The following is a 288,358-nucleotide window of genomic DNA, read 5'->3' as shown; positions in this document are numbered from 1 at the left end:
TGATGAAGAACCTTTCTTGTCTTTTTTTCGTATGGTGCACCGTTTTTATGCAAAAAAAATAAAACATCTTCGCGCGTATTTTTCATTTCGTAATACATTATCAAGAACTCTTCAATATAATAATGCCAAACTTGCACAATAACAGAAAATATTTCTAAAAAGATTTTAACTATGTGCAAGACTACAACAAATGTTCAAAATTACCTCCTTTAAAGGTGACAGAGTAATTTTATATTCACCATTGGCGCGCGTGCGGGTAATGGCCCGAATTTTTTAAAGAAAAAATAGTACGCCATTGAGATATGTCAAATTAAAAATCATTTTTGAATTCCTCGTTCAATTTACGACAAAAAATCGTTTTTGCCTTTTATTTCATATGAGGCGCCGTTTTTATGCAAAAAAATAAAATATCTTAACGTTTACAAAATATTTGAAATAAGTTTCTACGCATATGGAATCTACCTCGAATAATAATTTGTAAGCGTTAAGATGTTTTATTTTTTTGTATAAAAACGGCGCCGCATATGAAAAAAAGACAAGAATGATTTTTTGTTGTAAATTGAACGACAAATTCAAAAATGATTTTTAATTTGACGTTTCTCAGTGGCGTACTATTTTTTTCTTTAAAAAATTCTGACCATTACCTGTACGGGTGCCAATAGTGAATATAAAATTATTCTGTCACCTTTACAGGAGGTAATTTTGAACATTTGTTGTAGCTTTGTAATCTTTTTAACAATATTTTATGTTATTGTTCTACTTTGGTATTATTACATTGGAGAGTTCTTGATAATGTATTAAGAAATGAAAAATACGCTCGAAGATGTTTTATGTTTTCGCATAAAAACGGTGCACCATAGAAAAAAAATACAAGAAAGGTTCTTTTTCATAAATTAAACGTGGAATACAAAAATAATTTTTAATTTGAAATATGTTCAGTGGCGTACCATTTTTTTCTTTAAAAAAATTCAGACCATTACCCGTATGCCAATGATGAATATAAAATTGTTATTTGTTTTCCAAAAAAATGCGCAATAACTACCTCTTGAAACCCACCAAATGTAATTTTCATATCTCAACCGGTCTTGGAGCAATAAAAAAATTGGCAGTTTGAAATAAAAATTTCAACACCCTGTATCTCAGAAACAAAGCATTTGCGGACATATGTTTATAAAGCAAATGGTCATTATTTTTTTATGTAGAATTATCCCTTAAAGTTTTTCATACTTATTTACTAACACCCTGTATATTAAACAGAGCCGGAGCCAGCTATTTTCGTGTTTCAGTCCTTTGGTTATCTGGAAGAGATCTGAGAGATTAAATTTGACTCGTACATTCTGTGTAAGTTGTAAGTCATGGTGGCTTGAACTAATTTGACGAATTTTCTTGGTATACCTACCAAATTCTTGCATAGTTAAGTATATTTATTTCTGTTTATGATACCATAGGCTTGTTGAAAATCTACAAAGATTTGATACATATCTATGTCGTGCTCCCAGACTTTAGCTAATATTTGTTTTACGTTGAATAGTTGGTCAATAATAGACCGTTCTGGTCTGAATCCAGCTTGGTATTCTACTATGATTTGCTCTCTGAACTGATTTAATCTCTGTTTATGAACACCTTATAGCTCAAGCAGAGTAAGGGTATGCCTCTATATTTTTTGTGGCTAAGTTTGTCTCCCTTACATACATAATTGGTTTTTCCCAGTCTCCTGAAATTTCTTCTGTGTTCTAATCTCTATTATTAGTTTATGGAATGTATCTTCCAATGTGCGTTCTCCAATTTTGAAAATTTCAGTAGGTTGGTTGAATTTCAGTAGGTATGTTGGCTACACCTGGGGCTTTGTTATTCTCCAATGCCTTAATGATATCCATTATTTCCTATCTTGTGGGTGGGTAAGATAATTCATTACTTTGGTTTTGATCTTTTGTTATTCGAAATCAACTACTGCATGGGCTGTGTTTGAGTGTTTGTCTGTACTTGCTCTGTAATGACTCTTAGGAGACCCTCGAAATAGTTTTTTCAGCCTGCTTTTATTGTTGCATCGTCACTCGTCACTGATAATAATTTGTCCTTCACTATTATTTTGTTACATATACATATTGTAAAATATTTAATTGAAATTGTAATAGTTCCAATAGTGCAAAAACTACACTTTAACGATTGTTTAACTATCGGATTATATCATAGAATATATAAGAGAATTCAGAAAACTGTAGACATAATTGCACAACTTGCAAAACAAGTATTTAAATCGAAGGTTAGATCGAAAGAAAAGAACGTTTGCAGCAGATATAATGCGCGTGTAATAAAGTTTTTCTCCGACTAGGAATTGGTTTCTAAATGTTAATTGCTTTGCAATGGGAATGGGAGTACGTGTTGTAGATTCTAGGTCTGCTGCTGATTACTAAAAGCAGTAAAAATACTAAATATTGGTATTATAACAAATAGACCTGGATCCCGCGTACCAAAAAAAAGTTGATTAATAGCAAGCTGAAAATTTGTTAATAGCTTATCGGTGTCTAGTTGGACAAACTTTGATGTACGGGAACACTGGAACAGGGAAGTTTTAATTGTGGAACAGTTTAAAAATTTGGAACTCCAGATTACGAAAACGTCCCATGTGTTTTGTCGGACAGAACATCTAATTGATTTATTACCCTTTCATTAAACTCTCATGCAAAAATCAGACTGCTATTACCTACTGACCAACATAGTCCAGGACGCATCAGTTTTGAGATGGACGTTGAGAGGTGACTCATATTTTTTTGCAGAAATTGCTTAGAATTAACTTATATAATAATAATTGAGTTATCCTCCCACTCAGAAAGGTCCGGGACATTGTTTAAATAATCAAAATGTCAAAAAATGAAGGAAAAATTCGATTCTTTCCTTCGTTTTTTATTATAGCTTTAAAAGTATTCCCTTTCGAGAAAAGTTGCACTGACATAAAAGTTTCGTATTTAAATTACTTCAACATAGGATTGGTTAAAAATTTTAAAAATTGTCGCCCTTCTTGCAAAATAGCATTAATTGCGAAAAAATAATAAAAAAACAAATATTCGCATTTTACGTTTGTCAACCGTTTATGGTTAACTTAGGACCTTCATATTTTACCCAGAAAAACTTTATGATATACATATTAAAATAACACTGTAAATTTCATTAAGATCGGTTCAATAGATTTTGCAAAATAAATTTTGCAATCCAGCTTTCGCAAAAAAAATTCATTTTTTCAAAATGTTGCAAGACTGAAAATAAAACAGATAGCAAGTTGAATTTTTTTTTAAATATAGAAGAATACTGTACCTTTCATTTGCAATTATCGGTTAACTACCGCGGCGTCAGGAATTTTTTTAAATAAACATTAATTTTTGGTGCTACGCGCAGGACAGCGGTGTTCGATTCAACCAAGTTGATTTCCACCAAAATTTCATTCAAAGTTTATCTAATATATTATTTTCTTACTCTGTATTTTGTTGTATTTAATATTTTAATTCCACAAAAAACAAACTAATTTGATTATTGTTTGTGAAATATTGTTTAAACAATTGCATATGTTTAAAAATAATAAACTTTTATTCTCTAACTTAAAATTATATGAACAACGAAAATTTTTGCTAAAAAAGGTGGCAAAAAAGGCTTCAAAGGACGGAGTATGCGTTTTTATTTTGCAATAAACAAATTTATTTATTTATATCGAAATGTACTAAAAATTAAAATTTATCAATTATTTTCAAAGATCATTGGAATGCCCAATCAGAGCAAACGTTTCCGCTGTCCTGCGCGTAGCACCAAAAATGAATGTTTATTTAAAACAAATCCTGACGCCGTTGTAGTTAACCGATTTTAATTTTGCAAATTTCGGATGAAAGGTACAGTATTCTTCTATTTGTAAAAAAAATCCAACTTGCTGTCTGCTTTATTTTCAGTCCTGCAACATTTTGAAAAAATTAATTTTTTTGCGAAACTTGGATTGCAGAATTTATTTTGCAAAATCAATTAAACCGATCTTAACGAAATTTTCATTATTGTTTTATGTTATCATAAAGTTTTTTTGGGTGAAATATGAAGATAATAAGTGTAGCATAAATGGTTGAAAGACATAAAATGCGAATACTTGTTTTTTATGGTTTTTCCGCAATTATTTCTATTTTGCAACAAGGGTGACAATTTTTAAAAATTTTAGCTAATCCTATATTGTAGGAAATTTAAGTACCCAACTTTTATGTCAGCGCAATTTTTCTCGGAAATGAATACTTTTAAAGTTAGAATCAAAAAACCAAGAAAAAAGTCGAATTTTTCCTTAATTTTTTGACATTTTGATTATTTAAACAATGTTCCGGACCTTTTTGAGTGGGAGGATAACTCAAATATTATTATATGAGTTATTTTCAAGCAATTTCTGCAAAAAAATATGAGTCACCTCTCAACATCCAAATGTACTAATATTTTTACAGATGCGCCCTAGTCTAACATGGTTCCTGTCATTTGACATGTTCTTCGTGTTCCACTCATTAAAATGCTCAGTGGATGATAAAAACCAGTCTGATTTTAGCATGAGAGTTTAATGAAATGGTAACAAATCAATTGGAAGTTCTCTCGGAAAAAATACATGGAACGTTTTCGAAATCTGACGTTCCAAATTGTTAACCTGTTCCACAATTAAAACTTCCCCTGTTCCAGTGTTCCCATACATCAAAGTTTGTCCGAGTAGACACCGTTAAGTCATTAACAAATTTTCAGCTTGCTATTAATCAACTTTTTTTGGTACGCGGGATCCACGTCTAAAACAAATTTAAACAATTAGGTAGTACAAAAAGTATAGAACAAATTCATTATTTCAGAAACAGACTAAAAAATCTTAAAATACGTCAAATTTAATTTTATAAATGGATCAATTACCATAGATGTGTTAGACATTACGTCATCAGTGTTGACGTAATCGACGTTGTTTTTAAAAACAAATCGAACTCATTTGAAAGGTCTCCTAATCGGTCACCAACGATGCAATTATTTGAATATTTATTTTTGCAAGGTTAACCAAAACTGTTGGTTTATTATTTCAACTTAATAATAAATGTTTAGTAATGTACAGTAAAATTATGAGAAATATTGAAATTGAAAACCTCCAGCAATGATTCAATGAGAAAGACGGGCAGTGAATTCTTTTCTAACGTACTTTAGTCTGGTGTAGTGTTGCCCAAAATCGGTCTTGGTCTTGCAGTCTTGGTCTTGTTCTTGCATTTTCGCAAGACCAAGACCAAGACCAAGACCGCCTAATTTTAGCAAGACCAAGACCAAGACTTACCGTGCAAGACTTGAGCAAGAACAAGACTAAGCCTGCGAGACTCTTGCGTCTTGCAGTTAAAACTGAGGGTCGTTTTAGGGAGTATATAAGTTCAGCTTCAGCTATATTCTTAGATACTCTATGAGAAACAAAAAAAATTGTAACAAAAATTTTGAAAATTGGACTTTGCGCATTACGAACAATACCATAAACATACATAGCGAATCAAAATATCCATTAAAAGAACACTCGGCACATTTGACATGTACTCAGAGGTCATGATTATAATGTAATGTAAAAATAAAATTTTTTAGTACATGCTTTCTCAGCAGCCGACTTCTTTGCTCTGAAATTAATTGTCCTGGTTTTGAGAATAGTCGTCTTCTAATCATATTCATATAACACAGCATTCCTGCGTTGCGACGCCTACAGTAATATCGAATATCGTTTCCAAACTTTTTAAAAATTTGTCACCTTAACACTTATATAAATTTACATAAATAATTTTTTTCGTTATTAGTTTTCTAGGAATCTAAACACCAGAAATGTTATCAGTATACATTATTATAGTAAGACTATTATGTATTGTTTCTGCTGACTGTGTCCTGTGTTATGAGGTCACTCGGCTAAACAAAATTTGCCGAAACAGCGTGGCTATTATTTATAAGTATCATAACCAGACAAAAGTATAGAGATAATGCCGGATATCGTGTAAACATAATACCGAAATATTATTTTAACGATATACACTTCTCCAAGAAATTAACGCACCACGGGTCATTTTTAATGTCTCAAATTTCCTAAACCTGTTGTCCAATTTAAGTGATTTTTTTTAATATTTCATCTTATTCTTTATAAATATGACAGGTCAATTATTGTCAGTGTATACCGGGTGTACCAATCAAATTGTGTTTTTCTCACTCTGTGGAATATTCGAACGTTTTGGGATCATAATTATTACTGCCATTTTTGGTTGTTGCGGAAAATAATTTAATCTTATTATTGCCTTAAAAATTTGTAATATTGCCGTTATTCCTTTCTTTGTTAATTTTTGTAGTATCCTACCCGTTATCAGATCATAACCAGGAGCTTTTTTAGGATTAATTTCTTTCATTATTACATCTTTAACTTCACTGAACTTAAATTTCGGTATGGGCAGCTCCATTTGGTAAGGTTCATTTAGTACTCTATTTATTTCTTCCAATTCTTCAGGTGTTGATTCCAAGCTGTTTGGTTGAAAGACTTGTGAGAGATAGCCACTAAAGGCATCTGGCTTCTCCATGTTATTTCTTGCCCATTTGCCATTGTTTTTTCTTATTGGTGGTATTGGTGTCTGAGGACTTTTTAGTTTCCTTGTGGCTTTCCATAGTGAGTAGTCGGTGGCTTCTGTTGGTGTAAGCTCTTCTAAGTATCTTTGTATAGAATCATTTTTTATTTTAAGTATTATTTTTTTTTTAGTTACCTTGCTGCTTTATTAAATTTATTTTTATTGCTCACTGTTCTATTTTGTTGCCAATTTCTTCTTAGCGTTCTTTTCTCTGAAATGTTTTCTGTTATAGTTGGATTGCATGATTCTTTTATTGTTGACTGTTGCTGCCCATGAAGCTTTCTGTATGTTTTTATGAGGTTAGTTAAAAAATTAAAAGCTATAAACTAAAAGAAGAAAGATATAGAAAAAACAGGAAAAATTAGATAACACGTTAAAAAATAGAGAAAAGAACACAAATATAGACGATCAATCGCAAAATTTGAAAAAAGCAAAATATATAAAAGCGGAAGAAACATGTGGCAATACAAAAAATACCAAACATAAACATGAGAAGAACCGAACGATGGACAGAGGAGATACAAGAAAAAATACAGAGGGAAAAGAAAATTGAAGAGTTACTTAATCACAAAAAGTCCCGAGGATTATGAAACTTACAAAGGAACACGAAAGTAAGTCAAAATAACATTCATTGAAGCCAAATAAAGGTCATGGGAGTAATTTGGGCAGAAACCAGAAGCTGACACGAAAGTACAGGGTAAATCACAAACTCTTCTATAGTGTGGTGTTCTTTGGTACTGTCAGGTATTCCTTAAAATTGTTTAGTGTTTTATATATTTTGTATTTCACTGAAAAACTTTTTTTGTAGGTATAAAAATAAAAAAAAACTATTTTTTAGTGATAGATGAAAACGCAAACGAAGAAAAGACGCAATTAAACATAATTCACCGGCATAACAAATTTAACATGTTCATATTGAAGGAAATAACGCAAATATCTTCGCAAAACATGCAATACCTACGTGTAAATGTACCTATAAAAAGTAATTGCCGACATAAAGCACTATATTGACATGTAAAAAAGCATTTTTTTTGAGGAAACCATTTAAAATGCTATTAGGTATATCTCAACTTTTTACGATGCCGTAAAAATTGTGTATTGTAACCGTGACACGTACATCAACAATCAACGCACGAACAAAGAAAATTGCTGCTGGAAGTCATTGTCGCTGTGTTTGTTTATACAAATCCAACGACCTGCGGCTGTTACATGTTACAGTTACAGGTACAGGGTTAGTATTATTACCCAAATTATGAAGATTGCTAACGTTAACCATGTGTTCCGCAATCACACAAAAAAAATGTATCGTTAGTGAAATTTTAATGTTGCCTCCAATGTTGCCAACATCGGTAACTTCAAAGTATCTTACGAAACTTGTAGGTGTCCCTCTTTTCAGCTGTGACCCCGGAAGAACACTCAAAAAAATTTAGTTCGTAATATTGATTAACAGTGATTATTGAATAGTATTTCGTTGTAACAACAATTTAATTTTTTGATTCAACGAACTTTTAGACATTGATCAATGTATTTGGTTATTGTCACAATGATTGAATAATAATTGTGAAAATAACTAGAGTACATTAATCTATAACATTCAATTTATTCAGACAATAAGTTAGTTTCGTATATTTAATAAATAATGGTAATTTTGGAAGCAAAGCACTTTCTTGATTTCGTAGATTAAAAGGAATTACCTTTGTTTATCGTGACAACGTACAGATTTCATTAAAACAATGTACAGATGTTGTTAATATAGAGTAATATTTGATCATTCCATGGATGTAAACTGATTGTTGTGACAACGAATGCATTAATCAATCTACTACTGCGTTTAATAACCACAATCAATGCGTTCATGGTAACAATAAACGAAGTTGTTGAAACAATAAATGTTTTGCTTGACCACTTGAAATCTAACGGCTTTTCCTTATCGTTCTTTGTTAAACAATGCTGTTACCTCTGCCGAAGTGCCGAATAATTTCATTTCGTTTCCAAGTGTAGTCCGTACTGGAAGGAAGTTTTCGTGTGTCTATTATCGTATTCATTTTTTTTCGAATCCTGAGAAAACTAATTAGTATTTTTGAAAAATTTAAACGCAGAATAAAATATTGCAGTATTATCGAGGGTCTGAAGTCACTGAGAAGTTCTATAATGATTATTATAATAAGTCACAGGGGTGAAAAAGAGAAAATTTAGTGTGATTTTTAATTTCAAATATGTTTAAATATAAATTATAATTATAAATTCTATAATTTCAGTTTATTCTAAGGGACTTTCAGCCCTCGGTAATAATGTAATCTTTTATTCTGCGTTTAAATTTTTCAAAAATACTTATTAGTTTTCTCAGGATTCCAAAAAAAAATCAATGTGTTTAAAAAGAATTCGATCGAAATGTTGCACCAGCTCTCTTCAAAAGGATTAAGGTGTTATACATTTTTGGAATCACTATTTCAAACGATTTTAAATGAGCTGTCACATGATGTACTTTCCCATTTAAAAAAACCAAAGTTGTGACTGTCATCTGAAGTGGGATCGCGTAAAGTTCGAAACATTAATGTTATAATATACTTTGTATATTTTAAAAATCGACCTGTCTCAGCGTTTTGCTTATGTGCTAAAAATAAATAAGTTAATAAGGGGGCAACACTTTTTCCAGCGCACTGTATAAGTGAAATCATATGAGAAATCACACAGTGTAAAGTCAATTAGGTTACGATAAAAAAGGGGATTTGCAAAATTATTATTAATCAATTAATATCATACATTGAGTTAATGCATTCAGTAATTATCAATATAAAACGAATCATAGTACGAATGAACGAAACTGATTGTAGGGATGAATAGAATTGCTGTAAGAATAACCGTATTTATTGTGGGAATGAACGGAATTAATTCTTAAGAATAAACGGACATAATTGTAGAAATAAACGAAATACGTTAGGAGAAATATCACTGTTATTGACACAACGAATAGTCTTCGTCGGTCAATTAATGACGTTGTTGTTTCAATGAATAGTGTTCGTTGGCTCAGTGAACAGTGTTCGTAATATTAATAAATGGATGTTCTTCCATTTAATAAACGTAATACATTGGATCAACTAACGAAAATAATGAATTGATGAACAGCGCTTTGTTGTTCTAATAAAACCAAGAATTGGACAAATTTTAAGTATTGCTTTTGTTGTCTGAATTAACATTTTTATTAATATTAACCTTTTTCGTTGAATGAAGAGTAATGGCCACCGTGATCTGCATAGATTTCTGTCTCTGGTCATTTCTACTAATTTGCGCTTGGTGTTTTGCAAATTTATGGGCATCAGGTCAATTTATCTATTTTTATATAGTTGAATATTTTCCTCGCGATCTTAGGATTTCTACCTCTCCTTGAATGACGAATAGAAAAAATATTTTAACGTTGTAGTTGAACTTTGAAAGACCAAGAAAGTGCAAATCGAAAGACCAAGACTATCCTGGATTGGAAATATCGAAAAAGCAAAATTGCTGCTGAAAGTCGTTGTCACTGTGTTTGTTTATACAAATCCAAAGACCTGAGGCTGTTACAGTTACAGGTACAGGGTTAGTAATGCCCAAATTACGATTATTTCTAATGTCCGCATGTTGTCCACACGTTTCCATGTGTTCCGCAATCACACATAAAAAATGTATCGTTAGTGAAATTTTAATGTTGGCTCCAATGTTGCCAACATCGATAACGTCAAAATATATTACGAAACTTGTAGGTATCTCTCTTTTCAGCTGTGACCCCCATGCAATAAAGTGGTGTCGTGATATACATAGATCTCTGTCTCTGGGAATCAGATCAATTGATCTATTTACATAATAGTTGAAGATCTTCCTCGCGACCTTAGGCTTTCTACCTCTCCTTGACTTACAAATAGAGAAAATGTTTTAACGTTGTAGTTGGACTTTAAAAGACAAGAATCTGAAAAACGGAAGACCAAGACTATCCTGCAGCTGTGACCCCCGTAATAAGAGTAATGGTCGTCGTGATCTGCATAGATTTCTGTCTCTGGTCATTTCTATTAATTTGCGCATTGGTATTTTGCAGATTCCTGAAAATCAGATCAATTTATCTATTTATAGTTAAAGATCTTCATCTCCCTCGCGATCTTCGGCTTTCTACTTTTCCTTAAATGACGACTAGGGAAAATGTTTTAACATTGTAGCTTGATTTTGAAAGACCAAGAAAGAACAAAGCGGAAGACCAAGACTATCCTGGATTGGAAATATCGAAAACGCAAAATTGCTGCGTCGCTGTGTTTGTTTATACAAATCTAACGACCTGAGGCTGTTACATGTTACAGTATTACCCAAATTACAATGATTGCTAACGTTAACCATGTGCTCCGCAATCACACAAAAAAAATGTATCGTTAAAAAAATACCGATACTTAACTTTTGTAGAAAATACGCGAAACAAGAAACAAGTACAACTATCATGTCTTCCTCCAACATCAGCATCTGCTTTTCAACATTTGTATCGAGTATATTATCAAGTTCAAACATGGCTAGGCAATGAACTAAATCCAGAAGACTGGGGTTGGAAATTAATAGATAATACTCTGGAACCGATTAAAATCTTACTCCCACCTGCTCCAGAAAAACTCCTTAACACTATTTTTTGCAATTGCAAAAAAGGTTGTAGTGCCAAATGTGGATGTAAAAAAGTCGGGTTGCTGTGTTCTCTAGTGTGTACCAACTGCCAAGGTCAGTCTTGCCCAAATGTCCAGTTTAGTACAACAGAGGAAGACTCCTGTGATTTTAATGAAGAGACCAATGACTCAGTCATATTTGAACAATTTTTGAACATCCAGCAAGAGGAAGAGGAAGAAGATGAAATCGAAGAAGACTTGACTGTTGAAGTAGACTTTCAAGAATATGAATCTGATTAAAATATCTAAAGAAATCAAAACAATAGTTAACCTAATAATCAATAGCAATATCAATAATCAATATCAATAATAAGGTAATATCTAGAACATGACCGGTATTGTTTCCTTAAATTATCCTAAAATTGTCAAAACAGTTAGTGGAGTAGGCCTACAAGGGGAAACCACGGTAAAAAAACGCGCCGAGTACACTACCTCACAGGTGGTGTGGAAACGTGTGCATATCATGTATAATGTGACTCTTTGAATCGCGATATCTCAGGAATGGCAACTCCTAGGAAAAAAATAGTAAGAACTATTTTTGTAGAGAACTTTAAAATCTACAACTTTGGTTTAAGGTTTTTTTTTTGATAAAACTTACCGTTTTCGAAAAAAATCCAAAAAATCTCTAATTTTGACCTTTGACCCCGAATAACTTTTGACGCACACATGGGATCGATGGGGACTTTTTAAACTTTATTTGTTATGGTATACCCTAGCTCTCCACCAAAATTTGGCTCTCCGGCAATTTTTGTTATTTGAAATGTCTATATAGACCGGGTTATATATTGAATTCACTTTTATGCATTCGGAGAAGTGGCCCGCCCCTTGAAAACTGCATGTGTTTATTCTAACGCTAACAAAAATAATAATTTATAGTTGAGTATTAAATTCCAACAACTTCTCTCTGTCGCAGGTGTTTGGATCCATACAGGATCCATACAAGACATCCATAGGGAAGTAAAGCTTAAAATATATAAAACCATCATACGACCAATCGCAACATAGGGCGTAGAAACATGGATCATGACTGAAAAGACAATAAACATTATTAATACTTTTGAAAGAAAGATATTACGGAGGATATCTGGGACCCATTTGCGACAATGAGTCCCAATATCCTCCAAGAATAAGGTTAATCCACGAGTTATACCAATATTACAAAGAACCCTCTATAGCAAATTATGCAAAAATACAAAGATTGCGCTGGGCAGGTCACCTTTAGGGAATGGCTAACGAGAGAACACCTATTAGAATGTTTAGCAGAACTATGGTAGGACGTCGGCCAGTAGGAGGACCAAGGAAAGGAAGAGGTGGCTCGATGAAGTGAGAACCGAAGCTAAGAGAAAGAGCTAAAAGAAAGGAAGGTATCGAGAGATTAGTGGTTGACGGAAAAGTAAGTGGTATAAGAACCCGAGTAAGATCGCCACTCCGATGGTGAGACCAAATTAAGAACACCACCGGTAACTCTCTATCTAAGGCAGCACACCACGCTCAGGAGAAAGAAGAATTGATAGCAACCACACGTAGAATACCATACGTCACCACATACTTACGAAGGGTAAAACATGGAGGAGGAGGAGGACCACTCAGGATAGGAAAGCTTGTAGGAAGATTTCGAAGAAAATTAAAACAATGAGCCTAAATGAATGTCTACGGTACTCTGAACTTTGTTTTCATAAAATTGTTTTTCCATCTATCTAATCTTAGCTTCTTTGGTTGCTTTTAATCAAAGATAATCAATTTATCAAAAATGAATAATCATTTTTAATTTCGTTGAAAAATGAAGATACAGCCGCGTCATATTCTAGTCCAATCAGAGAATGTAGCAAGTACCTCTACCGATTTCGAAACTTATAAGTCTCTCATCAGGAGGCACATATGCTGCTCTCTCTGATCCAACCAAAACAAACCCCGGCGTGCAGTCACGGATTGCAACGAACGAAATGGCATAGATGCCCTAGCGGCAATTGCTAGCAAATGACTAAGTTTTCACTCTAATGGGATATAAAACAACGTAATGTTACTCTACATCCCACCAGACTAAAAACAATGGGAACCTTCTCTGGTTACACCTCCGAGGCTTCTACAATTTGCAAGCCATGCGGATGCTGAGAGTCTTTTTTATAGTCAATTTAGCTCATAGTCGAAGCCCCATCTAGTTACGATGAATATGAAGACATTTCAGAAGAAACTAAGAGATATTTTGAAAACATCTGCCAATTCTAAGTCTATTAGATTTAATTACCTCAACTTGTTCTTCGCCTTTTTCCTATTATGAGTTCGCCGTTTTCATCCTCCACAGCACTCTATTCTCCCAGTCGCCATCTCTGAGGTCTCTCTCTATCATAGCATTTTTTATGTAAGTTTTCCATTTTATAGAAGGACTTCCTCTCCATCTTCTTCCCGGTGCAGTATTCTTTACGGCCACCTGTGTTCTGGCATTCTCTTTACATGCCCGTGCCATTGCAGGGCTCTGTTTTCCAACTTTTTTGTAATTGGGCATTCTACTTCCATTTTGTTCCATATTGCCTCTGTTCATATTCTATCCTCTCTGGTAATTTGTAGACATCTTCTCATAAACTCCAATTCAACTGTTCGTATTTTATTTCGTATTGTTGTTGTCATTGACCATACTTCCGCTCCTTATAGAGTAATATCGTAATATTCAGTACTAGGCTCTGAAAGATTCTTTTTTTTTTTTGTTTTCTTTGGTTAAAGTGTTCTTCATCACTCCATGTAGTGCTTTCGTGGCTTGTTTTCTCCGTGCTATTTTCATTTCTATCTTTCATACAAATTTCTTTAACATTAATTGGACAAATTAATATATTCTTCAATAGGGAGAAACAAGGATCACAATCTTGTTTTATGCAAGATGCTACTAGAACGTCCGCAACGAAACAGAAAATCCCCAATGTTCATCGAAAAATACAATATAGAGCCGCTAGCAACAGAGAGTACAAAACTCCTTTATGGGAACAGGATTACCAGCTAACTAAAAGAGATCGACTTAGAACCAGAATGGGGAGTAGAAGATACTTGGCAAAAATGCATCAACGAAGAAATCCATCAACGAAGCAGCAGAAGAAGCATTTGGAAAGCGGAAAATTAACACTAGAGCGACAAACCACACCAAACCGTGGTTTTGTCAAGAGGTAAAAGAACTATCTGAATTAAAACGCAAATGCTACCTGAGATATAAAAGCACACAATCTGAAGAAGCTCTCGCAGAATATGTCCAAGTAAAAAACGAATTAAACGCAAGAATAAAATCAACCAAAAGAGAACATTGCGCTAAATTCACTAGCGACATGGACTACGATCTATATGGTGCCCAAAAGAAAGTATGGAAAATGCTTCGGAACGGGAAAAAACCAGTTAACGAGTTCGTGCAGACCAAGGGAGTACCTATAGATACATGGCAACAGCATTTTAAGGAGCTATATGATGCTGAAGAAACGCTGAATATAAACGAATACGAAACACATATAAGTGCTACAATCAATCACGAAGAGGTACAAGCAAAGATCAAGAAGCTCTAAAAACAGAAAATCACCTGGAACGGATGGTATACCCAATGAACTTTTAAAATATGGAGGCCATGAGCTTGCAAGTAAACTGTCGCAACTTTTTAAAAAAAATTTTAAACGAAACAGAAACACCAAAGGAATGGCATAAGACCATCACAATTCCCATATTTAAAAAAGGACAAAAAACTTGCCCACAAAACTACAGAGGAATAACCCTCTTAAATACAACGATGAAACTTTTCACGGGTATTCTTAAGGACAAATTGGAAAGGCAAATCACTAATGCTGAAGAACAACAAGGTTTCACAAAGGGGCGGTCTATAACAGACGCAGTATTTATAATAAAACAAGTAAAAGAAAAAGCTATAGAGTTCGGCATGCCAGCGTATATTTGCTTCATTGATCTGACGAAGGCGTTTGACAGAGTTCGCCTGGGAGATATTCTAAATATATTAACAGAAAATAAAACACCGACCAGCATAACAAAGGTAGTCCGTAACCTAAATAACAACAACGTTACCAAAGTCACATCAGAAGACCAGTTCACTGAAAATATTCCAACACCGGGAAGAATTAGCCAAGGCGACAGTTTAAGCCCCTTCTTGTTTAACCTACTCATGAGCAAAATTATAAACAAAGTAACATCTCTTAATCTCGGATATAGAATGGGCAACAAAAGAATTGGTATGGTGTGTTACGCAGATGATGCAACAATTATTGCCGAATCAGAAGATGATCTTCAGAGACAGCTCTTTCAGTTCTTTCAAATAAGCCGCCAACTAAATATGAACATATCTACAAACAAAACTAAATGTATGCCAATAGCAAAAGATCTGCTCTGATGTAAGTTAGTGGTTGAGAAGAACCCCATAGAACAGGTGATGCAATTCAGATATCTGAGCATAGATATATCAAGCACCCACGCCCACGACCCAGTAAAGGACCTGAGGAGTCAGATCAACAATGCATCTGCATTGTCAGGATGTCTGCGGGAGATAGTCTGGACAAATCCGTATATGAGCACAGATAGTCAAATTAAAATCTACGAGACTTATGGTATAGAAGTGCGCGAAGACACCAACAAAACGAAACAGATGCTAAGAGTTCCCGAAATGAAAACCTTAAGAACAATAATGGGGAAAATAAGAAGAGACAGAGTGAGAAATACAGACATTAGAGAGCAATGCAAAATTCAAGATATTGTAAGATGGGAAAGGCAGCGCAAGAAGATTTGGTACAACCATGTAAGACGAATGGATGAGAATAGACTCCCAAAAATTGCCCTAGAAAACGACCCGCCCGGTTCAAAACCCCCCGGAAGACCACCTGAAAGATGGATGGATAGTTGGCAACGTACCTCCCAGGAAATTAACCAGAGGCAGCTTCAGAATTAAACAGATCGAAAGATCTCCAAGAAGTAAAAGAATAAGAAGAAGAATATATTCTTGTTAAATATCAAATGGTACCCGTAAATATTAGCCATTCTGGCAACAACGCCGATGGATCTGAAACCCATTTCTTGCATTTATGTTGCAGGTCGACGTTCGCGGATGACCGCTAGATCGACGATCTCGATGTCTCAGCGGACCCACGATGGTTGTGTGTTGTGTGTGGTGTGTTGGTATGTGTGTTGTCCACATCACATCCATCGACTCTGATCATACCAAGACATCGACATGGATGGATTTTAAGCAGACTTATGCCCAAAGGCTGTTTCTCATCTTTGTTATTACCTACCTTCTGTCGTATTAGTAACAGCGCATTGTTTGACGTGCAAACACAGACGAGTAGACAAGTTTTTTCGTGTTAATAGTGTCTGATACGTACGCGAGGTATTTCTTTTGTTATAGATGCACACAGTACGAAAATACTTTGTATTCATGCTGGCTAAACCTTCAGAATAACTAGTTATAGGTAAACAATATCATGCTTTCTTTGTGATCAAATTATCAATATAATATCATTTTTGGTCTTTCTATAACACAAACAAGTAATAGGCATTCGTAGTATACTTGTATTTTCCAAGAATCCAAAATTTGTCTTCAGAATACATAACTTGCTTTTTAAATGTCTTTCAGTTTTTTGATGAGTCTCGTTTTGATAGCTTGGATTCTAGAGCTACCTCTTAATGTCGTTTTTTATCTTGTTCTTCGATGGCTTTTGGACTCCGAATGTATACTGAAATCTGTCAATTTTGTACTGGATGTTTATGTCTCTTTCTGCCAGTGGCGGCTGGTCCGGGTCGGCAGTGCCGACCCACACATTTATGGACACATTATAGATTTTTTTAATATTTAATTTAATCAGAGTTGATGATATTCGTTTCAGTGAAATAACAAAATATCTGAGATAATCCAGACTAAATTTTATTCATTGTTTTTAAAAGAATTCGATCGATCCGATATGTTAAGTGATCCCTGTGCGCTGTGCGTAAGAGACTTTTCAAATTAATGATCCTATAGCCATGCACCCGATTGCGATAGGCCCGCTTCGGCAAGCCGTCCCCAGATTGACGATTTGCTTGTAATAAAAGGCTATGGAATATTAGCCGATAGGCAACCAATTATACATTCCCCGTATTCATTTGAATGGCAAGTTCGGCAGATACCAATCTGCCGATCGGTGATCTGCAAACGGCAGCAAGGCACGTACCTAGACACGTACCTTGCTAGTGCGCCCGGGATGGTGGATGAAACTATGAAATAAGTAGTTTTACGTCGTTTAATTATTGATATTGTAGTTTTTTAAGTTGCCAGGAATTACCATTTAGGGAACAGGATGAATCGGAGCATTCGTTAAATCAAGTTACTTATAGAGAACAAATAAAATTGTTTAACAAATACGATCTGAATTTTTCTAATTTACTTTCTGTCTCGAAGAAATTTAGCGGCGTACCTAAAACATCACAGTATGGAAGAATCAATTAGTAGTTACATTTTGATCCTTTTCTGTAGAAGTAGACGAAACTACTGATAGAGGTATTACAATTAGCCATTCACAAAATTATCAATTGTTCTTCGATACGCGTTACGTCTAATATTTTTTATGAGAGGTTTTTAGGTTTTCAGACGTGAGTAGAAGCCATAAGACAGAATGCATTTTTGGTGTTTTAAAGGACAGATTAAAATTTTTTGATATCAAAAATAATTTGGTAAGGCAAACTTATGCCTGTGCCGTATCATATTTAACTTCAAATATTTCGAAAACTAATGACTTTATCGTTACCAATGAAGAGTATATTATTTACGTAGAAAGTATTGGAGAATCTAAAAATGACACTAAAATAGTAATTTTTCCAGTGGCGTAGAATTTGAGAAGGGCCAACCAGTCACCATCCCCTGTCGTACGCCTCTGGTAGTAGCTAGAAACTTTTGTTTATCATAGTTTAATAGGGTGTCTAGTAGTCGCACTTTTTGCCAAGTATGAAAAGGATATGTCGAATAGTTTTAAAATGCTGAGCAAAAATAGTTTTTAAACTTTTAGATAAAACACCCTGTAACTCAGTAAGGAACCACATTTTATTTAAGTGTTTTAGGTTAAATCTGCCTATTTTGTGCTAAGGTTTCTCCAGTTACTATATGGACAATTATTAATGAAACACCCTGTATACGTTTCGTCTTTTATGAGACATTCTGTAGATTTGTCTTGCTGAATCTGCTTTTTAGAAATGAAGCTTTCTTTGGGAACTTTTTTTCGAGTTTTCGTCACCAGCTTCTTATAGGCCTGGATCCCGCGTACCAAAAAAAAGTGAATTAATAGCAAGCTGAAAATTTGTTAATAGCTTAACGGTGTCTAGTCGGACAAACTTTGATGTATGGGAACACTGGAACAGGGGAAGTTTTAATTGTGGAACAGGTTAAAAATTTGTCCCATGTATTTTGTCGGACAGAACTTCCAATTGATTTGTTACCCTTTCATTAAACTCTCATGCAAAAATCAGACTGCTATTTATCACCTGTCATAATTCCTGTCATTTGACATGTTCTACGTGTCGCAGTTATTAAAATGCTCAGTTGGTGATAAATACCAGTCTCATTTTTGCATGAGAGTTTAATGAAAGGATAACAAATCAATTGGAAGTTCTGTCCGACAAAATACATGGGACGTTATCGTAGTCTGACGTTCCAAACTTTTAACCTGTTCCACAATTAAAACTTCCCCTTTTCCAGTGTTCTCATACATCAAAGTTTGCCCGACGAGACACCGTTAAGCTATTAACAAATTTTCAGCTTGTTATTAATCAACTTTTTTTTTACGCGGGATGCACGCCTATTATATTTTCAAATGTAATTCACCAAAAGTTTTGTTTGCTCAAATACAGTAATATTAAATTGTTATGGTCAGTATTACCAGGGCCGCGCCAAGGCTTTCAAGCGCCCCGGGGCAAGTAACTTTAGGCGCCCCTTTCCTCCTCCCCTTGAAAGTAGTTTTTTGCAACTTAGTGAATAAGTCCATTTACTCACGGTTTTGGCTCCGAATTTTAAAGCACCGCTTGGATTGAAATGAAATTTGGCATAAGCGTAGCTAACATGTCAAAGAAAAAAAGTGATATTATGCCAATGTGCGGCTTTTGCTCTGAGGGTTAGTTTTACCCCTTCTTGGGGGTGAAAAACTATACGTTTAAAATAAGTACGGAAATGGATAAACTGACTAGGTAATTCTAAGTAACTTTTGTTCTATAGAGTTTTTTCACTAAGTCAATACTTTTCGATTATTTTCAAGTGAATATGTCCATTTTTCAACAAAAAAAAACACGTTTTTCGCAAATAACTCAAAAAGTATTTTATCTAATAAGCATTCTTAGCAAAAATATAGCTTATAAAAAAGTGAAAAAAATGGTGTATGCATGAAGTCAAATTCCAAATCAAATACTACCTATTTCAACGAGAAATAAACAAAAAATGAAGCACTTTTCGGGGTAAACTCATTACAACTAAGTTTCATCGGTTCAAAGTGCTTTAAAAAAAATGGTTTTAAAGTATTTTTTTTTAATTTTGAAAAAATTACATTTTTTTTCAAAAAAATTTAAAAATTATTAGTGATACCAAAAATCTCAAAGAGTAAAAAAATGTACGTTTTGCTTTTCTGAATATTTTGGATTTTTTGTTTTTCTGTAAGACAAAAATTGGTTAATCGGCGGTAAAAAAATGTAAAACCGTGGAATTTTGAGAATCAACACCGATTTTAATGAAAATTTGGATTTAAGCTCGGTTGATCCTCTTCTTCAAAATCTACCCTATGCCGAACCGGGCTTTTGTACTGGGGTGAAAACAACCCCATCTAGGGAATGAAAATTTTTTAATCAAAATAACTATGGAAGTCGTTAGATTGACCAATTCTGAGTAAATTTTGTTATATAAATTATTTTTGCAAAGTTGATATTGTCCAAGTTATTAGCGATTGAAACTATCTCTATGCATTTTTTATTGAAAAAACACGTTTTATGACCGTTTTTCATGAATAACTTATATTTTTTTAATGACCTATAAAAGATGTCTCTTGTTTTTCTAAAAAAAATTCACCACATTCGAGTTATTTGAGATTGAAGGTTCTCATAATTCGGTTCTAATAACTTTCAAAGTATCAACTTTCCAAAAAAATTTTATAGAATAAAATTTACTCAGAATTGGTCAATATATCGACTTCCATAGTTATTTTGATTAAAAATATTTTCATCTCCTAGACGGGGTTGTTTTCACCCCCAGGACAAAAGCCCGCTTCGGCGTAGGGTAGATTTTGACAAAGGTTAAAATCTACCCTACCCTGAAATCGACCTTGATTCTCAAAATTCCACGAGAAAATGTTGATTGGACAGATTGGACTATAAGATATGGCTGTTCAAAATTTGCATACTCTCGTGATTAGAGATTCGTTCAAGCCGTTTCAACTACAGCCCTTTCAAAAATAAACACTTTGAACCGACGAAACTTACAGATAATAGAAGTAATACATAAGTAAAGTAACTTGTGAAGCGGTAACGGTTAATTTTATTTAGGATGCTAATTAGGGAGTGATTTTCACGATTTTTTACCAAAAAAAGGGACCAACTTTATTTTGAGTGTAACTTGCTTACTTTTAATGGTAGAAACTTGTTTAAAAAACAAAAATAAACAAGTTATGATGAGTTTTCTCCGAAAAGTGCTTTTCGTGGGTTTCTAAACGTGTTTTTGTTTGTTGATAAATGGACATATGCACTCGCAAATAACTCGAAAAGTATTGACTTAGTGAAAAAACTCTATACAACAAAAGTTGCTTAGAATTTGTCAGTTTATTAATTTCCGGACTTGTTTTAAACGTATACTTTTTCACAACCGAGAAGAGGTGAAACTCACCCCTAGGGCAAAAGCACATATCAGCACAATATCACTTTTTTATTTGGCAGGTTAGCTATGTGTATGCCAAACTTCATGTCAAGCCAAGCGGTTCTTTAAAATTCGGAAGTTTTGCAATATTTTATTGTGAGTGAATGGACTAGAATCGGTATTCGGTATTCGCTCCGTGCGTGACCAGGGTGGGGGTACCTAGAAACGATGTCATTGGCATTGTTGGTATAACAAATTTTATAAAAAATGGTAAATTAATGTTATCTATTTATCATGTGCTTAACGTCAATTTGTGACATCTAAAAAGGTCAGGACCTTGGTTTTTGACCCTTCGCTTCGTATCTGTTTAGTGTACAGATAGCGAATGATCGATAACGAAGCGAATGGTAAAAAATCGAGGTCCTGGTGAAGCTAGGTGTTGCGTCAGTCATGCACGGAGCGAATACCTGCAAACTATTTGTTATGTGTGTAGAAAAGTAATATACCTAACGATAAATTATTATGAATACTATAAATATTTACAAAACACAACGATTACACCATCAGAGAACAAATATGGTTCAGTTTAATAAGAGAAATAAGGGTTTGTACAATTAAGGGATCAAAGTAATACTTACTGCCATTTTTATACCTATGTACCTACGATTGTTAAGTTTTAAATTTTACAAGATAATAAAATATTACTAATATTTCTGGTAATTTCGGTCTTGTAAAAAATTTTTTTCGGCTCCTACTGGCGCCTTTTGAATACGGCGCCGGGGGGCTCTGCCCCCCTTCGCCCTTATGGACGGCGCGGGCCTGAGTATTACTCAGTCACCATATACTAGTCATAGCAAAATTACCAATAATTCCAAAACCTCTTAGATACAGATTAAATTAACAATTAGAGCGCCTTCAAGAAAAACAGATAGCAAACAGACTAGAGAAAAAATAAATAAAAGGTTAGAGTCAAGCAGGAAATAGAAGAAGAATGGAAGACCATATAGACAGCGGAAAAGTGTCTAGGAAGAGTGCCAAAACTGACTCAATGAAGAATGTAGGAATGCATTCGAAAGAAGTGACATGGCAATGGAAAAAGTACAAAGAGACACAGGAAATACTCAAAAATAGGATAGAAAACTATGATTGAAGAAGAAATAATAAGAGACCACAAAAATAACACAAGTGCAGGAAGTGGTATCCCAGCTGAACTTGTTAAGGAATGCAGCGAAAGACTAAAACAACTAACTTGGCTGACTTGGCTGCACCATACTGATGAGGACCAAATAGTTAGAAATATGTATTTCCTCTTACCTTCCATCTTATATACCATTCATTATTTTTTTTCCTTTTTGCAAAATATGCCAATATTTTCTTTTTTACTATTCAGTCTAAACTTCACTAATATATTACAGTATCTATTATATTACGTATTTCTTATTTCAATTGTGCTACAAACAATATATTTTCATGGTCAATCTACCAATGCCTCTCAAAGTCATGTTATTCTCTGCAGTTGATTGTTAAATTACCTTGTTCCTAACCAGATTTAAGTACTTAATGTTGACAAATGTTTTTCTTGTCACGTATAATTACAGACTTCCTGAAAATCCCTTTCTTTTGTTCCAGTCAATAATCTTGCTGGATACAACGAACTCGAATAAAATAATTTTTTACTTACTTGTACTGTATCTTAGTGTTCTTTCGATAGAATAGGTATGAAATTATAATTACTCACTATAATGGTCTGAAACTGTTTTCTTATGGCACGTCTCAGGTCACGTTTGGTTGTTTGTGGATTACTTGTCTTTTAATAATTTCTTTATCTTCCTGTTTCTAACATGTTTGTCTCTAATTCCTTCTTGTTTTACTGTTCTTTGTTCTTTCTTATTTGATCAGATGCTTTTAAACTTTATTATATTTTTTAATCCTCGCTCTCACTAGTTCACCTAATAAGAAGAAAATGGGAGAGGATATTTGATAGAGTACAACGATTATTAAATGTAGATCATATCCTGAAGAAATGAATCGGCGACGATCACAGAAAAGTTACATTTTTCTGTAAGTTCAGAGATTAAGTGAAGAACAACGTCGATTAACTAACTCCAAAAACTCACTTAATTACAAATATGCGAAATTATAATTACATTAAGTAATAATTATCGCTTACAATTCGCAGTGATATCGCTTACAAAACAATTCACCAATATATTGAAAACGGACCACCTCAGCCAGCTTATATAGGAAAGAATTGAAACAGACTGTATGACTTGTACACACTTCTAAAAAAGTTCAAACCGGCAAACAGGTGTATGTTCTCAAAGAAATTGAAAGTGTGTAAAAAAAACTTTTAATAATCAGCTAAGTACTTTCAGCACATAACGTGCCATCATCAGAGCTTCGTCCTCTTATAAATCCTTCATAGAAGAGTAATTGTTAAAACTCACATGATAAATCATGGATACTGGGCAAAAGCCACAGATATTGGGTATAAAACCCTTAAAATTAAAAGTTATCACATCTAAATTCTTTTTTTTATTTTAAAATTACAACATGGCTGCGTCAAACCGTTGTGAGTTCACGTGAACAGCTAAGCTGTTCACGTTAGCTGTTCACGTGAACTCACAACGGTTTGACGCAGCCATGTTGTAATTTTAAAATAAAAAAAAGAATTTAGATGTGATAACTTTTAATTTTAAGGGTTTTATACCCAATATCTGTGGCTTTTGCCCAGTATCCATGATTTATCATGTGAGTTTTAACAATTACTCTTCTATGAAGGATTTATAAGAGGACGAAGCTCTGATGATGGCACGTTATGTGCTGAAAGTACTTAGCTGATTATTAAAAGTTTTTTTTACACACTTTCAATTTCTTTGAGAACATACACCTGTTTGCCGGTTTGAACTTTTTTATATAGGAAAGGGCCGTCTTAACCCGGGGGTGCAAGGGGTGCTAGGCACCCGGGCGCCAAGTCCAAGGGGCGCAAGCCGAACATTTGCTAAGCTCAAAATTGCGCTTTTTGTCCTTAAAAAACCTAAAAATAACAAAAACATACAAGTGCGCTTTCGGTATTTTTTACAAAGGCTATTAATCTTACTACACCTACAATACGCAAATGTAATACGAAACCCATTTAGTTTATTCCGACAATAATTTCAAAAAGGTGACGCGTAGGTACACTATTTTGACCAATATTGAATGTCGAGTAACAATGAATCACCATCTTGTAAAAATTATCAGTGTATCCGATTCTGCTGATAAAAGTATAATTGCCGTTGGGGAGCTATGTATGTATCCCACTTTTAGCGACGCCTTTTATAATAGGAAAATATAAATGCTGATCTTCTAAAACCTAATTTTCTTTATTACGTTTGCGACAAGAAAGACGTTTATTTTACGTTTTTAGAAAGACGTAAGAGAAGGGTAGCCACTTAATTTCTGAAAAAAAATATGTACCTAGATCTAAAAAAAACCTTGCTAGAAAGTTATACAGTAGACTCTGTCAATTCAGCAGCAGTTGAACGCGAAAGAAAAAGGTGGACGGCGGTTTTAGAAAGAATTATCGAAATAATAACATTTTTAGCACGACAAAATTTACCATTAAGAGGAACCAGTCAAAGGTTCCATGAATAGGATAACTTTTTAAAATTAATATAATGTATTTGATAATACGCTATCAGAACACATTACACGAATTGTTGTCCAATCTCCCTTTTTTCTGGAAATCTAATGAACTTTCTTATTTTAAATGGAACAACCTGTATATTTTTTGCGTTTTGAAGTCGTTAAGAAATACTGATTATTTTTTATGTTATATTCCTTATACCTCAATGCCATAATTTCGGAGTTACTGCGACATTTATTCCAAAAAAATTTAAAGAAATTATAGACATCAATTTTTTCGGCCCGGTTAGACATTTTCTAGGTTCTTTGGATCATTGGGAATAAAAAAAGGTTTTTTGTAATTTTTCTCTAAAGTTAATCGTTTCCGAGTTATAAACAATTTAAAACTGAAAAAAATTTAAAAATGACGATTTTAAAGGTTCAAAAACACAAGTAAAAAGAATAATTTTTAAAATTACGAAGTACCAAAATTCAAGCTCAAGCCTTCTTCTATCAGCTCCCTATAAGAATTGTTGGCACGTTTTATTATAAAACATTGTTTTTTATTGTTAATGAAACTCATAAGAGAGGACGGGCGATTAACAACTAAAAAACAATATTTTAGAATGAAATAAGACCAAATCACTTATCGGTAGCTGATACAATAAAGTTTGAGTTTGAATTTAGGCACTTTGTAGTTTCAAAAATAATATTTTTTACTTAAGTTTTTGAACCTAGAAAATCAGCTATTTTTTTCAGTTTTAAATTGTTTAGAGAAAAATTATAAAAGACCTTTTTTATTACCAATGATCCAAAAAACCTAAAAAATGGCTAACCGGGCCGAAAAAATTTATTTTTAAATTTCCTTTAAAATTGTTTTTAATAAATGTCATAATAATTCCGAAATTGTGGCATTTAGGTATAGGGAACATAACATGAAAATTTCTTAGATACTTAAAAACGCAAAAATATATAGAGTGTTCTATTTAAAATAAGAAAGTTCATTAGATTACCAGAGAAACGGAAGATTTGACAACAATGTAATTACCACTATAATATCGGCCGCATTAGAAGACCCTGGCTCACAAAAAGCTATAAAAATCGTTTTAGCGGTTTCCGAGAAATTACCGTGTTTCTATACTCTCTCGCTACCCTGTATAATCTTCTGACAAAAGGGGGCGCAAAGATGAGTCTTGCACCCCGGCGCCGTGTATGCTTAAGACGGCCCTGGAACAACTACATGTTCTGGAACCACACACACACTATAGTAATCCCTGAGTGAGTCGTGTATATCCGTAGTCCGTAGAAACATTTGTTACAAGTCATTGGGCTGAGGAGAATTGGTCCAGGTAAATCAAGAACGAATGCAATGCTCTTCAGGCACTCCTCCATAATCATCCTTATAAATAGCACGCTGATACGCTATGAGAGGCTACTATAATTCTTATCACTGGAGGTCTTTAGTCCAGAGAAATAAGGTTTTTGTCGGGACACTTGAGCAGCCAGGTTGCAAATCGATTTTTTGGGTACTATATACCTAATACATTATAAATACAAAAATGCCCGTCACGGTTCGGACGAGAAACTTAGTTATTAAGGTGAAACAGTAGCGATCAACAGGTAGCGAAAACGCGTTCCAAGATTGCGGCTGTAATTTTGAATATTTTTTCGAGATATTTGGCACACGTATTCGTAATATAATAAAGAATGGCGGTACAGAGCCCAATTTGAAAAATATATTAATATTTGGAAATTACTCTGTAATTAAATACAATATTAAAAAAACGAGCCTGTACCGCCATTAAGAAAAACAAAAAAATACACTTTCTTCAAATAAACTTTTTTATCCGATGCCTAGATTTTGTGTCATTTTGGAACTACTAATGAAATAAAAAATTTTAGTAGTTCCAAAATGACACAAAATCTAGGCATCGGATAAAAAAGTTTATTTGAAGAAAGTCTATTTTTCTGTTCTTCTTAATGGCGGTACAGGCTCGTTTTTTTAATATTGTATTTAATTACAGAGTAATTTCCACATATTAATATATTTTTCAAATTGGGCTCTGTGCCGCCATTCTTTATTATATTACGAATATGTGTGCCAAATATCTCGAAAAAATATTCAAAATTACAGCCGCAATCTTGGAACGCGTTTTTGCTACCTGTTGATCGCTACTGTTTCCTCTTAACAAATAAGGGTCAAAAATGGCAGTTTTTTCGTTTAAATCGCTACAGGTACAAATAGGGTAATTATATAATAATATATTATTTCGAGTATTCGTATTTTATTAGATCAGCCAAGGTTTAAAATGGCACTTTTTGAATTTTGGTCCGATCATTTTTTGCTTCGGAAATTGCAATATAAGACTAAAATTTCAAAAATAAAAAATGTGCTATAACTTTTTCAAAAATGGCCTTAAGACTTTCATATTGCACGAAAAGTTGAGTCAGACATACCCTATAATGCACAAAAATTTTTAAAACGATTCATTAATTAGTTTACATTTTATTCAATTTGTTTATCGCAAAGAGCTTTTTTTTCGCAATGTTATTGTTCAGAAAATAATAATGACATAGCAAGTCTGTGGAAACCACATGCAAGACGAATAGTTGTATTTTCAAAGTGTTCAAAAAATCACTAAAAAGTCGTTTTTATCACTCCGAAAAAAGTTTAGCACAATAGAGTCATTTTTGGCTTATAAATAATTTGAATAGCTTTGTTAATATTGACTATAGAGTAAATCTACTTTAGGATTTTAAAAGCTGGTATTTTTACACGAATTTTCAGAAAAAACTTTTTGCCTAGGTTAATTAGGCTCAAAGTTAGCCACTTTTATTATTTAATTCGCGGTTACTTATATATATATATATATATATATATATATATATATATATATATATATATATATATATATATATATATATACATCAAATTCTCCTGTAACAGTGTTAGTTACCATACTACTCCGAAACGGCTTTGCCGATTTTTATGAAATTTTACACGTATATCCTATAGGACGGAGAAGAGGTTTTAACCTCTTTTTTATACCCATAAGTTATAAGCCCCCTGACATTTTTTTTATTTTTTGGACAAAATTATTTACCTTAATTTTATATGATGTAGAATTAAAAAATATATTCAACCATTAATTTTCACTCTTTTACCACCAACCTCTATTTGTTAATAGCCGTCTATATATATTTACATCTATAAAATTCTCCTGTCACAGTGTTAGTTTCCATACTCCTCCGAGACCGCTTGACCGATTTTTATGAAATTATATATGTATATTAGGTAGGTCTTAGAATCGGTCGTAATCTATTTTTCATATCCCTGAGTGATAAGGGGAGTTCCCCCTAACATTTTGTAATGTTAGGTGGATATGTGTGTACATAACGTACTTTATAAGACTACGAGTACATACAAATTAAAAAAATTATGATCAAAATCCATCAACAAGCTCCGGCGATATTAATCGCAGCATATGTTTGCAGAATCAATTTAATTTTTGGGTGCACCGATTTTATTAATTCCCCTCCACCGACCACGAATTAATTCTGGCGGTCCGCATCCGGACCGTAGACTAGTTCTGTGCGGACCGTGATTAAATTCAGAATATGGTGTTTTGCAATTTTGAAAATGTTTGGCCATGAAATTGTGTACTATGTTTGGCTCAACTTATGTGTGCGAAGTAGCTTTTTCAGTAATGAACTTTATTAAAAATCGGTACACACCTCAGCTAACAGATGAATATCTCAACTCCCTAATAAGAATCAGTTGCACTAAAACTCATTCCAAACTTCAGACTGGTTGTACATTTTTTTACACTGGAAACAATTTTTTAAACAAATTCAAATTACCTTTTTACCCCAAAGAATGTATTTTTTAGGTTTTTTGGGTAATTTTAAACCAAAAAATCTGTTGTTATTATACCTAGTTTTCGAGTTATAAACGATTTAAAATCTGAAAAATGCGAAAATACGCATACGCATTGTACTTGTGCAAAACTTATGTGTATGTACACAGACGCAAAACTTATGTGTAAATTATTAGTGTTCAGGTTGACAGGAGCCTAAATTGAAGCTTATACATTCAACTTCAAAATTCTAACGAGTAATCGGGGGTTATTTCAATATAGACCGTTGTTTTTTTATTGTTAATCGTCGCGCGTCGCACTCTTTTTAATTTGACAACCTATAGCAAACAGTTACAATAATTTTAATGATAATAGACGCTGGTAATTTACACATGTACTAAATTCTTTCCCAACAAATACCCATTTAATCTACTGACATTTGTTTCGGATCATTAAGACCAGTTGCTATTAGCGCCATAAAAAGACAAGACACTAATCGTTTATAGATCCAAAAGAAACGTAACAAACGGCACATAAAACAGATGGTCGGAATGGTGGCCGCGTGACAAATATGGATTTGTTCTTCTATTGAATATGGTATAAGAAACACATGTCGTAACTACTTTCCAATTGGTTGCTTTAAAAGGTTAGAAAAAGAAATAAGAGTTGACGTATCTATTCGTAACAGATACAAACAGTTCCTTGTTCATATTTCACTCGTCTTTCAATCACATATTTGTTGATTTTTAATAAGTAGCAAAAAAAGGACATTCGCCGCAGAATAGCAGCGTTTGAGATGTGGACTTACAGGAGAATCTTAAAAATAAATGATAGATGAATTAGCTTACGAATAATTAATGGTTTTGAAGGAAAGAAGGAAGGAAATTGCAATGTCTGGGCCATGTACCTATCTGGGTATCAGATACTGAGCAAAGGAAACATAGCCAGCATAGGAAGACGACATATATCCTGGCTAAATAATTTGAGACAATAGTACAACTGTAACACTGTTGAGCTATTTAAGAAGCAGAATCAAAGCTCAAGATAGCTGTAATAATATACAATCTTCTTAAAGGAAGCGGCATTTAGAAAGCTAAACTGAAGTTTTGTTGACTGATCTTCACACATTTAAAAATCTGAAATTTTTAAATGTTAATTTATTAATTTTTGTGAAATAAATACCAATAAAAAAATGCTTTCCAGTTAACGATTATTCAATTTAGAAACCCCTGCACTATCAATTAATACCTACATATTTTCAAATTCAAAGATACAAAAGAACAAAAACAAGAAAAAGTCATTGAAGAGCACTGAAAAGACCACCTTGGAGTAAACCGCACTGGATCAAAATCAGCTAATGACCCTCTTTGAAAACGCATCCCATTTTATTGTTTATCAAATGGGTCGTTAACAATGATGCAGAGATGAATGTGACGCTGGACCCGGTTTTACGACTCTCCCTTTTGCGTTGGTGGTCTAACAATTTTGATGGAAGTATCGATGTAATCTTGATTTTTATTAGCGTTTTAAATACAAGTCAAGACTGTTATGGGACGGTACAGTGCATAAACGGTGTTAGAACAATAGAAATCACAAAGAATCGCGTGTTATACACTTGCTAAATTTTTTCACTTTGAAGAAAGTTACTTAAAAAAAATAATTTTAAAAGCATCAACCACTTGCTCAAACGAGAAGAATAATTATTGTTGTTAACACTTTTTTATTCAAAATTAACATACTTACATAATCTTTATTTCTTTTAACCGGCTGATGACAGAGACAGTGTCTAAAATCAAATTTTACATTTCTGAAATAAATATAAACTCTTATAATACATATTTACATACGGCATAATTTAAATCTAAAAATAAATTATAACTTTTTTATCGTCTTTTATCGTGGGGGGTGCAGTATAAGTTCTTCTCTTCTCCATTCTCTTCTATTGTTTGTCAAAGTTTTTGCTTGCCTGAAGTCTATATTTCTTTTGGTTAACGCCTTCTCGATGGTGTTGTTCCATGTTAGCTGAGGTCTGCCTCTTTTTCTTTTGCATTGCGCCTTAAGGGAAATCTGACGACGAGGTCGAAGCGCGTGTTGAAGCGAGCTTCAAGTGGGTCCTAATTTAAACGTCGGCAAAGAGAGATATAATATATATAATAGTGGGAAAGAAAGAGAACGCAGTTACCCTACAAGACGATAAAATTAGTAATATTTACTTTGTGATAAAATGGGTTACAGCATATGTCCCGAAGAATACAGGCAACCAAAAGGTGACCGCCCCCCAGTGGTGGAGATAAAAATATTAGTTGGTTTTTTTAATTCTCACAATGATAAAAATTAGAACAAAACGTAGTTTGACCATAAAATTACCACGCCACTGATGGTACCCTCGGTTGGCGAGACATCGACAGCAGTGGCGGCTCGTCAGAGGAGGCAAGGGAGGCTTAGCCTCCCTATAATTTTTTTACACACGCTACACTGTTTTGTTTACCTTGAATCGCGAAAAACAACAAGCACTCTCACTATTATACAACGTGTAAATTCCATATAATCACTAAATATCCATACGCACGGAGCATTAGCATTAGAACGCATGATTGCGTGGATAAGGAGACCCGCTCTCCTAACAGTGGCATCTACGCACGGTGCCATCACACGCTGCCCGGAGATTTACCAACGGAGGCTAACTATCTTCTCGGCTCCGTTGCCGTTGCGTGCATCTCGGGACAACGAATTTAGAGGTCCTGAAAAAAACAAAAAGTGTAAATTTTGTTATGAAATTTGGTATTCGGGGTTAGAATAATATTTGGAACAACTTGTTCAAATAACTTTTTCCGATATTTGTAACGCAAAGCAAAATATCGGTAATGTATCATGTTTTTGGATTCGCAGTAGGCTGCGTTTAGAATTAAAAAAATTTAGTCGAGTATCTTAAAAAATGTGAACCTTCAACCTGTATGGACTGCAAAACTTCAAATCTGTATTTATTTTGATATGCATAGCTACTTACAAAGATGGGATTGGTAACAAATAAACGACACAAACTTTGGTATCAAACTTTTACAATTAGACTAATTATTTTTAAAATGATATGATATTATGAAATTATGAATTATGATTGTATTATGAAATGTAAATAAAAAATGGGGCCTTACATTACATTTTTTGGCGCATTTTTTTGCTAGTGCAAATTTGTCTAGATATTTTAGAGTTAGGTATAGCCTCCCCTATTGTAAAAATCACGAACCGCCACTGATCGACAGGCCAATAAATTTTAGCATTTGGTGTTATTTTAAGGGTCATAAATACCAAATTTTGACAGAAATTTCTCTATCTCTCGTAGCGTTTAATCTTTTTCACGTTGGGTTGAATCCCGTCTTCAGTTTTTATCTTTTTCTGTTACATTTTTCTATTTCACTCAGAATGTCGCAACACGCTCTGTCAGTTTTCCTCTTCTATTTTGTGAAGTCTCTCATTTGGCATTCGATTCAGGTGGCGTGGCCAAACCATCGCAGGTGATTTTCTTCAACTCTAACCAGAACCTGCTTTTGTTTGCAAGCGCTTTCTGATTTCCTCGTTTCTGATACTATCCCTCATGGAGACTCCAAGTTCTCTCCTTAGGTATTTTATCTGCACAGCCTGTATTCTCGAAGCATTCCCTTGGTTTATTATCCAAGATTCGCTGGTATAGGTTAGTGTCGGCACGTAGATGGAATTAAAGACCTTCAACTTCGTCTGTCTGGTGATTCCTTTTTATTGAGCAGAGCCTTCCCTACAACATGAAAAAGACTTTCGGCGTTTCTTATTGTGCTGTCTACTTCTGTTTCAATATTTCAATTTTCGTTAATGAACCCTCCTAGGTATTTGAACAATGACAGTTGTTCAATTGTTTCATCGTCTATTCTGATTTAGAAATCTTGTTGATGCGTTATACTCATCACTTGTATTTTCCTGTCATTTATTATTAGTCCTCTGTTTCTGAATACTTTATTCCATATAGCCAAATTTTCTTTCAATTGTTTTGCTGTAGGTGCCAGAATAACGAAGTCATCCGCGGACTCCCTTTCGTGTATTATTACCTGCTGCATGAGTCTGTATCCTATGTGATAGGCTTTTGTCATTTGTTTGCATGCTTTCATTATTTCATCCATGGCAGCTATAAACAACTATAAAAAACAACTATAATTTAAAAAATAAACGACAATTAAAAAGTCACTTAATGCCAAATCAGGAGTGAATGGGACTTATTACACTAAGTATGCTGAGTTTGAAAATTATTAATAGCACAGTTTTATGACATATCTATTTTATTTTATTTTGTATTGTCCTTTTATAAAACTGGGAAAAGAAGTACCTATCTATAATTATACTTGTTCTACCTTGAACAGTCCTATGTGAAGATCGTTGTTATCTTCTGTCATGAAAACTTTGCTCTCGTGCATTTTCAAATCGACTATATACTACTAATTTTACACAAATTCAGTAGACTTAGCAAAGAAAGTAAAGTAGTAGCAATGGTAACCAAAATAACAAAGGAGGAATTTTTTTAAACACTAAGCAAATAAAGTGAACGAATAAAATATAGGGTCGTATATACACGTACATTCTCCTCAACAACCTGGCCAAAGACAATAAAATGTCTGTAACATGGGCGCCGGGTCATGAAGGGGTGGATGGGAACGAACGAGCAGATAAATTAGCGAAACAAGGCTCGAGAGAAACTTTTGAAGACCCTGAACCTTTCTGTGGCATCACTAAAGATGCTACGAAAAACTAGGTTCAGAAATTGCTGATAAGGATAAGGTTCAGAAATCGTCAAAAGAAATGGAGAGCCACTAAGGGCAAATTCAGACTAAAAAAATAATCAAAAATATTGATAAAAAAATCTCGAAAAATTTGATAGCGAGAGAGAGAGAGAGAGAGAGAGAGAGAGAGAGAGAGAGAGAGAGAGAGAGAGAGAGAGAGAGAGAGAGAGAGAGAGAGAGAAAGAGAGAGAGAGAGAGAGAGAAAGAGAGAGAGTGAGACAGTGAGAGAGAGAGAAAGAGAGAGAAAGAGAGAAATGAATACTTCTTTATTTATTCCTTCTTTGTATGCAAGGTGTTTATTTGATAGCGTTTACGAAATAAAAATGGTCATAACCCATAAAAATAGGAATTATAAGAGGAATTTAAATATGAGAAAATATACAGAATGACCAATTTAAAAAATTGGACTTTTGTTAAGGATCGTTTAAACACAGCGATATATCAAACAACTTATCAAGGTCAATCGAGTTGTTGCAACTTATCATTGTGTGTAAACGGTGCATCGCACGACTTATCAAAGTTGGAGTTGGGTTGAGGTTGGTATCAACTTATCACAAGGATCGAGTTGTTTTAATTTATCGTCGTGTCTAAACGGTACAGCGATTTATCATTGGACTTGGGTCGTATCAATTTAGGAGAATCTTACCGTATTAGAATTTATTTACATATATAATTAAATAATGTACAGGGTGATTGATTAGTGGGGTAAAGCTACGTAGATCCGTTATAGTAATAGATAGCAATAAAAGTTAATAACAAAAATTGTAGCCAACTTTTAGATTCACATTTATAAAATTAATTAGAATGTTACATAGGGTGTTCGATAACATAGTGGCAGAAATCATAGAGCAAAACAGCGAAACCAAACAAGTTTGATTTCTCCGCTCGCACTCTTTGTTATTTTTCCGAAAAATGAATCTCGATGTCCTGATATCTGAAGTGTTTCAAAGAAAGCTGTTTTTGAATCAGTAAGATTCCCTATTCAGATGACGACGATGGCTTTTTAAATTTATAACTTTATGCAATTTTATAATTAAATAAATATTATGTAACTTAATAATTATTATTAGTTCTACGTTCTACAGTGTGGCAAAACCAAATGGAATAAATTCATTATTTCGTAAACCGACGACTAAAAAATCCGGACATATTTTTAAATTATGATTTTTTGGCATTTACATACTAGTGACGTCATCCATCTCGAAGCTGAAATAAAAAATATACATGCGGACCAATGTAAAAAAGGTCATTTCATTGTTGTCTTCTTACCGGCGTGAGAAATACAAAATAAGATTTACTATTTTATTTGGACATAAGTCACAATTCGAGTTTGAAATCAAGTTTACTTGACGTTACGAGTTTCACTTCGGAAATCGTTATCAGTATATAAAAAAACATTCATAAATTAAAAATTTAACTTTTGTTTCTGGTGAAGCAGCGCAGTTGGAACAAGCAGAATATTATAATTATTGTCACCGGAAAGCGAAAAAGGTAACGCACAACTTGAAAGAACTTATATATTTCTAACTTCGTTTCTGGTGAAGCAACGCAGTTGGAACAAGCAGATATATTATAGTTGTGTCACCGGAAAGCGAAAAAGGTAACGCACAACTTGGGAGAACCTATAGATTTCCAACTTGGTTTCTGGTGAAGGAACGCAGTTGGAACAAGCAGATATATTATAATTGTGTCACCGGAAAGCGAAAAAGGTAACGAATAACTTGGAAGAGCCTATAGTTTTCTAACTTCGTTTCTGGTGAAGCAACGCAGTTGGAACAATCAGATATATTATAATTGTGTCACCGGAAAGCGAAAAAGGTAGTCCCTGAAAACTATAGGTTTTTCCAAGTTGTGCGTTACCTTTTTCGCTTACCGGTGACACAATTATAATATATCTGCTTGTTCCAACTCGTTGCTTCACCAGAAGCGAAGTTAAAAAACTATAGGGTCTTCCAAGTTGTGAGTTACCTTTTTCACTTTCCGGTGACACAATTATAATATATCTGGTTGTTCCAACCCTGTTGCTTCACCAGAAGCGAAGTTAGAAAACTATAGATTCTTCCAAGTTGTGCGTTACCTTTTTCGCTTTCTGGAGACACAATTATAATATATCTGCTTGTTCCAACTCCATTGCTTCACCAGAAACGAAGTTAGAAAAGTATAGGTTCTTCCAAGTTGTGCGTTACCTTTTTTGCTTCCCGGTGACACAATTATAATATATCTGCTTGTTCCAACTCCGTTGCTTCACCAGAAGCGAAGTTAGAAAAGTATAGGCTCTTCCAAGTTGTGAGTTACCTTTTTCACTTTCCGGTGACACAATTATAATATATCTGGTTGTTCCAACCCTGTTGCTTCACCAGAAGTGAAGTTAGAAAACTATAGGTTCTTCCAGGTTGTGCGTTACCTTTTTCGCTTCCCGGTGACACAATTATAATATATCTGCTTGTTCCAACTCCGTTGCTTCACCAGAAGCGAAGTTAGAAAACTATAGGCTCTTCCAAGTTGTGAGTTACCTTTTTCACTTTCCGGTGACACAATTATAATATATCTGGTTGTTCCAACCCTGTTGCTTCACCAGAAGCGAAGTTAGAAAACTATAGGTTCTTCCAAGTTGTGCGTTACCTTTTTTGCTTCCCGGTGACACAATTATAATATATCTGCTTGTTCCAACTCCGTTGCTTCACCAGAAGCGAAGTTAGAAAAGTATAGGCTCTTCCAAGTTGTGAGTTACCTTTTTCACTTTCCGGTGACACAATTATAATATATCTGGTTGTTCCAACCCTGTTGCTTCACCAGAAGTGAAGTTAGAAAACTATAGGTTCTTCCAGGTTGTGCGTTACCTTTTTCGCTTCCCGGTGACACAATTATAATATATCTGCTTGTTCCAACTCCGTTGCTTCACTAGAAGCGAAGTTAGAAAACTATAGGCTCTTCCAAGTTGTGAGTTACCTTTTTCACTTTCCGGTGACACAATTATAATATATCTGGTTGTTCCAACCCTGTTGCTTCACCAGAAGCGAAGTTAGAAAACTATAGGTTCTTCCAAGTTGTGCGTTACCTTTTTTGCTTTCCGGTGACAATTATAATATTATATCAGCTGCTTTTTCCAACTGTGTTGCTTCACCAGAAACAAAGTTAAATTTTTAATGTATGAATGTTTTTTGTTGATATTTTCAACTCAGGCGCTCCAAAACCAACAAACCACTCGCAAACCCGTCCAAATACGTATTGCGAACCATCAAAGCTTTTGTTGAAAAACCGACAGAAGTTGACGTGCCTGATCCCTTGATCACGCATTTTTAATTACTTTTTCTTTTGCGTAGACAGACGAATAGGGAATGTTGTATACAAATTAAAGTACGGTAATGGTACTTTTTAATAGTGATATAAAATACAGGGTATCCCATTTAAATTTTACTGAAAAAATAATGTACCTACCTACTTGAGTTTTAACTCACCCTTTATTAGATATAAAGTAAATTAGCAATATCAATCATTTTTAAAAATTTTGACAATAAATAAAATATGGCATCAATAAACCATTGCCGTTGTGCTTATTTTTATTTATACAGTGAGTTGAACTTGTTACGATTTTCATATAAAATTGGTTATAACTTTGTAAATACCCTGTATAACATACCCAACCTTTATATTTTGAAAGTAACAGGATCTATTTGTTTACGATGAAAACTAGTTATAATTCATTGAAGGGTCTAAAAGGGTCTAATGTACACAATGGTCCCCTCTTCAACTTGTTGTGGTCAACTTATCGCAGCGTCTAAACAGCGTTTCAACCTCAACAAATCACAGCAACTTGTCATCACAACTAGTTGCTGGACTTATCGCTGTGTTTAAACGCCCCTTTAGCTTTACCCAGGCTTTACCACGTAGTTATGACCTTGTAGAATTTTTGCCTACATCACCTACATTTTTTCTAAATAACTTTTTTGAATATTCTATACCATAATGGAATTATCGACCAATGTCGTACTAAAAAGTCACCCTGTATGTACACTTATTCTACTTTAATTTTTTATAGGTGTATACAGCATCGCCATTTGGAAATTACGATAGAAATATAAAACAAAACTAAAATACAAGACAAAACCTGCACCCGCATGGACAGCATCACGTTGAAAATTATCACTAGGATACAGACATCTGTCTACAAAACAACAATTTGGGGTAGGTATACGCATACGCCATCATCCAGTGGTCCAATTGAAGACACACTCGAACATAACACGAGCAGAAGTAAATATCTAATTGTTCGACTACAAAAGAACCCCAAAATAGAATTAAATGGTCTCGCATCTGTTTTTGAATGGGCACGTAGGCCCTTTTAAATCGGCCAGTTGTGTTTTTTTTACAGACTTTTACTATCGTAGTCTATTTCTATTTTAAATTTTATAGCGTTAAAAGTAACATAGACGCTTGATGGAATTTATGGAATGAAAGCCAACGTATTAATGATATTTACACTGGTCTGCAACCAAATCCCCCTTCTACAAATTTTATCATTGATATGAAGATATCAATGTTCTAAATACACTAAGCATCAAAATTAACGCACCACCTTAAAAACGGGACATTTTTGATGTCTCGTATTTCCTGAACCTGTTGTCCGATTTTAGTGATTTTTTTAGTATACTCGTATGATGGTTTTATTCTTCAAGAATATCGATGTAATAATATTATTGCTAAACAGGTAAGAGTCATTGCATACCGGGTGTAACAAATATAGTGTGTTTTTTCCTGTAAGTTTGGAACACCCTGTGGAATATTCTAGCGTATATAAAATATTGAAATTAAAACTCAACTGTAGCCTTAGGCTGTAGGCTTTCTTAACATTTTGCATTTTGATTCATTCGCATCTGTGGGATAATAATAAAGTTAGTACTTTAACAACTAGCCATGTTATTCATTAATACAGGGTGTTTCTAAATAAGTGCGGTAAATTTAAAGATGTAAAGTAAAAAAGAGTAAACATGAAAAAATAATGACCGTTTGCTTTATAAACATATGTCCACAACAGCTTTGTCTCCGAGATACAGGATGTTGAATTTTTCTTACAAACTGACGATTTATTTATTGTTCTAAAACCGGTTGAGATATGCAAATGAAATTTGGTAGGTTTTAAGGGGTAGTTATGGCGCATTTTTTGAAATGCAATTAAGAATTTTATATTCACCATAGGCGTGCATACGGAATGTATCTAAAATGTTTTTACCCGTATGCACGCCAATGGTAAATATAAAATTCTTAATTGTATGTCAAAAAATGCGCAATAACTACCTCTTAAAACTTACCAAATTTCATTTGCATATCTCAACCAGTTTTAGAGCAATAAATAAATCGTCAGTTTGTATATACAATAATTTTTCTATATACTATAATTTTTCAATTCCTGATGCTAATTTATGCTGAGAATTTATAGCATCCACCTCGTATATAAACATTTGTTCGTAAATTATACGATTCCGTAAATACAGAGGGTAAAAAACTTTTCCAACATTGTTCCCAGAGGTAATTTCCTAATTTAAATATTTAACAAAACGTAGACAAGCCTGATTGCAGCACTTTTATGGTTATATAACGTCGCATACGGTGTAAAAGAAAGCTGACAAAAATGCGGTCCAAGCGATAAGATTAGTTTGAGACTTAAAAAATTCCTGTTAAGAGATAGGAGTGTCAAAGTAAACAGTGGATGTTGTACTGACGCTGCTAAGAAATGATGGTGGACAAGAAACGATCTCTTATACTTTATAGATAAAAGATATTTTAGTGATAATCACTAATAAGTTGGTCTTCATTCTGTAAATTTCTTCTAAGCCGTCTGTGTTTTTCTTTTAACATTAAAGCTGAATATAAGCTGAAAAAATCTTATACATAAATATATGTATTTGAAGATTCTAAAAGGTATATGATGTAATGACAATTTTTTTAAATTTATACTTACGTAGTCTGTCTACCTTTCTACCTTTAGTTGTAAGTGTAATGCTGGTAGAGTTGAGTTTGGCATTGTAGTCTCCATGTTTTCCGATCGATTGTGTTAGGTTTATTGCACTTTCCAATGTCAATCCTTTCTTCTCGACTTCTTTTCTGATTTCATCCAACCACATAACTCTTGGTCTTCCACTTTTGCTTTTCCCCTGCATTCTCGTTGCGAACACTCGTTTTTTTAGTCTCTTGTTCGACATTCTACACACGTGCCCGAACCCTCTTCCTTGTTGTCCTTCTACTATTTTATCATTGATTGGTTCTAGTTTTAGGTTTTGTCTGATGTCTGACGGTTTCGTTTCGTATTTTGTCTGTCCTCTTTCTGTTGCTATTTCCCTCAGGAACCTTATTTCCATAGCATTGAACTCTGGATTTTTGTCTTCCCGTCAATTTCCATGTCTAACTACTGATCTAACGACTGCCGTTTTTATTTTCTCCGGTATATCTTTAATCCCCAAAAATGTTGTTTTCGTATTGTTAAATAGGCTTCCTGTTCGTCCCATTCTCTCGATTATTTCCATGTCTTGTTTACCATTTGATTCAATTATTACTCCTAGGTATTTAAAATATTCCACTTGCTCTAGTTGTTTCCCGTTTACTTCTATTGCGTGTGTCTTCCTCGTATTTGAAATTATTTTGTTTTCTCTGTATTAATTTTCATACTTATGTTTGATAGTTCTTCTTTTAGGATTTCAACAAGATTGTTCTGTATTTTCTGCTATCAATACCACGTCGTCTGCAAATAGTAGCTCCGATAGTTGAGTCTGTTTCATTTGTCAGTATTCTAATGTTAGTTTTCTCATTGTTCTCTTGGCTTTCTTTATTGCTTCATCCAGTACCACTGAGAATAGTAGTGGACTCAACACGCATCCATGTTTGATGCCTTGTTAGTAAGTAATAAATTCTCTGGATTCCTCGTTCTTGGTTCTTACTGTATTTGTATTATTTTTGTACATAGGTATCCTTTATTACTTCTATTATGTGTCTATCTACTCCCCTTTCTTTTAGGGTCTTCCATACCTCCTTTCTTCGGATTATGTCAACCGCCTTTTCCAGGTCGATCAAGCATATATGTATCGCCCTATTCTTATTGATTACCTTCTCACTTACTTGTCTTATTGTGAATATTAGGTCTTGAGTGTTTCTGTCCTTCCTATGAATTTAATTTATAACGTAGCTTAAAATGTCAATAAAAGAATAGATTTTACAATTTGTGGTTGGTCACCAACAAGATAAATGAAGAAAAAACTACAAATATCTCAAAAAACAGTTTCAGAAAAGTAGAAAGAGTATGAGACTATTATTAACCACAAGAAACTTAAATAAAAAGCATAGATTGGGCCATTTGTCTATTATGTATTTATATATACATATATTGCCCATGTGTCCATATAGGTAGGTATCTCTTATCGATGCCACATGCCACACTAACAACAGCATTCAAATGCAATAATTATTGCATTTGCAATTTTGTCCTCAGACGCTGATCCAGCAAGAACCACTGATAAACTTCAGAATTACATATCTCAACATACTGCACTACAATATTAGCTAGAGTAATAAAAAATAAAAGTACACTCAGTTAATCCATTGTATGTAACATTTCCAAAGAGAAGATTGTTCGCCCATTTCCATTAAAAGAGAGATCTAGGATTATCTAGGATTTCAACTCGAAAAACCTAAAATTAAAACCTTGATTGGCTAATAAATAAGCAATAGCCGTTATACATGGCAAATAAAAAACCGTATACATCAAGACTATTCTAAAACAAATCTGGACATATAGCATAGAACAGAAATAGCCTTGAAACGTTCGAGTCAAACATGCTCAGGATAACTGGTGTTTATTAATATGTTTCAAACCAAACTCTAAATAACGAAGTGACAACGCTCAATGCAAATGAATATCGACAACCCAGTACAGATCATGCCAAAAATCATCTAATAAGGGAATTATTTAATCAACCAGTAGAAAGAAGACTTAAAACTATAGCCAGAAGACTTGAAAGATTTACAGCGAACTATTGCTGTTCCCATTAAAAACATTATAAATGCGGATGCCACTGTCATCTGTTTGATGGCACAAGTTTATGAGAATATCGAAAACTCAAAATACGTAACGAGAATCTGTTCATAAACGGATCGACTGTCGAACGAGTCGACCAATATGCATATCTTGGAAAAATGATCAACTCCACAGTCCACAGGTGATTACTTTTATGAAATCAAAATCAGAATAGAAAAGGCTAGAGCAAATTTTAACAAAGTGAGAAAAGTTCTATGCACAAGAGATTTAAAGTTGGATCTAAGAGTTAGGTTGGCCAGGTGCTACATTTTCTCGACTCTGTTTAATTAAATGGAAGCTTGGACCTTAAATGCGGCGTTAATGAAAAACTAGAATCATTCGAGCTGTGGGTGTACAGAAGAATTCGGAAAATATCGTGGACAGAACACGTCACAAACAAAGAGGTTCTGAGACAGATGAAAAAAGACATGGAATTCTTAAATACCATTAAAACAAGAAAATTAGAATATCTCGGCGATATTACATGTGGAGTGTGGAGAGAGATACAACTTGCTTCTATTGATTATGCAGGGAAAGATTCAAGGAAAAAGAAGCATAGGGAGACGCAGAATATCATGGCTGCGCAACCTGAGAGAATGGTTGCTGCGTGAATGATGTTTCATCAAAATGAACTTTTCAGAGAAGCCGTCTCTAAAATTCGAATAGCTATGATGATTGCCGACCTCCGCCGCGGAGATGGCACTTAACCTTTCAGACCTTGTCTAAATATTTGTCGATTTCTGACGATTAATTACGATCTCGGTCGTGGCGTGCTCGTTAGCTTCCAGTGAGGGGATACTCTAACTCTATTCAGTACTGTTGTGAGAATTGTCTTAGTGCGTTTAGTTCCCCAAGTGAGGGGATACTCTATTCAGTACTGTTGTGAGAATTGTCTTAGTGCGTTTAGTTCTGCTGCTATATTGATTTGCGGAACGTGAGTCCGCACGTTATAGAAGTTGTCACAAATCTTCAGGTAAGATTCAATTTTAAAATATTTTGTTTTTAGTTGAACAATTGAACAATTGAAGTGGATAATTTTAAAATTCCTAAAATCAACATATAAAACTAGTTTTAAAATAATTGCCTGCACTATAGTCTATATGCTATCTTTATTGCCAATATTTTTTGCATGTGGTTTTTTTCTCCCTATTCTTATCGGCCCTTATCTCGTACAAAGAGAGAAATGTTGTTCCAAACATGAATATATCATTCGTATAAAAGTGTTTGTATTGGCTTTACCAGTTGTCAATAAGTCAAGAAATCTATTTATCACAAAAACATTATGCCGCAAAGACGTTTAGAACTAGTGCAGCTCGAGAAATTAGTTCGTTGGATTCAACAAGGCATAACTCAACAAGATGTTGCCATGAGGCTAAATGTGTCGCAAAGTGTGATAAGTCGTGCATGGAATCGGTATGTAGCAACTGGATCTGCAACATACAGGCATGGAGGAGGAAGAGAACGATCTACACCTCGTCAGCAAGACCGTTTTGTAGTTCTGACGGCAAGAAGAAACCCAACATTCACGGCTTCCAGAATTAACAGTATCTTCAGGCATGCTACTGGACGAGTGATTTCCAGTCAAACTGTCAGAAGACGGTTACATGCATCCAATTTAAGGGCTAGACGGCGCGCTACCCATCCACGACTACCTAGGGAGCAGCGTGCATGAAGATATCGCTGGGCGATGAAACACTATCAGGCGAATTTCGAAAATTGGAGGAATTGTCTCTTTACTGACGAGTCCAGATTTCGTTTGTATACGAATGATGGCCGAATATTGGTGTGGAGGGAAAGAGGACAGCGTTACAATGAAAAACTGAGAGTCCCAACCTCTCTTTTTAGAGGTGGATCCGTTTGCGTATGGGGAGGCATATGTTATGACAGTCGCACGGACTTAGTCGTCTTAATTAATGAGACAATGACTGCTACACGATATCGAGACAGAGTCATAGTACTAATAGTTGTTCCATTTTTTGGTGCAATACGAGAACAATTTGTTCTGATTGATGATAATGCTCGCCCTCACTGTGCGAGAATTGTCAACGAATGTATAGAAGCTCATGGCATTACAAGAATGGAGAGGCCACCGTGTTCACCTGATATGAATTGCATTGAACATGTTTGGGCCGAAATGCCTAGGCAACAAAACAGGCTCCTTCAAGCGCCCCAAACCTTAGATCAGTTGGCCAATATATTACGCGCGATTTGGGAACGTATACCGCAGCAGTTCATCAATAATTTAATAGGAGGTCTTCCAAACAGAGTTAGAGCGCTAAGGTGACACAGAGGTGGACCCACACACTATTAATTTTTCTTTTCGGGATAGTAGAAATTGAGTAGGAATAGAAATTTTAGGTTGTTAATTTTACAATTTTTGTTTATTTTCTATTTTTTTTTCTTAAAGAATTTCTTTCTTTCAGTTCATCTGTATGAAAATACGAAGTAAAAATAAATCTTTATTTATATCACTCCATTTTTCTATTTGACCTTATTAACAAAAAATAAAATACACATTTTCGTATTATCCACTTCAATTGTTGGGAAGTGTATTTGATTGATATAAACTTATTTTTGTTATAGATTTTTTAAGATGAGTTTCGAAAAGCAACTAGCATATCTTGAAAAGCTGCATGCGGAATTTCTCTCTGATTCTGAGCCAGAAGCTGAACCTGACGATGATGACGCTAGTTTGGAAGGAAATTATGAAGAAGTACAAGACCACGATACCGACATGGAAGAAGACATTGAGGAGAGAATGTTAGAATCTCCGAAGACAGCAGCGAAGATTGACTTATTTCCGTTCACTCATGCATCTACTTTGCGCAGCTCAAACATTTGTTTTTTATTTAGTCATTGTTTTGTTTCTTAGAAATAATTGTTTTGTATTTTTTTAATTTAGGTTTTTGTGATTTATAGGACTCAAAATGTGAAAAGGATATATCCGTTCACTTTTATTGAAGCATGACTTTAAGTGCAAGTTATAATAAATTTGTTTGCAAATGTTTTTTTGTCTTTTTATTTAAACAATTGACAAGTTCTCAGACCGTTTTTCCGAAAATATTTGTTTTTTGGACCTTTTCTGGATGTGCGTTACACTTTACGTACCATCATGCCACGTTATCTCTGAAAGGTTAAAGAAAGAGAAGATTGCTGGATCATACTTATTAAGCACTTATAATGTAAAATGCAATAAATAAATAAAAGAAGCTAACAGCAAAAAGAAACAGAAAGCAAATATTTATAATCCTCAAAAAATTTAGGTTGAACAATAAAATACAGACATAAATCTATGAATTGAACAATAACCCGAATTAAAACTAGTTTTAATCATACAATCTAATTAGCGAAATCTCAAGCCCGTCTATAAATTTCACACAACAAAATCCGCCGATCTATTTCGATCCACAACAAACCATACATTCCAAAACAATCCTACACACATTTTGTATTGTATACTACTACGCTACGACAAACAGGTGGTCCGTTGCTATGGAAATCCGTAAATAAAATCGTCCCGCACATGGTGGAAGATCGGTAGTCAAAACTACTTTCTGCCGAGGAACACACACTGAGCGGATCGTACCTCGCAGCGAGGCTATGCTAGCCGAGGGGCGCATGCCCGATGCATTTTAAAGTCTATGGGACCCCTGCAACGTGAGAATTCACCAACGTTTAGTAAGCGCCGTTTGGACAATGAGTGTTGGTGAATTCGGATTAAAAATCTGAGACTTTTTCGTAAATTGCAAGTTTACTTTTAAATTGGTTAATCGGTGCCACAAGTTTATCACACTTTTACTGTGACTACTTTTTGAAAGCTGTTTGGTGTTATAACTAGTCGTCCTACAGCCAAATGACTACTAAGAAAGAGATAAAGAACAATTTAAAAACTATAGAGGTAGGTATGTCGCTTATTAGCACAGCATGATATAAAGTTTTATCAATTATCTTGCTAATGCTAAAGAGGCTCACTCTCACTCCGTATTTGAAAGCTGTTCTAGGCGACTACCGGTGCGGCTTTCGTGCTGGAAACCCAGAAATCCTTTCTTCTCGACTTCTTTCCTGATTTCCACACACATAACTCTTGGTCTTCCTCTTTTGTTTTTCCCCTGCACTCTCGTTTCGAACACTCGCTTTGTTAGCCTCTCGTTCGACATTCTACACACGTGCCCGAACCATCTAAGTTGTCCCTCCACTATTTTTTCATTGATTGGTTCTAGTTTTAGGGTTTGTCTAATTGTTTCGTTTCGCATTTTGTCTGTCCTCTTTCTGTTTGCTATTTTCTCAGGAACCTCATTTCCATAGCATTGACTCTGGATTTTTGTCTCCCCGTCAATGTCCATGTCTCGCTGCTATACATGATTGTTGGTCTAACTACTGATTTACCGACTGCCGTCTTTACTTTCTCCGGTATCTCTTTTTTTTCCAAAAATGTTGTTTTCATAGTGTTAAATAAGCTTCCTGTTCGTCCCATTCTCTCGTTTATTTCCATGTCTTGTTTACCATTTGATTCGATTATTACTCCTAGGTATTTAAAATATTTCACTTGCTCTAGTTGTTTCCCGTCTAATTCTATTGCGTGTGTCTTCCTCGTATTTGAAATTATCATTGTACGATCCAACAATTAAAAAAACAAGATGTATGGGCTCCGTGCGTGACCATGGTGGGGATACACGAAACTATGCCAGCGCCCGTAGCGGCGAAATATGACAACTTTGGCGAATTATGATTGAATAATAATTTTTTTCAATAGATATTTCGCTTACCTTATTATTGTCGTTTTGATTTTTATTATTTATTTTTATATTTTCATACTTTATTTCCTTCCCCGATCTGGTGGTATATTCCTATCGTCATTTATTTCTATTTCGTGTTACACACACACCACATAGTTCAATAGAATAGACCCAGCTAATGTTAAAATCTGGTAATAATAATTCACACTGCCTAATTGCTTTCGATGTACACTTGATTAATGTTAACACCGACAACTAAACTGTATCGAAAAAGTAAAGAAAAACCCTTAAAATTGATATTTTCTTCAGAGAACTTTCAAATATCCGCTTTTTAATTTGACGTTTATTTGACACTCGAACTTGTTTGTATAATAAATTTTATCAGAAATGGCAAATAAAATATTACATTAACGTCAAATATTTCATATCGTCCCTTAGCTTACAACACCGCTTAAGTCGAAAATTAACGGTTTTCAGATTTTAATACCATTGGATAGATCTGCTCATTGCGCATCTAACCGTTTGTCATATGATTTAGATTTCAGTCAATCAGATGCCGTAATTCAAAAAGTAGTGACACCGCGCAAGTCGTCAACACCTGTATCATGGTCAACACCGCACAAGTCGCTCTATGATTATTATGTTTGTATCCAAGATATCTAGTATCCAAGAAGTATTTATAGAAGATTAAGAGGTAAGCTATATAATAAAGTAATGTTTATTCATATACGCTTATTAATATAGAAAGAAATGATAATAAAATAACTTAAGCGGTGTTTACTAACGGTATTTTTTTAACTTGGGCGGTGTTTCAAAAAGTAGTTTTTTTCGTCTCCTGTAAAGTTGGTAAAAATGACTTATTATGCGGTGTTGTTAGCTAAGGACCGATATGTGTATCATATTTTTAACGTCAAATTGTGTTCGGCAAAAATTTCAGGCGACTACGCTAGGGGTCGCGTCAGTCCTGCACGGAGCGAATATTACATATGAGTGCACGAGATGCAAAACTCGCTTATTGCATGTAAAGGCAATTTGAGAAAAGTACAAAAAACGTTTTTTGTATTATATTTGTTAATAAACAATTAATACTGTTAGCGTAGGTGGGTAGCGAGTAGGAACTCTTTAAATTATTGAAGATAGTCCTATCAGGGAAAATGAATCAATCCCTGCCCCTCGCAGATTCCGGGGGTTTCCTGACCCGGGAAACTAGCACCTGTTTAGGGTCCGTTGTCCAGGGTTACGGATGAAGTCCACGTAGAGTTTATGACAAAACGTAGAGTTTATGACAAATGTATCTTGCCTGTAACTACATACCTATGGACTGGAGACCATGGCCTTTACAAAGAAAACCTTAGAGCAGCTCAGTACAACTCAAAGAGCGATGGAGAGGGCCATGCTAGGGATTAGTTTGAGAGACAAAATTCGAAATATCGACATTCGTGAAAGAACAAAGATTACTGATGTCGCAGAACGTATAGCAAGGCTCAAGTGGCAATGGGTCGGACATGTTGCCCGAGATAATCCCGAAAAATGGACACAGAGACTAACAAACTGGAGACCAAGAGAGAACAGGCGATTAGTAGGCAGACCGCAGAAGAGGTGGGCAGATGATATCAAACAAGTCGCGGGCAAACAGTGGATGAGAATTGCCAAGAGTAGAAATCGATGGAAGCAAATGGAAGAGGCCTATGTCCAGCAGTGGACGAACACAGGCTGAAGAAGAAGAAGAAGACTGTTAGCGTCCCTTTAGAACATATACATCTCTAATAGTTTATAACATATTTTAAAAAAATAGTGTAGATTTTTTAAAAAAATTAAGAAAAAGAAAGCATTTAGCGAGTTTTGCACCAAAAAAATGATACAGAAATAGTTTGGAAAAAAAATTATTCACAAAGCAATTAAACAGTTACTTATAATATTACATTAAATTTGTAGATCAATGTCGCAAGGTTTTAAACCACTGCAGCCCAAAGTTAAACAAACAATTCAGAACACCGCTAAATGGCGCTAAAACGCAACTGATTCAAACGGTCGAATCACACCAGTAAACACGTGAGTAAAATCCGATGCTGTGATTGGACGCCTTACAAAAAGAGAGTTTTGCATCGCACGCATCAATGCATAAAGCGAGTTTTGCATCAAGTCATGATTTTTGGGATAGCTTTTCGTGTGTTAAAAAATTAGTTTTGCTCCAAATACTTATGTAAAATAATAAGTAAATAGTATACGAACAAGATGGCGTGCTTAACTACTTTTTTCAATTTTTGTCGATAAGTGAGTTTTGCATCTCATGCACTCATATCAAGATATTTTAGAAAATCTTAAGCTTATTACAATGTCATTTGTATTTGAATGGTTTTCGGCCCAGGTAGAAATTAATAAATTTTAACCTATTGTGCTTTTAATTATTATACCTGCTATTCGGTATGTTCACGTCTCGAAATTTAACAATACTACTCAAATACAAATGCCTTGTAATAGGATTAAGATACAGTTTTCTACAATATTTTGAAAGGTACTATACACCAAATTTTCGTAGATTTCCGACAAACATAATATGTTTCGATGAAAAGAAACAGACTATGACTAGCAATGCTAGAAATTGGAATACCAAGAAAATTAGTGGAGCAAATTCAAATGTGCGTGATAGACGCATATGCACCGGTAAAGATAGGAAACAAAACATCGATTCCATTTAGTATAATATTAAGACTTGGACAAGGAGACCCCTTATCACCATTGCTATTCAGTTTTGCCTTAAAATATACACTAAGTAAAATATCGTCTGAGCTGACGGGGATTTGCGAATCGAGGATCAAAACTATTGTTGGCCTTTGTTGCTGATCTAGCTGCAGTCGCTCATTCTACAAGAAACGTGAAAGTGTGAAAGAGTTGTTTTCACAAAGGAAAGAGGTAATCTGGGTCTTCGAATAAATGTAGAGGAGACCAAATACATGCTAGTAACCAAAAATCCAAAATCAAGAGTTACGCACAACATAACTATTAACGACCACAACTTCGAAGTGAAGAGTACAGTGGAAAAACAAGGAATGTCACTTTTTTATGAATTTTGTCTATATGTATAAATAGTCTACAGGGTGGTCCTTAAGTAATTGTACAAAAAGAAACAGTAGATTCTACACTCTAAAATATTACGATTTAACCCAACTTACTTTAATAAAATGTTGATATTAAAAAAGATACAGGGTGGTAAAGTTAAATTTTTTTTTATTTATTATTGAATATTTCCTGACAGGTATGAGATGGGTGAAGTCGAGTTCGCTCCGCTTCGTTCAGGTATATTTTAGAAGGGTACGAATTGGCTCCCGCATGAATGCGGGTAGGCTCTCATATAATCGCGGAAACATTAGACATTGTTGCCAAATCGTGTAATATTTATACTGCTTAGGAAATTTACATAGTGATATAGACTTTTTATAGGAAAATTATACTTTTAGACAAATACTTTTAGAGTTTGTTTTAGTTCAACATTGGCATATGTGGCAATTTTAACACAAATTATCGGTGTCGGCCGGTATGCGCTCGACCGTTTTGCGCTCTTACCTGAAATCGGCCGGTTTGCGCTCTACACTCTAATACCCGAAAGTTAAGTTAGGACCGAAGGGTTAGGTCTTCCTCCTTTCCCATAGATATTTCTAGGAAGGTACCTGTTTCTAACAAAAAGAGAAAATTTGAAAGAAGTGACAACGCTGGGTGATATTTTCGACATGTTTAGGTAAAATAAATTTTGTCTATGGGAGCCAATTCGGACTCTACCTTTTTTAGTTCAGGTAAAATTCTTACCATTGGAAGCGAACTCGACCCCGTCCTATGAGATAACAACATGAAATTTGGTATGTGGGGGTTTTTTGGGTCGAGAAAACTAAATTCCCTACCAACAATTATGTATTGCCCAGAGGGCGCCACATACGCCTTTCAGCACTCATTTATTACGTTAAATTTTTTTTATCCCTCACTCTGTATAATTCTGACATTAAAATTTTTAGTCTCCTATTAGTTTTACTTAAAAAAGGTGGCTTTACGTGCCCTGTGCATGCCACTCTTTAAAATTAGTCATAAATGACGCAGCGTCTTCTTCTACAGAAACAACAACCTTTTTTGTATTATGCAAGAACTGTACACATTTTTTCTGGTTCTATATACAAAGCGTTGGGAAGTTCTGAAAAAACATGTTTCACAACTAACTATAAAACCGTTGAGTGCTATTAGATGGTCAAGTCGACTAGATGCATCAAAATATCAATATCTTTAAGATTTCAATTTTGTGAAATATATGACGCCTTATTCGAAACAATAGAAGATATCAACAGAGATCCAGAAACTAAAGTCAAAGCACGAGGATTAGCAAAAAATATTAAAAATTATAAATTTATATACGGTGTAGTTCTTTGGCATGGTATTGTATTTCATATAAACTCAGTCTCGAAGATGTTGTAACATGTAACTATAAATTTGTCAGATTGTGTAAGAATGGTGTCAGAAACTATAGAAAAAATGAAAAGTTACAGACAATCTGGCTAAGACCAAATGAAAATTATTGCTAATGAAATTGCAGAAGATCTTGTTTTAAGTTCCGAATTTCCAGCTGAAACTGAAATTCGAGATAGGAGAAAAAATCGCCAATTTTATTACGAAAAATCTGTGGATGAGTTCTTAACAGAGGAAGATATATTTAAAATAAATGTTTCATCTATATTTTAGACCTGACCATTAATTTCTTGATTGGCCGATTTTCGTTTCTAGAAACTCATGATAAATATTTTAAATTTTTACACGATATTTTTAATGGTGGAAAATAGATGATAAAACACTAGAAAAATATTGTATGAATATTCATTCAATACTTTCAATAGAAAAATAATAAGAATCGTATATAGAGTCAAATGATCTTCTAGAAGAATTGCGTGATATATCTCAAATCATACCATACTCCATGAAACCTTTTTTTAAGGTTTTGAGATTTTGAACTGTTTGTGCCAAAATAGCCCAATTTCTTTATACCCAAATATAATTGTACCACTAAGAATTTTATTAACATTCCCTGTCTCGGTAGCTAAGCTAAGTGGGGAAAGAAGTTTTTCAAAATTAAAAATTATTAAAAACTATTTACGAAGCTCCATAAGACAAACAAAACTAAAACATTTAGTACTCATTTCAATAGAGTCCTCACTAGCTGCTACTTTAGATTACACCAATCTGATTGACGAGTTTGTCAAAATTAAAGTCAGAAGGGAAAAATTGTAATTTTTGTAAATGTTATTTAATGTTAATACATATTTCATTTAATTTAAAGTATGTTTTGTTTTTAAAATAAAAGTTGTCCTTCATTTTGTGTAAGTTTATTTAATAAAAATAAAAGTTAGGTTTCAATAATATTAAGGGGCGGCATTTCGAAGACTTGCATCATATTGAAAAGAAGTACCGCACGGCTTTGCACTGAGCCAAATGTCTCATTGTACATTGATTTATAATATAATGGAATTCCGTCTGTTTATGATGGGATGTATAATATTGATAAAGACGATAAAAAGTGTGTTTCTTTCTTGTAAACCGCGACCAAATATGTTGACCCAAAGAACGTTTGCCGATTAAGAAACGCATGCAATTCTCGATTCTCTTGATCCAAAGGTACCGCAACACGGTAATAAATGCCAGCCACCATACGCTTGGCTCTGCACGGTCAGCAGGAAAGCAGGACATGGTTTCACTCAGCGTTGCCGCAATGCAAAACAACATTAGGAGGTATTTTACCATAAATAGAATGGTTGTCACCATACATAGAAAATTGTATAATTTTTAGTAACCCCAAAAAAACACCAACAAACACAGATTTTTATTGGGCAATACACTATGAGAAAATAGATAATGGTGCCAAATATTCGTCAACCATTTCATTACTTAATGGCATAATGTGTTATTCTAAATGGGAAATAAGCCACAATTTAACTTAAAAAAATGATTTTAATAAATAAGGAATTGTCAAGATTGGATCGAATGATCCACAGATCAACTTAGAACAGAACAACTTAGAACGGAATCCTATAACATTCACAAGACATAATACGAGGAAAATATCAATACCATGTATAAAGGGACCATCCGAGAAACTTAAAACAATAGGAAATAAATTCAACATTTCAACAACATTCAAGACAACAAACACATTGAGATCTATTTTGTCTAAAACTAGACCTAACAATGAACAAGAAAGAACAAATAATTGCATTTATAAAATACCTTGTGAATGCGAACAATTTTATTTAGGTGAAACATCAAGACCATTAAACGTTAGAATAAGTGAACATCAGTCTTATATTAAAAATAGAGAATTTAATAGATCTCAAATATGTCAACACGCATGGGACAATGCACATAGAGTTCAGTGGAAAGATTCAAGTATAATCCTGAAAGAAACAGATAGTAAGAAGAGAAAATCAAAGAAGCGGCTCTAATTATGCTAAATGAAACCAAAATTGTGTCGCAAATTCCTCGGTAGAATGCAGTAGGATGTGGTTACCCATATTAAAAGAGGAAGTCGATAGAAAGAAAATACCACGATTAGTAAGTCAATAGCATATGAAGGATAGTACATAATTTATATTTTAGTATATTTATATATCTACGTATTATTAATATTATTTTTATTTTAAAATAGCATAGGTACATACAAAATCAGAGTTTGGTGTTAGTTTTGAGAGTAAACTGAATGTAAGACCAAATACTTACAATGTCGGGATAGTATCATGAGGTTTTTTCCTGGTTTTTCCTCGTGATTTACTATGGAATCACTAACACGAGGATTTTACTGGCACCATTGCATGTGGTTGTCTTTTTAAAGACAAATCACATGCTATGACTTTTTTGTGGCAGATATTCTTGAGTTAAAGTTGATTTCATGTAATCGAATGAAATATCTTTCAATAAAGTCGTCCCAGGAACGCAACTCATAAATAATGGCAATATCATTTTAAAGTCTTCTACTTTGAAATATGTAATATATGTTTGAATTGCCGATATGAATGCCGATATGAAAAGCAACAACATTTTTGTTTAATTTGGTAATATTTTGCATTTTGAGAACGACATCCGAGTTGGAAGTCGAAACGTCAATAAAATCATTTTTTAAGTTAAATTGTGGCTTATTTCCCATTTAGAATAACAAATTACATAAATGCCACAAAGTAGCTTCAGAACAATATTAATGGCATAATCATTCAAATAATTAAGATTTTAAATAATTGGACCATTTTGTAATGGGCACCATGGTTTCTATTCTTGTTTATTTTACAAAAAGATAACTAGAGAGACTCAAAAAATATCACCGCAGCGGCAGCCTCTGTTTTCTTTCAAGAATCCTTCGCATATAAATTTTATCTTTAAAACGTGTTTAAACAAGTTGACCAGCTTTTATTAGCCACTGTGGTTTTATTTCTTCTTCTTCTTTTTGAACATAAAGAAGGTATAAGTTATAAGGCTGAAAAAAACATCGTCCTATCGTTTGATTAGTATTATAAATCCGAATTCGATTTTTTTTTTCATTTGATATTGTAATAGAAAAGGAAAATACTGTATGTGTCACTGGGTCTTGATCTTGTAATGAGTTTTTACACAAAGGCGTAACATAGAACAGGCTTTAAAGGGTTTAATTCTTAAGAACTGTAACTTTTGAATACCTATTAGCAGATAAAATCCTCGTTTTTTTATTTATTATTAATGTTTAATAAAATCCACAAGGAAAGAATTTTCTTGTAGCTGGCTGTATACCATCAATTACAAAAAATTTAATAAACAAAATGCTTTATAAAAGGTATAAACTTTATTAAAATCCCTTTAAGGGCTACATTACAGAACGTTTTCGATATTTAAAATATCATCATCAGTGTTTTGAACTGGTTGATCACAAGCTGGGCCACCAAAGAATGTGGTGTTAATGTTTAATCGTTGATTGATACATATACTCTGTATATTTATCAATCAACGGTTTAATGTTAAACTCCTCTTTACAGAAATTCTCTGGACAAAAATTTGCAAAACAAATTGTTTTTTACAGTAAAATGGTAAATTAACCAATTATTCAACTTTTACTGTAAACTTTAAAAATTAACTAATAAAAGGGAAGTCCTAGTGGTTGGCTAAATACCCTAGTGTAAAACACTTACAATTAAGTAAATTAAACAACTGTGTAACGCTAAATACACACACATCGACTTTGAACGGTCGATTTTGATCGCCCGTTCAAAATCGATGTGTGTGTATTTAGCGTAATGGTATAATATGTAGAATATGTACCTATTAAAAAAATATATAAAATTAAAATTGTCCATACGGATTAAACATTTCAGAACGTATTTTTTTTATTGGCTTTAGGATAAGACCATGCGGCCAGAGTAAGTAGTACATAGTATAAACATAATACAAACAAAACAAATATACATAATATAAACAAAACATAAGTAAACATAATATATCTTATCTAAATTATCTAAATAGTAATCTAAGTTAAGGTTATCTAAGTCTGACCGACCTTTTTGTTAAGAATAGATATATTATATTATTATTAAACATTTTTTTTCAAAGTGAATTTTTGTTAAATTAATGTTAAAAAACATTTTGGGATAAGGACAAGGGTCACTTTTCTCATCCAAGGGTTTTTCTTATCATTTTTTATTAATTATTGATTACCTACATACCCACCCCACTAGGAAAAATAAAATAAAATAAAAAATACGTTTATCACTCAGAGCCAAAAGATACATAACATTATAGGGACCGTAAACGTTTAAACTTCTTAAATTTTTTGTAGGAATGTCCGACTGATGTGTGTACTTCTTACAATTAAAAAATATATGACCTAAGTCAGAACGTATAATAACAATATTAATCGGCGGGCTGAAAAGTTCGTAGGCTGACACATAGATGGCGCTACTGGTATTAAATTTATGTTAGTTTTAAAAAAATGGACAAAAAGGAATTTCTTACCTTAACCTTTAACTACACGCGCTGGCGTATTTTGTACGCCAGATATAAGAATTCTACTGCAAATATATTTAAAAATTTAATTTTTGACCTTGTTTACCTCTCTAACCTATCACTGAAATGTGCTTTACAATTTGGTTTTAGTTTCGTTATAATCGGCGTTCTGGAAAGATCGTAATTTACAGTTTATTATTTTGTTGTTTCCGGTGGTGGACAATATACGCCACGATTATATTAATATAAGTAGTAATATAAGTACATATTTCAATTGTTTTTTAGTTATTTTGGTACAAAATATATTTTTCTTTATAAAAAATACTTTTTCTCCTGTAAAAACTCACATTTCAAAAAAAATTTTATTAGTAATTTTATTTATCATGGAATCCAGTTATTCCATGATTCCAGTTATAAATCCCAATTGGCTTACTGAGAAGGAACTCCAAGTATTCACTGATGCCGAATAAGGTTTATAACAAACAACTAAGTGTATTTTTTGAAAAAAAAAACAAATCCGCTGTTTTAAGTGTATTTTCTTGTGGCGTATAAAGTACGCCACGCGTGTAGTTATGTTATAACTTGATGCGCGGGTAGTTAAAGGTTAATAATTGATAGCTTTTTGACAAAAAAATACTGTTGAAGCCAAAGCTTGGCTTGATAAACAATATTCGGACTCTGAACCAGGAAAATCAACCGTTGAGAAATGGTTTGCTAAGTTTAAACGAGGCGAGATAAGCACCGAGGATGATGCATGCAGTGGACGCCCCAAAGAGGCTGTTACCGATGAAAACATAAAAAAAGTCCACAAAATAATTTTTGATGACCCTAAAGTGAAGTTGTTTGAGAAAGCTGAGACTATAAAGATATGAAAGGAATGTGTTGGGTATATTGTGCATGAATATTTGGGTATGCGAAAGCTCTGTGCAAAGTGGGTGCCGCGAGAGCTCACAGGCGCTCAAAACGAACAACGAATTGGCGTTTCTGAGAAGAATTTGAAGCTATTCAATCGTAATAAAACCGAATTTTAGCGTCGATATATTACAACGGATGAAACATGGCTCCATCATTTCACACCAGAGCAGAGTCCAATCGACAGTCTGCCGGGTCTGCTGCACGTGATGAACCAACTCCAAAGCGTGGAAAGATGCAATAGTCGGCTGGCAAGGTTATGGCGTCAGTATTTTGGGATAAGGATGGTATAGTATTTATCGACTACCTTGAAAAGAAAAATTCCATTAACAGCGACTATTACATTGCAATATTGGGTCGTTTGAAGGACGAAATCGCTTAAAAATGGCCCCATTTGAAGAAAAATAAAGTGCTGTTTCATCAAGACAACGCAACATGTAATAAATTAATGAAAATTATGACAAAATTTCATGATTTGAGCTTCGAATTGTCTCCGCAGCCACCGTATTTACCAGATATGGCTCCTGCTGAATACTACCTGTTATCTGATCTCAACAGAATGCTCGCTGGAAAGAAATTTAGCACCAATGAAGAGTTAATCGCCGAAACTGAGGCTTATTTTGAGGCTAAAGACAAATTTATTATAAAAATGGTACTGAAAACTTGTATGACCGCCATAATGGTTGTGTCACCCTCGAAGGTAACTATATTGAATAATAAAATCAAATTTTATCAAAAACAATTTTTTTTCTATGTTAGCCTACGAACTTGTCAGCCCGCCTGTTATTATCCTTAAACTGTTTCTTATCATTACGTCACTATTATTTATTATTTTATTACAGAAATATATTACGTAGATGAACTAATTCATATATGTATTTGTATAAATTACATTTCTTACATCTGTTTCTAGGCGAATATCGCACACTGTAAACACTGTTTATATTTATGAAGGTTATTTCAACAAGTTGATCTTGTCTAAATCCAAAAGCTTTTTTCTTAGCTGCAACCTTCGATATTGTAATTATAATAAAAACGTATGATTTATAAATTTATTTATATAGATATTGCATCTCGATGTGTGTTTTTTGACCTTTATAATCACACTTGTTTTGTTATAAAAGTGAGCATCTCGTTAGTTTGAAATACTAGTCAATAATATAAAGCGAAGAAAATGAACGAAACAAATATCTGTATATCGGAAGCATACTGTCCTAAGTCCAATTTATTGATTTTACAGGAAAACGAATTAAAGGTTTTCGGTGAATATTTAGAATTATTACAGATATAAATAAATAATGAATAACCAGTTTTATCTAAGCAATTAATAGTACAGGTAGAGTATTATAATCCACCAATTTCAAATTTTTGTAATATTCTAATTTTACAAAAAAAATGGACTTAAGACAGTATGCTTCAAAGTTGTATTTTTTTTCCCAAAAATATTTTTTATCTTAAGTCACCTGTCCTTATTAACAATAAGTAAAACGAAAGTAGATATACTACTTTCAATTTATTAAGATTAAAAACAAAGTTAAAACAGCAAGTAAAATAATGATAGGGGAGCAAAGTATGCTAAATGTGAAGTCACTCGAGCATTACAGGGATCTATTGGGTTGCGATTATTAGGTCCTTAAACCAAAAAAAGTTAAGTAAAGTTTTCCATTTAGTGGGGACTTTCCATTTTTAATTTAATTTTTCCTTTCCAACAATCGTTTTTTTTAGATTATAGCGCCATCAATCCATAATTCGAAAAAATGTCTCAAATAAAAGTTACTCGTTTTTACGTAAGGAATTCAAATCTGCAATAAAAATGGGGGCTCCCATTTAAGATTTTAAAGTAACCCCTCACCCCACCTCCGTGGGGGCCGTGTTTGGTGCCATTCGGTAGATTTTTTAAAAATATATAATAAGTGTATTTTTCAGTTTTTCGATCTGATGTTCATTTCGCGAAATATCGCGGGATTCGTATTTAAAATATTAAATTTACCGCCCACCCCTCTCCTTGGGAAGTCGTGTTTGGTATAATTCGATAGATTTTTGAAAAATATTGAGCACATATTTTTTAGTTTTTCGATCTGTCATTCATTTCGTGAAATATTCGCATTTTTCTTGTGAAATTTTGGGACTCAACCATTTTCTTACGCCCCGCTCAAATCGTCAGATTTTTGAAATATACACTGTTTTGTATGTACTTAACTTACCTTATCTTAATCTGACGATTTCTAGTTTTTCTAAGGATATTTTTTTTTCGTCCCCCCCTTAACGAACTCCATTGCATTAAGAGCCAATATATGGTAGATGTACATTTTCAGGGTACAAGGTTTTTCCCCATGTAATAATCTGACGCGCCCGAGTAACTGCAAAAATCCCCGCTTGGGCTCCCCTACCATAAACATGAACTAAAAATTTTAAAGTACGTATTAGCTTAAATAAATTTTATGGATCAGCATCTCCCTCTAGATAATCATTCTGATTTAGAGCATGTGGTAAGCTTCGATAGTGTTCGTGAAACTCCGATGGTACAAAAGGCAATAAATCCATGAGGTCATTATTTTACTGTTGAAATAGGCACTAGCCTTTTATTTATTTGGTCCAGATCCATCGGTAAGGTAAGTTCAGTTCTTGTGTTTCTTCTCAAATCTACTTCCTCGTAATTCGTTGCTTGAAATAATGTTTTGTAGTACATTATTCCTAACTGGTCTTTTCTATACATACTGTAAGTGAACTACTTTAGACAATAGGAGCGGCTGTTTATTACGATTCATTTTTCGAGCAACGAAAGGTGCAGCATTTGAAGAACCCTTTGCAACGGTATACATTGGATCAAAAGATGCTAATAAAGTCCGCCAATTCTAAGTTTATTACTTTAAATTTTGAGGAACAGTGACTGATAAGTTGCTTCCAATCCCACGGAGCTACAACTGTCATTGTAGGGGTTTTTTTCGCTGTTTTTCTATTTGTGCAAGAACGGTGTCAGCTTCCATGTGACTATGTGCTTTTAAAAGACATTTTTGATCAATGGTTTTAAGCTGTGGATATTTATTTAGAATGAAATAAAAGCCCATTACGATGCTGTTGTTCTTATTTGGCCAAAGCAATTATCAGACCAAAGCGTTATGTGCTCTATATTGGATCCTGGTAAGTTTAGATCTGCCCATTTTACCAAGGCTGATGGCAACTTATTCCCACCTCTCTTACCTTTTGATTCGTCCCACATCATTCACCAGGCTGAATTATTTGAGGAATCAAAAATTGTATAATTTAAAGTCCAAAGCTTTCTTTTATAAAAAGTAAGCGAATTGTTCAACAGTGCTGTAGGTAATCATTTTTTAACATCTGCTGTGAGTACCTTATGTTTGCCACTTTCTTTTGTTTCATTTGTGTCTGAGAATTTGAGATTGTACCTACGTTCTGCATCTTTCAGATGTAAATTTCTTTGGGGGCTGTTCGTTTTACATGGACTTAAAGTACCATTGTCGGTTTACATAAATAGAGGAATACTGTCCTAAGTCCAACTTAGGATTATATTCCTGTAAGGAGGTACGGACTTAAGACAATGTTATTTTAACTATTTTCTTTTTATATTTAAAATGGACTTGGCATTATATACCACTAAATAGATTGTAAAAATGTAAATAAACCTACATAAATAAGTCCAATATGTAAAAATTGGACTTAGGACAGTATGCTTCCGACATACAGATATAAGTATTCAAAAGATTCAAATTTGATAGAAGTCATACCGCAAATGATTGGCGTTGATCTAGAGAGAGGAAATGGCGGTTTTCGAAAAGACAGGCAACGAAAATGGTTTCATTATAAAATAAATTATCAAAAAACGACGAGAACCTAACGTAAAAAATGCAAAAATCTTCTTTAGATGGACACAAATTATTTGAAATTAAGGAATTATGGAAAAAGTATATAAGATGCATTCACATCACAGATTATAGTGCATTTATGCCTTGACTTATTATGCGTAATTTTGGTGAGTGGTAAACCAAGCTATAAACACAGCGCGGGGGCTTAAAAAGGAAAGGCCTAGAAAGGAAAGGAGATATTCCTATTTAAAATCGGGATATCAAAAAGAACAAAGATGAAAGCTGAAAACCTGTAGTAGGTACTACACTACTACACAACTAGGTATTTATACCAAAAAAGATTAGCAGAAAACTGCTGAAACATATAGACTGAGGACGTTTGAGTTGGAATAAACTCATTTTCTCGAGAATGGGTGATTTTGGAGAAAAATCCCCAAACAGGTCGATTTCTATTTTTAATTTACGATTTTTGCCATATATATAATACTAGTGACGTCATCCATCTGAGCGTGATGACGTAGTCGATGATTTTTTTTAATCAGAAATGGCGTCGTGTGATAGCTCGCTTGAAAGGTGATTGATTAAATTCTCTATTCAGTAATATAAACATTAACATCATTATTTATACAGGGTGTCCAACAAATTTTTGTTTGAATTAAATTAATTGATACAGAAAGAAGAATGTATGTAATTTATTTAATTCAAAATACATTTTACTGCTGTCAAAAAACACAAAAAATTATTATTTGACCAATAAATATTGTTTTTCGCTTAACTCACGTTAAAGCCGCCACACACCTGCCTGTTGGCAGTTTGAACATTTAATTTAAGCAAAAAGCAATGTTTATTTTGCAAATAAACATTTCTTTCTGTTTTAGGAGAGCAGTAAAATGTATTATGAATTAAATAAATTACATACAGTCTTCTTTTTGTATCAATTAATTTAATTAAAAAAACATTTTTTTTGGACACCCTACATAAATACTTATGTCAATGTGTATATTACTGAAAAGAGAATATAATAACCTTTCAGATGAGCTATCAAAGGGCCCCTATTCTCATTTTTTCAAAAAATCATCGATTACGTTATTACGCTCAGATGGATGACGTCACTAGTATGATATATATGCCAAAAAATCGTAATTAAAAAATAAAAATCGACCTGTGTCGGGATTTATCTCCAAAATCACCCATTCTCGAGAAAATGAATTTATTCCAACTCAAACGTCTTCACTGTATATCATCCAAAGCGATGGTTCTGAAAAGCTCCGTGGTTCTGTAGAGATGTGAAGGAAAATGCAAGAAAAAGAAAAAAAGCTTACCTGAAGCACATGTCAAACAAGACACAAGCATAATATGAAGATTACAAGAGAATTAGCAATGAAACACATGCACTTGTAGGAAGAATTAAAAACGAGCACTTATTTTAATTTGTTTTCCCCCATTTGATATCCTTTTTTGCTTCTTACTTTTTTATTATTTCATCCACGATCAAGTTTAACAACAAAGGACTCAGATCTTAACCCATTGCCAGCTTCAATTTGGTCAGTTAGTTCTTCTTCTACTTTTACTTTTATTGTGTTGTTCTGGTAGATATTTTAGATCGTTTTAAATATTCCCAGAGGTAACACCTCTCTTGCGTCGCATCTTGCGGTCCATCAAACATAATTATGCCGGTCTGTTGTATTCCAATGACTCTTGAACTTGCCTTATTATAAATAACATAGCGTCGGTGCATGATCTTCAAACTAAAACCTTGTTGTTCTTCGGCTAATGTTTAATGCTTTCATTCAGTTTGTTTGTTATTTTAGCCCGATAAGGGAACATAAAATTTTACGTAAACCTCCAAAAAAATAAAGGAAGGATGAAAATTTGGGACTAGGTAGTTAAAATTGTCTATTATTATATAAGAAAAAGTTTACAATTCTACAATCCCTCCATTTTACAAAAATTGGGAAATACGGGGTGAAAAAATTTTCTCGGGGGTGAAAAAATATACGTTAGAAATAAGTCCGAAATTGTATAAAATGACTAATTCTACGTAACTTTTGTTCTATAGAGTTTTTCACTAAATTAATACTTTCCGAGTTATTTGAGAGTGAATTTGTTCATTTTTGACAAAAGAACATGTTTTTGGGCAATTTTTCGCAAATAACTCAAAAAGTAAGTATTTTAGCGAAAAAAATATTCTTAGCGAAAATATAGTTTATAAAAAACTGTAAAAAATGTTGTATGCACGAGGTCTGTAAATCCAGTAGAAGCAGAGTTGTAGCTAATGAAACTTATGTTCTTCTTCGTCAAATTCCAAATCGAATATTTCAATTTATAACCCAAAAACGGAGCCCTTTTCGTGGAAAATTCATTACAACTTTTTTAAAGTATTTAAAAAAGGTTTATTTTTGTTTTTTAAAAAAACTTCTAACATTAAAAGTAAGTGAGTTTTTTTATTAAACGTTTTTTTTATTTTGAAAAAAAAAATGGAATTGTTTATGGAATTAACTTAAAAATTATTAGTAATACCAAAAATCTTAAAGAGTAATAAAATGTTCGTTTTGCTTTTCTGAATATTTTTGATTTTTTGTTTTCTTATTACACAAAAATTTTTTTATGGTATGGCTGTTCAAAATTTGCCTAAATTCGTGATTAGTTACTTGTTCAAGCCATTTTAACTACAGCTTTTTCAAAAATAAGTACTTTGAACCGATGAAACTTACAATTTACAGATCATATAAATAATACAGAAGCAAAGTAACTTGTCAAGTGGTAATGATAAAATTTATTTGTTATGCTAATTAGGGGGTGATTTTTGCGATTTTTTTTAACAAAAAATAAAAGGGGCCAACAATATTTTGAGCGTAACTTGCTTACTTTTAATGTTAGAAGTTTTTTTAAAAAATAAATATAAACCTTTTTTTAAACACTTTATAAAAAGTTAAAATGCATTTTCCCCGAGAAGTGCTCCGTTTTTGGATTATTTCACATTGAAATATTCGATTTGGAATTTGACGAAGAAGAACCTACTTTTCATTGGCTACAACTCTGCTTTTACTGGGTCTACAAACCTCATGCATACACCATTTTTTTCAATTTTTTATAAGCTAAAATCTCCGAAAAACCGTCCAAAAACATGTATTTTTTTGTTAAAAATGAACATATTCGCTCGCAAATAACTCGAGAAGTATTGACTTAGTGAAAAAACTCTATAGAACAAAAGTTTTTAGAATTAGTCATTTTATCCAATTCCGATCTTATTTTGAATGTATATTTTTCACCTTCGAGAGGAGGTATCCCCCCCAATTTTTGTAAAATGGGAGGGATGTAAAATGGGGGGAGGTAAAATGGGATTGGGTATCCCGAATGAAGTACGTGCCTCCTAGTGGCGGGATACGGGCAACAATACATTGGCTTATAGGGCAGTCCTTACAGTAGAGATCCTGGCCTATACAGAAAAATGCAGGCGGGTGTGGGGTAATACTGCACTTTGGTTGCATTGGTGGTGTATTGGCTAAACGTGCAGGGCAGGGTATGGTGCTGATAGAAAAGGCATTCAGGCATTAAATATCCAAAAATCTTTTCAGGCCATAATAATGAAAAGATCTTCTCCAAACGTAATAAAAACTTATACTGAAATGATGGCATCTCCTGAGGTAAAATGTTCCGGAAGTAAAATGAGCCTCCATTCGGATCTCCGGGTGAGGACTATCTCAGGGGGAACACCATTGCAGGCTAGAAAAATCATGATAGGGTCTTGGAATCTTGGTAGTCTTACCGGTAAGAGTCTGGAGTTAGTGGAGGCGCTCAAACGAAGAAGAGTTCAAATTGCTTGTATTCAAGAAACTAGGTGGAAAGGACAAAGGGCGAAAGAACTAAGTGATGGATATAAATTGTGGTATGTAGGGAGTAGTAACACTAGAAATGGAGTTGGTATAATTGCTGATAGTGAAATGAAAGATAACGTAGTAGAAGTTATAAGAACGAGTGATATAATGATGTCAGTGAAATTTGTAATTGATAAAGAGCTATTGAATGTTGTGTGTGTGTGTATGCTCTTCAAACAGGTCCGGGTGAGAATAAAAGAAGAGCTTTCTATGACCGATTAGGAGACGTACTGAGTGATATTCCAGCAGAGAAAGTTATAATAGGAGGTGATTTCAATGCACATGTGGGCCAAGCCAAGACAGGATATGAAACAATACATGGGGGATTAGGCTTTGGAACTAGAAATGAAGCTGGAGATGACATGCTAGAACTAGCAACAGCATTGGATATGGCGATTGTTAACACATTCTTTAAAAAGAGAAAAACTCAACTTATTACCTACAAAAGTGGACAACATCAATCCCAAATAGACTACTTCATGATAAGGAAAGAAGACATACGTGAATGCAAGGACTGCAAGGTAATAGTTAGTGAGACAGTAAGCCAACAACATAAGCTGCTTGTTCTGGACATCGAAGTAAAAAGCGAAACTAAACAAAAATATCGGAGAGGACCACAAAAAATCAAGTGGTGGATGCTAAAAGATGAGCAGGAAGGTCTATTCAGGGAAAGAATAGTAGAAAAAATATGTTGGAACATGAAAGGAAGCCCTAACACAATTTGGAGAAAAATGGCCAATATTATTAGAGAGACGGCTATTGAAATACTTGGAAAAACGTCAGGAAAGAAGTTTGAGGATAAAGAGACTTGGTTGTGGTCAAATGAAGTACAAGGAAAAATAAAAGAGGAGAGAAAATTATATAAAAAGTGGCAAGAAACCAGATCGGACATAGATCTTCAAAACTATATGGTCGCCAAAAAGGAAGCGAAAGTAGCAGTAGCAAAAGCTAAAGCAGAAGCATATTCAAACCTATACGATCAACTTGATACCAGGGAAGGCGAAGCAAAGATATATAAAATAGCCAAACAGAGAGCAAAAAAAGCGAGAGATTTTAATCAGATTAGATGTATCCGAGATGAAAATAATAAAATACTAATTCACGAAAAGGATGTCAAAAAGAGATGGAGAAAGTATTTTGACAGTTTATTAAATGAAGAATTTGACAGACAGCCTGTGAAGTTGTGGGAGAGACTGATAAATTTCAGGTGAAAGTAGGATTGCACCAAGGCTCGGTGCTTAGTCCTTATTTATTCTCATATTAGTTTTGGACCAGATAACAGCGAAACTACAGGGTAGTATTCCATGGTGCCTAATGTATGCTGATGATGTAGTGTTAATAGGAAATAGTGAAAGAGACTTAGAACAAAAACTGGAACAGTGGAGACAAGCTCTGGAGGAAAAAGGTTTAAAACTTAGTAGGACAAAAACAGAGTATTTGGAATGTTCATTTAAAGATGGAGTTACTACAAATAAAATGGTATCTTTGGATGGTGAAATGATTGTGAAAAGCAATAGTTTTAACTACCTAGGATCGGTATTACAGAGTAATGGAGAAATAGATGGAGATGCATGCAGTAGAATTAGGGCTGGATGGATGAAGTGGAAAGAAGCGAGTGGTGTGTTGTGTGACAGAAAAAATCCAATGAAGCTGAAGGAAAAATTCTATAAAACAGCCATAAGACCGGCTATGATGCACGGAACTGAATGTTGGGCAGTGAAAAAGAAAGAGGAACAACGAATGCATGTGGCGGAAATGAGAATGCTTAGATGGATGAGTGGAGTGACACAGAAGGATAAAATTAGAAATGAGTATATTAGGGGAAGTCTAGGTGTGGCACCAATTGATGCCAAAATGAGAGAGCATAGGTTAAGATGGTTTGGTCATGTTCAACGTCAATACGTTAATCACCCAATACGAAGAATAGCTGAAGTGCAGATTCCTGGAAGGAGTAGGAGAGGAAGATCAAAGAAGACCTGGGGGGAGACGATAAGGCAGGACATGTTGGTAAAGGGGATTAACATTGATATGACCCAAGATAGAATTGTGTGGAGAAATGCAATTAGGGAAGCCGACCCCGCATAGGGATAAGGCAAAGAGAATGATAATGATGGGGGGATGTAGAATTGTAAACTTTTTCTTATATAATAATAGACAATTTCAACTACCTATTCCCAAATTTTCATCCTTCCTTTATTTTTTTTGGGGTCAGATTGTTCTTTCGGGCTATTTACTTTGGTTGTTACGACACTGAGTGTCGTATATGCTAAATAATGTTATCAAATTATATGAAATTATAAAAACCTCTGTAGCCATTTATAAAATTAAATTATACCTATTTTTTGTAGATAATAGAACCCCGCCACCGATTATCTTTTCATTTCGAATTCGACGTTTCTTGGCCCGAAGGCTTCGAAAACTGCGAATTCGTACAAACGCTAGTAATTTCGACGTCTCCGTGTGCATTTTGCACTCTTCACCGACTTTAAATTTGGGCCACACTCTGTAATTTGAGTCCTTTTCGATAATCGTTGATTTGCATTTCCAGTGATAACCGTATCATTACTACCACTGAAAAACCTATTACGGTTTATGGGTAGAAACATGAGCGCAACTTAAAAGTATATAACCAATTCATAATAATAGTACAACAAATAATGAAGGCTCATTTTATTTTGGAATTATAAACTATGTTTTAAAATGCAATCACGTTTTAATTGAAAAAAAAAAGCAAATTTATAGGGAGTGCAATTAGAACGAAAACGTGCATTGTTTCGGAAAAATTCAAACAAGCTTATATTTTTCTAAAACTTTTTTTGTTTGTTTATATACTTGTTAAATTAAAAAGTTCTACTCGCAGATTTGGCCGCTAATTGTTTATTAATTGTTTAAACAATAACAATTGGTTTGCATAAATAATTTTAAAAATATCGTTAAATTCATCATTTTACTTTGATCAAATATGTTTCTATTTTGTTTTTGATTATGCTGAATCCGAATATGGCATTGCAATTTGAAAATTCTTATACAGAAGCTCTTATACAGTATGTCTGCGTAGCTAGGAACCACATGGAAAACTTTTTTATTATCAATGTCACGAAAAAAAGTTATTCTTCATATAATGCTCTGGATAGTCAAAAATCTAAAATTCAACCATCAGATATCAAATTTTATCAATTTTATACGAGTTATATCAAAAATATGAATTACGTTAAAGAGTAAAGTACCTTTATATTCCAGAATATCAAAAAATGATATTAAGAAAAATTGTTTGAAATTAAAAACTATGTTTAAATATACAATTACATCATTCTAATTAAAAAAAAAATTCAATTTTTTCTCAAATTACGGGTACTCATCATCATTTTATTAAAATTATGATAACTATTTTATTATCACTTTTACGAAAAAAAGTTATTCTTCATAAAATGCTCTCCTTGGTCTAAAATCTAAGATACAACTATCAGATATCAAACTTTTTTAATTTTATACGAGGTATGTAAAAATATGAATTTTTCTTAAGAGTTAAGTGCCTTTATTATTCATAATATTTTAATTAGAAGAATGTAATTGTACACTAAAACAAATTTTTTAAGTCCAAACATCCTTTCTTAATAACACTTTTCGATATTGTGAAATGTAAAGGTACTTTACTCTTGAGTGAAATTCATATTTTTTGACATACCTCGTATAAAATTAATTAAATTTGATATTTGATAATTGCATCTTAGATTATATACGATGCAGAGTATTTTATAAAAAATAACTTTTTTTCGTAAAACTGATAATAAAAAAGTTATCAATAGGTTCCAAGTTACGCAGACATACTGTATAAGAGCTAAAAAATTTTTTTTTACTGAACATGTATTATTGTTGAAGCTTATTATTAAATGAATTTTAGGTAAGTTTTACAGAAATAAGTTTTGATCACTTTGTATAAACATTTTAGGTAATTTTCGGTTTTTGTATTACATTTTTGTTATCTTTCTTAATTTTCTCAAAAAGAAATAGTTTATTTCATTTCTAAAGTAAAATAATTTAGTGCGTTTTAAAAATTACATTCTAAGCTTTAAAAAAGTACTTATAAAACTGTAATAGATCTGTTCAAACTTGAGTAATACCGTCTTAAAGTGGTGGTAATTCTATAAAACTACGAAGATTTCAAAAATTACATTTTTTGAGACGTCAGCGTCATATCATTTGAATTAAATTTTTGAGAATTTTTGTATTAATTGAAGAAAAATTGTATTAGTTACACATTTTTAAATCATTTTTAAACAAAATTCATGTATGTTGTTCTGAAGCTATTTCCTTGTGGCATTTTTATAATTACGTATTATGAATAATATGAATTTATCGTGATTTACTATGGAATCTCTAACGCGAGAATTTTACTGTCATCGTTGCATTTGGTTGTCTTTTTAAAGACAGATCACATGCTATGATTTTTTTGCGACGGATATTCTTGAGTTGGGATTGATTTCATGTAATCGAATGAACTATCTTTTAGTAAAGTCGTCCCAGGAACGCAACTCATAAATATTGGCGATATCATTTTAAAGTCTTCTACTTTAAAATGTGTAATATACGTCTGAATTGCCAATATAAATGAGTCAGATTAAATAAATTATTAGAAGAATTTTTTTACTTAGCAACAACATGTTTGTTTTATTTTAATAGTATTTTGTATTTTGACAACGAAACCCGATTTGGGCTTCGAAACGTTAATAAATTCATTTTTTAGTAAAATTGTGGCTTATTTCCCATAAAAAATACGTAAAAATTCATGTAAAGCTCACTTTCCGCACACACCGTACTTATGACAATAAATTTTATTTCTTTCTATTATAACCATAAGATAGCTTAATTATTCTTCTCTCATGTTCAATTCGTAAAATTTCATTTGATCCATTAGTTAAAGAATTACATTAAAATAACTCAACCATGCACTTCGCCGTACGCTAGTTTACAGTGCGCCAATGTTTGTGAGAAGGGTGGCTTTAGCGTTAGCGTTATACATAAATAAAACATTATAGAAGATACAGATTTAATTTTAGAAAATGCTTTATATAACGTTTTTTTTTTGTAAAATGTTCTGAATTTTTCAATGGTCAGTTTTTTTTCTAGAATTTATATTTTCGGAGTTATTTAAAAAACATCTAATTTCGTAGTTCATTTGTTTAATAAAAAATGAAGCACCCACTTCTCGAGTAGAACTCTTTGATATGTTGTTTATTAAACATTTCTTAATGAAATTACAAAAAGTTCTATCTTGTTTGATTTTTTCCGAAGTGAAAATCTATATGCACTCCCCTATTATCTCAATTACCGAGTCCGCACATAATCTTTATTTATTACAAATGGACGGGATTCTGCAGAAAGGATCCAAACCACACTTTATTAAGAGGAAACAGTAGCGATCAACAGGTAGCGAAAACACGTTCCAAGATTGCGGCTGTAATTTTGAATATTTTTCGAGATATTTGGTACACGTATTCGTAATATAATAAATAATGGCGGTACAGAGCCCAATTTGAAAAATATATTAATATGTGGAAATTACTCTAGAATTAAATACAACATTAAAAAAACGAGCCTGTACCGCCATTAAGAAGAACAAAAAATACACTTTCTTTCTACTAATGAAATAAAAAAATTTAGTAGTTCCAAAATGACACAAAATCTAGGCATCGGATAAAAAAGTTTATTTGAAGAAAGTGTATTTTTTTTGTTCTTCTTGATGGCGGTACAGGCTCGTTTTTTTAATATTGTATTTAATTACAGAGTAATTTCCACATATTAATATATTTTTCAAATTGGGCTCTGTACCGCCATTCTTTATTATATTACGAATACGTGTGCCAAATATCTCGAAAAAATATTCAAAATTACAGCCGCAATCTTGGAACGCGTTTTTGCTACCTGTTGATCGCTACTGTTTCCTCTTAAAACTGAGATATTAGCTAAAAACTTTACGATAAAATTTAAAATTCTCTATAAAAAATAATCATGGTTTAACATTAAAATCGTCAATATATGCATTACATTTGATTTAACACATCATACTGCTTGATTCAAGAAAACAGCTGTTTTAAAAAAATTCACTTTTGTGGCTTGGTTCCGTTCTGCAAAACAACTTAAGTGAAATCAAATTTAACCAACATTTATTTTCCATTATTGAGTTACATAATCAGGCGTATAATCTAAAAAAATGTTAATATCAAATTACTGGGATTTAATAATTTGTTCTTGAAGTCCCGTGAATTCAAGAAAACAGTTGTCTTGAAAAAAATCCACTTTTCTAGCTTGGTTCCCTTCTGCAAAATAACTTAAGTGAATTTGCATAAAGGAACCAACCCACATGGATCTTTTCTGCAGAACGCTGTCATGCTGCAACGATAATGTTGGTTGGTTCTTTCGCTCATTGAGGACGGTATATATAGTATGTGGCTTGGTTCTTTTATGCACAACTATCTACGGGGTATTTTACAACCTATGAGACTGTCAATAGGAAAAATATATATATTTGTGGTTTGGTTCCTTTCTGCAGAATCCCGTCCAAATATGATAACTCTTCCGTTCCGATACAAAATAATAATCAAATTGACCTTCTTGGTCTCCAGATTTGACCCCACTCGATTTTTTTCTTGTGGAATTGCATACAGGAAAAGATGTAGCATTAAAAGCCATTTACATATATGTTGTTTATTTGGAAAGCCATTAAAGAATGTGTTCAGAGTTTGACTCCGGCTATGATGGCTATAGTGTCGTCAAAATCGAGTTGCGTTAAATCTACGTTAATAATATCGACGTCTCCATGTGCATTTTGCACTTCTCACCGACTTTAAATTTGGGCCACACTCCTAAGTCTCTTAAGAATCAAATGCAACAAGCTCCACTGAGATGCATCCAACTGCAAAAATTTGGTACTTTTTGGGCCTTTTAAGGCTTCATTGCATCGCCTATATATCGATCGGTCATCTAATATGGTTTTGACTATAGCTACATTTCGAGATCCTGGCTGATGAAATAAAAACTTTTAAGGTTTACACTTTACACTTTACACTTAAAACACTTTAGAAGACCAAAAATAGGCATTTTTTCAAGAATTGTTTGCTCAGAACTTTTATTAAAACTGAACTTAAAACTTTTTACATATTAATATATAACTCTTAGAGAGTACAAAAATATATATATTTTCATTTATGCACGTACACTAATATTGTAGAGGGCGCCAAAGTCGAGGCCTCGAAAAAATTAGGACCTCCAGTTAATCTCAGGACTAAGATCTCTGAAACAAAAGAATCGTACGGCATTTGAAAAAGGAAGGTTTCTTACGTGACAATTTACCACCGTTAGTGGAAAATTCCGCAAAAAAAATTTTTCACGGAAATTTGAAAAATTTTTGTCAAAAAAACGCCCTTTTTTCTTCAGTTTTTCATGGTTAAAAAATATTAATTTTTTATTTTTTGACCAAATTGTGGTAAATTGTCACGTGAGAAACATTCCTTTATCTACTCTATGTCATATTATGTGTAAGTTTTTAGTTTGTGAAAACTGTCATTATTGGGACCGTGCAAGTTCGGCAAAGCGACCCCTATTTCTACGCTCTGTACTTTTATTCGCACTGTTAATTAAATTGGCCAATTATATTAGTCCTGGTTATTGGATAATTGTCAAGGCCATAGTCCAAAAAAATAATAAGAAGAAAAAATAAGATGCAGGTTATGTTATGCAAACGAAAACAATTGTATGTAGTAAATAAAATTAGTTATTAAAATGCAGTACTGCAAGCAAAATAAATTTAATTAAATTTACCTTTATATAATAATTGCATATCATATCAATATTGTGGAGCAATATATAATGTTTCTGCTTCATTGACAGAAGGTATGAAATATACGTCAATTTGACAATTTCAATTGGCAATATGAATTATTTAAGATAGTTGCAATATTTCTCCGCTACTCGCGCACGGTCGTTTCTCGTTTCCCCTTCCAAGTACTTGCACACCGCGAATAGATAGCAGTGCGTGAAAGATTTAAAGTGTGCGTGAAGTAACAATGTATTTTAAATGGAATTTACTTTTTCACACTGTTTTTAACTTTCGCGTTGTCATGGTGACAATCCTTAACTTTCGCGTTGTCATGGTGATGACAATATGAGCAATGAATTACAACAAAAGTTTTGACAGTTTTGTGGTTTGAAAGTAGTTAGAATTTTTAAATGTCAAAGTTTTAAAAATTGTAGAATAGAAATGAATTCCAGTGACGAAGAGTTATAGTTTTTTTATTTGTTTATCGAAGAGTAGATAAAATATTGTATGAAACTGTGCGTGAAGTACTTTTTGCGAACTTACGCGATTTATAGCACTCGCTCCGTTGTCGCTCGTGCTCTAAAAATCGCGTGCGTTCGCAAAAAGCATACTTCACGTACTGTTTCATAAATAACTATTTTCAAATGCCGTACGGTTTTTTTGTTTCAGAGATTCCAATCCTGAGATTAACTGTCCGCCATCTTTTTTCGAGGCCTCGACTTTGACGCCCTCTACAATATTAGTGTACGTGCATAAATAAAAAAAAGATACATTTTTTGTACTCTCTAAGCGTTATATATTAAGACGTAAAAAGTTTTATGTTTATTTTTAATAAAGGTGCTGAGAAAAAAAATCTTGAAAAAGATGTTTATTTTTGATCTTCTAAAGTGTACTAGTACCTTAATAGGGTCATAAAACGAAAAATTACATGTACTCATTAGGTGGGTCTCAGAACGATGATTCAACTCTTTTTTTTATGCTATTGTGTCTAGATGATTTCTGGCGTCCAAAATCTGACCAACGGATAGTATTGTGCAATGTAAAGCAACATTATATTTCGCATGTCGAGCCAATCGAAGATGAGGCCCATCCAGGGCATCAGGTGCCTCGGAGGTCATCGCCGATATATTATATATTAGTGTTCAGCTACCCCAACAACCCCCGAGTAACGCGTTTGCATTGATTTTGCAATGATTTTGCTATGCTAAATTTGCAGTTACTCGAGTGTTATGGGGAACTATTGGGTTGTGAAGATTAGGTTCTAAAACAAAAATAGTTAAGTTAAGTTTTCCATTTTAGTGGGGACTTTCTATTTTTGAATTCAATTTTCCATTTCCAACAATCGTTTTTTTCGATTATAGCGCCAACTATCCATAATTCGAAAAGATGTCTCGAATAAAAGTTACTTATTTTTAAGTAAGGAATCCAAATCTGCAAAAAAATGGGGGCTCTTATTCAAGATTTTAGTAACCCCCACCCCACCTTCGTGGGTGGTCGTGTTTTGATGTCATTCGATAGATTTTTAAAAAATATTGAACACATATTTTTCAGTTTTTTGATCTGATATTATCATTTCGCGAAATATCGCCGTGATCCCATTTAAAATTTTAAAGTTACTCCCCACCCCTCTCCGTGGGGGGGGGGGGGTCGTGTTTGGTATCGTTCGATAGATTTTTGAAAAATATTGAACACGTATTTTTCAGTTTTTCGATCTGACGTTCATTTCGCGAAATATTCGCTTTTTTGTGAAACTTTGTGACTGTTCTGCATGTATTTATGTACTTAACTTACTTCTCTGACGATTTCGAGTTTTTCTAAGGATAGATTTTTTTTCGGACCCCCTAACGAACTCTCCTGTATTAAGAGTCCATTATGGTAGGGGTTATCCATTAGATAGAGTCCATTATCCTGTAAATAACAAGGTTTCTCCCAAGGTGATTTTCTGACGCCCTCGAGTAACTGCAATAATCCCCACTTGGGCTCCCCTACCCTACAATTCTATATTGCAAATTTATCATCTTTCATCACTTCAACATGCATTTTCCTTGTTCAAAAATGCAATTTTCATTTTGTTATCATCAGTTTAATTCACAAGGGTTCCTAAGGCTCTGACGAATCGAATGCAACAAGTTTCATTGAGATACATCTAACTGCAAAAAAATAGCTATATTTCGAGAGAGTGGGTGATGAAAACATTTTTTTAATGGTGCCATAAAACGAAAAATTACACACGTAACTCATTAGATGGGTCTCTTAACGATGATTCAACTTTTTTCGGGTGTTATTGTGTCTAGATGATTTATGGCGTCCAAAATACGACCAACAACTAGTATTGTGCAATGTGAAACAACATTAACATTATATTTCGCATATCTATCCGATCGTTAACCTTTCAATGCGAGAGTTCTTGTTAGAGTAAATTACAATAGTCAGGTCCTCAAAGGTAGGAAGCGTGCACAATGTGGTATAATAATATCAATGACGCTGCTGTAACATGAAACAATATTAAAATACGGCTGTATACGGTTGCATAATGAGTTCCTGGAATCGAAGTAATTTAAGACCAGCAATTTTATATTGTTATGTAGATGGTATTGTTACAAAAATAGTAAGAATACAAAAGAATTTGTGTTGAAAATTGTTCTTTTATTGGTGTTTATATAATTATTTTAATCCGACGCTCTTATAGGGCATAAGGACAACGAGAAGAAGAAGAAGAAGATATATTTAGGTATTAAATTTGTTAAAATTAGTTTACATTTTTGGCAATATACATATTATGTATCTGGTTATTATTCCATCGGCATCTTTTTATGGAATAGTACAACTGAAATTGAATCTGAATAGTAAAAAAAATTGCCCAATCCTTACAGTTTTTCCTATATCTTCAGTCCAAGTTCAGGTCCGCAATATAGAATTTGTTTGCTTCACTTGATGTTTTTGGCTTTGGAACTAGAAAAGATCCGACAGCATTTTAGTAAGACAAGTTCTACAAAAAACAAAAAAGAAATCAAAAGTAGGTGAGAATATATGCTAATACATTAATAATAGAATACGGCAGTAAAAGAAAACAGTGCCAAAGAATGTGTAGGTGTAGCCTTACCACCAAAAATATCAACATTCGATCAAAGAGTGTCAATACGTATCAGAAAGGATTGTAACAAACAAAGATAAGAATGCCTCATACATACAACAAGGGAAACATATTATGACAAATTACAAGTAGTAGACCACGTTAGAGGGAAGATGATTATACTGAGGGATTTTATCGCTCGAATAGGCAACCAAGTAATCCCGGAATTAAGCAACAATGTATGGAGAATGTTAAAAACAAAAATGGAGAAGTGATGATAAACTTCTGCATGAATAACGAACTTAGAATAATCAACATATTTTTGAACTACAAAGACCAACACAAATATACATTTAATAACACCCGTGGTCAGAAATCTATGATAGGTTATAACCAACCGAGGTAACATACATATATCAAAAATAGTCGATGTAAGATGTACTCCACCAACTCCGCAGATGTAGATATCGACCATATCCTAGTAATATGTAAAGTAAGAATCATAATGAAATACATCAGACCCAAGAGAGCGGCACCATCACAAACGAAAGCAGTCCACGGAGTAAATATTTATACAGAAAAATAATATCATAAAGGATTGCTGAGAATGAAATATCAGAAAACGATAACATCGATGAGAGCTGGGAAAAACTCAAAAATAACATAATTAACACAGCAACATAAGCACTTGTAGAGAAGAAATTAACGAACACTAGCATATCAAAAAAGAAAACCTCGTGATTTAAAAAGGAAGTGAAGACACAATATAAAAACAAGAAAAACGCCTTTTTACAATACAAAACACAACGAACACAACAGGCATACAACCACACAAATCAGAATGAAACGAATGCTTTAATCAGAAAAAGAAGGGAATACTGAGAAGGCCTCTGAAAACAGATACTTCTACGGAACACATACAGAAATATGGAGAATAATCAGAGGACAAAGAAAAGAGAAAACGAACTAATAAAAACGAGACACATTCAAAAGGAAACATGCACATAGGACCTATGTGTATTTTCGATAGCTATTTGCCAAAGGTAACGATAATGAACCACCTACACCTACAGCAGAAGTTACGACAAACGAAGAAATAAACATTGAGGAAGGAGAAATAAAAGAAAGTTTAAGTAAATTAAAAAACAGAAAATCACCAGGAGGGGACAGAATACCGAACGAACTGCTAAAGTGCGTAGGACCAGATCTAACGAAACAATATTAAAACTAATCCAAAAAGTAATAGAACAACACAGAATACCACAAGAATGGGGATCAGGCATCCTAATACTTCCCTTCAAAAGGGATACAAATCGGACTCTGAGAACTACAGGGGAATTAACTTATTAAACACAACACTAAAGTAAACTGAATGAACTTATACTTAACACTAGCAGAAGGACAACTAGGTTTTAGGTTAGGAAGATCATGCAGCGATGCTATGTTTATAATGAGGCAAATGCAAGAGAAATCACTAGAATATAACACACCCGCCTATTTATGTTTCGTGGATCTCAAGAAAGCATTCGACAGGGTCAAATTAAAAGACGTTACCCACTTATTCCGTCAGAAAATTTAACATGTTAATTCCCCCCCCCCCCTCCCAAACGAATATGCATGGTTGGAGGATTACATAATAGAGCAAGCAATGTGTAAAGAAGGCTAAGAAGAAGATGATGTCGTTGATAATTTTACAAGGCATTTTAATTTAATGTTCCCCAACGCAATTTTTGTGGTCAATTTTTTATGGGCAATCAAGAATTATTCCAAGGTTTCAGCTCAAAATAAATTGTAAAGTCACTGGTGATAATAAAATGTTTATAATAAAATTTAATCTTTTGGTAGCCTTCAACATTTCGGTATTGAATAATAATATGTAATAATCAATTTATAGATATATTTTTTGCTATTTTGACTGGTCTATAAGAAGGAGCTGATCTCCAACCGTCTGCCGTGAAACCTACCCAACCAAGAATTCGTGGGGGAGACGCGACGAAATATGATGCAATCATATTTATAGTTTTCGTCTTGCTCAATGGATGAAATGTGCTGAAATGTGCCTTCTTGTTCAGAATTTTCATAAACAAAGCTTTTGGTCATTAGCAACAATTTTGAAAAATTAGGAACATTAAATACCAAAATGAAATAATTCAAATGTTTTCGTTTAGTTCTGTAGCCACTACATGATGACATTTATTATTTGACATTCCATTGTAAACAAAATTTTACACCTAGAAATGGTAAAACATTAAAACAAGAGAATAAAACCGTAGCAACTAGTAGTCCTGTCGCCAGGGGGGGTACAATGGCCTTCTGTATTCAGATGGACTTACCCAAGTTTTTTTTATGTATTTTGACCTGTAGAACACGAATTTTTTGGGTAACAGTTGATCCGGATGTCGATAAGATTGTTAAAAACCAAGAAGTTGAGGAATCACATAACAGCGATTTCTCACAAAACAAAACATTTTTTTGTATTTTTTGGGCCACTCTAACCAAAAAATGTTCCTACAAATTTTTTCGTAGGATGCATAGTTTTCGAGATAAACGCGGTTGAACTTTCAAAAAAAACGAAAAATTGGAATTTTTGAACCCGAAAAACTTTTGATTAAAAAATAAAATAGCAATTCTGCTTACCGCATTTGAAAGTTCAAGTCAAATTATATCGGTTTGAATTATTTGTATTGCTAAAAATGTATTATTTTATTGTTAAAACAAAGCTATAAACACCTAGTGCTTGAGTGATGTTTCAATGATTTCTCATTTAAAATCGAACGAGTACGTAGAGAAGGTAAAAGTGCAAGCGGGGCTATTTCTAAGTAGCATGCATTAAAACGCATGTATTAGGCACGGGAAACACTATGTGTTTATAGCTTTTTTTAACAATCAAAAAATAAATTTTTAGCAATGCAAATATTCAAAACAGATATAATTTGACTTAAACTTTTAAAGGCGGTAAGCAGAATTGCTATTTTATTTTTTATTCAAACGTTATTCGGGTTCAAAAATTGCAATTTTTCGATTTTTTGAAAGTTCAACCGCGTTTATCTCGAAAACTATGCATTCTACGAAAAAACTTGTAGGAACATTTTTTGGTTAGAATGACCCAAAAAATACAAAAAAATGTTTTGTTTTGCGAGAAATCGCTGGTATGTAATTCCTCAACTTCTTTGTTTACAGCGGTTCTCAATCTGTGGTACATGTACCACTGGTGGTACATTTCATTTTTTGAGGTGGTACATAAAATGCAAAAACAGCCAAAATCAGTACCACTATTATAGTTAATTAGATCACATATAGGGCTTTTCATTCACAGTCATTTGTTTCGAGCTTCTGTCATATGTCGTATAATCCGTGTATATTACTGTTATACAGATTATACAACATATGACAGGTGCTCGAAACAAATGACAATCGATGAAAAGCTCTATTAGTTAGATATGTATTTCAGTTAGGTGGTACCAAAAATAATAAAAAGTATTTGGTGGTACATGACACAAAAAGATTGAGAACCGCTGGTTTATAACAATCTTATCGACATCCGGATCAACTGTTACCCAAAAAATTTGTGTTCTACGGGTCAAAATACATAAAAAAATCTTGGGTAAGTCCATCTGAATTAAGAAGGCCGTTGTACCCCCCCTGGCGACAGGACTATAGGGTGATTTGATATTGATATTGAAATTAATAAACTGCTCGTCAAAAGTTAGGGATATAGAAAATTATGCTCATTTTCATAGCTGATTTTTTCGAGGACAGATTAACGGATTCCGCTAATTTTTTTTATTATTTTAGATTTTTCTTTGGTATTTACACGGTTGTGCAAAGGTTTACTCAAACTTCTTTTTGGACTTATACCGGGTGGAAGAAAAGAAATGTTTTTGTTATGTTAAGTTTGAGACGCCCTGTAGGGAGGACGAGGTACAAATGTGAGTATTCATCAGAATCTAATTGTAGCCTTATGTTTTGTGAACATTTTGTTTTTTGAATGTCCCTGACATCTTTAGATAGAAACAAAGAAAATAGACTGTTTTGTAGTTTAACATGTGTTTTAACGGAAACAAAAGTTTGAGACGCCTTGTAGTTTAACATGTGTTTTAACCGAAACAAAAGTTTGAGACGCCTTGTAGGGAGGAAAAGACACCCTCCATACTAGGATGTTATGTTGTAGTCTCATATTTTGCGAATATTTAATTTTTTTAATTTCTCTGGTATCTTTAATAACAAAGAAACTAGACGGTTTTATTCTTTAGTATGTGTTTTAACTGACGACATGCGATACGTGAAGAGGCCATGTCTTGTCTTACCACTAAGATTAAATTATTTTCTACATATAGCGCGAAAGGAACAGAGTGTTTAAAGAAAAAAAATCTGTGTAATATCTTCTTCTTCTTCTTGACTGGCTTTACAACTCGGGGTGAGTCTTCGCCGCATCCACTATGGCCCTCCATCGTCTGCGATCTTGCGCTTCGATTTGCCATTGTTGTACCCCAATCCTAGATAGATCGGTTTCAACATCATCCTTCCATCTTTTTCTGGGACGGCCCACTGATCTTCTACCGTCTGGTCTCTCGAAGAACACTGTCTTTAGCACTCTGTCTTCCTCTGATCTTACTACATGACCTGCCCATCTTATCCGATTAGCTTTTATATGTCTGACGATGTTTTCAGTACCATATAGAGTCACCAATTCAGCATTGCGGCGCCTTCTCCACTCTCCTGTCAATTCATCTCTTTGAGGACCAAATATCATTCTGAGGACTTTCCTTTCAAATATCAGCAATTTATGTATTTCTCGCTGATGTAGAGTCCATGTTTCACTCCCATATGTAACAACTGGGCGAATAATTGACATGTACAGTCTTAATTTAGACTGTCTTTTCAGCAGCTTAGATCTTAATAATGATGATAGGGAGTATAATGCTCTATTTCCCGCAGCTATTCTTGCTGAGACCTCTTTTTCTATGTGATTGTCCTCTGTGATTGTCCTCTGTGTAATATACCTCTAGCTATTTAAAGACCCTCCATGTAGACACCAAATCCGTACTTATTCTCAAGGAAATTCTGCCCCAAAACAAAACATCACATGGCCTCCATTAAACAATCTCGTCTCTCATATGTTACGAGATGTGCATACCGCTTACCTGGTCGACAAATAACTCTTATAGGTGTCGATAAGAATTGTTTACCTTATGGGCCTTTCTGGTTTTAAAGTTTTGTTACCTGTTATTTTTTATTGGTAATTTAGTTTTGTTTCAGTTAAAACACTTGTTAAAGAGTAAAACCACCTATCTTCTTTTTTTATAGAGATATTAACCCTTAAACGCCCAACCTTTTTTAGGTTCCATGTACGCCCAAGGGTGGGTAAAAAATGTCCACCTCGAAAATAGCTAATATATTTATTGAGAGTTGTTGGAAATGAATTAAACTTAATATTCTTATGCTTAATAAACACAGCATCTCCTAAAATATTAATATAAACAATTTACAAACCTTACAACAAAATTTCAATATACATTAAAATTAACATACCAGTAAAAGCCAGTAATTCAGATTTGTCGATTTTCTCCACATTCTTCCTTTCAACCTCTTCAATGGCGGATAATTATGTAGATTGTGTAATTATACGTCGTTAATTATATGGATTATCTTCCTACCAACGAGAAATTATAAAGAAACCTTTAGTAACAAGTTTTACCAAGGGTGTACTTTTTATGCCCACCCATATTTAACTAAAGATGCTACTTTTATTTTCAAAAATATCGGAAGAACCAAATTAACATTCGATAAAGGGCTGTCTTTTAACAATAAATAATTTTTAAAAAATTTTTAAACACGTAATAAATATGTTACAAGAGAATACTCATTAGGTGGACATTTTTTACCCACCCTTGGGCGTTTAAGGGTTAAGGACAATCAAAAAAAAAATATTCACAAAACATAAGACTACAATACGATTCCGATGTATACTAACATTTGTACCTCGTCCTCCCTACAGGGTGGCACAAACTTAACATAAAAAAGCATTTCTTTTCTTCCACCCGGTATAAGTACAAAAAAGAAGTTTGAGTGAACTTTTGTTCAACTGTGTAAATACTAAAGAAAAACTAAAATAATAAAAAAAATTAGCGAAATTCAATAATCTGTTCACGAAAAAATCAACTATGAAAATGAGCATAATATTCCATATCCCTAACTTTTGACGAGCAGTTCATATTGATATTCTAAGGGCTGGTTGTTCGAACGCTAATCAACATTGATCACTATCAAATATTTAATTACTGTCACAACTGTCAATGTCAACTTTGGTTGGGTTGCTGAAAACATAGTTAATTATAATTATGAGATTAGTTAGTCAATTAACATAACAATTATTAACATAATTGAGTAACTAATTTCATAATGGTCATCAATAATTATGTTTTCGGCAACCCAACCAAAGTTGACATTGACAGTTGTGACAGTAATTAAGTATTTGATAGTGATCAATGTTGATTAGCGTTCGAACAACCGGCCCTAAATCAATTATGAATTGATTAATCCTTAACTACTGACGTGGATGTTTCAGAACGTAGACTCTGACATGCGGTATGTCATACCGTTGCCTATTCTCATTTTTTTTTTCAAAATGAATTTGTCTTAAATATCACTGTATTTGTTTTTTTACATCAACTACGGGATGATTGTTCACACGGCTCTAGAATAAAATGCTACTCCAAACTCCAAATAAAATAAACTTTATATTTTCAAGAAAATTATGAACGCATGCGTGATATTAAAAAAATGGTGGAGGTTCTTACAAAATCCTTTATAAACTGAATTATTATACAAAAAAATTTAATATTAGTAACTAAAAAATAGTAAATTAATATTGATAGCAGTTAGATAGAACAACTGGATGAACTTGCTGCCGTACTAATATCGAAAGAATACACTGGACTGCTTTTAACTATAGAAACGTAAACACTGACATGTGGTACGTGATACCGCAAGAAAACGCCAACGTAGCTCAAAGACTAAACCATACTAAAACTGCAGCAGTTGAGAGCAGGTACAATAGGGATGTTCACAAAAAATTAAAAAGTCATTTCAAACATGTAAAACGATTAAGAAACACCCTAGGAATAATTGTCCAAAATTTCAACAAAATTGAAAAAGCCTTTCTATAAAAAATCTTTATTAGAAATCTAGCATTATTTTAAATTTCAAGAACGCTTCTCTATTGGCCTGACGTCACTAGTTGCATACGGCATACCCCAAGCGCGCGCCATTCTCATAGTGTTACTGTTTACCTGTTTGATGTTTCAGGTTATTTTATTTTGTTCTCTTCTTGTTTTATCAGGGTTAAAGTGGAGTTTTATAGTGAATTTGTTTAGTTTAAAGTGGATAGACTGTTTGTAAGGACATATTTTGGGTTTTACAAAAATAAACAAATAAAATGGAAGAAAGTTTTCAGAAAGCCGATTCGTATAAACTACCGACTGTAGTGTAGATGTAACAATGGTGTATGATTTATTGGCATCTTGTAAAAAAATAAATCTACCACAGCTTTACTGAGTGTATATTCCATATAATTTTCCATGTCTTCTTTAAGCTAAAAAAATAAATGCTTAATACTCCACAAAAAAAAATAGAGAAAGTTGTATGCATGCATTGTACACATGCATATTGTATACATACATTGGCTGGTTATTACTTTACCTTGGTTAGGTGTATTACAAATATTTTTATTCTTCTTCATGTGCCTTGTCCGTTGTGGACGTTGGCTATCATCCTGGCAATTTTAATTTCATTTGAGGCGTTTCTGAATAACTCGATCGATTTTTGTCCAAATCATTGGCGTAAGTTTTTAAGTCATGAGTGTCTTTTCTTCCGGGTCCGCGTTTGCTCTCTATTTTACCTTGCGTTATCAGTTGGAGTATACGATATTTATCATGCCTCATGATATGACCGAAATAATTAAGATTTCGTTTCTTAATTGTAAAAGAGATTTCTTTTTGTTTTCCCATTCGACGCAATACCTGTACGTTGTTGTGGGTCGCCCAGGATATTTTGAGGATACGTGGGTACACCCACATCTCGAATGCCTCTAGCTTTTTCATTAATGTTTCCATTATTGTCCAGGCCTCTGCGCCATATAGCAAGACCGGAAATAATAACATTTTAGCAGCCGCATTTTTAGTGGGAGAGATATTATTTCGCAATGGGTGAAAATATTTCTCATGCATGTTGTTAAATGTTGCTATGTCCTTTTCAACTCTAGATCTTATTTCGGTTGTTTCGTATTTCGAGTTGACAACTGTTCCAAGGTAAAAAATATTTTTGAACTTGGGTATTATACATTTTCATTTCAACCAATCTTTTCACTAAATTATTAATGATTTTAATATAATATAAAGTCATACCTACATCCACATGTAGTTATTTCAACGTTTACTTTTCTGTAGGTATGTATTATTAGAATCCCGTTTTTAGGAATATCCCAGTTTAAGGAATACAAATTTGAGGTCCCGAAACTTTTTCATTTACACTTTAAGGGGGTAGGTGCAAAATCTTGGTACAATGCTATTTAAATTCATTCATTTTTTTCGAATCCTGAGAAAACTAATAAGTATTTTTGAAAAATGTAAATGCAGAAAGAACAATTACATTATTACCAAGGGCCGAAAGTCTCTGGAAAACTTCTATAATGTTTATTTTATTAAGTTAGTTCTTTAAGTTAGTTATTTTAAGTTCTAGCTGCAACAAACCATTTCTTTTTCTGTTTTAAATTGGCTGGAACGGTAATAAAAATCTTGTCAGAACTGTTTTTTGATGTATTTACACACCCAGGAACAAAACTCCACTTATTTGGCTTTATTTTTAATAATTAAATACGTAAAAAACTGAGCACATTCAAATACACTGTGTAAATAAGTATACAAAACTAGTCGTCGATCAAAGACGTTACGACTGCTGACGTCACAGACCGTAGCCTCGCTGCAGGGTACCGTTTTTCTAGCCTCCAAGAAAATCAACAGTATGAACTCATTTATCTTAAAAAATATACATTTTTAAACAGTTTTATGATTGTTACGTTTTTATATACCTTGTAATCTATTGAATTTAACTATATTTAAAAATTAGTGAACATCCCTATTACACACCACTTGAAAGAATACTTCTTTAAGAAAACCAAAAACAAAATAAGAGCAACAGAGATAGAATTCCTAAGGAGAAGCTGCAGAGTAACAAGAAGAGGTAGAATAAATAGCAGAGAGATTAAAAAAACAAATAAACAAAGCATAGGCGTAACCAGGATAATCCTAAGGGGGGGTTACAACTACTGGAAGGTCTCCGAGGGGTATGGTGTTAAGCGTATAGAGCTCAAAGTACATCCCAATGGGGGGGCTATAACCCCCAAAACCCCCTCTGGTTACGCCTATGAAACAAAGCCAACAGAATAGCAGGATGTCTTAAACACACTATCTGGCGCAACACACTTCTGCGGACAGATACTGCGGACAGTAGTTAGGCCAATTATGACTTACACTGCGGAAACACGACCTGACACCACAATACAAAAAGACTGATGGAAACGTGTGAAATGAAAATAGTCCGAGATATCACAGGAAAATCATTATGGGACAGACAACGTAGCACAGACCTCAGGAAAAGCTGTAATATAGAGAACATAAATAACTGGAGACTGAAAAAAATAGTGGTATAGCCATATAAGCAGAATGGGAGAAGGAAGACTGGTAAATATAGCACGAGACAGATCACCAAACGGCCGAAGAAGTATAGGAAGTTCAAGGAAGAGACAACCTGGATATCTGATGAGGAGGCATCCGAAGATGGAACAGGCCCGAGCCTATTAAGGAAGCAGGAAGAAGAAGAAGAAGAGATTAAGAAAAGAATGGGAATGAACTCGAATTCAGATATAATTACGGTGACCATATTTACTTATTTAAGTAGGACAGTATTTATTTTTAAATATTGTCCTAATGTACTTTAAAACTTTTCACACGAATGTACTTATTTTTTCTAAAAAATGAATATTTTTATGTTTTACTACTTTTAAATAAATTTCTTTGTATACTATTCAAGGTATTGCAGCTTTTGTGTCTTGATGGTTTCCAATATTTCCATTCTTTTGTTGACTCTTCTCATGACTTCGTTGTTTGTTACAGGCTCGGTCCATGCTATCTTCAGGTAAATACCTTCACCCACAGTTCAAATGCTTCCAACTTTTTAGTAGTCGACGCGTTAATTGACCATGCTTCTATCCCGTAAAGCAGAGTCGAGAAAATGTAACACCTTGCCAGCCTAACTCTCAAGTCTTAATTATTTCAGTTCTCTTGCACAAACTACCTTTCTCATTTTATTGAAGTTGGTTCTTGCCTTCTCTATTCGAACTTTGATTTCTTTGGAGTAATCGTTTTTGTGTGATTAATAATTATTGTGCCAAGATACTAGTTGTAGTTTTCAACTTGTTCTAAAGTTTTACCTTTAATTGTCAGGCTTTTATCATTATTTTGGTTTTTGATATCCTCATAAATTTAGTTTTCTTGATGTTTACTGATAATCCATATTGTTCTCCATACTCAACTATCTCGTTCATTAGCTTTTGGAGGTCTTGGAGGTTGTCCGCTATTATAATAGTGTCGTCCGCATATCTAATATTGTTAATTGGCGTTCCATTTAGGTACCTTTATTCCTGCTATTTTTCCCTCAAAAACTGTTTTCATAATTTCTTCAGAGTATGCATTTAATAGTAGTGGTGACAAAACAAACCCCTGTCGCACTCCTCTTTTAATTTAGAACTCTTCTGATGTGTGTTCGTTAATGCGTATGTGTGCCTGCTGTTTATAATATAGATTTGATATAATTCAAAGGTCATTGTATTGTAATTGTTTTGCTTTGAGGACGTCCATTAGCTCTTTGTGGCGGACTTTATCGAAAGCCTTGTTGTAATCTATGAAACAGACCTACATATCCTGGTTCACATCCAAGAATCTCTAAATTAGTAGTGTAACTCCAAAGTGGGTTTCTTCAATATCCATATCAAGTGTTTGGTAAATGCGTTTATGAATGATCTTTAAAAACATTTTAAGTGTGTGAGACATCAGGCTTATGGTGCGGTGGTCGTACACAAAACTTCACTGCACAAGTGAAACATTTTTACACAAAATGTGTAACCTACCTAGAAAACTGGAGTACAAATTTTCGTGAATTTAAACTATTCAAAAGCATAGATCTAAAGCGGGCTCCACACTCTCGGCGAAGTTACTTCGCCAAAGTTGACCGAAGTCCGAAGTACCCTCTCTACACACTCGTTCTACTTCGCGAGGAAGTGCGATACCGACAAAGAGCGGTGCGATACCGACAAAGATCCCTTTGACCAGACCGACAGATAATGGAAGTAGAACGAAGTGAGGCAAAGTTACACAAGGTGGCCGTCTACACTCTCGTACTTGTTGAACCTCGATCGACTTCGGCGAGAGTGTGGAGCTCGCATAAGAAGTGAAATAACATGGAACGATGTTTGTTATTCTCCCGAAGCTTTTAAATTGTATATCAAGGCAACCATGTTAAACGAAGATCAACTCTTTGGCGAACTGGGAATTTTGAAAGACGTGGCTACAAGTGAAAAGATTGTTGAGTGGAACAGAGAAGAAAAATATAGTCAGGATCGATGGCTTAAAGTTTTTAAGTGTGTAGATCAATTCAAACTGAAAAACTTACAAATATTACGCGCATTTATTTTTTGTCTTCCAGGTACTAGTGCGGCTATCGAGCGTTTATTTCCTGTAATAAATAATTATTATTGGACGTCGGAGAAGTCACAAATGTCCATATCCACTCCCAAGGCAGCGATGCTGGTGTACGCAAATTTTGATGAGATTTGTATGAAATGTTTCATTTACTTCAGTCGAAACCGGACATTCTTAAATTAATTTTAAGTTCAGAAAAATATGAATGATGCAAAAAACCGGAAGAAGATGAGGCTATTCCAGGTCCCTCATCTAAAAACTCTTAATTACAGGCTTGTAACTTTTTCAAAGTTAATGTAATGTGTTATGTTTAGTTTAATTGATACAATTTTTTATGTTTAGCTACATAGTTTATTTATTTTTAATGCCAAAAAGTTATATTTGTCCAATAACAGGATACATTTTGCGTTTTTAATACATTTTTGTTTTTTTGTACTTTTTTTTCTTTAAAAAGATATGGTCACCGTAGATATAATAGACTACATCGAACAGAAGAGATAAACAGAATAACAGAGATAAATAGAATAACAGAGTGGAGACCGATAAGAAGAAGGAAAAGAGGCAGACCCCGAAGATCTTTCAGAGATGGAGTAGACGAATCAATGGAAAGAAGAAATCTACAGGAAGGGCTGGAAAAACTAAAACAGAAAGAACTGGAGAGAACGGTTGAGTGTGAGTGAAGGAATACAGTGAAAACTGTGGAAATCCTTAGTATATGATATATTTATACATTCTTATACTAATCCTCTCATTCTCATTATGGCAAGTTTATCATTTTTTTATTGATGTTGACTGTGCTAATGAACCCTTTTATGGATTCCAATTTCATTTCGCGTACTTATCGTTGTGCAATACTTAATAAGAATAAAGATCACTTGTTGCAACGAGGCCATTTCGACGTTTCGACACACAAAGGAGTAGAAGAAAAAAAATATGTTGAAAAGTCGTTCTTACCGATCGACATACTGGGTTACGGCCGTTGCCGTTTCTGTAGTTGCGCGGTTCATTTTTTGTCGGTTGGCAGATTTAAATGATCAATTATTTCGATACAAGTACAAGAAGTGTTTCAACGAGAGCAGTGGCCTACGTCTGGAGGAGGTCAAGGAAAGACTCGAGATCGGATTGATAAGTTGTCCGAAAATTGTTAACAGGTCTGTACTCGGTCGGAGCTATGTTGGGGTATCTCGCAAAAGAACAAAAGAATGAATCACCAAATAGTACGTTCCCTGACGGTAACATATTGCAAAACCTATGAATTTTAAAGAACCGCTTAGATTGACATGAAATTTGGCATACACATAGGTAAGATGTCAAAGAAAAAAAGCAATATTGTGCCGATGTGTGCTTTTTCCATGGAGTTGAGTTTCACCCTTTCTCGAGGGTGAAAAAATATACGTTCAAAATAAGTCCAGAAATATATAATTGTAAGCAACTTTTGTTCTATAGCATTTTTTCCCTAAGTTAATACTTTTCGAGTTATTTGCGAGCAAATAGGTTGATTTTTCAACAAAAAAAAATACGTTTTAGACTTTTTTTTTGGAAATAACTCAAAAATGTAGCCCATAAAAAAGTTTAAAAAATGGTGTATGTATGAGATTCTTAGACCCAGTAAAAGAAGAGTTGTATCTAATGAAAAATAGGTTCATACACGCCAAATTCCAAATCGAATATTTCAACGTGAAATAACCAAAAAATAAAACACTTTTTGGGGAAAACTCATTGAAACTTTTTTAAAGTATTTAAAAAAAGCTTTATTTTTGTTTTTTTAAAAAAGTTTCTAGCAATAAAAGTAAGAAGGAACTTCTTCTTCTTCTTAACGTGCCCTATCAAGTCCCCTTGACGTTGGCGATTAACATGGGAAACTGTCTCTGTCTCGAGCTATTCTAAATAGGTGTTCTGCTTTCTTTATTCCTGTCCACTCCCGGATATTCTTCAACCAAGAGGCCTGCTTTCTACCAATTCCTTTGCGTCCTTCGATTTTACCCATCATAATAAGTTGAAGAATATTATACCGGTCTCCCCTTACTACGTGTCCAAAATAGGCCATCTTTCTATATTTGATGTTATCAAGCAGCTCGCGGGTAGCATTTGCTCTCTTAAGGACTGCCACATTTATCAGCATAGCCGTCCATGGTATTTTCAGTATACGTCTGTGCAGCCACATTTCAAAGGCATCCAAACGGTTAATGGTGGATATTTTTAATGTTCATGCTTCGACACCATACAAGATGACTGACCAAATGCAGCATTTAATCATGCGCTTTCGAAGTTGAATTTGCAAGGTATCATTACAGAAGAATGACCTTATTTTTAAAAATGTCGTGCCGGCTATCTCTATTCTACATTTTTTCTCTTTATCTGGATCTAGTTGTTCAGTAATATGGCAACCAAGATATTTAAAACTGGATACTCCTTGAATTATATGACCATTAACATATAACCGTGAATCTTGATGGGCCAAACGGCTAAATACCATGTATCTTGTTTTTGAACAGTTTATATTTAGGCCAAACTCTCTTCCCACTGTGTCAATGGCATTTAAAAGGTGTTGTAATCCATTCATATCATCACTTAAAATAACTGTATCGTCTGCATATCTGATTGTATTTATCAGAATTCCATTAACTTTCACACCCCATTCCAAATTATGCAGCGCTTCCTTAAATATTCTATCTGAATATAAATTGAATAACAGTGGGGACAGTATACAACCCTGTCTGACACCTCTTTGTATTTTACATATTTCTGTTGATTTTCCATTTATGCAAGCTGTCGCTGTTTGACGCCAGTATAATTTTTCTATGATTCGTACATCTTGACTATCAACTCCTTTATCCTTTAATATTTTAATTAATTTGTGATGTTGTACTCGATCAAAGGCCTTCTCATAGTCAATAAATACAGCAAAGACGTCTTTCCTTTGATCTCGGCATTTCTGCAATAACACATTTAGTGCAAAGAGTGCGTCCCGGGCTTCCAGTCCATTTCTGAAGCTAAATTGTGTTTCATCCTGGTCTTCTTCACATTTATCTCTGATTCTACTGTGGATGATACGTAGAAAGATTTTCAAAGTGTGGCTCATAAGGCTTATCATTCTATAATCGCTACAGTTTTTCGGACGTTGTTTTTTTGGTAGGGTTATGAATTCGGACTTTAACCAATCTTCAGGGATATCACCAGTCGAATAAACATCATTGAAAAGTTTGACTAGTATTTCAATGTTTTCCTCATTTATGAGCTTTAACATTTCTGTAGGTATGTTGTGTTGTCGGGACCAACGGCTTTCTTGTTTTTTTGCCAATTTTATAGCATGTAGTATTTCTGATTTTAGTATTTCTGATCCTTCACCTTCATCTAAAATCTCCAGTTCTTCGGGTCTATCATCATTATACAGTTCATTTATATAATTATACCAGGTAGTTCGAATTTCGTGTTCGTCTATTATCATTTTTCCCGACGAATCGGTTATAGTATGTGGAGTTTTCTTATGATAAAGACCAGCTACTTCTCTAACTTTTTTAGACATATTAAACGTATCATGTTTTTCATTTAACTTTTCTAATTCCTTGCATTTATCCTCCATCCATTTTTCTTTAGCTACTTTTATTTTTTGTTTAATTAGTTTCTATTTTTCTTTGTATTCTCTTTTGTTATCTTTCAGGAACTTACGCTCAAATAAAATTATTCCCTTTGTTTTGGTAAAAAAACCGTGAAAATCACCCGCTAATTAGCATCCCAAATAGAGTTGCACAAGTTTGACTTGAATGTTTGAACTTGACTTGAGTTTGACTTAATTTCAAGTCAAACTCAAGTCAATCCTTCTGACAAATATTTCAAGTCAAGTCAAACTGGTCAATCGTACAGGTTTGAAAATTCAAACTGTTTGTCAAACTAGTTTGAAAGAGTTTGAAAAATAATTTATTTAGTAGATATACTTTTTTGTCGAGATTGACATGTTAGTTGCCAATTAAGATAAGAAAATTAATAATACAATGAGTGCCACATAAAAGTAACTTAATACGGGAAGCGATTATAATCAAAATAGGGTCGTAAATTTAAATTTCTTGAAAATGATTCCTGAATGCTTAAACTGCTTGCTGACAAGTTTCGTTTTATCCATATAACTTCTTTATATCTGAGTGTTACTAGATTAAAACAAAGAATTCGTTAGATAGTTTTTTTATCATACAAAGTGTAATTTAATCTACTTTGGGAGCGTTCAGGTTCAAGTATTACGTAACGCAAGTTGGGGGGGGGGTCATGTAAAACGTTACGGCGCGTTACACGGGGAGGGAGTAAGATGGTTCGAACAGCGCATTACGTAATAGTGATGTAACGAATTTCATTTTTTGAACATTCGCGAATACGAATGCGAATGCGAATATCTAATAACGACATTCGCGAATGCGGATGCGAATGCGAATGCTCAGTTTTTTTTAATTTGTTTTTATTTTTGAAATGTTTTCTAAATTTGTAATGAGAAGTTAATTGATATTTAGTGTCAATCAATCTGAATCTTAAGTTTTATTACATTATGCCAAATAATAAAACAACGTGAATGCTGATAATCTGATTATACGAGGTTAAGTTACCTTTTTTTAATAAAAAAGATGAGAAAGAGAATAGATTTTGATTTTATTAATCTAACTTTATTTTCAAATTATTATTTCTCTGATATTCATATTCGCAAAACATTCGCACAAATTTTGCGAATGCGAATATGCAAAAAGATGCGGATATTCCCGAATGCGAATACGAATACGAATATTCGTTACATCACTATTACGTAACATTGTTTTTTTAATTTAAATAAAAAAAAACTACCGAATCACAATCTTCCACCTTTTCAACTTTCGTTTATATTTTACATAGAACCCCTGGATTGTATTATATTGCCCCCTCACCTCCGCTCATGTTCCAATAGGACAAAATAGTATTCAAGTGAAAACATCTTAAAATTTGTATTTAGCAGTCAAGCACAGTAACATGTGTCTCAATGGACAGCTCAAAATAAAATGATTTGGAATTTTTATGACTTTCTTTTATTAAAAAAGGCATTTAAGGGCCAGTTAGAAAAAACATCTGGTTACCAATCTGCTAGTTCACTCGAAAATACAATACAAACGTATTGCTGTATATTTGTTGGTATTTCTTTAAAATTAAAAACTAACCATTGGGTTATTAGACCTGGATCCTGCGTACCAAAAAAAGTTGATTAATAGCAAGCCGAAAATTTGTTAATAGCTTAACGGTGCCTAGTCGGACAAACTTAGATGTACGGGAACACTGGAACGGTGGAAGTTTTAATTGTGGAACAAATTAATAATTTGGAACGTCAGATTACGAAAACGTCCCATGTATTTTGTCGGACATAACATCCAATTGATTTGTTACCCTTTCATTAAACTCTCATGCAAAAATCAGACTGCTATTACTAACCAACATGATTCCTGTCATTTGACATGTTCTTCATGTTCCACTCATTAAAATGCCCAGTTGGTGATAAACACCAGTCTGATTTTTGCATGAGAGTTTAATGAAATAGTAACAAATCAATTGGAAGTTCTATCCGACAAAATACATGGAGCGTTTACGTAGTCTGACGTTCCAAATTTTTAACCTGTTATTAAAACTTCCCCTGTTCCAGTGTTCCCATACATCAAAGTTTGTCTGACTAGACACCGTTAAGCTATTAACAAATTTTCAGCTTGCTATTAATCAACTTTTTTTTGGTACGCAGGATCCAGGTCTATATGGTTTTACCTACATTTATCTACAATTTAAATTTCTTTCGGAGACAGGCTACAAATGTTGGGTTTAAATTTTTAAAAAATTAATGTATAAATATGCATTAATAGTATGGTATAACTTATAACTAGACCCAAACCCAGACATCCAAAGTGAAAGTTATTCTCCAACACCAAATTGTTCTATATGGTCCACATAATGTTAAGAAAAAAGTCACACACACCATTTTGAGCGTCAGGTTTGGGGGAGAAGGGGAAGAAATCGGTAAATTCTGAGATTTTTACGTTTTTCGTCAATATTTCTAAAACTATGCGGTTTCTAAAGCATTCTACATAAAATTTAAAACAAAAAGGTCCTATACATATTTGTTATAAAATCAACGGTTCCACAGTTACGGAGGGTGAAAAGTGTTTTCGATACTTTTTATATTTTTTGGGAAATTTATAATATTATTACTGATGAAAGAAATTTTCTTTAACAGGATTGTGTTTTGTAAATAAAATTTGCTATTTCAGTGGCATGTTAGTGATAAACCCTCGAAGAAACGTCAACCTCACCACCCAAAATCATCATCAATTGCCCAAAAAATATAAAAAATATCGAAAACCTCCACTGTTCACTCTCCGTAACTCTGGAAGCGTTGATTATATAACAATTATATATATCGGACCTTTTTTGTTTTAAATTTTATGTAGAACAATTTTGTATAGAACATTGTTTACGCTAAAGTATAGTTTTAGAAATATTGACGAAAAACGTAAAAAAATACTAATTTACCGATTTCTCCCCAATCACCCCTCCAACCCGGACGCTCAAAATGGTGTAACTTTTTACTGCACAATATGTGGACCATATAGAACAATTTGGTGTTGGAGGCAGACTCTTTCTTTGGATGTTTGGGTTAGGCCTTTTTTTGACCAGTTATACTATACTACCTCTGTAACTTTGGAACCGTTCATTTTAGAAGGATTATGCAATGGGTCTTTTTTATTTCAAATTGAATGTAGAAGATTTTTGTATAAAAGGTTGTTCATGCTAAATCGCATAGTTTTAAAAATATTGACGAAAAACGTAAAAAAATACGAATTTTCCGATTTCTCCCCCCTCTCCCCTTCAAACCCGACGCTCAAAATGGTGCGACTTTTTTCTGAACATTATGTGGACCATATAGAACAATTTGGTGTTGGATGATAACTTTCACTTTGGATGTCTGGTTTATGCCATTATTTGGATCAATTGTATCATACTATAAGACGCTATAAGCTTTCTTAATAATTATTATCCTAACTGGCGCGCTTATTGGGTTTTATTTGTCTGTCTGCGGTTTAAATATCATATCAGCCAATACATTTCTGTTTATTGAAATTTGTCAAAAAAATTTTTTTGGACCTTGTTGGGATTGGGGGATTTCCCCTACCCCTCCCCCACCCATGACTCTCCCCGTTGATCCGCCACTGAACAAATAAACACGTTGCGTAATATTCAAACTTTTCAAACTGTTTGAAGATGTTTGAATTCAAGTCAAACCTAAAGATATCGAAATCAAGTCAAGTCAAACTTTTTTATACAAAAAGTTTGATTTTCAAGTCAAGTCAAGTTTGTTGAGTAAAATCAAACTAGTTTGACTTGATGCATCTCTAATCCCAAATGAAATTAATCGTTACCACTTTACTCAAGTACGTATTGTTAATACGATCTGTAAGTTTCATCGGTCCATGTGCTTATTTTTGAAGGGGCTGTAGTTGAAAGCCCTTGAATTAGTCAATAATCACGAGTGTATGCAAATTGTGAACAGCCATATCTTAACCCATTTTTGTCTTACAGAAAAACAAAAAAAATCCAAAATATTCAGAAAAACAATACCTACATTTTTTAGCTCATTGTTATTTTTGCTATCATTAACAAATTTTAAGTTATTTAAAAAAAGCATTTTTTTCAAAATTTAAAATTAAAAAAAAATTACTTTAAAACCCAATTAAAAAAAGCCCTTTGAGCGTATAAAACTTACATACTGTCATATAAATAATACATAAGTAAAGTAACTTGTGAAGCGGTAACGATTAATTTTATTTAAAATGCTAATTAGGGGGTGATTTTCCCGAGTTTTTTGATAAAAAAGGGATCAACTTTATTTTGAGCGTAACTTGCTAACTTTTGATGCTAAAAACTTTTTTAAAAAACAAAAATAAATATTTTTTTAAACACTTTGAAAAAGTTGTAATTTCTAATGAGTTTTTACTAAAAAGTGCATCATTTTTTGGTTATTTCACGTTGAAATATTTTAGTCCACAGTACATCATCCTTTTTGGAAGTTGATTAGAAAAGCATTAAAAATGGTCTTAACTGCTTTGTTTGAGCGAGTCTACCACTTTCTAAAAAATTTCAGAGTGCAGGTTGGACGCGTTTCCGCGTCCCGCGTCATTAAGAAAATTAAGAGTTTTGTAATAACAAAATCGTAGAGTCAGACACCTGCAAGATGTCACTCTAGCACGGTAGTTGTGTTAATTTGCCACAATTAAAACTTCCCCTGTTCCAGTGTTCCTAGAGATGCATCAAGTCAAACTTATTTGATTTTATTCAACAAACTTGACTTGACCTGAAAACCAAACTTTTTCTGTAAAAAAGTTTCACTTGACCTGATTTCTATATCTTTAGGTTTGACTTGAAATCAAACTTCTTCAAACAGTTTGAAGTTTGAATATCATATTGCGCAACGTGTTTATTTTCAATTCTAATTTGAGAGCGTACCGACTTTTGTTTTGACTTAGTTGGATAGGTCTGAATCTGTACTCTGCTACTCCGCACTCCGCAAATTAGTTTGTAGTTCATATTAAGAAGTATGTGCTTGGTTTATTTATCTATTACGGTCGTTTTGAAGTGTGTGTTTTGTGAAATAATATCTGAACCTGAATATTTTTCGGCTCAGAACAAGTACCAGATCAAATTGAGTCTGATTTTGAAGGTACACTTCTCTTCAACTGGAAAAATTATCAGAAAAAATCTGTAGTTGAAGTAGAATTAATTAAGAAAAATAAATATACTGATTTATTTGATATCGCGGCAGGTGATTTCAAAACAATGAAAATTGAAAAGTGAATACTTGTATTATGTAAAAATAAAGAACAGTATTATAAAATGAAAATTGGTGAACTAATTCTTTAAGACGACATTGCAAAGTCGCAAAAAAATTCATTAAACCTACTCTATCAAAAATATAATATTTTGTTGTTCCTTCATAAATTTTTGTTAAAGGGGCCGTTCAAGGATCGTAACACAATTTTACAACCTCTTTATCCCATCTGTACCTTTTCATCTTTTGTTGTGAAGAAAGGTCCAGCTATTTATTGCAAACATGCGTTACTGTGCTTCATCTGGTTAATACAAATTATAAGATTTTTTCACTTGAATACTATTGTCCTATTGCAACATGAGCGGAGCGTGAGGGGCAATATAATACAATCCAGGGCTTCTATGTAAAATATAAACGAAAGTTGAAAAGTTGGGAAATTGTGATTCCGTAGTTTTTTTATTTAAGTTAAAAACAATATTATGTAACGCGCTGTTCGAACCCTCCTTCCGTATAACGCGCCGTAATGCGCCGTACATGACTCCTTCCCCCAACTTCATCATCATCAGTAGCTCGACAACCCTTTTTGGGTCATGGCTTGTTCTAGGATTTTCCGCCATGCTGTTCTGTTCCTTGCTTTGTTCTTTCTGTGGGTAATCTCATGTGTTTTCAGATCTGGTTCCAGTTGTTCCATGTATCTAAGTTTGGGTCTTCCCTTTGATCTTCACCCTACTGGTGTTTGCCTCATTATATGTTTTGGTGTTTCGGTCTCCAACATCCGTTCAACATGGCCCATCCAGCGCAGACGTCAGATCTTTATGGATGTTATGACGTCGGGGTCGTTGTATGCTGCGTATAGTTCAAAATTATATCTTCTGCGCCATACGTCATTTTCTTTCACCCCCTTATATATGTCTCTGAGGATTTTTCGTTCAAACGTACCTAATAAGTTCTCATCGCTTTTCGACAGTGTCCACGTCTCTGATCCTTATAAAAGGACCGGTTTTATCAGGGTTTTATATATTTGGCACTTGGGTTTTCCTATATTGTTGTTAGATCTTAGATGTTTAATTATTCCATTTAATAACTTGTGTTACCCTCCCCCAACTTGCGTTACGTAATACTTTAAAGCTTCCAAAGTACATTAAATTACACTTGGTATGATAAAAAAAACCAACGAACTATCCAACGAATTCTTTGTTTTAATCTAGTGACACTCAACTATAAAAAAGTTATATCGATAAAATGAAACCAGCAAGCATACAGGAATCATTTTAAAAAAATTTACCCTATTTTGATTATAATCGCTTTCTGTATTAAGATACTTTTATGTGCACTCATTGTATTATTAATTTTCTTATCTCAATTAGCAACTAACATGTCAATCTCGACAAAAAAGTATATCTACTAAATAAATTATTTTTCAAACTCGTTCAAACTAGTTTGACACACAGTTTGAATTTTCAAACCTCTACGATTGACCAGTTTGACTTGACTTGAATTATTTGTCAGAACGATTGACTTGAGTTTGACTTGAAATTAAATCAAACTCAAGTCAAGTTCAAACATTCAAGTCAAAATTGTGCAACTCTAAGTGTTCCCATACATCAAAGTTTGTTCGACTAGACACCGTTAAGCTATTAACAAATTTTCAACTTGCTATTAATCAACTTTTTTTTTGGTACGCGGAATCCAAGCCTAATTGAAAAGAATTAGCTCTAAGTAAAATACACCAACTTTGATTTCCCAATACTGTCCTGTTGATAGACGAATATAATTATTACAGATTACAGATGTTTAAAAGAATGATTGTATGTTCTTGATATTTTCAGAAAACATAAGAGATAAACCCATCTTTGTTCTGATTTTGCCATCTTTGGTCGGCTATATACTGAAAGATGAAATAATTGATACGTTTCATGTTACTGAGACGCCGACATACGATTAAAACCACAACATTGGCAAACTCGAATTTTAAGAAAGACCGTTTCATCATTGGAATATTAAAACCACATGTAAAAGAACCATTTACGCCATTTACGGTAATGTAGACATAAAAGGAGAAATTGTGAATTATGTATTGCGACAACAAACAACTAAAGTTTTTCTTTTTGATGTAATTTATGATAAATTGGTGACTTTAATATCCGATTATTGTTTCTTTTCTATCAAATTTGTAGATTCTAGAAATAAAAATAGGCCAGAAAAAAACAACAAATGGTTGTTAACATAACATCCATCAGAATCCCCTTCTCGGGGGTGAAAAATATACATTCAAAGTAAGTTCGCATTGGATAAAATGACTAATTCTGCGCAACTTTTGTTCTATAGAGTTTTTTCGCTAAGTCAATACTTTTCGAGTTATTTGCGAGTGAATATGTTCAGTTTTAACAAAAAAAAAACATGTTTTTGGGAGGTTTTTCGCAAATAACTCAAAAAGTAAGTATTTTATCGGAAAAAATATTCTTAGCAAAAATATAGCTTATAAAAACGTGAAAAAAATGGTGTATGCATGAAGTCTGTAAACCCAGTAGAAGCAGAGTTGTAGCTAATGAAAGATAGGTTCTTCTTTGTCAAATTCCAAATCGAATATTTCAACGTGAAATAACAAAAAAAAAACGGAGCATTTTTCGGGTAAAACTCATTACAATTTTTTTAAAGTGTTTAAAAAAAGGTTTATTTTGTTTTTTAAAAAAACTTCCAACATTGAAATTAAGTGAGTTACGCTGAAAATATTGTTGTTCTCTATTATTTTTTGCTAAAAAAAAAATCGTGAAAATCACCCCCTAAGTAGCACCCCAAATAAAATTAATCGCTACCGCTTCACAAGTTACTTTTATTATGTATTCTTTATATGATCTGTAAGTTTTATCGGTTCAAAATGCTTATTTTTGGAAAGGCTGTAGTTGAAATGGTTGAACGAGTTACTAATCACGAGTGTATGCAAATTTGGAACAGCCATAGCATAACCAATTTTTGTCTAACAGGAAATCAAAAAATCCAAACTGTTCAGAAAAGCAAAACGTACATTTTATTACTCTTTGAGATTTTTGGTACTACATAGATACTACATAGATACTAATAATTTTTATGTTATTTTGGAAAAAAATGGAATGTTTTTCATAATGAAAAAAACATTTTTTACTTTAAAACCAAATTTTGTCAAAAATGAGCACTTTGAACCAATGAAACTTATTATAGATCATATAAACAATACATAAGTAAAGTAATATGTTAAGCAGTAACGGTAAGCGGATTAATTTTATTTGGGATGCTAATTAGGGGGTGATTTTCACGATTCTTTTTACCAAAGAAAAAGGGACCAACAATATTTTGAGCGTAACTCACTTACTTTTAATGTTGGAATTTTTTTTAAAACAAAAATAAACCTTTTTTAAACACTTTAAAAAGGTCATTATGAGTATTCCCCGAAAAGTGCTCCGTTTTTTGGTTATTTCACGTTGAAATATTCGATTTGGAATTTGACGAAGAACCCACTTTTCATTAGCTACAACTCCGCTTCTACTGGGTATACAGACTTTATGCATGCACCATTTTTTTCACTTTTTTAGAAGCTACATATAAGTATTTTTGCTAGGAATATTTTTTTCGATAAAATACTTACTTTTTGAGTTATTTGCTAAAAACCGTCCAAAAACATGTTTTTGTTAAAAATGAACATATTCACTGGCAAATAACTCGAAAAGTATTGACTTAGTGAAAAAACTATAGTTGCTTATAATTATTAGTATAAAAGTTGCTTATAATTATTAGTCATTTTATCCATTTCCGGACTTACTCTGAATGTATATTTTTCATCACCGAGAGGGGGTAAAAATCTCTCCATTTTTTTAAAATGGAGGGGATGTAGAATTGTAAACTTTTTATTATGGAAATTACTAGATAAATACGGAATGCCTCCCAAGTATATCATAATTATAAAACTGTTCTACATATGGTCCACAGCACGCATAGTCCAAGAAGGGAAGTTAACAGAAAAAATAGATATTGGTACAGGAGTAAGGCAAGGCTGTGTGCTCTTTCCGACCTTATTCCTGATGATAATCGACTGGATCATGTCCAAGTAATAAAACTGGAATAAGATGGAATGTTTTAACTAACTTGAGGACTTGGAATTTGCAGATGATATATGCCTTTTAACAGAAAAATAACAACACATGCAACATAAAACTGAAAAAGTAGCAGAGGCAGGGAAGAAGGTCGGACTTAACATAAACGTCAGAAAAACTAAGATAATGAAAATAAATACGCCAAGAGAAATGGGAATGGACACGCGCCAACTCGCAACTTTTAATGACAAACATTTTTAAATCAAAATGTACACCGGCCAATTCGTAACTTTTCTACTACCTGACCCTGCCAACTCGAAACTGTCTACAGGTGAAATCTAAACCATTGATTAAATCATTTGCATTTTTAAATCATTACAAAATACCTCTTTTGGCTCAAAATTGAAAGTTGTACAATCATTTTTGCAAGAGTTACTAACAATTTATTAAATTTTTACCTTTCATTAATGTCTACTGATAAACAAAGCACCAATTATTTTTTACTTCAACTCATTTTAAAGATACTTCAATAAACTAATCGGTTCTTTTTTCAGTTTTTTTGGTAAAATGTTTTAACTTATAGACGAAAATTCTTAAAATCGGCTATTTTTCATTTAAATTGTCAATAAAAAAGTAAATAATAAATACCTTTTATACCACCTTCAAAGAGGAGGGTAATTGTTACACGTACATACCTGTAATACCAGTATTAGAACTTATACTTATATACTACTTGGAAAATAAAAGTTACAAATTCACCGGCGCGGCGGTTGATGGGTTATCGAAAAATTAGCTGAGGGACAGAGTTGCCAGTTGGCCTGTAATTAGGATGTGGGATTAAAATAGCTACGAATTCACTGCTACCCATGGGACTATCACTGGGTGGCACGGAATTAGAAACGGTAGAGAAATTTAACTACTTGGGCAGTATTTTGAACAAAAAAGGAGGGACGGAGGATTAATATGCTAGGGAAAATGTGGTCTTCACGTCAGATGCCAAGTAAAACCAAGATACGATTATTCAACAGCAACGTGAGGACTGTGTTACTATACGGAGCAGAAACTTAGTAAAGTGTCAATATGTATCGGACAGATGCAGGTGTTCAACATAAATAAATGCCTAAGATAGATTCTTAACATTTACTGCCCAAACCGCATATCAAACCAAGAGTTATGGACAAGAACTAACCAGGAACCTATATCTAAGACAATATGTAAAAGGAAATGGAGTTTGATGGGTCATACACTAAGGAGATCTGACACAGACATAGCGAGGCAAGCCCTAGAATACACACCACATGGAAAGAGGAGGCCAGGTAAATCCTTATAAACGTGGAAAAGAAGTGTCCAGAAAGAAACTAATGTTATTGGGAAAACATGGGCAGAAATAAAGATCAGTGCAAAGGATAGGACAGAACGGATGCAGACAGTTGACTCCCTATGCTCTGCATGGAGTGAAGAGGAATAAGTAAGTAAGTAAATGTTTCAATGATGGGGATGTGCACAGAGGGAAAACACCTGTTATCATTTTTTTTTCTACATGTAGCCAGTGCAATGCAGTTTTTTTGAAGGGGTACATCACGTAATTGTTTTTTGTATATTTTATTATTATTGTATTGTAATTTCTCTGATAACTTTTTTTTCTCTTGGACATCAAAAACACATTTCTAATAAATTTTGATTAAAACTAAAATAAGGTAAGTGTGATTGTTTTTTTTGGACATTTTAAAAAAGTACTTACCCTGTTTGTTCCATTGTTTCTTGTTATTTGGCTAGATATGTATTTTGGTTTTAAGGGATTTCTTTGCCTCTCGAAGAAAAGACAAAGTGACGCCCTCACTCTCACTCTATCTGGTAAGTACCATCTTAAAATATTTTGTCCTTTTTATTCAATTCTATTTTTAACAAAATAAGTTATCAATCGAAGTAGCACAGAAAACGACAATAAATATTGTTCGAGTACCACCAGATTGACAGCAGGTGGAATACTTTCTTTGGTTACAACCTCCCGAGATTTTCAAAAATTATAAATCATACAGGATGCCGAGGAAATTAAGATGAGAGAATTTTAAATAATTCACAACCCATCTGCTCAGCGTGGTAAAAGTTCCAACAAGAAAGATTCCTTAGTACTCAACAAAAGAGTAAATGAATTAAAATGTATAAACATTTTCAATTTCTTTGCAACACGAAAATGCAGCAGCTGCATAATACTCTGGTTAAATCGGAGAGTGCAGGAAGTCTATACCGGTTTCGGAGGTTTTTTCCTCCTCATCAGTAGTCCCATATCCTCTTCTCTCCGATCTCTCCAGGTATCACACTTTGGGCCTTTCCGAATTGCAAAGAACGAAATGTTACGGATGCACATGTCACGGATTTAACTAGAGTATTATGCAGCTGCTGCATTTTCGTGTTGCAAAGAAATTGAAATGTTTATACACTTTAACTCATTTACTCTTTTGTTGAGTACTAAGGAATCTTTCTTGTTGGAACTTTTACCACGCTGAGGGTTGTGAATTATTTAAAATTCTCTCATCTTAATTTTCTCAGCATCCTGTATGATTTATAATTTTTGAAAATCTCGGGAGGTTGTAACCAAAGAACGTATTCCACCTGTTGTCAATCTGGTGGTATGGGAACGATATTTATTGTCGTTTTCTGTGCTACTTCGATTGATAACTTATTTTCGTAGGATTGTAAATAGTTTACCTTATATTTTAAATTCCCCTGTATATCATTTTTCTTAATTATTAGTACGAGAACGGGATAAGGGTCTACACATATGGACGTTGGCCCAGATGTGCAGAACGAATTGGGGATTACGGCGACGGTAGCGGACTACTTTTATGTAACTTTATAGTTTTAGTTTATTGGAAAAAGACGGCGGCGGGTCGGTACATACTTTGAACCAATTTTAATTGGGTTCTTTCACAAGAAAAAAGAGATTAGCCTAAGAGGGTTTGTTTTAGCGTAGGGAACGAGAACGAATACATTTAGTCGATTTTAACATCATAAACGCGACGGACGTGTTCTTAGGGATAATAAGACGTAAAAAGACGAATTAAGACGGGTATTATATTGATTAGACGCAAATTATCTATAAATACATTTCTTTTTTGTAAGAATAAGAACACGTAAGATTTTAGTCGCAATTACACAACATTTTTACATTTCGTCAATTTAATAGTATCAATAATTTAGTCATCTATTTTATTAATTAAAACTGTTAAACATCAAACGGACTTTTATTACGATTGTCTTTAAAGAAAACCTACATTTTGTTTTTCGGTAGATGGCTCTAGTGCATCCATGACATTTCGTTCTTTGCAATTCGGAAAGGCCCAATAGGTGATACCTGGAGACATCGGAGAGAAGAGGATATGGACTACTGATGAGGAGGAAAAAACCTCCGAAACTGGTATAGACTCTTCCTGCACTCTCCGATTTAACCAGAGTATTATCACAGCATAGAAAACGCAACAGCAGTGACACACTAGTAGGCGGGAAAAGTTCGCGCACTATTACTGCGCAGATCGTCGGCCATTTTGTGCGTAGTACCAGACAATGTAGAAAATCGACAGTGTTGCCGATTTGTACATAATTATCAGATTTACTCAACTTTTATGACATTCATATTTTTTAACATAATTTTATACGTATGCCTGTGGGAATTATGTCAATAATTGGGACATAACACAAAATATTGACGATGAATGGCGATTGTATTGTTAATCTTTTGCATAAATTCCCGAAATTATTCAAGAAGAATCTCTTACGGGTAATACAGTTGGTGACATTGGCAACACTGATGAACCAACACATCACATCACCACTCAGATGTACTACGCGAAAAATGGCGACCCTGTACTTTTCAACTTCAAAGGCGGCATCAGGGAGTGTCCTTGCTGGTTTCGTTTATTATGCTGTGGTATTATGCAGCTGCCGCATTTTTGTGTTGCAAAGAAATTGAAAATCTTCATACATTTTAATTTTATTTTTGTTTATAAGCTTGTAAGCAAAACTTTCCTATTTTTTAAATTTTTAGAAACATTTCAAAAAACATAAAGAAAACGCCAACAAAAAACTCGGTACCGACTTCAATGCAGAGAAAAACGAGAAGTTCAGTACAGTGGCGGCTCGTCAGGGTCGGCAGGGTCGGCAGTGCCGACCCACACATTTATGGACACATTATAGATTTTTTAAATATTTAATTTAATCGGAGTTGATGATATTCGTTTCTGTGAAATAAAAAATATATCTGTGAGATAATACAGACTAAATTTTATTCATTGTTTTTAAAAGACTTCTATCCCGTTAGTTAAGTGATCCCTGTGCGCTGTGCATAAGAGACTTTTCAAATTAATGATCCTATAGCCATGCACCCGCACCCGATTGCGATTGTGTGAATTCTTATTGTAAAGCCCGGCACGGCATGCCGTCCCCAGATCGAGGATTTGCTATATAATAAGAAGCTATGGAATATTAGCCGATAGGCAACCAATTATACATTCTCCGGACTTATTTGAATGGCAAGTACGGCAGCGGGTACCTCTGCCGAGGCCGAGCGGTGATCTGCATACGGCAGAAAGGCACGTACGTAGCCACGTATTGCCTTGCTAGCGCGCCCGGGATAATTATGAAATAGGTACCTATAGTATTTTTACTACAAAAACGTTATTACGTAGGTCAAAATTTTTGACGTAAGAGAACTGTCAAAACATTAGAATGTGACTTTTCATTATTGCCGTATTTATAATAAACATAGCAATAATGAAAAGTCACATTCTAATGTTTTGACAATTCTCTTACGTCAAAAATTTTGACCTACGTAATAACGTTTTTGTAGTAAAAATACTATAAGTAGTTTTACGTCGTTTAATTATTAATATTATTATTGATATTGTAATTCTTTTAAGTTGTTAGGAATTACCATTTAGGGGACAGGATGTATCGAAGCATTCGTTAAATCAAGTTAATTATAGAGAACAAATAAAATTGTTTAACAAATACGATCTGGAATTTTCTAATTTATTTTCTGACTCGAAGAATATACCGGCGTACCTAAAACAGCACAGAAATGAAAGAATCAATTAGTAGTTACATTTTGATCCTTTTCGGTAGAAGTAGACGAAACTACTGATAGAGGTAACATGTCATTCACAAGTATCAATAATTGTTCTTCGATACGCGTTACGTCTAAATTTATGAGAGGTTGTTAGGTTTTCAGACGTGAGTAGAAGCCATAAGACAGAATATATTTTTGGTGTTTTAATTTAAAACATAGATTAAATTTTTTGATATCAAAAATAAATTGGTAAGGCAAATTTATGACGGGGCTGTCTTGATGTCCAGTGAATTGTATGGTCTCCGGACAAAAGTTAAAACAATTGCACCAGGCAAAACTATTATTTACTCACTGTTATAAGTCATTGACCTCTTTGACTATTCAAAATTTAAAAGTTACGCCAAAGAATTTTCAAAATATCTATTAGACGTTCATTAAAAATTATCCATCATTTTTTAATCAAATAAAATAAGAAAATGAATTACTTAACAGTTTTATATTCTGATCCAAATATTTTCGGAAGGTGGGATAAGTTACAGACTATAATTTTATATACTGCAATTCATTAGGTACAACAAACTGTTCCCGAAATTAATAAATTATTGTGCTCAAATGTGGGCAAATTCTGTCTCAAATGAACGGGATTTCTCTTGTCTCAAAAGAGTCAAAACGTATTGTCGAAACACCATGAAACAGGAGAGAATGTCAAACTTGTCTCAAATGTCGATAGAAAAAACTTTTAAAATCCCTCCAAAACAATAATAAATTTTACAATTACATACATTATAACCCATTTTGCTACTTCGAAACAACATAGACTAGAGTTAATTTATAAACAGGTATAGTTTCTAAATTTATAGGAAAAAAACAAAAAAAAACAAAAAAAAATAAAAAAAAAACAAAAACCAAAGATCTCCTATGAAATTGAAGCCTTTGGAGACAAAACCTTGCCGACCCTGTCCCTAAAGCCAAGAGCCGCCACTGGTTCAGTAGAATGGCAGCAAGTCCACAGTCCACAGTCCACTGTACGTAACTTCTTTTAACGTCAAAAGAATCGGGATTTTCTCTATAATATACATAGATACTCTTTGGCATTGGTTTATTTTCTTAGCTATGGGAAGTCTTAGCAATTACTCGCAGTGGCGGATCCAGAGAGGGGGTCACGGGGTCATGACCCCCCCCCCAAATATTTGAAAACCCACTTATCCTATTGGTGGTAAGACTAAAAGTGACCTTGTATCAGAGAAAAGTAATCACCCTCAAGATCCATGGCCCACCCAAAAAAAAAATTTCTGGATCCGCCAGTAAATTACTGTTTATCGACTGACCACTTACATTTTAAAAGAAACTATAAAAGTTTTTATTTGATATCAAGTAAGCCTATAAAAAATGTTGTTTCTTAAATACCACATTTGCTTAACTTCTGCAAATCAACCAGACAATTTATTAATAGATTAATAGTTAAATTTATATTAAAAAATGACTGATCAATTTCCGATTCATAATCAGTTCAGTCCGACTCTAGTCATAATGTAAAACTATGTATTCATATAAGTTCCCAGAAAATAATGACCAAATTATTTAATCTGATAATTATTAAGAGAAACAATTTAATGATTCAGAAAAGTCACGATCATTCTTATAACATACCATAAATGACGCCATAAATATACAATGAGTTGTGTGTGATATGTATATGGTTTGATAACAACAAACTGTTGATACGATTTGATCTATTTTCGTTAAAGTGACTTATTTTAAAAAATAATCAATTATTTTATAGTATTATTGAAGAAATAGGGATTCAAGAACTGAATTAGAGGTGATAATATGAGCGAAGGAAAACAAAAATACAAAATACCTCCGTCTCGTCTACAAAAGTAGACGACTGAAAAATCATTGATGAAATCCTCAAACTGATAATTAAAACAGTAAATACAAAAATAAAAATAGAAAAAATACCACAACAAACATCGTAGTCTAAGAGCTAGAGCCGAAAAATCATCGTCATAAGTAATATGGAGTTTGGCATGTGAAATGTGTCTATTGTATATTGATAATTAGTGTAGTCTTTAAAGGTTTTCACCTCCTATTTTGTTAAACCTCCATCGATTTGCATGAAAATTGGTGATTAGTTAGAGCATACCTCAAGAATTAAAACTGATTTGGTGCCAACTTACACTTTTACCCTGGGGGTGGTCACCAATTTATTATATTAAAAATAACCCCACAAATCGATAGAGGGACAAATTAAAAGTAAAATTTGTTATATCATGTTTCTAAAATAAATCTATACTTTTTGAGTTATTAAAGATCAAAGATTTGTCTGTTTAAGAGCACATGCGTGAAGTTGGCATACGGATGATAAAAAGAACATAGTAATTAATTGTATGTTACTAAAATATTATTTTTATATTATTTCGATATTATAAATTTAGCAAAAGTGTATTCGAATATGTCCAATGTACCCATTATTGGACACCCCCCAGTTTCTGGATATATTCAGTTTATATTGATAGAAAAAATTCAATTAAATATCGAAGTAATATAAAAATAATATTTTACTAACATACAATTAATTAATATGTTCTTTTTATCATCCGTAACTTCACGCATAATATGCTCTTAAATAGGCAAATCTTTGATCTTTAATAACTCAAAAAGTATTGATTTATTTTAATAACATGATATAACAAATTTTACTTAAAATTTGTCCCTCTATTGATTTGTGGGGTTATTTTTAATAAAATTGTTTTCACCCGCGGGAAGGGGTGGTATTCACCACCAGGGTAAAAGTGCAAGTTGGCACCAAATCAGTTTTAATTCTTGAGGTATGCTCTAACTAGTCACCAATTTTCATGCAAATCGATGGAGGTTTAACAAAATAGGAGGTGAAAACCTTTAATGACTGCACTAACTTTCCGCTTTCATCCCTTATAGCTACCTCCTGTTTCCACTGAGGTGTCAGCCTGAAAGGGGTCATAATTGTCAATATACAATGGAAACATTTCACAGGAAAAACTCCATATTACTTATGACGATGATTTTTCGGCTCTACCTCTCCGTCTATCGGGAGATGATCGAAATAATCAAAGAGCATTTCGTGAGTCAACTTAAAGTAAATAGTCAGTAAGAAAAAATTATAAAAATAGTATCTAGTCAGTATGTAGTACCATTTACACGTTTTCCCTCGAGTATCATATCTTTAAATCTATATTCTTGCCAAAGAAATTATCTCTCAAAAAGTGCGAGGACTACAGAGCCCTAAGTTCCATTCAGTATCCAGGTGTTAATTTCATACTTCTGGTGTATTCTTTCTGGATGGCAACTATACCACAACAAACTACAAACTGTTCCATGAATTCAGAAAAAACGGACAATAAAGGGGTCTCGGTGAATTCGTAACTATTTTAATCACCCATCCTAATTACAGGCCAACTCGTAACTGTAGCGCGCAGGTAATTCTTCGATAACCCACTAACTACCGGTGAATTAGTATCTAACTTTCATTTTTAAGTAAATAACGTTGATAATTTAATACCGGTATTCCAGGTATGTACCTGTAAAAATTACTCTCTTTGAAGGTGGTGTAAAAGGTATTCATAATTTATGTATTGTCTCTTGGAAGAGTTACTAGAGAAAATCCAAATAAATTTTGTGAAAATGATTGAAATTCTTGTAATAACAGATTTCGTAATGAGTGCACGTGGGTGTAAGTTATTGGTGGTAAATAATTTTAAATTTCAATTAAAGAAAGTGCTAAAAAGTGGAAAACATTTATGGTACTGTTCTGCATCTGGTTGCAAGGCAACCTGTTATACCGACGGAATCATACGGCCTGCTATCATACGGCCCCTATTATCATTTAAAAAAATCATCGATTGCGTCATCACGCCCAGATGGATGACGTCACTAGTATGATATGTATACCAAAAAATTAGAATTTAAAAATAAAAATCGACCTATTTTGGGATTTATCTCCAGAGACGCCTATTCTCGAGAAAATGAATTTATTCCAACTCAAACGTCCTCACTGTATTTGTTTATAGGCCAAAAAATTGTTTATAACTTTAAAACAGTGCTGAGGCCGCTTAGATAATCCGATTTTAATTCTGTAAAGTGTATTAGATAGGTAGAGAGCCTCTTTATATGTGAAAAAATTAGCAAACTTCTAAATGGTCTACTTTCTGTTCAGACAGTTTTTAAAAAATTTGAACTTTTTTAAAAAAATTTATATTGAAAAATTATTAGGCAAAATCTATCAGGTCAATTTTAATGAAATTTGGTGGACGATTTAAGTATGTTATAAGGATTTTCTATGCGAATTACGAAGGTTCTAAGTGCAACCAAAGTTGTTGAAAAACACTGAATAAAATGAGGCTTATTTTGCCCCCTTATTTTGTATTTATTGCTATTTTGCAGAAAGGGTAATAATTTAACACATTTTTAACTAGTCGTATATCATAAAAAATTCAATTATCTTTATTTTAATTCCCTACGACTTTGCTCCAAAATGAATCGTTTTAAAGTTATAAGCAAAGAATGTAGAAAAAATTAATGTTTTTCGAAATTTTTAAATATTTTAATTTTTTTATTAATGTTCAGGGCATATTTGAGAAGGAGCATAAGTCAATTATTATTATTGAAGTTGTCACCTAACTTCATCTGCAAAAATCCGGATGTCACCTCGCACATCCACAAATAGACGTTTTTTTACAGATCAGCCATGGTCTATACATATAATATTGTTTCAATCAAAAGAGATTTCAATTTTTGTTATTTTTTTATAGGTACATTTAATACACAACATGTTTTTAAGCAAACCAAGAACCATTCGCTTACATAATAATATGCTATATGCCCCGTGTTGGCTTAATCCGTTACTGTTTAAATTTATTTCTTACCTTTTAACCTAACAACTACCTGGGGTATTAGAATTAAACAATGGTTTCGAATTCACCTGTATAAAGTTGCGAGTTGGTCAAGTAGTAGAAAAGTTACGAATTGGCCGGTGTACATTTTGATTTAAAAATGTTTGTCATTAAGAGTTACGAGTTGGCGCGTGTCCAATAAAGATAGCGATTTGAAAATATAATACCCAATGAAGATACTATAATATACCAGGGCATATAGAACAAAAAACACAGGAAAAAATCGTTTTTTAAATCCAATGCCTATCGACTTTAAACTTTTTGCATTGTGTTCGGGATGACGCCAGGAAATACATATGCATATGTATCTAAAAGTGCATAAACATATCAAAATCAATATTTTAAGGGAGAGATTTTGTTACTCAATGGTTTTTGGGGTAGCTGAACATGAATGTGCTATCAGAACCGACTCCCGGAGCACCTGGTGCCCAAGGTTACTGCTAAGGTACATCATAAGGTCATCTGGAATTTTGATGGGTTTCGGCGCTAAATTTATGCAAACCGGGTGTTTTTGGGATCGCTGAACACGGACACGCCCTCAGAACCGACCGGAGTCCCACCAGGATAATCCTAAGTATATAGCTCAAAGTACATCCCAATGGAGGGAGGGGGGTTATAACCCCCAAAACCCCCCTGGTTACGCCTATGGTCCCTGGTGCTCAGGGTTAGAGCTAATACACATCCAGTGGCGGCTGGTCAGAGGAGACAAGGGAGGCTTAGCCTCTCCATAAATTTTTTACACATGCTACACTGTTTTGTTTACTTTGCTATTTTGCTTCGCGTTAGAGATATCGGAAAAAGTTATTTGAACAAGTTGTTCCAAATAATGTTCTAACCCCACATACCAAAATTCATCACAAAATTGGCACTTTTAGTTTTTTTCATTATTTGTAGTCAGCATCCTAAAACTGGAGCGGCCGGAAAATCTCACTTGCTAATGATGCTCCACGCAGCCCAGCAGCGTTTACGGAGACCCGGTCTCCTGAGCTGCATTATAGTTGAACGCACACGCTGCCCGGAGATTGGGCAAGGGCGGCCGATCGGTCAGCAGGCTGCTCTGCGATTTTAGGATCCTGACTACAAATAATGAAAAAACTAAAAGTATGAATTTTGTGATGAAATTTGGTACGTGGGGTTAGAATAATATTTGGAACAACTTGTTCAAATAACTTTTTTCGATATCTGTAATGCAAAGCAAAATATCGGTAATTTACCGTGTTTTTGGATTCTCAGTAGGCCGCTTTTAGAATTAAAAAAATTCAGTTGAGTATCTTAAAAAATGTGAACCTTCAACCTGTATGGACTGCAAAAGTTCAAATCTGTATTTATTTTGATATGCATATCTACTTACAGAGATAGAATTGTCAACAAATAAACGATACAAACTTTTTTAATACACTTTTTTTACAATTTGACTAACTATTTTTAAAATGATATGATATTATGAAATTATGAATTATGATGATATTGTAACGAAAGAGTTTCGAATCGGCGCAATAAACAGTCCCCGGCTTGGGAGAATTCCAACCGTCGGAATAACAGTAGCCGTGACGTCACAGAAGCGACGGCGCTGTGAGTGAAGATCTCCAGAATATTCATTAGGCCGAGGGATATGTAGACATTTCGAGAACAGGACCTATTGGCTATTTAAGCGGAGCGCGCTGTTATTAGAGTTTAATTTTAAGCTAAAAGTTGTAAAGTAAAGTCTGTAAAAATAAATTCGTCTGTACTGTTATATAAATAAAATCGTATATAAATACGAAATCGCTCGTTTTATTACAGTGGTGTTAACGGTGTGGAGTGTAAATAAATGAAAAGTGAAAAAAAAGACTTTTGAACTTTATTCGTCGAGAATAATCGGAGTGCGTTAATTGTTCGGTATTCGGAAAGACTTTTAAAAGACTTTTGAACTTTATTCGTCGGGAATAATTGAAGTGCGTTGATTGTTCGGTATTCGGAAAGACATTTTGAAAAGTACGTGTGTGCCGACCAAAGATGTTGCTACAAGAACTGACCATAAAACAGCTCCGTGAACAATTAGAAGAGTACGAATTAGACAGCAGTGGGTGCAAGATAGTCCTACAAGCACGACTCAAGGATGTCCTCACAAAGAACGGAGATGACCCAGAGACGTTCCACTTCCAGTCAGCAGAACAAGTAATCTTATCGAAATTAAAAACTGTTTCTGAAACGATCGATGAAACTTCTAGAAAAAGCGACGATAAATTCGAAAATGTTGCTAAAAGATTCGACGAGACTTCTCAAATAATTAAAGACGTATGTAGTCAAAACAATGAGAAATTCGAAAGTGTTTCTCAAAAGATTGATGAAACTTTTAAAGAGGTCTGTAGACAAAACAACGAAAAACTTGAAGAAGTTTGTAGACAGAACGACGAGAAATTTGAAGAAGTTTCTAGAACATTCGATAAGATGCAGAAAAGTGTAGAGACCGTAGAAGAAAAGATCAAACAACTAGAGAGCATGATAACCGATACAAAAGTACAACCATCAGTTAATGCAGCAGCGTTAGATCCTGTGGTGAAAGATGAACTACCGAGAGACGAAACGTTGCATAATATGAGATTCAAATTACCACCATTCGATGGAAAGTTCTCTTGGTCCATATATCTTAGACAATTTGAAGCTATTGCGACCGCCAATCATTGGACCGAACAAGAAAAGGCTGTTTACTTGACTGCTGCTTTACGAGGTGATGCTGCAGATATACTAAGGTCAATTCCTAAGGGTCAAGAAAATTGTTACCAGACCTTGTTCACTCGTCTAGAAAAACGCTATGGAGATGCCCATCTACAACAAGTATACAAAGCACAACTGCGAAGTAGAAGTCAACGAGCAAGTGAGAATCTGCAAGAATTTGAAGCAGATGTGGCTCGTGTGGTGCGGTTGGCTTATCCAGAGGTGCCAGACAGCGTTTTAGAAGAAATTGCAGTAGATACCTTCGTCAATGGGCTGAAAGATAGTGAACTACAGAAAGCTTTACGACTAGCAAGACCGAACGTTTTAGATGAAGCACTTGCTATTGCCTTGGAACACGAAGCAGCTAGCCAAGCTTCACGAAACAATCGAGTAATAGCCGTGGAAAAAGGCGATAAGAGAAAAGATGAATGTTTGGTGGAAATGGTACGGAGGGTGATTCGTGACACGATGCCGAAGAGACGCGTGAAGAGGGCTGGAAGAGTTCGTTCAAATACAGATGCTTCCTCGATACGGCCATGCGGTGAAAGTTGTAATCACCGGCTTAAAGTAGAGGAACAGCGTTGCCCTGTGAGACGAACTACCGTAGTTAATGAACAATGGCAGCCCCAACGGCTACAACACGCCCAAGAAGATGATCCATGTATAAAAAGAGTATTGGATTGGATGCAGCAAGGTGAGAGACCTAGTTGGCAGACCATTAGTGCATGTAGTCCAGAAATCAAGGCCTACTGGAGCCAATGGAATTGCCTGGTACTAAAAGATGATCTTCTGTACAGAACCTTTGAGAACGATGATGGTACAGAATCTAAGCTGCAGTTGATTGTACCTAAAAGTAAAGTGTCAGAAGTATTGCGTCAGTTGCATGACGGTACATCAGGTGGACACTTTGGTATTACGAAGACTCTGCAAAAGGTTCGAGAACGGTTCTATTGGGTGAACTGTAAAGATGATGTACGAAGATGGTGCCGGAAATGTGAACTGTGTGCATCCGGTAATGGTCCAGTTGGTAAAAAGAGAGCACCCATGAGACAGTACAATGTTGGAAGTCATATGGAAAGAGTAGCAATCGACATTGCAGGTCCATTTCCAGAAACCGATGCTGGAAATAAATACATTCTGGTAGCCATGGACTATTTTACGAAATGGACCGAGGCCTATGCATTACCGAATCAAGAAGCTGCTACCGTCGCAGAGGTACTTGTTAAAGAATTCTTCAGCCGATTTGGTGTTCCCTTGGAGATCCACTGCGACCAAGGGCGAAACTTTGAGTCAGCTCTTTTCCAAAACGTTTGTAAATTGATTGGTGCCAATAAGACCAGAACAACACCCCTGCATCCTCAATCAGATGGAATGGTCGAGAGGATGAACCGAACGATGGGTAAACACTTGTCCAAAGTTGTATCTGAACATCAGCGAGATTGGGACCAACACGTTCATTTATTCCTGATGGCCTACCGCTCGGCCGTGAATGAAACTACAGGTCAAACACCAACCTGCCTAATGTTGGGTCGTGAAGTTCGTTTGCCCTGCGACCTAGAGTTTGGCTGCAGACCTTCCGAGGAATATGTTGCAGGCGAAGAATACGTAGACCGCCTGAAGTTACGAATGAACAACATTCATGAACTTGCCCGACAACACATCCAGATAGCCAGTGACAGAATGAAAGATCAATATGATTCTCGATGCAAGAATGAAAGCTTCGAAGTAGGTGATCTTGTCTGGCTTTATAATCCACAACGTCGTCGCGGCTTGTGTCCTAAACTGCAAAGACAATGGGAAGGTCCGTATGAAGTTAAGAAGAAAATAAATGACGTAATATACAGAATTAAGAAGTTGCCAAACGGTAAACCAAAAGTTATTCACATAAATCGTCTTGCACCATATGCTGGCTCAAATGAAACAGAAGAAGCCCGAGTCCTCCAACAGGAGATGAAAGACGCCGCACAGCCAAGTTTTAATCAATTTATGTCAAATTACGCAGCGAGAAAGAGTGCTAGATTCGGCGTGACCACAGAAGTTCAGCAAGATCTGTTTGGTGTTCCAGAAAACGTCTCTCTAGCCCACTGTGTTGCCCAAGACCTCGAGATGACCAAAGGAATCTCGTCCGTATTCAATAGAAAGTTCGGCCGCCTGGACGAGTTAAGAAATCAACAACCTAAAATTGGAAGAGTACTGCGATTGGAAGATGGTCCTCGATCTTTGCTGTATATGGTGACCAGGAAGTCTTATACGGACACGCCAAGCTACGAGAACATATGGCGTGCTCTAACTAATTTGAAGAAAATCGTGTGTAATTATGACATCAAAGATTTGGCTTTACCAAAAATAGGCCATGCAGTAGAAAATCTGGATTGGAAGATTGTGAGAAGCATGCTTGAGGTGGTCTTCAGAGAAACTGGCGTACGAATTACTGTGTGTTGCATGAATCCGAAGATGTCGGATCCTTCAAAGACAGTAGACTGTTATTTCTTCTTGAAGGGTGTATGCAAAGCTGGAGAGTCGTGTAGATTCCGCCATCCTGAGCCTTCATCTAGAGTTGCTGATCGGGACGCTCAGATCTTAAGAGGGGAGCAGTGTAACGAAAGAGTTTCGAATCGGCGCAATAAACAGTCCCCGGCTTGGGAGAATTCCAACCGTCGGAATAACAGTAGCCGTGACGTCACAGAAGCGACGGCGCTGTGAGTGAAGATCTCCAGAATATTCATTAGGCCGAGGGATATGTAGACATTTCGAGAACAGGACCTATTGGCTATTTAAGCGGAGCGCGCTGTTATTAGAGTTTAGTTTTAAGCTAAAAGTTGTAAAGTAAAGTCTGTAAAAATAAATTCGTCTGTACTGTTATATAAATAAAATCGTATATAAATACGAAATCGCTCGTTTTATTACAATATTATAAAATGTAAATAGAAAATGGTCAAAAAAATGGGGCCTTTAATTAGATTTTTATGGCGGATTTTTTTTGCTAGTGCAAATTTGTCTAGATATTTTACAGTTAGGTATAGCCTCCCCTATTGTAAAAATCACGAGCCGCCACGGTACACATCATCTTTTGGAATGTCGAGGGTTTTCGGCACTTAATTGATCTAAATCGATTACTGGGGGCGTTTTTGCTATTTTTTATACTCCTGAGTACTCTGCATCAATTTAGTGTCGGAAAGCCTCGAACTTCCAGAAGATGACGTGCATAGCAGTCACCCTGGACCCCAGGTGCTCCGAGCGTCGGTTATAATATCGTATCATCTTTGTGTTTAACAACCCCAAAATCCCCCGAGTAATCTGTTTGCATCATATTAATGTCGAAAACCCTCGAAACTCCAGAAGATTACGTGCCTCAGCAGTGTCCATTGTCCATGGAAACCAGGTAATCTGTGGGTCGGTTGTGATGACGTATTACTTGTGTCTTACCAACGAGAAATTATATAGAAACCTTTAGCACAGTATAAAGAGGGAGTCCCTCTTTATACTGTGCCTTTAGTAAAAAGTTTTACCAAGGGTGTACTTTTTATGCCCACCCATATTTAACTTAAGATGCTACTTTTATTTTCAAAAAAATCGGTAGAACCAAATGAACATTCGATAAAGGGCTGTCTTTTTAACAATAAGTAATTTTTAAGAAAATTTTAAACACGTAATAAATATGTTACAACGGAATACACATAAATAGGTGGACATTTTTTACCCACCCTTGGGCGTTTAAGGGTTAAGCTGCAGGTGACAGAAAAAAAAACGTTCGTCCATGAATATTATACATAGAACTCAGAAAATGATGTAACTCATATGAAAAAAAAAACGTTCGTCCATGAATATTATACATAGAACTCAGAAAATGATGTAATCGTTGACGGGTAGTTGCATACTTTCACAATGTCAAGAGCTAAAATTTAAATCTAAAAAAGGGTTAATAGTTAATGCATTAATTTAGTGCTGAAAGCCCTCGAAACCCCAGATTACGTGCCATAGCAGTAATTCTGGGCACCAGGTGGTCCGGAGGTCAGTTCTGATGGCGCATTCATCTTCAGTGACCCTGAAAAAACCCCCGAGTAACAAAATCTGGCCCTTAACATAATGATTTTGACATGTTTATGCACTTTTGGATGCACTGTAAATACAATTATGCATTTCCAGCCATTTTTCTATGGTAGAGTGTTTTTCTGACATGCTGTATATAAAATTCGATTTGTTTTTTCCTAAATGCCCTGGTCTAAATTTGTTTAAAAGCGTGCAGTACAAGACAAAACAAAATTTTTAGATTAATTAATCTTTAACGAAGTAGAAACACAAGAAAAACGTTTGTTATGTTGTCACGTAAAATAATTAAAAACAACAATTAAAACGTCATCTAATTCACATAGACCATTACAGTATTCTCAATTTTGTTTTAATTATAAAAAAATCAGAAATGATACCGAAGAGAAAGTTGTAGTATAGGAAGTCATTTTGTTAACGGTTGTTAAAAGAAGCTCCGAAAATTATGCTGCAAAATATTAGAATGATAGACAGTTGATCGATTCTAAAGATAAGATTTTTCTACCCGTAATTTAATTTTAAAACATTAGGAGGTAATACGAGTAACTATTTGAAAAGCATTATCAATCGTATTAACAAAGGCAGAGAATTACATACATATTATGTACTTCTAAAAAAGAAAGTTGTTTTCTTACAGAATTACTAGAATTTCTTGAGTCCCTTCTAAGAAAATTGTTACCTGGTCATGTATATAATGTGCTTTACTAGAGAAAGAAAAAATTATATTCTTCTTGAAATTTCCGTGAATGTTTTCTCACTCTGTTGGTTTTAAATTTTGCCATAAAAGCCATATTTTCCAACGGTGAGTTTTTTTGTGGTTTTAAAATGTTTGTAAAACTTTGCTCATTGTCACCAACAAAACAAGGGTAACAAATAATTAACTTTTTCGTAGATTATTTTAAAAGTTGTATCTTAGCGTTGATTGAAATATTATAGGGGCCCAATATATCAATCAACGATCTTAGGCATCACGTAAGCCGATGCCGCACTACTGGAAGTTTGGTAGGATGGTTGATGGTAGATACCTGCCTGGCGACCATCCAGCTGCTTATACCACGAATAACTAAACGACGGTAGCCGCAGTGGCCAGTGGCCTTCCACTACCATCCAACCATCCGGTGAGCCGATGTCGCACTGCAGGATGCTAGATGGTCGCTTGGAAGGTGGATTTTAAAAGTGGATTGCGGAGGGGCGCTGCATCCTGGACGCAGTGAAAGTGTGAAATGAAGTCAGAAGTCAGTATCCAACTGACTGCTAAGGAATCGTTTGTTTCATTTGTTACGTTACATTTGGTTTGTTTTTTAGCATATCATCCTATTAGGAAAACTCACTCACTACACTTTTCAGAAAGTGAAAAAAAAATCGACTTAAAGGTAAAAATTGTTTTTTAAATTCACCTGACTTGAATATTGGATTTTTTAATGCAACTGCAAAGAATAAATAAAACAGATATTTTAAGCCATGTTTCGTCACATATAGTGGGTCTGCTGGGTCCCAAATTGCCCTTATTTTATACACAGTACTTATTAACGCTTTCCTCCATAGCCAGGCTACCCGGATGGAATATCAAACACGACTGATTTGGGTGGATAGACGCCTGGCGAACCACAGCCGATGCCGTACTGCAGGAAGTTTGGTAGGATGGTTGATGGTAGATACCTGCCTGGCGACCATCCAGCCACTTAAACCACGAATAACAAAACGACGGTAGCCGCAGTGGCCTTCCACTACCAACTAACCATCCGGTGTTCGCCAGGCGTCTATCCACCAATCCACCCAAATCAGTCATGTTTGATATTCCATCCGGGTAGCCTGTCTATGGAGGAAAGCGTAATAAGTACTGTGTATAAAAGAAGGGCAATTTGGAACCCAGCAGACCCACTATATGTGACGAAACATGGCTTAAAATATCTGTTTCATTTATTCTTTGCAGTTGCATTAAAAAAGAATGTGTGTGTACTTTGTACGCACGTAAGAACTTATACTTCTGTTATATGATTTCAACGAAATAAATATATTTTCAACAAGTTATTTGTATTTTATTTAAAGATTAAACTAATTTTTACTTACTACTTTCCAAAAATGTTTATTAAAACAATACCAAAAATAAAAATTAGAAAAAATCGGATTCGAACCGAGGACCTCTCGATCTCCAGTCGAACGCTCTACCACTGAGCTATACGCCCTTTGTTTTTACGGATTACAAGATTTCCAGACATAGTGACAAATAGATCAAGCGAAGTATAAAAATACTTTAAATATTACTATCTTATTCTCGAGGAAGACAAATCCAAAGACACAAAAGTTATAATAAATATATTTACTAAAACACTAATATATTCTTTCCACACCCTTTTTGGACTGATACATACATAACTTAAAAGATTTAGCAACGAACTCCATACTGTCTGTGTGCGCATGCGCGCAGAATAATAAAAATTCACTCCCAATCGCGCCTAAAGAAGTATAACTTCAAAAAATCCAATATGTCAGGTGAATTTAAAAAACAATTTTTACCTTTAATTCGATTTTTCTCCATTTTCTGAAAAGTGTAGTGAGTGAGTTTTCCTAATAGGATGATATGCTAAAAAACAAACCAAATGTAACGTAACAAATGAAACAAACGATTCCTCAGCAGTCAGTTGGATACTGACTTCTGACTTCATTTCACTCTTTCACTGCGTCCAGGATGCAGCGCCAGCACCCCTCCGCAATCCACCTTTAAAATCCACCCTTCAAGCGACCATCTATCATCCTGCAGTGCGGCATCGGCTTAAAGGTTAGCTTAGCCTACAAGGATTTTTAATTTGTCACTAGTTGCCGTTTCTGCAACGCAATAAGTAATATAGTGAACAAGTAGTGTAAAATATATAGAAATCTTAAATATACAGTGAGCACGTAAAGGTTGGAATAAATTCATTTTCTCGAGAATTGACGATTTTGGAAAAAAATCCCGAAACAGGTCAATTTTTATTTTTAAATTACGACTTTTTGGCATATATATCATACTAGTGGCGTCACCCTTCTGGGCGTGATGACGTCATCGATGATTTTTTTAAATGAGAATATGGGTCGTGTGATAGCTCATTTGAAAGATAATTCAATTCTCTATTCAGTAATATAAACATTAACATAATTATTTATACAGAGTGTCCAAAACAAATTTTTTTGGATTAAATTTATTGACATAAAAAGAAGAATGTATGTAATTTATTTAATTCAAAATACATTTTACTGCTCTCAGAAAACATAAAAAAATATTTATTTGAAAAGTAATAATTGCTTTTCGCTTAAATTAAATGTTCAAATTGTCACGAGGCTGGTGGGTGGCTGCTTTAATATTAAATTTAAGCAGAAAACAATACTTATTTGCCAAATAAACATTTTTTTCCTGTTTTCGGATAGCAGTAAAATGTATTTTGAATTAAATAAATTACACACATTCTTCTTTTTATGTCAATAAATTTAATTGAAAAAAAATTTTTTGGGTACCCTGTATAAATAATTATGTTAACGTTTATATTACTGAATAAAGAATTGAATTACCTTTCAAATGAGCTATCACACGACCCCTATTCTCATTTAAAAAAATCATCGATGACGTCATCACCAACAGATGGGTGACGTCACTAGTATGATATATATGCCAAAAAGTCATAATTTAAAAATAAAAATTGACCTGTTTGGGGATTTTTTTCCAAAATCGTCCGTTCTTGAGAAAATGAATTTATTCCAACCTTTACGTGCTCACTGTATAATCATATTAGATCAGAGGACACTCAGACCATAAAAATCCAAAGATAAGTTAGACATGGTTGTATATTCTCGCCATTATTATTCAACCTTTACTCACACGTCCTGTTATTCAACATGACCCTAAAGAGGTGGGGGGGTTACAACTACTTGATGGTCTTTGGGGGTATGGAATAGTAATGGTGTTAAGCGCTTAGAGCTCAAAGTACATCCAAATGTGGGGGGGGTTATAACCCCCAAACACCCCCGCCCCTGGTTACGCCTATGTCTGGGTTTGTTATTGCACAAGAAGGTATTCAATTCAACGATATGGCGACGATGCAGTATTAATTGCCGCAATTATACGAGAATTACAAAATATGTTGAACAAGGTAGTGAGCGAGGGTGAAAAATAAAGTCTTACAATTAAGGTAAAGAAAACCAAAACAATGTTAATCACGAAAAAGAATACTCCAAGCATAAACCTATTAGTAACTAATGACAAACTCATTGGACAAGTTGAAAAATTTAAATGTCTAGAATGCTGAAATGAAAGAACTTTTGCAGACAAAATATTTGACTTTCGTTTTCAACCAATGGTATAAGATCAATCAGCTCTGCTTGACTATTTGCAAGAAGGTTGTTTATTTTATGACCATTTATTGAGATGCCTTTTTCCCATCCATGAATAATTGTTATCCATGAATAATTGTGGAGATAGCATACATCCCTGTCTGACACCCCGTTCTGGATGAAATTCATTTGAAAGTGTGTCAAGCCCTTTGATCCAGTAGTGTGTTTGTATAGTTCAGTTATAAGCGAAATAAGGTGTTGTGGTACGCCTACTACTTTCAGTATTCGCCATATGTGTCTCCACTTGACCCTGTCGAACGCCTTACCCTAATCTATAAAGCATATTATGTACAGTGGAATATTTAATTTCCTAAAATTTTCGATTATCTGTCTTATATTCAACAGGTGTTCTCGATCACCTCTACTATTGGTAAATCCAGTTTGCTCTTAAAAACGAGATAATATTACATAAAACTAATAAAGTAACATAAACCACAGAAACATAACAAACAAAATACAGTAATTTTTATAATTCTTCTTTATCGTGGTCTCTTTCATTATATTGTAGTCTGTATTTTCCACGATGACCAAGGAATAACTTTCAATTTACATTTCATATAATATGGTAATGTATATTTAATGAATAATATTAATTTATTAATATAATATTAATAATGTTTGATTAGGTAAAGTACCGTTATGCACGTTATGCATATTATTTAAATAAAGAGCTTGAGGTACTTTCGCTGATTAATAGTTTTTTACCTTCTAATACAAGATTTTTGTATACAGGGTGATTCATTAAGAATGTCCAATCTCTGAGTTGTAGCTTCTAGACCTCAAAATATTAAGATTTAACCCAAATGACTTCTTACCGATCATAAAATATTAGGCCTGGATCCCGCGTAAGAAAAAAAGTTGATTAACAGCAAGCTAAAAACTTGTTAATAGCTTAACGGTGTCTAGTCGGACAAACTGTGATGTATACACTGGAACACTGGAACAGGGGAAGTTTTAATTGTGTAACAGTTTAAAAATTTGGAACGTCAGACTACGAAAACGTTCCATGTATTTTGTCGGACAGAACTTCCAATTGATTTGTTACCATTTCATTAAACTCTCATGCAAATATCAGACTGGTATTTGTCACCAACTGGGCGTTTTAGTCCAACACGAAGAACATGTCAAATGACAAGAATTATATTGGTGATAAATAGCAGTCTGATTTTTGCATGAGAGTTTAATGAAACGGTAACAAATCAATTGGAAATTTTGTCCCCTTCGAAAATTCAAGAAAGCGTGTGAAACATTAATCAGTCATTCCGGTAATAAAACGGCTCAATTAAAATGTAGTAACTTTAAAAAAGTGTAACAATAACAACAACAATAATAATAACGTCATCCTGAAGAGCTTCTTAGAAATCATAAAACATCTATAACTTAATGAACATCTCTATAAGACCACGTAGAAAGCGATACTATTTTCAAAATCCAGATGTGTCAGAAATTTTTTGGGAGGTACTCTGACGTACCAAGATACCTAGGGCTCGATAATACGGAAAGAATTTCACAAGAGCTCAATCCTATTGATACCGAAGGTATCTGGTATGAACTTTCCCCTTTGAGGGAGTGGGAGCCGTATCACTAAATCTGGAATAATAAAGCTGTGCTACTCTCAGTATTCAGATGCGTAAGAAATTTTTTGGGAGATACTCCGACGTAGCAAGATACCTATGGCTTGATAACACGGAAAGAGTCTCACCAGAGCTCAATCCTTTTGATACCATAGGTATCTGGGATGAGTGAATTTTATCCTTAGAGTAAGTGTGAGTAGTATGGCTATATTTTGGGACAATATAATATTTGCGGTAAATCTGGCCTCCCCTATTATGAATTTCTAGATCCGCGCCTGGCCAGTGGCGTAGAATTTGGGAGGGGTCAACATTCTCTCTCCCCTGTTGTAAGCCTCAGGTTTTAGCCGGGAACGTGCATTTATCATAAATTAGTAAATTGTACAGTACCTAGACTTTCTGTCAAGAATCATAAGGATATGTCGAATATTTTTAAAGTACTGGGTAAAAATAGTTATTACATTTTTAAATAAAACTCAGTAACGAGCCACATTTTGTTTGGGTTAAATCTTAATATTTTGACGTTATAGAATCTACAACTCAGAGATTGGACATTCTTAATGAATCACCCTGTATACAGTTGTGGTATAGTAAATTTTTCATCGACAATTTGCATAAGACTAAAATATGAATAGTAACGATACTGATTTTACTATATAAGGCATTTTGAGTCATTGCATTAATTCAAATATTGTTATTAAGTTTCTTCGTAAATTGTTCATGTTTATTTAAACTTTTGTTTGCTGGAAGTCAAAATAGATTAATATTATTATGTGGTTCTGTGGGTTCAGAGATGATTAAGTGAATGATAGCGTGGTTTAATTAATTTTATTGAACCCAAAAAACTCACTTATCTACAAATATCACAATCCCAAACTATGTATAAACATCAGTCAATATTACACTAGAAGCAAAAAAGTGTTGGGGTTCTTAAAGAGGCAAAATTGTTGAATTTCAGTGGCGAATACCGGCTTAGTTATACACATCGAAGGCCAGATTTTGCAGACAATTGAAGACATATTTTATTAAAAAGGTGGCAGAATACATACAAGAAAAATTCTAATATACAGCAAGAAGGCCGACTGAAATAGACAATGCCAACGGTCAAGAAATAACAAACGAAAAAGTACCAATGGTCATTAAGCACATTAAAGATTGGACCTGATGAAGTGCATGGTGAAATCTTAAAGCTATTAGAAGCATACCAAATCTCAGCTCTGACTAATCTATTCAACAACATGAGACTATGAAACTGGCCATTTACCAAAAGACTGGTTACGATCAAGATTCATCCACTTTCCAAAAAAGTCAATACTAAGAAAGGTGAAGAATATACTTAGTTTTGCCTAACATAACCAGTCTGTGGGACCATCTACTAAATAAAACAACGCATGGGAAAAGCCAGTGCAGCCTTTGTAAAAATGAAGTCACGATTTACCACCTTAATCATCAGATGCTATGTAGGTTCATTTTATTGTACGGAGTAAAGGCCTGGACACTTTCTGAAGCTTATGAAAGGTCGAAGCTTGCGAGATGTGGTTTTGCAGAGGCATTTTAAGAATTTAATATGAAAGAGAGGACCAGGAAGAAGAATATATTATCTTGGTTTCAAAGCCTGAGAAAGTAGTTCAATACGTCTACAATCGGACTTTTCTGTATAGCTGCAAGCAAAGTTAGGATAGCCATGCTGATCGTTAACATTCCGAATAGATAGCGTAAGAAGAGGACTTGTCTTCCTGTAATTTTCTCATCATTATCATCATCATCATTCTCTTTGCATTATCTCTATGGGGGGTCTGCTTCCCTATTTGCATTTCTCCACACAATTCTATCTTATATCAATGTAAATCCCCTTTACCAATATATCCTGCCTTTTCGTCTCCCCCAGGTCTTCTTTGGTCTTCCTTTCCTACTCCTTCCAGGAATTTGCACTTCAGCTATTCTTCGTATTGGGTGATTAACGTCTCGACGTTGAACATGACCAAACCATCTTAACCTATGCTCTGTCATTTTGGCATCAATTGGTGCCACACCGAGACTTCCACTAATATACTCATTTCTAATTTTTATCCTTCTTTGTCACTCCACTCATCCATCTAAGCATTCTCATTTCCGCCACATGCACTTGTTGTTCCTCTTTCTTTTTCACTGCCCAACATTCAGTTCCGTGCATCATAGCCGGTCTTATGGCTGTTTTATAGAATTTTCCCTTCAGCTTCATTGGATTTTTTCTGTCACACAACACACCACTCGCTTCTTTCCACTTCATCCATCCAGCCCTAATTCTACTGCATGCATCTCCATCTATTTCTCCATTAGTCTGTAATACCAATCCTAGGTACTTAAAACTATTGCTTTTCACAATCATTTCACCATCCAAAGATACCATTTTATTTGTAGTAACTCTTTAAATGAACATTCCAAATACTCTGTTTTTGTACTACTAAGTTTTAAACCTTTTTCCTCCAGAGCTTGTCTCCACTGTTCCAGTTTTTGTTCTAAGTCTCTTTCACTATTTCCTATTAACACTACATCATCAGCATACATTAGGATTAGGCCCCATGGCATGCTACCCTGTAGTTACGCTGTTTATATGGACCAAAACTAATGAGAATAAATAAGGACTAAGCACCGAGCCTTGGTGCAGTCCTACTTTCACCTGAAATTTATCAGTCTCTCCCACACTTGTCCTAACACTCTTCTTCTTCCTGTAATTTTCTATTGTACTTAATATTTGTTTTATTGCTATTTGATTCCTCGAGTATTTCTTTGTTCTTCTATTAGGAACGTATACTTTTCTCGTATTCTATATACACTTTCGTTCGTCTCGCAATCAAAATTACATGGAAATTTAAGTGTCAGCTTTCCATAATTTCACAAAATTTGACAACTGATTGTGTTATATCTTCATGCAATGATTTATTTACTTGAACATTTAAAAATTTTAACTTTTCTTTTCCCACCCCTACATAAATCGCAGAATCCATTCCAATCCATCGCTCAGATCACCGGTACTCTTCTAGAAAAATCACGTACATTGTACGTACGCCCGAATTTCGAAAATCCTAAATATACCCCCGAGGGAAAAGAGCGGCCAACGCTCCATTCCAACGCCAGTGAAAGGTGTCTCCGAACGCAACGAATTCCAAAGAACGAACTGGTCGACTGGATCCCGTAGTGGGGAGGCCACAAACACAAACTGTAGGGGAACGTCAGTAGCTACTGGTTCAACAGCGAGAAATGATCGTATTGTATCTAACTAAATAATCATTGAAACAACGTTGTGTTGTGTTTTAAAATGCTCCAAGAGCTGTCGTTGACAAGAAAACGGTAGTTCGATATAGGAAAATCCACGTCAAGTGTTCGTAAAATGCTCTAAAGTGATATATACACTGCCCGAAAATGTATAAGCTTCTAGGAGGACTAGCCAATTACTTCAAATACCAGGAAATAGTGACGGATTGTGCAATTTTCCGCATGCACAATATCTTTACGTGTGCCTTATTGAGTGCATGCAGTTTGATAGTGACCGCCAATCAATTTGTAGGGAATCCCATACAGTGCATAGTCGATGGCCTTCCCAATCATGTCGTCAACACCTACTGCTGGATATCTTCCACCTTCACCATGCCTGACGCCTTCCAGAGACAGGTAAGTGTCACATCTGACCCACATATCTATACGCAATGTGCAACTGTCAACTCATATGCTTTTTTGCTGTTGTGCAAAATTGTTACTGCTCATATCTGGTTTGTTTTTGTTTGCTGTAGTTGCTAAGGCGACGAGAAATGCTTTTTTGTTGTTTTTGAATGATGTAAGTGAACCGGAACTGGCAGATAATAGATAATCCAAATAGACCGGGTGTTATTGCTAAATAAATAGAAAAGTCAATAGGTATTTGCAAATATGTACATAGTTTCAAGAGACTGTAAATAACGTTTTTGGATTAATACTATAATTTATATACCTACTACTTACTATGATTTATTTCGTCATTAATTGTTTATATTAATGTTTTGTTCAAATAAAAGCATTTAATAGGTACTAAAGACGTATAAAACGACAACAGTAAATATACAGGGACTACTATGTAGCTTTCAACAAAAATGAGTGCTGTATTTTCCCGCCATTTTGTGCCAAACTTTTATGTACAACCCTTGTCCAGTGGCGGATCCAGAATTTGGGAAATGTCATGGATCTTTATAGTGATTTAATTACATTTCTCTGATGCAAGGTCACTTAGTCTTACCACCCCTAGGATAAGTGGGTTTTCAATTATTTTTTGGATGGGCCTAAATTTTTTTTTGTTTGACAGCTCTCGGTTTTTCTTTTTTTAAGATTATTGAATTTATATTTATTTTCATTTGGGGGGGGGGGGGGTGTCATGACCCCGTGACCCCCTCCCTACTGGATCCGCCACTGCCTTTGTGATACTTCAAAACCCATACTGTAACTTTTAATTTCATATTTAACGAAAACAAAAACCTAAGATAAAGGTTTTCTATAATTTCCAATACATTAGAGACATGGAAAAGCTTATTTCGATGATATTACCGAAGATATCTGTTTAGCATTACACCCCTGTATATAATGGGGCAATCAAGTAACTTTACAGGTGACCTTCATGACATGTAGCACGCAAGGCCATACGATTATACCCTCTGGTGAATAGGTACTTTAATTCAATGTGTGTATGTCATTTGTCATAAACTATGCTCGCCATATTGATGTGATATAAATTTTATGATACCAACCGGTAAAAGCCGGTACTGTTTTATTTTTAATAATTCTCAAAATATGGATTTAAATATGTCGAACAGTAAAAATGTGCTTTATTTAGTTTTTCTCTTTCAAGGTTATATTTTTGGTCTGTCAGTATTGATAAAGACCATGAAACAAATTTTTTAGCACTTAATTTTCTTGATTTCCTAATATCGTCCTCGTACATTGTTGTTTGTTTTCTTCAAATCAATATCCAGTCAGTTTATCTCTCCATCAAAGACCATTTTCTTATCTATAACTCATCCTTATCTTATCCCCTTTGCGCCTTTGCCTTTATCTCCATTGAATCGGATTTTTAATAACAATTCTTCATAAGTTTCTATCTTGGGTCATACCTCTATATCAATCTCCTTGACTCTTGACCGATATGTCCTGCTTTTTCACCCATGTTTTATTTGATCTAGCATCTTTTATTGCCCCCCCCTCTCATTCTCTCTTCTCTAATGGCATTACATCCCAATCAATCCTTGGCCTTCTTCAAACTATGCCTCCAACCCTGTCGGTCAATTCCAAGTTTTCACTTCTCTTCTTCTTAAGGTGCCTTATCCTTAAGGACGTTGGCCATTATCTTTGCAGCCGCCCTGAATAGTTCTATGGAGGTCATATTCGTCCATTGTCGTCGTAGGTTTTTAAGCCAAGAGTTGCGTCTTCTTCATTATTCTTATTAGGTAGGTTATACTTGTTACTCTTTCCAGATCTGTTCCGTCGACATTGACCTTCACCCTTCTGTTTTGGTGCTTGCTGATGACCATCGTTTTTGTCTTCTTTGTATTCAAGTTCATTCCAAATTCTCTACAGGCTGTCGTTACTCGGTCCATTAGACGTTTCAGTGCTTCAGCATTATCTGCCAGCACGTCACTTCTCACGTCTAGCAAATTTTGCGCGGTTGATGCCACTTCATCGTGCCACCTTTTCCGCGACCTTCCTTTTGGTCTTGCGCCCTACATTTTACTATCTGGGACTCTTTTCGGCCTTTATAGACGGAGAGGCAGCGCCGAAAAATCTCTCTGAATTTACTTTAGTTTTTTCACAGTTGATTACCGTGATTGTGTAGAGACACATACTGCGGTCGGTCAAGCGAAACGTAGAACAGGTGGTACTGACAGCGTGTCAAAGTTGCTTACCTCCGGAGGTAATTAAATCCATTTACTAAGGCTGAAAATCAGTACACACATTCTAAATTGAATATAAATAAAAGTTATTATAGTCGGTCAGCTGTATGACGGGACAGAGCCGGTCGATCGGCCCCAATGAATGAACAGGGTTATTCATTTTGACCCCCCTCTAAACTGCTTTATTTACAGAATTAGAAAAAATGTTATTCGATTTTTTAATTATGATTTTTTGACATATATATCGTACTAGTGACGTCATCCATCTGGGCGTGATGACGTAATCGACTTTTTTTTAAATGAGAATAGGGGTCGTGTGCTAGCTCATTTGAAAGGTTATTCAATTCTCTATGCAGTAATATAAACATTAAGATCATTATTTATACAGGGTGTCCAAAATTTTTTTTGAATTATTAATTAAACAATTAATTTAATTAAAAAAATTTTTGGACACCCTGTATAAACAATCAAGTTCATGTTTATATTACTGAATAGGGAATTGAATAATCTTTCAAATGAGCTAGCACACGACCCCTATTTTCATTTAAAAAAATAATCGATTACATCATCACGTCCAGATGGATGACGTCACTAGTACGATATATATGTCAAAAAATCATAATTTAAAAATTGAATAAGTTTTGTATTTTACATTTTGTCTAATTCTGTAAATAAAGCAGTTTAGAGGGGGTCAAAATATAGTGAATAACCCTGTACATTCATTGGGGCCGACCGACCGGCTCTGTCCCGTCATACAGCTGACCGACTATAACAACTTTTATTTATATTCATTCAATTTAGAATGTGTACTGATTTTTAGCCTTAGTAAATGGATTTAATAATTACCTCCGCAGGTAAGCAACTTTGACAAGCTGTCAGTACCACCTGTTCTACACTACACAATGTTTCTCTACACTACACAATCACAGTAATCAACTGTGAAATACTTTAAATTCAGAGAAATTTTTCAGCGCTGCCTCTTGGACTATTATTCTCTGACTCTGAAGTTTAACGAATTCCCAGTTGAATATCTAACGATATTCATCTTCCTATTTAACTCTAAAACTTCTGTCTTCCAAATACGACACTTTATCGAATTCTTTTGCTATGTCTAGGAAAATAGCTGAGCATATTTTATTCTCTTCTAGAGATCTCTCTATATTTGTTATTCAATGTACATATTTATATTTGGTCTACTGTTGAGTGTTTATTGCAGAATACAAATTGATGAGAAGGAATTATTTTTCCTTTTGGTCGAGTAGGTACTTGTAGACGGAGTAACCTAATTGAGTCCCAGAATTTATAATCCGTCTTTCCAATAGCCGAGTTGAGTCCCGAAGATGGGTAAATTAAGTCCCGTGCCTACCTGGGGCTTAGTCGGTGTACGTAATGTTTTCTAGGAATTAGAAAACAATAATTTATTTTATAACATAATTTTATTACAAAAATGCAATCCTAAAATATTTACAGTAAACAATATAACCACATTTACATGCTAAATCTGTGCTAAAGTAAGGTATTTAAATGCCAGTCTATGTATATGTATGTTTTTTTCTATTTGGCAATAAGAAGAAAACCAAAGGTATATAATGATCTTCTTTTAGATCATGGATGGAGAACATTTGCATAAAAAACTTTGAGCAATATTCAAAAGTTCAATTGCTGTTGTAATAAAACAATAATTTGGTTTTTGTATGTCGTTTACCATTAGAAAATCCTCCTTTTTGTTGGTATTCACTGGAAATGTTTTAATGTTCATGAGTTTCTTCCATACTTTTTGGCAATTTAGGCAGAAGAGATCGTCGGGCGTTATACATATTTTTCTGACCAATTCCACATCTTTGGTAGCCAAGGTACCAATATTGCCATTTCGTAATTCCTCATGCAAAATTTTCATATCCCCCATTTTCATAGGTCGTTCACTGATATCTTCTACGGTCTTTCACTTCAAGGAGTTACTAACATTTGACGATTGAGTACATCTTCGTTTAATTAACTATGATTGTGGTCATCCATAATGTCCGTCACTACGTTGTCCCCTTGGGTTTTTAAAAATGCTTTACATTTTTCTTTCGTCTGCGCACAACAAATCCAACGCTTGCCGTCATTTTTTAAATAATTTTGAAAACGATGTTTGAAGCCATTCAACACAATCAATTATTGTTTTTCTTTTTCACTAAGAACGATTTTCATTGGCAATCAACTTAACACTGTATCGTATACAGATAGATCGCACTCTATACTAAATATTTTGTGGTATACATATTACTTTTTATTTGATTACCATAAATGCATAACCAATAAAATACTTACAAATTAAAAAGCTATTAAAAGGTAATTAGAAGGATTACGATGCCCGGGACTCAATTCGACCATCTAAATATTTTGACCCTTCTTAATTCAGGTATACGGGACTCAATTTACCTATGCCCCTTGTAGATAGTATTCTCATTAGCAATATCTTCCCAAATAATCTGGAGATACTTGCTAAAATAGCAACGATATTGGTCTGTACGACTCTACTTTATTATTTACTTACTGGTTGGTTTCCCTGGTTTGCAAATCATGATTAGGTCAACTGTTTTGTAGGTTATTGATACACATTGTATCCTGAATACTGTGTTTATAATGTTTGTGAGTTTTACGATGGCCTTCCTTGGCAATTTATGTAGCATTTCTTCTGTTATTTAGTTAAATCCTGGAACCTTTTTGGGATTGATATTGTTTTTGGTTACTTTGACTATTGTCTTAGAGGTTTAATGAAAGTGACAATTTTAATAAACATAATGAGTAAAAGGGTTATATTGATTCAGTTTTCCAAAATAACAGTTACAGAGTTCTGATTGATGCACTCTCAAATAAACTAGATATGGTCTTCCTTCCTGTCCTCGGACAGACGATGCGACGTCAAAAGGGTCGCTGAAGCCTTGGTTGCCTCGAAAGCGGCACCGACAAACTGTGACCGTAACACTGCGATGAATGACGTAATAAAAAAACTGTACCACGCAACATAATAGCAGTGGTTTCCAAGGATGCGTTGGAAGCCACCGCTTACTGAGTTTACACATTTCATTGCCGCAGTGAAGAACCTTGGATTTTTCACCGTCATCTGGGCGTCATTCATCGCAGTGTTACGGTCGCAGTTTGTAGGTGCCGCTTTCGAGGAAACCCAGGCTTGAGAATTGGCTACAGGAACTTCAAGACCGTCAAGTACAAGATTGGAGCTGGAGGGTCAGATAATAGAACAAGTGATGGAGTTTAAATATCTAGACTAGGCATCACGCTATCCAGCTACGGAAGGCTCGAAACAGAAGTGGAAGATCAAGTGAATAGAGCAAACAGAGCCGCAGGTTGCCTGAATGACACAATATGGAGAAATAAAAATATCGGAAAAGACATCAGACGCAAAATTTACAAAACAGTCATCAGACCAATAATGACATAAGGCGGTAGAAACACGACCCGACACAGAGAGGACAAAAATGAAACAGCGGAAATAAAAATCCTTCGAAAAATCGATGGAAAGACTCTATGGAAGAGAGCGAGAAGTACAGATATACGACGGAGATGCAAGGTGGACAACATTAATAATAACTGGGTAAGTAACAGAAGAATAGAATGGAATGACAACATAGCCGAATGACAAAAATAAAGTAGTAAGGACAGCGAGAGACGACAATAGGAAGACGATCAGTGGGAAGACCACGAAAACGATGGAACGACAACTTACTAGAGGCACATTGAAAAAACAGACAGTCATGTCTATACAAAAAGAAGAAGTTCAAGACCGACAGAACTCGAAGAAATTAGGGGAGGTCGATGTTCAGCTTTTGACGCAGAAGGTTGGATGATGATGATCAACCAAATCCTAGTCCATAAAATTTTGGTCTAAACGGAAAATAAGAATAACTTACAAAATACGAGTATATTACCAAACTATCGGACGATAGCTTTTTAGGTCTGAATGATTTACTGGTCATATATTTTATCGCCAACCCTCACTAAAGTCATTCATTATTGTACTCATTTGCCCTCATTTGCGGCAGTAAAGTAACACTTTATTGTACTGAAAGAAGAATTTTACTTTACCTGCCGCGATTAATCAAATTGACCGAGATTGAATGTAAGTGGTCGATGGCAGTAATCGAATGGCGAGTATTTGAGTGAACTTAAAATTTATTGACTTTAATAATTATTAAAAATATTGTACACAATTGGCGATATTATCAGTAGTAATTGCACAAAAGCTCTAAAATTATCGAATTTTTCCCGAGTGACACTTTGACAGTTTTAATAAGGGGAGTGAAATTCAGTCAAAGTGTCACGAGTAACTTTACTGACTTGGTACATAAATAACTATTATATGAATATAATTACAAAATACTTCAGAATTTTCCTTTTTGACGTAAATTTTATTGATTATTTCATTCATAGGAGATTCTGACCAATAGAAAGCTACAGAAATAAAAATTAAAGTGATAATTTTTGATAATATCCCGTCGTCAAGTATATTACGTCAGATGCCCTTCGTTGCTACGAAAAAATACATTCAGTGACATTAATGACAATTAATGTTTTAAAAATTATAAAAGTGATGAGTTTTAACCGTCAAATATTTATAACAACTGTGTGTTTAATTATTGTACTAATTTGTACTTACATAAATAAATTACAATAAAATTTTGGTTTTGAACAGTTTTATTCATGAAATAATCGCAGCAAATTGCACTCGATCTCTAAAATTATTAATTTAAGATCATTATTATTAAGATAATTATTAATTTTAGAGATCGAGTGCAATTTGATGCGATTATTTCATGAATAAAACTGTTCAAAACCAAAATTTTATTGTAATTTATTTATGTAAGTACAAATTAGTATAATTAAACACACAGTTTGAAAATATTTGACAGTTGAACAGTTGAAAGTCATCACTTTTATAATTTTTAAAACATTAATTGTCATTAATATCACTGAATGTATTTTTTCGTAGCAACGAAGGGCATCTGACGTAATATACTTGACGACAGGATATTATCAAAAATTATCACTTTAATTTTTATTTCTGTAGCTTTCTATTGGTCAGAATCTCCAATGAATGAAATAATCAATAAAATTTATGTCAAAACGGAAAATTCTGTAGTATTTTGTAATTATATTCATATAATAGTTATTTATGTACCAAGTCAGTAAAGTTACTCTTTATCGAACGAGTCTGATATTATAAGCAGAGCGAGCTTAGCGAGCGAGGTGAATAACGGACGAGTTCGGTAGAGTCTTTACTGACGTGGTGCATATAAAATTTGGACATCTTGGATATTAAAGCACCCTATGTAACGCACAGCTGAATGTGGCTGAATTTTTATGTTTGTGGGTCACAGTGTTGCCATGCTGTTTTCTATATATTTCTTTCATAATTTCAATCAATGTTAAATGTACCTACAAGAATAATAGAATAATAACGTTTACTTCTCCGTCATTATACTAGGTAAAATGACAAATGAGGTGTCAAATGAAAGCTTATAATCCAAGGATAGTACTAAATGTGAGAAATTAGACCTAGATTGTCTGTCCCTCAAAAAATAAGCGTTATATTGGGGATTTCTAATGTTGACATTAAAAGTTGCACTATTTTTTTTTTCTATAAAACATTTTGATCTAAAACTTACCAGAAAACTTCTTTGTACTCTTTACTTTAAAATAAACGTGATTGAGAAGCTAAATTTTAAACTTCGTCACACAACTTTTGCGATTAAACTTTGCAATGCACAAATCCGCACCTTTTTCTTTGAAAAATTCATAACCTTTATCATGATAAGAATAAAAACTTGAGGCAGATACCTTTGTCTTCAGAAATGTTACAGCTATATATGTACTTAGTGTAAAAATTTCAGAAAAAATATTAAAATGGAACAGAGTTGTAGCGAGGTAAACGCAAAAAAACGTGATTTCTTTTTTTTTATTTTTAGGTTAAAATTGCGATTTTGACAATGTTCCCCCACATTAAATTCAAAATAAACTTCATTTTCGTTTTCAGCACCCTCGAAAGTATAAAGTATGAATAAAATTAGCCATTCATCCTTCTGTGGTCAGTATCTCGAAAACTAAGCGCTTTTTTGAGGGTGTCACGCTAGTGTATAATATCACAAACATTGTGATAATATTATGAAAAAATAGAGGATACGGCAATGATGTCACAAGTGATGGTCGGATCGAACGCCAAAATCTACACAGACATATTAGGGTGCTTTAATATCCAAGATGTCCCAAAATTTTATCACCAACAATTTGATATTGGTTTTAACACTTACCTACTTAGGTTAGGTACCTACTTACAATTTACAATTTAAGATTTTTTTAAATTTTAGACGTCATAATTATTGCATGACAGTGATGACAGATACCTTTTGCATGATTGGCGCTTTCGATTTTTAATCGATAGTTGTTATCAATATTTTACTAAATCTGTAAAGTTTTGATTTATTTTATATGAATATAATACAAAATACTACAGAATTTCACTTTTTGGCATAAATTTAATTAACAATGTCGTAAATTTTGTACAATATTTTTAATAATTAAAGTAAATAAATTGTAAGTTAACTCAAATAAGTAATCAATTACTTCCATCGACCACTTACATTTAATCTCGATTAATCGCGGCAGGTAAAGTAAAATTCTTCAATTCAGTACAATAAAGTTTTACTTTACTGCCGCAAATGAGGGCAAATGAGTACAATAATGAATGACTTTAGTGACGGTTGGCGATAAAATAAATTAAAACTTTACCGATTTAGTAATTATTCAACATTGATAACTATCGATTAAAAATCGAAAGCGGCCATATTGCAAAAGTTATCTGTCATCACTGTCATGAAATTATTATGACGTCTAGAATTTAAAAAGTTTTTAAATTGTAAATTGTAAGTAAGTGTTAAAACCCATATCAAAATGTTGGCGATAAAATTTTGTATGCACCCCGTCAGTAAAGAGTCTTTATCGAACTCGTCTGTTATTCGCCTCGCTCGCTCTGCTCATAATATCAGACTCGTTCCATAAAGAGTAACTTTACTGATTTGATTTTTTGATTACTAGTCCTGGTGACCATTTTGCTGAATTTTACATTTTCTATTGGTGTCGTATTTCCATATACTTAATTGTTTCTTTTATTTTAATGTGTCTACTTTATCCAAATAAAAAAAGGTGTTAGGAAATTTACTAGTGGAGCAAAATAAACTTTTTCCATCTGTCAAAACAACTTACCTTTTAACGCACATCCATTAGGGAATCGTACGTCGTATGTTTGTTTAAAACATTTTATCTATGTATTTAAAAATAGATTAATTTTATTCCGTCTGAATATTAAAAATAGTGTTAAGTAATACTGGTACTATTTAGTATGTAAATTTTCGTCTATTTTACGTGCAGTGATAACCACCATGGGCGTCGATTGGAAATTTCCAAGAAAAATCGGTGTCTTGACATTATCGGCGTCGTTGGTGGGGCTAATGGCATATCATAAGAAATTACGAGTCAGCTAAGATACAGATCAACAATAATATATTGTTGTTCTTGGCAGTAATATTCCTTTAAAAATAAACAGAAAATTTTGGTCCGAATATGTAAAGCTGGAATCCAACGGAACGTGACGTGACACGCCAAGAGAAATAGAAAATATGTAATATAAATATGTTACCGTAAAAACCCGATTTCAGTTGAAACCCGAATTTACTAGGAAAAACTAGTTTTAACTATGAGCTTTAGACATTTCTAGTTTTAACTAGTGAAAATTAGAACTATCAAATATTTTCAATTCATTCTAGTTGAGACTAAACATATTTCAGTCAAAACTAGTTTTTACTAAACTTTTCAGTAATTTCTAGATTCAACTAAAACTCGGTAAATAATTTGCTGCTCTGGTTGTTTGTAAATAATTTCTCTAAAACGTAAAATACTGGACACGATCGTAAACGTAAAAAACGCAAGTCCTTTGACCACTTGTTTTTATTGTCTTGCATCCAGACTGCTAACATTTTCTCGCCTTGGTTTTCCATGAACTAATTTCGCCTTAGGCCAGTATGACATTACCGCATTTATAACTGCATTACCGAAGTCTTGGCCATTATCGGAAAGTAAAATGCATGAATGTAAAAGTCAAGAATATATCCGTTAATTATTGATAAGCAACTTCGTCCGCCCTCTTACTTTGTAATGGTCTCAACAAAACAAATATTGTTAAATGATATTGATAAACCATAATAAACTTGTAGCCGTGATCCTCTTGTGATTGCATATCGATCAAATCTACCTAACAGCGACTATTTATTTCTGAATGCAATATAGGTTTCGACACAAGACCCCTCTTAGCTTTACCTACTCTTCTTCCGTTGGCAGGTCTCACAAATTGATATAAAATTATTGAACATACCAATTGTTATATTTGCGTATTTTCTGGCGGTTTCAGTCTTTAACCTATCCCAACTTCCATGACCAATAGCAACGTGGGCTGTTTCAATTATGTCAAAAATGTCTTTATCAGGTACATAATATTTGATGGGTTCAATTCTAGAAGCCAACTTTTTTATTTCGCCAACTTCAACAATTCTAAATCGTTTTAGTGTTTTCTGGGCAGACAGTTCCGCATCTTGTACTTCGGCATTAATTTATTATACATGCTTTGGTCACAACATTGTAGTGACTTTCTTTCTTCTCGGTCTGTTCCTTTTGTAAGATCTTTTCCAAAAAACTTTCTTTTCAAGTTCTTATATCTCTGCTCTCAACCTAATTTTCGACATTATCACTCATGGTGAATTACGACATATAACTTCGACATATTACAGTAGTGTAATAATGGTAATATAACCAATAAAAACGATGCAGAAAAATCAACAGGTGCACACACTAGTTTGTTTCCGTTTGTAACCCTACCCCGAAAACGCCAAATCGTATTTGTTTCTTCTCGCAACGATTTTAACTGGTATTCGCTAGTAATTCCAGTAAAGACTAGTTTAAACTATGTAGTATAAATTACTCTAAATGAAATTTGTTCGGGATTTCTAGTTTTAACTGAATTTAGCAGTCAAATCTAGTTTTGACTAGTTAAAACTAGAATTGTCTAAAGCGCTTAGTTAAAACTAGTTTTCCTAGTAAATTCGGGTTTTAGCTGAAATCGGGTTTTAACGGTAACAAATACATAAAAGTCTTAAAATTTGTGATTATGATCCTTGGGCTAGGACCAAACACTCAATTTTTGGTCGGCCTGGTTCGGAGCGAACACGGTTCAAAGGAAGTAAGAAGTTGATACAGACCCTTCCAATTCGGCTATGGAATGAGACGGTCAGTGCCGTGGTATTTTTTAAAACGTTTTTATATACTTTTCTTGGTTGTTGTCACGGTCTCCGCAAATTTTGTAATCCATTTTAAAAATAGTTCTAGGCTACCTAGGTACCTGAAATTTTCAGAATAGGTTAGAACTAGCTAACAATGCAATATTTAACTGCTATTATACAGGGTGATTTATTAGTGGGGTAAAGCTCCGTAGATCCGTTATAGTAATGAATAACGATAAAAGTTAATAACAAAAATTGTAGCCAACTTTGAACTTCACATTACAAAATTAGTTAGAATGTTACAGGATGTTCGATAACATAGTGGCCAGATCAAAGTTATGTTTTTTTAAATGGAACACCCTGTATTTTATTTTATATTTCAAATTTTCTTAACTTCTCCATTACATAAATATAAAGGTTCAGTATATTATACAGGGTATTTACAAAGTTTTAACCAATTATATATGAAAATCGTAACAAGTTTAACTCCCTGTATAAATAAAAATAAGCACAACGGCAATGGTTTATTGATGCCATATTTTTTTATTTATTGTCGAAATTTTCATAAATGATCGGTATTGCTGATTTTCTTTATATTGGAATACAGGGTGAGTCAAAACGCAAGTACATTATTTACTCAGTAATTTTAAATGAAACACACTGTATTTTATATCACTATCGAAAAGTACCATTACCGTACTTTAATTTTTATATAACATTCCCTATGTCTAAATTTATTAGTTTTAGAGATATTTTCATTTTTCAGAGAAAATTATTAATTACGGGTCTAAATCTATCCAAATTTTAGGCGAGCCATGACTGAATTGTCTAAAACTGACAATTTACGATTACTGATTATTATCAATCTGTAATCAAAGTTGGCTACAATTTTTGTTATTAACATTTATTCCTATCTATTACTATAACGGATCTACGGAGCTTTACCCCACTAATCAATCACCCTGTATGGATAAATCGATTTTTTTTATTTCAAACTATTTTAAAAATTTGACTAATGCAATGATATTTTAAAATACGTTAATAAATCGATATCTACAAATTGATAGTGGGTCAGTGGCATTAGACAGCAGATCGAGAGTTGCCTAGTTCGAACACGGCTGTTGCGTATCTTTTTTTAATTTTTTTAATAAATAATTAAAAGTTGATGTATTTAAAATTCATATTTTATAAGTTAATTATTATAATATATAGGTACCATTTTAAACATGATTTTAAACAACCGTGGTATTATAAAAAGTACTTTTTTATACTAGTGTAATTTTTGGAATTATAATTTTAACAGTTAATACACCTACTAAAAATTCATATTTTATTTTTTTGAAACATGTTGTGTCCTGTATACAGTGATGAGCGCGCTAATAACCGCGCAAAATAGCTCAAAAGATGGAAAACATAATACATTGCGAAACAAAAAGAGATGAAACTAGTGGAGGTGGAAATTATCAGTAGTAATTGCACAATAGTCCGTTCTTTAACGGTAAAATATTGCAAAACCTCTAAATTTTAAAGAACCGCTTGGATTGATATGAAATTTGGCATACACATAGCTAACAAGTCAAAGAAAAAAGTAATATTGTGCCGATATGTACTTTTGCCCTGGGGGTGGTTTTCACCCTCTCTTGGGGGTGAAACAATATGTGTCCAAAGAAAGTCAGGAAATGGATAAACTGGCTAATTTTAAGTAACTTTTGTTCTATAGAGTTTTTTCACTAAGTCAATACTTCTTGGTTATTTGGCAGTGAATATGTTCATTTTTTCAACAAAATAACCACGTTTTTAGACGGTTTTTAGCAAATAACTCAAATAGTAAGTATTTTGTCGAAAAAACATTCTTAGCAAAAATATAGCCTGTAAAGAATTTTAAAAAATGGTGTTATCACGTCTCTACACCTAGTAGAAGCAGAGTTATAACTAATTAAAAATAGGTTCATATTCGTCAAATTCTAAATGGAATACTTTAACGTGAAATAACCAAAAATGAAGCACATTTCGGGGAAAACTCATTACAACTTATTTAAAGTGTTTAAAAAAAGCTTCATTTTTGTTTTATAAAAAAAATTTCTAGCATCAAAATTAAACAAGTTACGCTCAAAATAAAGTTAGTCCCTTTTGGTTTTGGTTAAAAAAGTCGAGAAAATCACCCCCTAATTAGTATCTTAAATGAACTTAATCGGTACGACTTCACAAGTTTCTTGACTCGTGTATATATTGTTTATATAATCTTAAGTTTCATCGGTTCAAAGTCCTTATTATTGAAAGGGCTGTTGTTAAAAGGGGTTGAACGAGTCACTGATCACGAATGTATGCAAATTTAGAAACACCAAATCTTAATCAATTTTTGTCTAACAGAAAAACAAAAAAATACATGATATTCAGAAAAGCAATGCTGACTTTTTTGTCTTTCGAGATTTTTGGTATCTAACAATTTTTAAGTTATTTCGAAAAAAAAACATATTTTTCAAAATTTAAATTTTTAAAAATTTTACTTTGATACCAAATTTTTTCAAAAATAAGCACTTTGAATCGATGGAACTTACAGATTATATAAACACAACATAAGTAAAATAATTTGTGGAGCGGTAACGATTAATTTCATTTAAGTTGCTAATTAGGGGGTGGTGTTCCCGTTTTTTTTTTTGCAAAAACAAAAGGGACCAACTTTATTTTGAGCGTAACCTGCTAGAACCTTTTGTAAAAACAGAAATAAAGCTTTTTTTAAACACTTTAAAAAAGTTAAAATGGGTTTTCCACAAAAAGTGCTTAATTTTTTGGATATTTCACGTCGAAATATTCTATTTGAAATTTGGTGAATATGAATATATTTTTCATTGGCTATAACTCTGGTTCTACGAGATCCAGAGACCTAGCGGGTACACCATTTTTTTTTACTTTTTTATAGGCTATATTTTTGCTAAGAACGTTTTTTTCGACAAAATACTTACTTTTTGAGTTATTTGCGAAAAACCGTCTAAAAATGTGGTTATTTTGTTGAAAAATGTACATATTCACTCGCAAATAACTCGAAAAGTGTTGACTTGGCGAAAAAGCTCTATAGAACAAAAGTTACTTAAAATTAGTCAGTTAACCCATTTCCGGACTTATTTTGGACATATATTTTTTCACCCCCCAAGAGGGGGTGAAAGTCACCCCCAGGGCAAAAGCACACATCGGCACAATATCACTTTTTTTCTTTGACATGTAAGCTATACGTATGCCAAATTTCATGTCAATCCAAGCGGTTCTTTAAAATTTAGAACAAAAACCGTGAAAGAATGGACTACAAGAGCTCTAAAATTATCGAATTTTTCCCAAGTGACACTTTGACAGTTTTAATTTCACGACCCGAAGGGGAGTGAAATTGACAGTTTGAATTTCACGACCCGAAGGAGAGTGAAATTATGTCGAAAGTGGCACGAGGGAAACAATTCAATAATAATTTTAGAGATCGAGTGCAATTTGCTGCGATTATTTCATGAATAAAACTGTTCAAAACCAAAATTTTATTGTAATTTATTTATGTAAGTACAAATTACTACAGTTAAACACACAGTTGTTATAAATATTTGACGGTTGAAAGTCATCACTTTTATAACTTTTAAAACAGTAATTGTCATTAATGTCACTGAATGTATTTTTTCGTAGCAACGAAGGGCATCTGACGTAATATATTTGACGACGGGATATTATCAAAAATTATCAGTTTAATTTTTATTTCTGTAGCTTTCTATTGGTCAGAATCTCCTATGAATGAAATAATCAATATAAACGTCTAAAATAACATTACATTACATAGTTTCTCACCTTTAGTATGGCAACTGTCACTGTGACAGTAGAATTTTATAAAATACTTCTGTCATAGACGTCTAAAGGTGGGAAACTATGTAATGTAATATTATTTTAGACGTTTATAACGATAATTTCCACCTTCACTAGTTTCATCTCTTTTTGTTTCGCAATGTATTATGTTTCCATCTTTTGAGCTATTTTGCCGGTTATTGGCGTGCTCATCACTGTTTAACAAAACCGTGTTATTATAAAAAGTAATTTTTTATTATAGTGTAATTTTTGGAATTTTAAGCATTTTATATCGTCAAATTATTTTATATTCTTTCCAATAAATAATAAAAACGTTTTATTATAAAAAAGTTCTTTTTATAAAAGTATAATAGAATTGAATAATGGAATGGTCTAACGACGTTGTGTTGGAATTTTTATTATTGTATGAATTAACCAACTTACTAAAATTTTTACCGCCAACACTGGTGGTGTACCTTTGATACTTCAGTGGACACGTTCGATCGAAATAGTCCGATCGAATTTATCAAAAAGTAAATATTAATTTCGGAGTAACGTGGGGCGCCAATTGTACTCCCTTTTCCTTTCACTATTATCTATTGTCTATGTATCTTTGCTGACATAAACTGGTGAAGAGTGCCACGCCTACTTATATTCTAAAATACAATGTACGACTTACATACATGAAAAACAATCACTTGAAAAATAGTCTTTTAGTGAACAATTTGTTAGAATTTGTGATATTTAGCAAAATATTGTTACAATGTGATGTGACACAAAAAGCTTCTGTTGAATCCTCCGTGGAAAATTGTCATTTAAAAGAGGCTGCACCCATAAGGGCAACAATCAGGAGTTCAAAGAACTCATCAGTCATTTTATAAGACAGAAGTAGTTATAGTTTTTTCAACTTTAACAGATAGCCATATGAGCAAAACTTCAGTTATAGAAGAAACTGCCGCTCTGATCCTGAGCGAATAAGTGAGTGATATTAGTGTTTCAAGGAAGTTAGACAATGCGGATGAAGACATAATTCGCCGTAAAGTGTACGCTATGTATAGGGCTTTTCATCGATTGTCATTTGTTTCGAGTTTCTGTCATGTGTCACATAATATTAATATATCTACGTCATATGTCTTTGGTTTGTATCATTGGTATATGCCAATAACTTATGACGTAGATATATTAACATTATGTGACACATGACAGAAGCTCGAAACAAATGACTGTGAATGAAAAGCTCTATAAAGAACAATAAATTTTGACAATCTTCGTAATAAACTCAATGCAGATGATATTGTATCTAATGAAGTGCGGTAGAACCAGTTTGTGGAAATGTTTGAGGCGCATAGGATTTAGGTTTAAGAAAATAAACAAAAGGCAGCCAGTTATGGAATCCCATAGTCTGCGCATCTTATGACGAACGGAATATTTAACGAAAATAAAACAGTAGCGGGCAGCGATTTTACAGAACTGTAAGAATCCTACCCGCTATCAACGCATCTTACTAAATATACCCGATTCCAGCACATTTGGTGCCATTTGAACCTTTTAACAAACTATTATGCAGTAATCCTGAGTGTGGTCGTCAGTTTATTGGTGTCGGTGGTCATCGTTTCACCTAAATACTCATGAAAAATGTATTTCGACGTTCTTTTGAATAAGATATTTGAAATTAAAAATTACACTCAATTTTCTTTTTTTTTACCAGTTTAACTTATTAAAATAAACATTATAGAAGTTTTCAGGGACTTTCGGCCCTCCGTAATAATGTAATCTTTTATCAAATCATAAAACTGCATTATTATTCCCTCTGAGATTTCCTCTCTGGGTAAATTTAGTAAAATGCGTTGATATCAGTTAGGGATACTTACAGTTCTGAATGACGTATGCGTAGTAGGCGGAGCTTGTGCTGAGAGCGGGTATATTTTGTAAAATCGCTACCGGGCAGAGGCCAGGACAGGAGGAGCGGGCGGAAAACGCCAATGAGGACGACCAAAAAAGAAGTGGTTAGAAGTTAAAACCGATTCAAGAAAACTAAGGATACCGGACTGCAGTGTTGCCAATCGGCGGATAATTATCTGATTTGCGTACCTTTTTGAGAGTTGTCGTATCTTCTTCGTATCTTTAAATAAATCGGATATTTGCGGATATTTTTCAGTGTATCTGCCATCGACTAAAACTTTCTCATCCATATATTCCCAACACCAACAACACATTGATTTTGTTTGGTTCCACCCAAATTTTTATACTGGATGAATGTTCCGAAATGAGTGAAATCCGATACTTTTCATCTTTTGACAAAAGGGACATGTGCCAACTCTTTTGTTTAGAATTTAAATGCACAAGTGCGTCCACTTAAGGCATACTAATCCAATTCAAATTTCAAAAACCGTCTGCCGTCCGATGTTATTTATGAGTTTTTAGTTTTTCGTCTTTAAACTTATGAAAGCTAATTCACGCACGATTTAGTTTTATTTTCATTTTATGTAGTGCAGTGCTTAAGTAAACGTCTGTTGAAATAAGTTTTGGATGGTGAAAATACTTTTTTATAATTGATAAATTGTTAATAAAAAATGTTAAGGTGGGTAAAAATTTTTACTAACGTATGGATATTGAAATATAATCTTAAATTTGTTTTAGACCAAATCAAATAATGAAAAAAATATAATGCACTGCCTTAATTGTAGTTATATACATTGGAACAATTTTGAATAAAAATTCTAGGAGAGTTGGTCACGGATTTCCACCATACTTCATTCGATGTATCTTGCTGAGATTGCTAAATCCTTATTGGTTAATTGATAATTATAAAATGTTTATTAAGAATAAAATTGTAAAATAAAACAGTTAATAATTTGATAAATAATAAATAATTTAATTTCTATTCGATAATTGAGAATAATAACACCTGTCTTACAGGTTATATATTTTTCTGCTTTAACAACAGATGTACACAGAATATATAACGTTACTCAGAATAAGGTAGTCATTTGTAGAATACCAAATGTAAAGTTCAAAAATAATGTGTTAAAATAGCGAATTTTCCAGATTTCTCGGACATGAGATATGGTTAAATCGGTTCTTTTTGGTAAAGTTTTGTCAAATCTAATATCTTAAACAAAACCATTTCATCAAAACATGTTATACCTAATTATATTTATGATTTTTTTGAGAAATTTAATGGTACTATGCAGAAAAGAACTTTCCGGCACAGAAACGTCACTTTTCTGCACACTACTGTCATTTATTCTGTGAGAAAATATTAAGTTTGTTAACATAAAATTGTGCAGAAAAATGCATTTGGAATAGTGGTTGTAGAAAAATCTACTTATTTGAAACTAGTAATATCTAGATATCTACTAATTAACTCAAAAATTCTTCAAATTTTTTGCCTATAAAAATTATTTAGTCGGGCATTAAACGTTGAACGCACCACGGGTATTATGGATAATAACCTTGATATCTTAATAACTACAAGACTGTCAAATACATTTCTATTGTTTTAGTTGTAATAAATCTTTAGATGTTAAAAGAGCGTAGGCGCAAAATTTCGGACCAATAATCTTTAAACGTATTCATTTTTTTTTCGAATCCTGAGAAAACTAATAAATATTTTTGAAAAATTTGAACGCAGAATGAAAGATTACATTATTACCGAGGACCGAAAGTCCCTTAAAATAAACAAAATGTTTCTTTTGAATGAGATATTTGAAATTAAAAATCACACTCAATATTCTCTTTTCCTTTCACCCCTGTAACTTATTAGAATAAAAATTATAGAAGTCTTCAGGGACTTTCGGCCCTCGGTAATAATGTAATATTTCATTCTGCGTTTAATTTTTTAAATAATGCTTATTAGCTTTCTTAGGAATCGAAAAAAATAATGCATTTTAAAAGCATTGACCAGAAATTTTGCGTCTATGCTATTAATGTAGCTGTAGTTTTTTTGTATTGATTATTTATTTTTCTAGTACCTAGTTTTAGGTAGTTATTACGAGTTAATAAAATAATATTTAAAAGTGTTCTTTTTTTACTTAAATAATTATAATAAATCCAAATAATGAAATATTTAGATTTATTTATTTATTTATTTACAATTTAACACTTACGATAATACAAAATACGAATAATATATTAATAGTAAGTAAATAGTATTTACATACATGAATTAGGTAATCAGCTAGGATACGAGATTTTCATCTATAAACGAAAATTTTTAAACTGTGAAACAGAGAATCCAGTAGATGAACGCTAATCAGAAATGGAATCAACTGATCATTATCAAATATTTAATTACTGTCAATGTCAACTTTGATTGGGTTGCTGAAAACATACCTAATTGATTACAATTATGAGACTAATTGATTATAATTATGAGACTAATTGATTAACTAATCAATTATGTTAATAATTGTTACGTTAATTGATAATTAATAATTAATTAATCAATTAATTATGTTAATTATCATAATGATAATTGATTACAATCAACTGATTGGCGTACGAACAACGGATTTTGTTATTTGATGGTTTTTAAGGGGACTAAAAGAATAACATTGGCAACATTGATTTTAATAACAGAATAATTTTTGATCTAGCGTACCTTTTCGTGACAAATCGGATATTTTTCGAGCGATCAGCGGATAATCTAGAGAAATGCGATTGGCAACACTGCCGGACTGGGAGAAAAAGACGAAAAACAGAGATGAGTGGAGAAAAATAATAAAAAAAAAAAAACAAAAATAGAAGCCATGGGCCTCCAGGCCTGAAGAGCTGTTATATATAAAACAGTACCGGAGAAAAACATTATTTATATGGATGGGACTTGGTTCGACATACGTGACACTGGCTGTGATAACACTCCATTAAAAAGTTGGTTTGACAAAAGCGAACACTGTTCAACAAAAGCACCTTCCAATAAAGGAAATCGTATAACAATATTCCCCGTCGGATCAGTAGACGGATGGGTTCCAAATGATCTGTTTTTACCTGCCAAAAACATTATAGGCTTGGATCCCGCGTACCAAAAAAGTTTATTAATAGCAAGCGGAAAATTTGTTAATGACTTTACGGTGTCTAGTCGGACAAACTTTGATGTATGGTAACGCTAGAACAGGGGAAGTTTTAATTGTGGAACATGTCATCCTGACAAGTTTATGATTGTGAAAACTAGCAGATTGTTTTTAAGTTTATTCAATAGCAAACTTTATATTATATATGAAAAAATGTTTGTCCGGCAAATATGTTGGGCATTTTAATAAGTCCGACACGTAGAACATGTCAAAGGACAGGAATTATGATGGTGGTAAATAGCAGTCTAATTTTTGCATGAGAGTTTAATGAAAGGGTAACAAATCAATCGGAAGTTCTGTCCGACAAAATACATGGGACGTTTTCGTAGTCTGACGTTCGAAACTTGTAATCTGTTCCACAGTTAAAACTTCCCCTGTTCCATTGTTCCCCTATATCAAAGTTAAGCTATTAACAAATTTTCAGCTTGATATTATTAACTTTTTTTTTGGTACGCGGATCCAGGCGTTAGTGACTCCATTAGGTGAATGTGCTAAAAATGCATCTTATCATAGTACACAAATAAAGATCCTGGTGTCAATGATCCTAAAGTTACTATTCAAAATTACAAGTGCGATGATGATTGAAGCGGCATTATGAAAAAATATTCATTGCAAATTTTAAAAACCTTACTTATCTATAAAAAAGAGAATGTTTGTGTTGTGATAAGTATGTAGAAAGTATGGGCCATACAATTTATAATTTTGTAAATAAATATTTAATAATTAATATTTAATGAATATTTCATAATATGTTTTTATTTCTTCAACTTTGTATGTTCATATGCCTAACTTTTTTTTTAAATGGTACTTTATAACTCTAATTTTCTATGTATGTAATCAGAATATCTCATAAAATTCGTAGGCCTTATCAAGTCTTTTTTAAAAGTTTAAAGCTAGAGCCTTTCTTAATCCCCCGCTGTGTTTCTTGGTTTACCTTTTGGCAAAATAATTATTCAAGAGTCAATGCACTATATTTGTGAATGTACCTTATACATTGTAATTTCGTCTATTCTATAGAATTTCTCATAAAATTCCGTTGCTATAATATGCAAATTTTTGCTGATTACAAAATAAATACTAATTTGTTGCTTCATTTGAATATAAAGAGAAAAGTGAAACCAAAAGTCTCTTTGTATTTCCTAAAATAGTGTTTCAGTGTCATTAAATACAGCAGCGTGACGAAGATAACTGCCAGCCAAAAGGATACCTATTTTAACACACATTTTAAGAGGTTTAAGAGAATCATCGAATTATTTTATAATAGAGCAAGTCGTTAAATATAGGATATAAAATTATCCTTAATACAGAGAATGATAAACTACCCCGGTCTACAAATATATCTTCTGTTCTGAAACTCTTTTCTTGTGGTATGTCTAAGTTAAATATTGTGATGGTGCAATAGCAATTGAGCCAATTTTGTGGCTATTCCCAACTAAAATAGTAAATTTATATGACAAAGTATTAATTTGTAACATTAAAATAATAATTCTTCTGATTTATTCGTTTTATTTGCCTAAATATTTTCATTATTATGTGCAAACCCTTCTGAGAGGAGATTATCATGTTGTTTAGCAGCACAGGTATACAATGCCGACAAAAATCTTTACAAAGTTAAGAAAACGCATAAATAGAAGAATTTTACAAATTAATACTTTGTCATATCAATTTACTATTTTAGTTGATAATAAGCTACAACATTGGCTTATTCTGCACATTATAATAGATATGCACAGGTAGAGCGCAACCTCGGGGTAGACCGCATACTATAGTAGCACCGAAAACTGTTGTAGAAAAAAATATTTATTCAAAAATAATACACATTTGAAGGAAAATAAATGTAAAATAAAAAAAATTATGTGTAACCTAATTATTATTTACCAAACGATTCATGCACCTTAATTTAAAAGAGAAATGCAGTCAATGAATCTAGCTTTAAAAAGTCATGCAGGCACCCTAACCAAGAAGATTATGGTGTTATTTATATAATAGTAAAGAAATAAGTTTATTGTATAATCCTGAAATTGTTTATTACTACTTAGCAGTACAAACGATTACTTACAAAAACTTACAAACGATTTGCTGCCTTTCATTATTGTGTGCAAACCCTTCTGAAACAAGATTATGGTGTTGTTTAGCCGCTAAGGTAGACCGCATGCTGTAGTGTCACCCTTTTTGGTTTTCCAAAAGCTATACTAAAAACAACTATGGAAGAAAATCATGAGTATCTTTGGAGCTTCTTAACAATTCTGCTATTTTTTACAACTTCCACTTCGACATAATGCTTCCACCGGCATACTATGCAGTAGAAAAGCTCAAAAGGTACGAAAATCATGTAAAATACTTGAAAAGCCTTTTTTAAACGATGTCTAGCAGTCAAAGTTGGCTACAATTATTATTCATTTATTATCGTCACAGATAAAAATATCAAAGAACTAGTTTTCGATTGGTTGACCAATCATCATCAGTGCTTACCTAAAATGAATATAACCTGGTAAAATAATGCAAAGATTTTGAAATTCTGACTACGATTACGAAAAGTTGTAGGTTATACTCACGTGAAATTTACATGCTAACCACCAAGATATATTTGTACAAAAATATGTGGGTCATAGCCCTTTACAAGTGATCCGTCAAGGAAACATTGGTTAAAAATGCTAACATAAGCATGGATGTTAGAAATATTTCGTTAATACGCCCCAGGTAACGTCTGAACTATGGTTGGACTTGTTCACATAGTGACAGTATGGCAGCAAGTGACAATGAAATAGATGGAGACTCCTGAACGATGACATGACAGAAGAGACAGTTCCACAGGAAGTTGAAAAATTAAAGGGCTATGACCCACATATTTTTGTAAAAATATATATTGGTGGTTAGCATGTAAATTTCACGTGAGTATAACCTATACAACTTTTCGTAATCGTAGTCAAAATTTCAAAATCTTTGCATTATTTTACTAGGTTATATTCATTTTAGGTAAGCACTGATGATGATTGGTCAACCAATCGAAAACTAGTTCTGTGATGTAACCCTTTTTAGGGATTTTAAATATATACCTTTTAAAAAGGATTTTATTGTTTTTTGGTTTTTTTTTGTATTACATGGTATACAGCCAACTACAGGAAAACTTTTTCCTTGTGGATTTTTTTTTAGATAAAAATATCTCTTTGACATTGGCGAAAGTAGCAAAAATTTTACAATTTTTGTAAACTTTGCATTATTATTCAGATTTGCTCAGAATTCGAGCTTATACTAACCAATTTGTATTAAATATAAGTTTAGACAAAACTTTTTTTGTTTTTTTCTACTGGTTTTTTTCCTACAAACGTTTACAAATATATTGTCCTATATACTTAATATTGAGACAGAGTTTCTATTTTAAAATGAAATCACCTTAATTTCATCAAAAAGCTAAAATAGAATAGCGGTTTTTTTATTTTAGAATCTATATATAAATATTTATGCAATACAATAAGTTTGTTTACGTAAGTAACTCTTTAAAAAAGTATGTTTTTGGGACAACCAGAACCATATTCACATTGTGAATATGGTGAAAATTGTGTCATTATTTTTGAAAGTTGTAAAATATGCTGGGACCGGTCAATCCCCAAGTTTGAGGCGAAATATTCTGAATTTTTGTAGTTATCGTTTCTTTGAGGTCTGCAATGCTACTTGAATGCGTTGCACATATTTTTTCTGGAGATAATCCCGCAGAAAAAATCCAAGGGCGTGAGATCTGACGATCTAGCTGGTCACTCAATAGTATCTCTCCGTTCAATCCATTTATTGGGGAAGATTTCGTTTAAGTAAGTTCGTCTTCTCTTTCTTCCTTTATATACCTAAGCAATTTAGTTATTACGTTTGCGGGTTGTTGCCTCTATCTAAGATTGTCACTCCATCTCTTAGGCGATATCTCACTGTCTCCATCTTCGTAAGTTGTCCATGTATTCTGACTTCTATCTTATTGGTTTGATAGATGTTTACAATTCCTTTTATAATACCCAGCGGGATCTCTGCATTAGGTATACAAGAGATGTATTACATCTTTAAGTCCTGCTCTGTCAAATGCCTTATTCAAGTCTTCAAACATAGTCATGTTTCTGAGATGATTTATACGTTCTTGAAAAATTTTAGTTAAGTTTCAGAGTAGTATTTAGCAAATTGCTACCTATGTAATTTTCTAATTGTTTCTTATCGCCCTTTTTTAGTGATAGGATTAGCTCGCTTTTCCCACATTCTTGTGCTGTTTTATTCTGTCTTATAATACTGTTAATTAATGTTGTCAGTTGATCCGCCATTGCCTCTCCAACATATTTCAACAATTCATTTATTCGGTCTTCCGTCTTTAAATTCAGTTTTTCTGTTATTCAGTTTTTCGAGTGTTTTTTGTACTTTATGCTTGCTTATGTGAATTTGTTAATGGTAATTTCTAATTTGAACAAATATATGTATATAAGTTCCTCTGTATACAACTTTTTTAGATAGTCAATTCATGCATCCTTTTCGATGTCTTTCAGTCCTATTAATACCTTCACCTCCGCTCTTTGGCATCTTATAAAGCGCCATAATTCTTTTTGTTAACCATAAAAATGATGCTCCAATTCTTTTGAGAAGCGTTCTAGTATGTATACTGGTTTCTAAATCTTCTTACCAGTGTATTATTATAAGTGCAAATGCAAAGTGTAAATTATAACACATTCTTAGAGTATGTTTATTATACATAGTTTGATTGCTGGCCAGTTCTATATGCAGCTTGTTCATCTTTTAATTGATGTATTATTTATTATTTCCCCTAGTCTTGTGTAGGTACAGTGTACAGTATTCTTGTATGGTCCTTACAAGTTTGCTACTGAAAGGCGAAATTCAAAGAATCGTGTAATTCTCTGGATTCCCCCCCTGGCTTTGAATTGTTTTGTTGTTTGCTTCATATATGCTTAATATCTCCAAAAACCGTTCTTTTCCCTCACGGTCCAGAACTCCAGAATATTTTCATATTTCCACCTGTTCAGGTGTTTCTAGTTCGTCTAAATTTGATTTACCCCTGTTTATTTAATTTTTGTGTAATAGTTTAGGAACTACATAATTTATTGATCTAGCACTAGCAGATGAAACATCAAATAAAGCATTTTTTGATAGGTATTTGATAAAACAATGTTATTCCAAGTTCAAATCTAATAAACATTTATACAGACACGCGTTGCAAGCGATAAAAAACAACGGAATCAAGGTTCTTGTTCTCATCATCATTTTTCTAAACTCTGAAGGTAACTTTACGTCATTCCGATAATAATATTGTCATGTAACAGTGCTGCATCAGTAATATTCAAAATAGTTGATATAATAGATTCAGGAAACGGAATGTTAGGCCTTAATACCTAATTCTAGGGTCGGAAAACTAAAGCACGTAAGTCAAAAACTAGATTTTCAGAAATCGAATAAAACTGTATAAAAAAATAATTCAATATTTTTTAAAAACATTTATTACATTTTATGAGAGTGTGTATAACATCCTTACTTGTAGCTAAGTATGACTCTATAAAAAAGTATGGAAAATTGTTTTTCCTGACTTATGTTAAAAAGAACACAAGTATATAATATGACTTATGTCTAACAGCACAACTAGGAATTTTAGTTTGTTACAACACAATATTTTCTTCCATCAATCCATATTAGCTACATTTTCCTTACTAGGCAAATCTATATAAAATTTATGGAAAACATTAATTTGGTATTATTGTTAGTAGAGAAACTAAGTCATCTTTTTGTCTTTTGATATAGTTAAAGGCAATAGTGATATAATTGGAATGGTATTAGGTATAAAGGATGGGTGCGGCCCAAAAGATTAACTGTCATCAATACGCTTAACTTCACGCGCAACTTTGATATATCCAAAAAGCATAGGCCTCAAGTTGGATACGACCTATCATATTCACAGCAACTCGGATACATAATATTAAGAAAAATAAATATTTAGAATATTATAGAAATTGAATCAATGATGTATCAAAGTTGCGCGTGAAGTTAGGCGTGTTGATGATAGTTGAGATTTTTGGGGCGACCCATAAAGGACCCATGAAAATTTGATTCCATTTGTAAGGTGTCTTTGTAAGATATCATTCTAAATTCCGTATCATAGCGGAGCCACCTTTTGTCCAACCATTTAAACTGCTTTCCATCTACATCTTTATTTCTTAATACCAAAGTAAAAGTCCAAAAATCCAAAAGTCAGTATTTCCACAACTTGAAATTTGTTACTGCTGGCCTAATAAGTTGGCTCTGCTGATAAGATATATTTGTATTTCTGTTTAAAGAGACAAGATTCAATCTGATTCGCTCCTCAAGCAGTAGTAGATTCATACCACACATATAATAAAGCTCTTCTAGTCTTATTGTCATGTACGGTCAAATTGAACGTCCACAATTGACGTTTATAAAAAGCTACATAAGAAGTCAATGATGGAGTCGGTAAACACTGTTGTAAATCACATGTATTGTATGCACTTGTACGGTACTATCATTTTGATACATCTGTGTGTCGTGTTTTTTTTAGATTCGTAAGCTTGATCTGGTCTGAAGGAGGTTTGATAGACAAATAGTTGATATTTTTTGGTGATTGTTAGGAGGGAAGGCAAATACTTCTTTGATGTACTCTTTTGGTGTAGTGACTTTCTTACGACGGAAGAGACAAATGGTTTTTTTATTTCCTTCCTTTTGTCCTCGGATATTTTATTTTTAGGTACAGTTGTTCCACGCATATCATTAATTTTTGTACCACCTACTGAAGACCGTTTCTTCATTGCCACCCCATACAAATAACTTAACGCAGTACATCTATTACAACAAAATATTTATACGTCTTCATACGAAATTTCTGTTTTCAGGGTCTATTTCGCGTTGTCTTTGAGAAGCTTTTTCTACCATTTCTATTAATGATGACACATCAATCACTTATTTTGTATTTGCTGTCTTTTTCTATGACAAACGTTTGTTATTTATAGAAAAAGACAGCAAATACAAAATAACTGATTGATGTGATCGTTCATGGGTATTCTTTCATTTTTCCGACTGTATATACCCATTACCCAATATTCTTTGAATATCGCTTCTCTCTTAGCCATGTTTTAAAGTAGGTACCTAAAGTTAAATATCTGTATATTCTTAAACAAGGAAGACGATAACGTCAAGTACTTGATGTACCTAACAACTTAAGTCATGCTTATAAATCAGCAAAACTGAATATATCAGTTGTACTTTTTCACATAAGTCAACTTATGTTCTGTATAACGTCTAAAGATTTATAGTAATTGAAAGGTTGAAAAAGTACGCTACTTAAAATCAATGTGAAATAAATGTGTATGACGTATGTGCTTGAGTCAGTCGGTGGAGAAAAAATATATGGACATGTGCATGTACAAAAAGAAAAATCGGATTTTTTGACTTATGTGCTTTAGTCTGCCGGCCCTAGAATTATTAATACCTAATTGTCTTTTGTAGAAGAATCATAAAAATCGGGAAACCTTCATTTTGGCTCTTGTTCCGTCTACATTCCGGGAAACTAACACACTCATGCAGTTTCTGAAAAGTTATATGACTCAGCGTCTGCAACAACTCGACTTGACATAAATGTCTCTTGACCTAACATAAAAGGAATAAGAATTGTTTCTTAGATTGTTAGCCCAGGAAAAGTTGCATTATTTCTGCGACCTATAAATAATTGAGGCCATGAGAGCCAGAGTGGCCTAACTGATTTTAACATTACTTTACATAATCAAAGAAAATGATCAAAGTCTAACGATGTCCGATTGTTTTAGTAATTGACAATTGTATGTTGACTAATAATGATTCTTGGTCAACATGAAACTACTAAAACAATCGGACATTGATAGCTTCTGATCATTTTATTTGATTATGTAAAGTAATGTTAAAATCAGTTAGGCCACTCTGGCTCTAATGGCCTTCTTCTAATATGTATTTAATATTTAGTTATTGGGGTGGGTAAGCGTCAGAAAAAATAGCCTCTCCTACTCAAATGTCAACCTCACCTTCACGTGTACTTTCCGTGATACTTCAAAATATCTTTCAACTTGTGCAACAGAATGAAAAAGGTATCAAAATAAATGAAATTCCCATAAATAACTTGCGATATATGCTCATGGGAGGTAGCAGATACAGGAACAAGGCGTTAGGTTGATAGGATCACTAATCAGAGTAAATGAGAGAGAAGTCGAAACGATATGCAAACAGTTGAAGAATGGCAAATCACCTGGCCCAGGAAATGTAGCTCCGGAACTCATCAAATATGGACCGAAAGTTCTAATTAAGCGGCTAAGACAACTTTTCCAGGAATACGTAACTAAGCATGAAATACCTGAAGAATGGAAAGAGTCACATCTGAGCACTATCTACAAAAAGGGAGATAAATCACAACCTGAAAACTATAGAGGCATTGCAGTGACTAGTAGTATCAGCAGAATATATGGGAAACTTATAAAAAATCGAATAGAAGAATACCAAGGTATGGAAGCCGAACAACAGGGTGGTTTTCGCGCAGGCCGATCTACAATAGATCATGTTTTCTCCATTACTCAGATAATTGAAAAGAAAGTGGCTCGTGGCCAAGAAGTCTATCTTATGTTTGTAGACCGTAGAAAAGCATATGATAGTGTCCCGCTGGTTAAATTATGGGAGGCACTGGGGAAAACAAAATGTAAATATAGAATTGGTTGAAGCGGTAAAAACGTTGTACTACCAACTAAAAAACAAGAATTAAAACGGGTAACCTTATAACACCTGGATTCACAGTAACTAAAGGACTAAGACAAGGATGCTGTATCTCGCCAACACTATTCAAAATATACCTCGAAGCAGCACTCAACAAATGGAAGAAAAAATGTACGAATATGGGCATACCACTAACGGACTCAACTCTGTACACGTTGTGTTTTGCGGATGACCAGGTGATCATCGCACAGGACTCTGAAGATCTTAAGTACATGATGCGAGAACTATTAGAAGAGTTTACAGGGTGGGGTTTAGAAGACTTTAACAATTTATAAAAACTCTAATGGTTGTTATAATCACTTGATATAACAATAAATCGCAGTATAATGGCCTTTTCTAAATTTTGCTACAGTTAAGTACACCAATTTACAGCTCAGTGAAAATTTTTGGCGGGAAAATTTCCATACCCAGAAATGTCGATAAATTTTTTAACTGTTAAATGAATTAACATATTTCAGGTTATTTACTTACAAAAACAGGCCTTGAAGGCCTAGAGCTAAAATACAATTAATATAATACTTATATATTACAAAACTTGTATCAAGTGGGGTAACTTCTTGTCCAATCATGCTCCTTGCCTACTAAATTGACTTACTATTCTCCTCCTTTCATCCCTGTTTTTTGCTCTTTCTTTACAACCAGCATTCCCTCTTTTCTAAGATCTTCTTTTATGTACGGTATCAAACCATCTTTGTCTGCGTCGGCATTTCCTTTTTTTGTGATTGGGCCTCGTCTTAGAATCATCTTTAGTATCCTCTTCATTTCCATTCCCACCACGTGCCCCATGCATAGTGTGACCAACTAGCCCGAAAAATCCGGGACATGGCCCGAATTACGAAGTCGTGTCCCGGCGTCCCGGACAATGCTTCCGGGCCATCCGAATTTTCAACGTTTTGGCAAAATTCTCTTTTGAAATTTTTAATACGTTATTTTTTAAGAATTCACATCAAATTGAATTCTTCTCATTTTTACGTAAATTCAATCGGTCGACAAATAATATGATAGTAAGAAGTAACCACATAAAAATGTTCAGAAACTGTTTTCTTATTGTATGTTTGACAATTATATTTTTGATGGCATTAAGCCACAATTGATTGTAATGATAATTTCGTTACATCAGTTGATTTTCTAATTTTTCGTTTTTGAGAACGATTTTCGGATTGGAAGCCGAAACGTCAAAAACTAAGAAAAATATAATTATCATTACAACCAATTGTGGCTTAATCCGCTTCATCCCATCAAAATATAATTGTCAACATAAAAATGTTAAATAATCAATTCTTCTTCTTCTTCTTCCTTCTTGTATGTAGGCTTTAAAGCCTGTTTCTTCTTCAATATTAGCCTCCTAAATTGTTTAAGTTATCGCACCATCTTTTTCTTGTCTGCCATGCTTCTTCGTTCATTTGGTGACTTATCTCGTGCTATTCGTACTATCCTATCCTCTGCCTCTGCCATTCTACTAGTGTGTTCGTTCCACTCCTGTCTCCGTTTTGTCACCCATCCATTTATGTCTTCTACATTGCATGATCATCTTATGTTTTTGCTTCTCTCCCTATCCAACAGACTTTTCCCTGATATTCGTCGTAGTATTTTCATCTCTGTTGTTACTAGTAGTCGTCTCGTTTTAGATGTGTCAGGTCTTGTCTCCGTTGTGTATGTCAATATAAGTCTAATTGCTGCTTGATAGATTATTGCTTTTGTGTCTTGTGTTAGGTGTTTGTTCTTCCAGATTGTGTTATTAAGAGATCCCGCCGCTTTACTTGCTTTTAAGCTTTGTTGTCGTACTTCCTCTTCAACATCTCCGTAACTGGTTATATCTATTCCCAGATCTAAACCTTGTTTCCTGCTTTATTATTTTCCCATCAATTTCGATTTTACATCGTAGTGGGCATTTAGATGTTGTCATACATTTGTTTTTTTCTGCTGATATTATCATATTGTATTTCTTGGCTATTGTATTGAAGATGTGTGTTAATCTTTGGAGATCGTTTTCTGTCCTAGGCGATTAATGTGGCGTCGTCTGCATAACATAATATTTGGATTTCTTTATTCCCCATTCTGTAACCATGACCTTTACGTACTGCTTCCATTATTTCGTCCATTATTATATTAAAGAGCTGTGGGCTTAACGAGTCACCTTGTTTGACTCCGCTCTGTACTGGTATAAACTGCGATCATTAATAAAAATATCAATTAATTAAAATAATTAATTAAACGATGATATTAAACTTGTATTTAAAAAAATGGCCCGATTTCATTCAAAAGTCGTGGATTTTAGGAATTTTTTTCAGCCTTGTCCCGAATTTGACTGAATTGGAGTTGGTCACACTACCCATGCATCTTATTCTCTATGCCTTTATGAAGCGAGTGATGCTTGGTTCTTTATACAGTTCCTCTGGTTCCATGTTTGTTCGTTGCACCCAACCTTCCACCGTGTTTTTGCATCTATATTATACCTCTAAGCATTTTTATTTTCTCAAATTTCTCCCTATTTATTTTTTCATTGTCCATACCTCGCTACTATACGTCACTGTGTGTTTTATTACGGTTTTATATATATCCTCAACTTTGTTTTTCTCGATACACATTTGGATTTCATTAGTGGTCTTCAGCTTCCCATCTTTTTATTTTTCTTTGTCAATCTGGCATTCAGTTACCATTTTTGACCTTTTTTTTCTATAATAAACCCCAGAGACGCAAAATGAACCACTCTCTCGAAATTATATTCCCTGGATTAATTAGATATGAAAGTAAACCGCCCCTCTTCTTTTTGCTTTGTATTTCGGAATACCATGTAGGTAGTTTGACTTTTCCTGGTTTCTTTCTAGGTCAAAATTATTTGCTTCCTTTTCTAACATTTTTATAACATTTCTTAATTAATTTCTTTAATAATAATAGTGCTAACAATAATATCATCAGCGAAGACCGCCAGGCATTGATGTTCATGTTGAAGACGGATCCGGTCGTTTTAACTCAGCTGTTTCTGATTACTGTTTCCAATACCAAATTAAATTAACGAGAATCTCTTCATAAACGGATCCAATATCGAACGAGTCTACCAAAATTCATACCTTGGAACAATGATTAACTCCAGAGGAAATTGCTTACAGGAAATCAAAATCAGAATAGAAAAGTCTAGAGCAAATTTTAACAAAATGAGAAAAGTGCTCTGCACAAGAGATTTGAAGTTAGAGCTAAGAGTTAGGTTGGCTAGGTGCTACGTTTATTCCGTGGTGTGTGTTGACGGAAACAATTATAAAATTAAAGTAAGTGTAAAACAACGAACAGTATTATATTTATTTATTTTGGGTAAACAAGCGTGCTTCGTTTATATCTCGTAAGGGTTTGTTATTTTAGCGAGGGTGTGACTGCACTGCGTGCCCGCTGTGTCGATACTGACCGAGACCACAACACTATTATGTCATCATGTATGATACGGTTCTACCATGTGGCCAGAAAAGGCGATAAATGACTAAATCTGGCGTTTTAAAAGCTGAGAACCTTTCTGTAGTTTTTAAGAAGTTGACATAAAGAGCGTGGCCAATCTGGCAATTTGTGTTTCTCTGAAAAATACATTAATTTTATACAATTTGGTTTTGTATTTTAGGAACGAAAAACACATGTGAATTTAACATGAGAGGTATTCTTTCGTTTTGAGAAAAGTTAATATTTAAAATTAAATTAATAATAAATGAAGCTTGTCGCTATACGCTTTCTCGACTTTGTTTTACGGAATGGAAGCTTGGACCTTGAATGCTGCATCAATGAAAAAACTAGAATCATTCGAGCAGTGGGTGTACAGAAGAATTCTGAAAATATCGTGGACAGAACACGTCACAAACAAAGAGGTTCCAAAAAAGATGAATAAAGAAATGGAAATCGAAAATACCATAAAAACAAGTAAATTGGAAATCTTGGACATTTACACGTGTAGAGAGATACAACTTGCTCCAATTGATTATGCAGGGAAAGATTCAAGGAAAAAGAACCATAGGGAGACGCAGAATATCGTGCGCAACCTGAGAGAATGGTACGGATGTACATCTAATGAACTTTTCAGAGCAGCCGTCTCTAAAATCCGAATAGCTATTATGATGTGGTTGCCGACAGGCCCCGGGCTTAGGTGACTGGCGCCCTGGGCAAATGGTCTACTGGCGCCCCCTTTATTACTATAATGTAAAAGCAAATAATCTATGTTACTTATATTTTATGAAGTAAAGTAAATAACAAGAAAACACGTCTTTCATACACAAAACTGTAGACATTTATTTCTACATAATTCACACTTCCAGCAAAGATTACAACTTAAAATTATATTTTTAAAATCCTACTTTGTACAAAGCATTTTAAGTGACAGATTTTTTTCTAGCTTTCAATTTGGCAAACTTGTTTACTACATCAGAAAAATCTGTGCTTAGGGTTAAGTCTTTTTCACAACACAGTAACATGATACAATTTAACTTGCTATCTGAAAGAGCAGATCTCTTAACATTCTTCAGACGATTCAAAGCGGAAAATCCTCTCTCTGCAGAGCAGTTGGTGACAGGTAAGGTCAGAAAAATTCTAACAGCTAGTTCAAGATTTGGGAACGTACTCTTCAATTCATTTTTTATTATGTATTCATACACGTCATGGATTCCACTAAATTCTTCCTGTTCCACATACATTTTGAAGTGCAGACATTAATTTTCAAATTCACTTGCAATGTCATTAGGGTAGGAGGCATAAAGTTTGTTTGCAGCTTGTGATATGGCCTCTTTCTGTGATCCTTTTTGAACAAGAGTAGAGAGTATTTCAATTTTATCAGCCAAATGTTCATAAGCTAATTTTCGCCTTGGTAAGTTACTTATCAAAGAATCAAAGATTCTGATGTAAACTTGAGTTTTGAACCCTGTTCTTCCATCAAGATGAGCTTCATTTTCATTACCAACGATTTCATCCGCAAAAGTTTTTCTGGTTCTTATCCTTTTGTAGCTGGGCGATTCAATTTGTAAAAACGTCATAACTGTGTAAACACTTTGGAGACTTTTGCTGACTTTATCAAATCTTTCCAAAATGTCATTCCACAAAATTGTAAGGAAGGTTATTTCGAAGTTTTCAAACTTATTTTCTAATCCTAAAGCTTCTACCTGTTCAGAATATTTGCTTCAGTGATTTTTGTATCTCCTTGTAGCCCTTTAACCAAAGCCTTCACTGCATCGACTCTTGCTGACCATCTAGTTTGAGAGAGAGATTTTACCAATGGAGTATTAATGATGCTTTTAAAATGCTCCATCTATGGGTTGAACAAGAAAAAAACGTGAACAGATTGTGGAGGAATCCAAAAAACAGAACAGCATCACTGCAGAACTCTGCAGCTGAAGATCCAACGAGGTTGAGTGAGTGGGCAGCGCAAGGTACAAACTCAGCAAAAGGGCAGTGTTGTTTAATTCTGGCTTGTAGTCCTGTATAACCTCCAGACATATTGGCAGCATCGTCATAGCTTTGTCCTCGGAATAACGCATTATAATTTAATCCCAATTCTGTTACAGTACTCAGAACTGCAACTAGGCTACTTGAGGTGTGGCCTATTCCAGGAAGAACTTTAACTTTATTTTTATTATCTCTTTTATTTTGCGCCCCCAAAAATTTAGCGCCTTGAGCAAATGCCCAGTCTGCCCATTTATAGCCCGGGGCCTGGTTGCCGACCTCCGTCACGGAGATCGGAGATGGCACTTAAAGAAGAAGAAGTGTATAACGATTTCAGGTTATATTAGTTTAAAAAACATAAAATATAAAGAGTCGTTACGCTAGTGATTCTAATATAGAACAAAAACTATTTTCATACGCACGCTATACCACACATAATATCATAAAGCACACCATGACAATTTTGTGGACGACGATCTCTTCATATCGACATTAAACCATTGTTTTGTATCATTAAATTATATTGTCGACCGAGGTTGCAACTGAACGGTCCTATGAATTGGATAATGACATGCAAACTACGCACGAGTAACCACTATGATAATAAATATCCATTTGGATTCATTCAAGAGTGTCTTCAACTTGAACATCGAATTAGTACACTTCCAGGTAAAGCATACAGTTGTATTGAGTGAGTTAGTTCCTACGAACAAAAATATAACAACGACCTTACCAAATGTCTATCAAGTTCAAATTCTAATACATAGTAAATATTAATTCTGTTCACTATTTTTTGTTTTGTATTATATAATATCATTGTATTGTATAATATTATATAATATATTATATATTCAATCTAAATTCGATTTAAATATGAATTTATTAAGGGGATCGGTACAAAGTTTCGGCTCCGATACTATTTAAATGGGATTAATTTTTTTCGAATCCTGAGAAAAGTCCCTGAAAACTTCTATAATCTTTATTTTAATAAGTTACAGAGGTGAAAAACTAAGATAAAATGTAGTGTGATTTTTAATTTCAAATATCTCATTCAAAAGAAACTTTTTATTCATTCTAAGGGACTTTGGGCCCTCGATAAGAATTTAGTCTTTCATTCTGCGTTTAAAGTTTTTAAAAATAATTATTAGTTTTTCCAGGATTCGAAAAAAAATGGACACTATGTCCGTGGTGATATTTTCCAAATCGAACATTCGCTATCTTTGTCATGCAACGCACTGAGCCGAGTAGAACATGTAATAAGACAGTGATAATTTTAAATATTTGACATGGCATCGGGAATATTTTGAGTTGTTGATTAATAGTAGATTATACCACGAGTCAATAATGATGGCTATTATTCCCGAGGAATATTTACGAACCGAGCCGCGTTAGCGGCGAGGGAGTAACATTCCAAGGGAATGAGAGCCATTATTGCGAGTAGTATACTCTACTTTATCTACGACAAATTAATTAATTTAAGATTTTTAATGAACAACTTTATTTGGTAAAAACATTAAAATTAGTAATAGTACAATTAATAAACTGAATTGGTTGAGAATCGTCATTAACTTTAGTAGAGTTTTTAATACAAATATTTGGGATCTCGATTGCTGTAGAACAAGAAGATGGTACATTACTGTTTATCTCTTTAGCGATAGTATCTGCTGTAGTTGCCTTGTTTCTCATAGACTGATCAATGTATCCTTCAGCTACCTGTGTTGACTTCCAGCCCCCATGACGTATATACCATGAAATAGGCCAGCAGAACATTTTCGGAAAATGATTTCGCGTTGTTTCGAACACGCCATAAGGTTGCGTACGTTTTATTATAAATGGATTTCGATGTTTCAGGTATTAAGGTAGATGCTGTTGCTGTAGCTAGTTCTACAATTTCTGGTGGTGTACAATTAAAAGATTCTTCATTTTCGTCCATCTCAACACAAACTGTCAAATATACTATTCGTTTGACAGTGACACTTTTTGAGGTTGATTATTTTGTTTCCCTGGTGAATTTTGTGATTGTTGTGCCAGAGGGATTAATAGCTATTAATCCCGCATTATTAATCCCTAAGGGATTATTATATGGCATTATATTGCAAACACCCCAAGTATAATACATATATTATGTATCAGTCGTAGATAAATAATATTGATAGTGTATTTGATGAATAATTGATTTAAGACGTGAACTTAATAAAAAGTTATTTATTGTTTATTATTTATGGAAGATCCAAGCAGAGAATACACCAGGATATATAAAGACAGAAAAAGTAGGGATAGCCGTAAAATATTTGCGCCTACACTATTAACAATAAAATTGAAAGCTGTGACCAATGTTAAATACATCCGAAACAATGAAACAATAAATGCACAATAAATTTAAATAACAATTGATTTTTTTTATTGCGGTTTCACGTAAAAATCTTATACAGCTATTTGAAAGTTGTAACAGTATTTCCCAACCTTTTTGTGCCATGTCCCAACCTTTGCCAATCCAAACATTGTTATGCCCCCCCCCCCCATGTAACATACATTATTTTGAATATTAAAAAATAATGAAAAATTCAGGTTTCCAAACAATTTTAATATTAATTTTTCTGTTTTATTATTTGAATTTAGTGAGATTGATCCTTGCTCTTGATTCTTGCTGCACAGATATTTTATATTAGGTTCCAATTTGGTTAGCTTCAGTCGCAAGTCTCCACGTTGTGTTATATATCCAGCCGATTTCTTTTTTACCAGTAAACTATTATAGCGCTAAATCCACATTCAGCTAAATATGAAGATGAAAACGGTAGGCAATAGTTTTCTTGCACATTTGGTTGATTTTGGGTATTTGATTTCTGTTTTCCCACAAAGTCATGCCATCGCTCCTTTTATTTTAAATAAAGTTCCTCATTTTGCAATTCTACGAGTTGCATCCTACAGACAAATCCACTAACATTGCCTGCATCATCCATGTTGGAAAATCTTTCTTTTAAATCATCCGATAGAATATTCAGATGATTGACAATAAGAAGTAAAGCGGTATCAGTTACTTCACATTTTTGCAGCCAATGAAACAGTTCATAAGTTTTTGTGGTGAATATGTTTCTGACATACGTGGGTGGTTCGATAAGTACTTAGCCTCTGCGCTCCATGGCCCACTATCGCAAAAGAAATTTACCATCGTGTAATACATTCTTGTAGAAGGCCTATGTCAAAATATCAGCAAAATCGGACTCGTAGCTTTGTTTTGACAGCGTGTGTAAACGGGCGTGTTTGGGGATTTTAGAAAAATGAAAAAAGAGCAATATCAGTCGGTGATTCGACTCTTGTATTTAGAAGGAAAATAGAAGGGAAATCTAGTGTTTAGAAGGGAAAATAACGGCTACCACTGAGGTTAACCTGAAAGAAATCCACGATCTCGTATTGGTAGGCCGCCGACTGAAGGTGCGTGCGATAGCTGAGACAGTAGGCATCTCAAAAGATCTTGTTGGTCATATACTGCATGAAATTTTGGAGACAAAAAGCTGTCGGCGCGATGGTTGCCGCATTTTATAACTTCGAACAATAAACGCAACCATGAGACCACTTCAGAGCAGTGTCTTAGGATGTTTAAGCATAATCCGAAGGAGTTTCTACGTTGATTCACAATCGTCGACGAAACTTGGATCCACCGGTACTCACCAAAGGCCAAGGAACAGTCGATACAGTGGACGTCACCCCGCGAATGTGCTCCGAGGAGGGCGAAGACTGTCCAATCGACCGGAAAGGTGATGACCACCATTTTCTGGGATTCACAAGGTGTGATCTATATCCACTTCCTGGAAAAGGGCAAAACGATCACAGGGCTATACTAATCCGCATTTTTGGAGAAGAAAAAATACTCTTCCATCATGACAACACTCCGGCTTACACCTCCGCCATCGCCATGGCCAAATTGGTAGAATTTGGCTACAAACTGCTGTTCCATCCAACGTATTCGCCAGATTTGGGCCTGTACGACTTGTACAATCAGAATGTTGTTGTTATCAACTTGTTGTTAATGCAGTGTTGTATGTTCGGTTTTCGCAAAAATAGTACAGAATTAGGAGTACATACTTAATGCATTCTGCTAGTAAATGAAACAGTCAAACTGACTTAGTATTAAATTTTTTTCTGTTATTATAATAAATACGACTTAGTGTGTTTGTGCAGTATATAGAGCATACCTTTTTATATACGACTGCATTAATAGTTAAATAACTAAAAAAATTGACTTAGTGCATTCTGCTGGTATACCCTCGATTGTTTATAAGCCAAAAATTTTTACCCGTGTTGAGCTGGCCCCCCCACTTGCAAAAATTAAAAAACGAATAGCCCTGATTTATGAGCTATTTATGAGCTCTCATATTCCGCAAACTAAAAATTTTGAGCTCGTTCCACTGAGCAGGAATTTAATACTTTAGTGGGGGGGGGGCTGAGTCAGCCCCCCCACTACTTAAAAATAGGAATATTGAATCGGTTTTTGCGGCAGAATTACGAGCTATTTATGAGCTCTTGAAATTATATAGTTTCGATTTTTGAGCTCATCCCCTTTACCCCCAAACAACCCTTTAATTGATTTAACTTAAGAGAAAAATGCTGAGAAAACTTAAAATATATCGTATTGACGATATAATTCCTACAGCGTATATACTCTAAGAATAAACTATTAAATCACGTGCATTTCGATTATTGAGCTACAACCCCTTCGCAAGAAAACCACCCTATCTTCCCGGCTTAAGAGAAAGTTGTACTTGAAATGCATTAAATTAATTATTTGGCGACTACATATCATTTAATAATTTATAAGCTTTAAAATTACGCGCATTTAAATCGGTAAATTGCAATTTATTTTATATAGTGCAGTCACTGAAAGTAAAAATCAACGATTACCTTCAATTTCGGTGAACCTTCATCGATTTTCACGAAAATTGGTCAGTGGTTAGAGGATACCTCAAGAAACAAAGGTGACATGATACCACCTTGCGCCTTTACCCTGAGGTTGGATACCGCCCCTTCTCGGGGTGAAAAATTATTTTATAAAAAATAACTGCACAAATCTATAAAAGAACAAATTGTAAGCAAAATGTATTATATAAAGTGATTAAAATAAGTCAATACTTTTTAAGTTATTAAAGATCAAAAATTTTAATTATTCGTGAAAAAAATGCATGTTTTGAAGCGGTTTTTCGTAAATCACTGAAAAACTGTAAGTTTTTACAAAAAAGTTAATAGTAGTTTTATTCGTATAGCTTATATTCTAAGAATAAACTCTTAAATCACGCGCCTTTCGATTATTGAGATACAACCCCTCCGCAAGAAAACCATCCCATATTCCCGGCTTAAGAGAGAGAGTTGTACCTAAAATAATTTAAATTAATTATTTGTCGACTAGATATCGTTTAATAATTTATGAGCTCGTAAAATATACGCATCTCAATTATTGAATTGCCATTTTCTTTCTATAGTGCAGTCACTGAAGGTAAAAATCAACTATGACCTTCGATTTCGGTAAATCTGCATTCATTTTCACCAAAATTGGTGAGCGGATTTTGATGCTATCAACTTTTTCTGGAGCTCATTTTGGATAGGTATTTCTAAGTACTTTGATAAGTATTTAGTACCTAAGTGTTATAAAATGCATCTCTTTCCCGTTATTTAAGCTTGAATCCTTAGATTCGAACAGTCGCCGAAAAAAATATACATTTAATTACCAATAACTTACTTTAAATTAACATTAAAGGGTTTTTCAAGTAAGCAATTTATTATATTTTTTATTGGCTTCAATTTTAGTGATGAACACTTTTTTATAAAAACTTACAGTTTTTGAGTAATTTATGAAAAATCGCTATAAAACATGCATTTTCTTTCACAAAAATTAAAATATCTGATCTTTAATAACTCAAAAAGTATTTATTTATTTTAATCACATTATATAACAAATTTTGCTTACAATGTGTCCCTCTCTCGATTTGTGGGGTTATTTTTAATAAAGTAATTTTCACCCCCGAGAAGGGGTGACATATACCAAAGGTTAAAACCCCAAGTTGTTATTGTTAATTCGTGAAAATGAATGAAGATTTACCGAAATCAAAGGTCGTAGTTGATTTTTACCTTCAGTGACTGCACTATAGAAAGAAAATGGCAATTCAATAATTGACATGCGTATATTTTGCAAGCTCATAAATTATTAAACGATATGTAGTCTCCAAATAATTAATTTAAATTATTTTAAGTACAACTCTCTCTTAAGCCGGGAATATGGGATGGTTTTCTTGCGAAGGGGTTGTAACTCTATAATCGAAAGGCGCGTGATTTAAGAGTTTATTCTTAGAATATAAGCTTTACGAATTAAACTACTATTAACTTTTTTGTAAAAACTTACAGTTTTTCAGTGATTTACGAAAAACCGCTTCATTACATGCATTTTTTTCACGAATAATTAAAATCTTTGATCTTTAATAGCTTAAAAAGTATTGACTTATTTTATTAACTTTATCTAATAAATTTTGCTTTTAATTTGTTCTTTTATTGATTTGTGAAGTTATTTTTAATAAAATAATTTTCACCCCCGAGAAGGGGCGGTATTCACCCTCAGAGTAAAGGCGCAAGGTGGTATCATGTCACCTTTGTTTCTTGACGTATCCTCTAACCACTGACCAATTTTCGTGAAAATCGATGAAGGTTTACCGAAATTGAAGGTAATCGTTGATTTTTACCTTCAGTGACTGCACTATACAAAATAAATTGTAATTTACTGATCTAAATTCGCGTAATTTGGAAGCTTATAAATTATTCAATGATATGTCGTCGCCAAATAATTAGTTTAATGCATTTTAAGTACAACTTTCTCTTAAGCCGGGAAGATACGGTGGTTTTCTCGCGAAGGGGTTGTAGCTGAATAATCGAAATGCACGTGATTTAATAGTTTATTCTTAGAGTATATAAGTTATAGGAATTATATCCGCAATACGTTATATTTTAAGTTTTCTCAGCATTTTTCTCTTATGTTAAATCAATTAAAGGGTTGTTTGGGGGTGAAGGGGATGAGCTCAAAAATCGAAACTATATAATTTCAAGAGCTCATAAATAGCTCGTAATTCTGCCGCAAAAATCGATTCAATATTCCTATTTTTAAGTAGTGGGGGGGGGGGTTGACTCAGCCCCCCCCACTAAAGTATCATATTCCTGCTCAGTGGAACGAGCTCAAAATTTTTAGTTTGCGGAATATGAGAGCTCATAAATAGCTCATAAATTAGGGCTATTTGTTTTTTGATTTTTGCAAGTGGGGGGGGGGCAGCTCAACACGGGTAAAATTTTTTTATAACTTTAAAACAGTGCTGAGGCCGCTTAAATAATCCGATTTTAATTCTGTAAAGTGTATTAGATAGGTAGAGAATTTTTTTATGTAAAAAATAGCAAACTTCTAAATGGTCTACTTTTTCTTCAGAAAGTTTTTAAAAAATTTGAACTTAAAAAAAATAGATTGCAAAATTATTCTGCAAAATCTATCAGGTCGATTTTAATGAAATTTGGTAAACGATTTAAGTACCTATGTTGTAAGAATTTTCTAAGCGAATTACGAAAGTTCTAAGTGCAACCAAAGTGGTTGAAAACATTGAATAAAAACAGGCTTATTTTGCCCCCTTATTTTGTATTTATTGCTATTTTGCGGAAAGGGTAATAATTAAGACATTTTTAACCAGTCGTTTATCATACAAAATTCAATTATCTTTATTTTATTTCCGTACGACTTTGTTCCAAAATGAATCGTTTTAAAGTTATAAGCAAAGAAAGTAGAAAAAAATCGATGTTTTTCGAAATTTTTAAATACTTTAATTTTTTTATTAATGTTCCGGGCATATTTGAGAAGGAGCATAAGTCAATTATTATTGTTGAAGTTGTTACCTAACTTTATCTGCAAAAATCCGAATGCCACCTCGCACATCCAAAAATAGACCTTTTTTCACAGATCTGCCCTGGTCTATATTAACATTTATAAATTACTGCAATCATAAGAGTTAACTTTTTATGGTTTACATCTACAACTTTTATTTGAACCATTTTTTTGTAGTGTAAAAAACTATTTTATAGGTAAAAAATGATTTTTTCACATTTTAAAAAAACAATTTTTGTAGTGTAAAAAACTATTTTATAGGTAAAAAATGATTTTTTCACATTTTAAAAAAACAATCACTCAAATAAATATATCTTCAAAAACCATCATGTAAGATTTTTTCAGCTGTTTTTATTCTTTATTGCCCTTTGGTCAAATGGAAACTTAACTCTAGAAAAGTAGTCTTAACACTTTGGCTACCAATGATACTGTGATTATTCTGCGTTTTGGTACCATATGTATCACCGGTGATCAACCTTCTTAGTTTATTTCTGGACCATGTTTATCACCGGTGTTACCATGCAGTGTATAGTTTAAGTGACCATTAATATCGTTGGTATATAAAATCGGGCAAACAGAGTGTGCCGATGGGATATAAGTGAACCTAATAGCATGTCGGACAAGTGGGCCTCAGGGGTGATTCATCTTAGTCAAGTTACAAAAGTAATAAGAAAATAGCAAGATTTGACGACTATTATTAAAACAATCACGCATTGTTTGCTGAATATTTTATTATAAAAAGTTACAGAAAAGAAAAGATATATTTTAACAGATACAAAAATAAATATGATCTTTATGTCTTTTTTGAAAACATTCCAAACATAGCGCCGGAGCATTTGGGCAACTATTTAGTTCCTGCTGTGATGCCGCCCCGGTGTGAAAAAAAATTCTGATTCGGTTTCTTTGCGGATTCCTGTTTAAAAATGTCCCCTTTAAACAAATCAAAACGGTACCAGATGAAAAATACGAAAACTATACTCTTCTGGTTCATTCACATGCCATGTGAATCACCGGTTATCACAAGCAAATCCCGCCTAAAGGTTATTCCAGTATGATTTTTAAATCGTCCAGAGTGACACCTATGAATCGGAGAATAAATTTATAACTGCAGTGTGCTTGGTATCAGGCAGAAGTCTATGCAAATGTATGCCGGTATAGCAGCGACTGAAGTTGATGTATCACTGGTGATTCATATAGGAGCCAAAGTGTTAACATTGAATAAGGCTTTTTGGGTTTGACGGATGGAAAAAGTCGGAAGGCTTTCGTAACGTTCGGTTGTGTGACAGTTCAGTGTGGAAGTGATAATTCAAAAAAAACGCAGGCGGCAAAAACAAAATAGGAACTACATAATAGAGGTAACTAACAAATTTCCTATCTGTTGAATTCCTAAATTTCCTGTACTTTCTTTGAATAAAATAAATTATACATTATCTAGTTAGGTAAAAAAGAGACAGCTTTGCATTACACGGTTAATTATGGGGGACTCTACGGGGGGGGGCTAACCCCCCCGGTGATGAGGAGATGTTAGATAATATAGAAAACACTGAAAATAATAGTAGTTTAAATAATACACCAGTACTTGATAGCAATGCTAATTCAATCACTAATAATAACAATGAAATAAAAAAAGGAAATAGCTATTTGTATAACAAGGGAGGAAAGTGCTACTTTTCCTCCCGAGAATGAAGTTTACTGCCCGACGCGTAGCGGAGGGCAGTAATCATTCAAGGGAGGAAAAGGCACTTTACTCCCATGTTATACATATGGTTTTTCCACCTTCCTCAAATAACAAGATATTATTTCATTTTTACTTAATTTATTTATGTAACTAACCAACAAAATGTATTAGAACAAAATCGAACAAGTAGGTACAACATAACTGTCAACTGTCAAAATATAAGTCAAATTATTAATGTAAACATTGTTAAATCAAAATAACAATTTACTGTCTTTTACCATTCTGCAAAATACAGGGTGTTTTATAAATAAACGTTAAAATGTATAGATACTTACGTAATAGAAAATAGATATTTTACAGGGCGTCAATAAGTTAAATTTCATTAATGAAATACCATGACGTCACTTTTACTTTTCCTCCCTAGGGAGGAAAAATATTTTCCTCCCTAGGGAGGAAAAGTATAACTTTGCTCCCTACAATCAGGTCCGGAAAAGTATACTTTCGGTAGAGGTAGGTGGAAAAAAACATTTCTATTATAAGTACACTGATACCGGTCCCTTTGAGGTATTTATGGAGTCAAAAGGCGATAACGTCGGTAATTATAGTTTTTTGAAATTAGCAAAATACATAAATGACAAAAAAATCGAGAATGTACTTAAACTTAGCAAAAAAGGAAAAAACCGAATTAGCGTTGCTTTCAAGAAATGGGAGGATGCTAATAAATTTGTTTTAAATGACGTGGTCAGAAATGATGGATATGAATTGTTTATTCCGGCAAATAACGTAACATGTAGGGGAGTCGTTAATAATGTAGATACTAGTATATCGGATGCAGATCTAATCAAATTTTCGGGATTGGCTTCGGTCAACATTAAAGTACTAGAAATAAGACGATTTAAACGGAAGTCTAAATATGACACGGAGAAATATATTGATACAGAAACGGTCGCATTTACCTTTTCGGGAAAAGTAATCCCGAAGGAAGTGAATATATATGGGATCCCTTTTAGGGTAAAACCATACATGATACCAGTGGTTCAATGTTATCGGTGTTTTCTTTTTGGACACACAAAAAATCTTTGTAGAGGGGGAGAAAAATGCAAAAACTGCGCGGAAAAAATACATGAAGGGGATTGTTCGATGAAATGTTTACATTGTAATAGCAGCTTTCATATAAGTACCTATGAGGAGTGCCCAGAGTATGTGAGACAGCGGAATATTAAGGCTGTCATGTCTCTGGACAATCTTTCATACTACGAGGCATGCGAGAGATTTCCTTATGTTTCTACTAGAAAATCGCAAGAGAATAATATATTCAGAATGAGCCAGGAGGAATTCCCAACATTACATAAAACTCAAACAAATAATTTAGAGACAATTCCCATCAATATGCGATGGATAGAAAATGTAAAGAGTAACCCTGAACACCTGTTTAGTAGAAAAATTGAGAATAACTCAAACAAAAATAAAAGAAAGGCTAATGAAACAAATAAGACATACAATAAAGAAGTACACAATCAATATTTATTATCTCCAAATGGGAGAAGCGAAGAGAGAGCTCGTGCAGTAAACAATGAGACTCCTGGATGTTCCCGTACAGAGCAACTAGAGAGGGACACAGAAAAAACACTGAATGCGATATTAAAAAAACTAGATTGGAAACATAAGGAACATATAATCAATTACTTGAACCAGCTATTTATACATGAAAGCTCACCGAACCAAAAGTTGCTAGATTTAGATGGATATCAAGAATCCACTTATTATCCAATGGAACATAAAAAGTTTAAGCAGTAACTATAACAGTCTGAAATATTTCATAAGCGAACATAGACCCAAATTAATTCTATTAAATGAAACTTGGCTAAAAAATAATCATCACTTCTATCTAAGAGGATATGAAATACATAGGTTGGATCGAGGGGATGGTTATGGTGGCCTAGCTACTGTGGTTCATAATAGTCTGGATCACAAAATAGTATATAGGTATAATAATAATGTTAGTAAAATTCAAATTTTAGCAACAAAAATAATAGATTGGGACATTACAGTTATTAACATTTATATCCATCCTAGGGCAAAAATAAATTTAAATAGTTGGGTTGGACGCATAAATAAAATCAGGGGAAATAAAATTTTAATGGGGGATATGAATGCACATAATGCACTTTGGGGAAGTCAAGTGTCTGTTAATGTTAATGGAAGAATAATTGCTGAATCCTTAGAGGATTTGGATCTAGTTTGCTGCAATGATGGGAGACCCACGCGGATTACCCTACCTGGACAGAATGCCTCAGCGGTAGACCTAACACTAATTTCCTCGGAAATTGCAAATATATGCCAATGGGATGTGTTAGAGGATTCTGGAGGCAGTGATCATTTTCCAACTTCTTGCAAAATCGCAATTGTAAATGAAAATATAGTAACACAAAAAAGTCATAAAAGAAATACAAAGAATGTCAATTGGGAGAATTATGCTTCAAAAATAGAAGACTTGATGAAGAATGGGTGTGAAGACTATAATTCATTTACACAAATTATGGAAATGGTGAGTGATGAGGAAATACCTCTCTTGAAAACAGAAAAATCTATAAGAAAAAAGAAAAGCCCTCCCTGGTGGGATAAGGAATGCTCTAATTTAATAAAAACAAGAAAAGAAAAAATTAAAAAATATAAGGAAGAAGCAAGCAATGAAAATTATATTGAAATCAAAAAAATATTTGCATACAGTAAAAAAATATTTAAAACAAAAAAAAGAAATAGCTTCAAAAGCTTTTGCAATGGATTGACAAGGGACACTCCTCTATCTGAAATATGGCGAACAGTTAAGCTATTCTCCACATATCAAAATGCTGTAATCCCTGCTAAACTTCCCAACAAAAACATAGCTCAGAACATATTAAATAATTTGGCAATTGACATAACAGATCCTGAGTTCACGGTTACCCTAACTAACGAGGATGTGGAGGACATTTCAAGGCAAGAAATAATAAGTGTCATAAATAAAAAGGATAAGGCTACTGGCTTAGATCTTGTAACATATAGCATGATAAACAGACTTCCCCTGGTGGCGCTAGATGCATTGTCAAAAATATTTAATCAAATAGTTAAAAGAAACACAGGTTTTCCACAAGAATGGAAAAACACCCTTGTCATTCCCTTTTTAAAACCCAATAGAGACCCTTTATGTGAGGATAATTATAGAAACATAGCTCTAGAGTCATGTGTAGGCAAAATTTTGCAAAATATAATTAAATTAAGAATAGAACAAATAACGGAAAAAAAATCGATACTAAGCCCTAAGCAGTTAGGTTTCAGAAGAAACAAAGGGTGCAACGATAACTTAGCTTTAACAATTAATTATATTAGAACTGAATTTAGTAAAAATTTAAATACAATTGGAATTTTTTTGGATATCAGTAGGGCATATGATACAGTCAATATATATTTGCTATATAAATACTTATTAAAGTATGACATCCCAATAACTTATGCAAACTTGATCTTGCAATTTTTGCTCAACAGAAATATCTACGTTAAAGACAAATCAAATAATATATTAGGCCCAATGCAAGCATCCACTGGATTGCCTCAAGGGTCTCCACTCAGTCCAATATTATTCAATCTCTATACTAGATCCCTACATGATTTAATAAACCATGAGATGGAGTGTTTTCAATATGCAGATGATTTTGTAATTCTGGTGCAAGGATCTGATATATACAAGCTAATTAATTCCTTAAATACCCATATAATAAATTTACAGGAGTGGTTTGAGAAACACAACTTTAAAATTTCAGCACACAAATCAAAAGCAATAATATTTAGAAAAAGAAGTCAGGCTTATAACTTCCCACATTTGATATATCAAAATATGGAAATTCCATGGAAAAATGAAATAAAGTATCTGGGATTTCATTTACAGTGTAATTTGAATATGACAATTCAAATTAACGACATGATAACTAAAGCAAACAAAGGAATAAATGTCATGAGAGCAATTTGTGGTACAAAATGGGGAGCTGACCCGAACATTCTTTTGAGTTTATACAAAGGAATAGTTAGATCTCATTTAGATTACACAGCCAATCTTTTAAACCCCTGCAGTAAAAGTTTGATGATGAGGTTGGAACAAGTACAGAATGTTGCCTTGAGAATCGTAACGGGTTGTCTACGTTCTACACCCATCTTAATATTGCAAGCAGAATGTTCAGTAACAACGTTACAAGTTAGAAGGGAGATACTAGCACATAAATATATACTCAAACAAATGCCGGAAAAAAACAATATCATAGTAAAGAGTCTAAATAAGCTAAACGAAGCAATAAATGCAAACAATAGATTCTGGAGGAACAAGGTCATACCAGATTACTCACTAGCATATACAAATATACTCAAAAAAACAAAAAACATAATTAGATATAAAATCAATCCTATATATGAGGTAGAAAGAAAAACTCTTCTATACCCCATTACAATTAAAAGTCTAGAATTTGAAAAATATGAAATTGAATCGAACGAAAGGTTCATAGCTAAATATGGTGGAATATATAATAATCATACCCACGTATATACAGATGGATCAATAGACCCACAAACAAATCAATCGGGATTTGGAATTTACATCCCAAGCATCAATTATAAATATTCGTCACGACTCCATAACTACACACAAATCTGCACAACTGAAATAATAGCGGTATACAAAGCCATGTCGGTATGTATTGAAAAGGAAATCATGAAAGCAGTGATCTTTGTAGATTCAAAAAGTGCCTTATCCAAAATATCTAGTCACAAATGGGACCAAATGGATTATGTAACTATAATGACCAAAAAACTACTGGTAGATGCAAATAATATGGGATTTTCAATAGGATTAGAATGGGTACCGGGACATCAGGGGATTAAAGGCAACGAGGTGGCAGATAGCTTGGCCAATATTGGGAGAGAATTAAGAGTACCATATGATGTAAAAAACATCAGCACAGATATCTTTTGTGTTACAAAAAAGAACATCTTGACTCAATTTTACAATAACTGGTATTCCCAAATTAAAGGTAAATATCCTGACTATTATGGACTGCAGGATAGTTTCCCTATAAAACCTTGGTATAACAAATGTGGATATTTGGGTAGGAACAATATTACTAACCTTAATCGTTTACGAAGTGGACATTGCAAAACTCCTTGTTATCTCCACAAAATAGGCAAAACGGAAACACCGATATGCGAATGCGGTACTATGGGAACATTGGTACACATCATCTTTGAGTGCCCCATAAATAAACATAAAGATATGGATTTGTATCTAGAACTAATAAAAGCTGGAATAGACAGTCCAATATCTTTACAGAGCATTTTATATAAACCCTCGAATAAAGTTATTAAGATAATCAATAAATTTATCAAATTTTTTCAAGTAGATCTATAGAATTTTCAAAAAATAATAATAATAACAATAACAATAAATAAATACTTCAGAAAATACAGGGAATCTCCTAATATGTCAAAAATTATATTTGTATCCTTAAAATCCTTAATCCTAACCGAAGGTAGCCAGCCCTAAACCTATGTGAAAATGTTTGGAAGCTACCCCCAAACGAGAAAAGTCTTAAGTTAACCTTAAATGTTGTAACACTTTTCCCCCTCTATCTACAGAAAAACAAAAAGAAGGACAAGGAACACATAGAACCAAAAAAAAAAAAATAGATCTGAAGTTGACAGGACACCTGGTTGTGCATTGCCTTGAGCAAGACGCGCATAACCAATAACATGTACTGGGTAAATGATTAAAAAAAAATCGAAACCCAAAAAAAAAAGGAAGAAGAAGGAAGAACATTGAATAATAACTTTCTGTGCTTCGGGTTAACAATTTATTTTTTCTTCGTGTTTTCATGCTGTGTTCTTTTTCCTATCGTCGTTCTGTTTAGAAGGGACATGATTTCTGACGAAGGTTTTGCACTTTTCTTTTATGCCTTCTGATACACAGTCGCAGCCTTTTATAAATCGCATTAGGTTTCTCGAAGAGAGAAGTCTTTTCAGTTGAAATATCCTTCAACAGAATTGTCCGTAGTCAAACTCTTTTTATTCTCCTTCATGAAAAATCATAGTCACAACGTTTCCTCAAGGAACAACGATCACATGTGATCGTTGTTTCAAGAATCCTTCAATGCGTAAGAGATCTCTGTTTTCTCCTAAATGGAAAAAATATGTAAGAAAATTGGTTTAAAAATATTCAATACCGTATTTATCTTTAAGGTTTCTACATATATTATCATGCACTCATCGTTTCCGGCACGTAGCGTAGTCTCCGAAAAACCTGATTTTACAAAGATGTGTCTGATACGATACGCCCCGGACAGTATGAATTGTTCATATTTAAAACCATTAAAATCAATATTTTTCGGAAACTAAACGTTACGTGCTGGAAACGATGAGTGCATGATAATATGTAGAAACCTTTATGGTAAGTGTTCTAAACACCATAAATCTATTTTCAGTGATAAATATTTATTTTCATGATTGCGACAACTCAAATTGTACATCACAAGAAACTCAAACGTGCCAAGAGAAAACAAAAAGATTCGTATTATCGTAAAGCTGTCGTGGTCTTATCGTTGTCATCAAAACTATTAATAGCGGATAATTTCACACACACATGTTTGGAAAGTATTGCATGTTTTATCGACAGATGTACTACACGGTTATGGTATGCGCTTACCTTCTATGAATGGAGAAAAAAAACAAAGATCCCGAATTGTAAACTTTAATGATTGGACGATGATCTTTGCACTGAAGCTTAAAGACCATATTAGGTGTTACTATAGTATGCGGTCTATGTCTATCCACATGTGGTCTACCTGTGCATATCTATTATAGTGTGCAGTCTATCGATCGCAATCTTAAAATTCCTGAAGGATTTGCGGAGTAATAATGAAATGTAAGAAAACTCTTGTAGAAAACAATATTTATTCACAAGAAATAAATATTTGGAGGAAAATAAATGTACAATAAAAAAAGACTCTAATAATTTACAAAAAAAAACATGCGCCCAACGAATTTACAAACAAAAATTAAAAAATAAGTTGTTTATTCCTGAAAATATTTATTTACTTAGCAATAAACATTTTGCCTACAAACGGTTTGTTGCCTTGTATTATTGTGTGCAAAGCTTTCTGAAAAATCCTTCAAACAATCTTTACAAAATGAATAAAACGCATAAATAGGAAGTTTAATTTTACAAATTAATACTTTGTCATATCAAATTGATATTATCAATGCACCACGTCAGTAAAGACTCTTCTCCGCAAATCGCCAGGAAATTTTGACATTCCTGTCAAAATTTCTTGAAGAAAAAGTCAGGACTTCCTTACTGTAAGGAAATGTCATTTCCTTACTGTAAGGAAACGATATTTCCGTACAGTTGTTAGTGTTCTACATAAATGATAGAAAACACATTGCTTATAAGGAATTAATTTATATTTTGAAAACATCAAGTCATTGCCTGAATACATTTTTAAGATCAATTTGTTATATTTACAGTAATTTGACAGTTAGTACAATTATTGAACATTGGAGGAACACTCTTAGAACTATGAGAAACATTTTGGACAACATGCAGGGTGGAAGGGTCATTTTGTTGAATATTTTGTACTGTGAAAATTTTATTTGCCACCTCAACCTTATTGTTAAGCGATTCTTCGATATATCCTTCAGCAACGTTTGATGACTTCCATCCGCCATGCCTCTTTAAACTAGTTATGTCGGCACCAGAGTCAACCAATATTGTTGCAGAAGACCGACGAAAGCAGTGACCAGTATATTCTGTCGGATTTACCAAGTTCAAATAAGTAGCAACTATTTTGGGCATTTTTCTAAATTGATGAATTCCTACCACTTGTCTACAACCCTTTCCGCTTTGATATTTAAAGAAAAATCGGTCACTGTTCATATTTTCTGGTCTTAACGAAACATACTTTCGATAAACATTCAAGTAGATCTGATTAATTACAAATGATCTTGGTTTGTTGGTTTTCGAATCAGGTATGCTGATTAAAAGCTTAGATTCTAAGTCTTCTATATCGTGTACAGTCATTCGGACTAACTCATCCATTCTACAGGCCCCAGAAATACCAAATATTACAGCCACCTAAAAAATAAATAAAGCTATAATCTAAATAGAAATTAAAACCTTGTAAATTACCTTAATCATTAAATTTTCTTTATCTGGAGCTTCCTGGATAAATTTTTCAATTTCTTCCTTCGTTAAAATCTTAGATTTCTTTGCCCTATAACCTTGAGCTTGCCGTTTCAATAAAGAACGAAGTTTTGAGTATGTAGATATATCTACATTGTGTTTAAGTGCAAGGGTTGACTTCAGCATTGAATAATTGGCCCATAATGTTGAAGATTTCATCTTTAAACAAAGGTCTAGGAAGTATGCCATTACAACATTTTCTGAGAAAGAACTCGTATTTTTTACTCATGCGATAATCCATAAAACGTCTGTATGCATTTTCGTACTTTTCTCTTGATTTCTTTGGCAATAATTCTAATGAAGCAGTATTCACTGCCTCAACCAGCTCTGGAGGAGTCCCAGGAATGGAAATTTCATCATCACTTATCATTTTACTTTCGAGAACACCAGCAATTAAATTTATAAGCGTCAAGTTTGACAATTCAACCTCAATACGTTTCCATAGTAACCCAAGTAATTTTATTAGGAATTTCAAAGCACCATTTATTTGGGAATAAAATTATCGCGTTTTTTTTAAATCAATCAATATCTGTCGAATTTTAAACGATTTGCGGAAAAATAGTATGTTTACCTCGTAGGAAAAGCCACATTCCTGGACTCTGTGTTGCTAAGTCTCGGCTTGCGCCTCGACTTAGCAATCTTCACAGTCGTCCAGGAATGTTAAGCTTTTCCTACCCGGTAAACAATGTACTATTATCGAACTCGTCTGTTAGGGAGCGTTCAAGTATTACGTAACGCAATTTTTGAAGATTTTTACGCCCCCTCCCCCACCTGCGTTACGTAATACTTGAACAGCCCCTTACTCGCCTCGCTCGTTCGCTCGTAATATCAGACTCGTTCGATAAAGAGTCACTTTACTGACTTGGGAATAAGCCAACTAAAATAGTAAATGGATATGACAAAGTTGTAAACTTATAGTTATTTATGTACCAAGTCAGTAAAGTGATTATTTATCGAACGAGTCTGATATTACGAGCAAAGCGAGCGAGGCGAGTAACAGACGAGTTCGATAAAGAGTCTTTACTGACGTGGTGCATACAAAATTTTATCGCCAACCATAAAAACATTAAAAAATAGTCATATTTTTTTAATCTTTTTATTGTACAAACTTTATTTATGTATTTATAAAAATTTCATATGACAATGATGACAGATGACTTTTGCGATGACAGATGACGACCATGATGGCCGCTTTCGATTTTTAATCGATAGTTATCAATATTGAATAATTACTAAATCGGTAAAGTTTTGATTTATTTTATATGAATATAATTACAAAATATTACATAATTTTACTTTTTGACATAAATTTAATCAATAATAACGTAAATCCTGTACAATATTTTTTATAATTAAAGTAAATACATTTTAACAAATAATCGATTACAACCATCGATCACTTACATTCAATCTCGGTTAACTTGATCAATATTTGGGGCAGGTAAAGTGCTTCTTTTATTCAGTACAATAAAGTGTTACTTTACTGCCGCAAATAAGTACAATAATGAATGGAATTTAGTGACGGTTGGCGATAATAGTTATTTATGTACCAAGTCAGTAAAGTTATAAATAACAGACGAGTTCGATAAAGAGTATTTACTGACGTGGTGCATACAAAATTTTATCGCCAACAATTTGATATTGATTTAACACTTACAATTCAATAATTTAAAGTTTAGACCTAATAAAAATTTCATGACAGTGATGACAGATGACTTTTGCACGATGGCCGCTTTCGATTTTTAATCTTATATCAATATTGAATAATTACTAAATCGGTAAAGTTTTGATTTATTTTATATGAATATAATTACAAAATACTACAGAATTTCACTTTTTGACATAAATTTAATTAACAATGTCATAAATTTTGTACAATATTTTAAGTTTAATAATTTTTAATAATATGGAAACTTACAATTTATATAAATTGTAAGTTAACTCAAATAAATAGGTAATCGATTACTGGATTACTCGATTAATCGCGGCATGTAAAGTAAAATTCTTCTTTCAGTACAATAAGGTGTTACTTTACTGCACGATAAAACGATAAAACTATTAATTCTTCTAATTTATGTGTTTTACTCACTTGGTAAAGATTTTTGGTCGGCACCGTAATATAACACAGGTTATACACCACATCCCTCGGTAGACCGCATACTATAGTAGCACCCTAAAAAATATGTAGGTACCTAAAGTTCTGCATCAGAAATTTCCAAAATAGTAATGTTTGTTAAAAATGTATATTATATTATAACGTTTAAAAGAGATGGCATGATGAAACTGGAGCAGGTACCTCGGAATAGGTTCCGATCGCCTATTCCACGCACCAGTGACAAAAAGTCAACGGCATCGGTTTCGATTCCAAGGGCGCCGCATCGACCGCAATCTGCAATTTACAGTAAACTCGAACTGGATTCTCGCTCGGAATAGGTCGCTGCAGCACAACCGCGTAGGGTTAGTTAGTAGGGAATGCATCGGTGACGTTCGTTTCGGTTAAGGGTTGGTATGATGGAACTGGAGCGGGTACGTCGGAATATGTTCGGTTCGACTATTCCACGTATTACAAGTGACAAAACTTTGATGGCATCGGTCTCGATTCCCGATTCCAACGCTGGCCGTAGTTGAGTAGGTACACTTTCCTTTTCCGAGAGATTTGATCTCTCGGAATAGGTACCATAGAGAAACGCTTCGGCGGCGTCTGTTGACTGTTTCGATTCCAAAATCTCACATCTGTGATGGGTTTAAAAGGATTTCAGGTCGATACGGCTGTAACAGATAGTTGTCATATAAAACTGTTAAAATTTTGACTCTACCGCATTATGTTTTTATTTATTTGACTATAATCTAATCGATCCTATCTTTTGTAGTAAATTAGTTTCTTCATTTTCCATTTGCATAAACGAATTCTGAATAAACCTCGACTTTAGGTAATTTAAAATCCCATAATTACATTTAAGAAAAATTTGTTTTAATAGGTGTTATAATATAAACTGCGCGTCATAGAAAACGGGCACCCTAAAAAATGGGTCATTTTTGATGTCGCGTATCTCCTAAACCTGTTGTCCGATTTAAATGATTTTTTGAATATGTTATAGCCCTATTCTTTGTCAATATCTTTGTAATAATATTTTTGCAAAACAGGTAAATTTTCATTGTATACCGGGTGTACGAATCAAACTGTGTTTTTTTTTTCAAAGTTCGCAACACCCTGTGGATTATTCTAGCATTTATAAAATACTGAAATTAAAATTCAACTATAGCCTCAGGTTTTCTTAACATTCTGTTTTTTGATTCATTCGCTTATGTTGGATAATACAAAAGTTATGTACTTTAACAACTAGCCATGTTCTTCATCAGTACAGGGTGTTATAAGTCTAAAGTGTTTTAGGGACTAAATAAGTTCGACAGACTTTAAGGGGTAATTCTGCATTAAAAATAATGACAGTTTGCTTTATAATCATGTATCCGCAAAAGCTTCGTTTCCGAGATACGGGATGTTAAATTTTTTCTTACAAACTGATGATTTATTTATTGCTTTAAAACCGGTTGAGATATGCAAATGAAATTTGGTAGGTTTTAAGAGATGGTTATTGTGCATTTTTTGACATTCAACTAAGAATTTTATATTCACTATTGGAGCGCATACGGGTAATATGACCGATCATATTATTCGTATGTACGCCAATGGTGAATAAAGAATTCTTAATTGTATATCAAAAAATGTTCAAAAATTACGTCTTAAAACCCACCAAATTTCATTTGCATATCTCAACCGGTTTTAGGGCAATAAATAAATCGTCAGTTTTTAAGAAAAAATTCAACATCCTGTATGTCGGAAACGAAGCATTTGCGGACATATGTTTATAAAGCAACCGGTCATTATGTTTTCATGCAGAATTACCCCTTAAAGTTTGTCGTACTTCTTTAGAAACACCCTGTACTGATAAAGAGCATGCCTAGTTGTTAAAGTACATAACTTTTGTATTATCCATCATAAATGAATGAATCAAAAAACAGAATGTTAAGAAAACCTGAGGCTATAGTTGCGTTTTAATTTCAGTATTTTGTAAATGCTAGAATATGCCACAGGGTGTTGCGAACTTTGAGAAAAAAACACAGTTTGATTCGTACACCCGGTATATAATGAAAATTTACCTGTTTTGCAAAAATATTAATACAGTGATATTGACAAAGAATAGAGCTATAAAATATTCAAAAAATCACTTAAATCGGAGAACAGGTTTAGGAGATACGCGACATCAAAAATGACCCATTTTTTAGGGTGCCCGTTTTCTATGACGAGCAGTTTAGATTTACGAATTGTAGGAAAAACATGGTAAAAAATATAAATGTATTTAAAAATCAAATTACATACATCCTCTAGCTAGATTAAAAATACAAAATTATAGGTGCCCACTAGTTTGATCGTTTGAATTTGGGGCAGCGGAAGGCAATAGCAGCACAACTATTAGGAACGAGCTAGGGCGATCGATATATTGTCTTTTCACGTCGGAATCATAAACTCGCATTAGGTTTCGGGAATAGGTATTTGCTTGGAATAGGTTCAGTTCCAACCTATTACCGAAAAATGCTATTCTGTACCATCTCTACGTTTAATACAATTTGTTTCTTACTGTGTGCTCCATCTCATATTTTCATCATAATTTCAATGTCAGACTACAAAGATCAAAGATTTGTTGAAAGCATCAACCTCTTGGCATTCTTTAGATAATAATAGGTTACTGAGAAACACAAGACTATTAAATTTCGAGATTTATAACGGCATATAAACGTGTTGATTTATGGTTTCAGGTCGGATACGAGGTGGCTCATCCTGGAGTGGCCAACGATTTTGGCGAAAACAGCGCCCAAAAGTACTACCCCTACTACCAGTGGGTCTGTTTCGTGCTGTTCTTCCAGGTAAGTGACATCACAACATTTGATAATTAACAACAGAAATATCGGGAAAAGATAAAAATAATGTTAATTTAAAACAATAAAAGGCAGATATATAGGGTATCAATTTGAAAAGTTGCCACCCCCTAATATTTGGTCCCTATAGAAAATCTAAAAATATACAAAAACAAGTCAAATTTATTTGTGAGGGGGACATTTTGTTCACCAGTTTTCAACTAAATTACATTAACCCTCTAGCAGGAGCGGACACAACCCCCAAAATCTTTAATAGAAAGGGGGGGTTGAGTGATATCTCATTTTAAAGATCGTTCGATTACCCTTTCAAAAATACCACATACATTATATTTCTTTTCAGTGTATATTAAAAGTATCGAGTTCAGAACTCCAAAACTTTTTTTGGAGTATTTGACTCCAAATTGAATTGTTTTGAGTGTTGGAGTATTTAGAGTATTTTTTTGAAGTATTTTTGGAAAAATCAAGTAAAACTAGGGTTGATGTAATTTAGTTGAAAACTGGTCTACAAAATGTCCCCCTCACACATAAATTTGATGTGTTTTTGCATATTTTTAGATTTTCTATGGGGACCAAATTATAGGGGGTGGCAACTTATAAAATTGACACACTGTACAGTGTGGGCCAAAGAAAACAGTCCACCTCGATATTTAGCAGTATTTATTAGATTTTAAGGAAATGACGAAACATTTCGATTTTTGATCTAAGGGGGGGACATTTTTACGGTAAATACATCTGTCATTTGTCAAACCCCTCCCGTACACTATTCCCACCCTTTATTTTTAAATAGGGAATAGGGGTCATGTGCTAGCTCATTTGAAAGGCTATTCAATTCTCTATTCAGTAATATAAACATTAACATAATTATTTATACAGGGTGTCCAAGAAAAAATTTTTTAATTAAATTAATAGACATAAAAAGAAGAACGTATGTAATTTATTTGATTCAAAATACATTCTTCTGTTGTCACAAAATAGAAAAAAATGTTTTTTTTATTAATAAACATTGCTTTTCGCTTAATTTCAATGTTGGTGGGCTGCTACCCATCTGCCTCTTGGTGGGTTGAATATTGAATTTAAGCAACAAACAATGTTTACTTATCAAATAAACATTTTTCTCTGTTTTATGTCAGCAGTAGAATGTATTTTGAGTTAAATAAATTACATACATTCTTCTTTTTGTGTCAATTAATCTAATGCAAAATAATTTTTCTTGGACACCTTGTACAAATAATTATGTCAATGTTAATATTACTGAATAGAGAAATGAATAACCTTTCAAATGAGCTAGCACACGGCCCCTATTCCCTATTTAAAAATAAGGGGTGGGGAAGTGGAAGGGAGGGGGTTGACAAATGACAGATGTATGTACCGTAAAAATGTGTCCCCCTTAGATCAAAAATCGACCTGTTTTTTATTTCCTTAAATCTAATAAATACTGCCAAATATCGAGGTGGACTATTTTCTTTGGCCCACTCACATTACTTTTGCTATTTTCGCTCTGAGAGTATTAGGGGCATCTGAAATAAGCCAAAAAAACGCCTTATGTTATTGCAAAAACAGCTCTCAGGCATAAAAAATGTGAATGCAATTTAAAAAATTGAATGAATCGTTTTTAAATTTTTTATCACATAGGTATTAAGCACCAAGGAACTCTCATTTGAAAAAAAATTCAAAGCTGTACACTAATTTTTACAATAGCAGTTATATTATTGCGAAATTAATTTTTTTGAATTTCGACCTTTTTTCGCAATTATATTAACAAAAAATGAGTATATCAACTTTTATAATACGCCATTTTAAAGCTTTTTCTACGCTCTCGAAGATGTTTGTACTAAAAAAACCATAGGTTTCACTGTGATTGATTTGAAAAAAAAAGAAGGAAAAATGGCTGTTTTTTGACAATAAATTTGTTTATAAATTAAAATGGCCGCCAGATCCTACACAGGAAATAGTTACAGTGTGTTCTTATATGTATTACCTGTCGCAAAAACGCTTCAGTACCTTGGCTGTTGAAGTGCCACGAACAGGGTATATTTTTGCTTTATTACCCTGGCCTATAGGGTCCCTGGACACTAGTGTGTAATAAAGTTTAACCTAAATTTGATTGAAGACGATAATTGCAAACATTGCGGAAAGCAGGGTGATCTTGATCATATCTTTTTTGAATGTTATAAGTTTCAACAGCATTCAAACTCTCTCTATAAAAATTTAATTAAACTTGCATGCACCATTCAATATCCAGTCTCTACTGGCTACAGGCTCTCAACAAATATACAATATCATTATAAATTTCTTGTCAGATAGACGCATGGTCTTATAAGATTTGTACTCGGGCATGATATTTTTTATGATTTAAGTTCAGATTTGCATCCTTTTTTATCATAAATGTTCTATCACTTTATCAGAGATCCATTATTGTTTTTATTGTATTATTATTGTATTGTATTATTTATTGTATCACTATATTGTTTCTGTTTAATTTTGTATTAGGGATAGGATTGTATATTCTTTATTGCAACTGGCTAAATGACTAACGTCTATGCCATTAAATAAAAAAAAAACCTAAATTTAATTTAAGTTTTCGTTTAAAATAAGCTAATAAAATTTATGAATAAATTGTATAAAAACATCGAATTTTCTTTGAACCAAATGAGAGGTTAATTAACACATCATTCCATTTTAAATTCAAATGTAGCTTGTTTAACATGTTTTGTTCAATTCTATCAAATACGAATACTTTAGAAAAAAATAGAAAAAAAAGATAGAGTTACATAATGTTAAAAAAATTGTTTTGATTAATCGGGAACGACGATCGACCTCTTGACTTTCATCTGTCAAAAAGTGACACGTAGGCATGTAGTATAAGACATGCCAACCAATGACTTTTTTACGTATTACGACCATAGAGGTATATATTAACATAGAGTGAGCCTTCATTCCGCGCGTCCTGACGACAAGATCTCTTCGACTGGTTTGCGCTATCTCTTTCTAGCACATTGTACCGAGAAACTAAGATGACATTAGTATCGTTCGCGGTAACGATTCCGTACTTGTCCAGGACAACTTCGCATGCGCACTTTAAAAAAGAGCGTTCTCTTTTTTAAAGTGCGCATGCGAAGTAATCCTGGACAAGTACGGGATCGTTACCGCGAACGATACTATTAAGGTGTGAGTATAGGCACGGAAGAGGAGGACAACTGTCTAACTTAGCCTAACGCAGCTTAATATGCGTAAGAGTGAAACAGCACTAATCCAAAGAAAAAAAATGGTGTCGTCACTTCGCTTTGAATGACACTCTCTCTATGTCAATATATACCTTTATGATTACGACACTCGTCAGGCGTTCGACTGCAAAGGGTTAAATAAGCTTTTTTGCACGATTGATCATTTTTGACTGTTTACCGTAACAGATTTTACGTCAGTAGGTGACATTCACTAGCAACTCGACGGTAAGTAATCCAACTCGACGGTAAGTACTCCAACTCGACGGTAAGTAATTCACTTACCGTCGAGTTAAAAAATCTCTTAATTTTAATTTATTTTTTGAAAGAATAAAGAAAACTAACGAATTATTTATTAATATTGAAACTTATGGTACAATTTGTTAAATTATTTTGCAGAATTTCTAAATATGGAATTTTATCGTCTGGTTTATTAACGACTGTAAAAGTACGCTGGATGTTCGTTTTTGTATTGGGTACTTTTACAATCATGAAACCATCGGTTTGTTGGATGTCATTCATAGTAATATTATATAATTCTTCTCTTCTACAGGCACCAGATATTCCCAATATCATTGCGACCTACAAATTATGAAAAAATCTTTATTAGAGTATTTATTTTACCTAAACTAGCTTATATTACCTTGTGAACTAGAAATTCTTCATCCGGTGCTTCCATCAGAAATTTTTCAAATTGCTCCCGTGTAAAAATGCTCGCTTTCTTAGGCCTATAGCCAACATTTTTTCTCTTCAAATACGCGATCAAAGTTGAAAACTTGGAAATATCAATGCCATCATAAAGAAAAACGGTGGATTTAATCATTGAATATTCTGCCCAGAGGCTTCCAGGAGCTTTCAACTGCATATGTCTTTGAACGAAATATGCCAATAGAGTCTTTTCTTCGATTCTTAAATTTTTGCCTTCGCACCATTTTTTAAAACTTTGGTAGGTATTTTGATAACGGATTTTGGATTTTTCGGTAATAATTGCGGAACACCCTTCTTCCCAAGCCCGTTCAATTTCTTCAAATTCACTTTCGCTCATATTTTAATTTATAATAATCAAAATTGTACTTAAAATTATTGACAACTAAATAAAAACTCAATTCTCCATTGTTGTTATGCACCCTAGTTACTACCTAACAACCAAAGTATCTATCTTGATAAAATGAATGAAACTAGTCAATATGACGAAAATGTTTAATTTTATAATTTATAATGGTATCAATCGTGCAAAAAATGTTATAAGCATGTCGAACGTTAAGGGTAACCGATCTCAGACAATAGGGAGTTTTTGTTGCTACGTAACGTACGCATCTCCGTATACGTAAAGCAAGTAACGTGTCGTAGAGGATGAATGTTAAAATAGGTAGTTTTTGTAACTGCCTTAACGTAACGTAAAGCAAATCGTAAAGTCATTTTTAAATTCCGTTGACATTTAAAAAAATAAAACAATGTTCACACAATATACAATTAATATACAAATGTAAAAAAAGATAAATGAATGATGAAATTGTATGGTTTTAATTGCTTCTATTTAAATATAAAAATATTATTTTTCCTTAGGTTAAAATTGTTTTATTTTTGTTTATACCTACTTTTTAGTTGTAAATTATTGTATACCTACATCAGAATTCCAGTAGGTATAATGTAAATAGTGTGGTAATATTTATTTGAAAATTTTACTGAAACTAGGTCATTTGTTTATCTAGTTATTAATTGTGGTGATCACTGTATTTCTTAAATTAATACAAGATTTGTTTGTTTTGCTTTATTAATAGACAACTTAAAAACAATAAAATTTTAAATCTATTATGAAGCTCCAGTTTCCAATTACAAACACAGAATAATTTTACTCAAATAGACTAAACCAATAACCAATATAACCTTAAAATGTTTATAAACAGGTAGTACGCTGATGAAATGTTCATTTGGTAGGTAATCGGGCAAGATCCTCGTGTGCATTCGGTGACTTTCGGCTCGATAGGGATGCGTATGAACCTAACGTACCAGCCCGTAACCTTAGGTAATACGTATCGCGATACGGGAGTTCAACCATTAATGCGCAAGCGTATATGTCAAAAAGATGCGTTACGTTTACGTATTTGTGTGCACAAAAACTCCCTAATAATTGGAGTCGTCGGTCGTTCCGCTCCTCCTCCAAACAATTGTCTTCGATCGGTATAAAACCCTTACCGTTCTCCATACTTAATATACTATTGCGAGACTTATTTTACATTGATTGACCGTTTACTATCTTATCTACGTGACGTCTATCACCAACTTTCTCAAGTTCAAGAATTCGAACGGAAAAGTTTAATAAACCTTATCGCATGGCGGAAATGCACTAACACCGCACTTGTTGCTCAGTAAATTTCCACTCTACAACATTAATCAATGTTTTGGGCTTTCGAGCTCAGGAACGAGGACGTTCATTATGATGCCAGTTCGACGGTCTCGAAAGTTTTTGTTTTTAAAGATTACACCTATCATGGCATTTCCGCTTATTCGAGCTATATTTAGGACGAGACAGTATCGTTAGTATAATGTTGTCGATAACTATTTAGACCAGGGTAATAAGTTAGAAATAGACCATCTTCGGGACACTCAAAGATTTAGGTAGCTGACTACTTTTTTAGTTATTGTATACCTATAGGATGAAAACCTACCTGTTTCCTGCCTAGAGTTCGCGTCCGTTTTTTTAATTATTAACAATTTAATGCAAAAATCGCGATTTTTTCGATTTTTTGCACTCCATTCAAAAGCTAAATAGTTGACATAAAATTACAAAATTTAATTTTTTAGAACATTAAAAAACCTTCAAAATGCCGATTTTTGAAAGTTAAAAAGTTAATTTGTTGCTACGCCAACTGCAAAATAAGTGAAAATCGTTATTTGTTAATAACTTTTACTAAAACTACCTTAGAACTTTAGTGTTTCACTCAAAGTTGGGTATTGGGGTACTTAACAAACCCTCAAAATTTGAGACCGATCCATTAATTAGTTTAAGATTTATTCTAATTGTTTATCCCAGAGACCTTTATTTTGCAATAACATAAGACAAAAAATAATGAAGGTAGGTCAATTCTGAGTATGCCAAATGAAAGTAGAAAACTGATACTATCAAAATGTACCCAAAAAACGATAAAAGATTATCTAATATAGTCAAAAATCCTAATGCCAAAATTAATAAACAGTCTAATTTGTTTAAACAATTTTTGAAAAAATAATTTTTTTCCAAAAATCCATTATTTTAATCATACTATCCCTATTAATCACAGAAAAAGTTAAGGTATACTTTAATAAATAAATTATCTTCAATAAATAATTATCTAATAAAAGTCATTTATTTATTAAAGTGTACTTTAACTTTTTCTGTGATCATTAATGATACTATGATTAAAAAAATAGATTTTTGTAAAAAAAATATTTTTCAAGAATTGTTTAAACAAATTAGACTGTTTATTTATTAATAAATTTATAAACAAATTGCATATTTGTAATTACGTAAAAATTACATACCAATTAAAAAAATAAATATCAAAATCCATTGAGTGGATCCGGAGATACAGCAAATTATATTCGTTTGAAATTGCTTTTTCGGTATTTTAACTCACTGGATTTGTAGGTTCCCCCTAGTAATCGTTTGCACTACATTTTTGAAAAATAGTAGAGGGTGCTGTGAAGGTATAATGTTTGTGCAAATTTTTTAAGAAAAAATACAAATCCCCTTCTTTAAAATGGCATTAAGGTGATACAGTAGCGATCAACAGGTAGCCAAAACGCGTTCCAAGATTGCGGCTGTAATTTTGAATATTTTTTCGAGGTATTTGGCACACGTATTCGTAATATAATAAAGAATGGCGGTACAGAGCCCAATTTAAAAAATATATTAATATGTGGAAATTACTCTGTAATTAAATACAATATTCAAAAGACGAGCCTGTACCGCCATTAAGAAGAACAAAAAATACACTTTCTTCAAATAAACTTTTTTATCCGATGCCTAGATTTTGTGTCATTTTGGAACTACTAATGAAATAAAAAAATTTAGTAGTTCCAAAATGACACAAAATCTAGGCATCGGATAAAAAAGTTTATGTGAAGAAAGTGTATTTTTTTGTTCTTCTTAAAGGCGGTACAGGCTCGTTTTTTTAATATTGTATTTAATTACAGAGTAATTTCCACATATTAATATATTTTTCAAATTGGGCTCTGTATCGCCATTCTTTATTATATTACGAATACGTGTGCCAAATATCTCGAAAAAATATTCAAAATTACAGCCGCAATCTTGGAACGCGTTTTCGCTACCTGTTGATCGCTACTGTTTCCTCTTAATGAGATTCCTTAATTATTATAAACAAATTAACTGTGAATTAAAAAAACATATAGCTAACTTTGTCCCAAATAAGCCCAGGCTAAATTTTTTTAATAGATAATTCGTGTTAAAATACTATCTTTTCGAATATATAAAAAGATTATTTCTACGGACAACATTTTGAAAGTTATTCTAAATGTTTATAAACTACAAAATTTTAAAAAGATGGCATTAGGATTTTTGACTATGTTAATACTAAAGTTCTAAGGAAGTTTTAGTAAAAGTTATTAAGAAATAACGATTTTCACTTATTTTACAGTTTGCGTAGCAACAAATTTACTTTTTAACTTTCAAAAATCGGCATTTTGAAGGTTTTTCAATGTTCTAAAAACCTGGATTTTGTGATTTTATGTCAACTATTTAGTTTTTGAATGGAGTGCAAAAAATCGAAAAAATCGCGATTTTTGCACTAAATTGTTAATAATTAAAAAACGGACGCGAACTCTAGGCAGGAAACTGGTAGGTTTTCTTCCTATAGGTCTACAATAACTAAAAAAGTAGGCTACCTGGATCTTTGAGTGTCCCGAGAAAATCCTTATTACCCTGGACTAATTTTGTTCCAAGGCTGTTTACCATTAGGATATTTGGTCTTTTAAACATTTTCTAAGAAAAATTGTACATACATTGCAAAATGAAATTATTTTTTCACTTACAAATTACAAATACAGTAAAACCTCGATATAACGGACTAATTGGGGGGACGGGGTGTCCGTTAAAGCCGAAAGTCCGTTATATAAAAATAGGTTTAAAATAAATAAAAAAACTTCTTTTTTGAAAATATGTACACTGTATTTAAATATAAATAAAAAACACAAACAAAATTATATTTAATTATCTTCAGAAATTCGTCGTGAAGTGACGTTGTTTGATATCGACACGCTTGCTTTCGGTAATCCTGCTTTGAAAGAGGAATCAAGTTTTGTTTGCACTTTTGAAGTTTGCTGTTTTTAAACGCTTTTATTTAGTTCAATAGTTTGCGTCAAATCTTTAGACGTTAATTTAAGTGCCTTTTCTTCAATGCAAATGAATGAAAATTTGCAGACATATGCATTCGCGGGAACAATACACGAATAATCAGTAATAAATTTTTTTTATGTTTATTAACTGTTTAAATAAAAAAAAACGATTTTAATGGAAAATGACTAAATTCTCTTGTTTTTTACAATGTAAAAACTTGAAACTTTTATGGATTGTAGCTAATGATATGAACTATACATAATTTCACTTTTTACGTTAATTGTTTACGTTATGCTTCATTAATAAACAATAAAGTTTCAAATTTTGTGCCGATTCCGACTACTTTTCATGTTAGTACATCATGTATATTTTATACATATTTTAATAAACATGACGATATATTTTAATGTTTGAAAAGTGTAAGACTAAAAAGTAAAAAATAAAAAAATATGAAAAAAATGTTTTTTAAGAAACGCGTTTCTTTAGTTACCAGTGACTAAAATTAAAAATATTATAAAAAAAATCAACTAAAAGCAAAAAAAAATGAAAAAATCTAACACATTCGTTAAAGAAAAGCGTGGGGCGAAAACCGTTTATTCGATGAAGACGCACCACGCTTTTCTTTGACGAATGTGTTGAATTTTGTAATTTTTTAGTTTTTGCTTTTGGTTGATTTTTTTTATAATATTTTTAATTTTAGTCACTGTTAACTAAAGAAAAGCGTTTCTTAAAAAAATTTTTTTTCATATTTTTTTATTTATAATCAACTCTCTAAAATTACGAAATTGCGTATAATTGTTAGAATATATTCAACTATAAATTATGGTATTCTTATTAGTGTTAAAATGGACATAGCAGTCAAAGTGGGCGGGCTAATTCCCCGAACCTTTTAGGTCGAAAACTCTTACATAGGATTGATTACATGAAAGTATCGTGTTACAAGACATATGGATGTGAAAGCGATTTTAGTAGTTTTGTTTTTGATATTTTTACTTTAGTCTGGAAGTATACGTTGTAGAAGACACATCTTAATTTCTTTGTTTGTATATTATTATAATACGGTTCGGTTAAAATAAATAGTTTGTTTACTATTATTTGTACCTTTTATTATCTACTATTTCTAATAATAATACAGTTGAATTTCGTTGTCTGAATAATCAATAAATATTATTAGATCGTTAAGATACGATCTTACCTCTGAGAACTTCATTTTTTGCAGTGTTGTTTTGCCTTCTTTGCTATCTTCACTTCCATCCTCATGTTTTAGGTTCATAACTTCATCTGCTATTTCACTTTCAGTCGTGATATTATACCCAGACACCTTCATCTACTTCTAGCCATTGTAAAATAAAACATCTCAGCTACCTACTTCTTCTCCGGCATTATTAGATATGCATTGTCTTACAGAAATCAGGAATTTCCAACCCTTCTAATCTTATGTCTGCATCTTGGCCAACAGACAATTTTTTTTACTAGATATTCGTTTGGTTTCCAAAATTATTCCCTGATCCATGGGTTGAATATGAGATGTTGTATTTTTGGCAAAAACATACAACTAAAGTTTCTAGGTAGGTGTAGTATTTGGGTTCCACGGGGACCCCGTTGGTATTCAATGTATCTTGGTATGTGACAGGTTAAGCATGTATCATATCATCATGTTTTAAATTTTTTTACATTTGACCGGATTTTTCGTCCGTTATATCCGAAGTCCGTTATATAGAGGTCCGTTATATCGAGGTTTTACTGTACTACAAATAATTCATGCATTTCATGCATTCATGCATTGTAATAATGCATTTCGGAGACTTCTTTTTGATAGCGAAATAGGTAAACCGTAAATTCAAGGCTTACTTGAAACTATTGAACGATGCTAGGAATTACCTTTTTCTACAACCACTATTCAAAGTGCACTTTTCTGCACGGTTTTATGTTAGCAAACTTGATATTTTCTCACAGTATAAGATATTTGACATTAGTGTGCAGAAAAGTGACGTTTCTGTGCCGCAAAGTGACGTTTCTGTGCCGCAAAGTTATTTTCTGCACAGTTGACTACCTCATTTTGAGTAACGTTATATTCTGTTTACATCCGTGGACTACCGCATTCTGAGTAACGTTATATTCTGTTTACATCCGTGGTTAAACTTTAGACAAAAATATATAACCTATAAGACAATTATTATATTTAACTATAGCATAGAAACTAAATTGTGGATGTTACAACTGTTTTATTTTACAATTTTATTCTTATTAAACATTTTATAATTATCAAATAACCAATAAGGATTTAGCAACCTGTGCAAGAGACGTCGAATGAAGTAGGTTTTGTGTAAATCCGTGACTGCATAAATATAATGTCAATAATGTGCAATAATTGTTTAAATTTAAACAAATTAAGGCAGTGCATTAATTTTTTAACTGATTTCTGTGCAATTTATTTAGGTATAAGGAATTTAAATTGATTAGCAGGTATTAATTAAATACAGTTTAAAATTTATCACATAGGTACCTATAAAGGGTCGTTTAAACACAGCGATAAATCAAACAACTTATCAAGGTCAATCGAGTTGTTGCAACTTATCATTGTGTGTAAACGGTGCATCGCACAACTTATCAAAGTTGGAGTTGGGTTGAAGGTGGTATCGCATTGAATCGCAGCGTCTAAACAGCGTTTCAACTTGTCATCACAACTAGTTGCTGTGACTTGTCGTTGTGTTTAAACGACGCTTTATAATTAATCGTCGTTTGGAAATTGTGATTTTAATTTTTAGGAAAAACTGTGCTTGTAGAAAAAGTATAGTGTGAAACACGTGCAGAAAGGTAATTTCTCACTCGTTTGAATTGCGGCACTCGCTTGCGCTCGTACCGCAACTTTTCAAACTCGTGAGAAATTAGTACCTTTCTGCACTTGTTGCACAATATACTATTTACTCCTATAGTGCATCTAAAATTCACCCTTGAAAACACTATATTTTAATAATAAATAATCATTTCGTTGTGAAGCGGAACAAGAGCCGTCTTATTTTAGTTAGTTCAGAGAGCGTCAAAAGCACCCTAACTAGTTTCAACCCTTCTTAGGGTCTCACCAGAGAGTGCTTATTTGATTCTCTCTGAACCACTAAAATTCGGACGAAATGGCATGATGGCATGGATGCCGCGGCGGCATCTGCTAGAGACGAATGAAAGACGATCATCTATTTTTTCTACGTAAAGAGTAGCTCCGACAATTCATTGGCTTGCAAATTTTAGAAGCCACGAATGGTGTTACCAGATGATTAATTCTAATACAGTTTTATTTTTGATATTGTTTGACCTTGCTTGGAAGCTACTTATAGTAACTTTGATGTACAAACTGTTGATAAGACCATATCCAAACTTGCCATTAGAGATGAACAAAGAACCCCACCAAAATATTTACTTTTTTATCATTGATTAGTTTTAATAAATGACTGGTATTTGGCCTGGACCAGGACATAGTAGTGAACTCAACCAGCTCAACGCTTTAAGAATTAAGAAATGTTTCAGAAATAATAGGCTTGAAAATGAATCCAACAAGGACAAAGATTCTTGCCTTGGAGGAAACACCAATTACTGTGGGGGAAGAACTGATAGAAAGGGTTGGAGAATATCTCTACTTGGGTCATCTAATAAACTTAAGCAGAGGAAACCAACACGTTAAAGTAGGCCGAAGAATCGACATGACAAGAGCTGCCGTTTGGCAAACTTAGAATTGCCCTCAAGAAAAATAATATTTCTATAAATCTCACGGCAAAAGTTTTAAATTCTTGCATCCTTCCAGTGATGACAAACGGTCTAGAGCAGCGGTTCTCAATCTTTTTGAGTCATGTACCACCAAATACTTAATATTATTTTTGCTACCACCTAACTGAACTACCTCTCTAGCTAGGTGATCTAATTAACTATAATCCATATCAACCATATTAATATTTCAATCAACGCTATAATAGTACCTAGTGCTGATTTCGTCTGTTTTTGCGTTTTGTGTACCACCTCAAATAATATGTACCACCAGTGGTACATGTACCACAGATTGAGAACCGCTGGTCTAGAGACAATTACATTGACCATAAAAACCGCCAACAAAATGACGGTAACACAGTGCACATTGGAACGACTTATGCTAGGAATAACTTTAGATACGATGATACTAGGTGGACTAAACACATCATACAAGAAGACTTAGGTGTGGAAGTCCATAAGGAAGGTGTGGGTCGTTCTCCAAAAAGATAGCTGCAGGATGTGAAAGAAAAGGCGGAAAGAAAATGGCATCACAAAAGACAAATTAAAATAGAAACGCCAAGGGAAGGCTTATGTCCAGGAGTAGACAGTTAAGGGGCTGTTGAAAGAAAAATATTGATTTAATTTTACTTTAATCGTTTCAAATCCTACATCTCCACTTGCCCCCTTCATAGAGGAATTTCCTGGTCTCTAGTGGGAAAATGTCTGGCTATTTGTTGTACAAATCATCATATCATCATCATCATTCTCTTTGCCTTATCCCTATGCGGGGTCGGCTTCCCTAATTGCATTTCTCCACACAATTCTATCTTGGGCCATATCAATGTTAATCCCCTTTACCAACATGTCCTGCCTTATCGTCTCCCCCCAGCTCTTCTTTGGTCTTCCTCTCCTACTCCTTCCAGGAATCTGCACTTCAGCTATTCTTCGTATTGGGTGGTTAACGTCTCGACGTTGAACATGACCAAACCATCTTAACCTATGCTCTCTCATTTTGGCATCAATTGGTGCCACACCTAGACTTCCCCTAATATACTCATTTCTAATTTTATCCTTCTTTGTCACTCCACTCATCCATCTAAGCATTCTCATTTCCGCCACATGCATTCGCTGTTCCTCTTTCTTTTTCACTGCCCAACATTCAGTTCCGTACATCATAGCTGGTCTTATGGCTGTTTTATAGAATTTTCCCTTCAGCTTCATTGGAATTTTTCTGTCACACAACACACCACTCGCTTCTTTCCACTTCATCCATCCAGCCCTAATTCTACTGCATGCATCTCCATCTATTTCTCCATTACTCTGTAATACCGATCCTAGGTACTTAAAACTATTGCTTTTTACAATCATTTCACCATCCAAAGATACCATTTTATTTGTAGTAGCTCCATCTTTAAATGAACATTCCAAATACTCTGTTTTTGTCCTACTAAGTTTTAAACCTTTTTCCTCCAGAACTTGTCTCCACTGTTCCAGTTTTTGTTCTAAGTCTCTTCCACTATTTCCTACTAACACGACATCATCAGCATACATTAAGCACCATGGAATGTTACCCTGTATTTTCGCTGTTATCTGGTCCAAAACTAATGAGAATAAATACGGACTAAGCACAGAACCTTGATGCAATCCTACTTTCACATGAAATTTATCAGTCTCTCCCACACCTGTCCTAACACTAGTCGTTACTCCCTCATACATATCCCTCACAATCTTTACATATTCACCAGGGACTCCTTTCTTATTGAGTGCCCACCACAGAATCTCTCGAGGAACTCTATCATATGCTTTCTCAAGATCAATGAATACCATATGAGCGTTTGTTTCTTTACTCCTGTATTTTTCCATCAACTGCCTTATAATGAAAATTGCATCTGTTGTTGATCTACCCTGCATAAAGCCAAATTGATTCTCGGATATTTCGGTTTCTTCACGTATCCGTCTATCAATTACTCTTTCCCATATTTTCATGGTGTGGCTAAGCAGTTTTATAGCCCTGTAGTTTGTACATTGTTGTATATCTCCCTTGTTTTTGTAAACAGGTACCAGTATACTGCTTCTCCATTCGTCTGGCATTTGTCCAACTTCCATAATTCTATTAAATAGACCTGCTAGCCACCTTGTTCCTGTCTCTCCCAATGCTCTCCATACTTCCCCAGGAATATCATCTGGTCCTACCGCTTTTCCTTTCTTTATTTTTTGAAGCGCTTGAGCCACTTCCTCGTTGGTTATTTTGGTGACCATTGCTGCTACTGTCTCCGTTGACTCTACAGGCTGTCTGTCAAATTCTTCATTTAATAAGCTGTCAAAGTACTTTCTCCATCTCTTTTTGACATCCCTTTCGTGAACTAGTATTTTATTATTTTCATCTCGGATACATCTAATCTGATTAAAATCTTTTGCTTTCTTTGCTCTCTGTTTGGCTATTTTATATATCTTCGTTTCGCCTTCCCTGGTATCAAGTTGATCGTATAGGTTTGAATACGCTTCTGCTTTAGCTTTTGCTACTGCTACTTTCGCTTTCTTTTTGGCGACCATATAGTTTTGAAGATCTATGTCCGATCTGGTTTCTTGCCACTTTTTATATAATTTTCTCTTCTCTTTTATGTTTCCTTGTACTTCATTTGACCACCACCAAGTCTCTTTATCTTCAAACTTCTTTCCTGACGTTTTCCCAAGTATTTCAATAGCCGTCTCTCTAATAATATTGGCCATTTTTCTCCAAATTGTGTTAGGGCTTCCTTTCATGTTCCAACATATTTTTTCTACTATTCTTTCCCTGAATAGACCTTCCTTCTCATCTTTTAGCATCCACCACTTGATTTTTTGTGGTCCTCTCCGATATTTTTGTATCGGAGATTTGATTTTGTATATTTTGTTGTACAAATATAATTAGATATAATGTTCGTATCCGTTAACAATTATTTTTGTGTCCTTTCTATATACAGGGTGTCTCCGAAAATAGGGCGTTCCTTAAAGCTATAGGTAGAAGGTACCATGTAGAGCAAAAAAGCCTTATAACATTTTTTTCTAAATTCAACCGTTTGGCCAAAAAACCAAAATACATTTTGGTGTGCAAATTGAAATCTGACAACTATGTATACAAAAATCTAAACATAGACAATCACAATTCAAAAATAGTTGCAGCATTAGCCTTTAGTATTTACATTAAACCCTGTCTTCATCCTAAACAAACAAACAAATTCTTGTTTGTTATTTTCAAACATGGGGTGGTACAATTATTTTGCAGGTGTACCTGTCTGACCTACATTTTTCTGGTGTCAATAACCTAAATCACTAACAATTCTTGTACATTGATGCCAAATTTTTAAATTTTATGAAAATAAAAGTTCGCTTATATGGAGAACAATGTAATTTTTTTTGGAAACGGTTAATAGGACTTTTTTGGGACATCTTGGATTTTAAAGCACCCTATGTAACGCACAGCCGGCACAGCCGCACAGCTGAATGTGGCTGAATTTTTATGTTTGTGCATCACAGTGTTGCCGTGCCGTTTTCTATATATTTCTTTCATAATTTCAATCAATGTTAAATGTACCTACAAGAATAATAGAATAATAACATTTACTTCTCCGTCATTATACTAGGTATAATGACAAATGAGGTGTCAAATTAAAGGTTATAATCCAAGGATAGTACTAAAGGTAAGAAATTGGACCTAGGTTGTCTGTCCGTCTGTCTGTCTGACCGCGAATATAACTCCTCCGTTACTATACCAGGTAGAATGACAAATGAGGTGTCAAATGAAAGCTTATAATCCAAAGATGGTACTGAAGGTGAGAAATTTGACATAGGTTGTCTGTCCGCCTGTCCGTCCGACCGCGAATATAACTCCTTCGTCACTATACCAGGTAGAATGACAAATGAGGTGTCAAATGAAAGCTTATAATACAAGGATCGTACTAAAGGTGAGAAATTTGACGTAGACTGTCTGTCCGTCTGTCCGTCCGACCGCGAGTATAACTCATCCGTCACTATACCAGGTAGAATGACAAATGAGGTGTCAACTGAAAGTTTATAATCCAAGGATAGTAGTAAAGGTGAGAAATTAGACCTAGGTTGTCTGTCCGTCTGTCTATTTGTCCGCGAATATAACTCCTCCGTCACTATACCAGGTCGGACGGATAGGCGGACAGACAGCCTATGTCAAACTTCTCATCTTTAGTACCATCCTTGGATTATAAGCTTTCATTTGACACCTCATTTGTCATTCTACCTGGTACAGTGACGAAGGAATCATATACGCGGTCGGACAGACAGACGGACAGACAGCCTAGGTTAAATTTCTCACCTTTAGTACCATCCTTGGATAAGCTTTCATTTGACACCTCATTTGTCATTCTACCTGGTATAATGACGGAGGAGTTGAGTTTGCAAACAGACAGACAAGACGGACGGACGAACAGACGGACGTGGACAATTCAATGTTTTCACATTTTTTCAAAATTGGTGAAAACAACAACATAATAAACTTTACTTAATTGGTGTTTCAAAACTACTTACTTTTAACACATTAGGTACACAATATTACAAGGTTTCTAGCAAGTTAAACGTCACGATGATTTAAAATAATCAAGTAAAAACCTATATACAGGGTGTTTCATTAATAATTGTCCATATAGTAACTGGAGAAACCTTAGCTCAAAATACAAAGATTTAACCTAAAACACTTAAAAAAATGTGGTTCCTTACTGAGTTACAGGGTGTTTTATCTATAAATTTAAAAACTATTTTTGCTCAGCATTTTAATACTATTCGACATATCCTTTTCATACTTGGCAGAAAGTGCGACTACTATACACCCTACTAATTTATGATACACAAACGTTTCTAGCTACTACCAGAGGCGTACGACAGGGGATAGTGAATGGTTAATCCTTCTCAAATTCTACGCCACTGGAGGAATTACTATTTTAGTACAATTTTTAGATTCACCAATACTTTCTACGTAAATAATATACTCTTCATTGGTAACGAAAAAGTTATTAGTTTTCGAGATATTTGAAGTTAAATATGAACCGCACAGTTATTTTCATTAATTTATGATATGATTCATGTGATTAAAATTTAAAAATTATTTGTAGCCAGTACTTTAAAACTATTTGGCCTATCCTGATCATACTTGGCAGAAAGTTTAGGCACTGTACACCCTACTAAATTAAGATAAATTAACGTTTCGAGCTACTACCAGAGGCGTACGACAGGGGATAGTGTGGGTTGACCCTTCCCAAATTCTACGCCACTGACGAAATTGCTATTTTAGTGTAATTTTTTGATTTTCCAATACTTTTTACGTAAATAATATACTCTTCATTCGTAACGATAAAATGATTAGTTTTCGAGATATTTGAAATTAAAAATGAAGGGATACACTACATTAATCAAAATAACCGTGTCGTTTCATTTTTAACTTCAAAGATCTCGAAAACTAATGACTTTATCGTTACGAATAAAGAGGATATTATTTTCATAGAAAATATTGGAGAATCCAAAAATTAAACTAAAATAGCAATTCCGCCAGTGGCGTAGAATTTGGAAAGGGTCAACCATTCACTTTCCCCCGTCGTACGCCTCTGGAAGCAGCCAGAAACGTGTTTTTAACATAATTTAGTAGTTTGTACAGTACCTATACTTTCTGCCAAGTATGAAAAGGATACGTCGAACAGTTTTAAAATGTTGAGCAAAATTAGTTATTAAATTTTTAGATAAAACACCCTGTAACTCAGTAAGGAACCACATTTTATTTAAGTGTTTTAGGTTAAATCTTCGTATTTTGTGCTAAGGTTTCTCCAGTTACTATATGGACAATTAATAATGAAACACCCTGTATACGTAACATATTAGAACATACCTAAAATACACAAAAATGATACATTTCACACACAAATATAATATCACAAAAAATTGTAACGTGATAGTATGAAAAAATAGAGGATACGGCAACGGTGTTACATGTGACGGTCGGACCAGGTCGGATTCAATGCCTAATATCTACACAGACATATTAGGGTGCTTTAATATCCAAGATGTCCCTTTTTTGTTCTACATTGTGTATTATATCCATACCTTAAAGGAACGCACTATTTTCGGGGACACCCTGTATACTCTTCATTAAAACCAACTTTTTGTAAAGTATTTTCTGCTAGATTGTGCGCAAATTTCTTGTGCAAACACTTTCCAAAACAATATCATTGACATCAAATCTCTATGATAAAAACAAACCATTTCGTAATTTTAACAATAGGTGTGTTACCCCACCGAAACCTTTTGATTTCTTGCTTGAGTTGTCTGCTCACTCACCTGCTTTTGACTTTTAGGACGATAACTTCGTTGGGAAGTCATGCGGGATAAAGCTATTGTAATTTTTTGTGTACATAACTGATTTTTTTGGCGTTGAAAGTGTAAAATACGATTGTTTAAAATCCGGAAACACGTGTATTTATCGGTTATTCGTTTATTGAATTATGATGCAATAAAATCTCTAAAAAAGTTGGTACTTACCAACTCTTAATAGACTTTAAACAAGCTTTTGATAGTCCGAAAAGAGACAAAATGCTGGAAGACCTTCGTCGTCTAGGTATATCTAAGAAATATATCAGCCTCATAAAAGAGACGTTGTAGGGTTCAAAAGAAACAGTCAGAGTAGATGGAAACTGACCCCCTGTTTGACATCAACATGGGAGCGAGACGGGGAGGGAGACGCACTGTCAACCATGCTGTTCAACCTAGTTCGTGAGGCCGTCATCAGAAAAACCAATGTAACCGGCGATATACAGTTGAGTCCGCGAGTCTTTACCCGTGCGTCATTAATACCTGGCGAGATAAAACACATACTTTTTATTTAGCATCATTCTCTTCCACGCATGAAACTCATGACAAACCAGCTGCCGTTTGTTATTAAGTAAAAACACATGTTATTTTTATGAACCATCTAGACTCAGTGCATTGAAAAGAGATAGGTACAAAAAAAGACGATTCGGTATGTTTTCATATTTTAAGCACAATTTGTTTGACGTTTCTGCTTTGTTTACTTTTATGGCTGTCAGTCAGTTGAATTTTTTGCGGTTTTTGTCGAATTTTTGCGTTTTGAAGTTTCTTTCTATTACACAAACAGTTGTTTTCACAACTAATTTTATATTGGGCTTTGAAATTTTAAGGTAAATAATTATATTTTGGCAATTAATATTTAAAACATACAAAGCTAACGTCATTCACACAGAAAAGAAATGATTGTGTTTAGATATCCGTCAAAGTGAATAAAATAACAAAAATAAAATATGTTATTGAATTTTTTTATAAATTGTTTATTTATTTATTAATCAATAATAATAAAATATTTTATTAAGCTACTTCAAATGTAGCTGTAATTCTGCACAAAAATTTTGAAGCAAAACTTACATTTGACATTCTATATATTTGATAACGTCAAATTTTATAATAAAACCCGTAATCGGAACAGTAGCCACTTTCTGTCAGTTGTTGTTGCGTGAAATAGATTTCCGACTTATTTCGTATGCTCTAAATGATGACGCACGGGTAAAGAATCGCGGACTCAACTGTAAATACCTACAAACAGTACAAATTACTGCATATGCAGACGGTGTAGCTATCATTAATAAGACAAGCCACCACTAGTGGAAGCGTTCAAGAAAATTGATCCTGAAGCACAAAAAAAGAGGGCTTAAATAAAACGAAACAGAAATGAAGTACATGACCATCAATAGAACACCTGACAATGAAAATAATATCGCAATAGAAAACAAACTATTACTATTGAACGTGTGGATGTCTTCACATATCTGGGCACAGAAAGAACTCCGTAAATAGCGGAATTAATGCACATATTTCGAGGGAATAGTTAATATACTAAGGAATATATAAGACAATGGGGGAGAAGGGCACAAGAGAGATCTGAATGGAAGGACATAGCCAGGCAGCAGAACCGGATTTAAGGCAGTGGGGGCCCCTGGGCAGAATTGGTGTGGGAGCCCTACCTCCTACCATTAAAAAATGTTGATCTACTTTTATAAATATAATTTTAAATAATAAAAAGTACAAGAGCTGTAACTTGTTACAGTAAAATATTAAAAATAATGGTAAGATGTATGGTTAAAATCCGGGAACTTTTCCGAGATATTTTAATTGAAAATGTCTTGATAATGTGGGACATATTATCTAGTTGCATTAAGACATCGTGACCAATGCTCATTGTAGAATGATTCAAAAACTCTTGGCCCATCATAGACCGAAGTCGATTTTTAATTAACTTAAATTGTGAGAATGATCTCTAACCACTGCAGTTAGTTCGCATCAGAACTAAATATAAACAAAGTGTCACCTCAACATTTGGAAAAGCATCATTCATATTCTTTTATTTTAGCAATTGGTACATTTGAAGTTATTGGCTTATATTTGATGCGCCGATTTCCTCTTTAAATGAATTTAAGAATCTTACAAACTGTACCAGATGGACACATAAGTTTTCATCTAAATCATTGCTATACATGTTGGTAAGCTTTAGTGAGTGAGCTTCAATTTCATCGAGAGTTAAATTTTCCAATTTTCCAAAATGATGTAAAAACCCAAAATTAGAATGAATGGATTCATATGCAGGAAGCCTCTGACTTGAAGAGGTAATGAAATGATCTATAATAGCGATAAAATTTTGAGTTCTAAACAGATCTAAGTGCTGCCACTCCTGAATTAAGGTCAATATTTGGATCTTGAAGAATAAGACTTGTGCTGTTTGTCCTCCCTAATATCCTCTCTGTTTCCAGTAAACACATTCGATTATAGGTACAAACCATTTGCAATGCTACGAGTTTTAAATTGTTGCTCATAGTCTTCCGAACTTTTGGATAATGCTCCTTTAATCTGATTATGACCTTTAACTAGTTCTTTTGCGGCATTACCTCCATGACCATCTAGTAGTATTTGCTTTTTTAGGAACAATAATATTTTTGCCACGGTCTGCGTTGCTGTCACTTAATGACGCAGCTTTTAAATATTCCGTTAAGTTGTATCTATATGTAGAGAAACTGAAAAATACATACAGCTAAGAAATTAAACAATGCTGTGCTATGCTATTGCATGATAACACTCAGTTGCAGCTTTTGAAACTAAATTTAGAGAGGCGACACGGGGAATCCACAACTCCAAGATATTAAGGTACGTATCCATACGTGGGTGCTCTGTGCTCGGTGTAGCAGCTCCACATAGTGAATACGTTGGTGCTCGCCACACGGCGCTCACCCTCTTTGATTCAACCGTTTTGAGGTTTATATGTAGGGGAGCGCATGCCGTATCCATTTGAGCAGCTACACCGAGCACGGAGCATCCACGTATGGATATGTACCTGTTTGTTCTATAATTTCAGCCTGAACACCATTGTATTTTCCACTGATAATTGACGCATTAACGTAGGACGGTCTCCTGCACTTTTTCAAAACGATATCATGTTCTTGCAAAAATGCCATTAGAGAATTAAATATATCTTCTGCTTTATGACCGCGATTTGGCAAAAATATGGTAAACCTTTCTACAGGAGTGAAACCTTCTATGTAACGAAATATCACAGTTAATTGATTGGTATGAACTGAATAATATTTTGACTTCTTAATCCTTGAAACTATTTCATTTAATACGTTTTGACCAATCGGATGTACAATTTACTCACATATGGTTGATGAAAAATAGTTGACATGTCCGCTTCCAGGATTTGAATATTTTTTTAAAATGCTTCAAAAATTGATCATATTCAGCTAATAACTGGAGTATTCCCAATTAATTTTCATTTTGTGTTGAACTCGACAACTCATTTTCGCTGCGAAATGCTAAATCTCGTTCACAGATAAACTTTATAACACTAAAATTAGTCTTTGAGTTACCATTTTCCAATAATTCTTTATTTCTTCGGCCTGTTTTGCTATTTCAGTATCAATACGCCCAATTCTTTCGTGTGCTTTAGACATTTCGTGATCCATAAGCCTACTATCTGCATGTTTCCAATTACAAACTCCTCTGTGACTAAAATGTGTACGAACACTAGATAAGAATTTACAAACGAAGCAATACACTCACCCGGTGGAAGGTGAAAAACATAACCATGAACAATTATATTATCACTCCTACGCTCCTTCATTTTATACTTTTGTCATACATTGTCGAGTTCCTGTATCTCCTGCCAATATCTGTTTAAATGAACCTCTTATGTTTGGTGCTTTGTGGGGGCCCCGGGCAGCTGCCCAGCCTGCCCCCCGTTAAATCCGGCCCTGCCAGGCAGGCAAAGACCCATCCAGGATTATGCTGCCACAAGAAGAAGAAGAACAATTTCTTGCTTGAGTTGTCTGCTCACTCACCTGCCTTTGATGTTTAGGACAATAACTCCGTTGGGAAGTCATCCGGGATAACGCTATTGTCGAGGTGTATACAAAACTGATTTTTTTTTGACGTTGAAAGTGTAAAATTTCGATTGTTTAAAATCCGGAAATACGTGTATTTAAGGGTCATTCGTTTATTGAATTATGGTGTAATAAAATCTAATTTTTGTTATATTTAAGCGGCACTTACCAGCTCAACCATGGAGTGTTCCTGAAAACAAATAAACAATATTAAAAAATTTGCTAAAGAACTTAATTAAGGCATCATATTTATCATTATAAATACCGAGTAATTATAAGTGGATCCCAAACTCTTTTTTCAGTACGTCATTAATTTTGACGTCATATAGGATTTTAGGAATGTCGCAAATCATTACATGACATTTTAGTTAAATCTGACAGTTGTCAGAATATTAATATTTAAAATATTTTAATGTAAAAATAAATAAATATAAAATCAAATTTCACTATACAATGTCCGAATATACCAATGACATTGACATATTAGAAATTACAATTGTCATTTTATCATATGATCGATTATTTTTGTGTCAAATTATCTTTACTCGCCTCATTGATTGGTTATCTATTTAGAGTATTGTAATCGCCAACCAATTATACATCTATAAGTATAAATCCGTTTTAATATGCAAATACCCCTCAAGGAATACATGATTTTCTAAGTTCAATGTATAATAATCACAGAGCTACGTTTTTTCTGTCACTTCTAACTGTAATGCGTTAGAGAGAATTCGATAATCTGTGACGCACTGAAAAAAGGGTTAGAGACTATCTAACCGATTTTCTATTAAATGACTATCTTCCGAAATAATAATTTATTTTGTGATGTGTCATTTTTGCAAAATCTTTATAGCGGCTTACTTATTGTGTTTATTTTACAGGCCATAGCGTGTTATACACCGAAAATATTATGGGACATGTCAGAAAACAACCTGATGAGGACCTTGGTCATGGGACTGAACATCGGAGTGTGCCAAGAGAAAGAGAAGAACGCCAAAAAAGAAATAATTTTAGGATACTTGATGGATCACGTCAAGGTGAGTAAACTTTCAGACGAATGCCGAAAGGTAACGTGGGAAATCGAATTAGTAAATCAATATTGATAAGATAAGATTCTTTACAGTGTTCGTTGAATACGTTAAAAAGTGCTAGTCATGTAAATATTTTAAAAATTAGCTGCTAAACTTACGAATTTTTATTTCACTTGAGTAATAAATGCAATAGGAATGAAACAGGTGTCATGAATTTGTAAATAAAATTTGTTTAAATTTACTATAAAGTGAATTTTTATTAATAAAATGCGGGAATATTTTTGTCAGTTAGTTGTTCATTGGTTTGTTTAATCTTTTTATTGTAGAAAATTTATTTATTTATAAAAATTTCATATGACAGTGATGACAATGACTTTTTTCTATGGATGCTATATGCTATACAATGTGCAATTTCTCCCACTACTTACATACATTCAAAACGAACAATTTTTCACGCAGTGAGAAAAGTCAGCCATTGCAATGAGAAATATTTTTTCTCACGCGTTCTCCTACGGTTTGCATACATATGATCGCCGTTTCCATGGTATAACATGCACAATACAAACACAATTAGCTGAATTGTCCATGTTGTCAAACAAAATGTGTTGAAGCGAAACTTACCAGGAATTACCTTTCAAAACGGCTCAAAAATAACTATTATTTAAAATTTCAAAGAAATAAGGTATATCAATTTTAAAAATATTAACTACCTACATGTAAGGTATTTTAATTTAATTTATGCATATAATATACCTAAAAGCGCCTAAATTATTTAATTTTTAAGTTTGAACTCTTGACCAAAACCGCATCCATAGAAAAAGTACAGTGTATAACACATGAGAAAATGACATATTTCTCCCTCGCTTGATTTGCGGCCCTCGCCTCGTGCCTCGGCTCGTGCCAACAAACTTCTGCGCTCGTGAGAAATATGTATTTTTTCTCACTTGTTGTACAATATACTATTTCATGATGGCCGCTTTAGATTTTTAGTCGATAATTATCAATATTGAATAATTACTAAATCTTAAATAATATTTTTTATCTACGACTGATACATAATATATGTATTATACTTGTGGTGTTTGCAATATAATGCCATATAATAATCCCTTAGGGATTAATAATGCGGGATTAATAGCTATTAATCCCTCTGGCACAACAATCACAAAATTCACCACGGAAACAAAATAATCAACCTCAAAAAGTGTCACTGTCAAACGAATACTATATTTGACAGTTTGTGTTGAGATGGACGAAAATGAAGAATCTTTTAATTGTACACCACCAGAAATTGTAGAACTAGCTACAGCAACAGCATCTACCTTAATACCTGAAACATCGAAATCCATTTATAATAAAACGTATAATATAATATAATTAAAAACTCTACTAAAGTTAATGATGATTCTCAACCAATTTAGTTTATTAATTGTACTATTACTAATTTTAATGTTTTTAACAAATAAAGTTGTTCATTAAAAATCTTAAATTAATTAATTTGTCGTAGATAAAGTAGAGTATACTACTCGCAATAATGGCTCTCATTCCCTCGGAATGTTACTCCCTCGCCGCTAACGCGGCTCGGTTCGTAAATATTCCTCGGAAATAATAGCCATCATTATTGACTCGTGGTATAATCTACTATAATGTAAATAAATTTTAAGTTCACTCAAATAAATAATCTATTATCTACTGCCATCGACCACCTATACTATATTCAATCTCGGTTAACTTGATCAATATTTTGGCGGCATGTAAAGTTCTTCTTTCAGTACAATAAAGTGTTACTTTACTGCCGCAAATGAGTACAATAATGAATGGACTTTAGTGACGTTTGGCGATAAAATACTTTATAGGAATATTGTTTACATCAGCTGTTATTTTGTTTTGGTGTGTACAGGGTGGGTATTTAATGCGACATTGGTCAATAATTCGATTCTGGTAAAAAATACCAAGAAAAAGTTATTTAAAAAAATGTAGGCAGTGATATTCTCCATAAAATTTTCTAAAAAAAACATCAAAATTCCATTCTATAAAAAAACATACGTTTTTTTTTAAATAGAACAACACATAATCCCTTTTCTTACAATATTGGGTTGCCACTACTATACAGGGTATTTTTAACGAATTATGACCATTTTTTATTTGAAATAGCTATGAAATAGCCCTATAAAAATGAATATCACGAAGAAATCCAATCCGATATTTTATTTTTTCAAAATATTTAATTTATGATATTATTTCATTTTTATGAAGTATCTACTACACCTAAACTCTTAAACTCATTACTTTCCGATATATTCTTAGTTTTCCTCAAAATTAGGGAACACATACCTTGTGTAATAATATAACATTATTCTTGCTCAATAAATGACTAATACAAAACATAAATCAAAACAATATGCAATGAATGTAACTGTTTTTAGATTAATGTTATATCAACAGTAACCTAAGCCAAAAATTTTTAGTAACACATTCATAACTGTTGATTGTGTCAAGCACTTATTGATAGATAAGTAAAAGGTTTCTTGTATCAATTAACAACGGTAGAATAGTAGGGTTTGAAAAAATGATGGATGAACAGGGATTATGAGAGAAATCTAAATATGAGAGAATATACAGGGTGTCCTATTATGTTTGCTTTACCACATAGTTATTAATCACCCTGTAGAATTCGACATATTTTCCAAGACTGGAATATAATATTATATACCTACATGTTTTCTAAATAACTTTATAACTTTTTTGGATGTTCTGTAATAGATATTTCTTTCGATAATATACCCTAATCGATAAATCCATCGACCAATGTCCCACTAAAAATTCACACTGTATATAAACATACTGTTTTGAATATGAAAATTATCAATGTTTTTGGCATTAAATTTTATAATTTGGTAATAAAATGTGCTATAATAATTATGAATAAAAGATAGTGTCCTGATTTGACCTACTTTACAATTTCAATTGACTGTTACACATATAAACAAGATAATAATGCTTTTATAGTGTACAAAATAAATTTTTAATTGCCAGTAAAGAAGTCATAATACGATTATACAATAATTATCCATATCTGAAATATTGTTTTCCACCTACCTCTACCGAAAATATACTTTTTCGGACCTGATTGTAGGGAGCAAAGTTGTACTTTTCTTCCCTAGGGAGGACGTACACACTGAAAAACCATATCTTACTTAAAAATAGTCAAATAACCTTCTATAGTAGACCATTTTAAAAACAATTGACTTCTCTTCCTACTAAATGTACCATTGCATATACCTAAAAATGTTTGCGAAATAATAGGGAAAATGACCCAAAAATGCTGTGGGTGGCAAACTTTTAAAAATCATATTTCGGAAATTATAAATCATAAAGACTTCTACAGAAGTTCTTTTTCAGTAAAACAATGCCTATACTTATATCCCCGTGGGAAAAAGTTATGGGGCAAAAAACTAAAATTGCGTTCTTTCGTGTTTTTTTGTTTTGTTTTTTGAATATAATTTTGTAAAAAAAAATATTTTTTACTTTAATAGGTGATATTTCGATAGGACATTTTTAACCTGGAACAATTTTTCTGTAGACGTGTTTGTACCAAAAGTGCATATAACTTACCCTAATGTACCCTGTGCGTAGGGACTAATTCCCTTTCTAAAAAACGCACCCCTTTAAATGATAGCACACCGCGGTTTTTTGATATCTATTAGAGGTCCATTGACTATATGAAACAATAAAACCCCGTTAACGTTGTAGTTCCTTTTAGCTCTCTTATTTTGAACATAGCCTAGTTTTCCGAATCTAAGCTCGTTATTACAGAGCAATGACTACATATTGTTGAAATAAAGACACGTAAAGATGATAAATATATAAATAGAGATGAATTAAATGATCCCGTAGTCTCAGTTTCATCAAAAACAACTTCCTCCGAGTATAGGCCGGAGGCAATACTGAAAGATACATTTTCAAGTCATAGTTTTGCTGGAGAACTCCAGATAAAGTTTCATAATTGTCTTCACCAAAAATCATTCCAATTTTTCCGAAGTAATAGTTTTTATCAAACCTAGTTTTTGTCATATTTTGTATTTGTGGTCTCGATATTTCGTTTCCTCATTGTTGGAGTGTTTTTTATTGTAATTAGAATTATATGTTTCTTATTCGGCGTTTTTGATTATTTCCAATCCGGAAATCGCTTCCAAAAAATTTTTTGAAAACGACCTCTCCATCAAAAACTGAAATGAAGCATACATGAATCAAAAAAATAATAGAAACATTTCGAAATCATATTCAACTGCAATTTTTATTTGTAAAATAATCGCAACCTTTGGGTCTAGTACGGTTCTGGTCTGTTGGATTTCCAGCACGATTTTAGAGAGCATCGCACTTTAAAACCATTCTTGGAATTGGAATGATCTTGGGCACAAAAACCGGATGATCAGCGACAGTCATCTTCAAGTTTAACAGGGACCAAAACGGCAGATGCGCCTGACTCGAGCTATTTAACAAGGTGACAACACAAAAATGTTCTCTCGATCAAAAGAGGGAAAGATGGAAAGATCACAACAATGAAAACGATAATATACATACAAGTGATGCATTCGAACGTTGCCTGATGGAAGTCCATTTTATAGAATAAAACACATTGACACCCTAGGCAATTCTGTAGTAGCCGCCCTTCAAACATTTACATCCATTTTTACGAAAAAAAAAATTGCAAGCAGAATTTTTTATTTAAATAAGAATACACTAAAAATGGATTTAAACTACGATGTTTATATCCTTATAACAGAAAAAATTGTCATTCCAGTTCGGCCACATCAGAGATTTTTTTTCTTGATTTTTCTTTGGCAAAATCATCTATAATGTCATAATTTATCGCCTTTTTTACTTCACTTTCTATGGACAAAATCGACAAATTTTTAAGACGTTATTGCGTCATACTTGATCGGAAGTTATTTTTAATTCTTCAGCGGACACGTTTGTAACTGGGATGCACGAATAAATGCACAAAGCAATGACAAACTTATTGAAAATATCTTTCAATCCACTCTTCTTTAAATATTTAGATATGTCAATTGGTGATTTTATTGTGGTATCCAAATGACCCCTTAAATGAATGCATTCATGTATGAATTATGTGTCTAGGTCGTCTTTATAAATTTGCATAAGATTTTCAGCTTCTTAATAATTTCTTCATTGATTAGTTTTGTCATATCTGTTATAACACGAAAACGTTGATAAATAAGTTGATAAGATTCCAGATGTCTATTCAGGTCTCTTATCAGAGTGTTGATTACAATATAGAATGTGTGGATTTTCATCTCATCACTACCAGAAAAGTTTAGTTCATCATCGGTCCCCTCGCAGTGCCGGTTTAACACAGTCTGCCGCCCGGTGCTGATACGGATGCCGCGCCCAGGGTCAAAAATATGTCTTAACTTTATTTCAATTCAACAAAACATATTTTGAATACAAGTTTATTAAAATAAAAAAAAATTACAACTTTTTTTGGTTTCAAACTTAAATGAAAACTAACAATATACAAGGAAAAAATTAAGGGCGAATTTCACAAAGTAAAATAAAAATTTACTTAATAACATTCAAACAGGTAACATCAGGAGGTAAGCAAATACCTTTACTATTGAAAAGCTTGTTTTCTTGATTTTACTGAAGCGAAGTTTTCGATGATATCAGTTATATTTAATTCATTTAGCAGGTCCTCGTTAATGGATAAGACTGCTAAGGAGTTCAAATTTTCTTGGGAAATTGCATTTCTTAAGTAGGTCTTTACCCTTTTTAGTGTCGAAAGAGAGCGTTCGCCACTTGCATTTGCGACCATTATGGAGAAAAAAATACGCAGGCACATATTAACGTTTGGAAATGAAGATATTAATTTATTTTCGTATAAAGCCTGTACCAATTCTAAAGGAGTGTCTATTTTTAATTGGGGAAGAGACGTTAACAAATGATTTAAATGAACACATTCTTGGGGAAAATACTCGTCCAAATCCTCCTTGTAGTTTTGTTGTAATTCAGTTGCCGATCTGAAAATATCTTCATCTTCCGTAGCTTTTAGTTTAAACAAAAATTCAAATGCTCTTGAACAAGATTTATAACTATCAGATCGGCGAATAATCTCCGACTTAAGATTGTCTATTATACAAACATAACATTGTGTTCGCATTTTTTCTTTTTGGCTTAAGCTTGCCTCCGAGTTCATTTCTCCTAATTGCAATTTTTTTTGATAATCCTCTTCTCAGCATAATTTTCGTTCCCTGTTAACAACATTCCTAAGGCCTCGTAGTGATCAAAACGATCACGTAAGAAATCAAAGTAATCTGCTAAAGATGATAACACATGAGCGGTTGTGCTTAAATCCATATTTTCCTTTTGTACTGATTTATTCACTTCATTAACCCTTTGCAAAACGTCAAGCCAAAATGATAAAATTATTCCGTTTTCCAACAAATCAAGTTTTTCCGATAGAGAAGCTCCTTCAACTCTTACTATGTTTTTCTCATTTATATCCGTTAATATTCCAATCAAACATGTTTTAATCAAACCGTAATTGCTTTTTAACGCTTTTACGGCATTAAAACGAGAAGACCAACGGGTTGTATTCACTCTCTTAGGAAACAGTGTCTTCCCCGACTCAGCCGAATCCTTTATTGTACGAGACAATAACTCCCACCTATGTGTAGACACGGAGAAAAAATTGTAGATAGCTTGTACCAACATAAAAAAAGATGTTGCTTCCAAACAACGATCTGCTGCATTTTGGACAACCAAATTTAAAGAGTGAGCAGCACACGGCACAAAGAGAGCTAAATCATTGTAAGCTTTAATACGCGCTTGCAAACCAGAATACTTTCCACTCATATTACTGGCATTGTCGTAAGACTGGCCTCTACAGTTCTTAATATCTAATTTCAAAGACTCTAACATCCCAATAACTGTTACCTCAAGTTGTTGTGAGCTATCCCCAGTGTTTTTATAAAATCCCACGAATCTTTCCACGGGATTCCCTTTATTGTCACAATATCTCAAAATCACTGTAAGTTGGTCATGGTGTGTTATGTCAGGTGTTGAATCTACACTTATAGAATAGTATTTGTTTGCCTTAATTTGTCTAACAATTTCATCAATGACTCGATTGGATAAAATATTCAGTAATTCGTTACATATATCTTTTGATAGATATGACGTTTTGCCCTTACCTCAATTTGCTCGTTTATTAATATGATCTTTCAAAAATGGATCGTATTCTGACAATAGTTCCAGTAAACCTAAGTAGTTTCCATTCCGTTTTTCGCCAATTCTTTCATGAGTACCTCTAAATGCCAATTCCCTGGTAGCCAGAAACTTTATTACACTTATGATTCTTTCTAGTACTTTCACCCAATATTCTTTCGCAGTGCTAATTTCCTTTTCAAGTTCTACATTAACTCTTCCTTGCTTTAATAAGCGAGTCATATACATTTTCAGATTATCTATATGATCATTGGATCTTTCATGTTCGTCTAATCTTTCCTTACTTTTATTCCATAATGAAAATCCTGTTTTAAATTGGTTCTTTTTATTTCCAAATAATACACAATAAAGACAACATATATTGCCAGTGCTCTCGGAGTAAATTGCCCAATCTTGCTTACCGGCATACCTGTGTTGTTTCACGAAATTTCTTTTTGACATTAAAAAGTCCATATCTGTAAGATTCTGTTTGACCCATTTTTCTAGAATCATTTCTGCATAATTATGGGAATCTTGCCAAAGTGCCGGATCTTTAAAATTAAGTAAATCCTGTTTTGGATCTGAAAAGAAATAAAAAAAAATTATTTGTCATTGTCCTGTTTTATTTACCATTTGTAAAGGCACCGTTATCTTTTTGCATTTTAGCCTTACCCGAGTTACTGGTGGTTGCTTTTTCATATTCTAATACTTTTGAAACAGGTGATACTAAATGCTCTGGCTCTGGCACTAATTCTGAAGTCTCCAAAATAAGTTCATGTGGTTGAATATGAATATATTTATCACTAGTAGCACTAGAACTACTACCGGGTTGGGAAATATTTGTAGTGTCGTCTTCTTGATTTCCATCAGGTGTAAAAAATGCTGTCATTTTGGGTATACCTTTCAAAATTTTATTTTGTCTTTCTTGCTTTTCTTGTTTCCTTTTACGCCAGAAAGATCCAGGTTGTTTCCGCCCTTCCATATTTTCCTATTGAATATTGATTATATTAATGTTTAATTTACAAATTATAATTACCTATACACTTTCAAATGTAAGTCAAACATCTTACCTTAGTTTAGTTGTACGTTTGTAGGTATTTCTATTTCTACTCGTATTTATACAACTGCCTGGTCTGTATTAATAGAATAGAACAAATTTTACTATATAATCAATTCTACCGACCTACGCCTTATTATTTTCTGGTTCAAGTGTTCAAGTAGTAAGCAGTTTCTGTTTTATTATTTCGGCGCGGCGCGCCGGCCGGCGCCCGTCAGGCCGTGTGCCAACCCAAACGTGTATTTTGCGGTGTTCGCACATTATTCTTAAACGCTGTAGAATGATATAATTTTAGGGCGCGCGGCATGTTTGTACGTTATCTGACATTTAGATAACATAAACTGAACACAGTGCATAAACCATATAGGTACGTCGACGTTAATAATTGTTAAGTTTTCAAGTTAATGATAAAACAGAAAAATTTTTATTATTATATCATGTTGATTTGTATGCAAATTTTATTTTACCATAATCATATAATTTCGGAACAGCACGCGCTTCGCGCGTACCGCCCTAGAACCTTCAACCGCCCGGTGCTACAGCACCCAAAAGACCCCTGGTTAAACCGGCGCTGTCCCCTCGTCAAATTTAATTTTTCTGTTTCTCTTTCTTATTTCTTCATTATGTTTTATTAGGGCACAATTTTTTGGCTTCCTCTTCGTAAATGGCAAATTTATTTCTGATTGACGTAAGTAAAGTAATTTGATAGAGCTTCATACTCTTTAACGACAGAACCCAGATCCATTGCAGGGGTCTAGGACATTTCGGCGTCGCCGTTTCGGCGTGGCCATTTCGGCGTGGCCGTTTGGGCGTAGAGCCGTTTCGGCGTAGGCCGTTTCGGCGTCGGCCATTTCGGCGTCAGAGATTTTATTTTAGTTGACTAAATACCTACATTGGAGTCTATTAGTAAGACATTATTTTGAAAAAAATCTTTTAATATAGTTATTTAAGTAGATACATTGGAGTCCATTGATCACAAAATTTTAATATTAATGGTAGATTTGTATATGTCAATTTTATACTTATGTGTGTGTGCTTGTTATTTAGCTCATAGTTAATGTAATATCTGTAATTGGCTTCTAGCTGTAGATATTATATATAAATAAATGAATAAACAAGATTTTGGAAAAATGAATATTTTATTTTAGTTATTATTTACATGTTATAATTAGATATGTGCTAGTCCAATTAAAAATTCTGAAACATTTATACTTACATACAAGACATTTATATTTAACCTACAAAACTTATTCACGAAATATTAATTAAAATAAAGTACCTACTTACATATTATAATTATGTGCTAGTCCTCTTAAAAATTCTAAAACATCCCCGTTTGCATCAAAATTTCCCACAAGCCGTGAAATGCGATCATCTGCGTCTCTGTATTTTCTTAATTTCAATGGTGGGAGATTACCTGCCACAAGTTGCTCGAAATAGACATCTCGACCTTTCTGCACCTGACGCAGGCCATCTATAAATTTCCATATGGTTGGATGATCTGCTCCCAATTCCATCTTGAGTCTTCTATGGGCGGCCTCAGCGTGATTATTTGTCCGGTCTTCTCCATCCAGAGTTCTCTGGTAGAGGTTCCACATCCTTTGGGGAAATAAACTTGGTCTTCTGCCATTTCCTCTTCTGTTCATACGTCCAATATAGTAGTCTTCAAACCAGTCTACAAGTGGTTGGTGTTCAGCAGGTAGAGCTTCCGCTAGAACGGCAAAGGCATCATCTAAATGTTCGATAGGAACAAATGCTAATGCTGTCAACATTCTGCAATTTAAAGCGAATTGTGGATCAGCATTATACTCTCTCGTATATCCCATAGCAGCCACTTGTTTCTTCATATTTTGTGCCAAATGGAAAAAACATCCATTGATGTCGACGCCTGGAAAACAATCTTCCATTGCCTTAAATGCCGCCTGTTCGAAATCGCAATGGATTGCTCTGGGTTGCAAATTTGGTACAATTTGTCTGATCAATTCAAACATACGGGTATATGTGGATCTTGTTTTATTCGGCAGCATGGCATAAAATATTGGATGGACTCCATTATATTTTGTGGCCATAACTGTGTATACTTGTAAAAATAGAGATGGTGCTATAGCAAATGTACCGTCACCATACCACACATCTGAGGTCTGTAGATGTTGCAGCCACGATTCTCTCCCGAAAATCAAAATTCTTTGCAATCCTTCTCCATCATCTGCTAATAAAAAATTTTCTTCTACACCATCTTGTAACGTGTAAACACGATAAGACTCGGGAATTACTAACTCTTCAACAGTTGTCGGATTTGATGGGGCTGCATGAACTTCGTTACGTTTTCGTCTGATGAATTTTCTCATCGCGCCAGTGTTTGGGAGCCGACCATGACAAGCTTGACTTGTATTTCTCAGGCACTCATTGATTACCACTATTGTCCCTTCGTTTGTTTCTGTAGCACGCTTTTTCATTTTTGTAACAACTTGTGCTACTTCCACGTCCATCGCCGAGGAGTCGTGAGTGTGAACATTTACTTTCTTGATGACTTCACCATCTCTTGTATGTATTCTTGCTTTGCACGTTTGTTTCCTCTCACACCTCCAAAATTTTAGGGATTCATCGCTTTTACTAACAGCGTCAAAAACATACATGAAACCATCAGTGGTAAATTTCTCTCTTCCTCTGGTCGATAAAATTTTTCGTTCCATAGCTTAAAAATTCTTCGTCTGTATATCGTATAAATACTACTATGAAATATTATAAGACACTACATAAACTCTTAAACTGATCTCTGTTCGAGGTATTTCCTAATAATAGTACATTATATACCGCGGGACTGAAGTAGTACATTTAATCCTGAAGGTAAAGTTTATGGCCCGACCGCAGGGAGGGCCATAATTTACCTGAAGTTTTACCTAAGTTTTCGAGGAAATGTTAATAACATTATTATGTGATTTATAGAATTTTGTATTTAAATTTTCGAAGAAACTGCAATAAATATAGGGATAACTATTATTATACTAACTAATGGTAAATATTTTAAAAGCAGATTCCTTTCAAGAAAATATTGTATAATTTAATTTTTTTTAAAAATATACATTCTGCAAATATTTTTGCTTAAAAAAGATATTTTAACAATATTAAAATTCTCCGTCTATATACCATATAATGTATGTCTAATTAAAGTTGAAAAATGTCAGTTATCATCTAATTAGCTCTGGGACAATTAAGAGAACAGCAATTATTATTAATATGCATTAATAAAAAATCCAATATAGGTATTTGCAGAATAAAATATAACAAAATGTTTATAAAAGAAATATATTTAGTTTATTTTTCTACTTGACCATTAATGTTAAAATTGTGTGACCAATGAACTCCAATGTATTTAAATAACTATATTAAAAGATTTTTTTCCAAAAAATTGCCTGACCAATAAACCTCAATGTAGGTATTTAGTCAACTAAAATAAAATTTCTGACGCCGAAATGGCCGACGCCGAAACGGCCTACGCCGAAACGGCCTACGCCGAAACGGCTCTACGCCCAAACGGCCACGCCGAAATGGCCACGCCGAAACGGCGACGCCGAAACGTCCCATTCCTCCATTGCAGTACGTACTTATTGGATAGATTTACTGTTTCTAAAATATGTTGCCAAATGATACCTAATAAAGTCATTTCAAAAGTGTCCATTTTTCAAATACAGGGTGTCCCGAAAAATAGTGCGTTCCTTAAAGGTATAGGTAGAAGGCACCATGTAGAACAAAAAACTCTTATAACATTTTTTTCTAAATTCAACCGTTTGACCAAAAAACTATAAAACATTTTGGAAGGCAAATTCAAATCTGGCAACTCTGTGAAGTACAAAAATCTAAACGTAAATAGTCGCATGTTTAGTAAACAGATAATTTAGAAGAATCCTGTTTAGTGTCAACGCCGAAAATGTTTTTGAATCATGTGTTCATGAGTAATATTATGATATTATGCTGTTTATTTATGGCTGATCAATAAATGGAGAGGCATAATACCTACTAAAATTCTTTCAAAATGTTTTGCTGGAATTTCTTGTCGTATAAGTGAATGTTACCCTATGAATTCATGTGTTCGCAAAAGTGGTGGTTCAGTTAAAATATGTGTTTTCATCTTAAAATATGTAAGTATAATTCGTTTAAAATTATGCCACATTTCAACTGCATTTTAAAAAAAATTATAGTAAACAAAAATAGTAAGTATTAGGTTGGATTATTTGAAATACTGTCTTCTTCTTCTCTTTTTTTATGGCTTCGCTACGAGGCGATTCGCCAGCACTATTTGTTGGCGACCGTGATGTAATCTGGTTCTAAACCATATCAGGGCCGCTGACATTTGCGTGAGATGGTAGCATTTTTTCCTGACTTTTAAAAATTTGAGGTTAAGGTGTTATATACAAATAGGAAACACAAACACAGATTGTAAACAAATGGTAATAGGAACGCCACAGAGGAGAAACTGAAAGGCAAAAATATTAAACATATTAAAATAAAGTTGAGCATCATGAATTACAAATTAATTTTATTATAGTCAAGAAACTGTAAGATTGCACTGACCGACCTTTCGTTAGGGGATATTAAGATTGTATCTATTGAGATTGGTGTTTTGAATTTCATTGAAATAAAGATTGTGTATAAATCCATGTTGGGAATAACATTAATGGGGCATTCAAAGAAAATATGGTTTAAATCCTCCACTACTCCGCATTCACATGCTGGACTGTCTATTATTTTGATTTTAAAAAGATGTTGTTTAGTTAAGCAATGACCTGTTCTCATTCTTATTATTGTGGTGATATGTCTTCTGTTTTTAAATGTTAGGGTTGAGAACCATGCCTCAAAGGAAAAAGAGGTTTGCATTCTCATATACTGGTAGTTTTTCCTCCGCAGCATGGCTTCCCAATTGATTTTAAATTTAGTAATAATTTTTTCCTTTATGGAGTTTAGAATATCTTGGGAGTCTAATAACATAGCCAACGGAATATTTAAGCCTGTCCCTATTTTGGCTAGTAAATCAGCTTCTACATTACCAGGAATGTCAGAATGTCCTGGAATCCATGAGATTAAAATGTCAAAACCTTTCTTATATGCTGATAAGATGAGATTTTTTGTTTTGAGGGAGATTGAGTCATCAGTGGCTGATATTTTAGGGTTTTTAATTTTAGATATAGCATTTAGAGAATCTGAGAAGATAATAGCCTTCTTGATGTCTTTAGATATTATGATTTTAATTGCTTGGTAAATTGCCACATTTTCGGCTTTTGTTATAGATAACTCACCAGGAAGCCTAGAAGAAAACTTGAAGTTAATGTTGGGAATGTTGACTCCAACACCTATTCTCCCATTACTTTTGGAGGCGTCAGTATATACAAAGGAGAAATCCCTATTGTACTTTTGGGTGAATATTGAAAATTTTTGTTTGATTGATGATTCATTTTTCTTAAGATTACAGTTTAACGTTTGTATTGGATTGATTAATGTGTTGAAGTCCAAGTCATAACAAGGAAAGTTTGGATGTTTGTGTATTTTGTTTTGATAAGGGAAAAAATGTTCAAGGGCCATTACAAGAAGAGGTACAAGGTTTGCCTTGTGGAAAATGGGTTTATTTATGATTTTTCTACGTATGTTAAGAAGCGTCTTTATTACTGGGTGATTGTTAATTTTGATAATTTTAGATATGAATTTAGACGCTAGTATTAGACTTCTATGTTCCAGGTCAATCTGAGCAGATTCAGCTAAGATTGCTAAGCGCGGAGTGGATTTCATGCATCCCAGGCATACTCTGAGCCCTTCGAAAAATACTTTATTTAGGTTATTGCTACATTTCTGTGTAATTGGGCTGAACAGAAAGGAACCATAATCCATATGAGACCTAATCAAAGCATTAAAGACCATAATTAGAATCTTGGGGTCTGCACCCCACCAAACTCCACACAATGCTCTCAATATGTTGATATTTTTCTTTGCTTTAAGTACAATTTTGTCTATGTGAGGGTCCCATTTCAAGTTTTTATGAAAAGTGATGCCCAAGAATTTAACCTGATTTTTGAAGGGAATGTTATTGTTATTATTAAGAGTGATTATAGGGGGGTTTGTTTTGCGTTGACCTCTTGTGAACCACACAGCTTCACATTTATCAATTGAAATAGACAACCCATGAGCTTCTAGCCAGTTTTGAGTGTTTGTAATTTCTGGGATGATCTTATTTGTCATACTATGAATGTCTTTACCGCTAATATACAACACTAAATCATCTGCATACCCACATATTTTCACTTCGTTAGAGAATAAATAGAAAAGGTCATGAATGTATATGTTAAAAAGAATGGTGCTTAAGGGAGAGCCTTGAGGTAGCCCCTTAGAAGTTTGGTATGGTCCCAAGAAATTGCCGTCATCAGCTCTTGAATATAAAAGTCTATTTTGTAGGATTTTAAGGATAAGGTTGATTAAAGCCAAGGGGAGGTTTAAATTTTTAAGTTTATTATAAAGGTTGTATATTTCAACATTGTCGTAGGCTGATTTAATATCTAGAAAAATGGCTAATACTGTTTGGGAAGATTCAAATGCTTCTAAAATCGTAGAGTGTAAAAGAGCTAAATTATCATATGTCCCTCTACCTTTCCTGAAACCTGATTGATTAATTTTAAATAGTGAATTGTGTTCCATAAACCAATCCAGACGATTTTTAATTATGATTTCGAGAGTTTTAAGTACACAGGATGATAGGACTATTGGTCTGAAACTCTCAGACAAAGTAGGGTTTTTTTGAGGCTTTAAGATGTTAATTACATTAAATTTTTTCCATTCCACAGGAACAGGACCCCCACTCAAACAAAGGTTGTAAATTCTTAACAGTGTGTTTTTGGCTGCCAGTGGGAGGTTTCTTAACATCAAGTAAGATATGTCATCGATACCTGGCGCAGAATCTTTTTTATTATTTAACGCCAAATTATACTCATGGATTGAAAAGGGAGCAACTTCTTGGTTATCATATGACATATTAAAATTGGGATCAATGTTTATTGAAGACATTTTACCTAATATTTCTAATTTAATATTATCTGGCGGATTATGAACAACTTTATTATTGTGATAATTGGAAAATTTTTTAATTTTATTCCAAACGTAAGTGATATTGGATCCTCTGTTTAAGGATTCACAAAAGTTTTTAAATTTGTATTTCTTTTTAGCTTTTAAGTTCCTCCTAGTCATAGCGATGATGCGTTTTGTTTCGATGAAATTTTCTATAGAGGGGGAATTATTAAAATTGGAGATTGCTTCTTTTCGTGTTTTGATCCATAAGGAACACTCTTCGTCCCACCATGGATTCCTGGGTCTACCCTGTACCCCACAATTTTTGAAAGGGATTGCTTCATCTGCCGCTGTGTTTATGACTGTAAGGAAATCCTTATAGTCTTTGATTTCTGACAAGTTTTGCTTGTTTAATAATATGTTCTGGTAATAGGTATTCCAGTCAGCTTTTTTAGTGTTTCTTGTTTTGTATGGTTTAAGTAGGTGTCTTTCTATTCCATTAAGGTCCTCTATATTTAATTTAATGTATGTGGGAAAGTGGTTACTGTTACCGCAGTCTTGGATAACACCCCACTCAGACGACAAACACATACTGTTGCTCACAATTGCAAGATCTATTGCACTGATGTTCTTATTAGAGTCTTGAAATAACGTTGCTGAGCCATCATTTAACACTGTAAGGTCATTATCAAAGGAAAAATCAAAAATAACTTTACCACCTTTATTGCATACCCCTTTATCCCAAGCGGGATGGTGTGAGTTCAAATCCCCCATAATGATTAGATTATTTAAGGGTATACCTTCTACCATTTCGTTTAGTAAAGTGGCAGTGATTGCCATATTTGAACTAGAATATATATTTATAAGGTATAGGTTACTGATACTAATTATTATGTATTGAACTAGAGCTGAATTGAATTTTTTGATTGTCGAAAACCTTATGGATTTCTTAATGCATGTTGCCACCCCACCAAATGAATCATCCCTGTCTTGTCGGATGATGTTATAAAAGTTTAAAGAAAATCTGGCATCATGCTTAAGCCATGTTTCATTGATGAAAATGATATCTGGATCCATTTCGGATATTAGACTAATCAGGTTATCCCTATTTGCATTAACACTTCTGATATTCCATTGTATTATTTTTAGTTTTGGGTTGTGAGACATTGTGGTGTATAGGAAGTTATAAAGAGTCAAAGTCTGAGATTGAATCTTGGTCCATATAGTCCAAGTTTGTCTGGGATAATATATTTTTAAGAATATTTAAATTATCGAATGTCGCATTATTGAGAAAATGTAGACAAGCGTTTCTGGTATTATATAAAGTATCTGAGTCAGAATGTTGAATATGTTGCAATGCACTGGGATGCCAGGCTAAGTTTTGTAGAGAGTTTGATGAGGGTTTTTCTGTGTTTGTGTTATATGATGTTGAGGCTTGTTGTTGGGAGGGAGAGTATGTTGATTTTTCGGGGCGTGAATTAGGGAAAAAGAGGTTTTCTTCATGAGCTTTCTTGTCGTACCCTTTTTGAATGACTCGTCTTTTGTTGTTTGAGTTAGAGACCACCTGTTGAAATGAGCGTTTGGTAGTGGAGGATTTGAAGTTATGAGTTCTTCTTTGGGAGGGCGTGACAGAGTCGTTGATGCTAACATTATTGTTTGGGATATTATTGGACTTCCTATTCCTAAGAACTGGGAAGTCACTGGCATACATAATAAACTTATCTTTTTCTACATATGTTTTTGTGACTGCTTCGTTGGCATCATAGAAAGTCATATTTTCGTATGCCATTAATTCTTTAATGTTTTTTTGCCTCAGGAATTCGGGGCAGTTCTTATCAGTGGCTTTGTGGGGTCCCTTGCAGAAGAAGCATCTGACTTCACATGCTTCAGTATGGGCAAGTTCACCACAGTTAATGCAACGATCTTTACTCTTACAGATTGTTTTAGTGTGCCCAAACCTTAAACAATTGAAACACTGAGTAACTGGTGCTACGTAAACGTTAACTAGTTTCGGCATGCCATAAAAGTTTACTATTTTAGGCATTATTACACCTTTAAAAGTAAAGAGTACTGTGCCTGTTGGTTCGTACGTGATTACGTCATTCTTGAATACCTTCCTATTGAGTCTTCTAACATTTAGTATTTCGATGTCAGAGCCTGTACTGCAACAATCCAACAATTCTTTGTCACCAATCTCTAGATCAATTTGTCTAACTATACCCTTACAAGTAACAAAATTAAAGGGAATATAAATTTTATAACCCTTGTCTAACAAAGTTTTATTATTTAGAAATTGATTAGCTGATTCAAAATTAATAAATTCAATTGCAATTCGATTAAGGCCTTTACTATGTATTTTTCGAATATCTTTTAATTTTAAATTGAAAATATCTCTAGCAATTTTAATCCCATTAAACGAACCTACTTTCGTATCTATGTTTGTTGATTCTAAATACACAAAAAAGGGCCCATTATCTTTTTCGGAGTAGAGGTTGATAATTTTTTGTTCCTGATGGGTTTTATCGTTCTGAGATAGGCTATGGGAGTTAGAAATATCGTTATTACTATTTGAAATATCGTTATTACTATTTGATGCGGAATCTAAAATTATGTTCTCGACGGGTTTGAGGGGGGACGTACCCCCCTGTTCGTTACTCATAATACAAAAAGCCAGTCAGTGCAAGTTTTGTAATAAACAATATATAAAAAAGAAAAATAACAAAATATATCAAATTAAGCCTATAAAAAAGAAAGAAGTATTCAAATGATTAAGCTAATGCTCAACTTACCCAGACAAAAACAATTTGGGGTAGGTTAGGTACGTTAGTACTTAGGAAAGACCTCGTATTCGTAGAACGCGGAGCCAAGCGCTGTTCACACCACCAAGCACAGGTCAAGAGTGTTTGAAATACTGTAAGACACAAACGAGTTCTTATTCACCAGTGCGTAACATGTTGCCAGATTATTTAATTTTCTGAAGATTAAAATTCAGGTATATGGAAACCAATGTAATCTTTTTTTGGAAACGGTTAATTTTAGAAAAAAATGGTATAGGACTTTTTTGTTCTAAATTGTGTATTCTATCCATACCTTAAAGGAACGCACTATTTTCCGGGACACCCTGTATAGAAATTGCTTGATGTTTCACAGCTGCAGTTTGACATTCGTCGTAGATATATTAAAAAGAGCATTTTTTATTTCGCCGAAGCCAGTGTATAACGCTTTAGTTGCGTCCGCCCTTGCGGACCATCTAGTTTCACTAAGAGATTTCACAACAGGTGATTGTAAGTTGTCAGTCAAAATTTTCCATCTATACGTGGAAGCCGAGAAAAATTTATATAATTCTTGTAAAAAAATTAAAAAAGGAAGTGGCGTTCAGACAGGATTCTGCTGCTAAAGATCCCACCAAATTGAGAGAATGCCCAGAGCAATTGTAATTTTTTATTCTGGCCTGCAGTCCTGAATATTTGCCAGACATCATATTGGATGCGTTATCATATAACTAGCTGCGAAAATCACTTAAGAGGAAACAGTAGCGATCAACAGGTAGCCAAAACGCGTTCCAAGATTGCGGCTGTAATTTTGAATATTTTTTCGAGATATTTGGCACACGTATTCGTAATATAATAAAGAATGGCGGTACAGAGCCCAATTTGAAAGATATATTAATATGTGGAAATTACTCTGTAATTAAATACAATATTAAAAAAACGAGCCTGTACCGCCATTAAGAAGAACAAAAAAATACACTTTCTTCAAATAAACTTTTTTATCCGATGCCTAGATTTTGTGTCATTTTGGAACTACTAAAATTTTTTATTTCATTAGTAGTTCCAAAATGACACAAAATCTAGGCATCGGATAAAAAAGTTTATTTGAAGAAAGTGTATTTTTTTGTTCTTCTTAATGGCGGTACAGGCTCGTTTTTTTTAATATTGTGTTTAATTACAGAGTAATTTCCACATATTAATATATTTTTCAAATTGGGCTCTGTACCGCCATTCTTTATTATATTACGAATACGTGTGCCAAATATCTCGAAAAAATATTCAAAATTACAGCCGCAATCTTGGAACGCGTTTTGGCTACCTGTTGATCGCTACTGTATCACCTTAAATCAATGCTTTAAAGTCGAAATCACTGTCGATTCCAAAGCAGCAGATTTGTGACCTTCAGATGGAATATATTTAATAAATCTTTCAGTCGGCATACCATCACCAGAAACATACCGAACTAAAAGTGCTAGTTGATCAACATGAGACACGTCTGGTGTCGAATCAACTATTATAAAATAGTAATATTCTTGCTTTAATTCGAAAAAAATCTTTCTTCTTACTTTTCTTCCCATCAAAACTACTTAATTAGTTCCTAGCATATAGTGTTTGACAGATAATTACAGTTACCTTGACCAATATTTCCAAATTTAGTAAGGTGCTCGCGTAAAAAAGGATAAAATTCTGCTATGAGTTCTAAACAACCTAAAAAATTGCCGTTTTGAACTGATCCTATAGCCCGCCGCCTTTGCGGTGCTGCCGGCGGCCCAACAATCCCTAAATTTACGACTTCCGTCATTTTTGAATGAATAGTGTTAAGAGAATGCAATTTGTTTTCTAGAAACGAATGTCCACTTTTATTCCATTGATGGTGTACCTACTTAAATTTTATTCGATTTTAATTTTTATACACAAATATTTTTTTGTACAGTATTTTTGCCGCCCTCTCATAATCTTCCGCCCTAGGCAATTGCCTATATTGCCTAATGGATAAAGCGGCCCTGACAATCCCACAAAGTTTATTTCAAATTAATGTCACTGCAGCTGTTTCGGCAGATTGACTTTCTCAAGTGGTGTGTTTTTACTACGCGTCTACGCTATAGTGTAATAAAAATAGCTTTAAAACCTTTATTTTGACTATGAAGAATTTAAAACTTCATCAAAAGAATGATTATGATCTAGAAGGTGAAGTGCGTTGGTGGAATCTGTTTTTCTACTATTGAAAACCATTTTGTGTTCTGCTATACGTTTGTTAAAGACTTTACCAGTTTGACCGATGTAAGTTTTTGGAAAGCCATCACATATAAGTTTGTATACACCATTCTGTAATTGTTTTTTCTTTTGACTCTTTATTGTTCTTAATGTATTTGCTTAAGTTGTTTGTTCTGAAAGCTGGTGTTATTCCTTTTTTTTATATGTTTGCTATTTTAGTTGATATTTTTCCTTTATATATGTAATATACGGTTTTGTCGAGAAAGAGGTCCGAAAAAGAAAGATAATGGTTTAAAGATTACCATCCTGTTGTTTATAACTTCGTTTCAAATACCGGCCAAATTTGACCGGTTGTATCTCAGGAACCACTGCTCGTAATTCAACCTTTTTTTATTTTAAAAGAAGCGTCTCCAACGCCGTTCCTGAATTTAATTTAAATTAATAGTGCAGTCACTGAAGGTGGATATGAGCTATTACCTCCGATTTCGTTGAACCTCCATCGATTTGCATGAAAAGTGGTAAGTGGTTAGAGGATATCTCAAGGAACAAAGGTGACATGGTGCCAACTTGCGCTTTTACCCTGGGGGTGGATGCCACCCCTCCTCGGGGGTGAAAATTATTTTATTAAAAATAACCCCACAATTCGATAGAGGGACAAATTATAAGCAAAATTTGTTATATAAAGTTATTAAAATAAATCAAAACTTTTTGAGTTATTAAAGATCAAAGATTTTAATTTTTCGTGAGAAAAATGCATGTTTTTATACGATTTTTCATAAATAACTCAAAAACTATAAGTTTTTACAAAAAAGTTATAATTATCAAAATTGAGGCTAATAAAAAATCAAATAAACTTCTTACTAGAAAAACCTTTCAGTGTTAACTAAAAGTGAGTTATAGGTAATTGAATGTATATTTCTTTCGTCAAGTACTCAAATCTAAGTATTCAAGCTTAAATACCGGGAAAATGATGCATTTTATAATATAAACTTATTAAACATTTGTCAAAGTTCTTAGAAATATCTATCAAATAAGCCCTCGAATAAGTTGATAGCATCAAAATTTATGCACCAAAAATGTTTCAAAATTTATCTTTTAAATTTTTTTCCGAAAAATGTTACTGTTTTTTTGTAAATAACTCCGTTAATTTTTAAGATATGAGGTTCACCTAAAAACTTTTAAAAGTTGATTCCAAGTGCTATTAAAAAACGTCGGATTTAGTTTTTTGAACCTCTTACTTTTTAAAAAATAAAAGGTTAAATGGCCCTGGTTACATGGTTCTCGCAGCAAAATTGAAATTTTAAACGTTTCTATCTCGGTTATTTTTTACTCTACGAAAATAGTAAAATGGGTAAAGTATTTGTAACAGAAAAGACTAAAATTTAGTTATATATATCATTTTTTACGTATATTGAGTATTTTTGGATTTGTTATAAAAAGAAAATGAAAAGTACGATAATTTTAAAAATTCTAATTTTTTTAAATCATATCTTTTCTTTAAAAATATGCATTCTATACCGGTCAAAATTGTTGAAATTATTAACTATGTTAACCTAAAGAAATTCTTGTGAGGATTACTACAAATTTTATTTTTTGTGGAAATGGCGTATGTTTTATTTTTCACTTTTTCCTAAAAAAATCGAAAGGGTTCTCTTATTTTCATCATAACTTGCTTAATTTTAATGCTATTAACTTCTACTGGAGTGCATTTGATAGGTATTCCAAAGTGCTTTGACTAGTGTTTGACAAATATATTCTATAAAATGCATCGTTTTCCCGTTATGTAAGCTTGAATACTTAGATTTGAGTACTCGTCGAAAAAAATATACATTCAATTACCCATAACTCACTTTGAAATAACATTAGTTTAGTTCTTTAAGTAGGGAGTGTATTAAATTTTTTATTATCTTTAATTTTGGTAAAAATAACTTTTTAACAAAAGCTTATAGTTTTTGAGGTATACGTGAAAAACAGCATGCATTTTTTTTAAGAAAAAAATAAAATCTTTGGTATTTAATAACTCAAAAAGTATTGATTTATGTTAATAACTTTATATATAAATTTTGCTTAGAAGTTGACCATTTATCGATTTCTGGTATTATTTTTATTAAAAAAATTTCACCCCCGAGAAGGGGTGGCATCCACCCGCAGGATAAAAGCGCAAGTTGGCACCATGTCACCTTTGTTCCTTAAACTATCTTATAACTACTCACCAATTTTCATGAAAATCGATGAAGGTTCAACGAAATCGGAGGTGAAAACCTTCAGTGACTCCACTGTAATAGTTGCCGAGATATTCTATTTCGTTATAAGCCAAAAAATTGTTTATAAATTTAAAAAATTCCTGAGACCGCCCACATAGACCAGGATCCCGCGTTCCAAAAAAAAGTTGATTAATAGCAAGTTGAAAATTTGTTAATAGCTTAACGGTGTCTAGTTGGACAAACTTTGATGTATGGGAACACTGGAACAGGGGAAGTTTTAATTGTGGAACAGGTTAAAAATTTGGAACGTCAGACTACGAAAACGTTCCGTGTATTTTGTCGGACAGAACTTCCAATTGATTTGTTACCATTTCATTAAACCCTCATGCAAAAATCAGACTGGTGTTTATCACCAACTGGGCATTTTAATAAGTGGAACACGAAGAACATGTCAAATGACAGGAATCATGTTGGTTAGTAATAGCAGTCTGATTTTTGCATGAGAGTTTAATGAAATGGTAACAAATCAATTGGAAGTGATGTCCGACAAAATACATAGATCGTTTTCGTAGTCTGACGTTCCAAATTTTTAACCTGTTCCACAATTAAAACTTCCCCTGTTCCAGTGTTCCCGTATATCACAGTTTGTCTGATTAGACACCTTTAAGCTATTAACACATTTTCAGCTTACTATTAATCAACTTTTTTTGGTACGCGGGATCCAGGTCTATTCAGGGATTTCAATACTTGAATTACATTAGAGAGGTGGAGTGCTTTTTTATAATACAGTAAACCTCCGTTAACCGAAATAATTGGAGGGAAGGCCGTTTCGGATAACAAGAATTTCGGTTAAAAATAACATTGTTTTTTTTATTCTTCTTGTATCAAATTACATACTATTCTTGGTCAAAGTCGGTACTAAAAAATACTATGACGTGATTTCGTAATGTGTTGCATATTTAATTCCTTTCTTTAGTTGTATAAAAGCAATGTTGACAAATTAACATCGAATTGTTTCCATTTTGCGATAGAAATTTACTTTTTCTGACAAAATTATTGAAACTGTCATCCATTTCGGTTAAACGATGTTTCCGTTAAAAAGCTTTCGGTTAACGGAGGTTTTACTGTATGTGCAAAAATTGGCAAACTTCTACATGGTTTATTTTTTATTATGGAAGATTTTAAAGAATTTCAATTAAAAAAAAATTAGAATGCAGTACAATTTGGTGATATTATAAAGATTTTCTAGACGAATTATGAAGGTTCTAAAATGCAATCTAAGTTACTAAAATACATTGAAAAAGAAAGTCGTATTCTTCTCCTTTTTTGTGTTCTTTGCTATTTTGCATCAAGGGTATTTTGCATTTATTCATTTTTATTTTTAGCGAGTCGTATCTTATAGAAAATTTAATTATAGCTATTTTATGTCATTACGACTTTGTTCCAAAATAAATCGTTTTAAAGGTAGGAGCAAGGGGAGTAGAAAAAAAAAACAAAATTTTAATCTTTTTTAAATTTTATTTCTTATTAATTGTTCCTACCTTTTTGAGAATACCAATCATTATTACTGAATTTATCACACAACTTTTCCTGCACGTCCACCTCGGAACAGATTCGTCCTTGTCTATCTGCTTACTGTCAAACAAGAGTGGCGAGTCGATTTAGCATTGAATTTCAAACGTCCCAAAAAAGTCTATTTCAAACCGATGAGCAGTAGGTAGTAGGTACTTACCACCAAGTCCCTTAGTTTACTGTTTTTAACAGTAGATCCACTATTTTGAAGAAGATATCTTTATTAAAAAATTTCCCCTCAAATTTTTGATATTGTCCATAAGCATGTAATGAGCATCTTGTAATGAAGACTCTCATGTCGACTTCTACATCTGTCGATTTCTTAGGGACACTAATATTGGAGAAAATTTAATTTTTACACACGAGTCACTTTTAAGTGTAAGCCGTATAGTGTTTTCTATAGCACACTTTTTCTGATAATTGCAAAAACGAGCAAATCATCCATATTAATGTCTATAAAATCTAAGAACTAGTACAAGGGGATCGACCACATTTTATAACCGATCCGGTACCCATTTGGAATTACAATCACCCAGGCTCATTAAACGCCGTGTTCTAATTTGTCTTATATGGTTTTCAATACGACATAAATTCTAGAAGAAAAAAACCAACAATTGAGTCGTAAATCTGTACCGCAAAGGTAATAATGCCAATTGATATTGCTAATTAGCTGTCAGTCATTGAAAATCATTACGGAATATTATCCAAAATGTTCACGTGGGAATACACGATAAATATTTATAGTTTCCATCAACATTGGACACGCGATTGATTTTTCTTTTGAGTGATTTTTTAATGTAAATGAGGTTTTGTTTTCCAAGAGTTGTTCCCACAGAAATAGTGATGTCGAGGTGAAGCATGTGGATCACCTGCATAATTAGATGGGTATCAATCAGAAGCACAAGTTGATTTCAGATGGAATAAACAACGATGTGTTTAACTACAATAAATTCAATAAAAATTGCACTTAACCCATATTTAACCGGTAACACTAATAATGAGAAAAATATTTTCAAAAATGTGTTTTTGGCTATAAAGTAGTCTAAAACAAAAATGAAAAAAAAATTGGATAGTTTTTATCTATTTTTATATACATACATAGTAAAATGACTAGCGCGTTTATGCACCACTGGTAAATACCATTAATTTTTTTTTTCAAATTTTTTCTTTCATTAGCTTTATGGAGGCATCAGTGGGTTATTTTTATTAATTTCAGTTCTTTCAGTTCTTGCCACAATAACAATATCATCTGCAAATACACAGGCTTCGATTTTTATTTGTTGTAGGTTTCTGTATCCTATGGTATATTTTTTTGTTTTTGGCCAGCATTTTTTAATTACTTCGTCTATTACACAGATAAACAGTAGGGGGCTCAATACACCTCCTTGTCTGCCTCCGTCGTTATTCGTAACTTTGCTGGAAATAAGACTGCCTGTTCTTACCTGATTTATGGTATTGCAATACAAACTCTGGAATGACACATACATACTTGTACATACAGAGAGGGGCTAAATTATGGAATAAATTTCTCTAAAATGGACGATTTTGGAGAAAAATACCGAAACAAGTGGATTTTTATTTTTAAATTACAATTTTTGGTATATATTTCATACTAGTGACGTCATCCATGTAGGCGTGATGACGTAATCGATCATTTTTTTAATAGGAATAGGGGTCGTGTGGCAGCTCATTTGAAAGGGTGTTCGATCCTCTATTCAGTAATATTATATCATTATTTATACAGGGTGGCCAAAAAAATAATTGTTGAATTAAATTAATTGACGCAAAAAGAAGAATGTATGTAATTTATTTAACTCAAAATACATTCTATTGCTGTCAGAAAATAGAAAAAATGTTTATTGGGCAAATAAACATTGCATTTTGTTTAAATTAAATGTTCAAACTGCCAAGAGTTAGGTGGGAGGTTGTTTGTGATTTAATATAAGCGAAAAGAAATGTTTATTTGTGAAATAAACATTTTTTTCTATTTTTTGACAGCAGTACAATGTATTTTAAGTTAAATAAATTACATACATTCTTCTTTTTGCGTCAATTAATTTAATCTAAAAACTATTTTTTTTGGTCACTCTGTATAAATAATTATATTGTTTATATTACTGAATAGAGAATTGAACACCCTTTCAAATGAGGTACTACACGAACCCTATTCCCATTTAAAAAAAATCATCGATTACACCATCACACTCAGATGGATGACGTCACTAGTATGAAATATGTGCCAAAAAATTGTAATTTAAAAATAAAAATAGATCTGCTTCGGGATTTTTCTCCGAAATTGTCCATTTTAGAGAAAATGAATTTATTCTATAGTTTAGCCCCTCTCTATATATTATGCTACTTACTAGATCTATAACAAATAAATCACTGTACGTCAATTAAATTCTGATAATACTTTATCAATAAGGATTACATAGTTACGAGCATAAAAATTAATCCACAATATACAATCCTGTTGCACTTTTTTTTGTAAATATAATATAAAAATGTTTGAGCATGAAAATTACGCGATCATCTCAGCTGTGGTTTGGCTTATCGCTCGGTATCATTATCGTGGGTTTTTCTAGTAATTAAAAAAAAATTCTAACCGTCAAAAAATATTTCTTAATTGAACGGCCAACGTAGTCTTTAAATAAGTCAGGAAATTTATCAGTACACTCCAGATTCAAATCGAATATCAAATCCTTTTAATATCTATATTTCTGGTCAACCAACGTTTTAACAATTTCTAACTTGAAATACACATAATATGGTTTTACAATTCTATTTTTATTTGCTCCCAAGTTATTTTCATTTTTTATAGAGTGATCTTGTTTGCGCAGTTTGATAATTTCATACAGTTGGAAAAAAGAGTTACATTTTTTCACGATAGAAGTACTTTTATTAAAATATCCTGTGCATATGTCGTAAATTTTTCTTCTAAAAGAATCATCTAAATGAACGTGATACATTGTTTTTATCAAATTGGTACATAGAACATCATGGCAACCTTTATCTTATTTGCAGCAGCGCAGGAAAGCTGCACAGATGTTGTGTTGAACCAGGTTCTGAGGTTCTTTAACCAGTATGTTCTTCTTCTTCCTGGACCTCGCTTTCCAAATATTCTTCCTTGTAGGATGGTTTGTACGAGGGCCTAGGACATATCTGGATTTATTTCGCAGAATGTTCGCGAAGTATTCTTTCGAGATTTGATGATGGTCAGTACCTCTCGGTTTTTCTTCATTCTCCTGAGGACCTTCTCATTTGTGACCCGGTCAGTCCACGAGATCTTAAGTATTCTACGATATAGCCACATCTCAAATGCTTCCAATTTTCGGCACATATTCTCATTCAACATAAAAAAAAACAGAGAAGACGTAGCATCGCAGCATTCTTATTTTTATGCCAAGAAAGAGCTTGTGGCTCTTGAAGAACCCACATCCTGTTTAACATGGATCTAACTTTTCACTTTTCCAGGATAAGGCGGAATAAGGCGGAAGACGACTTTCGAGTGTTCATCATCATCATCATCAAGGTTTATTCACTCCTGGCGGAGTGTTTGCCGCCCTTTTGGGCTTTCTGATTCATTTATCGCGGAGAATCAGTCCGCTGTTGTCTTTTATTATTACAGCAGCGTGGGTGACTTGGCCCTGCCTACAATTTTCCTCCATTCTTTCCGGTCCTTACAGCGCTCCTTCCAATTGTAGATTCTCAGCTTCTTTATGTCTCCTAAGACTTGATCTCTCCATCTTGTTTTGGGTCTTCCCTTTGATCTCTTTGTTGTTGGTCTCCAGCCAGTTATTCGCTTTAGGGTACAGTCTGGGTTAGCTCTTTCTGTGTGTCCCAACCACCTGAGCCTTTGCGCCTTCACGAACCTGATTATGTCTTTACCCTGGATGACTTCTTTAATTTCTTCATTGGTTAATCTTTTAAATTCGCCTACACTTATCCTCACCGGTCCCATTATTCGTCGAATTATCTTTCTCTCTAAGATTTCTAACCTCATTTCATCTTTTTGTGTTGGCACATCGTCTCTGCACCATAGGTGATCACTGGCCTGATTGCAGTCTTGTAAATTTTTAATTTGGTTGTCTTACTAGTGTGTTTTTTTTTCAAGACTTTTTGGTAGTTCCAGTAGGTTTTATTACCCAGTAGGATGCGTTCATTTATTTCATCCGTTCTATCATTTCTGCCATTCACCATCACTCACAAGTATTTGAAACGATGTACTCTTTCAAATGTATATGCACCAAGCTTAATTTCTTTCTCGATATTCGTATTCTCTCTTGAGCACTTTTTGTTTGAGGTATTTTGTTTTGCTTTGGTTTATTACTAGGCCTCTCTTCTTTGCTTCTTTACCTAGTATTAATATTATATTCTGCATGGTTTTTAAATCTCTAGTAACCAGTGCAATATCGTCTGCATACGCTATCAGTTGGGCTGAAGATTCGATAATAGTTCCCATAATTTTGGCTGCTCTTACTGCCCCCTCTATGGCAATGTTAAATAATGTTGTTGACAGGGAGTCTCTCTGTCTGACACCTACCTCCATTTGTACTTCATCTGACGGGCCTTCCCTTGTTAAGATTCGTGCCTTGGATTCCTTCATCGTCATTTTCGTGAGACTTACTAGTTTTTCTTGAATGCCTAGTTGATTCATATCATTAATTACTGTCAAATACACTGTCAAAGGCTTGCTTGTAGTCAGTAAACAGTATATGTAGATCTATTCCGTGCTCGTAACTTTTTTCGACGATTTGCGTTACAATGTGTATTGCATCTATTGTTGACTTACTTTCTCTGAATCCATGTTGGTATTCACCTATTTTTATTCTCGTTTCTTTTTCTATTCTTTGTCTAATCAAATTAGTTAATATTTTGTACATTGTATTTAATAGCGTGATTCCCCTGTAGTTAGTGCATTTCGTCTTGTCGCCTTTTTTAGGGATTGGTGTTATCAGACCGCAATTCGAGTCGTTCGGCATGCGTTCTTCTTCTCATATTCGTTCTATCAGCTTGTGGATTCTGTGGGCTAGTTCCTCTCCCCCTTTATTGAAGAAATCATTTATAATGTCGTCTGGTCCTGCTGCTTTCCTTTTCTTTAATCTGTTTATGGTCGCTAATACTTTGCTCTGATTGCTATTGAGGGAGGCTCTGATTGTTCTTCATTCCTATTTTCTGTTTGTTCTTCATTTTCTGCATTTTCAGCATCGTCTTTCTTTTTGAACAATTCTCTATAGTGTGTTTCCCATTTCTTTTTTCCCAATATTTGCCGGTATCTTTTTCTTATTCTGTGCTTTTATGTGTTTATATAGTCTTGCATTATCGTTACTATTAGCTTCGAGTTCCAGCAGTAAGTCTTCAATCCAATTCTTCTTTTTAGTTCTGCAACATTTGTCTGACTCTTTCTTCTTCTCTTAATAGTGTAGGAGATCTTCTTGTTTCCCTGTGGCCAACCACCTGTGTCTTGCTTTGTCCTTGTCTTTACTAGCTTGCTCGCATTCTTCATCGTACCAATCTTTTCTTTTATTGTCTTCCATTAGTAGTATCGTCTCCTCTGATGTTGTTAAGATACTATCTTTTATGTCTTCCCATGTTTCATTTATGTTCGATGGTTTTAGGACTAGTAGTTTTTCATTATCTGTATTTAGTTTTGACCGAGTCAAAAATAGTCATTTTGGCCTATAACACTTTCAAGGTTAAGAATGTGAAATTAGAAAACCAAGGCGAAGGATAGGAAGGAATGAAAGCTGATCCTAGAACAGGCCAAGATGCACTATGGGTTGTAGTGCCAATGATGATGATGATGTTGATGTTCACATGAAGAGTTGCCAAAGTAAATTAGATAGACACACTAAATGCTTTGACTTTGATTATCTTGTGCCTATTAACAAAACATGTACACTTTTACCGTTATAAAAATCTCTCATGTCGGCTTAACAGTGAACCGGGACCGACAAGATATACGTGAGATACAATAAAAGCAAGGCAAGCAGCAGTTTACAAAAATTTCATGTGCAAGACATGACACACATTTTAACTTTTTACCGAATACACCAGCAAACATTTCGAATGCAAATGTCGATTGTTCCATTGTGTTTTTGACCAAAACGTTATTTATTCGGATCTTAGACTTGACGAGAAGACCGGCGATAAATATTGATGGTGAATAAGTATCGCTAAGTATTTTTGGAATACGCAATATAGTCAAATTTTTGGTGACCGACAACAACAAAAAAAAATAGTTAAATATTGTGTTTATGTGGGATTAACCATATTTGTTTGCAGTAATAATTACATTTTTACCTAAAAATATTTAAAGTTTCGATTTCCACTCCAGAAATCGTTTTGAAAAATATTATTTTAAGAAAAATTGGGTATAACCGGCCGTTTTTGAGAAGGTTAGGTGTTGTCAGTTGAGAGTGATGTACATACTTGGCCATGCGTGTTGTAGGTAGACAACATTTATTTATTTTATTTATTTATTTATTGTTTATACATATGACCTGGCCTCTAGTGACTAATCCAGGTCGTTTTTTCCTGATGGGATTACATATATTTTTTTATATTTTTACATTTTTTACTATACTACTAAATCTATTTTTACAATTTTTTAACTAATTTGCCATAATCTATTAATTACATTTAACAAATACATTTAACAAATTTAAATAAACAATATACATTTGTTATAATATTTTTGGTACCATCAACTCCCTTCTAAGTTATAAAGACAGACTCTATTTTCAGAAGAGAGTTGGTAGTCTATTAAAGGTAGACAACAGTCATATATAGTCTAGGCGCCAGAGGGGCCACCGTGTCCTTTTTAATTCTGATGGACAAACTCAACGGTTTCTTATGGATTTTTGGCTGCTGATTACGAATTTCGAGGGTGGATTTCGATCCGAGTGGTCAAAAAATTGTTATAAACAATTTAATTGTTTATAAGGCTCTGGCTCATAAACTAAAAGAGATACAAAAAAATATTTCAAATAAAATTTGTTCCTTAATAAAAAACGAAGAAAAAAAAACGTTTACTAAACTCAAATCCAATAATTACAACTCAAGATATTGTAAAATTAGTGCACAATGCAAATTTCAAATTGCAAAATAAGTATTTTTCGAAGCTTTTTCGATCGTAGCTCGGCTTCTACGCATGAAAATGAGCATTAGAAGGTCTCATTTTAAAACTTAATTAATAGGTTTCCAAACATAGTTTGTTAAATTATTTTGTCTTCATTTGTTTTAAAGTTATACCCATTTGAATTTATAATTTTTTTAAAAAATTGTACATTAATTTGTTTATAAGGATTTCAAGCAAATTTGAGCCATAAACATTTATACTTTTATTAACAATAATGATAAAAGAACTCAAAAGGAACAATTTGAGCTTATGAAAATGTTCTTAAGTTTATTTTTGGCCAAGATATCGATATTTTAATTGCGCGCTATGAGGTGCAAGATCGGCTCACAGTCAAGTAATATCGCGGTAAAGACACCGATAGACTGCTCTCGTGTTACATTATGTTGCTCAGGAGGCCTTGCCTATTCTTAATAAATAATATCAGCTGACTTTTTAGTTATATTTCTGAAATACTAGTTCTTAATGTTTTTTTTCTCATTTAGTACAAAAAATAGAAGACAAAGTAAATAGAATGAAATGTTATACGAGGTACAGTATGATGATTTAATATAAGAATTATATAAAATTTTATTAGGATCTTCATAAATGAAAAATGAAGATAACGTATATACCTATACATAGAAATTATAATTTGCATGGAGAAGTTAGCACGTGAACCTTTACACTGTGAGCATGAGCCGATCTTGCTCCTCATAGCGCGCCATTAAAATATCGATATCTTGGCCAAAAATAAACTTCGAACATTTTCATAAGCTCAAATTGGTCCTTTTGAATTCTTCTATCATTATTGTTAATTAAAGTATAAATGTTTATGGCTGAAAGCTTGAAATCCTTATAAACAAATTAATGTCCAATTTTTTTAAGAAAATTATAACTTCAAACGGGTATAACTTTAAAACAAATGAAGACAAAGTAATTTAACAAACTTTGTTTGGAAACCTATTAATTAAGCTTTAAAATGAGACCTTTTAAGGCTCATTTGCCTGCGTAGAAGCCGAGTTACGATCGATAAAGCTTCGAAAAATACTTATTTTGCAATTTCCAATTTGCATTGTGCACCAATATTCCAATATCTTGAGTTCTAATGATTGGATTTGAGTTTAGTAAACGATTTTTTCTTAATTTTTATTAAGGAACACATTTTATTTGAAATATTTTTTTGTATCTCTTTTAGTTTATGAGACAGAGATTTATAAAACAATTAAATTGTTTATAACAATTTTTCGACCACTTGGATCGAAATCCACCCTAGAAATTCGCAATCAGCACCAAAAATCCATAAGAAACCGTTGAGTTTGTCCATCAGAATTGAAAAGGACACAGTGACCTCTATTTGGCGTCTAGACTAATAGCTATTAACACTATGCACACACAATACCTATTTTCAACTCGACAATGATTTCTATAACCAAAATTTACCTTACCCTTATCTCCATTATTAGCTGATATTTTCATGGTGGTTTAGAACAAAATATTGTAAATATACAAACAAGACAAACAACCCACAGTATGATGGATATACAGTGCTAGTCAAAAGTCCGTTCCCCCCTTCGTACCTTTTGAACGGTTATACCTATAATAATGAAATTTAGAGGGAGGAAATAAAGGGACGTAGGATTCTTAACTAGTCATAACAGGTGACGTAATAGTGACAGATGACGTTACAGAGCCACTGTGACCGATAATTTTAAACGGTACCTTATGGCAAGTGATACCTCGTTTGAAAGGTATTCAAAGTACCTATTTTTTTGGGTTTAAGTTGATTTTGATTTTGGTGAATAAATTAAATAAATATAATATTGTAGTTTTGCATTTAATTAATAAGAATTCAAACGTCCGCCTATGGTTTTTTTGTCAAAAAAGTTGACGTTTTTAATTTTCTAGTAGTTTTTACGTCGTCAACCTTTTTGACAAGTAACCATAGGCGGAATTTTGAATTTTTATTAATTAAATACGAAACTACAATTTTATATTTATTTCATTTCTTCATCAAAATGAGCTTAAACCCAAAAAATTAGTATGACTGAATAGGTATTTTGAATACCCTTCAAACGAGGTATCACTTGCCATAAGGTTCCATTTAAAATTATCTGTCACAGTGGCGCTGTAAAGTCATATGTCACTATTACGTCACCTGTCATGACTAGTTAAGAAGCCTACGTCCGTTTATTTCCTTCCTCCAAATTTCACTACTACATATAAGATACGTTCAAAAGATACGAGGGACGGACGGACTTTTGACTAGCACTGTATATGTAGACGATGTGTTCTCCATTTGGCTTCAAGGACCAGAAGTACTGAATAAATTCCCGACCGACATCAATAATAAAGAAAATCAATCAAATTTACCATGGAACCAGCATGGAGGGACGGACTTTTGACTAGCATTGTACATGTAGACGATGTGTTCTCCATCTGGCTTCAAGGACCAGAAGTACTCAATAAATTCCCGACCGACATCAATAATAAAGAAAAATCATTCAAATTTACCAAATTACTGTATGATAGAGCCGAAAACACCTGCTCCCAATAAAAAGGTATTTCAGGAAGAAAAAACCCTACTAACAAAGGTTTTAACAAAAAATGACTACCCAAGTACTCATTGCCATTACAACACAAGAACACAGAAAGGACTCAAGAATGAAAATAATACCATATGAAAAGGGCTTATTAGAAAAATTAAAAAGGATTGAAAATAAGTACCTACATCACAACAACATTTAAAGCAACCAACACACTCTGATCTATCCTGTCCAAAACCAAACCCAACAACACACAAGAAAGGTCAAAGAACTGCATCTACAATATACCCTGTGAATGCAACCAATTTCTATGTGGGAGAAACTGCAAGACCAGGCTACGGTTTTTCAATGAGCGGTTAAAATTTTGGTTACCAGTTTAACCAGCTAGTTTAAATTTTAACCAATATTTTAACCCTCATAGCGTTTTTCAGTGCTTTAAACCAAGTTAAGAAAATCTCGGTTAGAACCACTTTTTTTCTTCTGTTGGCAGCAGTAACTGTACGTGCGCATGTGCAATTCGAGAAATAATGATCAATTTGACAGAAAAATAAATAAAAATAATTTCATAACCAAATTAAAAAAAAATGATTAATGCAATGCAATATCAAGTTCGGAATCTTTGTTTAGTTCATAACGTCTACTCCGGTTTCATAACAGAAGAGAATTACAATTACTGGGACGATTTAGACTTTTTTTTCCGATTTTGTTTGTCAAAGACCACGGTCTTATCACTATTTGAACAGATTGACCAGGAAATAAGGAGTCATATTGTTTGGTAAATAATTATTTTGCTGTAAATAGACAAATATAAAATAATCTTTTTAAAATATTACTAGGAATCATGCATTAAAATCCTGTTACAGTAAGTGTGTAAACATAGGTACCTGTTACAGTTATATTTAAATATATTTGCTCATAATTCCTTCCTATATAATAACGATAATAATTTATAATTTCGATAATAATAATTTCCTTAAACCCAACTAATCCCTTCTGTCAGGCAGGTACTCAAAAAAAATAAACATGGTGCATTCACTGCACCCATGCGCAAGCGTAACCGCAAAATTCGGAGTTAAACCATCTAACGAGGATCGGTTAAAATCTTGCGTTAACTTAAACGAGTTTAAGCTCTAACCTAGTACTGAAAAACTGATTAAACATGAATATTTCGGTGATCAAAAAATAAATAGGTTAACCCAGCACTGAAAAACCGGCCCTTAGTGTCAGGATAAACGAGCAAGAAACATACATCAAAATCAGAGGTTTCGACAAATCACAGGTGTGCAAACATGCCTGGGACAATGAACACAAGGTTCAATGGTGTTCAATCTCAAATTAATCCCTTAATTTGTAATCTCACATTATTCTTAACTTCCTAAACTTTTATAGTTTCACCGTGTATAATTGAAACATTGGGAAAACATATCGAGTAATATTTTAATTATTAGAGTACAGTGAACCTTTTGCAACCTAAACAAATTGGCTAATCGTGGTATTTCCATTTGAACTTCTTAAGTTTTGCAATATCTTGATTAAACTGTAGTTTGCAAGTTCATTATTCTTGTTACCACGCAAGTTATTGATGATTTGTATGTTTTGATGAGATTATAAATTAGCCAAAGGGACTATTTTGGGTCGCAGTCTATTATAGAAACTTACCTGACCAACAACTATAGTGTAATTATCAGTAGCTGTCAATAAAACCATATTTTTACTCCACACTTCAAACATTTATTGACCATCGTCGATCAAGAAGAATCGGAAAAAAAGGCATTAGAAAACAATTCGATCCTGATATTTACATCGAATTGTCCAATGGAAAGATGCATCAGTAATCTTAAAGGAAACAAAAAAATCAAAGAAGTAGCCATCAGCCTACTAAATGAAGAAAAATGTGTACTTGTAGCAAACCCATCAGCAGAATGCAACAGGCTCAAATCTTTTCATGACTACAACACCCTTGGCCCAGTACATCATCCCTAATTGACAACTCATAACATCCTCAAAAACCGGCGGTATACATTCTTTAAATACAATTTTTTTTTGATAAAATTTTCGGTAAACTTTTCGATGACCCATTTTAAGACGACAGTGTGAAATGTTATCAAAATATTCAATTTGCCCAATAAAAAAACTTTATGCATTCTATACGTGTAACTATTTTATAAATATTTTGTTTCTTCTTCCAGAGACACAACTTCTATGCCCTCCGCTACTGGGGCTGCGAGTGCCTATGCCTCATCAACATCGTAGCGCAGCTCTTCATCATGAACAGGTTCTTCGACGGAGAATTCCTCTCCTACGGATGGAGGGTGATGAAATTCTCCGAGTTGTCTCAAGAAGATCGCGTGGATCCAATGGTGTACGTCTTCCCTAGAGTCACCAAGTGCATCTTCCACAAATACGGTCCCACAGGAACCATCCAGAAGCACGACAGTTTGTGCGTCCTTCCCCTAAATATAGTCAACGAGAAAACTTATATTTTTATATGGTTCTGGTTTATGATCTTGGCGACCATGTTGACGTTCTTGGTTCTCTACAGGATACTAATCATCGCTTATCCCAAAATTAGACCGAGGATTCTTCACGCCAAGAACAGAGCTATTCCGATCGAAGTCTGCAAGGCCCTCTGCAACAAGATCGACATAGGAGACTGGTGGATCATGATGATGTTAGGAACCAACATGGATTCCCTCATCTATAGAGAAATTATTTCGGAACTGGTGAAGAAGATCGACACTAAGGGAGGTTGATGGAATCTAAATAGCGTAGATTTTTGTAAATAATTTCGTAATGAAGGGACTTAGTGAAAGTATTAATTAGAACATTTGTTCAGTGAAGTATTTTTTATATAAGAAATCGAATTGAAACTATTACAACAAAATTTATTTATTATTTCGGGGATAAATAGTATAGACAAATCAGAATAACTATTTGATCAAGTATCAATTAGCAGCTCAATTATTTTTATAAGTATATTTTCCAAAATATTTGGAGATTTACACCTATATCAGAAAAATAACTTTGCAAGATGGTTACTCACATGTCTGAAGAACATTTGGAATTATACGTCTTTAATACTATTTGTCTCATTTTCGACACAGACGGATCAGAAAGAGTATATGTCATCGCAGCTCACTTATTTACTGATGAAGTAAAAAATTTGGAAAAGTACGCTTATATGTAAGATTTGTCTTATTTCTGAGATAAACAGTATAAATAACTTGGTAATATGAATCTCCTAATAACTAATAATATACAGATTTTTGATAAAAATTATGTGGCTCATATCAGCCAGTCACTCAGAAAAGTATCTTTATAAAATAACAGCACAATAACTTATCTCATATGTTATATTCACAATAATACCTCATTTTTGAGACATGGACCAGAAGAAGAATTTGATACATTATGTCATCGCAGCTCAGTAATCTACTGAAGAAATAAAATATTTGGAATGGCCATATTATATAAGATTTGTTTTATTTATGAGACGAATAGTATAAATAGATCAGAAATTTGACTTGAAATGAAAATCACATCATGAAATTTGGAATTCGCCAAGTTCATAGACTCCAAATATCTAACAAATGCCAATAAATTTGCTAGTTTTTTGTTTCTCTTTTTGTTCTTTATACAACAAAAAAGAATAAAGAAAAATCAACACCATGTTACTTTTTTGGTCTTTGTGAAGTAATCAATAATGAAATCTATGTACAGATATTACTATTTTTCACTGTAAAATTCTTAATAATGACAGTTTCATTTGACACTTATTTGGGTCAAATCTAATAATTTTTCTTCTTACTCTTGAAATAATTTAGAATGACAATAACATAGTATTTCTTATATCATACCTCCGATGTATATAAAACGTTAATGTGTTCGTTTTGCATATTTTCATAAGTGATTCGTTAATTTTTAACGATGATACATTCCTACAAAGTTATGGTTTTTCATATTATTGTTAATAAAAATGTGGTCAATTATCAAAGACTTAATGTATACAATAATGTGGTTATAGCAATAATCGTAGTCTACTTAGAATCGATGGATTTTTTACGAAATCGTTTTTGTATTAGATAAAAATGTATGAGCAGGGTTATCCAGGTCTAGAATTATTAAACACTTTTCATAGAATAAGATTTTTGTGATAGGTACCCGAATGGATAAGTATAGTCTATATTAAAATGCACAAAGTTCTATTTGGTAATGTTCTAGTTGCTTAAAAAGAGAACAAATTTCAGACAATCGTCCTTGCATATAGATCATTATAAATGACATACAATTTCCTGTTGCATTTTACGACAGACTATACCTAATAATACTATTATTATATAAAATTGTGATTGAATGTTACATGTATTTTTTATTGCATCCTCTCCAGTGTTTATAATTACTTGCTAGATAATAATTTTTATTAATTGTAATCGTTTTATTTATTACGTAGTGGCGTTTGTCAAAAGATCTTTGAAGTAGTTATAATTTCTTTTTTTTTTGTATAAATTGAATATAAACTCCCGTTCTTAAAAACCTGACTTAAATAATATACCAGGTGTACACTTTTATATTTTCCCCCATTTTAACTGCCTATAACTTCTAAACTGCTCAAGATAGAAATATGCGGTTTTCGCTGAAATTTTAGTAAAAGTTTTGTTTGAATGAATTGAATTTTTTATATCGCTTTCAATTACGAAAAAAAATGGCGGTTTTTTGAAACAAACGTTGTTTGCCTTTTCTTAATGGAACACCCAGTATATTTTTTTGTAAATTGAAAGAACGGTCATTCAACTATCCAGCGATATAAAGTTTTTTAAAATCGGTTGTTAAATGACTGAGTAATTAATTTTTAAAATGAGAGGTGCAACGTGGATATGATATAACTAAATAACATAAATGAAACTAAGCAAATTGATATTATAGGTCTGGATCCCGCGTATGAAAAAAAAGTTGATTAATAACAAGCTGAAAATTTGTTAATAGCTTAAGGGTGTCTAGTCGAATAAACTTTGATATATGGGAACACTGAAACAGGAGCAGTTTTAATTGTGGAACAGGTTAAAAATTTGGAACGGTCACAGCACGAAAACGGCACATTTATTTTGTCCGACAGAACAGACTTAAACTCTCCGAACAGAGATTAAACTCTCATGAAAAAATCAGACTGCTATTTATTACCTGTCGTAATTCCTGTCATTTGACATATTCTACATGTTCCACTCATTAAAACGCCCATTTGGTGATAAATAGCAATCTGATTTTTGCATGAGAGTTTAATCTCTGTTCGAAGAGTTTAAGTCTGTTCTGTCGGACAAAATAAATGTGCAGTTTTCGTGCTGTGACCGTTCCAAATTTTTAACCTGTTCCACAATTAAAACTGCCCCTGTTCCAGTGTTCACACATATCAATGTTTATTCGACTAGACACCCTTAAGCTATTAACAAATTTTCAGCTTGCTATTAATCAACTTTTTTTCATACGCGGGGTCCAGACCTATTATGTTATGTGATTTCCACATTGCATCTCTCATTTTAAAAATTACGTACTCGGTCATTTGACAACCGACTTTAAAAAAAATTTATATCGTTGGATAGGTGAATGACCGTTCGTTCAATTTACAAAAAAAAAATATACTGTGTGTTTCATTAAAAAAGTCGTTTTTTTTCAAAAATCCGCCATTTTTTTCGTAATTGAAAGCGATATAAAAAATTCAATCCATTCAAACAAAACTTTTACTAAAATAAAACATTTCAGCGAAAACCGCATATTTCTATCTGGAGCCGTTTAGAAGTTATAGGCAGTTAAAATGGGGGAAAATATAAGTGGACTATATGGAGAATATAAAGTGGTATTAAAATTCTTCTTCTTTGTGTACCATGTCCTTTCAGAGCGTTGGTTACCATCATAGCTATGTAAATTTTATTTACTACCATCCTAAATATCTTGCTTGTATCAATACCATACCAATTTCACAAGTTCTTCAACCATGCAGTTCTTCTTCGTCCTGGACTGCGTTTGCCGGTCATTTTCCCTTGCATAATATTTTGTAGCAACCTATATTTGGGACCTTTTACTACATGTCCGAAATACTCTAGCTTTCTTTTGTAAGGACATAATATAGGATATATTTAACTATATTGAGAAGAATAATTTTTTTTCTTAAAATCTCACTTTCCTATTTCATGAATTATTATTTAAAAGGGTTCTTTTTCACGATTTAAGCCACTTTGTATCAAGGTAATTAAAAATAAGCTTTCCAAAACACCTTTCAAGCTGGTAACATGTTCCCACTGTATAAGTTTTTATGGAATCGGTGAACAAACAATTGGCAGCAAGATATAATACTTAAAAACAACTGTACAAGGATCTATTGACAACATAATCGTATTTTACATTTAATTTTGTCATCTCGAACTGTTATTTTTCTCTCTACAATCCGTTTTTACTCGAATATAAAATGTTTTATGTACAAAAAACTGTGATCGTTACGAAGAAAATTGCATACCAGGGTATATCGCTGAATGGGAGAGTTTTACAATGTTTCTGTTACGTTTTTTCTTGAACACAGAATTATCTTTGAATTCTTCTATATTTTGTGTATTATAAGTTTTGCAGATTTACATTAAAAAATTACTTACTAATGGATTGCGTCAATTGATTCTAATTACTTATATTTCATTCTAGTTACATATTTCCACAATATCAATGCCCACAAGCCATAACATGATTAACAAATTCGCCTCGATGTATATCGGGGCAGTGCCTATCTCGGCCCAAGAAACAGGTAGGTCTTTTAAAAATAATGTCCCAAGTCGGCGCAAAGATATACCAGCTCGGCTCGTGGGATATTAATTGTTACTATCAAATAATTTTACATCTCAATGGAAAAAAATACATTTATAGAATAACTTTATTAAATAGATATAATTATCTATATGTATAATTATCCATAGCCCAATAAAAATAAAAACTAATCGTTTTGTCCTAAAAAAAAACTAATTGTCGTACTGTGTTTTGTAATTGTAATATTTTCTCCACTTGTTTTGCTGAAAGATTTGCAATTAACACCTAACACATGTTTACTTTGTTTCACCTGAAGCTAATTTTCGTTTTTGTTCTTTAAATTTATAACGTTCACACAATAATAATTTTCCTCTTTGACTAAACATTTCACTTATACTGGCCTTTAAAGATGTCATTATACTCTATTTTGTCTGAATACTGAATTAGTAGTTAATTGAAAGATAAATTGATTCCACTACGAGGTGTCAAGCGAGTAACATCGGTCTGTATTTTGTCGTACTTTGTAAAACATAGTGCAAAAACAGTGACGTTGGTGTATCTTCAACTAGAAATAATAATTGTTTTTGACTACATGAACAGTGTCTTAGCAGATACCTAAACAGTCAATATGTCTCAAACATCTAACCAAGCTTTATCCTATGTATCAGTAGCGAAATCGATTCCACGGCCAACATGTCCAACCAAGAGAAACTGTTTCTTAAATTCGTAAAGAACACAAAATTTCTGTACAATATTGAACAAAGGGGTATTGAAGGTAGGATATTGTTCTATGTTAATAAGAAATTTTCCCTAATCTATAATTCCAAGATAAAATTATTATTATACCTACTAATGGGGTACTAAGCCCTACCTGTTAATCTTCGAGCCGACCTGTGACGTTTTTAAAATGTACCTGGGGTATCATAAAGGACTAAAGGGTTATAGTGAGCCGAGATGGGAAAACCCCATCTATATAACCTTTTCAGAAAAAATGGCGCGCCATATTTTCATTTTTAAGTGTTTGAAGTAAAATATGGTATTATTTATAAATATAAATCTTGCGATAGTGGATGCGTGTTTGTATCACTTTGAAGATAATTCTTTGTACAAGAATCAAACAAGAACTGGCATTTGACTTCTTGGTGACTTACCCTCTTCACCAGCTGTGTTTTATTGTACAGATTTTATAGGATTTTTTAAGTGTCGTACCCACATTAAAAACTTTTTGACATTTTTACACTAAATGTGACGCTTTTATGATACGTAAGATCTTTTAGACTGTAAGATTTAGGGCGTAAGTATGTAAGTTTTATAATTAATAGCGAAAAATGGATAAATATATTTTTAAGAAAAGAATTCTGAAGTTTTATTTAAATTGTCAGTGTAGATAAAAGAAGAACGTAATTTCTAAGAACATTCAGGCTGTGCTTTGTTTGATATGAAACATATTTTAAGAAGATGATCTTGTGATGATTCTACAAATCAAATACATTGGACAAACGTAGAAGGTTTTAAAAACGCAGACTAAAGCATAACGGATCTCCCGAGCATAAAAAGATCAGAAACAAACTTTTGTTTAATAATAATTTCGAAACATCTAACGCATTTTTATAATTGAGCCCATTAAAGCACAAGTGATGTAACTCCATTTTCCATTAAATTTTATGTCCACTTTGCATCAACAATAAATTGACAAAGTTATTCAAGGCCAAATTTGAGCTGTACAAAATGTATGGTTTGTAAAAGAAAATGAAGGAATTTGATGGAATAGAACAATTGGACATGTTTTATTTTGTCAAATTTCTTTATTTTCTTTTTATTCACGGCAAAATTGGATGTAGAATTGTGTTTTGTATAAGCCAAATTTGACCTTGAATAACTTGTCAATTTCTTGTTCAATTATTGTTGATGTAAAGTGGACTTTAGTTAAGGTCTAAATCGTGTTCCGCAACAAGTATTTTATTTTAGCACAAATGGTTTAAGTTATAAGTCATATAGTAACCTTGTAGATAGGCAACACATTTCGTGTTTTCACTGGAGTCGGCTATCTGTTGACAGCCAAAGTGAAGTACAAGGGATATACACCACTGTTCCTGCAACTGTTTTTGTTCTCACACGTGTTTGTGGATACCGAAAAATCAGCTTCTAATAGATCCTACTATGCCTTTTCTTTTAACTTAGAAAAGTTTTTATCTTTCCCACGTCTAACATGTCAAATGGCCTACTATAAACGTAATTTGTACGTCTACAATTTAGGTTACCATGAGATTTCAACAATAAAGGGATTCATGCGTTGTTGGGATGAAGTAACTGGATCTAGAGGTTAGCAAGAAATTGGCGCTTGTTTAATCAAACACGAGCGTCAGAAGCAAAATATATTGTTATGTATAGTGATACTTGTACCGGTCAAAACAGAAATTGGAAAATAGCCCTAACATTATTAAAACTGGTGTTAAGTGAAGACAACAATATTGAAATCATAGACCAAAAGTCTATGCAAAGTGGTCATTTCTTTCTTCCCAATGACTGTGATTTTGCTTCTATCGAGAATTACAGCAAAACGCAACAAACTTTTTGTCCCACTGATTGGTACAGTATTATTGCCAAGTCAAGGAAGAAAAATCTGGATACATTGTTGAAGTCAATCACTAAAAGAAAGAATGACACGGAAAAACACGCAGTATCATGGTTAAAAATGCAGTGGATTCGATACCAAAAGAGTACTCCATTCACATTACTCTTTAAGGAAACCCTTTGGGATGAAATGCCATTCTTTGAGCTAGACCTAAAGCCGGGATCTAAAAAATGACGACCAGGATCTTTTGCTAATATAGATCAACCAAAACTATACAGTGCACCTCGACCTGTGACCCAAGAGAAGAAAAAGGATATGAAAGACCTTTTCCCTTTTATTCCACCCATTTATCATCCCTATTTTGAGAATCTGTTTACTTCAGAAGATGCTCAAGACATAGGGCCACTGCAGGTAGATGTCAATATTGAAGATGAGTAAAAAACTATATAAGTTAAGTGTTGTTAACTGCAATATTAAATGTATGTTAAATAAAATGTTTACTTTTTTAACAAACCATTCTTAATACATTTACGAAAAAAAATTATATTCCTGAACTTTTATAACAATATTAAATGTATGTTCAATAAAACGGTCATATTTTTATCAGTAATAAATAAAACAAACCTTTCTTAATATATCTTCGAAAGAAAAACTTATATATTATATTCTTGAATTTTTTATAACAATTGCAGTAAAATATTACATAACTCAAAACAAGGTTAATGTGAGTTACACCACTTGTGTTTTAAGGGGCTCAATTAAAGGAACAATGGTAACAAAATGAATCTCTGTTATACTTCACTTCCATCCATATGAAGAGAATATAATTATATATAATAGTACAAATGTATAAGCCCTCAGGCTTGAATTAGCATCAGCATTAGATATGACGATTGTTTCAAAAGAGAGAAACACATAATACGCATTTTTCAAAAGAGAAAAAACTCTAGTTATTACGTACAAAAAGTAGGCAAAATACTCCCAAATAGAGTATTTCATGACAAGAAAAGAAGATATACATGAATAATATAACAAAAAGACTGCAAGGTAAAAGTTAACGAGGCTGTAAGCCAACAACATAAGTTGCTGGTCTTACATGTCGAGTAAAAATCAGATGGTGAATGTTAAAAGATGAGAAAGAAGGTCTATTCAGGACAAGAATAGTCAAAAAATATCTTGAAACATGGAAGAAAAATGCTCATAAAATTTGGGGGAAGAGGCTCATACAAAGTATCATTAGAGATACTGGTATTGAAATACTTAGAAAAACGCCACAAAAGAAGTTTGAGAGACCTGGTGGTCAAACGAAGTATGAGAAAAGATAATAGAGAAGCATATACAAATGTATATGATCAACTAGATACCTGGGAAGGAGAAACAAAGATATATAAAATAGCTAAACAGAGCAAAGAGAACAAAATATTTTAAGCAGATTACTTAGATCTATATGAGATGGCGATAATAAAATATCAAATTCACAAAGATATACAAAAAGGACTTTATTAAATGAAGATTTTGATAGAAAACTAGTTGAGTTAGTAGAGACAGAAAGACAGTAAATAACAAGTAACAGCAATGGTCACCAAAATAACAAACGATGAAGTAGTTCAAGCAGTTCAAAAAATACAGAAATATCTGACAGTCGCTTTAGCTTTATGCAAGGAAGAAGCAACTGGGGCAATTTTTACGACAAGGCAGTTGATGAAAAAATACAGGGATAAAGAAACAAACGCTCATATGGGATTCATTGATCTTGATAAAGCATATGATAAAAATCCTCGGAGAGATTATGAGCTAGGTACCTACTCAATTAGAAAGGAGTCCCCAATGAATATGTAAAGATTGTGAGAGACAAGTATGAGGGAGAAACAACGAATACTAGCAGCAACGTCTATACGAAGCAAAAAGTATTCAAGAGGCTTCTTTTCCCTTGCGAATTTCTTCTCTAGGTACCAGGTACCGTTTCTGCTTCGAAGGTTGGTAATCATCAGAGCGATTTTTACTTTTGAGACCGCGTCTCTAAATAATTCGTTGTTATTACATCCAAACCATTCCCCAAGGTTTGTTTAGTCATGATTTACGTCTCCTTCTAATATCTCCTCGAATGCCTGCAGTCACTTCACGTCAATTTTCCTCAGTATCTACGCCTCCATCCCTTAGTATAATACGGATAGCACCTGAGCAGTCGTATTTTTAACTCAAGGTTTAAGTCTCGACAGCAGAGAAGCCTCTTCATTCTTGTAAATGTGTTTCTGGTCTGTTCGATTCTGATTCGTATTTTCTGAAAGCTGTCGTTGTTTTTATTAATGGTTGAACCTAGGTATTTGAATTCTCTTACTCTTTCAATAGGCTGATTCTGTACATATATCTCACGAGTGTCCTTAGGTGTCTTTGTTATTATCATATTTATATCTAGTCTTGCTTATGTTGAGCGATAGTCCATATTCTTCACTTAAGGGCATAGGCGCAAAATGTTGCCTGTCGAAATGTTCAATGTACCTATTTTAAATGTATTCATTTTTTTCGAATCCTGAGAAAACTAATAAGTACTTTTGAACAATTTAAACGCAGAATGAAGCAGCCTGCATCCTGTGAGAGCCAAGGTATCAAAGTTTCCCTATCTGTCCCACTTTTTCCCCAAGCAAATCGATATCCTTAACCATTCATGGTCCTTCCAACCACATATACTCTATTTTCGACCTGCTAACCTTAAGTCCTCCCTCTTCAAAAGCCCCTCTCAAACCATCCAACTTCTCCTCCAATATTTATTTGCCTTTCTCTACTAACACGATATTCCCAACAAATATTTTAAGTTGATTTAACGTTTCATCAGCTAATTTTAGAAGCTTGCATGTTGAACAAAGGTAGTCGATTAATTTGTTTATGCATCTGTTCAGTTTCTAAACAGGCGAAAAAGGAGAAGATAATCAGCTTAAAGCTGAATAAAGTAGCATTTATAAGCGCTTCTTCAACTTTTATATGGCTATTCATATTGCTACTGTACCACTTCTGCAAAATGAAGAAATACTTATTCAGTTTCTAAACAGCTTTACTTTCAGCCTTTGTTCAGCTGCTTTTGACCAATTTTCACGTGTTATATAATTTGTTTCCTTGCTGAAAAGTAGCTTTTGCAGATATTATACAGTCTATTTTTCAACTCTTCTTCAGCTTTTTATAAATAAAACAAAAATGTTTTTTTTTATATATTTATTACGATTTATTATCGACATTAGCTTTCTTTTAACTTCAATTTCACACTTATTTTATTATTTTATTTAAAATCGTAATACTTACTTTTTTTATTTTATAGTGTCTTCTGTGCGATTTGAACCTGCTACCTTTCGATCCATATATCACTGCCTATCCCACTGAGCTAATCTGGCACTTACCAAAAATGTGTATTTTATTGTATAAATGAAAAGCTTTGGAAGCTGAACAACAGCTGAAATAAATTTGAAGAAGCGCTGTTTATTTGTCGAACAAAAGCTGAAAATAATTATCGGAATTTTAGTTGAATAACTTCTGAATACTTGCTACAAAAGTAAACAACGCCACATTCACTAAATTTTAGCTGAATTGAGATTGATTATTAGCAGAACAAAACACTCCTGGGATTTACCGCGAAAATACTGTCTTGTCTGTAAACGGAGATCAAAATTTATTTGTTTTTCCTATTTTTATAGTGATTTTTGCGTAAGTTTTAAGTCAAAATGAATAATTGTAATCCAGGTAAGTACGTTGTTTATTATTTATTCTTTAAGTATATAAAGTGTTTGTAAAAATGGATATTAATAATTATCAATATTATACATTTAAAAAAACATTTATACATTTAAACAAAAATTATGAGAATAAATGTAGCACTTGATAACATTCCCCCTTTTCTTAATTTCTGGCTGTAAACTTGTCTTTTTTGTATCATTGCTCAATATTAAACTTCTTTCGCCAATTCTATTAACAATTTGATGCAAACTGTTATATATTTCCTTGGCGCAATAATTTTTTTAGTTGAAATAATGTATTCTCAAAATGGTACGTAGATATTGTAAAAAGTTGTCCAAATCTATTAACATCATCAACCACATGTTCTAAGTTATAAATGTTGCTTGTAATAAATTGTACGCCATAAATAATCTTAAAATCATCTATATATTTTTCAAACATTAATTGGGCAACCGAACGATTTTCAGCATACATGTCAGAAGAACATATTCTAACAGCAACAAAAAGAAGTAAAAAATGTTTATAAACGTCAGTGTTCAACACATCTTTTAAAATAACAATTCCAATATAATTAAGAAAATTGCGCCATTCTACTCCTTTCCAGTATGCCAGGCAATCTAATCCTCTTGTGGAACGATGAATTTCAGATGGAAGTTTCACAGATATTAAATGTTTGGAGATCCTCTCAATATCACGAGCACATAGCTTACTTGAGAAACCCATAGAACCATCTTTCCATCCTGTTAGACAACGCTTCATCACACCTAGCTCTAAAAGATGTAGTTCATCTGCTACTATAAAATCCTGCACCATGTCAACTTCGGAAATTTTCAAAATTGGTGACTCTTGCCCTTTATGGTGCTTACCATAATGTTTACTTCTGAATTTTGCATCAGTTCTAAGAGGACATTTTATATCAGGAAATACAACAGTTCGAGAAAGATAAGAATATTCGCCTTCAGTAGTGCATTTAAGGCATCCATTAATCCCATTGAAATTGACTACACCTGTAAAATAAACTAGTCAATTTAAGCAATAATTAAAAAAAACAGATACCTTTAATAAATGCCCGTGCAGGTGAATCGCAGATAAAGCATCTAATTTTTATGTGAATCATATGCCCATTAACACAGAGTCCATTTGATTGCAGCCGCTTAACATCCTCAACAAAAGGCTCCAAAAATTCCTTTATATCTAGAGGCTTGTTATTTCCATGGAAAATGCCAACAATCATAGGTTGTATACCAGGCATTTCATATATGCTACATAAAATTGGCCAAAACTGACGTTTGGAACTTTTTTTTATATTGGCAACCCATCTATATTTACATTGAGCTGTATTAACATGTCTTTTGACAAGTTTTTAAAAGTGTTCGTTAGACAAACGTCAAGACCTTGATGCCAATAATATTCTCCACCCTGTATAACTTTACAACTTTTTTTCGTATTTTGTGGCGTTTTTAATAATGTTCTAGCATCGATAAATAAACTAGAATCATACTGTCTCTTGATTATTTGTAGGAGATCTTTTAGAGCTGCATGTATAATATTATGTCGGATTGCCCAATTTCCTAATTCGGTACTTAAACAAGGCAATAATTGCGTTTCAGTATCTTCTGTTTTAAAAATGTCTTCATCAATAAACTGGTCACCATCATCTGATGTTTCACTGGTTTTCATTAGATTATCGTCAAGATCACTTGATGTGCTAGAAATACACTCCTGTTCTTTAGAACCTATGTAACAAATTATTTTTTATTTAAAATATACTCACAAAATTAAAACAAAATTACCTGATCCTGATGCTGTGTCGTTAGCTTTTGAATGAGAAGAAACACTACTTGGTGCATATAGATTTTTTAAAAACTCTTCATAATTTGAACGGTTTACCTTTAATTTTCGGTAATAATGGCCAGATTTTTTTATTTTTTTTAAATTTTGAATTGATTTTTTATCCATATTTTTTAAATATTAAGTAAAGCACAGTGTATATCTTTTATCTAAATAATTAAAATTATATAGCAAATATAAGCAACTGTATAATACTTAATAATCATCAGCTGCAGAAGCCATTTTTCATCGAACTTAAGTATACACCTTTTGCAACGAATATGAACGATTTAATTAAATTAAGCTCCTTTTCAGCTTTATATCAGCTTTTATAAAGTTGCTGATTAAAAGTACTTACAAAAGTTCTGGACAAGCACTATTTCAGCCCAGAATATAACTGAATAGAGAAGGTTGAATAATGTATTATGAACTGACTTAAATAGCGCTTCCCCAGCCTCTTGTTCAGTTTTTTTACATTATTGATCAAAAGTAGACAAAAATTCTGCAGCAGCGCTAGTTCAGCTTAGCATTCAGCTGAATAAGAAATGCTGAATACTATAATACAAAGTGCCTTAAATAGCGCTTCTCCAGTCTAATATTCAGCTTAAGTCAATTGGCTGCAAAAGGGCTTACAAATAACCTGAAGCAGTGTTTGTTCGACATATTAAACAGCAAAATAGCTTAAACAGCCTTTGTCACTTTTATGCGACTACTAATCAGCTGCAGTACTCAGTATTTAGCTTCACCAGCTATTATATGTTTGTTGGGTTATCAGTAAAAAACATTGAGCCGTATGAGTCCCCTCATTTACCTTCTCTGTCAGTACGTCCATAACAATATTAAACAGGTTGGGATGAGTCTTGATGCAAACCAAACGTCACTGGAAAACTTTCGGCCAATTCGACACAAGTCCTGTCTTTGGTATACGCACGCTTCCTCATATATTATATCCTTCACGAGCCTTGCGTACTTCTCAGGACACCATTTTTTTCTCATACATCTCCATAACATTTGTCGAGGAGCTGTGTTGAACGCCTTCTCAAGATCTATAACCAAATGTAGCTCTCTGTTCTTCCCGCCGTATTTCTCTAACTGTCTGACAGCAAAACAAGGCATTCGTTGTCCTCCTTCCTGACATAAACCTATTATCTCCTTCTTTTCCCATCGCTGTCCCCTCCTCCCTCCTTTACCTTTACTCTACAGTTCTCATCCAAATTTTCATTGTATGCAATATTAATTTGATCCCTTTATCTTTACATAGTAATAGCAACTATTTTGCTTATATTGCTAAATTTTGCTCTTCTTTGGGACTTTCTGTTTCGTTGGTGAGTTTAAAAGATAGAAGCAAAATGAGCATATTTACACAAAGCACAGTCATACTGCATAGGTGGAAAACATGTATTGTACCTATCAGTGGAATCAGTCCTGAACAAAAATCAAGATTATTCATTTCATGCGTTTTCTCGCCATGATCTACGTTTAGGTACGTAGAGAAAAAATGCGTTATCGTCCAATAGCTTCCAGCAATTGCTTTATACAATATGTCCCTGTAAGTTATATCCATATGTAAAAGTTTTTTATTATTAATTTTACGAAAAACAGTTTTTCTTTATAAAAAGTTCTGCATGGTCCAAAACCCAAGATTCAAGCATTAGATATCAAATTTTATGAATGTTATACGCGGTATGTCAAAAAGTTTGAATTTCAGTCAAAAAAAATAAGAGCGACAGAGATGGAATTCCTAAGGACAAGCTGCAGAGTAACAAGGAGAGATAGAATAAATAACATAGAGATTAAGAGAAGAATGGGAGTGAATGACATAATAGACTACATAGAACAGAAGAGATTAACCTGGTACGGACATGTCACAAGAGCAGACCAAAATCGGTGGATAAACCGAACAGAGTGGAGCCCGTTAGGAAAAAGGAAGAGATGCAGACCCCGAAGATCTTTCAGAGATGAAGTAGACGAAGCACTGGAGAGAAGAAATATACAGGAAGGGGACTGACAAGACAGAAAGAGCTGGAAAGAACGGTTGAGTGAAGGAATACAGTGAAAACTGTGGAAATCCTTAGTATATATAGTAAAGTAGCTTTATTTTTCACAATATTGAAAATTGCTATTATGAAAAAATGTTTGGAATTAAAAACTATATTTTAATATGCAATTACATACTTCTAATTGAAAATTTTTTTTTTTTTAAAATTATGGGTAACTAACATTTTCAAATATTTCAATTCAGACAACTCTTTTATTATTAATTTTACGAAAAAAAGTGATTCCTAATAAAAAGTTCTGCATGGTCTAAAACCTAAAATACAACCATCTTATATCAAATTTTTTCAATTTTATACGAGATATGTCAAAAAAGATAAATTTAGATCAAAAGTAAAGTACCTTTATAGTTCAGAATATTTCAATTAGAAAGATGTAATTACATACTGAAACATAGTTTTTAATTCTAAATAACTTTTCATAATAACAATTTTCGATATTGTGAAAAATAAATGTATCTTACTCTTGAGCGAAATTCATATTTTTTGACATACCTCGTATAAAATTGATAAAATTTGACATAAGATGGTTGTATTTTAGATTTTAGACCATGCAGAACTTTTTATTAAGAATCACTTTTTTTCGTAAAATTAATAATAAAAGAGTTATTTGAATTGAAATATTTGAAAATAATGTTAGTTACCCATAATTTTTCAAAAAATTTTTTTTTCAATTTGAAGGATGTAATTGCATACTAGAATATAGTTTTTAATTCCAAACAAGTTTTCATAATAGCAATTTTCAATATTGTGAACAATATAGCTACTTTACTCTTGAGTGAAATTCAAACTTTTTGACATACTTCGTATAACATTAATAAAATTTGATATCTGATGGTTGAATTTTGGGTTTTGGCCATGCAGAACTTTTTATAAAGAATAACTTTTTTTCGTAAAATTAATAATAAAAAAGTTTTCCATATGGATACAACTTACAGGGACATACTTATAGTGAACTATTTTTAATGGGCATAAGCCACAATTTTACCAAAAAATGATTTTATTAACGTTTCGAAGCCCAAATCGGGTTTCGTTGTCAAAATACAAAAGACAACGAAACCCGATTTGGGCTTCGAAACGTTAATAAAATCATTTTTTGGTAAAATTGTGGTTTATTCCCATTAAAAATAGTTGATTATAAAAATGCCACAAGGAAATAACTTCAGAACAACAATACATATACCTAGTGGTCGATATTTGTAACTAACACAGTGGCAGCGAACGTGTTAAACCATTCCTCATCTTTCTACTTTGACGTAACCATACGCACACGCAACACAATAGAGACACGAAATCGAAAAGAGTATTTTTAGCTGTCGGAATAGCATCGAGATCTCAATTCTTTCTAGTTAATTAAATCTGTGACATCTTGAATACATTAGGACGTTCAAGGATATTTAAACAAAAGATTTATTAACCACAAGGCTGTCATTAGGTCTTTTATTTCGGATGAAACTTTTACAACAGACTATTTTATTTTTGAAAATAGTTCGAAATTTCAAAATCCACAATAACGTCTTGGTTATTGGGCAATAAAAAGTAAAATTTACAGTTACAAAGTGGGCATAAAAGATTACTAAGAAAATAAAATAGTATTGTAAAAATGCTACTATATTGTGTTAATAATTTATTTGCTTCACAATAGGGCAGTAGTTTCTATAGATAAATTCTGAGTCGTGGACAATGCTCTAGCATTTGTCAACAACTAAGTGACAATTTGGCTTTAGAAAAATGTATGAGCACAAGAGATGCCTTAGTTCGGCTTGAATGTGCTGGCCCAGAGATTCATGGACATGAATCGGGATATGTACTTATGTCTTGCAGACTTTGAAAAGGCATTTGATAATGTTCAACATAAAAAGCTTGTAGATATATTAAAAAGCGAAAATATTCACAGCCGGGATATGCCAATTATATCTAATCTATATTGGAATCAAACTGCCGAGGTAAGAGTTGACAACCAGAACCAGAACACCCAAAATATCAAAATACTACTACCTACTGCTGTCCCCACTCCTCTTCAATGTCTACAAACAGTGAAACGGTATTTTAACAAGCGCTTTCAGATTCGATAGAAGGTATATCTATCAATGGAGAAGTTTTGAACAACTTACGGTTTGCAGACGATACAGTAATGCAACGCCGTCACTGTCATGAGTACGGACTGAAGATGAATTTAAAGAAAACTAAATGCATGATCATGACTAAATCAGCGCACGCAAACATCCAATTGACTATTGGAGATACTGTAATTGAGAGTGTGGATAGCTACAAATACTTAGGAACATGGATAACATGAAATGTAGACCAAACCAAAGAAATTAAGACACTTATTGAAATAGCACGTGCATCATTCATTAAAGTTTCTTTGTTGTCGTGATATAAGGTTAGAACTACGCCTAAGGATGCTTCGATGTTACGTGTTCTCTACTCTTCTTTATGGCTTGAAAGCGTGGACATTAAATCAAGTCCATCTGAATAAGTTGGCCGCCTTTGAATTTTGGTGTTACAGAAGAATCATACGAACATCATGGATTCAAAGAATGTCAAACGTGGAAGTAAGTAGAAGGATAGGAAATGAAGCGGAAAGAATTTTGAGTATCAAAAGACGAAAACTTGGTACTTAGGACATGTGATGAGAGGGCAAAAATATTCATTATTACAACTTATTATGTAAGGCAAAATCCGAGTAGCTCGTAAAAAGTTTACTGACTGAAAGTACTATCGCCACTAAACTTGCCATGTGTAAACAACAGGAAAGTGCTAGCAAGTGCACTTTCCTGTTTACATATGGCAAGTTTATTGGCCACATATACTTTCAGCCAGTAAACTTGCCAATTGTAAATAAAGCTTAAGAGTCAAAGGGTGGGCGGTGCAGTCGAGAGACAGGACGACGCGACACCGACGTTGCAGTTCAATCGCACTTGTGGTATGGTTTGTTCAACAGTAAATGGTTTGAATTCAATTAGTGCGGTCGTAAATATTATTAAATTTATCTGACCTGGCCCATTGTTAAGACCCACCCGGAGCGATAAGCCACCGAGGTAGACAGAGTTGGTCTTTTGCAATTAACACTGACTAGACGGTACTCCCATAATAAAACCTAAAATAAATTTTACCTGAAACCGGGCCTTTTATACTATTATCGGTTAATCCGGGCTGTTTATAGTGGTAACTAATTGAACTTAACCATTTACTGTTTAACATACCATACGTGCTACCTGCTAGCGCGATAGTTGCCGACTCACGGCTTTGAATAAAGCGGCTAATGAAGACATGAAGTAACTTATTTCGTTTGCTGGATCCAGCATGATAAGAAAAAAACGCTGGATCCAGCTAGATTGCTTGATGCAGCAATTGCAATGTCTAGAGCAGACGTTCTGAATTCGTCTTTTGGAGAACATCTTCATTGGAAATGTGCGAAACCCACGATATCTTTAGGATTCGTTGATAGCACCATAATTCGAATGCTTCTAATTTATTTAGAAGGCAACCAAGCATATCTAAATTATTTCGACCACATAGCTAGAAGAACGGGAATTATGGAACTGTTGGTAGTAGAGAAAAAGACGAAAAGGACGATGAGCAGACCAAATGAAGACTCTGGTGGGAAATCCCTACATGAAGTGCTTACTATTTGGCACATGATTGCAGCCAATGGAGGCAGCAAGCTAGCAATATTCAGAGTGGACAGTAGTACCACTGACAAGGGCTCTAGGAATGAGGAGGAGGTGGTATATCTCTAGAATTAGTCATATCTTCTAGAGCTAGAGTAACTTTCATACGGTTGTTGTATAAAACACAGTCCAAAGCTTCTCTAGTATGTACGTATACAATTTTCAGCATCTGCTTCAATAATTGTGTTATCAGCTTTTCAAGATACAATTGAAAATTACTATAAACCGTGAACCGTTGTACTCACGATATCCACCTCATTTCAAAACTATTTTAATTTGTACAAATTTTGAGGTTGTTACATTATATTTGTCTAAATAGTTTACCTAATCAATTCTCTATTTTATGGATATTTAAATGGATACAGATTATATGAGCTTGTGCGATTGATAGACGCATCGCAGTCAGACTAATAGTCCATTCGCGTTTATTTTTACGAATAAATTTATTGACAATGTCTGCGATTTATACTTTAGATGCCATATTTTACTCGAGAATTTCGTAATTTTCGAAACTGGCAAAATATACAGAGTCGGCTCGTCTACAAGTGGTTATCTAATAAAAGTGTTTTTAAAATCTTTTATTAGAACAAAAAATAAAAACCTTATCTTGTAAAAGCTATATTTAAAATCCCTAAAAGGGTTATATCACAGCAGAACGTTATCGGAATCAATATTCCATCATCAGTGTTATCACAGGTTTACATGTTTTAATCAACCAAAATATACGGGTAAAATCCCTTAAGTTGTTTAAAAATTGTTAAAGTTACATTATACAGGGTGGTTCATCTTATCCGCCTCGGTCTCTGTACGGAAAACCACTTGATATTTTAAAAAAATTTCTTCACAAAAATATATAGGGCCTTTAATACTACAATCTAAAAATAATGTGAATTATACAGGGTGCTCCAAAAAAGAGTGGTATATCAAAGTTATATTTTTTCTTATGGAATGCCCTATATCTGATGACATTATTGAATTGACCTTAAAAAATAAGCTATACTTTTATAAGGGTTCCCTATACCTAAATACAGGGTCTTTTGATTTATTTAGATTTTTGTAAAAATGTAAGGGTTTAGAAAAAAATAAATATCTACGAATTTAAGAAGCAGTAACAAATTCTTTCTTGGATCTTAATAGCAGACTATTTAGTGTACTTAAGCAGATGCTTATTGCAACAAAATTTCTTACAGGGTGGTCAAAATATGAGATTGTTCTATTAACAAACTCAAGCTGTAATAACTTACTTATTTTAAATAGAACACCCTGTATCTTACTAGTCTATCGCGTAGAAAATTTTCTTATCTTTCAATTTGTATTAGGGTTTCCTACACTTATCTTTTTACAGGGTGGTCAAAATATTAGATTTTTCTATTAACAAATTCAAGCTGTAATAACTTACTTATTTTAAATGGAACACCCTGTATCTTACTAATCTATCGCGTATAAAATTTACTTAGCTTTCAATTTTTATTAGGGTTTCCTATACCTATCTCCCTTCATTTTTTAAATATTTAAAGATTTCCTAATTTGTAAGCTTTAAAAATTAGAATTAAGTACCTATGTCGTGGTACCAACACATCACCAACACCGGCAATATTCTTAAATATCTTAGTCAAGATAGTTTCATTAATAAAATTCACATTTTTATCATTTAATCACACAGAGTGTTCTTATTTAAAATGACATACTCGATATTCTATTCTTTATAATGGAAGATATTTAAAATCTCTTCGATTCCATGTAAACATTCTCAATACACATGTTATTCTGTAAATATAAATTACCATGTTATTCTGTAAATACCCATTTTTACATATTTTTGTACAATAGGTTCGTTTTCGTCAAAGAAGCCATTGCATTTAATTGTTTGTAATTGCGATTTAAAGATTCAAACAAAAAGTGGCGTTCTTAAATTTACTTAATAACCGTTGGGTTAAGATATGGAAAATACTTATACGGAATGAAATATAATTTAAATATCTTCCAGAATACGGCATCTGATATAGGGTATGCAGTTTAAAATAAACATATTATTTAATTTCACATGGAGGCCAAAATCAACTAAAATAATACAACACTCTGTGTGATTACATGATAACAATGAAAATTTTATTAATGACAGTATCTTGTCTAAGAATATATCCGGTGTTGGTGATGTGTTGTACATAAACACGACATAGGTACTTATGTAATTCTAATTTTTAAAGCTTACAAATTAGGAAATCTTTAAATATTTAAAAAATGAAGGGAGATAGGTATAGGAAACCCTAATAAGAATTGAAAGCTAAGTAAATTTTCTACTCCATAGACTAGTAAGATACAGGGTGTTCCATTTAAAATAAGTAAGTTATTACAGCTTGAATTTGTTAATAGAAAAATCTAATATTTTGACCACCCTGTAAAAAGATACGTATAGGAAACTCTAATTCAAATTGAAAGCTAAGTAAATTTTCTACGCGAGAGACGATTAAGATACAGGGTGTTCCATTTAAAATAAGTAAGTTATTACAGCTTGAATTTGTTAATAGAACACTTCCATATTTTGTCCACCCTGTAAGAAATTTTGTTACAATAAGCATCTGTTTAAGTATACTAAATAGTCTATTATTAAGATCCAAGAAAGAATTTGTTACTGCTTCTTAGATTCGTAGATATTTATTTTTTTCTAAAACCTTACATTTTTATATAAATCGAAATAAATCAAAACACCCTGTATTTAGGTATAGGGAACCCTTATGAAAGTATGGCTTATTTCTTAAGGTCAATTCAATAATGTCATCAGATATAGGGTATTCCATAAGAAAAAATATAACTTTGATATACCACTCTTTTTTGGAACACTCTGTATAATTCACATTATTTTTAGGTTGTAGTATTAAAGGCCCTGTATATTTCTGTGAAGAAATTTTTTTAAAATATCAAGTGGTTTTCCGTACAGAGACCGAGGCGAATAAGATGAACCACCCTGTATTATAAAATATTTAAACGATGTTAAAAATATTTCCAGATTAACTCCTGGCATCACATGATATCAACCATATTGGTTGGAATATTTAAAGGTAGGACCTTACATGGCAAAGTTTAGATATTAGATGACAACTGGAATTTTTCCTTGTGATATTTTTATTAGAACGTTAGGTAACATTGTACATTTTCTTAGCACAAATATATTTTTTTTCATATTAATCTATTTTTTATAATATTTCGTGAATTATAATTTGATGTAATTGATGTTTTTCACATTTATGGGTTTTTAGCCAAGTAGCATTTGTTCTTTTAATATTTTATACAACAACCCTTTCTTGCTTCATTCGTGATTCTCTTGACGCATCTTCTTCGTCTTTACGTGCCATCTCCGCGACGGAGGTTGGCAACCATCAGGGCTATTCTGATCTTAGATGATGCTGCTCTGAATAGTTCGGTTGATGTGCATCCGTACCAATCCCTCAAGTTACGCAACAATGAGATTCTTCTCCTTCGTACACTTATCTTGCCCTGGATTTTCCCTTGTATAATTAGTTGAACTATGTTGTATTTCTCATTACGCATAACATGCCCCAGGTATTGTAGCTTTCGTGTCTTGATGGTTTCCAATATTTCCATTTTTTTGTTGACACTTCTCTCGACTTCGTTGTTTGTTACATGCTCGGTCCATGATATCTTCAGGATTCTTCTTTCTATACACCCACAGTTCAAATGCTTCCAACTTTTTAGTAGTCGACGCGTTAAGTGTCCATGCTTCGATTCTGCAAAGCAGAGTCGAGAAAACATAATACCTTTCCAGCCTAACTCTCAAGTCCAATTTCAGTTCTCTTGCACAAAGTACCTTTCTCATTTTATTGAAATTTGTTCGTGCTTTCTCTATTCGAACTTTGATTTCTTTGGAGTAATCGTTTGTGTGATTAATTATTATTGTGCCAAGATAGTTGTAGTTTTTAACTTGTTCTAAAGTTTTACCGTTAATTGTCAGGCTTTCATCATTATTTTGGGTTTTTGATATCTTCATAAAGGGCCTAGCCGGGTAAGATGGTGAAAAGTGCCCCCAACCCAATCTAAATTCCATATAGGCCACAATTTAGCACATATAGAGGAACTCACTTTAATTCTGAAATTCAGAGGAACTCTGAAATTTTTAGCCCCCTAGGTGGTCACGTGACCCCCCTAGAGCCTAATTAGGCTTTTTATGTTTTTATTTTTTATCTCAGCCGCATTAAGAGCTAGCCAAAAACTTTATTTAAAAAAGTTGTAAGTTTCAAAAAGATCTATATGAAAAATTTTTTCCATTTTTTTGGCGGGAAATTCGAATTTTTAGAACAATTTTAAACTTTTAAATAAATCTGAAAAAAAACTAAGACACTCGTTTTTACGAAAATTAATTATAATGTGTATTTTTGCATAATATTTCACCCTGAATTTTTTTAGATTTTTAAAATTGGTGAAACGTACCTTTAAAAATAAAAAACCGCATTTTTTCGGTTTTTTTTTCGTTTTTTTGATACAATTTTATACATATTTTTCAAAAAATTTAACACCGTCACTAGAATAGGTAAAAAACTGAAAAATAATTGGGATTTGCTTCATAAAAATTTTTTGTAACGCCATCCATTTTCAAGATACAAGTTGAAGAAAACAAAATTTTACATATTTTTTACGATTTTGCCGAAACTACTGGCAACATTTTAATAAAACTTGGCGGATTTTAAGAGGTAGTTATTGTGCATGTTTTGACATACACCTAAGGATTTAATATTCATCATTGGCGCGCATAGGGGTAATGGTCTGAACTTTTCAAAGAAAAAAAGATAGTACGCCACTGACATATTTCAAATTAACAATCATTTTTGAATTCCTCGTTCAATTTGCAATAAAAAATCTATCTTCTCATTTTTTCATACGACGCGCTGTTTTGCTGCAAAAAATAAAATATCTTAACGCTTCCAAAGTATTCGAATTAATTTTGATAATGGATGTATGAGTTTATTATGTTAGTGCAGTCACTGAAGGTGGATATGAGCTATTACCTCCGATTTCGTTGAACTTCCATAGATTTGCATGAAAATTGGTGAGTGGTTAGAGGATATCTCAAGGAACAAAGGTGACATGGTGTTAACTTTCGCTTTTACCCTGGGGGTGGATGCAACCCCTTCTCGGGGGTGATAATTATTTTAGTGAAAATATCCCCACAATTCGATAGAGGGACAAATTCTAAGCAAAATTTGTTATATAACGTTATTAAAATAAATCAAAACTTTTTAAGTTATTGAAGATCAAAGATATTAATTTTTCTTGAGAAAAATGCATGTTTTTAACAGATTTTTCATCAATAACTCAAAAACTATAAGTTTTTACAAAAAAGTTATTATTACCAAAATTGAAGCTAATAAAAAACGTTATAAACTCATTACGAGTACTAGAAAAACCTTTTAGTCTTAACTAAAAGTGAGTTATAGGTAATTAAATTGAATATATATTTTTTTCGGCGAGTAAAAAAATCTAAGTATTCACGCTGAAATAACGGAAAAATTATGGATTTTATAACATAAACTTATTAAACATTTGTCAAAGTACTTAAAAATATCTATCAAATGAACCCCCGAACATGTTGATAGCATTAAAATTTATGCACCAAAATTTTCTCAAAATTTATTTAAAAAAAAAAAAAAAATAAAACGGGATAATACCCGAAGGTTGGCTGTATACCATCTAGTTAAATAAAATTAACATGAAGTAAAACTCCCTAGTGTAGTTGGTATATTTAATAAAAATTATAAAAATTTTTAAAAATCCAAACGGATTACGTTCAAAACGTTTTCGGACTTATCAGTCCATCATCAGTGAACTCTCTGTCCTTGCTAAATAGCCACAATGCCAAACACTGGTCAAGATGTATGTTCTAACTACATGGTGAAATCTGATCTACAATTTGGCTTACATTGGATGCCAACGGATTAGTACTAGGAACATGATGCTCTACTCCATTAATTAAGAGATTTTTTTTATTATAATTAGGTCTACATTGAACTACGTTTAGTCAATGATCATTGACAGACTAAACGTAGTTCAATGTAGACCTAATTATAATAAAAAAAAATCTCTTAATTAATGGAGTAGAGCATCATGTTCCTAGTACTAATCCGTTGGCATCCAATGTAAGCCAAATTGTAGATCAGATTTCACCATGTAGTTAGAACATACATCTTGACCAGTGTTTGGCATTGTGGCTATTTAGCAAGGACAGAGAGTTCACTGATGATGGACTGATAAGTCCGAAAACGTTTTGAACGTAATCCGTTTGGATTTTTAAAAATTTTTATAATTTTTATTAAATATACCAACTACACTAGGGAGTTTTACTTCATGTTAATTTTATTTTTTAAAAATTTTTCCAAAAAATATTATTGTTTTTTTTTAATAACTCCGTTTATTTTTAAGATATCAGGTTTATCTAAAAACCGTTTGAAAGTTAATTCTAAGGGCTATTTAACCACGTTGAATTTAATCTTTTAAACCCCTTACTTTTTTTAAAAATAAAAGGTTAAATGGCCCCGGTTACATGGTTTTCACACCAAAATTTAAGAGTTAAACGTTTCTATCTCGGTTATTTTTTACCCTATGGAAATAGTAAAACAGGTAAAATATTTGACACAAAATTTGAAAAAACTAAAATTTGGGTATTAATCATTTTTTACGTATGTTGAGTATTTTTGGAGTTATTATCAAAAGAATATGAAAATTACAATAATTTTAAAAATTATGATTTTTTATAATTATATCTTTTTTTCAAAAATATGCATTCTAAACCGGTCAAAATTATTTAAATCATTACTTATGCTAATATAAAGAAGTCCTTGTAAGGATTACTATAAATTTTAATTTTTGTGAAAATGGCGTATGTTTTATTTTTCACTTTTTCCTAACAAACTCGAAAGGGTTCTTTTATTTTCATCGAACTCGCTTAATTTTGACGCTATTAACTTGTTCTGAAGCTCATTTAATAGGCATTCCGAAGTACGTTAACAAATGATTAGCAGGTATATTTTATACATTGCATCGTTTTCCCGTTATTTTAGCTTGAATATTTAGATTTGAGTACTCGTCGAAAAAAATACACATTCAATTGCCAATAACTCACTTTGAACTAACATTAGTTTAGTTCTTTAAGTGAGCAGTGTATTCAGTTTTTTATTATCATCAATTTCAGTAATAATAGCTATTTTGTAAAAGCTATTTTGAGTTATACTGTTTTGAGTTATAGTTTTTTTGAGCTATTTTAAAGCTAATTTTGAGTTATACGTGAAAAACCGATTTAAAACATGCATTTTTTTACGAAAAAAAAAATCTTTGGTCTTTAATAACTCAAAAAGTGTTGATTTATATTAATAACTTAATATAACAAATTTTGCTTATAATTTGTCCCTTTATCGATTTATGGTATTATTTTTAATAAAATCATTTTCACCCCCGAGAAGGGGTGGCATCCACCCCCAGGGTAAAGGCGCAAGTTGGCATTATGTCACCTTTGTTCCTTGAGGTATGCTCTAATTACTTACCAATTTTCATGAAAATCGGTGGAGGTTCAACGAAATCGGAGGTGAAAACCTCCAGTGACTCCACTAGTATGTAGATGTAGAAACTACTAGAAGTTCGAATACTTTGTAAGGGTTAAGATCTTTTATTTTTTGAATAAAAATGGCGCGTCGTATGAAAAAATAAGAAGATACATTTTTTGTCACAAATTGAACGAGAAATTAAAAAACGATTATTAATTTGAAATATGTCAGTGGCGTACTATCTTTATTCTTTAAAAAGTTCAGACCATTACCCCTATGCGAGCCAATGATGAATATCAAATCATTAATTGTATGTCAAAATATGCACAATAACGAGTTCTTAAATCCCGCCAAGTTTTATTACAATGTTGCCAGTAGTTTCAGCAAAATCGTAAAAAATGTGTAAAATTTTGTTTTCTTCAACGCCCTGTATTTTGAAAATGGATGGCTTTACAAAAAATTTTTATTAAGCAAACCCCAATTATTTTTCAATTTTTTACCTATTCTAGTGACAGTGTTAACTTTTTTGAAAAATATGTATAAAATTGTTTCAAAATACGAAAAAAAAACTGAAAAAATGCGGTTTTTTATTTTTAAAGGTACGTTTCACCAATTTTAAAAGTCTGAAAAAATTCAGGGTGAAAGATTGTACAAAAATACACATTATAATTAATTTTCGTAAAAACGAGTGTCTTAGTTTTTTTTTCAGAGTCATTTAAAAGTTTAAAATTGTTCTAAAAATTTGAATTTCCCGCCAAAAAATTAAAAAAATTTTTTTTCTTATAGATCTTTTTGGAACTTACAACTTTTTTTAATAAAGTTTTTGGCTAGCTCTTGATGCGCCTGAGATAAAAAATAAAAACATATATATATATATATATATATATATATATATATATATATATATATATATATATATATATATATATAATCGGTTCATAACGTTCTACGACGTCTTCCGATTCCCAATCGCCATTGCTCTCGATCGTAGCACATGTCTTCGTTCAAGCCTCTTTCTCCGATTTCCCTATGGATTCCTTCTATCCAGCTTTTCCTAGGTCTTCCTCTCTTCCGCCGTCCTTTTGGTGCCCATCGTAGCACTTGCTTGGGTAATCTGTCTTCTTCCATACGTTGTACGTGGCCAAACCATCTTAGTTGCTTTGTTTTTATATCGTCCATTATTGTATGCTTTACATCCATTATCTCCAATATTCTTGTATTTCTGATTTTTTGTATTCTTGATATACCAGCAGATCTTCTCCAGAAGTCCATTTCAGTTGTTCTGAGCATATTTTCGGATTTTTCTTTAAGTGGCCAAACTTCGCTGCTGTATGTTATAATGCTCTTAACAATGCTGTTATAGATGTTACGTTTATTTTCTTTGGAGATACTTTGGTCCCATAGGATTTTGTTCAATAATGCGATAGCTTTCCTTCCTTGTGTGCACCTTTCTTGGATATTCTTGTCCAACGTTCCATCTTGTGTAATTGTAAGACCCAAAAAAATAAAAAAAAAATAAAAAAAAAATAAAAACATAAAAAGCCTAATTAGGCTCTAGGGGGGTCACGTGACCACCGCGGGGGCTAAAAATTTCAGAAAGTGAGTTCCTCTATATGTGCTAAAAATTGGCCTATATGGAATTTAAATCGAGCTGGGGGCACTTTTCACCATCTTACCCGGCTAGGCCCTTTAGTTTTCTTGATGTTTATTGATAATACATATTCTTCTCCATACTCAACTATCTTGTTCATTAGCTTTTGGAGGTCTTGGAGGTTGTCTGCTATTATGATAGTATCGTCCGCATATCTATCATATCTTGACGTATACAATTTTTAATATTTTTCTCAATATACACTAATGAATGGGTCCTGTCTTTCATCAAACAGCTTTCTGCGTGTAAAGTTGAACATAGACCTTCCCTAATTTCTTCTGTATCTGTATTGGAATCAAAAGGCCAATATGAAGATAGAAAAACAAGAGTCCGAGAATATTGATATAAAGAGAGGGGTAAGACAGGGTTGTGTTCTGTCACCGCTACTGTTTAACGTGTACAGTGAAGCCATATTTCAGGAAGTGATAGCGGAACTAAGTGATGGAATATCTATAAACGGAAGAATAGTAATTAACATAAGATTCGCTGATGACACCGTTATAATGGCAGACACCCTGGAATCGCTGCAAGAATTGTTAAATAGCATTAACGATTATTGCATTCGATATGGACTCAAAATAAACAAGAAAAAAACTAAATTTATGATTGTCTCAAAAACACAACATGGAAATGAAAGGTTAATACTAGAGCAAAACCAAATAGAAAAAGTAAAGACATACAAATATCTGGGAACCTGGGTTGATGACAAAAATGACCAAAGCAAAGAAATTAAAGTCCGAATTGAAACTGCAAGGCAAGCATTTATAAAAATAAAGATACTGCTTACAAACAAAGACCTTCAGTTGCCTCTCAGATTGAGGGCTCTAAGCTGCTACATATTTTCTATATTACTATACGGAATGGAAGCTTGGACATTGAAGAGACAACACATAAGAAAAATAGAAGCGTTCGAAATGTGGTGTTACAGAAGAATATTGAAAATTCAGTGGGTTCAAAGGATTACCAATGTTGAAGTGCTACGACGTTTAAATAAGGAGTTAGAAATTATGAAGAGTATAAAAACAAGGAAACTGGAATATTTGGGTCACATTACCAGAGGAGAAAAATATGAGTTGCTGAGAGTTATTATGCAAGGAAGGATCCAAGGAAGAAGAAGCATAGGAAGAAGACGCATCTCCTGGCTGAGGTACCTTAGAAAATGGTTTAACTGTAGTTCATTACAACTGTTCAGAGCAGCAGCCAACAAAGTGACCATAGCCATTATGATATCCAACCTCCGATAGAAGATGGAACTTTAAGAAGAAGAATTTCTTCCAGTTCTGTCGGTCTTGAGCTTCCTACAACCAATTCTCATGCAGCGACCCTTTTAACGTCGTTTGTCCAGGTCTGTATAGCTGGTCTACCTCTGCTTCTTCTGTCTGCTCGTGGTATCCACTCTGTAATTTTTTGGGTCCACCTTCCGTCCTTCATTCTGGTTACATGGCCCGTCCAATTCCTCTTCAGCCATGCTATTCTCTTTATGACGTCTGTGATACCTCTTCTTCTGATTTCCCCTTTACTAACCGTGTCTCTTGGGTCATTCTGAAGTTTGGTTGCTGTGGCTTGGGTTAACGAAAGTGTTTCGGCGCTGTAAGTCATAACTGGCAGCACACATAACACACATTAGTCGAACGTTTTCTTTTTCAGATAATTTCGCTCTTGAAGATGCTTGAAAGAGGTGATTATATGTAGCTAAAATATGCAGCCCATGCAAAGGTGATTCTTCTTGGCAGTTCGGCAGTTTGATTATCCCTAGCAATTTGGATTTCAGGACTTAAGTATTTATAATTATAAACCAATTCTATTTCGTTGCAATCGACTTTTGGATTTCCGTTTGATACCAAGTTTTTTATGTATTGTGTCTATCCAAAATTTATGTTCAAATTAACTTTCTAATAGACGGCATCTAACTCGATAAGCATATTGCTAATCTCTTTTGAGTTGTCTGTTATCAGAACTATGTCCTCTCAGAAGGTGGAAAAGTTTTTCACCCTTGATATTGATTCCTTTGTCGTCCCACTCCAATTGTTTGAAAGCAGGATCCAGAACTGCCGTACAGAGTTAAAGAGATAACGTGTCACCTTATTTAATTCCTCTTTTGATTTTAATGCATTTTGTATCTTTGAGTAGTCGTACCGTCATGGTTGCATTATTGTATAATAAGTTCACGATCAGTTTTGAGTACCTACCGATAATCTATACGACTTTTCTCCAACGCTCTCATTACGCTCTTAATTTCTATCGTATCGAATGCAATGCTTTGTAAAGTCTATTCAATAGTATTTAACTTAGATATGCAACAGGAAAACAGTTTCACAACCTTTACCTCATCTGCTAGGACATCTTATATAACAGAACCATAGTATAATGCATTAAATATACAGTATGGTTCAAATGAAAGGAATAAATTTCTTATTTCATAAACCGGCGACTTTAAGGAAAAATCCCGAAACAGGTCGATTTTTATTTTTAAATTATGATATTTTGGCATATATGCGTACTAGTGACGTCATCCATCTGGGCGCAATGACGTAATCGGTGATTTTTTCAAATGGGAATAAGGGTCGTGTGCTAGCTCATTTGAAAGGTTATTCAATTCTCTATTCAGTAATATAAATATTTACATAATTTACATAATAACTAGGTCCATTTTCCGTTGGAACTTTATCAAGCTGCAGACGGGGGTTGTGAATTGCATAGTGTAGAATTCCTTCCCTTTGTCTTCACTTCAGCATCCATTTGGCTTGCATATTGTAGAAGCCTTGGAGGTGTCACCAGGAAAATGGACCAATAAGTTTTCAATTTAAAAATCTTTTAGTAATATTTTAATATTTTTAAATATTATTAATATTGCTATTAGGATTGAAAACTACTTCATCTTTCAATTGCCAGATGACGCTAGTCACCTAGTCCATTCACGTCAGTTGCGGTGTGGGGGATAAACTCTCGGTGTTGGTCAATTGAAGTATGGAGTAGCAGGCCTACGTTCTCTCCGATGAGACTCCAACAAGAGTTGAAAATCGTCGATTCAGAGGGCTGGACTGCGCTCCGTATTCTAATTGAAAAATAGGATTGTTTTGCCTTCGCATTGTAACTGAATAAAAATGGTATACATTTTAATTTTTTTATTTTTAATTTACATAATTATTTATACAGGGTGTCCAAATTTTTTTCTAAATAAAATTATTTGTCAAAAAAAAGAATAATGTATGTAATTTATTTAATTCAAAATACATTTTACTGCTATAACAAATCAGAAAAAAAATGTTTATTTCACAAATAAACATTGCTTTTCGTTTAAATTAAATGTTCAAACTTCCAAAAGGCAGGTGGCTGGCCGACTAGAACATTAAATTTAATCGAAAAGCAATGTTTGTTTGTAAAATAAACATTTTTTCTGTTTTCGGGTAACAGTAAAATGTATTTTGAATTAAATAAATTACATACATTCTTCTTTTTTTGTCATATACCTAATTTAATTTTAAAAAAATTTTTGGCACCCTGTATAAATAATTATGTAAATGTTTATATTACTGAATAGAGAATTGAATAACCTTTCAAATGAGCTAGCACACGACCCCTATTCCCTTTTTAAAAAATTCATCGATTACGTCATCACGCCCAGATGGATGACGTCACTAGTATGACATATATGCCAAAATATCATAATTTAAAAATCAAAATCGACCTGTTTCTGGGATTTTTCCTAAAAGTCGACGGTTTACGAGATAACGAATTTATTTATTTCATTTGCACCATATTGTATAAGACTGAAAACTATTTTTTATATTTTTATAAATGATCGCGTATAGGTTCCTTTTTTTACTTTTATCTAAATAAAAATGATATTTATTATTATAAAATATAATAAACTACGAGAAAAAAAAATAACACTAGTTTTTAATAGCCCTACCTAAAGCCCACACTGGGGATTATCATAATAAAGATGTAGTAAAAATAAAAATCAACAGCTAATAGGCCAGTTTGTTTCCTACAAAAGAAAAACAAGGACCACAAAAAATGTTTTTTTTTAAATTTTTTCAAGCAAAAGTTCTTGATAAGTTGTTTCATTTCTTTGTTTCTGTATCTACACATTTTGGTCAAAATATAAAATATATCGTGGTACTCTTAGTATGTGTGATTTTTGTTTTCTACTCGTACTACTTGCTGTATCCATTTTTTGAAGTTATACTTCTTTACGATCGAGGGTGAAATTTTATAATTCCCTGGCGCATGCGCAGACAGACAGTATGTAGTTCGTTGCTAATATTTCAAATTATGTATGTATCAGCTCAAATAAGTCATTAAAAGAATATATTAGTGTTCTTAGTAAATGTATTATTTATTATAATTTTTGTGTCTTTGGATTTGCCTTCCTCGGGCGTAAGATAATAAAATACCTATTTTTATACTTCACTTTGATCTATTTGTCACCGTGATGTGTAATTATATCCGACACGTCAATAGCACGGGGCTTGATAGCTCGGTTGGTATAGCATTGGACCAGAGATCGAGAGATCGCGGGTTCAAATCCCGGACGATTTATATTAATTTTTTTTATTTTTCAGATACCCATAACAGTCCATTTATTGTCTCTTTGCTATTTTATTCATTATTAGTTCTTGGTTGGCCATTCCCCTAATAGTCTCGTTGCTTAATATATCTTTCTTAGGTGTCTCACCTCCATTGCATTTATCCTGCTCTTACGTTTTTCCAGAATTGTCCAGTTTTCACTTGCATAGAGCACAGTCGATATCACTGTTGTGTTATATATTTTTACCCTTGTCTCTCCTGCAAGTTCCCCCAGTATTGGGCTAACGCATAGTATAACTTGTTTGATTTTTTTGCTCTATTTGTTATTTCCCAATCTATTTTTCCGTCATTAGTAATTATACTTACCAGATATTGTAATCTGTGGTATCCTATTATTGTCTGTAGATGACTGGTTCTTACTCTCATTTCTACTTCTTGGTCTTAGTCTGTTCTCTATTATTTTCGTAAACACACTTTAAAGCATACCGACGACAGACATATAACTCCAAAGTTATCGCAGTTTACATGTTTTCCTGTTTTGTATATTGGCACGATAATGTTGTTCTGCCAGTCTTTAGGAATTTTTTGTTTTTACCACGCCTCTTTATATACTTTTCAGAGCCAGTTTATACCGGCGCACATGGATTCGCTCCCAACCCCTATAAAACCACTTTTATTGTACACGAGTTGGCTCCGAAACTCATACCCGAAAGTTAAGTTATGACCGAAGGGTTAGGTCTTCCTACCTGAACCCGGAAGCGAATCTATGTGCAGCCGTTTATACCTTGTTCTCCATGTATTTTAACATTTCCGGTTCAATTTAATCATCTCCACCTGTCTTGCCTATTTTTATGTTTGATAATCCTTCTATTACTTCCTCTCTACTTATATGCTCTACCTCCTTTGTTTTCTTCGCTTTCATTTATTACAATGTCCTCCTTTATTTCTTCGGTATCAAATTTTTTCTCATAATATTCTTTCCATACCCTAGCTATTTGTTCTGGGTTTATTTGGATTTGCTTTGATGTATCTCTTACTGCGTTTATTTCCTTTAGCTTTCCTCCGTTCATGTGTCGTATTGTCATCCAAAAGTTTCTATTATTTGTTACATACCCTTCCTGTAGTTCGACTCCAAATTCTTTCCATTATTTTTATTTGGCTTGTGTGACTGTATTTTTTACCAATCGTCTCTGCCTTTAATATTTTTCTTTATCTTCTTCTAATCCCGTTTCGATGTATTTTTCCATGCCATTTTCTTCTTGTTTATTTATACCTTCCCTTCTTTATTTCACCATCTTATCTTTTCAATTGTCAATTGCCCTAAAAAGTCATTAAAGGAATTATCATTACAGTAATGTAGATAAATCCTGGTTTTCCTGCCGAGAAGCGTCCAAATACTGGCCTACGACGCCTAGTTAAGACGCCGAACTGCAGGAATAGAGAAATATTTCGTTCCCGTTGACTCCTGACTCCGTACATCAACAGACAAGTTAGAATGGGATAGCAGCTTTAAAAATTTATTGTTACACTTTGTGAAAACGATCTGTAAAAACCGTTGGTCATGTCATGTTGGAACCGCAGTTTTTAAATTTTGAGTGAGTGGAATGGATTAAACAGTTTTTTGCGTTGGTTTTGGTAAGTTAGGTGTTTTGTTTGCATGAAATGACAACGATTTATTGATAGTTTTTACTATAAAAAATGAATAACCATTTTCAATTTCGTTGCATCACGAAACTACAGCATTATATTCTAGTTCAATCAGAGAGTGCAGCAAGCACCTCTACCGGTTTCGAAACTTATTAGTCTCTCATCAGGAGGCACATATGCTGCTCTCACTGACCCAACCAGGACAAACCCCAGCGTGGCGTTGGGGGTTACGGATTGCAACGAACGAAATGGCAGGGATGCCATAGCGGCAACTAAGTTTTCAATATAATAGCACATAAAATATCATTAAAAATATTACTCAGGATCCCACCAGATTGAAAACAATGGGAAACTTACATGGATACACCTCAGAGGCTTCTAAAATTTGCAAGCCATAACGGATGCTGAGACTAAAGAAGATGAGGGAATTTGACAATTTATAATTCACAATTGAACTAGAATATAATGTGGCTCTAGTTTCGTGTTGCAACGAAATTGAAAATGGTTATTAATTTTTAATTTACATGTTTACTCTGATTGGAGTACAAAGGGAACCATTCTCGTTGAAACTTTACCGCGCTGAGCAGATGGGACGTGAATTATAAATTGTAAAATTCCCTCATCTTCTTTAGTCTCAGCATCCGTTATGGCTTGCAAATTTTAGAAGCCTCGGAGGTGTAACCAGAGAAGGTTCCCATTGTTTTCAATCTGGTGGGATGTAGAATGTAGAGTAATATTTTTAATGTTATTTTATGCGCTATTAGATTGAAAACTTAGTCTTCTGATAATTTTTACTATAAAAAATGACATGTGCGGAAAAAGATATATGGATGTGACGATTTTTCCTTTTACATTGTGTCTATGTTGTGATAACAGTGATGATTCAGAAACGGCTTTCAAAACAGATTAGCTTGAGCACTTTCTAAATCAGTAGCTGTTTCCAAAAAATAGTCTGTACATTGTTCTTCTTCTTTATTCCATAATTTTAGTCATTTGTTACTAGTTTCGGCGTCAAGCTTCGCTCATATTTTTAGGGATTTCCTGTCCAACCCTTTGTCTTTCTTTCGGTTTGAATTTAGTAATTGGTTAGTGAGTCGGTTGTCATCCTGCTCTCTGTAAACGTTCTGACCACTTTGTTCTGCATTTTTTATTATATTATTATATATATTATCGGTTTACAACGTTCTCCGTCTTCCGATACCCGTTCGACATTTCTCTCTGTACGCAAATTGATCTACTTGCAGACCTCTTTCATCCATAGCTTTGTTTATTCCTCCCTGCCAACTTTTCCTCGGTCTACCTCTTCTTCTTCTACCTTGCGGTTTCCAGTTTTGTACATGTTTTGGGATTCTCTCTTGATGCATTCTTTGTACGTGACCAAACCATCGTAGTTGTATCTCGTTGATTTTGTTCGGCTGTAGTTGTATTTCGGCCTTCCACCTTTCCTTGTATAAAGTCTTTCCATATTTTCTGTGTTTGCTCTCATAAAATGGTCAAAGTAATTTAATTGTTGGAGATGGACTTTATTGGAGAGTAGTTGGCTAACTTTTAGCTCCCTTAAAATTGAATTATTTGTCCTATGGTCGGTCCAAGTCCAGTCCGGCCAGTCCTTCCATATTGTGGTCATTTTTGCTGTGGCAACTTTTGCTAGATCACATCTACGTTTTATTTCTTCCTGTAGTGACCTTGTGTTTGTTATTAATGATCCTAGATGTAAGGTAAGTATGAGCTCACAACCTCAAACCGATCAATTGTGGTTATGTGTGGAGTTATTGTGTTATGTAGTCTATATACTATCTTTGTCTTTGATGTGTTTAATTGCAGACCAAATATTTGACTTTCGGTTTCAACCAGTCGTATAAGATCAATCAGCTCTGCTTGACTATTTGCAATTTTTTGCTATTTCTTTGACTATTTGCAATTTCTTCTTGCAATTCTTGCAAAAAGGGCTGTGTCATCTGAGAAACGTAGGTTGTTTATTTTATGACCCTTTATTGAGATGCCTTTTTCCCATCCTTCAAGTGCTGTTCTCATAATATACTCTCCATATAAAATATATTGAATAATTGTGGAGATAGTATACATCCCTGTCTGACACCCCGTTCTGGATGAAATTCGTTTGAAAGTGTGTCAACCACTTTAACTGATCCAGTAATGTGTTTGTTTAGTTCAGTTATCAGCGAAATAAGGTGTTGTGGTACGCCTACTTCTTTTAGTATTCGCCATAAGTGTCTTCACTTGACCCTGTCGATCGACTTACGATAATCTATGAAGCATATAGTGGAATATTGAATTCCCTAGATTTTTGATTATCTGTCTTATATTCAACAGGTGTTCTCGAGTACCTCTACCTTTGGTAAATCCAGTTTGCTCTTGTGAAATTTCTCTTTGAAGAAATGTTTTTAGTCGAAAACCATCAAATACTCATGAACAAAATCTACAGACTAATAAAAATTTACAAAATAGTCATATCTAATTAACCGACGCGACGTTTCGATGTGGAGTTCCAAGGATTGCAAAAAACTTTAAATTACATATGATAATTGTATTAAAATAAAAAAATTGTGATGACACGATGTTAAAGGAATCACTTTAAGGATACATGTCCCTGCTTGAAAAATGGACAATTCGTCCGACGATAGATATTAGCCAACTCAACTCAATTGCTCCTTTTATATGCAAGAAAATGAACCGGAAGATCAAGAAAGTGCTGAGGAAGGAGAAGGCACCGACAATAAAATCAGAGACAAAGACCTGGAAAACTCATGGAGAAATAAAGAATAGTGAGAGTTAGGAATCTCAACGCCATTATATAATATAATAACTTCTAAATATAAAAAAATATAACCAAGAGTTATAAATTAGCTAAAACATAGTTTTCGTTCATAAATTAAAAGACCCAATTGTTTTCTCTTTAGCACACACATACACACACACTTTATTCATAGTATATACGTGCGGTTCTATGATTGATGGTGTTTTTTAATGATTCAAGCAAGTGAAATTTAAAATAGCCTACGATTTGTTTGATTTTAGGAATACTTAAGCTGTCTGTTTTACATCTAATTATCTAAACAGAGCCGAACTTTTAGTCATATCAACAGAGACGGTGATTTAATGGAAATTCCACTGATATACTTATCCTACAAAAATTCACCAGTAAAAGTTATTTACAATATCAGTATCATTCAGCTCAAAAAATCTCGAAAAATCTCGAGAGTCTAACATAGAAAGATATTTGTGCTTTGTTGACTACTCCAAGGCCTTCGAAAACGTAAAATGGAATCTTCTTCTTCTTTAAGTGCCATCTCCGCGGCGGAGATCGGCAATCATCATAGCTATTCGTATTTTAGAGACGGCTGCTCTAAAAAGTTCATTTGATGTACATCCGTACCACTCTCTCAGGTTGCGCAGCCACGATATTCTGCGTCTCCCTATGCTTCTCTTTTCTTGAATCTTTCCCTGCATAATCAATTGGAGCAAGCTGTATCTCTCTCCATGTGTAATATGTCCGAGATATTCCAATTTTCTTGTTTTGATGGTATTTAGGATTTCCATTTCTTTATTCATCTTTCTCAGAACCTCTTTGTTTGTGACGTGTTCTGTCCACGATATTTTCAGAATTCTGCTGTACACCCACAGCTCGAATGATTCTAGTTTTTTCATTGATGTAGCATTCAAGGTCCAAGCTTCCATTCCATAAAACAAAGTCGAGAAAAAGTAGCACCTAGCCAACCTAACTCTTAGCTCCAACTTCAAATCTCTTGTGCAGAGCACTTTTCTCATTTTGTTAAAATTTGCTCTAGCCTTTTCTATTCTGATTTTGATTTCCTGTAAGTAATCTCCTCTGGAGTTGATCATTGTTCCAAGGTATGCATATTGGTCGACTCTTTCGATATTGGATCCGTTTATGACGAAAATCTCTTCATAAACGGATCCAAAATGGAATAAAATGTGGCAAAGTAATGATCATCGATAGAATAAGAAACAACCCAACAGAGATAAGAAACATGGCAGGTTACAAAGTGGTCAGACTTAGGTTTTAGGTAATTACTAGACTAATTACTTATGCCCCGTTAACAGTGGAGGATGAGAAGACGAGATCCGTCAACGCATCACAGTGGCTAAATCAGCAACAGTCAAACTCACAAAAATGCGGAAGAACACCGACATTACAAAAAAAAAAACAAAAAAATGTGGGTCTACCGTAGAATGTCACATCGTACAAATAATTCAATACTAGCAGAACTTAACACAAAAATTCTTTGACTCACCACAACTATCAATCAAAATATACTGAGATATTTTGGACATATAACTAGAAGAAGAGAAGACAGGAACGAATGATAGTTAAAGGCAACGTAGCAGGCAAAAGATCCAGAGGAAGATCTCCAATAATATGGTTGGACTAAATAAAGGACATGACTGGTTGCTCAACGTGCTCAACTCAAAGAAGAGAGGTAATTGGACAGAAATAGTCAAAGATAAAGGCAGTTTTTGTTTTTATTTGATTCAGAGTTAGACCACCATCTCCATATAGCTATTTGAGCATCTATACATCTTCAGTGAAGCTATGCAGTCACAACTCTGAAACAAATATCAGCAACCCTGCCTATTTAAGGGAAAACATCGCGATGCAATGTTTCCACTTTTTGAGACGCAAAACAGCGACATCTCTCGTAATACGAGGAAGACGAAAAGCATTAGATACAAAGTTTACTACTTTTATACAATTAGAATAATTGAAATAAAAATAATAAACAATATTTTAAATCCAAGACTTTTCATTAAGAAACTTCTTTCTGGCTGCATTCTGTATCTCTGGCTTTTACAATATATAAGCACAAGAGACGACGAATATAGAAGAAAGCAAATAAAGGACACTTTGGCGACGTATTTACCTTCTTTTCGTCTAGGAAAAGGACCGAAAAACAGTTTCAGGTATGTACTCAAATCTGAGTAAAGATGAAAAAGATAAAGGCAGTTTTTGTTTTTATTTGATTCAGAGTTGGACCACCATCTCCATATAGCTATTTCAGCATCTAATCTATGCATCCTCAGTGAAGCTATGCAGTCACAACTCTGAAACAAAGATCAACAACCCTTCCTATTTAAGGGAAAACATCGCGATGCAATGATTCCACCTTTTGAGACGCAAAACAGCGACATCTCTCGTAATACGAGGAAAACGAAAAGCCCTAGATACAAAGTTCAAAGAAATAGTCAAACAAATTACGAATACATGAGGCCACTACATCCTTACGAAGGAGAAAGATAGAGGAGAATAGAATAGAATAGAAATATGTTTTATTGTCATGAAAAATTGTACAATTTTATCGACAAAGCTTATAAAAAGTCAAGAAAACAAAACAATAACAATCCAATTTACTAAAATTACATAAATCGTCAATATATTTACAATAATAATGAAGTTAAACAGAAGTAATCAATTGCAAAATTTAAGTAAATTGCAAATGCATAGTCTACCTAGTAATTAATAAGTTTAAAAGTTAAGCTGCTGCATATGACACCCAAATATAGACAAAAAAAAAATGATAATAAAAATACTACTTGTGCAAAGGGTACTGTAATTTCTTAGTTATTGATTAAGAAAATCTTCTACTGAATAATATGGTCTTTCAGATAGGTAGGCTTTTGTCAGTTTACGGAATTTGGGGAAAGATGCTGCAGATTTAAGTTGTAGAGGGAGATGGTTGTAAAGTTTTTTTGCGGAATATAATATAGATTTCTTTACTAACTCAGACGACGGGGTCGGCATATAGACGTCAAACGTAGAATTTCTCGTGAAGTAGTCATGATTAGGTCTTGGTGGAAAGACATGTAGATGTTTACGAATTAAGCAAACAGTTTCTAAAATATACAAAGATGGAAGGGTTAAAATTCTGTGATCTTTGAAGTAACTTCTGCAATGTGTTGTTCTTCTGAGGCCAAACAGATATCTAATTGCTCTTTTTTGTAATTTGAAAATAACATCGAATTGGGCAGCTGTACCAGAACCCCAAAAAGGAAGACCATAATGAAGATGTGACTCGAACAAAGAAAACTATGTTATTTTGGAAGATGCTAAATTGAGTTCATTCGAAACAGATCTTATAGCATAGCAAGCTGAGGATAGTTTCTTCCTTAACAAATCGATATGGTGGGACCATTTAAGGTTGCTGTCTAAAAAAATACCAAGAAATTTCACAGAATCAACGGTACTGATCTGGCTGTTATTAAGAGGTAAGGGTTGAAGGACTCCTTTATAAGACAATACTACTGTTTTATCTACGTTAAACGAGAGTAAATTAGAGTCAGACCAGGTTTTTCTCAGAAGGATCATTCAGCTTATAAATTTGTCTATTGCTGATAGTAAGCTTTGATTTAATGGTTATTTAGTTTATGGGTATGTGTCTCCCTTCAATAATTCTACTAGTCCACCCATTAATCAGCCCAACAGCCATTTTGGTGTCAGAGAAGTAAGAATTAAATATAAATATTTGTGCCTAATGCTCTTGTAACAAATTAAAGATGATAATACGTTGAAGCGCTAACTATAATAAATTATATGATATAACTAGGGTTTGCAATCCAGTAGCATTTTTAATCCAGCTGGATTTTTGCAAGATTGACCTAAATCCAGCTGAATCCAGCGGGGATCAAGCAAAATGTGGAATCAAAATAAAAACATAGTTTTTATAATAGAAATAGTTTTTTTTAAGTGAGACCTTAAAAATATATTTTATTTATGGTCTAACCTACTTCGCACAGAACTGCACATATAGCCGGTTGCGGAGAAAGTCCTTTCGGCCTCTATGTTGGTCGGTTTTAAGGTCAGCAAATAGTCATAGACCATGGACAAATCGAGAAATAATCGGGTTTCATTTCTTCTGTCTCATAAATGGTCATTTTTTTTCCAAAATATTTTGGTTATAAAATTTGTTTAAGTTGCTCAAGTTCTTGTTCCAAATTAAAATTCACGGACTCCGGATTAGCTGGCCCATCTTTTTTTATTATCTCCTCTTGCACTGGCTAAACAATCACTTGTGTATTTATACGACTCAACAAATTTTTCATCTCTTGTCGCATTGCATTCTTTTTTGGCATGGGGAAATACCAGGATTGTTTAGTCCTTCGTTATACCCTTCGCAAGTACATACTTACATTACACTAATGTACATTTCAGAGAGGCACCGTTCCGCGATTCTGTTGCGTAATGTTTCCGATGGATCGGCATTAAGGCTAGACTCCCGGCTATTTAGTTTGTCTAAGACAAATTTCATGGTTGGCAGTTATCAAAGTGGAATCTCTTCTGCAAAGAGCTTCTACAGCCAATTTCACCGGTTAAAAAGTGGCGATCAACTCATTGATTATTGACCATTCGTCAGTACAGAGTATTATCGCAGAATCAATGTCTATCAATGCTTTATCAATGCAAACTTTTAGGCTGTTGAAGCTTTTCAGCATACTGAGCTACTGGGATCTACAGGGAGTTGCCGACTCACGACTTTGAATTAAGTAGTAACTTATTTCGAATTTAACACGTTTGCGGATCCGTGCTGCTGGATCCAGCAATTGCAATCTCTAGATATAACCACAAAAGATGTGAGTACCACTTGGGCGCTAATCTTAACAGATAAGAGGAGCTAATATGCTCGGTTTAAAAACACCAAGGAAAATTATGCAAGCGAGTGAACAGTAGAAACTCAAGACTGAATCGATCAATTTCCTCCTCCTTATTCCTTGAGTCACATACTAAGACTCACACAGAGAAGAATAGAGCAGAAGAATTCCATGTAAGGAATAACTCTGCGAGATAGAATAAAAATCGATGAGGTCAGGAGAAGAACCAAGGTGACTGACGTCATCGAAAGGATAGCCAGACTAAAATGGAGATGGGCAGGACACACAGCCAGAATGTCAGATGGGCAATGGACAAAGAAGTTATTGGAATGGAGACCAAGAAAAGACCAGAGAGGCGTCGGTCGACCGCCTACAAGATGGACTGACGATTTAAGAAGGCTAAATAAAAACTGGATGGGAGCAGTGCAGGAGGGACGGGGTTGGAAACAAGAGGAGGATGTCTATGTTCAGCAGTGGACTTTTGAGGCTGGATGATGATGATGATTCCTTGAGCTCTTGTCAGAGCGTGGTGACACTCTAAATATTATTATCTTGCTATCAACGTTGGCTGGGATCCTGTGTCAGATGGACGGCTTCATGAAGGGATTTGACCACCAGAGTCTTCATTTGGTCTGCCCATCGAAGCGCAGATCTGCCTCTTGGTCTTCGACCTTCTATCTTTCCTTCTAATACCAATACTTCCATGGTCCCCGTTTTGGGACTGATCTTGATAACACTGATATGTTGATGAAATCTATGTACATGTAGGAAACACTACGCCAAACAGCTGGTCAGATAAAAATGGTAAAGGATTGTTAAAAACATGCCTAAAGGAAATAGGTTGGTTATCATACATTTATTCTTATCATTCTCAATATTGACATGTGAATTTTGGACCCTCAGACAAGTGGAAAGAAGAAAGATAAATACCACTGAAACGTTCTGTTGGAGAAAAATGTTAAACATTATTTGGACCGACCACAGGACAAATAATTCGATTTTAAAGGAGCTAAAGGTCAGAAAACAACTCTCCAGCAAAGTCCATCTCCAACAATTAAAATACTCTCGACATGTTATGAGAGCAGACACGGAAAACATGGAAAGACTTATTATACAAGGAAAGATGGAAGGCCGAAGATCACGAGGAAGATTCCTAACAAGATGGATCGATCAAATTACAGGAATTTGCAAAAGACCTATATATTATACAAGCTATACGCTCCCGAAGAAGCTGAAGCTGTTTTCACTTGAAGATCCTTTTTGTGGGGGATCGTCCCATTCTGACTTAGGTTTTACAGTTGCTGGTGTGACTTCGCTGTTTCCACTACCTTTCTCCATTCTTCTCTCTCTTTGATTTTCCTTCATATATTTCTAATTTCCATACTTCTTAAGTCTTCTTCCACTTGTTGTCTCCATCTGAGTTTAGGTCTGTCTCTGGTTCTTGTACCTGGTGGTATCTATTCGATTATAACTCTTAACGGATTGTTCTTCTCTCTTCTCATTATGTGTCCATACCATATAATTCTCTGTGCTTTTATTGCTCTAACTATGTTCTCTTGACCCATCGATTCTTGTATTGCGTGGTTCATCCATTGTCTTGCATCCTCTTCGTTTTCCCTTTTTGGACCCAGAACTTCTCACAATTTTTCTCTCAAAAACTTTCAGCTGCTCTTCTTCTCTTGCTATTAATGTGAATGTCTCCAAAGCATATAACACTATATTGGTCTTATAGTCGATTTGTAGATTTTTATTTTTGTGTGTTCGGCTTATCTTCATATCAATGAAAATTTTTTTATTTCTGTAGAATGCTTTGTTTCCCGCTTGAATTCTTCTTTTCATATCTACACTTTCATTTCTTCTGTTGACTAATACTCCCAAATATTTGAACGTTTCAACCTCTTCGAAGCTGTGTGCGTCTATTGCCATTTCTGTCAGTTGTGTCTTCTTTTTCTTGCTTACATTCATGTATTTTGTTTTATTTTCATTTATTTCCAGTCCTCTCAGTTTGGATTCGTTTCCTATTTCTTGGAAGGTTTTTTATAATGCCCTTTTATCTTTTGCTACTATGGTTATATCGTCCGCATATCCAATTATTTGTATTGCAGTTTTATTTATAGTTCCTGCGTTTGACAACTTTTTTATTATCTTGTCTAATGATAGAATAAATAGTACCGTTGAGAGCGCATGGAGTAAGACAAGGGTCTTACTCCATTTTTTATTTTTATTATTTCTGTTCTCCCTCTTCCGGTGTCTATTGTTGCTTGAGAATCTTGCATCGTCATTGCTATCATTCTTATAATTTTATTTGGTATTTTGTTTTTTTGTAAGTCTTGGATCATTCTTCTTCTACTTAGTTTGTCAAAGGCCTGTTTAAAGTTTAGGAAAAGTATATGTGCTTCTCCGTTGTACTCGTATGTTTTCTCTATCGTTTGTTTTAGTGTATGGATAGCATCTATCGTAGATCTTCCTTTTCTGAAACCGTACTGGTAGTCTCCTATACTTTGTTCTGTGTATATTGTTAGTCTGTCTCTAATTATACCAGTCATTACTTTATATGTTACATTGATTAAATTAATTGCTCGGTAGTTTTTACATATCCTGTGGTCTTCTTGTTTTGGGATTGTCACAATAATTCCTTCCTTCCATTCTTCGGGAATTGTTTCCTTACTCCATATATTCTGTATTAGTTCATAACTCTTTCTGTATAGTGCCTCACCTCCGTATTTTATAAGTTCTGCACATATTCCGTCGTCTCCCGCTGCTTTCCCGTTTTTCAATTTGCATATTTTATCTTTTACTTCTGTATAGGCCAATTTTTCTTCTTCACCTTGTTTCGGGTTCATTATTCTTTCTCTTTCTTCTTCTACATCCGTTTCTTGATACATTTCTTCGAAATACTTCTGCCATGTTTCTGCTTCTATGGCTACATTAGTTGTCCCTTTTCGACTATCTGGCTTTAAGTATTGGTACAGTGGTTTTGAATTGTGTCTTTTATTTTCTGTTTCGATCTCGTTCGTAATTTCGCCAACTTTTTTTATTTTTCTGCAAAAGACCTATACACGAGTTAAAAGAAATGACCAGGTACAAATATCTTTGGAGACGGACAATGCACGACATCACGTCGACCACCACACTCTCGCCCTGGTGTTTGAACAAAGAGAAACAACAACTGTATTTGCAGTTTTTGTAAATTTAAACAAAATGCATATTTGAGCTCCGACTCTGCTGTAAAGACACTCTTTTCAGCACTTCTTTTAATTATTTGCTCTGGACCAGTAAAATCGCCTCATAAAATTCTAAATTTAGGCAAATCTAGTCAGTCGCGAGACTTATTAGATCGGAAGTGGTCTGGATTTTGTCTCGATCGCGTCTTTTTATCCCTCTTTATTTTCGTTGTGATATTGCGTACTACGCAATGCGTAGACCCTAGTGAAAAAAGAGCAGGTGCGCGGACGTAAACATTTTATTTATAAAACCGATTTTAACGAGTTGCTTTGTATTTTGAAGTTTGTGTACGCGTTATCACTGATTTATTTTCGACAATTAAAGGTTTGTTTTCGTTTGTTGTTTTAAAACAAGATTAATCAAACGGAAAAATGTTGTTCTTCGTAAACCAGTAGACTGTCTTTTTTTGTATTTCGTCAATAATAGGAGTCACCTTGGTATGTATTGACTAAGAACTGAAATAAAGAACATAATAAATAGACCAAGTCAGATTTGGTTCGTATAATATTTGGTTCGTACATGAGATGAAAAGAAAGGAACAGAGAAATTAAACCAAACTTTCATCCAGCGAAATGTAATCCATCAAGTAGTAGGCAGATTTCGTCAGCCTCAATGAAAAGTCCAAATTAACAAATTTTACAGGAGACGAAAAAAACTGATAGAATGATTTTGACTTAAAACTTTATCTTATTTGACACAGTTACTTAGAGTAGTGTCCGTCAGCCTTCTCATAAAGATAGATCTATTTTTAAAATATTATTACTTTAAAAATGGAGTTAGGCAACTTTCATTTTTGAAATAAGGAAACATTTTGGAGTTAGGCACATTTAATAACGAAAATCATGAAGAAATATGCGTAACTCCATAAAAAGGTCGCCAAAAATAAACTGTGAAA

At 33.5% G+C, this 288,358-nt stretch overlaps 4 protein-coding genes and 1 long non-coding RNA gene across 6 annotated transcripts in view; 2 read left to right on the top strand and 3 right to left on the bottom strand.

The window, feature by feature from the left end:
* Positions 1 to 125,205: 125,205 nt before the first annotated feature.
* Positions 125,206 to 248,731, top strand: LOC114329112 (innexin inx1). Its single transcript, XM_028278128.2, has 4 exons — positions 125,206 to 125,650; positions 182,954 to 183,061; positions 206,688 to 206,843; positions 242,782 to 248,731. The coding sequence occupies exons 1-4, from the start codon at positions 125,402 to 125,404 to the stop codon at positions 243,343 to 243,345; spliced, it is 1,077 nt and encodes a 358-aa protein (XP_028133929.1). The 5' UTR covers positions 125,206 to 125,401; the 3' UTR covers positions 243,346 to 248,731.
* On the bottom strand, positions 213,822 to 215,045 carry LOC126890557 (uncharacterized). The gene is made up of 2 exons (XM_050659586.1): positions 214,737 to 215,045; positions 213,822 to 214,645 (listed from the first exon to the last, which is right to left on the bottom strand). Exons 1-2 carry the CDS (start codon positions 214,951 to 214,953, stop codon positions 214,053 to 214,055), a joined length of 810 nt encoding a protein of 269 aa, XP_050515543.1. The 5' UTR covers positions 214,954 to 215,045; the 3' UTR covers positions 213,822 to 214,052.
* On the bottom strand, positions 219,358 to 225,072 carry LOC126890560 (uncharacterized). Its single transcript, XR_007700353.1, has 2 exons — positions 224,958 to 225,072; positions 219,358 to 219,595 (listed from the first exon to the last, which is right to left on the bottom strand). It is a non-coding gene; the product is annotated as an uncharacterized LOC126890560 (long non-coding RNA).
* A 4,943-nt stretch (positions 248,732 to 253,674) lies between the features above and the next one.
* Positions 253,675 to 256,233, bottom strand: LOC126890555 (uncharacterized). Its single transcript, XM_050659581.1, has 2 exons — positions 254,730 to 256,233; positions 253,675 to 254,680 (listed from the first exon to the last, which is right to left on the bottom strand). Exons 1-2 carry the CDS (start codon positions 254,923 to 254,925, stop codon positions 253,926 to 253,928), a joined length of 951 nt encoding a protein of 316 aa, XP_050515538.1. The 5' UTR covers positions 254,926 to 256,233; the 3' UTR covers positions 253,675 to 253,925.
* Positions 256,234 to 276,450: 20,217 nt separating this feature from the next.
* Positions 276,451 to 288,358, top strand: part of LOC114329113 (innexin shaking-B) — a 169,923-nt gene continuing 158,015 nt past the window's right edge. For both annotated transcript variants that reach the window (XM_028278130.2, XM_028278132.2), the window contains exon 1: positions 276,451 to 276,603. The gene's annotated coding sequence lies outside the window, so the exon portion shown is untranslated. The remainder of the gene's footprint in view (positions 276,604 to 288,358) is intronic.

The sequence above is a fragment of the Diabrotica virgifera genome, chromosome 8 (genome assembly GCF_917563875.1).
Source record: "Diabrotica virgifera virgifera chromosome 8, PGI_DIABVI_V3a".
NCBI lineage: Eukaryota > Metazoa > Arthropoda > Insecta > Coleoptera > Chrysomelidae > Diabrotica > Diabrotica virgifera.
Note: the sequence above shows the minus strand (reverse complement) of the source record. Positions and strands in the feature narration are given on the sequence as shown.

Excerpts from the sequence above, each read along its gene's own strand:
- LOC114329112 (XM_028278128.2), top strand. The coding sequence starts at position 125,402 with ATGTATAAGCTTCTAGGAGGACTAGCCAATTACTTCAAATACCAGGAA. Across the intron at positions 183,062-206,687 it reads GTTTCGTGCTGTTCTTCCAG|GCCATAGCGTGTTATACACC; the intron begins GTAAGTGACATC and ends TTTATTTTACAG. Across the intron at positions 206,844-242,781 it reads ACTTGATGGATCACGTCAAG|AGACACAACTTCTATGCCCT; the intron begins GTGAGTAAACTT and ends TTCTTCTTCCAG.
- LOC126890557 (XM_050659586.1), bottom strand. The coding sequence starts at position 214,953 with ATGACAGCATTTTTTACACCTGATGGAAATCAAGAAGACGACACTACA. Across the intron at positions 214,646-214,736 it reads AGCAACCACCAGTAACTCGG|ATCCAAAACAGGATTTACTT; the intron begins GTAAGGCTAAAA and ends ATTTCTTTTCAG.
- LOC126890555 (XM_050659581.1), bottom strand. The coding sequence starts at position 254,925 with ATGCCTGGTATACAACCTATGATTGTTGGCATTTTCCATGGAAATAAC. Across the intron at positions 254,681-254,729 it reads TGCACGGGCATTTATTAAAG|GTGTAGTCAATTTCAATGGG; the intron begins GTATCTGTTTTT and ends TTTATTTTACAG.